Source organism: Crinia signifera, chromosome 3, assembly GCF_055691185.1.
Source record: "Crinia signifera chromosome 3, ASM5569118v1, whole genome shotgun sequence".
NCBI classification, from domain to species: domain Eukaryota; kingdom Metazoa; phylum Chordata; class Amphibia; order Anura; family Myobatrachidae; genus Crinia; species Crinia signifera.
The window spans coordinates 284,442,159-284,712,435 of NC_139219.1; the positions used below are offsets into that span (position 1 = coordinate 284,442,159).

Consider the following 270,277-nt stretch of genomic DNA (forward strand, 5'->3'; position numbering starts at 1 on the left):
CCGCAGCTTGTATATGACTGGTCTGGGTGGGAGATTCTCACAACATTACCACAGACAGTGATTGCTTGTATGTTTCTAGCTGTCCCCAACTGCAAGCCTTCTCCCTGGATCACCGCTCGGCGCCAGTCCCAGTGGTATTTGCCGACTGCCACGCCTCTTGAAGTAGCCATCATGGTCTAGCTTCTTTCTGCCCTACCTGGGTGGCTGGCACCCATTCCCTACATCCATTACAGTTCTGGTGTACAGTCCTCACGCCCCTTTCTTCGAGGCCACACCCCAGTTTCTGAAAGCATGGCTATGGCATGTTCTTATTTCCCTGCTTCCCTTAATTTAGAGTAGATAACTCCCAAAAGTCTGCTGGTAATAGGTCAGGGATAGCCAACTCCAGTCCTTGAGAACTACCAACAGGTCACATTTTCCAGCCCACCTCGCAGGTACATAAGTGCACTTATTACTGACTGACACATTTTAAAAGATCCATAGGTGGAGCTAATTACTTCACTTGTGGTTCTGGGAGGAGATCTGGAAAACATTAACTGTTGGTAGCTCTCAGGGACTGGAGTTGGCTACCCCAGGTATAGGTCATTGGGTCGACCCAATTTAGGTCGAAATACTGCCTGCCGGCACGTCTGCTCATAAAAAAAAAAAAACATTAAAACTTATGTCAACCATCCCATTGTCCACCTAATGCTTGTGTTGATCTTCTGACCATGTCTACCTCCAGTGGTTGACCCAATGCATGTAGACCTAATGACCGTATCCCAGTCAATAAATATACTGTATAAAGCCCCCTGCTTTATACAGTATATTTATTGATGTGGGTTCGAACCCACTTGTTCATGTAGCATATTTTTTTACACAAGCTTCAGGCCTATTTACCAAGTCTCAAACTGTTTTTGATTTAGACATTTTAGACTCTGGAGGGACCTTGTGTGTCCTTTTTAGTATGAATATCCATAGCAAACCTAGTATGCATAGAATTGACACAATTCTCTAGATGACACTTTTCATATAGGCATCATTATTTCAACACACTTAAAAAAAAAAAAAAAAAAATCCACACAAAACTGTAAACCGTATTCATTACAGAATGTTAGTGGGAACTGATTTTAAAAAATCCAGTGTGCATGCTGCCTTCCCACTTGCTTGTGCTGGGAGCCAGTTGTCAGTGGATAGCGCGGCACGTCTGAAAATATAGTGACCATATGAGAGTAGAGCAGTGTTTCCCAAACGTCATTGAATCACTGCTAGAGTATCAGCTGGATACGGTCATTGGGTCACCAACATGTTGATCGACAGTCATTAGGTCGACATGAGTATAAGTTGACATGGGTTAGGTCGACATGGTGTTTTTTACATGCCTACCATCCACTAGGGCAGGGGTGGGGAACCTCAGGCCCGGGTAGCCGGTCTGAGTGACCCGCCTGGCAGCTTTGCCCGGGAGTCAAGTACAGGAGAATTCTCGCGAGAGGTCGTAGTTCTTGCGAGATTCCTCTTAATCAACATCAGCCGGCGACTGTCAGTCCTATTCAGCAGCAGCCGCCGGAGCTTGGGACGACTGCAGCAGGACAATTTGTTCAAGACATTTTTACATATGGCCCCCGAAGGCTTTTTTTCCCCCATACAAACGGCCCTTGGCACAAAAAAGGTTCCCCACCCCTGCACTAGGGCGTGGTGGGAGAATAAAATCGTGTGTCAAGCGAAGGGATGCGGTGCTACGTTTCAGTGTCCATATCAACCGTGTCGACATTAGATTCAGCTATGCAGTTGTGTACCGTTGTGCTTCTGATTAGCCCCCACTAGCACTGGTTATGCCTATCACTTTGACCATAAATAATATGATTAGGTGCTGGACCACCAACTTGGCACCCCTGCAAGAGCCTTTTCGGCTCCCCAGGGTGCAGGCACACAGTTCAGGAACCACTGGATTAAAGTCTATCAGACCTCGCTGCACTCCACTGTACTTCTTCCAAGCTGGTCTCTTTCAAATGTAATAAAAATAAAATGGAAACCCTCTTGGTTCTCATGGATATCACACGATACTTGTATTCCTTATCAATAAGTCATTGCCATAAGTATCCAAATTTAAATTTTATTGTAACTGTAGATTGATACAATAAAAAACCAGGCTGGAAGCAAGGTAGTCTAGTCTCCGAAGCCAAAATCAATATACTGTAAAGCAAGTCTGATGCATGAAAGTCAAGGAGAACGTGTAATGAAGGACATATGCAAGGTCGGTGTAGCATCTGAAGTTCCTGTGTAACTCGCATTTAGGACGCTATTCTGGTTCGCTCTGTCCCCTGTAAATTTGCACGGTGAGCAATGTTTTGTATCTGCATTTATGCCTGGTGCAAACAGGCAGTGCACCCAACGGGGGGAGGCAGATAGACACAGTCTTCCCATGAAACCGCTGGCCGTTCCCAGGGAAATGAGGAAGTGACGCGGCTGCCAGGGACGGGCAGCTGATATCACCGGCTGATGGCTGCCCACCCTGTCCTTTCACAGGATGCGTGCATTTTAAGGCACCTGAGTGTCTTAGTTTTGCATGCACGTTCCACATCATTCAAAGGTTGGCAACCATTGAATGGTGTGGTCCTTGCTTCCTAGGCTGCAAATGGATGTTTATGCTGGAAATAGCAGAAATCTGTCCCATCTGTTTTGTCTATTCAGTAAAGTTCCAAAAGTGGCTTTGGTTTTTAATAGATCAGGAGTAGGTTTCATTTCCGGCTCCTAACAATCCCCTGGATGGTCACCCGGAAGGTCACAGGGAAAATACAAGAAAAGCTCAAATGTAAAAACATAATCTGCAATAAAAAAAATAAACTCGTTAAATAAATTCTTATTAATTACAAATTATATTTTCACAGTTAACATTATTCTGTGTATCAAACTAATGTTACAATAAATGCTTTATATTTGGATACTTATGTAACGACTTCTTGACCAGGAAAGGTTTGTGTTCTATCTAGAAGTGCCAAGCGGGTTCCTATTACCTATTTTTTTTTTCTTTTCACTTTATGCTGGGTTATAGAAGTAACTTTGCCTGAAGGACGCACTATAAAAAGTGGCCAGTCATTCTGGGGATACGGTCACTAGGTCTACAAGCAAGGTTGGATCCGATACGATTTCCCGGCGGTCGGAATCCCGACAAGGGGGGGACATGGATCGCCCCCCCTTGCGGGCTCGCTGCGCTCGCCACGCAGCGGGCCCGGTGCCTCGCTACGCTCGTCACGCTATTTTATTCTCCCTCTATGGGTGTCGTGGACACCCACGGAGGGAGAAAGTTTCGGGATTTCGGCGGTCGGGATTCCGGTGTCGGGATTCCGACCGCCGGCAAATTAACCGCATCCCGCAAGGTTGATATGGGTTAGGTTGACAGTCATTAGGTCGACGCAAGTATTAGGTTGACATGGGGTTCACTTTTTTTGTGCGTATAGGCGGTATTTCATGCCCTACCGTCACCTAGGGCGTGGTGGGAGAATAAAATAGTGTGCTGAGTATAGTGAGCCATGTGAGGGGACGCGGTGCTACTTTTCAGTGTCCACGTCGACATTTGGGACAAAAAAGTGAAAAACCCCATGTCAACCTTTTGACTGTCGACCTAGATGCTGTCTATCCTATGATCCATACCCACATTTTGTTATCCACCAAAAGCGAGATGAGAAGCGACTGGTGTTGGCTAGTACAGATTAGAGGGGTATGGATCATTGGGTTCACACCTGAAATAGGTCAACAGGCTTATGGATGGCAGGTCGACAGAATCATTAGGTCAACAGTCAAAAGGTCAACAAGGGTTTTTCACTGGTTTTCTGTCCCAAATGTCGACACCGCGCCATGCTTTGGGCGCAGAGCCTCACTACACTCTGCACACTATTCTATTCTCCGTCTTTGCCCCTAGTGGATGGTAGGGCATGAAAAACTGTCCGAAAAAATGTCTACTCAAAAAAAATATATGAAGAACCCATGTCGATCTAGACACTGTTGACCTTCCATCCATGTTGACCTTAAGCATGTCAACTTATTTCATGTGTCAAGCCATGATAACCTTCAGTGATTGACTCAATGCATCACCTTTGCTGTGTCTACCCAATGAACGTATATCGATCAGAGCTGCCTGTTGATTTAATAGGAACTAGTAACATTGCAATGATGCCACGCTATATTAGGTAAATGTGAACATGCATTGAATTAGTTATGCTCTGAGGAGTCTTAAGGTCCATACACACTTGGCGTTGTTGCCTTGCGTGTATGGAGAACAATGATGGGGAAAACATTCAGTGCATACACACTTTCAGCAATTTTCCCCGGGGTGGACAACTTTGCATAGAGGGGCGCTCTGGAAAGCCGTCCACTCCCTCGTTCATCTGCCGGTAATCCCAGCAGATGAGCTGCCGGGCAAACGATGATGCAGCAGTGCGCATCACCGCTCATTGCTGCCCCGTACACACTGGGTGGATTTCAAGCTGAACACTTCTGAAACGAGTTAACGGAGCAGCTTTCAGATGAAAGTTGGACTTTTAAAGTGTTCAACCTGCCTATATAGAATGGGACAAACGTAGCGAGAGACACAATATGTTCATTATTGTTGGAATCCTATATGGATATAAATGTTCTTCTGATATGTCTAAGCATTCATTATTCTTTTGACGTTCTATTGAGCAATGTTCTGTGAGATTACTCAGAATGGAGGAATGTGAGGGTAGGGGGTCCTGAACTGTGCTGCACACACTCTTAATAAGAGGTGGCACTATGCTGAGATTTGTAGGTCCATGCAAAATGAAAATGCAGATGCATACAGTATTAAGGCCCTTATTCAGATCTGGTCGCAGTACAAATTTGTTCTCAAAATGGGCAAAACCGTGTGCACTGCAGGTGGGGCAGATGTAACATGTGCAGAGAGAGTTAGATTTGTGTGAGTTATTTTGTTTCTGTGCAGGGTAAATAATGGCTGCATTATTTTTACACTGCAATTTAGATTTCACAGTGAACACACCCCACCCAAATTTAACTCTCTCTCTGCACATGTTACATCTGCCCCACCTGCAATGCACATGGTTTTGCCCATTTTGAGAACAAATTTGTACTGCGATCAGATCTGAATAAGGGCCTAAGTATGAGGATTACTGATGTTCAAAACAATTGTAAACGCTACAATTTTCATGGAGGAGAAATGAGTTAATTAGTATATTTGGACAAAAAAAAATGCATTCCCATCTACCACGTCAAATTGAGCCTCAGATGGTCCCTAATATTCCTAATGTTATCACATTATAGAACTGTATCCAGGACTTTCCTATAATCATGCCAAAACTAATATGTAGACTACAATACAAGGACCTGTACTAATTAAAAGCTAAGACCATATGGGGATGGGTGATAGTACCAGGCAGAAGGTGTCTCTACCCTCAAGTGTACATTTATATACATAAGAGTAGTGTGGTGGGCTGGACTGGTAATATAGATTATGCTAGAGCTTAGCTTACATTTACATGCATCTTACACATTTTGAAGGTAGCCGAAATGTGGGCTTACGCAATAACTTATACAACTTTTATGGGGATACAGCATCATATGAGCTCATGACCACTTAAGATTGTAAGCTTGCGAGCAGGCCCACTTTCCATTTTTACTGTCTGGAACTAGCCAGTTTGTTTTGTCACTTTCTAATTGCAAAGTGCAACAGGACTGGCTGTGCTATTTAAGAAACTGTTAATAAATAAATACTCAATGGAATACAAATCCCAGCATACACTGCAGCAATTTTGCTATAAAGGCACAAAACCGGTCCCACAGCAGCTTGCGTGCTGCCTATGGCCATTTGCTCATTGAAAGGGAGATAGAGCTAAGATGGTACCACCTTATATTAAAGGTAATGTCATCGTATAGAAAATTTATGGAACACACTTAAGAGAGAAAAAAGCAGTCCAAAGCAGCAAGCACTGATCAGTCAATTGTTGCCCCCTTTTAAGTTTGTCATGTAAAAATACCCTTTATTATTTATTTTAGAATACATTATATACATATCGGTTGTATTGGTATACTAATCCAAAGGCAGCAGAAAGACAACTATTTTTTTATTACAATAATGATCATTCCTGTGTAACGTAATAACGTAGTATTGGGGATATTTATAGCAGATCTAGCAGGACAAGAATTCTAGAAATGGGGGCTTCAGAGAAGACTCATGAGCCCAAAGGCTTTTTCTAAAATAGTTTAAAGTTTTTTGGTAGTCTGCGCACTGTTCTCTCTTGTGCGGTGCTAGCTGCTTCACTATCCGGTTGACCGTTCCGGGTTGGGTTGACAAATTGTAAAAGTGGGGTTTAGTGTAGCTCCGCTCCTTTGGTGTGGGGTGTATGAGTGATCCCGATTTGGAAGAATGAACAATGAGTTTTTGTGTAAAACAGTTTTACTTCAAATAGTGCAGTATTAAATACAATTACATTCAAATGATACAACTGATGTTACAATTATCGCTTCAATTATTGTTACAATCAATGGCACAATGGTGGGTGGTAAAAATACTTATGCAGTATATATATATGCAGTTTCTACATTTGCTTTGCCTAGGTTTCTGGGCAAGAATGTCCGACTCCTGTGAGCCCGGACTTCTGTGGGTGTGGGGGGATGGGGGTCGAGGGTTGTTCCTTCTGATGCGAATGGGTTCAGGGGGGGGGGGGGGCTACAGTTCAGGTATAGATGTTCCTACGGACTCGGCGTCCCGCTGTGCCGTTTCCTTTATTTGCTGTGCTGGTGCCCGGCTGCCCAATGACTGCCCATCAGGTGTTTGGGCTTGGAGGGTGATAGGGTAATTTCCCTCCTTGATGGGGGTGTTGGTGGGTGCCGTTCGGGTCAGGGGGCTGCGGTGGTGGGTCTAGGCGCTCCTTGTGTCCTCTCTCCCTAACCAGCCGGCAGCCAAGGTGTCCGGTTTTGGACCGTATCCCTTTGCTACCTGTCACTGTGGGTAGTGGGACATGGAGCGTCTGACAGGGGCCGTGGGCAGGTGGAGCTTTTGATCACTCCTTCCCGCCCTGGTGCCTTGCCTACGGACCTACCGACTCACCTGCTCCCGTTCCCTGCGTCGCTTCCTTGCTCCCATCCTGCTGCGCTGGCTGCATGGTCTCTGTGCTGCGGCCTTCTTGGTGATGTCACCGCTCCGTGTCGGGCTCTGTCCTTCGTGCGGCGGTCGTCTCCCTGGTTCCTCCACTCAGTTTTCGCTTGATTGGGGTTGGGGTGTAGTGGATTGCTGCTTCTTCACCAACGCGTTTCGGCCTTTTCCTGGCCTTCTTCTAGGGAGTTTACAGTGTGTTCCTTTCCACTTCCATTTGTAGGCAGTGGGCGGTCTCTTGTCTTTCTTCTGATTGTTTCTCCGGTCTTTAGGCTGGGTTAGGTTGTGGCTGCGTGCTGATTGGTGCTTTGCTTTTCCTTCAAGTTAGGTTGAGGAGATTTCTGCTTGCGGTTGCATTCACTTTTCATGTTGCCATGGTTATGCTGGTGTAGTGTCATTCTTCCACGTTCTCTTCCGTGGTGTTCGTTAGGTGAATATTGGGGTTGATCCTATAAGTTCTTGATAGTTTGCTTTAAGTACATAATTGCAGATATTGGTGTTTCTAGTATTGTAAGATTGACAGTTTTGATATTAGTCTCTTATGGCAGTTCTTCGTGTTATTCTACATTGTGGTTTAGGGTGACAAGTGCATTGATTTTTGTCCGTTGGTAAGGTGGGGGGTTGCCGTATTGGGTGGGGGGGGGGGATTTTTGCTGGGGGACTACGGATGTGGTGGGTGTTACAGTTCATATTAGTTATTTCTTCTTGCCGACTTTGGATTTTATTTCATTGTCCAAGTTTAGTCCTCGAAGATTCAGTGTCTGTAGTTCATACATCCATTTTAGTTCATAGAAACATAGAAACATAGAAACATAGAATTTGACGGCAGATAAGAACCACTTGGCCCATCTAGTCTGCCCCTTTTTTTAAACATGTTACCTCAAACCATATTTGATCCTTATTTCTCCTTCATCCACTAGGTGTCACTGGAGTTACACTGGGGAATAGAAGGCGACCACAGGGAGCATGGGCACTTTAAAATAATTAATCAGTGTGACCAACTCCTCCCCTTCTACTTCCCCTCCCAGGCAGTCTTAGATCGTGCCCAAAAGGGAGCAGGTCACATTTGGCTCATCTCCTGGGCTTTTTGTAATTAGGGCATAAAGCAGCAAGTTTTGCCTTTGAGGACAGGCAGATAGTTGCTGCTACTATCTGCCTGCGACGTGGGAGCCTGCCGGAGGGAGCCGGCTGCTGCTTAAGGGTTTGCGCCCGGCTCCCTGGCTGACAGAGACCACCGTCTCTGGAGCTGTAACGGGCGCCGCTCACACGCAGCGTGCACCCGATCCTCCCCCAGCCCCACCGCCGACGGCATGGCCGCAGCACTGTGAGTATTACCCTGCCTTCCTATTAGAGGAAGGTCAGGGACACAAACGGCGGTGCAGCAGAGGGTTTTTTAAACCTGGCGCCATTATGGGTGACGGAGCTGCCGGGCGGGGGGCGGAGTTACCGCGCGGTACTTCCCAGCAGGCCTTGGCATACCCCAGCGTTCCTTGAAGTCGCGGCGGCCATCTTGGACATTTGGCGCCGTTTGAACACGCTGCTGGAGGCTCCACTGTTGCGCTGCAGATCTATCCTGACTGCAGTTGGGCGATCCTTGTCCCCTGGTGACCGTCCTGCTGAACGCTCTATCCGGTCTGTGAGTTACAGTGGGGATTAGAGCTAGGTGGAGACAGTTTGGGCTGTGTCTCAAATTAAGAGCTATAGCGCTCCTAGGTATATGCCATAGCGTTGTACAAAGCTCTGTGACAGCTCTTTTACTTTCACTATCTCTCCCTTCCAGCATATATATTGCTGCCTATCCTATACCTACTATCTGTGATCAGTCTGGTAGTGTGTGGTGATTGCTGGGTGTTCTGTCGAACCATGGCAGGGGGTAGCTCCAAGAGGGTTACTTGCAAGAAGTGTACTGTAAAATTTACACCTTCTAAGGAGGGTGACTCTGTATGTGATAAATGCACTGCTTTACCCCCAGCTCCAGAGTCCCCCGTGCATACCCCTGTTTGGGCATCACAGTTAGCTGATGTAATGTCTCATTTAGCTTGCGAGCTCTCTGCAGCTCAAAAGGACAGAGAGACTTCCAGAACTCAACAGGCTTCCTTGACTTCTGCTGTGCAGAGCTTAACAAAGGCCTTGACTCCAGCAGAGGGCGCCTTTGCTTCATCTTCTAGGCAAAATCCCCCTCCCTTACTCAGGAAAAGGGTATTACAGCCCTCTGGGGATTCTGGGGAGTATGATGATATGCCTGATCTGGAGGAGGGCGAGTTTGCCCTTCCAGATAATTATGATGATGATGAGGATGATGTGGAACCTGAGGCTCAGGCGTTAGTTACGCAAGAGCCGGCCCCAGCCACTCCAGGTCTGGAGGACCTTATACATATGGTAAAGGTTGCCTGCAGGGTGTCAGATGACACAGAAATACCTGCTCGTCCTTCTTTCTTTGGAAAGAGACAAAGGCAGTCAGCCACCTTCCCCCCAGCGGAGGAGTTGGATGAACATATTTTGCAGGCTTGGAATCATCCTGACAAAAAATTCCAGGTACCTCAGAGGTTTCTGGCTGCTTATCCTCTTCCACCAGAGGGTAGAAAGAGGGTCGAGATTCCTCCAGTAGTGGACTCTTCAGTCTCACGACTGTCTAAAAAGACGGTTCTCCCGGTGCCGGGTGCAACCACTCTTAAGGATACTTCTGACCGTAAGTTGGAGGTAACCCTTAAGAACATTTTTTCAGCCGCTGGTATTATTCAGCGTCCGGCCCAGGTCGGGTGCTGGGTAAATAAAGCCATGGGGGTATGGGCATCTCAGATCCTAACGGAGGTCCGTGAGGGCTCTGACCCTGCTTCCATTGTTCAGCTGGCTGAACAGATCCAGGAGGCATCCAATTATTTAATAGAGGCCTCTTCTGACGTCTGCATGGTTGCAGCCAAGGTTTCGGCCTTATCCATATCTGCTCGCAGAGCTCTCTGGTTACGCCAATGGCAGGCTGACGCAGAGTCCAAGCGTGCTGTGGAGGCCCTGGCGTTCAATGGGGAGGTTCTTTTCGGGCCAGAGCTCGACAAGTGGATCTCCCAAGCAACGGGAGGTAAGTCCCACTTCCTACCCTCAGCGGCTCCTCCAACTACACGCAGGACCCCTCAAAGGCCCTCCTTTCGGTCCTTTCGGCCTACGACCAGATTCAGAGGTCGTTCCAGAGGCGGAGCTCCATCTAGAGGCTCCAGAGGACGAGGCAGAGGCGCCTCGGCAGCTGTCCAGGAGCCCAAGTCCTCCAAGCCAACCGCATGACTGTCCACGGTCCCATCTGGGGGATCCCAGAGTCGGGGCCCGACTGCTGTCCTTCTGTCACATCTGGCTGCAGTCTTGTCAGGACTCGTGGGTAAGGGATCTGGTAACCCAGGGTTACAAAATCCATTTCAGGTTAGTCCCTCCAAACAGGTTTTTCAAGACCGGTCTCCCAGTCTCAGGAGACAAGGCGCAACTTCTGTTGTCAGCAATCAACAAGCTGCGGACAACGGGAGTTGTGATTCCAGTACCCGAGGATCAGCGTACTCAGGGATACTACTCCAGTCTGTTCCTGGTGCCGAAGCCGGATGGCTCGGTAAGGCCTATACTAAATCTAAAAGACTTGAATCCGTTTCTACAAGCGGTCAAATTCAAGATGGAGTCCCTGCAGTCGGTGATTCAGGGACTGGAACAGGGAGAGTTCCTGGTATCCTTGGATATCAGGGATGCATACCTGCACATCCCCATCTGGCCCCCTCACCAGGCCTTCCTCCGGTTCGCTATACAGGAACAACACTGGCAGTTCCAGGCCCTGCCGTTCGGTCTCTCATCGGCCCCCAGGGTCTTCACCAAGGTGATGGCAGTGATGATGGAGGTCCTCAGGGCTCAGGGGATTACCATCATCCCTTACTTGGACGATCTTCTTCTGAAGAATCGTTCGAGGGAGGCCCTGTTGTCCAACATACGGCTCACCCAGGAGACTCTCATCAGTCATGGGTGGATTCTGAACTTTGCAAAGTCTCAGCTACAGCCGTCTCAACGTCTTCTCTTTTTGGGGATGATTCTGGACACCCAGCAGATGAAGGTTTTTCTACCATCCGACAAAGTTCAGTCCCTGCAGGTCCTGGTCAGGTCGGTCTTGCGACGGCCACAGGTAACGGTGCACCTTTGCACCAGACTCTTGGGGAAGATGGTGTCTTCCTTCGAGGCGGTACAATACGGCCGCTTCCACTCGCGCCAATTCCAGTTGTCTCTCCTTCACCAGTGGTCAGGGTCTCACCTGCATCTTCAGCAGCGGGTGACCCTGTCTCCTCGAGCCCGTCTGTCTCTGCTGTGGTGGCTCAACTCCGAAAACCTGCAAAGGGGCAGGAGGTTCGGCATATGGGAGTGGACTCTCCTCACCACAGACGCCAGCCTTCGAGGCTGGGGGGCGGTAACGCTGGAACACCAGTTCCAGGGTTTGTGGACGAGGCAGGAGAGCTTACTCTCCATCAATGTGCTGGAACTCAGAGCAGTCTACTATGCTCTTCTGCAGGCGGGACACCTGCTGCGGAGCAGAGCAATCAGAGTTCAGTCCGACAACGCCACAGCCGTCGCCTACATAAACAAGCAGGGCGGCACTCGGAGCAAGGCGGCGATGAAGGAAGTAAGCAGGATCATCCTCTGGGCCCAGAACCATGCTCAGGCCTTGTCAGCGGTGTTCATCCCCGGTGTAGACAATTGGGAGGCCGACTTTCTAAGTCGGCAGCATGCCCACCAGGGGGAGTGGTGCCTCAACCCTCAGGTTTTTCAGTCCCTAATACATCGTTGGGGTTGTCCTCAGGTGGATCTGATGGCGTCCCGCCACAACTTCCAGCTCCCAACATACTTTGCGCGGACTCGAGATCCTCAGGCCGCAGGGGTAGACGCTCTGGTCGCTCCTTGGCCGTTCCAGTTCGTTTACCTCTTCCCTCCCTTTCCGCTGATCCCTCGGGTGTTACAGCGCATTCGCAGGGAGGGGGTAACAGCGCTTCTGATAGCGCCGGATTGGCCCCGGCGCTCGTGGTACACCAACCTGACGGATCTTCTAATCGACGAGCCGTGGCCTCTACCTCATCAGGAGGACCTCCTCAGTCAGGGTCCCTTCATCTACCCAGATTTAGGACGTCTACATTTGACGGCGTGGCTGCTGAGAGGTCCATCTTGAGACATGCAGGTATCCCTAGGGCGGTGATACCCACAATGATGAGGGCCAGGAAGGAAGTCACCTCCAGACACTATCATCGGATTTGGAGATCCTATGTGGCGTGGTGCGAAAGACGCAGAGTGTCCTCTGCTCTGTTCAAGAAGGCTCAACTTCTCCTGTTTTTACAGGAGGGGTTAAACTCTGGACTTAGGCTGAATACACTAAAGGTGCAGGTTTCAGCACTCTCAGTTTTTTTCCAGAAACGTATTGCTCTCATTCCGGAAGTCCACACTTTTTTCCAGGGGGTGCTGAGGCTTCAGCCCCCTATTCGTCCGCCTACGGCTCCCTGGGACCTAGAGTTGGTCCTCAGATATTTGAGGTCATCAATATTTGAGCCTTTAGAAGAGGTGGATCTTCGATATCTCACTTGGAAGGTGGTTCTTCTTTTGGCTCTGGCATCGGCCAGACGTGTTTCGGAATTGGGTGCGCTTTCTTGTCGCTCACCGTTCCTCCAGTTTCATCCGGACAGAGCGGAGCTCCGTACCAGTCTTTCTTTCCTTCCAAAGGTGGTCTCAGCGTTTCACCTGAACCAGCCCATAGTGGTTCCAGCATTCACAGAGGCTTCACCTGAGGATAGGTCTTTGGATGTGGTGAGGGCCCTGCGGATTTATGTCTCTCGCACGGCTTCTCTTCGCAAGACGGATGTCTTGTTTGTTACCTACGACCCAGTGCGTCGTGGATGGCCAGCTTCTAAACAGACGCTGGCCAGATGGATCCGTCTGACTATTCGTCAGGCATACCTTGCTGAGGCTCAGACGCCTCCTACTAACATAGGCGCGCACTCCACCAGATCGGTGGGTCCTTCATGGGCGGCTGCCCGTGGGGTCTCCCTGCAACAGCTCTGTCGGGCTGCGACATGGTCAGGTCGGCACACTTTTGTGCGATTTTATAGGTTTGATACCTTTGCGGCACCAGCTTCTCAGTTTGGCCGCTCTGTTTTAAGGGGATCTCAGCGCTCACCCACCCGGGTTGAAAGCTCTGGGACGTCCCCAGTGTAACTCCAGTGACACCTAGTGGATGAAGGAGAAACAGGGATTTTGTACTTACCGTAAATCCTTTTCTCCGAGTCCACAGGTGTCACTGGACGCCCGCCTCAGCGCTGTTCTCCACCTGTTATGTGCAGTGTTAGGTTCCTATTGGGTAACCTCTGGAGTTTTCCCTTGTCAGGGTTATTTAAACATGGTTATTACACACCTGTCTCATCTGGTTTGACTCTGTGTGTGTGTGTTTGTTTTTTCATATATATACATTCTTTTTCTACTATTTGTATTGAATGATGTTATGTTGTGATGAACCTCCTCTCGGATGTGTGTTATATCTTTCTGCTCCCTTTCGGGCACGATCTTTATGACTGCCTGGGAGGGGAAGTAGAAGGGGAGGAGTTGGTCACACTGATTAATTATTTTAAAGTGCCCATGCTCCCTGTGGTCGCCTTCTATTCCCCAGTGTAACTCCAGTGACACCTGTGGACTCGGAGAAAAGGATTTACGGTAAGTACAAAATCCCTGTTTTTTTGTAAGGATATCAATATGCTTATCCCAGGCATGTTTAAATTGTACTACTGTATTTGCGTCTACCACCTCTGATGGTAGACTATTCCACTTATCTACTACTCTTTCTGTGAAAAAATTCTTCCTCACATTTCCCCTGAATCTTCCTCCCTCTAGTTTCAGTGCATGTCCTCGTGTTCTGTTGCTCCTCTTCCTGTGAAGAATGTCTCCCACCTGTACCTTGTTAAAACCCTTGATATATTTGAAAGTTTCTATCATGTCCCCCCTTTCCCTTCTCTGCTCTAAAGTATACATATTAAGATCTTTTAGTCTTTCCTGGTACGTTTTGTGATGTAGGCCATGCATCATTTTAGTTGCTCTTCTTTGTACAGTCTCTAATGTATTTATATCCTTCTGGAGATATGGCCTCCAGAACTGAACACAATACTCTAGGTGAGGTCGTACCAATGACCTATACAGTGGCATTATTACTTCTTTCTTTCTACTGCTGATACCTCTCCTATGCAACCAAGCATCTGACTTGCCTTCTTCATTGCTTTTTTACATTGCCTACCTGCTTTTAAGTCCCCTGAAATAGTGACACCTAGATCCCTCTCTTCCTCAGTAGTTTCCATTATAGTGCCATTTATACTATATTGAGTCATTGGATTTCTGAGACCCAAGTGCATGATTTTGCATTTTTTGGCATTAAACTGTAGTTGCCATTCTCTTTACCATTTCTCTAATCTACCTAGATCCTCAATCATTTGTTTTACCCCTCCTGGTGTGTCTACCCTGTTGCATACCTTTGTGTCATCTGCAAAAAGGCACATTTTACCCTCAATTCCATTTGCAATATCACCAATAAAGATATTAAAAAGCACCGGTCCAAGTACAGATCCCTGGGGTACTCCACTTGTAACCTTTCCCTCCTTTGACTGTACTCCGTTTACTACAACTCTCTGTTTTCTGTCCTGCAACGATGCTCTTATCCATTCAACTATCTTAGAATCCAATCCCAAGCTTTCAAGTTTATTTAACAGTCTGCGATGTGGGACAGTGTCAAAAGCTTTACTAAAGTCTAGATAAGCTACATCTACAGCCCCACCTTGATCTATTACTTTAGTCACCCAGTCAAAAAAGTCAACAAGATTTGTTTGACATGATCTTCCCCCAGTAAACCCATGCTGTTTTGGATCCTGTAAATTGCTGGTTTTGAGATATTCTACAACTCTTTGTTTTAAGAGTGTTACCATCAATTTCCCTACTACTGATGTAAGGCTCACTGGTCAATAGTTGCTTACCTCTTCCTTGCTTCCACTTTTGTGCAGTGGGACTACATTCGCTGTTTCAGTTCAGTTGTGTTTATAAGTTGCGTGTAATCTCCTCCCCTCCAGTTCGGTTGCACTGTCTCTATCCCTATAAAGGTTAAGTTGTCTGGGTCGCTGTTGTTATGTTCTTTATAATGCTGTAATAGGTTGTGGTCCTCAAAACCTTTTCTGATGTTGCGGATGTGCTCATTCAGGCGTGTTCTCAGTGGTCTTGTGGTTCGGCCTACGTACTGTTTCTTGCATGGGCATTCTAAGAGATATATCAGTCCCTTAGTGTCGCAGGTGATTCGGCTTTTTATCGGGCATATCTTTCCTGTTTTTGAAGATCTGAATTCTGTGGTTGGTTTAGTGCTTAGTGTCTTTTGTTGTTTGCATCCTGTGCATTTGCCACAGTGGTAGAAGCCATTGGTGGGGGTTTTTCCGGTGATGGTGATACGCTTTTTCTAAAATGTTATGATACCTAGATGGGAGTTTAATTTTTATGATTTTTAACTACTGTCAAAGTTTGAGTTACAACTAAAATGGCTCAATACCTCAAAACGTGTTGACTGGTCACCTGGGAAGAGAGGCAAAGTCATGACGCTTCCTGAAGAAGGGTATACCTACAAAGAATTTGCGAAGAGGTTGGGTGGTGGGGCAACGAAGTCAGGTGTAAGGAAACTGCATAAGGTTTGCAAGCAGTGGATCAACGAAATCAGCCACAAGAACTGGGAGAAAGCCCACGCTTCCAAAACAAGGTGAGCGCAGAATCTGTCGCCAGACCCTTCAATACTGTCTACAAAAGCCATCATCAACATAATGAAAACATCTGGTGACCAAAAAAAAAAAAGGACCCTTAGAAAGAAGCCGTATCTAAACCAGAAACAGAGGCAGAAACATTGGGCTCTGGCACACAAGGAGAGGACAGAAGACAGGATCAAGATTATTTGGAGTGACGAAACCAAAATCAGCATCTTCGGGAGTGATGGAGTGAAATTTATTCGGTGTCGGCCTGGGGAATATCTTTTGCCCGAGTGCACCAGGGCAACTATGAAGTACCTAGTGGGTGCGATGGTGTGAGGCAGCATGGCCAGCCATGGTGTGGGACGTTTGACAGTCGTTGATGGCAATATCAATGCCAAAAAGTATCAAGAACAGTGCTGGATGTGAAACTGTTGCCCACAATCGAGAATTTGTTTGAAGGTGACATGCGGAAGTGTATCTTTCAGCAGGAAAGAGCGCCATGTCATACCACCAAGAGTTCCATGAAGTGGTTCGGTTCTCATGCCTTGCCCAGGAAATAGTCCGGATTTAAACCTGATAGAAAATCTTTGATCAAGGCTTAAAATGATGGTATCACGAAAAAATCCAAGTAGCTGATCGAAGCCATAATCCAGGCCTAGCACCACAAAATTTCACCTGAAGATCTGGGGCGTCTGGTTTACTCGATGAATCTAAGCTGTTATTAAAAACAGAGGCTATCCAGCAAAATATTAATTTTGTGTATTGCTGAAATTGCATATTTTTTTCCCACAATAAAATCATAACTGTAATACCGTGGTTTTACTGAATTTTTCACTGGAAATTTGACAAATGACTACTTAAAAATAAATAGTAATGATTATACTCACATATAATTGGATTGGAATATAAATTATAAGTGATTATAATGTAAAAATAATGAATAAAAGCAACATTTTCACCATTTCCTTGGCCAGGCGGCGGCCAGTGTTTACCTGTTCGCTAAGATGCTAACATATACGCAAACAGCGTTCAGCTCTGAATCAGGCCCTTTGTTTAAACTCCACATCTGTTAATCAAATTAATGATTCTGTTGCTTCCTGGTTAAAATCAAAACAAACTTGAACCAATATTTGTAGTGTGATGTTTTGTATTAAGCAGGATCCTAATAACTTCTATCAAATTAATGTTCTGCATGATTTTTATGGCCAAAAGACTTCAGAAACCACTTCATAGACTCAAACAATATACAGAGGAATCATTTACCATTGGAGACAAACCACTATTTCATAATTTAGGTTATTGGTCTCTTGTGATGGTGATTCTCAAAAATGGTGTAACTGCATTGTGTATACTGTGAATAAGGATCATTTTTTGACAACAGAAATTATTTGCTCGGATCCTGCATATTTAATAATTTTTTAGATAAAGAAGGTTGAGAGTTACCAGTGTAAAGGTGCCCACACACTAGCTAGTTAGTGTAAATCAGTGGTAGCCAACCCTAGCCCTCGAGAGCTACCAACAGTTCACATTTTCCAGACAACCTAGCTGCTGCACAGCTGCACTCATTAATCACTGACACATTTTAAAAGATCCACAGATGGAGCGAATTAGCTCACTTGTGATTCTGTGAGGAGACCTGCAAAACATGCACTGTTGGTAGCTCTCGAGGACTAGGGTTGGCTACCACAGGTGTAAATGATAAGATGTGGAAGGATTTCCCTTGTCAGCCCTTTGCAAAGATTTCAGAAAAAAAATAAAGTGCTGGACTAACAGGCATTTCCAAACTATGGCCCTCCAGCTGTTGTGAAACTACAAGTCCCATCCTGCCTTGCCACAGTTTTACTATTAGGGAATGCTGAAACTATGGCAAGGCATGCTGGGATGTATAGTTTCATAACAGCTGGAGGGTCATAGTTTGGACATGACTGATAGGGAGTATAAAAAGCGGCAGCCATTATAGCTCACTGCACTACTGCTCTGTGAAAAGTGAGGTAAAAGGTGGACGGTGGTGCTAGATCATATTCCTGAAACTCAAGGGCAGATCCATGGGGAGGGCTTGCGGCTTGCATTGCAGGCAGAGGGTAGATGGCTGCTGCCGTCCCAGATGCTTCCTGAAGCGGGTGTGGTATAGTAGCCCGACAGTCGGGATTCCGACAGTCATTAGTGCATCACTGCAGTCACTGAGCAAAAGTAGAACCCAAATGTCAGCAACCATTGATGTTTCTTATCTGATGGAAATGCCTTTTCCACCATGTCTGCGATGGTTGCTGCTATCAGATACTTACTTCCGATAACCACCTGAAAGTTGCCAACTAGTATTCAGCTGCAATCACCCAGAGGTGGTGTCCGCACCACAGGTCATTTCTACAATTGTGCTGCTCTGGCTTTTCTGCATGCACCCATTTACTATAGATAGTTGAATGATTTGGATGCAGTAGCAACTAGTCATCAAACACATGGGCCCTTATTCTGGTTCACCCGCAAAGGCAAATTCCTTCTCAAATGGACAAAATCATGTGCACTGCAGGGGGGCAGAGAGAATTAGATTTGGGTGGGGTTTTACTTCAAAGTGAGATCTATATTGCAGTGTAAAAATAAAGCAGTCAGTATTTTCCCTGCACAGAAACAAAATAGCTCATCCAAATCTAATTTTCTCTGCACAAGTTACATCTGCCCCATAGTGGCTGCTGTGGGCAGGGACAGGCAGCGCTGGAGCAAGAAACCAAGCATCCTGAGCAAGAGCAGCGCTGCAGCTCAGATCACTGGGCAGGGGGAAGGTGCAGAAGGCATTGTCACACTCTGTCACTTTTTCGAGCCCCCCTCTGTTCTGTCACTATCACAACCCCCTCTATGTTTTGTCATTCCCTGCCAGTGTTCTTTCACTCTATCACATCCTCTCTGTGCCCCCCTGCTCTGTCACTATCACACCCCCCTCTGCATTCCCCCTCTCCCTGTTCTGTCACTTTATAACCCCCCTTCCCCCAGTGTTCTGTCACCACCCTGTGTTCTGTCATTATTACACCCCCTCTGTGTTCTTTCAAAATCCCCCCCCCCCCCCCAGCGATACCAGGAAGCGCCTGAACCCCCGCACAACAAGTATGTAATCCCCTGGGCAAGGAGCATATAAACTCCCCCAGCCAAATTAGCATGTGACTCACCTGGGCAATGAGCGTGTAACTTCCATGTGGCAATGAGCATGTAATCTTCCTTGGGCAATGAGGATGTAACTCTCCTTGGCAATGATCATGTAATTCCACATGGCAGGAAGCATGAAACCCCTGGCAAGGAGCATGTAACCACTGGCAACAAGCATGTAACTCCTGGCAACGAGCATGTAGGTAAACGGCACATATGTGGCATAATATGTAATAGATATTATGGTGTGTGGTTTACTATGTAACAGGCATTAAAGTGTGTGGTATAATATGTAATAGGCATTATGGTGTGTAGTACAGTGTGTAATAGGCATTGTGGTGTGTGGTATAATGTGTTATGGTCATTATGGTGTGTGGTATAATATAAAAGGGCATTATGGTGTGTGGTAAAATGTGTAATGGGCATTACTGTGTGTGGTATAATGTGTAATAGGCATTATGTTGTGGGGTACAATGTGTAATGGGCATTACTATGTGTGGTATAATGTGTAATGGGCATTACTGTTTGTGGTATATTGCGTAATGGCCATTACCGTGTGTGTATTGGGCATTATGGTGTGCTGCATAATATGTAATAACCATTACAGTGTGTGACAATGTGTTATGGGCATTATGGTGTGCGTAATCTTTGCGCAGTGTGTCAATGATGCTCTACCTGGTGCAGTCTGCCTATGGAGCTCTCTAGCTGGTGCAATGTGTATAAGTGGCACTACTGTAATGTGAATGTGGCCATGCCCCTTCCCCACAAAACCATGCTCTGTTCTTTTGGCGCGCGCCTACGGCACACACTGTCCTTGTTTTTTGTGTGTTCTGGGGGAGACGCCAATTCCTTTTCTGGCACGTTTTACCAAAATCTCTATTTACATACAGCATTGCTGCTACTGGGCATGTTATGTGTATAAGAGGCACTACTATTACAGGCATTATACACCTTTTTTTCAGCATGCACATTTGGCACGTGGTACCTCTGTCAAGTATGGGAGGACGCAAATTTATAGTTTGCAGGGGGCACCGATGACCATAGCACCAGCCCTGCACCTAGCAATGCATTATTATGTAGTTGTGCAGCCCAATAGTCACACATCATGTATGACCACAACACTCCAGGCGATACGTTCCCGTACACAATGGCCTGCAGGCGGATGACTGCTTATCTATCCATTTCTTCCTATCCTTACCTCTTTGTTTCTGCTGATGGCTTGTTAGTATGACCATGGTAAGGCTTTCTACAGTGGACCAGTTACTGCTGCTAATCCCACAGGCTAACAATTGTCAGCCCTCCTCTGTGTTAACAAGGCAGCTTCATTACTGATACAAATGAGAGGTCTGCCCTATGACCTTCTGTTTCGCTGCTTGTAGCGGTATTTGTAACACATTCTCTCTGTGTGTTGATGAGAGAGATATTAGTGCATTATATATAACACTGTATTGTGTTGGGCTTGCCATTGTTTCAATCATAATGGGAATTATTCATTTGCAAATGGATTTGTTACATGTACTACTACTAATGCTACTACTTATAATAAGAATAATTATTATTATGATTATTAATAATAATAATAATAATCATAATAATGTGTTTATTTAAATTTCTAGCAATGTGGTATATGCACATACAGTATTTACTTGATTTATTAACAGTAAGTATGGTATAATGTCTAACAGCTCCACCCTAAAGGCCCATACACACTGGGCAACTTTGAGCTGAAAGTAGCTCAAAACAGCCTGTTTGAGCGGCTTTCCGCTCAAAGCCACCCAGTGTGTACGGCCCAACGATGAGCGGTGATCGCTGCAGTGCACTCCGGCATCATCGCCGGGAAAGCCGTTCATTTGCTGGTATTAACAGCAGATGAGCGGCTTTGAGGACAGCATTATGCAAAGCTGTCCTTTCCCCACCGTCGGGCAGGGGGAAAGCCGCTCAGTGTGTATGCACTGAGTGGCTTTCCCCCCAGCGATGACAGCGGTCATCGCTGTCCATACTCTCTGGGCATAGTTGCCTAGCGTGTATGGACCTTAACTGTATGGAGTTTTATACTTGCCCACACTCTTAGAAAGGCTGAAAGGCCCCTGGAAAATGGGGATGTGGCCACTATGATGTGACCATGTAATCACACCCCCACAAAACCACCTTTTGCTGTGTCACACCCCTGCACGGGTTGGGCGTATGCGCAGCCACTGACAGATAAAATGGTCCCCTTCTTCTCTTAATCCACCCCTGACCATAGTAAACGACTGCGTTGAAGTACCCATCTTGGAAGAACATCCAATGGAACATGTCTCTGTGGCCCTGGAGTTTATCATAGGTTAGGCTGTTCCCTGGATAGCTACAGGTGGCACGCCTGACCCTATAACAGACATTGGGGAAGATGTATTAAGCCTGGAGAAGAGATAAACTGGAGATAAGGTAAAAGGAGATAAAGCACCAGCCAATGAACTGTGTTTGAAAATGACAGTTGGGAGTTGATTGGCTGCTGCTTTATCTCCTTTCACTTCACTATCTCCATTTTATCTCTTCGCCAGGCTTAATACATCTGCCCCATTATTACTGGTCCACATAATGCCACATCACTCTATATACTGTATACACACTGTCCCATGGCAGTCCCTATTACAGCCTAGCCAGATCAGTAAAATGCACTTCTCAAATAGATACAGAGAGTAAACAGCATAAACAAAATGCTTTCTCCAGCTAAATTGCTGCAGAAAAGCCTTTGTTTCATTTACAAAATAGTCCCCAAAGGAATCTGGTACAGAGTGCTATATATTGCAAATTGATTCAGCCACACTGCAGCAGTTCTTTCCAGGCTATAGCATCCACATATTGGGGGTTATTCTGGTCCGTTCACACGGACCGTTCGTTCGCACGGGGACCGCTGTTTGGCGTATGCGCAGCTGCATTTCTGGGCATGTGCATATGCCGGGTGTGTGCGGCAACGGCAAATAGACTGTTCGCCGGGTGCACACACACAAGACAGCGGGCGGGGGGGCAGGGCCGTAACTAGGGGGGGGGGCTGGGGGGGCACGCGCACCGGGCGCTAGAGGCAGGGGGGCGCTGGAGGCAGGGTGTCGCTGGTGTGAGCAGCGGCAGCAGCGGGGAGCTAGCGCCGCAGACATAGATGTATGTCTGCGGCGCCGCTGCCACATCAAAGATGGCCGCCGCCGCCATGAAACAACAGACAGACACTAGAGGTGTGCTTGACCTCTAGTGTCTGTGATAAACACAGTGCGCGCCCAGCGATACGCGCTGGGGCTGGAGTCTGGACAAGCCCTGCCTGTCTCTTCATGGGGGAAACTACATCTCCCTCCTCCTGCAGCAGGCACCCTCTTCGCCCTGTCCCTGGATCCACTGGCTACCTGGACACCCTGCAGCTCCCCCCACAAATTGGTGAGTGCCCAGGGATTGACCCCCCTGTACTCCCTTCCCCCATGTGTGACCCCTGTTACCCCCTTCCTCTGTGTCTGTGACCCTATCTGCCCAATTTCCCTGGTGTCTGATCCCCTCTTCCCCATATGTGTGTGTGTGACACCTTTTACCCAAATTAAAATGTGTAATGGGCATTACGGTGTGTGCTATAAATTGTAATGGGCATTACGGCATGTGATATTATGTGTAGTGGGCATTACGGTCAGTGGCATTATGTGTAATGGGCATTACAGCATGTAATATTATGTGTAAGGGGCATTGCAGTGTGTAATATGCGTAATGGGCATTAGCGTGTGTGGCATATGTAATGAGCATTACGGTGTGTGTCATTTTGTATAATGGGCATCACAGTGTTTGGTATAATGTGTACTGGGCATTACGGTTTGTGGTGTAATGTGCTTTGGGCATTACGGTTTGTGGTGTAATGTGCTCTGGGCATTAGGGTGTGTGCTGGAATATGTACTGGGCATTACGGTGTGTTCTATAATGTGAATTGATACTACTATGTGACCACCCCCCCCCCCAAAAAAATGCCCTAAATTTTTAGCGCGCGCCTTCGGCGCGCACTGTCCCAGTTTAATCTCCCCCCTCTGCTGTCTATAAGCACTCATAAATGGCTTCTGATTAATGTGTACTGGGCATTACGGTGTGTTCTATAATGTGAATTGATACTACTATGTGACCACCCCCCCCCCCCCAAAAAAATGCCCTAAATTTTTACCGCGCGCCTTCGGCGCGCACTGTCCCAGTTTAATGTCCCCCTTCTGCTGTCTATAAGCACACATAAATGGCTTCTGATTAATGTTTTTCTTTCTGTGCAAAACCAAATGCCAAATGTGTGCCTGCTTCTGGAAAAAAAATAAAAATTATATATATATATATATATATATATATATATATATATATATATATATATATATAATTTTTTTTTTTTTGTGGGGGGGGGGGGGGGGGGGCACTAAATGTATGTCTTGCCCCGGGCACCAGAAACCCTAGTTTCGGCCCTGGGGGGGGGGGGGGGGTGTGGGGGGTGGCGGCTGGTGGCGAATAGTCGCGCGCATGGGAACGCCCAGTGTTTCATGGGCGTTCCCATGGAAATCGGCCCATGACGTGGGTGCCGGGGGGCGGGCAGCTGACATGTAAGGTTACCTGAGAGTAACCATAGATATGCGTGGGGGGGGGGGGGGGAGGCGCGGGTGGTGGACTCGCAAGGCTGAATAACCCCCACACCATTCACCATAACTTCACCACCACTATCATCATAATTAGAAGACTGAGCTATTTTCAGCGACATTACTTATCTCCCATTTACCATTCGTACATCACCTATTAATAATCCCCATTCCATGTCTCCTGCTCCGCCCCCTTCCTCTGAGCACTGGTAATAGGAACCCTATGGCAGCACTACTCTCCACGTTGCACTGCCCTCATCTACATGCCCCCTCCCTGCTGTTGCCCTTTCCCCGCCCCTCTCCGCTCTCCATCCTGTCAGTCACCGGGTTGTTATGGTAACAGGACCCGGCAGCGAGCTCAGTGATCGCAGCAGCATCCAGAGCCGGCGGCAGCAGCAGCGGGTACCAGGAGCAGACACTGAGATCCATAGCAGCGGATAGCACATCCCCACACGCCGGCCTCCCTCATGCCTCTGCTGCCGGGGTCTCCCGGTCCTCTCCAAGCTCTCTGCCTCCTGCTCCTCGCTGGTCTCCTGGTCTCAGGCGACCTCCCCGGGGAACCGTGCGGAGGCGAGTCGTGCGACAGCGGCGACACACAGGTAGGGCGTCCCGGGCACACGCACGCTACACTCACATCCAGCATGTATGTGTCTGTGTGTGTATATATATATATATATATATATATATATATATGTACACACATCACATATATACATATACACCTGCACATACAGTAATTACTGTGGTACTCATTTCATGCTGCACGACACACATATTATATAGCAGTCATTATATACTGTATATGCATATTGCATGGGGGAATAATTAGTATGGGCTTGCAGTGTGCTGTTTTGCTTTATTTTGCGTTATTTTGTTTTACTTTGCTCCATTGTGTAATAATAATAATAATTATATATATATATATATATATATATATATATATATATATATATATATATATATATATATATATATATATATATATATTATCGACACTTACATCCTGATTCGAACGCCTCATAGTTCTCCATGCTGGTCTATATTCCTACATGGGAACAGCAGCCCTCACCTTTGTGTCTTTGTGTACTGGTAGACAGACTATAGCAGTTTATTGCAATGTGAGGACTTTGTATATGGTCTATACACAAATGTACAAAGTATTTTATTATTACAGAAAGGATTAGCTCCTTTTTGCTTTATTTGGGTGGATACTTTCATACATACATGTTATATTGTGGTACTGTGCCTCCCCAGCCAGCAGTCATTATCATTGTGCATGTTCAGTAATGCGTTGGTCGCACTGTATGAGTCCCTGGATTTTTGCTATTGAGCACTAATGGTTCCAAATGAGAGTCGCAATAACAGTTATTTCCTCACGTGGGCAGATGTGTAAGTAAATGGCTTAGTCAGATGTCTATGATTAAATTGATGCTTAACATTGAGGCAAAAACAACATGGGTCTCGTGTCATTGTTAAGACTTTATAGTGTTTGGTGCTGAAGTTTTTAAAAGCAAATATCTGACACTTTTGAACGTGGGTTGTACTAAATATTATCTTTATACAGGATCTATTGATGTAATATGGAAATGTAGTCCAATGGTTTTAATTTTTCTTTTATTTTTTGTGCTGAAATAATACAGAATCCTCATACACAAGGGCGACTTTTCAGAGTTGAGAAGTAGCCCCCAATCTCCCCTTGAGCCTCCCGAGAAGGTCTGTTCACATACGATATATTGCATGCGATCCCAGCCAAGCATGCCCAACTCGGATGCGATCCAACAGATCGCTTCTGCAGCCGGTGCAACTCGCAGGATCGGGTGCGATGCGCACAGGACCCCACATCGCATTGGACCTGCTGTCAGTCACATGTGATTTGCATGCGAAAATCGCATAAAAAGTGCCCAAATTGCATGTAAATTCCCCATGGTATGCTCGCTTACACACTAGAGGAGCATTTTTCAACCCCTGTGCCGTGGCCCACTAGTGTACCTTGAGCTGTTCTCAAGTGTGCCACCAGATCTAGAGATGTCCACACTAGTTAACAGCCACCACCACTAGTTCAGCTGTTATTTTTACTGGTCTTTTGTTTTCATGTGAGGGCCAATGTATTTTATTTTCGTTACCTGTGAGGATCGGTCTTTTTTTTTTCATATGGGGACAATGTTTTTTTTTCTGTGGGGACCAATGTGTTTTTCCCTGTGGGGGTCTGATGGTGTGCCAATTTTAAAATCTTGTTGCATGTGACACGAGTTGAAAAAGGTTGAAAATCACTGCACTAGAGGAAAGTGGGGCTTCTGAGCGATATCTTTTAAAATGTTGTTTAGTGGCGATACGGTCATTAAATCGACCCTATAAATGTCGACATGCATTGGGTAGACCACTAAAGGTCGACAGGCATTAGGTCGACACCTGCAATAGGTCGACATGGCTAAGGTCGACAGGGTGGGAAGGTCAACACAAGCTTTAGGTTCACAGTCCAAAGGTCGATATGAGTTTTTCATGGTTTTTTTTTAGTGCTGACAGGCGGTATTTCATGCCCTACCATCCACTAGGGCAGGAAGGGAGAATGCGAAGCACCGTGCCCAAAGCATGACGAGCATGTCGACATTCTGATAAAATAGACCTTGCCATTGTCAACCTAATGCTTGTGTCAACCTTGCAACCCTGCCGACCTTAGCTATGTCGACCTATTTCAGGTGTTGACTCAAAGCCTGTCAACCTTCAGTGTTCAACCCAATGCATGTCGCCCTAAAGTTGGTCGACCCAATGACCCATACCGCTCTAGTGTGTACACTCAATATCGTTAACGATGCGTGGGAGCTAACGACCCCTCCCCTCTGCTGAACACGCAGGCCAATTTAGCTATGTAGCCAAATGACCTGCATGTTTAGCGGGTCCCAGTGATGTCACTGAATGATCTATTTTACCAATCTCGTTTAGTGTGTACACTCAATATCGGCCGCGGCCAGGGGTCGCATAGTGTGTATGAAGCTTTAGGTTTGTGAGCACAGTTGTTCTTAATCTCCATAGGCCATGCAGCTCTGTGATATATGGTGGGGGTGTGGTATATGGTCCCGACAGTCATTAGCCCGACATCGGGATCCCGATTGGCCGGACTCAGACAGCGGGGCGAGCGCAACAAAGCCCCTTGTGGGCACCTATTCTATTCTCCTTCAATGGGGGTCGTGGACCCCCACGAGGGAGAATAGCCGGTGGCCGCCAGGACCCCGAGTGTCATGGTTTTGACTGTCTGGATCCCGACGTCAGGGTAATGACTGTCCAGCACCCAAATGGTGGTGTTAGCTGACTGGTTGCAATCAGGCTGATCCCATGTTATCAGCTCATATGACAGCAGTGAAATAGAAGCCACTTGCTAGAAGTAAACAGAAGGCTGTTGATTTAGCTCAAATATTGTGTGTTTTCACTAAGGCTCAATCACATATTCCAAAATGCGGACTGACAGTGCATTGTATTTGCAGATGCACCTATTGTTCTGCTAATTTGATCTCATCATAATTGCCCAATGCCATCTTGGACTGGCACATAAAAGGGGGATGTGCATACACTTGCATGTGATCATGGCCCTTCTGTGCCACGTTTTGTGGAAAGTCCTTGATGATGCATTTTGCAGTGAATTGCCATGTAAAGCCCTCACATTACCCACTTTAGTGGGAAGTAGGCCGGGTCTATCTGGACTGGTCTCCTCTGAGAACTCAAGATTTGTGAGAATCCTGGATATTCTAACAGAGTAGAGAAGCATGCACATACTGGCTCTTATTCAGGTTCACTTGCCAAAGCAAATTCCTTCTCAAATGGACAAAACCATGTGCACTGCAGGTGGGGCAGATGTAACATGTGCAGAGAGAGTTAGATTTGGGTGAGTTATTTTGTTTCTGTGCAGAGAAAATACTGACTGATTTATTTTTACACTGCAATTTAGATTTCACTTAAAAGTAAAACCCCACCCTGCCCTGCAGTGCACATGGTTTTGTCCATTTGAGAAGGAATTTGCCTTTGTGAGTGAACCAGAATAAGGGCCACTGTGTGTATGATTACAAACATGAATGCAATCATTTATGGAAAAGTAAAGACAATGGGATTAAAAAGCATTCCCATAGATAGTTTTGTTTCAACTACATAAGGAGAGTCCACCAATGACAATTGTTATCTGCGTTGGTCAGTACTTTTTGTACATCGGTATACTTTATTTATATGGTGATGTGTAAATTTTATACTGTTGTTTTAATGTTTACCAGATAATAATTCAAGTCAGCATAATACAAATACGACAAACATATGTGTATTATACTGGTTTGGAATTGTTATTGTCATTATTATTATTATTATTATTATTATTATTGTCATTATTATTATTATTATTATTATTACTATTTAGGGAGTACCCCTATGTCCTCATACACTATTGCTCAAGCTGCAGTAAATAGCCTCTCTTGTTGCGTCTAGCCTTCTCGACGAAATGTGCTCTTTAATGCATAAACAAATCAATTGGAAGTGAAAAAAAAGCTTTGCTAAATTATACTGATTAATTTGATCCTGAATCGGTGCATGAAGTGCTACACTGTAGTGTCTGCGGCTTTTTTTTAATGGGAAGTTTTTTTGTGCTTCATCTGCAACTTCTTATATGGTAAAAACTAATTGCTGTGCGGTTAAAGTCACAACCCACCATCTCTAGTACACTGTGAGTGGCCCTTAGCAGCATCTGCCATGAAATAAAACAAATCCTAAACAAAAGTGTTTCAGCCACGCCGCTTGCACGTTTTATAGAAAATTCTATAATACAATTTGAAATAATAAATTCGCATCCAGATGTTTTCCCATTATAAAGTAAACAACTTACAAATTTAATGAGATGGGATTTCGGGAAATCGTTACTAAAAAAAATAGACCGGGTTCTGACAGGCAAATTTGACAGAACCATGCACAGATCATTGAGATCTGTGCATGGTTCTATGTTAAATTATGTGTAAAAGTTAAATAAAAAAAAAAATGGCATGGGGGTCCCCCCTCCTGAGCATAACCAGCCCCGGGCTCATTGAGCCGGACCTGGTTCCAAAAATATCAGGGACAAAAAGCGAAGGGGTCTCCCGTATTTCTGAAACCAGCCCTGGACTCTTTGACCAGTTCTGGTTCCAAAAATACGGGGGGGGGGGACAAAAAACTGGTGGTCCCCCGTATTTTGGTACCAGCACCGGACTCCAACGGCCCACGGTGTCATGCCACAGCCGGGGGACACTTTTTACATAAGGTTCCCCCGCCGTTTAATGCTCACTGTGACTGGTCAGCCCTGGATGGGGGTACCTGGGGGAGTGGGGACCCCCCAATAAAGGGGTACTCACCCAGGCTCATAACTCATCTGTCAAAGAAAGGATCAAAATACACTCTGAAGAATGGTTTTTTGGTTGCTTTTTTTTTTAAATCAATATAGAATTTTTATTGTTTGCAGATATAATAAATGGGTTGGAATACAAGGCCGAATGGGGGGGAATGAAAAACACTCATGGCATATGGTTTCAGTATACACTTTAAATAAATTAACTTGGAGGCAAGGCAAAGCAGGCACAAACATGGGCGGAAACTAAAGGAAAGTGTACACATAGACATCGGGTTCAGGTTTGGGGGACTCATCCATGTCCATTTACAGGTGCAATGTGTACAAATTCACAAGGGCAGAGGTGGGGCTATTGAGTATGGGGGTCTCTCAAGTCTCTGTCTCATAGTGGAAATGGGTTTGATGATTGATGAAAGGGGGGAGAGAGAAGGACTTTCAATACTGATCATTGGTGGATCTGATGCATACAAGAACATGGTCAAGGACATAGAAATCATACTTGGGGACCGCAAGGGGATACCAATACATCAAACCTAGGGCAGCCTCAGCAGTGATGGTATATGGCCCAACAACATCTTTAATGAGGGCAATACCTCTACCAAAAAGGATATCAAATCCACAGATGGCTGAGGATATAAGTTAGCATTATCTAGGGGTTTAGATATTTTGCCCAAACAGGGGTATGTAGATATTTAATTCAATCTTGGCTTGGACTTTAAGATTCCATGCAAGAAGTCAATATGGTTAATATTGGTATAGAGCTTATAACAGGTGCGGGCAAGGGCAGATTGGCAGAGCATGCTTTCATCTGTGCTTCTTTCTGGGTAGAAGTGCCACGAATGTCCACAGGAGTCACCTGGAAAGTCTTCATGTGTAGTGCAAGGGAGTTAGTAAGGGATTGTAGCGTCTCAGTGTTGGTCAATCAGTACTCTGGGCAATGCCAAGGGCGAGCTCTAGCAAAATGACATTGTGTGTCCCAGACCCACAACACAGGGGTATAGTCAGTCCAGGTAATGGGAAGAATTGTAATCCGCTTGGTGCACTGGAGCTATTTTTGGCAAGGCTAGAATCCTGACAGCCTCATCATGTTCCTATTTTAGCTGAATGCCAACACTATTTCAGCGAAAACCACAACAGTACAAAGCTTTGTGATAGAAGATTCTGCAGAACATACAGTATATATATGGTGACATGAGGTGATGTAGCAATTCAAACACTTCAAATTCATTTTGACATGGCTTTGTGCATACATAATGTGTAAAACATTGAGAAATAAAGGCCGGCTAATTATAAATAGTATGATAATATCCATGTGTTCTGGGCGCTATGTGGCTTTTAAGCAGTGAATGCAATAAATATATTGTTGTGTATCAGAATTTTGCTGACCTTAATGATTGTGTGTAGAATACAGGCGGCAATGGTTATATCTATTTATAGCTCAATAGAGCGTTTGCTTTATATAAAAGCTACCCAGAACAGTTCGGCTTCTGTCTCAGATGTACTAGATGAAAGCCACTAGTCCCAGGCAGATCTAACATTGGTAGCTTGGAAGTAGAACCCAGTGCACTTCACCCAGAGTTGGGGGATATTACTGTCTTACATTTGTGTCAGTCTAGTACACATCGAAAGACTTTATTATAACTTGTCTCTTTAGAGAACTCCATTGAGGCCTTGTGAAGAAGGGTAACAAGCGTGGTTATTATTTGCCTGGTTGTCTCTCACAGTTGTCTCTGTGGTGGTATCCTGCACATGCAGCTGATGCTGGCCATGGTCTGAAATGAACACTTCTTTTCCTGTGCCTGTATTCTGATGGCTGGAGGGCTCCTTCACTCCCTCAGTCCTAATTGTCTCTCTCTCTCTCTCCCCGTCGTGTCCTTATTTTCCAGCCTCGTTTTTTTCTCTTGATTGAATCACCTCCTCTCAGTTTTACTTCTGCTGTTCAGCACCACCCTCTATTAATTCTTCCATCCATCAACCACAGTATTCTTTGAAGATCGCTCTAGTTTTTTACCCCCACTCCCTTGTCCTGTCCCATTGTTTTCTAGCTTCAGACTTTATATGTGTCTGATTGTACTCTGCCAGCCTAGTCACTGGCAATGTGCAACGCACACCTCTGGAATAACACACTGTCTTCCAGTAAAATGATAGTCAAGGTTCCCAATATTATAATTCGTCACACAAAATGGCTGCCAGCACTGTGTGCATGTGCGACAGCTCTTCAGATCCCACACTTACCACTGGGAGAGGCAGATGCTTATATGTTTGATTTTGTTTTCCCCCCTTGATATGTCTGCCAGATTAATTGCACATGACTTATTTTTAATTGCGATCTAATGGAAATGGCAATTTAACTAAACTCAGGCAGAAGCCAGGATATTACACATCTCTTTGGAATAAGTGTTTTGGGGCTGCCTCTGATTAGTTGTGACAGTGCGGCAGAGTGAAGAGATGTAATTTCCCACCTGTTTTGTGAAAATCTCTCAGCGAACACAATGAGGATTATTTTAAGCGCATAAGCTATGTTTCACGATTTTTTTTTTGACACAGAACAGATATTTTAATCATGGAATATATAAATGTTATATGACATATGTGATTAGTCTTTGCTGTAGCTATTTGAATTCATTTGTGATGGCTGCTGAACTGAGTGGGGATGTGTGATTGTCTTTAAAGGTGGCTCAATCATTGGTAACGTTACACAGTTATGGGGCCTACACACGGGGAGCTGCACAGCAATGTGCCAGCAATGTGTGCTGCGCAATCTATCAGGGCTATCACTAGGGCTCCTTTACACAGAGCGATTTGGGGGCATTTTCTGAGTGATCTAGTCACATGGCTTAGAAAATTCCCTGATATCGCCCCGTGTGTAGGCCCCATTAGAGTTATCATATGGTCTGATTGTGCAGCTCTGAAAAGTGTTAGGTAAGTGCTTATTTTTTCTTTATTTTACATCCAGGGGACAATTGGGAATCGAAAGTGGCACTGGAAAATTTTGTAGAAGTGGCCTGACCTGGGCAGTACCATTAGCATAACATGCCATGTAGCCATAGCAGCATCACTGGATGGCAGAGTTACTACCTTGATGTGGGCATTCAGCAGAGTGGGCATACTTCTGCAGTTCTGAGCAACCCCAGCCTCCATCCCCTCCTCCTAAAGTACCCTTTAACCCAGGGCTGGGCAATTGTGGCCCTCCAGATGTTGATGAACTACACATCCCAGGATGCTTTGCATTAGTTTTGCTATGTGGCCATGCTGAAACTGATGCAAGTCATGCTGGTATGTGTAGTTCATCATCATCTGGAGGGCCGCAATTGCCCAGCCCTGCTTTAACCGTTGGATTCACCATAGGCACCTTCCATTGCTGCGTGCACATGTGGTACCAGGACACTATGGACATGCATCCCAGCTTCCCACATGTTGGGAGAAACATTCTGACAGTCCCCTCAAGCTGCAGCTGTGCTTCCAAATTCAGGAGGATTGGGAGGCAGGTTATACTGTAATATAAATGGCAGATGAGCCCAAATGAGCAGGAATAGAATTACAATATATGAATAGTATATCTGTAGTACTCATTTGTGAGCTAGAATGAATTATGGATTTTATGTGTATACTGGCACTGAGTACCCAGCTTTAAATATATATCTGTATATATATATATATATATATATATATATATATATATATATATATATGCGAGTAGATGCGTTTAAGCGTACACATCCACTTAACATGCACATGCGTTGGCTTGCTCAGCGGGAGAGACCTTTTCCCTGGGCAGCATTTACCTGCTTGCTAGGCAGCAAATCTATTCTGCCTAGCGTACAGGTCTGAATCAGGCCCTCAATGCGTATATATAATGACACGTTGGTCTGCTGTAGCTCTATGGTAAATATAATGGAATAATTCCTTCCCCAACAACACAAACAGAAATATCACCGTTCCATACACCTCAATCAATTAGTTGCTGAGACAAACAAAATAGCTGACATAGTAAATGAGAGTGCGTTTATTCGGAATGGGATCATTCGTCAGACTGCATTTAGGTCTACACCATTAGGTCGACTTGCATTTAGGTGGACAGGGTCATTAGGTGGACAGGGTCATTAGGTCGACATGTGCTACGTCGACAGGTGTTAGGTCGACAGGGTCATTAGGTCGACAGTGAAAAAGTCGACATGGTTTTTTCAAAGTTTTTTTTCAAGCATCGACACAGTCCACATAGCACCGCATCCCCTCGTATGGCTCGCTGCGCTCGCCATGCTTCAGGCATACTATTTTATTCTCCCACCACACCCTAGTGGATGGTAGGGCATGAAATACCGCCTGTCGGCACATGTCGACTCATAAAACAGTCAAATGACCCCATGTTGACCTTTTGCCTGTCGACCTTCCCCATGTCGACCTAATGGCCCTGTCGACCTTCAGTCATGTCGACCTTCAGTCATGTCGACCTAAATGCATGTCTACCTAAATGCAGGTCGACCTTAATGCCGGTCGACCTAGTGGTGTAGACATAATGCTTGTAGACCTAAATGCTGTAGACAATATGACCGTATCCCGTTTATTCACGTGTTCTCTACAATATCCCAACAACTCATGTACGGAACCTCAAATGCCGGTAGGTAGGACCAGACAGCAGATTACAAATGAAAAAAACAAAAACAGTAATAGCAAAAAAAATATTAATAATGTAAAAAAGGTAGAGTAAAATATTTTACTAATTACAATAAAAACCGTAGCAAGTCCCGAATATAAAATAATAAACCAGAACAGCCAAGTGTTTTGATTTTTTATATAAAATGAGGGATTATTCAGGATAGACATGGTGAAGAATCATGACGAATTCAAAACCCATATGTGGGAAATTGTAGTCATCTCTAACATAATTAGACATAAACAATAAAGAAAATGTAAATAAATATCAATGGGTTAAAACAATAATTACTTCTTATTACTGCAGCATTATTTCCCACCCGTGCACTCCATAGGGGCCGCTGTTCTAATCCCGGGAGAGGGGGGAGAGATGACCTGCTTCCAACCCACCCTGTTGGAAGTGAATCCTTTGCTCAGAATCAGGACCACAGAACGATATGACGGTGTCGTCAGTCTGGGAGAATATGAGCATGGGCAAGAGGAAGTTATGGTCCTTTTACCCTGCATTGTTCATATGTGGATGGTCCTCCATTCAGATACTCTTTCTGTAATTGAATAGTACAATTTTCAATCACAATTGGGTCTTTGCCTATATAAAAGTAATATGTATAATGTATACAAAAGTTACTACAAATTATTCTTGGGAATAAAAGGGGGCAGAATGATTTTCTGTTATACTGTATCTAGATTTTTTTTAGTTATTATGATGGAATGTCCTTATAAGATTAGTATTGAAAAAGTAATACACTGTAAAACAATTGTAAAACTGATAAAATAGGATTATAAGACAATAAGTTTTAAAGAATAAAATGTATCCTTTAAACACAAGGGATACAAGTAAGTTAATAAAAGCATAGTGTGCTTTAATGTACAAATGTTTCCAATTGTGAAGCGCAACAGAATATGCTGTGCTATATAAGAAAGTGTAAATAAATAAATAAATGTAATGTAATGTTAGCTGCATTATGTACTATTTATATACACAAGTGCAGTCCATTGATGTAAGTGATGTGCAGCCTCATAGGTCACACATCTGACATCAGTTTCTCATCAGGAATAAGAGATGCCTGTCTCTATCAGCAGTGACACAGGTTGATGGATGTCCTTGCAGCGTCCTGGAATGTGCAATGCTGTGTTTCCCTCACAGTCAGCAGTTCATGCACTGTGTGTTCCTGATAGCATCACAGCTAAATGCTGGGGTATATTATGTGCCAGCATAGTATGCTTAGTATCGCCTCCTAAAATACAAATTCACTGCGTCCTTTTATTCCCAGATACCTTGGAATTAGAAGACTCATGTTATCGTTTTTCTTTAAAACCAGTTGTGTGCCAATCAGTATCTGTATTGGAAAGACTCAAATCACTGGAGAACGTGTTAAGGAGATGGAAGAACAGGGCCGGCGCCACCACTAGGCAAATCTAGGCATTTGCCTAGGGCGCCGGCCACTGGAGGGCGGCATTTTGCCCCCCCGTGCCGCCCGGCTACCTGTCCTGCGGCGCTGTGTATTTAAAGCTGGTGGCGGAGGCAGCGAGGGGTCCCTGCAGTCAATAAGAAATAACGAGCGCTATCCGACGGGCTATGCGGAAGCGCTTCTGTTGTGAAAACACTGTCCGCACGCTGATTGGCTGAGATTCAGCCAATCAGCGTGCGCCGTGCGGCCAGTGTTTTCACAACAGAAGCGCTTCCGCATAGCCCGGCGGATAGCGCTCGTTGACTGCAGGGACCCCTCTCTGCCACCGCCGCTAGCTTTAAATACACAGCACGGCAGGACAGGTACCCCCCTCCCCAGGCACCGGGGCGCCCCCACCTCGACTCGCCTGGGGCGCTCCGGTGCCTTGCACCGGCCCTGTGGATGAAGCTTGCTTATACCAGGCATTTGGGTTAAAGAATGTGTTATGTATTACAATAATCACTGTGTTATATGGCAGTGGCAGTGGTAGGTGCTGTAATGATCTGGGTAGCCAGATGGATGGGATCCAGTCATGCTTATGTAGTGTACACACAGTGCGATTCTGACTAACTTTCTATATAGTCAAAATCGAATCAAAATAAAATAGACCTCAAACGGTTTTCAGCTGCATTTTATGCTAATTTGATCCTGTGCGCGCTCCGGTTTAATGGAAATGGAGTAGTCGACAGTAACCCTGCCTTTGTTAATTTAGCGCAGTCTGACAGAGCAAGGCTTGGCTGCACACATTAGTACTACATATGTGGCATTTTCCTGCACTCCTCTGTGGGCTGGGAGGGGGGAATCAGCGATCTCACTGACCACGGAGTGCTCGTGTACAGCTATTTTGGGGGCATTTCGCTGCCATCACAATGAAATGAATTCCGCTGTGATTGATGTCTAAATGGACACTATGACAAACTGTTGTTGCTACACAGTATTCTCTGTGTGAAGTTGATAGATTGTATATCTCCTTTGCTGAGAAAAGTATATGTTGTCATTCGCGGAGTTGCTAGTATCCTTGCCCAGCGTTGCAAGGTTTTTATTGTCCTATTCCATCTCATACATTCCGAAATTGTCTGACTCTCTTTCATTTCTGTACCTCGCGACTGTCTCTCCCTCTCATCTCTGTCAGCCCCTTGTTTTTTCCTCATATATGGCCTTGTGTCTGTCTCTGTCTCTTTCTATCTCATTTCTTTTCCCCTGTCACTGTAAACATTCCCTTCATCTCTATTATCTCGCTCCTACCTCCTCCAGTCTCTCATTTTTGTCTCCATCCTTCCTCTCACTGTCATCTCTGACCCTCCTGTTTCCCTGTCTCATTTTTATATATATCTATTATTTCTCATTTCTGTTCTCCTATTCATTTATCTCATCAGTTTCCATCTCTCTCATCTCTGTCCCCATCTCTCTTTCATCATTCACCCTCCTTCACCCGTCTGTTGTTCTACTCTCCCTCCCTTCGCCCACTTGTCTTTCTCTTATTGCATAAAGGGGGTTATTCAGATTTGATCGCTGATGTGCGAATTTGCCATCTGTTTGATTATCGAACAACTATGCATGTGCAAGGATCGTAGCACTCATGCGTGAGCCAAAATAGCATAAAAAAAAGTAAAAGGATCTAATCGCAATCCCATCGCAATTTGACTGAAAGGAAGTCGGCATTTGGGTGTGGACATCTGCTGTTTTCTGGGAGTGTCCGAAAAAAACGCAGACGTTCCCAGGCATTTAAGGGAGGGTCTGTCACGCCAACACTGGCCTTGATTAACCTGTCTCTCACAGAGTTGTGGAAGAGTCAGACTTACATTTACATTAGAAAAGCATTCAGTGGTGAGAGAATTGCGTATAGATGTGCGACAGGATAGCGAATAGCGATATATTTGCAATTCACTCACAGATTTGCACGGAGAAGGTTTATTCTGTCTGGGAGGCGGCTATCTACTTGCAGTCATCCTCAACTTTGAAGATGAGTGATCAGTTCTGAATTGGGCCCATAGGCTGTTGCTGGTAGGAGAAGAGGCACCTGTGCAAAATTCACCTAGTAGCAGATTATAAAATAGATCATCCTATTGTTAGGATTATTTACTTGGCTGTCCTGCATTGTCCACAAATTCCACACTTGGGAGGTTATTTTGTTTGGTGCGTAAATTTCCGAATTCTTTCGGAGCGGGCCGCACGCCACGCTGTGCGGACATTGTAAGAAGAAACGCCCACAGGTCCTCCGCATTCGGACTGACTCACTCTTTAAGAAGAGGGCGTGTTTACGGACGACATCCAAACCTTGCGTGTGCGGTGGACACACACATATTCTGCACGGTCTTACAGCGTCTGAACGGACTGGAAGCTGGCCGTACGCACCGATGCAGTGTATTTCCGCAAAACTCACGACTATTATCTGAACTCATAAATCTGTCACATGACACACTTATGCAATTAGGCAGCCTGTGTTTTGTAATGGTCTATTTAGGCTGCAATGGTTCCAATTGAAGCAATGACAAGAGTGTAATTAATTAGTAGAGGAGTGGATTGTATTGTGTTCAGCTGACATTGGTTCAGGTGCGGCCGTACTAATTGGGCGATCCGAATGCCTAGCGCATGACCGAGTGGTGTCCGCAAAGCAATACTTGCTTATGGAGACCGCATATTTCCTGCCTTTTGGTTCATTTGCAGTCGGTGTTCTATCCGAATGCACGCCTACCAGAATTAGTGCACTCCCTCGTGTACGCCCATGTTTACTCCCAGTTTAGCCCACTTTGAAACTATGCCCCTGTGTACTTCCGAATGACGCCCATATTACGCCCATATTTCCCGAGTGAATGCGGTGCACATTTCTGTACGGTATTAGTGAGAACAAGTACGGAGACCGTGCGTGGCACATGCGCATACCGTTGCCCACGCATGCGCAGACGGCTAAAAAACACCATCCAAAAGAATTCGGAAATTTACGCATCGACCAGAATAAGGCCCTTGGTGCCAACGTCTTCAATAAGCAACTAATCCATATCAAAGTTCTGTCTGTCTTATTCCCATATGACTAGCCATTCTTATTTTCTTACAAGAAATATACTGTACATGTGTTGTGATGAAATATTAGTTCACATAAAAATGTCTGTACATATGGTTGGAAGCCTTATTTATTTATTTGGCAAACAAAAGCTGAATCATAAATCAAGAAAATATTTCTTCTCAATGTTCTATGGTGCAAAACTGCAAATGTTCTGTTAGTTTGTGTGCAAAAGTAACATTGCCTCCTACGTGAGAGGAGGGAACTTCTGCTAAACACATTCAATTAACATTGACAACCCTCTTACTACGGCAAGTTGCCAACTACTTTGACTTACTGACAAATAAATTGATTGAATGAATATGCTTGTAAAGGTTTGTGACTGTTCATTGTATTTGTAAGGGGGGAGGGGGGGATCTGGTATAAAATCCATTATACATTGCTTGTGCATTTATATTAGGTTATACTACAGTAAATTAGTTGTAAACATTTTGTTCAAGTATTACAGAAAGATGTATAAAATGATTATAAATCTGTAACAAGAGAGTAGAACAAGGCACTAAAACTTTTGCCTAAATAAATTATAGAAGCATACCTCCCAACAGTCCCGATTTCAGCGGGATAGTCCCGATTATCAGGGCCTGTCCCGCTGTCCCTCCTGCGGCCGGCAGTGTCCCGCGGTGTGGGGAGGCTGTTGGGAGTCCCCCCTGTCAGCTGCTAAGCAGCGGGGAATAAACGCTGTGCGCATGCGCACAGCGTCTATTCCCGTAGCCAGGGGGCTGGGGGCATGGCTAGAGACTCACAGAGCCTCTGGGTCATGCCCCCATAGCGGCAAAATGGGGGCGCGGCCTTGCGGGAGAGCCGCGAGTATAGGCCACCCCCCCCTGAAATTTTCAATACGCATGCGGCGCGCAGCAGCTTGGTCCCGCATCCGTCTCCTCCAAAGTTGGGAGGTATGTAGAAGCAATGTGTAAAATAAGTCTTTGGTGCATTTAGCATGTGGGATTGTGCACTATCTTCATAATACCAGAGGCTCCATGGGCAAACGCAGGATTTCTAGATAATATTCAAACACAATATTTTTTTCTCTTTCGTCCATCCTTGACACAGCTAACCTTGGGATGTAGGAGGGTCAGCAGGAGCCAAGGCACCTATGCTAAAAGTGTTTGAGAGCAGGCTCCTCCCTTCTGCATCCCAAGAAGCTTCAGTTAGTTTTAGGTGCCCACAGGAGTGGGTGCTATGCTGATCGGCTGCTCCTGCAGCCACCGTTTTTCTTTGGATTTTTAACAGATTAGTTAGGTTTTTATTATTTTATTAACTGATTTAGTCAGTGCAGGTTTTCCAGTGTGCTACTTCTGACAAGAAGTTACTCACACTGAGAGAGCAGCAGAAGCGCGTCCTGTCAGCTCTCTTTGTGCAGGGGGATGCTGTCTGCTCCCACTGCACAGCGCTTAAACCCTTATCAGAAGAGGTTTGCCTGGGCCCTGGGAGTGTCCTGAACCAGCTCCTTGCATGGAAGGGGATCGTGGGGGACGGACCTCCCGCGATGGCTGCAGCCTGATTCAGAGGCTTTTACTTGGGCCGAAAAGCTCAGATGTGCAGCAGAGTACATTTCTGAGGCTGGGGAAGAAGGCGCAAAAATGGCGTCTAAGGTACGGAGAGGGGGGAGTACCATTCTGCCTACCACAGCTAAAACTTCAGGATCAAAATTTGTAGTTTTTAAACCCTCTTTTCGCTCGTCCTTTCGGGGTGGAGCAGCCAGTAGAGGACAGGCGGGAAGAGGTAGGTTCCCCCAGATAAAATCCTCCACTGTAGTGAAGCCAGATGCAGTCTGTTTGACTGCACTGGCTTCACTGTGATGTGACTGGCAGTGATTTCCTATTGAAGTCATAAACCAATTATTAATTGCACTGTATCAAGGTTTTCCAGGAGAATATTTTCCATCCCACTGCCTCCACCACCTTTCCTTCCCTTATGCTGCTTTCACATTGGCTACACATTTAAGACCCGGTATTTCAAAACGGTATTTCAAACGGGTCTGAGCCACTAAACCCCTTTCACATTGCAGGTGAAAACCATTTAACCCCCAAGGAACACGTTTCAAGACATAGAAATTGAGCCGTTCACACTGCCAGAAAAAAGGGCTCTGAAATGGGAAGGACACTGCTTTTTAACCGTTTAACAAATACCGGTATTTGTTAAACGGTTAAAGCACCCTGGAGCTTTCACACTGCATCTCTACCCGTTTTAAAATGCTAAAAAAAGGCAATTTACCGTTTAAGAGCTGCAGTGGGAAAGTTTATTATTGTATTCTGTTACCTTTTTTCCAAAGCAAACAATGCACACAACCCACACTTTCACATGATGTAAACGTAAACCTGATTCATCAACCCAGAGCACCTTCTTCCATTGCTCCATGGTTCAGTTCTGCTGCCCACTTGCCCATTGAAGCCATTTTGGTGGTGCCCAAGGGTCAACATATGCACTCTGCCATATACTCTTACTATTTTCTATCATAGCCAACATTAGCTTTTTCTGCCATTTGTGCTACAGTAGCTCTTCCGTGGGATCTGAATCATACTTGCCTACTTTTGAAAACTAGTTTCAGGGAGAGTATAGTTGGTGGTAGAATTTTGCACAGCGCCCCATTGAGGGGGCGTGTCATGCTCCACCCAAAGGGCGTGTCTAGTTCCATATATGGAGAGATTGTGAAAAGAGCTTGTGAATGTGGCACCTAGAAGTGTGGGTGTGTGCTGCTACATCTGAGAGGAATCTTTTATTATGACTTATATACAAATGTAGATGAGCCCCAAAGCTACTATACTTGGTAAAGTGCTGGGAAATGGCGCTGATGATTTATTGTAAATGTATCTATCTCTCATATCTTTTTCCCCAAATAATGTAACAGTGTAATGTGGGCTAAGTGACATGAGGGAGATTGCTAGACTAATGAGGGTGAGAGGGAGATTTCTGCTATTTCAGGGAGTCTCCTGCAGAATCCAGAAGGGCAGGCAGCTATGATCTGCATAGATGGGTTAGCCTTTGCCCCTTATTCAAATGAATGGGTCTTCTGCACCATGACCCTGTAGTGTGTTACGCAGTTGTCCTTCTGTGGACCACATTTGGTAGGTACTAAGCACTGCATACTGGGAACACACCCCACAAGACCTGCTGTTGGGGAAATGCACTAACCGAGCTGTCTAGCCTTCACAATCCGCTCTTGTCAGAGTCGTCAGATCCTTATGCTTGCCCTTTTTTCCTGCTTCAAACACATAAAGTTCAAGAACTGACTGTTCACTTGCTGCCTAATATATCTGTTCCCTTGACAGGTGTCATTATAACGAGATAATCACTGTTATTCACTTCTCCTGTCAGTGGTTTTAATGTTATGGCTGATCGGTGTATGCTGGTTTCAACAAAAAAGAAAAAAGAAAACAAAACTGTGAAACATTTTTAAAATACTTAGATTGATACAGATCTATGTGCCACATTCTGAATCGGAGCAGACCTATTTCATGATTTTCCAAGCATGTATCAAAAATAACGAGTTGGTTCTACTCATGTGTTGCACAAAACATCTTGAGTGTGGACGCAGATAGGATGGGCATATGCAAGGTTGATAAGCATGACAGTTGCCTACAAGAACGCAGTGGGCCCAATTCAGGCCTGTTCGCTCTGCTGCAAATTCGCATCACAAGCAATTATCGGACAAAAGAGCATGCGCAAGCCCCCCAGCAGATAATACCAGCAGATGAGCTGCGGCAGCTGGTGATGCGTATTGCTGTCCCATACACACTGGGTGACTTTTGCGCTTAAAGCTAAGCGGCTTTCAGCTCACAGGCGCCCAGTGTGTATGGACCTTTAAACCACTTTCGCATCGCAAAATGCATAGGGACTTTGAAACGGTTAATCACCGGTGCGACCCTGCATTTTGCACTGTTCAGATCCCTACAGCGAACCAGCAATATTGCCAGTTTGCTGACATCATCATGCCGGGGCGGGATAGAGCGGCGGAGCATCATCGGGGGCAGGGGAGGAGGCAGCGCTCAGAGCTGACGCTGCTCCAATCGCTGCCTCCCCCATTAGTGTGAACGGGAAATGGGTTGCTTGACCCGATTAACCCGTTCACACTGCAAAGCAACATGGCAACGAATCGGTAAGAACCCTTCTTTTTTTTACCGGTTCGTAATGCTTTGTTGCTACCGGATGGCTGGACTCAGTAATGCCTTTAAGATCGCACCAATTACCAGACTTAAACAGCAGGAAACTGCCATGAACCCGGTAATAAGGTGTGATGTGAAAGGGGTATTAGTCACATGTGGCCACTTTGCTTTTGGTTTAGAATCATTTCATGTGTTTACATAAAAAATGCAGGGTACTTGTTTCCTAGCACGGCGCCAGCGATGGAAATTGTATCCATCGGGTCCCAAAAAATTGCGTCGATCGCATCGCATGCAACCAAATCGCATTGGAACCAATGTAAAATGGTCCCTGAGACCCGATTTTACATTGGCCCCAATGTTAAATGCCCCCCCAGAGCCCAATTTTCATTGTATCCCCACCCTGATGGGTGAAATGCCCCCCCTTGCTAACGCCACCCCATGATGAATGTCAACCCGAAGCGTGGCGAGCGCAGCGAGCCAGCGAGGGGAGGTGGTACGCGTCCTCCGACCTTTTCATACCCCACTATCCACATCGGCGTGGAGTTGATTTTATATAGTGTGGCGAGCCACCGAGCCCGAAGCGTGGCGAGTGCACGCGCATTACTTCACAGGTATTACGCGTCCCCTCGTGGGGCTCGCTGCGCTCACCACGCTTCGGGTTGGCGTTCATCGTGGGGAGGTGTTAACAATGGGGGGCATTTGTCATGTAAATTTCCCATCAGGGTGGGTATACAATCAAAAATCGGGTCCATTGGGCCATTTAACATTGTTCCCTATGTAAAATCGGGTCCATCGCATCGGTCGCATTGTATGCCATTATAATGGCATACAATGGACCCGATTTTACATAGGAATATGACATTGAATACAATGCATTCATTGTTAAATCGCGTCGGTCGCGTTGCATTAACTTAAGGCATGCGATGGACGCGATTTTTTAATTGTCGGGAAAAAGGCTAAAAATAGCTCTAAAATCGCGTCGTAACAAATGCAGTTTTTTATTGCCATTTTGTAAAAAAAGTTTAAATACCGTAGCAATAAAAACACATACAATAAGCTTACTGCAAATAAAATAATACAAAAAAAGCAAATGATCTCAGATGTATTTGTTTGGAGAATGACTTGGGACTGGGGAACAATGGGAAACGGGTTTAAGCTCTCAAGAGCATAACCCTCTCTCCTTATGCGTTTTTTAGAATAGATATATCTGCCATATCTGCCACCCTAATAATTGCATGTGTCCTGTCCCCTGATGCAACTGTCTTTATTTACCATGCACTTGTCCTAAATTGCCTTGCACTGTAATGCAAATGTGATTAGGTCTAACCCTACCCTTAATTTGCGACTGAGACAGAATGGAAGTGGTAATCCCTAATGTCACAGACCCTCCTTAAAAACGAGTGGGCACGCTTGCATTTTTTCGCCACTCCAAGAAATCGTCCAGTTACCACATCTTAATCCCAGATTCCTGTCAGTCAACCTCTGGCCACTTTGAATTACGATCCATATGTTTGTAAATGGGTGATGCATAGGGTACGCATGTGCAGTCATTCGATAATTTCTCAATTGGTGAATTCACTGATAAGCTCTGAATCATGTCTTTTGTCTGTGGTAAACAATAAGGGAGATTTGATTTATGATGCAAGGCAACAGGAGATAAGAACCTCAAATGGGACTCTTCTGCAGTTTATGGGAGGTTCGGCAACTATGCTCTTGAAAATATATGAGAAGAATTGAAACATCCAGTCAATGCAAGGAAACCTACTGTATGAAGATAGAGGAGTTTTGGAAGGAAAAGTCCAGAAATATTGATAGCTGGTTAAAAAAACATTGCATTCTTTGGTATTCAATTACGAACATTCCTCTTTGATGCGTTTTCGGATGCAGTTTCTACTTTGATAAAAAGTCAAATCAATAGTTGAAAACGGACGCATTTTTGACTAAAACACATGGATCGAAGAGTTATTGGCCAATCTACCTGTTTTACCGACCCTGGCAATTTTTCTGATTTAAAGTGCCGATTTTCATTTGTCGGAAAAAATTGGCAAGGATTGAATATCCCTATGTGTCAAATACTTTTGCCACATTTGCTATTTTATTTTTATGCGCTCTGTGAATTTCAGCGAATTGCAATTTGCAGAAAATGTTAAGTGACCCATTTAGGCATTTTTTTAGGGATCATGCAGGGCACTATCTCACTGGGTATAGGTTGACAGTCAATACATTGACACCATATGGTCGACGCAAGAAAATATTTGATAGGGCTATGGCCGATAGTAAGGGTCAACAAGATTTTTAAAAAAAACTTTTTCAGACTTTTCCATACCTCTTGGCTCCTTCTGGAGTAGGAAAGTACCGAGCACAGCGGTAACAGAGCAGGGCACCTGGCCCGAAGCATGGGGAGTGAACGTGATACAATATTTGGGGGTCCACATGCCCAGATGTTGACACCAAAAAAATTCAATCTTTTCTTTGTGTCGACCTTTTGTCACTGTCACCCTTGTGCATGTTGACCTTTTGGTATTGACCTAGACATTGTCGACCGATTATACCACACCCATCTCACTGCTTGGCCCCTGATTATCCTTGCTAGTTTGTATAGAGTCACCCAGTCTCATGTCCCCTATGTAGCTCCAGAGGTGCAGTGTCAGAGGTGTAGGTTTCTCCCTGCATCCTCCAGGTCTGAGTCCTGGCCTATTTCACTGCCTCAGCCCGATCTGGGCTCTGTACAAAGGGCAGCCCAGGTGGCCTATCTATAATGGATGCAGTGTGCGTGGTGCACACGGGACCCTCAGTCCCGCCGGGGTCAACGCTGTACACATTGCACCCATTTTTTCCAAAACTTACCCTCCGGAGTCCAGCGTCTGCAGAAGGTCATCACATCACATGTGTGGTCAGCAGACATCACATGCATGGCAGCATTGTGGCCGCACAAAATGATGGGAAGAGTCTAAAATAACAGACAATTCAACAGATTTTTCAGACTCCTTGAATCACTGACTGATATTAGAAAAGTCATCAGCCTGATGGTCAGCAACATGGAGTCGCGACCCAATGCTGAGAAGGTTGGGACCCAGTCTGAACCCACAGTTTGAGAACCGCTGCCGTAGAGTATCGTAATTATTTTCACTACCCCTTTGAGCAAAAATTAAATATTAGTTAAATTGTGTTTGTTTCAGTGTACACTGGAGCCTCGCCACATCAAGATTTCATATTCTTTTTAATACACTTTTTTTCTTACATTTTCTCACTTATCCTGTTTGTTTTATATTTCGCTGATTTTTTAGTATATAAAGAATAAAAGTTACTTTTTATTCTTATCATTACTATTTTGACCTCTTCAGTGCACCACCTATGAGACAATCCTTCGATTGCAGACTTTTTGGTGCCCTGTGCCAGAAAGAGAGTTGTGCTCCCCATATTTTTCCAAAAGGGCCATAAAGTACATGCCATCGTGGGGAAGGGACATGACAAAACTGATCCATGAAAAAGCCCATGCTATGATGCCCCTTCCCATATTATACAGACTAGGGTGGCCAATCCTGGGATCGGGATCCGCAGGATCATGGGATTTCAAAACGCCGGAATTTCAATCCTGGGATTGCAGTTTCCAATCACGGGATTTCGGGATTAGACTGCGCATGCGCAGTCTAATGCCGGGCAGCGTCTGAGCGGGTGCCGAGCAGCTGCCCGGCTTCTCCCATCCCGGGCAACATGGGACGACGTCATAGGTCACGCTGCGCAGGCCGCACAGGCTGTCTGCCTCCGTCCTGTCCCCGGACCAGCCCACCCAGCAGCGGACCAGCCCGCCCGCCCAGCAGCAGACCTGCCGGCACACCTGCCCACCAGCGGACCAGCCCGGGCTCCATCACCCCGGCTCGCCCACCCACCCACCCGGCGGCACCACGCATCTGTAAGTAAATATGCAGGGCGGCCGAGGCGGGTTTTTAATAGTAGGGAAGCCAATCCCGGGAATCCCGAAATTGGACATTTTTCAATCCCGAATTCCGGGATTGAAAAAAATGCCCCGGGAATGGCTTTCCTAATATAGACACACACACATTTTTAGAACACTGCAATAAAATGGATTTGGACATCAATCCTCTTTATACCACATGCTTGCACTCTTTTTATTTTTATTCAGTTATAATATAACATACTGCCATACCCAGGAATCCAACCCATAACCTGTTGCAGTCTACTCACACACCCTACTCGTTGAGCTATTTTATCTTGCGTAAAATAATGAGATTTATAGCTATATGAAAATAATAAATGATAATCAAATGCAGTTGAGCAGATCTGTGTAGTGTGCAGCCACATCCCCAGTCCCCTGCAGCCACACACTATATATGTCTGAGCTTCTGCAAGGTGTGTCTGGAAGGTTTCTATGCATGTGAAAACAGTTTGAGGCTGAGTTAACCATCCATAGGTGTCCTCATGTATCATTGGTGCAGTCACACCAAACAGCCCCTCTCGGCGCACCAGGTCCTGAGGGAATGGGATCATTCGTCAGACTGCATTAAGGTCTACAGTCATTAGGTCGACCCCACTAGGTCGACTGGCAGGAAGGTCGACCTGACTTAAGGTCGACATGGGCCAAGGTCGACATGACTTAAGGTCGAATTTGCATAAAGGTCGACATGAGGAAGGTCGACTGGTCATACGGTCGACATGGGTTTTTCACTGTTTTTTTGATCCGAATGTCGACACAGTCGACATGGACACAGTTGGCAATGAGAATCGGACCCTCGCATCGCTCACTTCGCTCGCAATGCTTCGGGCACGGTGCCTCGCTGCGCTCGGCACACTATTTTATTCTCCCACCACGCCCTAGTGGATGGTAGGGCATGAAATACCGCCTGTCGGCACATGTCGGCTCAAAAAACAGTGAAAAACCCATGTCGACCTTATGACCAGTCGACCTTCCTCATGTCGACCTTTATGCAAATTCGACCTTAAGTCATGTCGACCTTGGCCCATGTCGACTTTAAGTCAGGTCGACCTTCCTGCCAGTCGACCTAGTGGGGTCGACCTAATGACTGTAGACCTAAATGCAGTCTGACGAATGACCGCATCCCGTCCTGAGAGACTATTTTATTCAGGTATCTTTTTAGTGAACAAATGTGTCATAGTCTCCTGTGATGTGACAAGGATGCACAAGGAGACTGTGTTGGTTGATTGATTTGATTTATGACACTTATTTGTGAGTCTGAATCTGAACATTACCTATTTTTCCAATACAAGATCTGTTCTTCTTCGTATACCGACTCAGTCACACACAATATACAAACAACTGTTGCATTTCAAATTAATCAGCATAGTCTCCTGGTGCATCCTAGTCACATCACATTACCAATACCCCATTCACAGCAGCCTTTTTTTCCAGTTGCCCCAGGGAACAACACGGGTGTAGTGCTGGTGTGAATGGATCCCGGGCCAAAATCACAGAAGCCATGCCCCGGCATTTCAACCCTTGTAGCTACCAGGGTTGCTCCCGGGATCTTCCAAAGGTAGGGTGCGGTTTGAATGGGTCCCGTTCAAAGTATGGAGGAGGAAGTGCTGTCAGCTCTAAAGCAGCCCATACACGTCCCGATGCGGGCGTGCGTTGTGGGCTGCAATAGCAGGGATCACATTGCATTGCATTGCATGTGCATGCGTTGTGCATGCAATGCGATGCAATTTGATGAAACCTAAGTACAAAAAGTATGTGCAAGCACATACTTTTTGTACTTTGCGATGAGGTGCGCAGAAGCGCGCACCTCAAAGCACACATCGGCTCAGCACGCTTAGCAGCGTGTATGGGCAGCTTTAGTGCTGCCTCCTCCACGCCCCTTGTTGATACGCAGTCGCTCTGCCCTGCCCCTGTGTGACATCACCGACATCACACGGGGAACTTGCAGACTCTGGCATTTGCGGTATAAATGGGGTATAACATGTCAACATTGTCTGGATGTTGCCATTAAGAATGGGCTGCAGAAGTATATACTCATGATTTGTGTTCAACTCTTGAATTTCCCTAATCAATTGTGGATGTTTTTGGCTGTTTTTTTTTTCATCCAATGCAGTTTCCACTAAAACACGTGGATCAGACTGTTCCTGAATACGCTTGGCTAACTTAGATGTGCTTACTCACTGTGACAAAGTGCCACAAAGCCATCTACAAATCTACCTACACATTTACCTTAGTGTGGTGTGCAATATAAAATACACAATGCCACTTTTATCATTACCATTGTTTGACAAGCACAATAAGTAATACTAATTCACACTTTTGCAGCAATAAATCATTTTACTGTATTAATTCCCTGACCTCATGCTGCCCTACACCCAAGACCTGCAATGACACAGCGTCATGCTTCCCAACACACCCAAGACTTGCAGTGACACAGCCTCATGCTGCCGCATTACATGCTAACCACCATGTTACAATTCCTCCTTCTCTGTCCTCATATGTCTCAATTATGTTTCCAGGTCTTCTAACTCATTTCGTAACAGCATTTAATGAAGCAGGAGATTGTTTAAGACAACCAAATAAGCATCTGAAGAATGTACTAATCTTCTTAAAATAAATAAATGAATGACCTGCTGAACATACCATTCTTGTGTCAGAGCTGGAATGCCTGAAGCGCTGTGTATATAATGGAAATGAACCGCTGTTTTTACAAGTGTCTGACAAGTGATCAGATGCATATATGTCTTGCGGGAGCCCTGATGCACCAGCCAAGAGATATAAATTAATAATGTCCTTCACACTGTGTATGTGCATTTTCAAGCCAAGAATAGTAGACATTTCTCTTTTGTAATATTCACAGTCCCTGGGAGTCAAGAGTAATAATGTGTGTGTGCTAGGCTGATACAGGTAGGGCAAGCATACCAAAAGGATGTGCTCCCAGGACACAGTCTTATAGCGCAGGGCCTGCAAAATTGGGGTAACTGAAAACTGTCTGCAATTTTATGATTGTTTTTTTGTGGTTTTGGTATGTTGACTTTAGATATTAGTGTACATTCTAGCACCCTGCTCCTTGTAAAATCCTTGTAGTTCCTCCTTCCTGCCTGGGGTGTCGCTGTCTGCTGTGGTACTTCAAGAACAGTCTGCTTTGTATCTCAATGGTGAGATACAAACCAGACTGTTGTAGAAACACCACAGCAGAGAGTGACACCCCAGGCAGGAAGGAGGAACTGCAAGGAATGTTCAAGGAGCAGGGTGCTAGAATGAAGACTAGATATCACCACCAAAGTTCTCAAACATGCAAGTTTTTTTTCCACAAAGTAAATATGAAGTCCTTATGCTACCTTTTTTCTCTGCCTCAAATGGCTCATTTTTGTTAATGGCAAGTTTAATTGAGGTGAACCACAGATTTTGGTTAACCACATAATGCCATTAGCCTTCTTTACGATCTTTCTTACCATAGAAGTGTGTGGGGAAAGCCGTGATTGACAGCGCAGGATCACATAGCCAATCAATGGATTGGCTACTGCCTCCGGATACCATAGCCAGCACTAGTAAGTTGGAGAGTAATGCTACATCCGCAGGGGATTGACTTCACAGCAGAGAAAGAATCCAAAAGTATCCAATACAATATGTTGTTACTTTGATACAAAAGAACCGTGAATTATGTGAAAGCGCACACATACAAACAATCTTATTTATTATCTTGTAATAAATAGGTTTTTTTTGCCACACAATACCAATTCAATACTAAGGGATACCAGGGAGTGGGGTCCCACTAGGTGATGATTTTAACTCACTAAATGTTGTCAACTGTTTGTCTTGTTTGGTTTTATTTCGCAAATATTTTATAAAAATTGATTAAAAGTCATGTTTTATTAGTACTAATTCTTCTAAGGTGCACCAGCAAAAGACACACTTTTCTGTCCTGTACGTCTATACTGTATTACCCAGTGACTATGGTAGCACACCCTCTTGGCAATATTAATTCTGAAATATAATATAAGGAGGGTCCACCTTTATTGAATAAATACTCCATATCCAGTGGCGGATTTAGGGGGGGGGGGCACCTGGGCATGTGCCCCCCCTGTCATTCATTTTGTAGATGAGGACCAGAGCTTTCCAACGAGCCCAGCCCCATGTCTCTAGCCCCCCGGGAACCGGAGATATCGCCTGGCAAAGCTGTAACATTTTTTCCCCATAGGATAATATGGGACCCGTCAATTCCGACCCCCACCCGGTTCCAACGGTTGCCAGTTCCCCCCCCCCCCTTGGCATCACAGGAGCTTGTGGTTGAAGTCATTCAATTCCAAATCGCTGGGCCTTCAATATGATACCAGGATAGTCCATATCGGTCAATCGGTTTCAGAGATATAGCATGTAAATCGTTTTTTTTTTTTTTTTTAAATGTAATTTCATGGCTGTTCATGTTCTTTGAGGGCAGATTACTCTGGAACCAAACGTTCCAGTTTCACTGGACCAAAATCATTCAAAGCCGACTCAAAAGTTCTTCAATATGATACTTGTCTCCTGTAAATGGGTCAGTTAGTTCTGAAGATATAGCCGGTTAAATGAGATAACTGGTTAAAGGGGGGGAAGGGTGGTTTTCTCTCCCCCTCACAGCTGGTGTAAAAGGGGCCAACCTGGGAACGCATTTTCTGGTGTGAAATGGGTATTATTTCAAATAGCTGGGACCTGCAGTGCTCGGAATACAGCCAGGCTCTGCCACTGTCAGTGGCTATCACTTCTGCCTGGCGGCGGCTGTCCCCCATTTACCACGAGCATGTATTCCCCGTTGGCAATGAGCATGTAATCCCACATGGCAACGAGCATGGAACATCTGGCAATGAGCATGGAACCCTTGGCAATGAGCATGTTGATAAGCAGCACTTACTGTATGTAGCATAATTTTTAATAGGCATTATGGTGTTTGGCATAATACATAATGGACATCATGCCATGTAACTTAACGTGCAATGGACATTATGGTGTAAATGTTTAATGCGCGCCTTTGGTGGACAATGTCCCTGTTTATGAAGCGTATTGTGAATTTTGTCTTAATCTGTGTGGCATTATGTGAATTCTGGCTCAATCCATGTCTCATTATGTGAATTTTGTCTCAATCCGTGTGGCATTATGTAAATTTTGGCTCAATCCGTGTGGCATTATGTGAATTTTGGCTCAATCCATGTGGCATTATGTGAATTTTGGCTCAATCCATATGGCATTTTATGAATTTGGCTCAATCCGTGTGGCATTATGTGAATTTTGACACAATCCATGTGGCATTATGTGAATTTTGGCTCAATCCATTTGGCATTATGTGAATTTTGACACAATCCATGTGGCATTATGTGAATTTTGGCTCAATCCGTGTGTTATTATGTAAATTTTGACACAATCCATGTGGCATTGTTTGAATTTTGGCTCATTCCATTTGGCATCATGTGTAAGGGGCAAGTATAATGGGGTCTAGTATTTTGTTGCATAATGTGTAGAAGTTGTATATGGTGTTGTACACTAGACTCAAAGACATGCCCCCTGTTGAGTGGCCACACCTCCTTTTCCAGAGCGCGCCTTCGGCGCAACTACATCCTTCACTTTTGTCACCATGGTGGGCCTGTGCACTTTAAATGCCAGGGCCTATTTTTAATCCCATTGCCACCCTCTCTCTGCCGCTCTCTTAGCATGTACATTGGCACCACTAACACTGGCCCTCCCCCACCTAAACCCTCTTTTATCATGGTGCCCCTCCTGTCATTTTATCCTGGATCCGCCCCTGTCCATATCTGTTCGATTGACAAAACCCCCTTTTTTTCCTGTCATAGCCATAGGGATCATTGCATTTGATCACCAATGCTGATGATTCAATGTAAATGTTTCTATCTCTTATTCCTTTTTTCTCAAAAAATGTAACTGCTACAAAATGTGGGCTAGGTTAACAGCCTTTAACTCCCAAACTGGCAGGCTGTTACATTGTCCGTATTTTGGGACAAACTCGCCCCTTTTTTTCAGTATTTGTCACACTCAAAAAATTTAGACCCTATTAAATTTGTATCATAGTATTTTGTGAATGAGACCACGTTGAATGCACAGGAGACGATTACCTTGATGTACACATTTCTCACACAGATTTGTTTGGGCACAGTTTCCCTGTCAGCTTGAGTTTACAATGTAATTTTGGTTCCTGTCACTTGGAGACTAAATTACTTGTTCAAGGTCACAAGAAGCTGACACAGAGATTTGAACCAGGATCCTCATCAGGTTTCATAGTGTCATTGTTATTCAGCAAATGCATTTAACCACTACATTGCTTTATATAGTTGGGGTGTAATGTTCTATGGCCTTCTATACTGCATTAATGTGAACATGTAATTAAAAGGAACTTCAAGGTAAATATAAGCATTTTAACAGAAAAACAGCAATAAGTTAGATAGTCAAAAAGAGTCAATGGGGTATATTCAATGCCGTGGGCGAGCTGTGACAGTGAGCAGGGCTGCCTGCTCACTGTGACAGCTCACCCTCTCAGTATTCAACTGACCCTCCCGCATACGCCGATTCCCCCTTGCTCCGTATGCGGCCACAGAAGCAGCGAGACTCGCGGCTAAATGCAAAATAGCCTCGCTATGGGTGAGGGAATCCTTGCTGTCATGTGACATCGAGGATTCCCCCGGAACGTAAAATAGGGTGAGTGACCGGCACGGGGGTTAAACAGTAAGGATCGCTACTTTACTGCGATCCCCGCCGTTTAACCACTCGCGCCGGCCACATTGAATATTGCACTATATAATGACTGTTTAGCTAATTGTTGGATTTTCGCATTATCAACTTTGAATAAGAACCCTCAATGATGACACACTGAATATCTTTGTGTGTTTGTAATATAGAATTAGAATCACTGCAATTACTTAAAATATGTCACTAATTACTACACTGAAAATGAAAAACCTCTGGACTGTGCAAAGATGATGCAAGATTTTACTGCTGAGTTAAATGTTGTATCGCCAAAGTATTCTCTTTACAAACCGGGTAAATACAAGGTCCAAGTCCTATATCCTATTAGTGACCCAAAAGATGAAGTCACATGGTCGCACTAAGTGGGCCAAAATGCTAAGCCCCTGAAATGTTCTCCATGTTATAGTTCAGAGTTTGTGTTATGTTAACTATGTTCAGTTATGGTATTATTCTGATTAGCAGTCGTTAGTGCTTAGCGTGCATCTGCATTTTCTCTTTTTTTTTCTTTGTGGAACTACAAGTTTCAGCATGGTAGCATCTCTTATTATGTTTAGGATTAGGGTGTGCAGTCCAGCCTCCCCTACTCATACCAAAACAAGGTAAATATTAAGAAGAGATACTCAATGTAGTATGCAAATGTACTTTTGCCACATTCACGTTACTGTATATAAATATACTGCACTCAGCAGAATATTAATTAGTACAGACAATGTATAATGCAAAAGGATGCATGCTACAAAACAGTAAGACTGATAGATGTAGGCTTGAGGATATCATTTTGTAGAATTTAGGAAACAGGAGTCTACTTAAGGAAATCAGTGTTGTGTATTCAGATAGAGCATTGCGCTAAGTACAAGCAGGTGGTATTGGCATGGCAAAAATGTTAAACAAAACATTGTATGTAAATTAACAAATGTAATATAATCACATATAAATGGCAATAATGATAGACAAAATTGTCCTAGAAAACTCTGTAGAGAAATAAACTGCAAATGCATTATACTAATAGGGAAATGTACGAATCGTCCATTTGGACGATTTTGCTCTTTTATGAATGAAAATCACGGTAGAACTCAAAAGTACGAAACAATAGACTATCGTCCAAACATATGCACCAGGGCAACACAGAAATCTACTATCATTTGTTTGAGCAAAGTTGAACGATAATTCAATTCAAAATGCAGGCATGTCCGTGCAATGCTCCTGTATGTAAGTAAAAGAAAGAGTTAAATAATGTAAAACTTTTTAACTATTATAAGTATTCCATACCATTACAATCACTAGCAAGTCATGGGGCCCACATGAACTGTGTTGCTGGTGGCAGCTGAGAGCTGTCTCAGGAGGTTTACAGCAAATGAGAAATAGGCAGACTGAAACACCTAATACACACTTGTGTTTTATTAGACTATTTACCATCTTGGCCTACTACCTTGTACTGCTCAGAAGTAGTTTACATGTTAAAAAGGTAATACCTACTGGCAGTGATACTATTATTCAGAAATAAGTTCATGAAATATTTAACAATGTGCTATGTTACCAGATGATTATAAATGTGGATGATGTAAATGCCTATGTATGAATACAATATATGCTGTGTAATGTCAGTTCTACTCTTGTCAGCCCCTGGTGACACACCTGTAAACTCTGTCTTGTTCAGCTTTGCAGTCTTGATTGATGCATTGTCACAATTTAGAGACATGGACTGGGTGTAGAAATTTTATTAGACAAATTATTGTTCTGGACGAGAGTGAGAGGCAGAGAGCACTAGTGCGGTGCCCCCCAAATCTTGGTGAGACTAGATGCTACTTTTAAGAAGCAATTGGTGCTGGAGATAGCTGCTTGTCCATTCCGGTTCAGTATGATTTCCTGACATTAAAAATACCGACAAGTATTGGCAGACAGTCAAAATACTAACGTGGTCAAATTGCTAACATTTAAAATGTCGCCACAATTAACCCATAATAAAAGAGAAGAAACGTTACTTGCAAGACACACTACATGCATTATAAATAATTGAAAATACAGAATGGAATCCCTCGTACACTCTGCACGAGTGATGTGAAATCTTTATATACATGCATTGATCATACCCTGGGGTGCCAACCTACTAGACACTTCTTTTCAACTGAAACCGATATATCAAAACAACAAATACATTTCTTGATGGAAAAAATTGAATTCATATTACACAATAACTATTTTTGGCATGGCAAGAAATTCTAACTCCAGACATAGGGAACCGCAATGGGGACATACCTGCATATACAAATCTCTTGGTGGCCTACTGGGAAAAGGAACAGGTTTGGGAAAATAACCCACACAGACATCATATCGGAAGCTGAGATCGTTAGAGGCACACAGGAAAGTCTGGACAATTTTTGTGCACACATGAATTCTAACAAAATTGGTCTAGAAATTACCAGCACATCAGGTCATGAAATGGTTGTCTTCCTAGACCTGGAGATCTTTATCCAAGAAGGAAACAAATTAACAAGAACTCCCATAAAACAAGTTGATGAAAACAACATACTACCATCCAATAACAATTACTGCAGGAGATGGATAAACAACATACCAGATGGTCACTTCAGATGTCTCAAGAGGAATTGCACTGAAGTCTCAACATTTCAGAGACAAAGCGAAGAAGTGAAAGAAAAATATAAAAGAAAGGGATACAAAAACAACCATCCGAATCAAGAAATAGAGAAAGTAATGCATCCGGATCACAAAGAAATGTTGAAATACAAGAAGAAAGGAACAATGGAACAGAACACCAAGGTGATGTTCATAACACAATATTCCAGCAACTTGAAACAAATTGAAAGCATCTTGTGTAATCACTGCCATATTCTTCAGTTAGACAATGATCTCAATAACATTATACTGGTTAAACCAAAATTAATATACAGAAGAAATACACTCAAACTGAAACTTACACAGAGCTAAACCCAGAAAAAAAAAAAATCTGTGATACCATTGATGCTTGAAATGTATGGGATGTAAAATAACTCAACAAAAATCAACAAAACTGAAAGAAACCTTATTTTCCAATCAGCAAAAAAGAATATAAAGTAAAACATCAGAGTTGTGAAACAGAATCTGTCTGCTAGAGTGCCCATGTGGCCTACAAATGCAATACATAGGTCAAACAAAATGCAAAATTAAGGTAAGACTAGCTGTACACATATACAGTCTACAGTCTAAAAAAAGGATTATTTACCCACAATGTCTCGCATCATTTCTCCACCAACCATAACAGAAATCCGACAGGACTGAAATTCATGGGCAATGAGAAAATAACCGCACACTGGCACAATGGAAATATAACAGAATTGATTAAAAAAGAGACAAGATTGATATATGAAATCAGAATATTAGTGTCTGCTGTTATAAATATAGACATATAACTCAATGGGTTCCTAAAATACATAAAAAAATACTACCCTCATCTTTTTTATTGTATACATTATACTATTGTGCATACCCCTTTACTATGTATATTATACCTACTAATTTATATAGAGTCTAATATATACTCCCCATTTCATATGTATCACATATACTATCTTACCCAAATAGAGCTCCTAATACCTGCTGAAATATGTGCCTGCCGCCAAAAGTTTTTATTACTTCCATTTATAATAGTAATAAAGTTTTATGCAAAGATTGAGCAAAAAAGTGAATAAATATACAGAACGGAACCAAAACATCTTTGAGAAAGAGCAGTAGCTTGAAACACGTGGATTGCTAACACACCGAGAGGAGAGCCACCGACCGGAAGTAAGCCACCGTAAACTTCCGGTATACGGAACAGAATTAGAGACTAGAACACAGCGCTTTAGAATTGTACTGTGCTACCACCTCTGGGCGCTTCCTGGCCTTCCAACTGTACATGAGAACCAAAGTATGGTAGGGAAAGAATAGAACCCCCCTGTACTCTCTGTACTGCTAAAATCTGCAAATCTCAGCACCAACCCAAATAAACAACAAAAGAGCTGTATAACTATATATTATTTTTTTACAGGTACATGTTTCAGCAAAACGTTTTAAATATTTTAAAACATACTTTTCAAACACAGTCACTTTTACAAGCGCTGCTCAATTCAGCTATATAAGTATCAAGAGAGTGAAGGATTTGCAGAAAACAAGGATGGTCCACAGTGTTGAAAGCATCAGAGCGGTCAATGAGAATAAGCAGAGAATAGTGACCTTTTGGATTTAGCAGCAAGGAGGTCAAGGCAGACTTTACCAAGTGCAGTTTCAGTGGAGTGGACGGAAGCCAGACTGAAATGTGTCAAGCAGTGCGTGGGAGGAAAGGAAGTAATTAAGGTGGTTGTAGACAATACGCTCAAGGAGTATGGAGTCATAAATTCAATGTGCCGGTAGTTGGAGAGGGTGTTAGGATCAAGGATAGGTTTTTAAAGAATAAAGGGAGATGAGTGCATGCTTGAAGGCAGAATGGGACAGTGCTTAATGAGAGGGAGAGATTGATGATGTGGCAAGATGGGATGAGGCAGAAGGAGAGAGGTAGCGGTGGAGGTGAGAGGGGATAGGGCCAAGTCGTGATCGGAGAAAGATGTGAGGGTAGGTAAGATGGGTGGGGAGGGGTGATAGTGGAGAGGAGGTGGCTGGTCGCTGATGCTTAGGTGGGATGTGAGGTTCTGACATATTCAGTCAATTTTGGATGTGAAGTAAGTGGCAAATTCGAGCAGAGAGTGAAGAGGGGAGGTAACACCAATTTATAAATAGGTCTCTTTTTTGGGGCCAGCCCCAGTATCAAGTTCAAATATCACACAATGAGTCAAAACATTCAATATTGCATGAAAAGTGGGTACTCTTTACCTAGCACGGCGTCGGCATCGCAGGTAAAAAAATCGCGGGCATCGCGGGCATTGAATGCACTAAAAATCGGGTGCGACGCGACCGTCGCGATGCCCGTGATTTCCCATAGGGAACAATGTTAAATGGCTCAATTGACCCGATTTTCATGTTCAATGCCTCAATTGACCCGATTTTTCCATAGGAAACAATGTTAAATGGCCCACAGAGGCCAAATAGCCACCCTGAAGTGTAAAATGGCCCCCACAATTGTTAACGCCACCCCACCATCAACGTCAACCCGAAGCGTGGCGAGCGCAGCGAGCACGCGTCCTACGACCTTTTCATACCCCCACTATCCACGTCGGCGTGGAGTTGAGAATAGAATAGTGTGGCGAGCGCAGCGTGCCACCGAGCCCGAAGCATGGCGAGCGCTGCGAGCCCCGCGAGGGGACGCGGATACCTTCACAGGTAAATGCGTCCCTTCGCGGGCTTCACAGGTATCCGCATCCCCTCGCGGGGCTCGCTGCGCTCGCCATGCTTCGGGCTCGGTTGCTCGCTGCGCTCGCCACGCTATTCTATTCTCAACTCCACGCCAACGTGGATAGTGGGGGTATGAAAAGGTCGTAGGACGCGTACCGCCGCCCCTCGCGGGCTCGCTGCACTCGCCACGCTTCGGGTTCACGTTGATCGTGGGGTGGCGTTAACAATTGTGGGGGCCATTTCACACTTCAGGGTGCCTATTTGGCCTCTGTGGGCCATTTAACATTGTTTCCTATGGAAAAATCGGGTCAATTGAGGCATTGAACAGGAAAATCGGGTCAATTGAGACATTTAACATTGTTCCCTATGGGAAATCGCGGGCATCGCGTCGGTCGCGTCGCACCCGATTTTTTAGTGCATTCGATGGCCGCGATGGGCGCTGTGATAAGTAAAGAGTACCGAAAAGTGTTTTTTAATTAAACCCACATTATTGAGTTAATTCATAGTCACATGCCTATCGGCTGTAAATGTGACTGCATTGTGTGCTGACTAGTAACTGTGGATCTTGGCCACATCTGTATGCCTGCACCACCACTATAAATATGTAAGTCATCACTATCAGTGCACATTTTTCAGCATCCTATCCCTAGTGCAAGAGATCTGGCTGTTATCAGACAGACTGCTATTGCTACGTTACAGTCACCGCTAAATAGCCTGCATTTCCTTTTACACGCCCTCTGCAAGCCCACAGAGCACCTATTCGACATGCGAACAGCCTACTGCCAGATACACCTATTCAGCTGGTAGTAGAGATGGTGGTACCACCCTCTATGTGTGAAATTATGATGTCATGCACTAAAGGGCGGGGCCAACTCCCAAGGACATGCCACTGGTGGATTATGTCCTTTCCATTCTGGCTCCTGGAGACACAGGTCAGTTGGTACTACATGCTTTGCCTGGACTGGTACAATTGCTCACAGTTGCAGGAGTTTTGCAAAGGAGATATTTATCTACATCAAAAATGTATTATGGTCTTTGATATTTAAAAAATTAATCTATAGCATGAGAGAAAGTGCATTGATTTTAGAAGATACATATTTTAGCTTGGTCAAAACGGCGAATCGAAAAAATGGTGTCAGGTGGCATCTGCAAGCATTATGTTGTGGTAACCTGATATATTTTACACTCAGTTACAGTAAAAATAGGCACAGGAATAGATTTTGATGGATTACAATGATCTGTGTCTGTGAATAGTAATTGTTAAACATACAGTGAGGAACATACAGGGAAAAGGGCAGTAGCCTTCAATCATTATTATCTGTGCAAATTAGATTATTATTATAATCTTATTTATAAGGCACCACACGTGTTTTGCAGCGCCGTACAAAGAAACCGTACAGGGAAACAGAATTGATTTTTAAAGAAAGCAGGTCTCGGTGTGGTGCACTCAGAGAAGATAATGTTTAAAAATTAACTTTTAATTCATTGGTTTAAGATGCGAAAATATTTAAAACCATACGCCACAGTTCAATACACACTACAGCTAAATGTAAGTAGTGAGGACTTAATTGACGTACTACTAGAGGCTGGTGGCCAAAGATGGAGATGAGTATGTGGACGAAAATGGTCGCTAAGTGTTTGAGTATGGGAGAACTGTGAGTGAAATGTGAAGAGAAGAGGGCTTAGACAACAGGAGGGAAGAGGTATACATTGAAAGTATAGACGTGAATAGAGAAAGAGAGAGGGGGGTATTTAATTACATGCAGTCCTTTACAGTGTGTAATTGTATCCCCAGAGGCTATCGAAATAGCCCAATAATCTTCCGTGCACCAACGTTTATTGGGATTTAGTTTCACCTACATCAGACAGAGAAAAACCAATCCCCATAAGCCGACCCATTTTAGTAGGTTTCACTGAACATGTGTTTTTTTCAGGAGTAATCTTATTTTTTTGTTGGATGGGGGGGAGGGCTTCCAAATTGGATAGCCGGAAAAAAAATCGTAGGAACAGCGAGAAAAATCACAAATTTTTTTTTTTTTTTTTTACTCTGAATGTTTCTTCAGAGCTAATTGGATAACCCCCCCATAGAGACACAGAAACATATGCCCTCTATCAGTCTGAGCCCGGAACAGGATATAATATGATAGAATACAAATGATGGAATGCTGTTTCTCCTAGCCAACTTAATGAAAAAGTACTGTAGTTTCTGTTGGATCTATCAAGAGAAGTCTGTTTTATCTGTTGATATCAACTATGACATAACCACATGTGGTCTCCAGTTTTACACTAATTAGAGTTAGATAGAAGATCTCGGCCATTAAAGGGCTGATACTGAGTCTCCTGTGAAGTAGTTGTGGACATTAGCGGATGCCAGATTTACTGCCTTATGCTAATGCAGGAACCCATAGGGCTATTGTGGGAAAACATATATTTTTTTAGGAATTGGAACGGCTCTGACTTTAATCCCTCTGTCTGATATATTTGTCAATATTCAATAGGCGTAATTCAAAGAACCAGAAAGAATGTTCCGCCTTCATTCAAGTTTATTTTACATAAAAGTACATCCATAAAATGCAATAAAAATAATGATTTTGTGTGTGGAGAGTTCTAGAATAGGCTTTTGGGGGGGATTAAATTGGCATTAAGCAATATAACCAAATCTCTTCGACTCTGTTTTACTCTCTTGTTATGCACACATACAGTATAAGCATGATGGAATATAGTGTGCCTTCACTTTTCATCCTCTGAGTGGCAATTTGATGTGCGTGATGTACTTACTCCACTTTTCTGTGGAGTGCCACCTATTTATTTCACGAAACCTGCCTAACCAAGTGTCAGCAATATGCAAGAGACACAGGCTTTCTCATCTAGGCATGCACGACTCTGGCTTCCTTCCTACGTTTCCATGACTCGGGCTTCCCTTCTCTGTATGCATGACTCAGGCTTCCCTTCTCTGTATGCTTGACTTGGGCTTCCCTTCTCTGTATGCTTGACTTGGGCTTCCCTTCTCTGTAAATTCATGACTCGGGCTTCCTTTCTCTGTATGCATGACTCGGGCTTCCCTTCTCTGTATGCATGACTCGGGCTTCCCTTCTCTGTATGCATGACTCGGGCTTCCCTTCTCTGTATGCATGACTCGGGCTTCCCTTCTCTGTATGCATGACTCGGGCTTCCCTTCTCTGTATGCATGACTCGGGCTTCCCTTCTCTGTATGCATGACTCGGGCTTCCCTTCTCTGTATGCATGACTTGGGCTTCCCTTCTCTGTATGCATGACTCTACTTCCCTTCTATGCATGTGTGACTCGGGCTCTCGTTCTACGTAGGTATGATTAAGACTTCCCTTTTATGCAAGCATGACTTGGGCTTCACTTCTATGCAGGCATTACTCAGGCTTCCCTTCTACATATTTCCCTGTACGCATGCATGACTTGGGCTTCCCTTATACGCAAACTACCCCCCAAACTAAGTTCATAATAGGCAACATGGCAGTGGGTGACAGGGAGAGACATGGTGAGGCAGTTTGTGCAAAGAAAAACAGTGGGTGACAGGGGAATCAGTGGGCCCCTTTATCCTCAGGGGCCCCGGTGCCCTACAACTGCTGCACCAATGGTAGTTCCACCTCTGCTCAAGCTTCCCTTCTATGCCTGCATGACTTTGGTTTCCCTTCTAAGCATACATGACTTGTGCTTCCCTTCTATATATGCATGACTCGGACTTCCCTTCTGTATATGCATGATTCGGACTTCCCTTCTATGCATGCATGACTCAGGCTTCCCTTCTATATATGCATGACTCTGACTTCCCTTCTATGCATGCATGACTTGGGCTTCACTTCTATGTATGCATGCATGCATGACTCAGGCTTCCCTTCTATGTGTGTATGGCTCAGGCTTCCCATCTAAGCATACATGACTCATCTTCCCTTCTATATATGAATGAATCGGACATCCCTTCTACGAATGCACGACTTAGACTTCACTTGCACTTATACATGACTTAGGTTTTCCATGGAATCACATGTTGTTTTAAACACATGCCCACTAGACAGGGCAGTTACGTGTAATAACATTGCTGCCACACAGAGATGCCACAGAATAACAGATCCACAATTCTTTATGTCTGAGAAAGGATGGACATACAAAACAAATGTGTAAATTCACACCTGCATGTGCACTGTAAACTAAACTCTCCACCATGCATAGAGATCTATACAACTCAGCATGACCACCTAGATGTGGCCAGTTGTGCTATGGTGGTGCAGTGTGTGAGGCCGAGAAACTAATATGATAATGAGAATCCATTGATCCTCTCCATTGGATCATTATTGGGTATGGTCTGAAATGAGTAGAGGACATGTCCACAGATCACAGCTATCAGTCTGCCCTAGTCACGCTGGTCTTGGGCAAGCAATCTAATCTGGTTCCACCTTACAAATGTTTGCACATACATATGTATCCTCTGTTATCCTTGCTGCAGTAATCACAAATCATTTGCCTCGACTAGGGCACCCACGCACATGTGTGTTCACTGCTTATGCACCCATGACTCATAGAATTGCATGGTACACACTCTACCATGAACAAGTTGCATGCGGAACCAGCTAGTCACAGTGGCTATGCATATGTATGTGTTGGTTCCAAAGTTTCATAAACTTTCTAATTAGATGCAAATGTTTGTCATTACTTTATCCTCAAATTGGGAAACTTTTGTCTTGAATTGGTAGGACCTGGTTCAGTAAGTTAACAGAAAAGCACTCTGTAAATTGGATAAATTAAAGCTTCCCAGTTTTTGGGTGCAGAATTCAGAGTTAAGATTTTAAATGCTTGATTAAATACACCATGTGTGTCCAGTGCTATGCTGATGACTGTAAAGGCCTTGCATACTGTATTAGTTCTCTTTGCCATAGGAATCATAGAATAGGCCAGGGTTACTAACCCATACATGTTATACCCCTTTTACACTGCTGCAAAATCCTGGGCCAGCTGCAGGTCAGACCCAGGTCAGCAGCGGTGTAAATGGGTCAACTTGGATCCCTTTACACGGGACTTCTACCCAGGTCCTGACATGGGTTGAACATGGCTTCGACATGGGTAGAGGGCAGTGTAAATGGGTAACGCCGGGTCACTCGACCCGGCTCCCATTTACATCAATGGGGGAAGCCCAACCTCCGGACCACAGTGTCCTGCGGTCAACATGGAGGTTGGGCAGGGGGCGCATGCTGTCTCCTGTACTGTGCAGACAGCGGCAGAGGCAGGGAGGAGGTGAATGGATGCCTGTGTGCGGCATCCATTCACCTCGTGGACGGTGGCTGGAGGGGGGTTGCACGGGGGCAGCCCAGCAGCTTACCTTTGGTGCTGGGCTATCCCACAGCGTGGCGATCGATCATCCTGGCAGGAGTGATCGCGGTCACAGTGCTTGGAGACTATGCCATCTACAAGTGCCGCCTCCGTCTACACTGCGGGTAGGCACCGCAGTGTAAACGGTGCAAATCCGGATGTGACCTGGCTTGGATCTGTGTTCCAAATGCCGGGTTGGATCCGGGATTTTTGGTGTAAAAGGGGTTTTAGTTATTTGTACTATAGGGATCAGTGAGTAGATGATGCATATTAGTTGTCTGTACATCTGTTCTTAGTAAGCATGCAATGTATGCACCTTATGTGGTCACTCACTTATATGCAGACTACTTCTCTATGGTGAATCGGAACCATGAGAGTTACGTACTGGTCTATTTATAGTTTTAAATAAACATCTCTATCGAGTAGTTTTGGAGGCGTGAGTGTGTAAATAATTACAACTGGGCATGCATATAATTAATGTTAAGTGTATGTTTAGATTTGTCCAAACAAAGTACAAAATGTCTATACTTTATATTGTTAGCAATTTCTACATAATAACAGCATTGATGATGATAATTACAATTTCTTTGTAAATAGCTGTGCCTCATAGAGAAAGTTAAAAGGTTTCCACACATTTCCTGCCGCCTGGATCTAAATGTGGTAGATGTTGATGATGATTCGTTTTTTTTAAATAGTTATGTTACACCAAGATATGCTTATAGCTGTATACCCTTAGTAAATATAGTTTATGGAACCAAGGAGCATATTTATCAATTATTGGTTTTGTGACAATGAGAAATTATATTCTGCCTGAATGTATTAAATACTACATAAGGAGTCTCTTCACTCCTCTAGTTTGACTATCTACTGGACATGTATGTGCGGTGGCCATTGCCAGTTATAATGGGTTAATGCCATCTTCAGATGGCTTTAGCTGCTCGGGCCAAACTTGAAATGCTGACGCTTTGCAGCCCCCATAAAAGTATGGGAGCTACGGCTACTGTCAGAAATGCGTCGGACATCCATATGCATTCCAATTATCAAAAGGTATGTGCTTTAATATACTTCAAACCAATAGGACAGGGGTTCTTAAACTCGGTCGTCAGGATCCCATATTGTTCACAGTTTCCAGGCCATTCGGCAGGTGCACAGGTGCATTCATTACTAATTGACACATTTTTTAAGATCCACAGGTGGAGATAATTATTTCACTTGTGATTCTATGAGGAGACCTACAAAACGCATTGTGTGGGGTCCATACTCAGTTTCAGGGAGATTATAGTTGGTAATATAATTTGTACAGCGCCCCACTGAGGGGGCGTGTCATGCTCCACCCAAAGGATGTGTCTAGTTCCATATATGAAGAGATTGTGAACGCGGCACCTAGAAGCGTGGGTGTGTACTGCTACATCTGAGAGGAATCTTGTAAAATGACTTATATCCAAATGTAGATGATGCCAAAAGCATTTAGTAAGAGATACTATACTTGCTAAAGTGCTGGGAAATGGTGCTGATTATTAAATGTAAATGTATCTATCTCTCATTCCTCCCCCCCCCCCCCCAAAAAAAAAAAATTTAACAGTGTAACGTGGGCTAGGTGAAATGAGGGAGATTGGTAGACTAATGAGGGAGAGAGGGAGATTGCTGTTATTTCAGGGAGTTTCCTGCAGAATGCAGGAGGGTAGGCAAATATGGTGGGGTCCTGAGCACCAAGTTTGAGAACCTGTGCACTAGGTCATGGCAAAATGAATAAATGACTTCACTCCATAAGAACAAGGTGCTTAGCAGAATTGCTTGTTTCCCATAATCGTGCTTCTCTTTCTGCTTTTCCCCTGGATTAATGAGCAGTATGACTTGACTCAGGCTGGTATGGTCTGAACTCACTTCCCTTGTTATGAATTCAAAAGGTTTAAGTGGGTTGCATAAAACGGAAAGGATTCTCCAGTGTGTTGTAGAAAGGTAACATGTCCCTCCTCTCCTATTTGCTGCTATTTCTCAAGTCGTTGAAGCATATAAAGGGTGGAATTCTGCCTCATTACTACCTTTTGCTTCAGATGGCGTATATATTTCTGTTATAGTGTTCTGCATGCCTTTGCTAAATGTCACGAATTTGCCATAATCAGCATTATTCTGACTTATTATTGATTAGATCTAATTTTATAAAGTAAATGACCTGTGCTCATCTGCAGAATATACACCTAGCTAGGGATGCCAATCCCAGGGCATTTTTTCAATCCCGGGATTGAAAAATGCTCAATTCCAGGATTCCCGGGATTCTGGGATTGGCATCCCTAGTTAGCAGGCGTGTGACCTCCTCCTCAGCAACCAGAGAAGAGGCAGGGGCGGGGGGGAAGAAAGGGCGGGCGGGCAGGAGAAGGGGCATGCAGGTGGGCAGGAGAAGGGCCAGGCAGGATAAGGGGTGGCAGCAGAGTGGGACTTTTTGAGGCCAAATCTCAGGATCCTGCAATGTATTGGGGCCCCTACCCACCCTCCAGTGGTAGGGGTGGGGGAAGCTTTGATGTCCCGTGGGTGGTAGGGGGTATTATATCAACCGCTCAGCATGTAGGGCATGGATCAGTAATTTCCACTTATTACCCCTTTACTGCACAGATGGTGGGAGATGGGGTGGGAGAAGGGGGCATTGGGCTGAATGAAGGTGCCCTGATACATAACTTCCAGGGTGGTAGAGGATGTTTAATACGCAGAGGAGGGGTGTATAGTGGAGTGGGCTTATTATTCATAATTTTCTGGTGGGAGGACAGCTTGCTTGACTGCAGATATCTCCAGTTCCCGGAAATAGATTTCTTAGATTTGAATGGAATTAAAAACTAGAGAATCCCACCTACCAAATGGCATTGGGTACTAGAGGATCAGAGTTCAGAAGGCAGAGCAATCTGCCAACGAGTATATAAAACTATATACCAGGTGTGTGGAGCTGGAGCAGTAACCAACTGCTATAAGGCTGATATCTCTGGTTCTGGGAACAGTAGAGACAAGATACTAGTGTCCATCAAAGGGGGGAGAGTCCCAGCTTTTGGAATATACCCTCAGACAGAACCTGAAATATCTGACTGGTAAGAGCAATTAACAGGCTTGGATGGGGACCACTGCTTTGAAGTCAGATATCTCCAGTTTTTAAGGGCCAGGGAGCCTGAGGACGGCGGCAGGCAGGGAGATGGAAGTCTCCCTGCCTGCCCCAGAACATTTGTGGGGGGGAGGTGGGCTCCCCGGGAGCCAGGCAGCACAGGCTGTCCCCCGGGATAGCCAACAGGGGACCGGGTATTCACTACACCCGATCGTGCATATGTAATGATCGGGTGCAGTGAATATATGAATATCTAATGAGCGGCTCGGCTCCTGGCCCCCTGCTGGCTGCTCTGTGTAAAAATAAATATATATATATATATATATATATATATATATATAAAAAGATCCAGGGTCCGGCACTCCCAATGACCATACAGAAACCCTTTGACAACGGGTCCCGGTGCCTTCACTAGCAAACAAATACAGTAACCTTCGGATGTGCGGCACTCGGTAATAACGTGATGAACACAGGATAGTCAGCAACGTTTCAGTTTAATTAAAAACTGTTTTCAAGCCAATTTACAAACAAAAAGTATCTTACCTAAATACCGTGGTTTGCCGCCTTGCCCGACAAAGGAGCCCGCCTCTGGAGCGCGTTGTACGTCGGCGTCGCAGCCGCCACTGCCGATGACGTCACCCCGTCAGCCCGGCTTCCTTGTCTAGCGCGGTGATCCAGTTGCTAAGCAACTGGACGCTGCAAGTGAAAAAAAACGTGTAACCATAAGAAACCAAAATAGTGCATAAAAACAACAAATACAAGCCCTCAAAAAATTTTTTGAGCAATCAAAAAAATGACAGTAGCAAAGAATTTACAAACAAAATAGTATTAAATAACAGCAATGAAGTACTATTATAAGAAGCAACCATATGAGATCTGTTCATTCAGACCCCTCGGCTGAATGGTGTCGAGTCGAGCAATCCAGCGACTCTCGCACTGAATAAGTTTGAGGGATCGATTCCCTCCTCTAATTGAATGAGGGATGGTGTCTATGATACGATATCTCAAACTGTTCAGAGGGTGGTTAAATGCGGCAAAGTGGCGGGCCACCGGTTTATCACTAGTCCCAGATGATAAGGCTTGACGGATATCGGATCTATGTGCCGCCATACGTCCTTTGAACTTCTGTTCCGTTTTACCGATGTAAACTAAGCCACAAGGGCACAGAATCTGATATACCACGTAAGAGGAGTCACAATTGAATTGGTGTCGGATTTTATAAGTGTACCCGGAATGTGGATGTTGAAAGGTGTCGCCTGTCAACATGAATTGGCAGGCCACACAACCACATTTGCTGCACCCCAGACGTGGTGGAGGAAGGAAGGACTTAAATTCTTTTGGGCTTCTGAGTTTAGCCACATCAGTTTTAACAAGCCATGATCTGAGGTTACGACCCCGCGAGTAGCAGGGCATAACTCTGCTGTCGGATAGACCTAAATTGGGGTCGGAGGAGACAATTGGCCAATGTTTTTTTACTGCAGATTGAACTTTATTAGATTCATTGTTGTACTTATTGACCCAAGGAATGATGTTATTAGGTTGTTTATCTTTATTTGAGGATGTCAGTAGTTTACAACGGTCCAGTTCCAGGACTTTCTTTTTAGCTTCTTGTAGCAGTCTTGGTGAATAGCCCCGCGATGACAGTCTGATGATCAAAGCGTCTATTTGTGAAATAGCCATTGATTTATCGCTATTGATACGTCGAATGCGTACCATCTGTGAGAATGGCAATCCTCGAATTAACGATAGGGGGTGGCAGCTAGAAGCTTGCAACAATAAGTTGCGGTCCGTTGGTTTTGTAAAGACTGTGGTGTTTAACACACCATTTCGAATGCTGACTTTGACATCCAAAAAGTTCATTACAGATTGGTCCATAGAATAGGTGAACACTATGGGACCTCCTTGGTCGTGATACTCCTTGAGGAGCTGTTCAAATGCAACTTTTGGGCCTTTCCAGATCATGAATAGATCATCAATAAATCTACTAAACAACACTGTATATTGTGCTGCTATAGAGTTATTGTACAGCAATTCCTCTTCGATCATGTACATCACAATATTTGCATAGCACGGAGCTGCGCTAGAACCCATAGCACAGCCCCGTGCTTGCAAGAAGAACTTGTCATCGTATACAAAAAAGTTGTTAAACAATATGAGTCTAAACAACTTAATGATTATATTAATTTGACCTCCTGAAAAATGACTTTTGGTCAGCAAGAACTTCTTTACAGCCTCCAACCCAAATTCATGGGGAATGGAGGTGTATAAACTGACCACATCAATACCAATGAGCCAGCTTTCTTGTGGTATAGTGTCCACGTCGATCAATCTTTGAAGAAACTGTCCAGTATCTCTCAGATAGCTCGGTTCTGCAGAAATGAGTGGTTGAAGGAGGGAGTCCAACAGGGTGGCAATCGGTTGAAACAACGAGCCTGTAGCTGCAATTATGGGCCTACCAGGCGGGTTAGAACTGTCCTTATGTATTTTGGGAATGGTGTAATATAAGGGCACAACTGGAAACGCTGGAACCAGTGATGGCATCCATTCCTCTTCAATAAGGTCCGCATCAATGGCTTCTCGGAGCACTTCTTTCAAATGTACTACACATTGTGGGGTAGGGTCCCCGGGAAGTGGAAGATAAACGCTGGTGTCATGTAATTGGCGTTCCGCTTCTTTGCGGTAATCTGTTAGGTCTTGAAGGACTATTCCCCCTCCTTTGTCTGCTGATCTTATTATTAATTTTTTATTTTGCGACAAAGTTGTTAAGGCATTCCTTTCTAATGGGGACAAATTAGAATGTCGATTGATGGAGCCTTTTATCTGCTCTTGTACATCTTCATCGAGCATCCGAGAGAAGGTTTTTATGCTGGCATTACTGGATAAGGGGTCGAAGGTGGACGCTGGAGAGAACTGTTTAAGTTTGTCTGGCAGCTTTTTTCCTTCCGTGGTAGTTTTATGGTCTGGGGGTCGATTATGAAAAAATTCTTTAAGTTTTAATTTGCGGTGTAACGCATGTTTTTCAATATTCCATTGGAACTGCTCGAAGTGGGTGGTCGGAACAAATGAAAGTCCTTTACTTAAAAGGGAGTATTCGCAAGGTGATAAATCATAGGAGGACAAGTTGTAGATGGGATTCATTTCCCTCTCGGAGGTTTGCCCGTTCTTCCTCTGCCTTTTGTTTTGTTTCCCCCGGCGGGTATACTTGCGCTTGTTCCTGCGCGATTGGCACGGGTGGCTACCCCTAAAGGGGCTGCAGCTCCTCTTTCAGTTTCAGAATTGGAACTCGCTTGGTCATGGGAGGAGTCCGAATCAAACCTGGTAAATTGCTTCCTGCCTCGCCGAATATAAGGCTGTCGGCGGTTCTCAGAGGAATTTGGATCAGACAGCCACTTGTACACTGTGTGTTTTTCGTAATCCATGGTCACTTTCTGCAGTTTATCTTTTTTAAACTTTATTAAATCTCTTTTGTATTGGACGATCTGAGATTGTAATTTCAAAGTCCAATCACATTCATCATCAGCTAGAAGTGTGGGCATGTGGGTAACTTCGAACGAGGCAATCTTGGACTTAATTTTTTCTAATTCTTTTGTGGATTGTTCTATTACTAAAAGTATCAAGTCCAATGAGCACTTGTTAACAATGGCGATCCATTTTTTACAAAACGCGGGGTCGTACCTCCCAATGGTGGGGCAGTTCTTCACTCGAAAGCCCCTTGGTATATATTTTAACTTATAGTAATCGCTTAGAGATAAGCAGTGCAGGTGGAAGTCTACTTCTTTTTTCTTCAAACGAAGTAGATCACTGTAAATGGAATCGCTGGTGCTAGCTTCTGCCTCATCGTTGATGCCCGTGGAGCACACTATATTATCCGCTTCTGATTCTGAATAGGTATAGGTGTCACCTGGATGGAATAATAAATGGCTGACTTGTTGAGAAATCTCCTCTGTCGACATGCATGTTGCATGGAACTGCTCGAAGTGGGTGGTCGGAACAAATGAAAGTCCTTTACTTAAAAGGGAGTATTCGCAAGGTGATAAATCATAGGAGGACAAGTTGTAGATGGGATTAATTTCCCTCTCGGAGGTTTGCACGTTCTTCCTCTGCCTTTTGTTTTGTTTCCCCCGGCGGGTATACTTGCGCTTGTTCCTGCGCGATTGGCACGGGTGGCTACCCCTAAAGGGGCTGCAGCTCCTCTTTCAGTTTCAGAATTGGAACTCGCTTGGTCATGGGAGGAGTCCGAATCAAACCTGGTAAATTGCTTCCTGCCTCGCCGAAAATAAGGCTGTCGGCGGTTCTCAGAGGAATTTGGATCAGACAGCCACTTGTACACTGTGTGTTTTTCGTAATCCATGGTCACTTTCTGCAGTTTATCTTTTTTAAACTTTATTAAATCTCTTTTGTATTGGACGACATGTGCTTACAGCACATGAATAAAAATAGCATGCCCCTCCTCAGAATAAAATTCCTGATTTTTTGACACCAAATGTAAAAAACAAAACACTTTATTTTAAAAGTTCACATTCCACTTCACCATAAAAAGATAGCGATTGCTACTCTGTGAATCATGGCGATAAAAACCTTGAAATGTATTCGCCATCTGGTCATTGAAAAGGGTGACTCACCGTTTTAGTCAAAAAATCGCCGTACAGCACGAAAATAGCACAAAATCGCCATAAAACATGGCGAATCAGCCTCATTGAATACTGCCCAATGACAGCAAGTGGCTGCTATGACTTGTACTAATCTTGAACTTAAATGCAAGCTTACTGTAGTAAATGATCACTTTTATATTGTGCACAAAGGAGACATATGTAAGTGTGTTTTAAAACTGGAAATTACATATTATATAACATATAAATATTATAATAAACTGGGGCCTAAACTGCTGAACAGATTACTATTGATCCCATACTGAAGGCTGGCTGTTTATACTGGTTACAATACACAGCTGTGCAGTAGTTTTGGTAATTACATCATTATTACATATGCAGGATGAATTATACTGTACTAGTAATTATACCAGACCAAAAAAAACAACATTACGCGCATAACAGGATCTTGGGCCTTACGTCTTACATTTTACTTGTCACCAGTTTTGTGTTTATTCTGTTATGAAGAAATATTTAGCTCGGTTTCTTACAGTATAGCAGCAGTATTGTAACAATAGCCTTTGTTCTGTTTAATAGGCCTTACACAGATAAGTCTTTTTCGGGTGCAAACCTCTAAGATGTTGTCTTGCCTTGACATTGTCAACAAGTAGGGACATGCTGAATTCCTTGCAAGGAGCATCCCTCCAGCAATTGGTGAGGGAGCCCACTCGTAAGGACGCAATATTAGACCTAATACTTACAAATGGTGACAGAATATCTGACATAAATGTGGGTGAAAATCTGGGATCCAGTGACCATCAAGCAGTATGGTTCAAAATAAAGACAGAGACTGACTCATCGCACACAAAAACAAAGGTGTTAGATTTTAGGAAGGCTGATTTTGTAGAGATGGGAAACTCTGTAAGGGATTCTTTGGCAGAGTGGAAGAACTTGGAAGGAGTGCAGGATAAGTGGGAAAAATTAAAAAGTGCAATTCTAAAAGCAACAGAACTTTGTGTCAAAAGAGTTAGGAAAAACACAAGAAAAAGAAAGCCATTGTGGTTTGCAAAAGAAGTAGCAAGTATTGTGAAAGCAAAAAAGTTGGCCTTTAAGAAATATAAGCAGACGCAGAAGAATGAGGACAAAGAGGTGTATCTTGTTAGACAGAAAGAGGCTAAGAAGGTAATCAGATGTGCAAAAGCAGAAGAGAAAATGGCCCAGTCAGTGGGTAAAGGGGGGAAAACTTTTTTTAGGTATATAAGTGAAAGGAGAAAAAACAAAAAGTGGAATAATTAGACTGAAGACAGAGAGTGGAAGTTTTCTTGAGGGGGACAATGTAATAGCAGATAATATCAATAATTATTTCTGCTCAGTATTCACTGCTGAAAGAGAAGGGAAGGGGCCACAGTTAAGTTGCAAGTATAGTCAGAAAACTGAGGGAGAGACAAGTACATTTACAGAGGAGAAAGTCCTCACAGAACTTTCAAAACTGAAAGTGGATAGATAAATCAATGGGGCCAGATGGGATACATCCAAGGATACTAAAAGAGCTTAAAAGGGGAGCTGGTAAAACCAATAACAGAATCATTCAACCAGTCACTAGCTACTGGAGTAATCCCAGAGGACTGGAAAACAGCAAATGTAGTCCCACTGCACAAAAGTGGAAGCAAGGAAGAGGTAAGCAACTATCGACCAGTGAGCCTTACATCAGTAGTAGGGAAATTGATGGAAACACTCTTAAAACAAAGAGTTGTAGAATATCTCAAAACCAGCAATTTACAGGATCCAAAACAGCATGAGTTTACTGGGGGAAGATCATGTCAAACAAATCTTATTGACTTTTTTGACTGGGTGACTAAAGTAATAGATCAAGGTGGGGCTGTAGATGTAGCTTATCTAGACTTTAGTAAAGCTTTTGACACTGTCCCACATCGCAGACTGTTAAATAAACTTGAAAGCTTGGGATTGGATTCTAAGATAGTTGAATGGATAAGAGCGTGGTTGCAGGACAGAAAACAGAGAGTTGTAGTAAACGGAGTACAGTCAAAGGAGGGAAAGGTTACAAGTGGAGTACCCCAGGGATCTGTATTTGGACCGGTGCTTTTTAATATCTTTATTGGTGAAATTGAAAATGGAATTGAGGGTAAAATGTGCCTTTTTGCAGATGACACAAAGGTATGCAACAGGGTAGACACACCAGGAGGGGTAAAACAAATGATTGAGGATCTAGGTAGATTAGAGAAATGGCCAAGAGAATGGCAACTACAGTTTAATGCCAAAAAATGCAAAATCATGCACTTGGGTCTCAGAAATCCAAAGACTAAATATAGTATAAATGGCACTATAATGTAAACTACTGAGGAAAAGAGGGATCTAGGTGTCACTTTTTCAGGGGACTTAAAAGCAGGTAGGCAATGTAACAAAGCAATGAAGAAGGCAAGTCAGATGTTTGGTTGCATAGGGAGAGGTATCAGCAGTAGAAAGAAAGAAGTAATAATTCCACTGTATAGGTCATTGGTACGACCTCACCTAGAGTATTGTGTTCAGTTCTGGAGGCCATATATCCATAAGGATATAAATACATTAGAGACTGTACAAAGAAGAGCAACTAAAATGGTGCATGGCCTACATCACAAAACGTACCAGGAAAGATTAAAAGATCTTAATATGTATACTTTAGAGCAGAGAAGGGAAAGGGGGGACATGATAGAAACTTTCAAATATATCAAGGGTTTTAACAAGGTACAGGTGGGAGACATTTTTCACAGGAAGAGGAGGAACAGAACACGAGGACATGCACTGAAACTAGAGGGAGGAAGATTCAGGGGAAATGTGAGGTAGAATGACTTCACAGAAAGAGTAGTAGATAAGCGGAATAGCCAACCATCAGAGGTGGTAGACGCAAATACAGTAGTACAATTTAAACATGCTTGGGATAGGCATATTGATATCCTTACAAAAAAATAAGGATCAAATATGGTTTGAGGTGACATGTTTAAAGAAAAGGGGCAGACTAGATGGGCCAAGTGGTTCTTATCTGCCGTCAAATTCTATGTTTCTATGTAACAACGGGGTGATTCATACCTGATCACAGCCCTGTGACTTTGCAAGGTGGACGATTATTGATCGCATTCCTATGGATCATAGTGTGCATGCACATAGTCAGTCAGTCATGATCGCCAATTTGATTGATTTTCGCAAGCCATTCACAGCCTTGCACAGGGCGGGTTTTAACTCTGGCGAGGCGGTGGCTGTCTGATTGCTGGGCTTTGCAATTTGGCGGAGCAGCGATCAGGTCTGAATAACCCCTATTGTTTTGTTAATTTTTTAGACTGTTTTCCTGTCTGTGTATAGATTTCAATTAGTATATGGATAGAAAAGTAATTTTTAGCACAGTAAGCTGTCTTGGAGCACCTCTAACAGCTTTAGTACTGTACTTGTCAATCAGCCGCAGTCGCTGACTCTTAAGTTGCCTCTTTTTGGCTGCAGTGTGCAGCAGCGGTACTGCATTGCACCAGGGCCTGCCGCAGTGATCGGAGCCTCCAGCTGCCAGCATTGCAATGAGTCACACTAACTCATTATGTGGCACTGCCGAACCTGCTCTTTGGGATGGCTGTAAGTAACGCACAGTAATGAGCAGCAGCATCTGCATCTGAGCTGCTATAAATGAAGGATAGTCCAGCAGCAGCGCCAAGATAGGGGGGGGGGGGGGACTAATTACCCAGGCCCAGGTCTGTGAGCCCCAATTACCTGACAGCCACAGCAGCTTCTTCTCAACACAGTGTGCTGGGCTGCAGTGTGGCAAGGGAGGTGCTTAAAGTACAACTTTTTCACTATTTTATTCTAAGAGTGCATGGCCACATCTCAAGCGATTAGACCACAGCCGATCAAAAGTACCTGGGTCTGGCCAGGCTCTCTTCTGCCCTGCAGTCATAGGTAGAGGAAGGGCCACATTCCTCTCTACTCCCAGCTCCTTCCCTCTCATTGCTTTGACCACAGCTTCCTTCAGTTGCTTTCTGCCACGCTGAAGCGGTCTTTGCTGGGGATCATGTGACCATCGCTGACATTATAACCCATAGAGGCAGGAGCGTTTAAAGAGATTAGAGGCCACCATTGCTTGAGGGCGTCCCTTGAGGACATCTCCAGTGCACATGCGCAAATCACTTTCCAGTGATTTCAGTCTGCAGAGCAGGAGCACCACTGGGCATGTTATGAATATGGGGTGGGGCTGGGGAGGGAGATCGCCCAAAGTATATTTTGCACCTGGGCCCACAACCATAGCCACATAATACGCCCGGTCCCCCTTTGTCAGGGGCCCCCCGGCAAGAGCACAGTTATATCACTCGCAGCAGGGGAGGCATGGCGGCTGTGTAGCGGGGACCGGAGTGGTGGAGCTTTCAGGCGGCGGGACTCGGTAGCGGCAGCAGATGACTTTGAAACACTGGACGGCCCTCTGATTGGCTGAGGCCGCTGAGAGAGCTCTCTCAGCCAATCAAAGGGCCGTCCCAGTGTTTCAAAGTCACTGCTGCTGCTGACAAGTCCCGCCGCCTGAAAGCTCCACCGCTATGGTCCCCAGCTCCGGTTCCGCCTACACAGCCCCACACCACCCCTCTTCCAGCACCCGATGTCCATCGCAGGATGGCATGCCACATCGGGTGCTGCACTGGGCACCACTTGTCCCATCGCATCTGATCGCACATATGTATGGGCAGCATAAGTTTACTGATTAAAATGCATCAATTGGTATTACAGTGTGTACAGACCCTGACAGTGGGTGTCTTACAGCGCCACCATACAGCACGATATTCAGGCATTTTCTGAGCGATTCTAACAAATCGCTCAGAAAATGCCTGAAGATGCATGTAAATCGCTGTGTATATAGCCCACACAGCGATTTACATGCGCGCACCCGCCGTTCTGAATCTGTCATAGATTCAGAACGGACGGGCTGTACAATTCAGAGCAGTCGCTCAGAAAGCTCCTGCTCATCTCCCGCATGTGTGGCTGCGGGCAGATGAGCAGGGCCGAGCGACTGCGGACGCCGCAGACCTGCCGCACCCCGCGCCGCAGAACCCGCCGCCGCCACCCCTGACCCCCCTCCCCCACCAGCTGTAGCACCCATCGCCACCCCCACCTCACCTCTCCTCTCGGCGGCAGCGGGGCGGCAGCGCGGCGGACATGTTAAAAAAAAAAAATTCAAAATGGCCGCGGCCAGCCAATCACGGCTCGCCGCGTCATTGCCCCGCCCCCTAGAGCTGGCTATATTAGCCAGCTCGAGACGGGGTAGGGGCAGTCAGTCCGACGGCGGAGAAGGAGAGAAGAGCTCCTGAAGTCCTGGGAGGCGCGGCCAATGCAAAAGAGCTTAAAAGGCCGCCGCCCCCAGGTGAAGAACACAGATGAAGAGGCAGAAGCCCTGGGAGGCGGCAGCCATGCAAAAGAGCTTAGGCGGCTGCCGCCCCCAGGTGAAGATGCCGCAGAAGCCCTGGGGGGCTGAGCTCCCCTGGGTGAAAAAAGAAGAATCAGATTAATAAAATATTTTAAAACCAGTGTTTGTGTGTTTTATTTTAATATTTCCTTTACAGGGGGGCTATAGGTACCGGCGGGCCTTTAATGCCCCACATGCTGGTACCTGTGGTTCTCCCAAGTACCAGCATGTGGGGCAGGCTTGCTGGGACCTGTAGTCCTACTGTAAAAGACAATATTACTGTTAAACAAGGTATCAACCCTGCACCCACCGCCCAGGGGTGCAGGGGATAGCCCCGGGCTGCAGCCCAGGCCTGGGGTGCCCTGGAGAGGGGGGACCCCCTTATTTGGGGGGTCCTCACCTCCCCAAAAACTCCCGGCCTGGGCTGACTAGTTAGGGTGGGTAATGCTTTGGCCACGGGACACCATCAAGCGTGTCCCCTGGCTATGGCATTACACCCCCTGCTAGTGGAGCCTGGTGCTGGTCTCCGAAATACGGGGGACCCCTATTCATTTTGTCCCCCCGTATTTTGGAAACCAGGGCCAGCTCAAGAGCCTGGTGCTGGTCCCCAAAATCCGGGGGACCCCACGCACTTTGTCCTCTGGATTTTGGGAACCAGGACCACTCAAAAAGCCCGGGGCTGGTCATGCCTGGGGGGGGGACCCCATGCCATTTTTTATTTTACAAAATGATTGTATGACAGGACGAGACGCTGGATCCCGGACTTGGTAAGTATTTTTTTTTATGTCCGTTTCCACTGTACCACCAATGTTAAAAAGTTTGCATATGGGGGGGTCGGTCGGTGCAGGGGGAACCACTAGCCCCCAATGATTAACTTTTTTTGGGGGGGGGGGGGGGCAGGTGAAAGAATACTTATTAAAGAAAAGTGGAAATGATGCAGAGAACATCCTATTTCCTGTACGCACAATGCACAATCATAGTATCATTGCGATCTAAACAACACATTTCCCTAAGATCATTGAGGTGACATTTTTACATGCAGTTTGTCAGTCTCTAAACACTTTGCTTTTGCTGTCATTTCTTGACAGGGCCGATGAATGTTGCGCAGCACTCCTACTGTTGGGAGCTGATCCGGTTAGGTTCCTAAAGGGCAACTGGCTCAGGGTGCAGTTATGCACACTATAAAATGACCGGCCCAACCAGGCAAGAATTGACGATGGAAAATAGTGATAAAACCTTACAAAACCTATTATTACTTATTGTTGCTAATTTTAGCTCTTTTGGAAGTGCATTCAGATCAATGTATCATGGTCCCATAACCCTAACATCTGCTACAATGAGCCACTCTCCCGGCAATGGCACAAAGCAGTACATTCTCTGCTAATAGTAGCAGTAAACTCTACATTGACGGGTTAAATCTAATTCCTTATCGGAGTCCACATGATTGGTGATGTATGAAAAAGTTAAAACAAATGCAAAAAAGACCACATAAATGATGTTGAACTTTTTCATTCCAAACTTGCAAGGAACCTCCACCGTGCTTCACTGTTACCTGCAGACACTCATTACTGTACCCCACACTCCAGCCCTTCGGTGAACAAACTGGCTTCTATTCCAGATAAAGGGGTCAGTTATATTCGTAAAGATGTGAATAGCGCCGGGAGCTCTCTCTTTTCTAACCAGAGTACCGCATACTCTGACTAGTTGATTTCTGCTCGCACCCGTCCTGGGGTGTGAGCAGAAATCCAAGAAAACTAGGGCTGTAGTACTGTTTTTTGCCTTAGTAAACAGCATTGCTGTGGGGCACTTAAGTCAGAAACACTCGCAAGTACTGGCCTTCTCCGAACTAGCAGCGCACTGATAAGCATAGCTCCAGTAGCTCCCTCCACGCTCTATTCATATCATTCTGAATAGAATTGACCCAAAAATTTTGAATTAAAACCATCAGTACATTGCACCTGCTGCCATTTTTTGCACCCCAGTTCCCCTGTTTTTCCATGTCGAATGTGTGGCTTTCAAGCTGCAAGCCTTCCATGAAGACCACTTCTGGCCAGACTTTTCTGAACAATGGATGTGTGTACCTGGGTCCCACTGGTTTCTGCCAGTTCTAAGGTGATGTCACTGCTAGACGAGCATGATGGGTCATCTGATGCACTGAGCTGGTTAATGATATACCTGACCACTATCCTACAAACCCCCTGACTTCCAGTGAAAATGTTACCCCAAAAATGTATGCTATTTGGAAGGCAAAGGGGGGGGGGAGGGTCACACCAAATATTAATTTGAATTAGATTTCTGTTGAAGGTAAAGATGAAGGTTTATTCCAGTAGCATAAGTTGCTATTACAACTAGCAATTGCCTCCCTGAGGAAAACTGGCAGTTGCCAGTTGAAACAGAAGTCTGGACTTTTATCTGTATCTGTGAACTTATGCTGTTGGAATCAACCTTCATCTCTACATTGAGCTTGGATCATTTTCAGATTCTCCGGGCAATTGGCAAAGGAAACTTTGTCAAGATTTTTTTTTATCCTTTCTGTACGGTGAGCAAATGAGGGGTCAAGGAACATCGACCGAATCATTAGATTGTACAGGAATATATACCTTTATGTGAATATTGAAGCTATACTTACTGTACTTACTTTATTTCATGATCACTGTTGGGTGGACCCTCTTAATGTCTCTGGGACCAATTTGAAAAGGTTGCAGATCATGTATATGTTTTCACTCTGCATATATTCCAGAGCTAAGAGTATGCCACTAAATGTAATGCAGATTGATTTGCATACTGAACATATAGCCACTTGTAGCTGAAGGTGCCTATCTGGGCTGTAATTGGGTGTTACCACATAGGCTAACTCCTATGAGGTAGTGCCACAGGACCTGCAGGCCATGCATAGTAATAACACCTGTTTTCAAGCAGCTGTATGTCAGGCAGTGTACTAGAAATGATGGCTATAAAGCTAAGCACTCAGATAGGGGGATCTGCCCCTAGAGAGGAGAAGCACTGAGCATATGTGCAGGTGTACAGCTTTTGTCCATGCACATGTAGTGACAATGCATGTTTCTGATAGTAATGTACAGAAATGATCTAAGTAACCATTACCTGGGAAGACTGGAAAACATCTCCTTTGATGCTTTCCAGGGTTTATCTGGACACCGGTGTGCAGACTAGGAATTGCTTTTATTATAAAAGGCGCTGTAGACATCCAGCACTGACATTTGCTAAGTAACATTATATACACTATGCTTCATAATTACTGTATGGAAATGGGTGTTCATCCTACATGTCATCTGCATATGATATGTGCTTTGTGCTATTTAGTTGATTTTTTTTTTCTATAATGTTACTATGTACTAAGGTCAAAATCATTACCATAATTTATGGAAAATACCTTTAACTAAAATACATAATACTAAGGGTTATCATAATACCAGGGAGTGCTGCTCCTATGGGGTCCAGCGTGGAGAGGGACCACCTACCCTGTCAGTTACATGTGTTATACACAGGGGTATACGTGTAGCTCTCCAATGCTGGCTACACATTATGTACTCCATCATCCTGCATGCACAGCAATGGAGGGTGTCACTGAAGACGGGTAGGAATAGCAACATTGTGGCCAATATTTAGATTTTGGCTTTTTGACCCATACAAGGCAGCAAAATCATTACGAATATTGTCCAGTGTGTATCCAGCTATAGGTGCAGGGAGTGTAGCTGTTATGGGGCACAGAGCTGAGAGGGGCCCTTCTTCCCTATCACAGTTACTGTACATGTGAAACATACATGTTTCACCATTGGATGGTACATAGGCGCCCTTACAAACTATTGCCTTGGGACCTACAATACATGTATTTCTAGTTATGCCACTTGACATGCCCATTGTAATGTGGCAAAATATGAACTGGGAGCACTGGTATGTTGCAAAATATGAACTGCAGACACCAAGGGGGAAATTTACTAAAGGAAATTTGTAAAAAAATAGGTGTATTTGTATCCAGAAATACACTTATTTTTGACATTTACTATCCCGAAAATACGGCAATTCGTAGTCGTAATGATGTGCTATCAATACGAATACGAATTGCCGTATTTTCGGGATAGTAAATGTCAAAAATAAGTGTATTTCTGGATACAAATACACCTATTTTTTTACAAATTTCCTTTAGTAAATTTCCCCCCATATGTCAAAATGTAAATTGAGGATACTGTGTGGTATAATGTGTACTGGCAGCCCTACAATGGGATGTAAACTAGGGCAGTGCTATGGTTCATAAAATAATGTTATGGGGCATAACATTAAGAACTTCTGCACTTAGGTGTGTCTCTCTAGAAGCATTGGGACTGGGTAACGCTTCAAAATGTTGCCATGGTGCGCACAGAGTTCTGGCTACTCCTCTGTCTAATACAGTAATAAAAAAAGGGGCCAAAAATGAAACGTAGTCAGAAGGCTTTTTGGCAGAGTTTTTCCGATTTTTTTTTTAAGTGGAAATCATTTAAACCGAAAAAAAAAAACAGGTTGATTGGGTCATGTAAATGATTGCCACTTTAAAAAAAAAATTGGGAAAACTCGACCAAAATCTCTTATTTTCTAGGTACCCATACACTTATCCGTTTTGGGCTGATTTTGCCCGATTCCGACCGATCGGGCTGACAGATCAGCCCAAATCGGATGTGTTTTACATCCCCACCAACCCAATGCGCGACCCCTTGCACATCGAATCAGACTGGGGAGGTCAGAAGGGCTGCACATTAATTTTATCTGATCTGACCCATCAGTGGCACGAAAAGCACCCACAATGTGTTGGGTCCGATCCTAGGTGTGTGGCAGCGGTGAAGCACCACTGGCACACACCTATGTGCAGCAACGAGGTCCGTCGGCTGGGGGCGGGCAGTGGTGTCCATATGGCAGGGGGTAGGCAGCAGGGTTGGAGCGGCGACTTGGAGCTAGTATCGGAATTTGCCGTGCAGCAGGGCAGGAAGCTGCTGGTGAATTTAATTTTTATTTTTTTTAAAGACTGCCACCAGCAAGGCATATGATTTCTGCCGCTGATGTTGTGCTGTTTATATTGTTAGGACATATTTACCTTTTTATTGCTATGTACTGAGTACTGAACATCTTTTGACTAATGATTTTTATTTTCTGATGAATAATGCTTTCGAGTTTCCTATATACACCATACGAAAATCAGATGGAGCCAGGTCCTCTAACTCTCAGTTGCTGTTTGTATTTGTAAAGCTGTGTCTGTCACATTCAGAAGCAGCGTCTGTGCCTGCGGATCCTCACTGCACAATAGAGATAGAATAGTCAGTTTCTGTGGTAACTGCTTTGTCAGCAGTGTCTGTATCTCGAAAGACTCGGGCACTCTCCACTGAACAAAGGCAGCTCGATTTCTAAGCGATTTTACTGCTGAGACTATCAGTTGGAACAATGGACCGCAGCATAGATCTCGCCGTGTGCAAATTCATGTCCAGAAATAGTGAAATAGACACAGGCGTCCCGTTGCATTTAGTTGTTGTTGCTGTTTTTAGGCATATATCATAATATAAGACCGTTAAACAAGACAACTTATGGAAGGTATGCTGCTTGTAAATGCTTGTGTTCAGTAATGGAGGCATAACAGTCTCTGTGTAATAGAAAATAAGCTGCATTATGTACTTTAGCATCAGCAAACCTATTCATAAAAGTAATGGACTGAGACTAATGCACAACTGCTATGGACATATATGTACGTGTGCGTATTTATGTGCTCGTGTGGGGAAACTTGGAAATCTTCCTTCCTGTGCGGGTAGGTGGCATGCACGCAGGGAATTACAGATAGCTTAGCTCTGTGTCCTACCACCCACACCAGGTTTTCTTATAATTCTAAAGCATGGAAGATTTATTAAACCCATTGGTAGCCTCTGATGGGGAGACAGCGAAAACCCCAGCTTAGTACCTTAACCTTGGGATGTGAGAAACACTGGGACTGAGTAGATTGCTCTACCTAGGGGGCCTCAACCCTCAAGGGAGTTAATGGAAAAGTTCGGTGGAGTATCCATTCCCATGAGAAACACTTGGTTGGACGCTGACTGGCTGCTTAGAGCCCAAGGTGTAGCGTGCCTCCAGGGAAACTCGAAGGTGCCCTAAACATACACTGGTGTCCCCACCAGCACTTTTTGGCACTAGCACTGCACACTTTCGCTTTAAGCTAGCACAGCATGTTCTTGCCCTGGCTTTTTGGCTGGGGCAGGACAATTTTTCACACCCCTACCCTGGCCTCCTTTTCACGTTTTCAGTTTTTCGTTTGTTGGTCACGTTTTTTGGGCTGTGTGTACGACTCTTATGGGCTACCCACTCCCCACGTACCAAAGCTCTCTTCTTCAGGGGAGAGCTGTGGTCCACCATGGTGACCCCGAGCCGCAAGGCAGAGGGAAGCCTATAGAGGGTCTCTCCAAGCTTTGGAGGACCCACCCGCCCTAACCCTTCGGGGGTTGAGGGAAGAGGGTCTCTCCGAGCTTCAGCGAGGAGGACACACTGGGGCAGATGTATTAACCAGCGTTAAGTGCAAAAATGCACTTAACGCTGGTTAACTGGGGGGGATTACGTCTGTCCTAATGTATTACTAGCGCACCTAACGTGCGCTAGTGACAGCCCGCCGAGTTACGCTCGGCGGGGCTGTCCCTGCAATCCCCCCCAGGGATTAACGGCCGGGGTGATGTATTAACAGCCTTCAAGGCGTTAATTCGCCCCGGCCGCTTCGCCAGCTCAGGGCTAGCGTTGTCCTATCCCCCACTATGGGGACAACGCTAGCCCTGCGTCTGGCTTAGGCTGCGCTGGAGATCTCGCGGTTTTAGCGAGATCTCGCGCATGCCCAGTAAGCCGGGCAGGGGGGGCGACTGCGCATGTGCGGGGCGGCGAGGGAGCCGATAAGGAGAGCCGTTAACGCTGGGGATAACGGCTCTCCTTATCGGCTTTGGGGGGGTTAATACATCTGCCTATAACGTTTGCCCGCTTCTCCACGTTATGCTGGAGAAGCGGGACTCGTTATTCTCAAAACGTTATAGGCAGATTAGTACATCTGCCCCATTAATCCCTATTTTCCCCTCTTGGGCCTTTTGGCTGAGAGGGGTTGGAGGAGTAATGGTGCCCTTCTCCTTTGGCATAAGGTCCATAAGTATGTACGCCTCCTATGCACGATTTAGGTCACTGCACTGGGTGTTTGGAGCACCACCTCAGGCTGTAAGTAAAAAAAACAAATGGGAATAAAATCCGTTGAGTTGTGTGTGAAAAGAAAGCACGTGAGGTTAAGTGTAAGGCAATCCTCTCAAGACACGTGGAAGGGCCACTGAGCTCAGTGGTGGGACGGTAATTTGAGAGAGAGTTTGTGTCTGGCCTTTTTTATGTTTTTTAGAATACAAATAGTAACTGTGGTCTTAAATAATGATGGAAAAATAGCAGGAAGGACACAGGAATCAGCTAATTCATGAGAGTATAGGATACAGAAGGCAGGTAGCAGAGTAGAAAATACATTGTGGCACCAAAGTCCCAGTGTGCAGGTTGTTGGTTGAGGAAGAAATGTCCCTTTCACCTTGGAAAGGCCTGAGCAGAAATGTAAATATATTAAAAGACCTTTGTTTTATTTTTGGGGTTTTTCTTAATTAAAATTCTAAGTTATCCTTTTATATACTGTATACAGTGTGCAAAATTCTAGGTAAATGTGTTTGGGGCTGATTTGCTCTAGTGGATGATTTTCAAATTGTGTGTAGTGTAACCTGGTATATACTATATATATATATATATATATATATATATATATATATATATATATATATATATATATATACGTAGGCGAGAGTGCCGCACTGCACGGGACTTGTCTCCTGCTTAATAAATCAATAGGCTGTAGCCAATAATTTGCAAATTATTGGCTACAGCCTATTGATTTATTAAGCAGGAGACAAGTCCCGTGCAGTGCGGCACTCTCGCCCTACGTATATGAAAATACAATTGCCGGCACCCGGGCAGACGCTGCAGAGGGGAGTGTGCCAGCATATCGTGTACTATCTCTCTCTCTCTCTCTCTCTCTCTCTCTCTCTCTCTCTATATATATATATATATATATATATATATATAGTGTATGCTGTTTATGAATTATTTACTATAAGTGTACATATACTCACCCTCTTTCCAATTGTATAGCAAGATGAACAATCAATTGTCAGGTTCAACAAATAAATGTGGGAAACACAATGCTGGTTTAAAAATATGTGCAGACCACTCAGAAATTCTCGTGGTTAGGTAGAATAAATATTATTAAAATGAACATTCTACCTAGGTTTCTCTACCTGTTCCAAACTATCCCACTGAAACTGCCATCCCAATATATTGGAGAAGCCCAGAGGGCAATTAGCCAGTTTGTCTAAACACTGTTATTTATACCATAGAAAATCTCAGGGGGGCCAGCAACTTCCCATGCTGGTGGCCTACTTCCAGGCCTTGGTTCTACATAGAATCCTGGACTGGTCGAGAGCTGACACATGTTCTAAACAATGGGTTGACCTGGAGATACATTCCTCGTCCTTGAGGCTCCAGGTGGTCCCGTGGCTTCCGAATACAATACGTTCCAAGCATCCTACGGTTGAATCTACTTTAGCTATCTGGAAAACCATCCGATCTAAGCTGGGTCTCTCCTCCACCGACTCCCTGCTACTCCCTTTCATTAATAACCCAGAGTTCCCCCCGGGGACTGCGGGACGTCTAGCCGCCAGCTGGCAGAGTAAAGGTCTAATTAGGGCGATACATTTGATATCGGGAGGAAATATTAAACCTTTCACAGAATTAAAATTAGAAAAGAACTTGCCTCAGACAGACTCTTGGGGCGAAATGTAATAGGGTGGGATTTTTAGACTTTTGCGATTTTTGGTCAAAAACGGCCAAAATCGCAATTTTTCGAAAAATCGACACATGTAATAGGGTGCGATTCGCGGGAAAAAGCGCATTTTTTCCCGTGAATTCGCACATTTAAAAGATGCGATTTTCAGTCACACTGAAAATCGCATCCAGATGTTTTCCCATAGGAAACTATAGAACTCGCGGTACTTGTGAGTTATCCGGGCATCCGATTTTTAAATCGGGTCGGATCGGGACATCGCATCGCATCGCATGCGACCATCGGATGCGATGCGATGCGATGCGATGACCCGATTTTTCCATAGGAATCAATGTTAAAATGGACTGAGTCCATTTTAACATGGAATTCAATGGGAAAAAGGGGTCCTTTTCATACCCCTACTATCCAAGTGGGCATGGAGTTGGATATAAACCTGTGGCGAGCGTAGCGAGCCACCGAGCCCGAAGCGTGGCGAGCGTACACGGAATACCGTCCCCTCGCGGGGCTCGCTTCGCTCGCCACGCTTCGGGCTCGGTGGCTCGCTACGCTCGCCACAGGTTTATATCCAACTCCATGCCCACTTGGATAGTAGGGGTATGAAAAGGACCCCTTTTTCCATAGGAATCATTTTAACATTGATTCCTATGGAAAAATCGGGTCATCGCATCCGATGGTCGCATGCGATGCGATGCGATGCGATATCGCATCGCATCTGATTGTATGCCTTAACTTAAGGCATACAATCAAAAAATCGGACGCCCGGATAACTCACAAGTACCGAACTCGCATATGTAATAGGATGCGAGTTCTAAAGTCGCATATGGGAACTTACCAAAACCCGCAAAAAAAATAGACCAGCTTCTTGCTGGCGATTTTTACAGAAACATGCACAGATCATTGAGATCTGTGCATGCTTCTGTTGTAAAAAAAATAGTTAAAACAAAAAAGAAAAAGAAAAAACGGCGTGCGGTCCCCCCCCCCCCCTAAGCATAACCAGCCCCGGGCTCAAAAAGCCGGTGCTGGTATAATAAAATCAAAGGAACAATCAAGTTGGGGTTCCCTGGATTTTATAAAACCAGCACCAGGCAGGGTAATGCCACAGCCGGGGGACAAAACGGCGTGCGGTCCCCCCCCCCTAAGCATAACCAGCCCCGGGCTCAAAAAGCCGGTGCTGGTATAATAAAATCAAAGGAACAATCAAGTTGGGGTTCCCTGGATTTTATAAAACCAGCATCAGGCAGGGTAATGCCACAGCCGGGGGACACTTATTATATAAGGTCCCGTGGCCAAAGCATTAACCCCCTGGCTGGTCAGCATGGGCAGGGGTCCTGGGGAAGTGGGGACCCCCCCAAAGAAGGGGTCCCCCCCCTCCAGGACTTACCAGCCCATGCTGAAAGTCCGGGGCTGTCCCCGAAAAATCTCTGCGCCTCTCCAGTCCGAGAGCGGGTACCACAGCAGCCGGGAGCAGCCCGTCTGCCGGAGAGGATGCCGATGTCCTCGCCGGGGACCAGGTGAGTAGGATTTCCTTCCTCAGGTACCCCTGTGGACTACTTCGGATCCTGGACCCCGGATTCTTCAGCCCAGGAGCCCCGGAACCCCAGGACCAGCCCCGGAACCAGGGCCAAGGCCCCGGAACCGGACTCTTCTGCCCTGGAGCCCCGGAGCCCGAACCCAGGATCCAGGGACCGACCTACGGGCTCAAAGTAGGTAAGTATCAGTGTGTGTGGGCTGTGTATGTATTAAACTTTTATTTTTCAGGGTGTCAGTGTGTTTTATTTAACTATTTCTTGTACTATGGAACTACAAGTACCAGCGGGCCCTTTAATGCCCCGCATGCTGGGACTTGTGGTTCTCCAAGTCCCAGCATGCGGGGTAGGCTTGCTGGGACTCATAGTTCTTCAGCATAAGACAATAGTTTTACTTCTATTTTTTACACTTTACATCAGCCCGATGTCCACCGCCCACGGGCATCGGGGACAGCCCCGGACTTTCAGCATGGGCTGGTAAGTCCTGGAGGGGGGGACCCCTTCTTTGGGGGGGTCCCCACTTCCCCAGGACCCCTGCCCATGCTGACCAGCCAGGGGGTTAATGCTTTGGCCGCGGGACCTTATATAATAAGTGTCCCCCGGCTGTGGCATTACCCTGCTGGCTGGTTGGGTCTGGTGCTGGTTCTTAAAATACGGGGGACCCCTAGTCATTTTGTCCCCCGTATTTTGGGAACCAGCGCCGGACCTTGAGCCTGGTGCTGGTTTTATAAAATCCAGGGAACCCCAACTTGATTGTTCCTTTGATTTTATTATACCAGCACCGGCTTTTTGAGCCCGGGGCTGGTTATGCTTAGGGGGGGGACCAGCAGTTTTTTTTTAACCAAAATCGCATATATGAAAATGCGCACATTTTCAGGACTGAAAATGCGCACATTTTCAGGACTTTAAAACGCCCGAAATCGCGGCAAATCGCATTTTTTGCCGCTAATTCGCATCTCATTACATATGCGATTTAGCATCAAAAAACGCGATTTTTAAAGGTGCGATTTCTGGCGAGTTTGGAACTCGTCCAAAAATCGCACCCTATTACATTTCGCCCCAAGTTCTATTTCCAGATACGGCATTATATCCACTCGAGGAGAGCTATAAGATTGTATTGCAAAGTAACTTTACTGATCTCCCTTCCTTCTGCAAGGCATGGTATTTAGATCTCTCCTCACGAGGAATAAAAATAAACTTGGAGAAACACTGTGACAACATGGGTTCCACGAGGCTAGAGGTAGTGGAAACGCAATACAAATTACTAACCAGGTGGTATAGATGCCCTCCTTTGATACACAAATTCTTCCCCTCAGTGTCCCCTCTTTGTTGGTGCTGTGGTTCACAAAGGGGAACTTTGATTCATATATGGTGGGATTGCCCCAAGATTATGACCTTTTGGAAAACGGTTATTCAACTCTCCTCTGTCATCCTGGGTTTCCAAATTCCCGATGGACCCGATTTCTGGTTGCCCTCCCACTCCACTATACCCTCGGAAAAATATAAACGTTCACTTTTAAAGCATCTTAACAATGCAGCGAGCGCAGTGATCCCGGTCCATTGGAGGTCCACAGATCCTCCTACTACATGGGAATGGTTTCAGAAGATAGATTTTTATGGTGCCATGGAGGACATCTACTATTCAGCCCTAGACAAACAATCTGATTATGTAGCTACATGGTTATCTTGGCTTGAATTTAAGTCGTCCGCAACGTACAAAAAACAGGTGCCGGCTGACGTACTCTTAATTTGACCTCTGTACAAATACACCTCTTAGTATAGGGACTGAGACATAAAGGAACCAATAGACTCATATTACCCAAGCTAAATGACACCATTCTCACATCCCTCCCCCCCCCCCCCCCCTTATCCTAAATCTCTCCTACCTCTCTTAACCCCCTGTCTTGTCCCCTTTCAGATAATTTTTTTTTTTGGTAGAGTATGCTAGTAGATATAAGAAAATAGACTAGAATAAATGCAGAGGATAAAGATCATTATTTTCTTGTTATTTAAGCTGATTAGTCATTCTCAAGATTTATTGAATTGTAACTGTTCATTCTTGTCACACTGCAACGTTTAACTTGTCTAACTTGTTGTATCCACAACTGTTTGTACTATTTTCTTTTGTCTTTATTCAAAACCAAAATAAAGTATATATAAAAAAAAATATGTGCAGGTAACGTATATAGGGTTTTAATACCATATACTCACTATTCATGTACAACAAATGCACCCTGGTTATTTATTTATGCCCCCAGAGGTAATAGTAATGGAAAGGGCTATCAGCTGATACATTAATGATACATGATGGTGATGAGAATGCTACAGTAATTAGCATAGTCTAGGGAATACAATATTTCATTAGTGGCCATCCTGATGAGTAGAGGCATAAGGCCACTGGCAAAGGCTGAGACAGGAAACTAGGCAGTGTAGTATGGAGTATGTAGATGATTAAAGAAAATGTAAAAATCACCAAAGATGATGGTGAAGTCATCAAGATAATAAAATAAATATTGCCCTTCATATATAGAAACTGGGTTTAAACCTTGATCATGTTCTTTGTTGTGCGCTGCAACTTTTGGTAAATCACTCAGGGGCAGATGTAGTAAGCCTGGTGAAGTGATAAAGCAGAACTTCCACTTTATCACTTCACCAGGCTTAATACATACTGTATGCCCTTCGGTTTACAAACCACACAAGAGAGCACTGGTAAACCAGTAGGTAGATGAAAGCATGTGTTAGTAAATCTATATTTAGACAAGCTACAGTGTTGTAAAGAACAACGGAATATGCTGCGCTATATAAGAAACTGCAAATAAATAAATTATGCAGTGTTAATGCTATTATGGATTACTACTTGGTCAAAGGCAGGAGGGGGCATACTTACAATAATGGTAAGGTGGCCAACTCAGATCTAATTTGCTTACTGTGGCCATTTATTCCAAAATATTCATAGTGTTCCTCTATTCTATTCATATTTAAAGTGATATCTTGATGCTTTGTCATTTAAACCAATTTTATTGTTAAGTTTTTCAAGGAGCAAGTGAAGGACAAGAGGCATTATCATATACAGTAATGTCGCCACTGCGGCTCTCTACGCAACCCTCTTAGCCAATTATAAGTTAAGTGATTTTCTCAGGGCTCAAAACAAACAAATTTTCCCCATTTTCTGGTAAATCGTTTCTTATTTTAGGACACTCAAGAGACGTGCAAAAGCCTTTATTGTGGTGTTTCTATGAAGTCCTCTTGTGAAGGTCACGCTATGTGCCTGTGTGTTTGGCTGTGTACTTCTCTTGCATTGTAATGCACACACAGACGACGGCACTAGGCAGCCTCTCAATCTCCCCATCTCTTCTGTGATCATTATCTGCCATCATATTATTTCCCTGCTCTGTTCAATTGAAGACCTGCCAATCCCGAATATTGACATCTGCAGTGGGAGCATTTACAGCAGGCATTAGCATCTGCCTTGTGATGTACTATTATCCCACCACCAGCAATATTTAGGTTATTGAACTCTGGAACGCCATTCGACAATAGAGATATATGGTATATATTAATGTATAAAATACAGCAGCAATTTCTGTAAATGGGAATTTACATTTTATTTTCTTTACATTGGGAATTACAAAGGTTGTAGTAAACAGATACATTGGCCCTTATTCTGGTTGACTTTCAAGGCTGCGAGTCCACCAAGGGTCGTCTCCCCTCGGATAAATCATTCTTCAGATATGCGGGCACTCTGTGCGAGGACTGGGCAGGCAGCTGACATCCACAGACATCAGCTGCCCGCCCCCCTGCACACGCGTCACTGGGCAATTTGCATAGGAACGCCCATGAAATGATGGGCGTTCCCATATGCCAGCCCGCAGCCCCTCCACGCCCCCCCCTGCCTGGACTTCTGTGTGCGAGTGCTGTGGGCGATCACACACAGCGGCTGCACATGCGCATTAAAACCTATGCGCATTTGCAAACAATCGGTCCCCCATGCAAACGCGCGGGGGTCTGACTGAATCAGAATACCCTCCATTTTGCATGTTTTACAGCCAAATAATGATAATAATAATCATAATTATTATAATGATAAAATGTATTTATAGAGCATAACAAGCTACTGCAAAAGTTGGGTTATGCTATGATACATTTATACAACTTGATTCCTGTTGTGCAAATTCGCAAACCAATCATTTATCGAATGACTGCATTTGCATCTGGGCCACAGCGCGCCTGCATGACGGAATACAGCGACAAAAATCACCGATTTTTTTATTTACAACCCGACTGCAGGTTTGATTGACAAGAAGTCACCATTTGTGGGTGGTAATCAGCCATTTTCGGGTAGTGTCAGGAAAAAAGGCAGGAGTACCCAGGAGATTTCAGGGAAGGCTGGTGATGTCAGCTCCAGCCTCGATCAGCCTGTCTCTGTCGCAGAGCTGTGGAAGGGTCAGGGTTATGCGGACTTTCACAGGCAGGAAAAATTCTTCAATGGTGAGTGAGTGAGTTGCAAATGGATTTGCAGCTAGATGACGATTGCCAATATTTTTCGTAAGACATTTGCAGACTTGCACGGGGCGGGATTGGAGCTCTCTGATCACGGGCCACTGAAATTTCGCACAGCAGCGATCAGGTCTGAATTACCCCCTATGTCCCTAAAGGGACATTTGTAGAGGGAGAAAAGTTATGTTAATATTTTAGTGCAAGTTATTTTGTTTTTGGTTTACAGTAATCAGGTAAACGAAACATGGCATGGAAATCACATTGTTTACATACCTATAGGGCTATTTCACACGCTCCGGCCTCTGCCGGGCGGCGAAACCCCACACGGCCAAATGCCGTGCCACACACAGTAGTTGTTAATGGACACGATTGTGTCCAGTCACACGGGATAGCCACGGCCTGGCCACCCGGCTGCAGCCGTACCCCACCACTGGAAGGGACAGCTGCCAGGCTGTGGCCATCCCCACCATTGTAAACTGCTGTGTGCCGCACGGCTTCCTGGCCGTGCGGGGTTTTGCCGCTCAGAAGGAGCCGGAGCGTGTGAAATAGCCCTAAGGGTTAAAGAGACAACATATCACACATAATAGTAAAGACATACAGGACAATCACAATGTAAATCAGAGTTTCAAAAACTCCTTGCAATACTGGAAAATGTAAATTCCAGTCGTCCCGTATGTTGTCAAAATACCCGATAGTGCCCCCACTTATCAACTGCTTGTTCCAATAGAGACTCAAATCTAACTAACATTGGAAAGCTCTAAGGTCCAATTCCTGCTTTTCAATATGCACCCTTTGCTTCAGTGTACCAGCTCTAGACCATTTCAGGATTCTAGTGAGGAGACATGGGTGGTAGTACCCCTGAATAGTGGGAAGACCACCTCAATGTGTTGTCATGTACATTATGTCTAACTTCAGACTAGGCCTCCCCCTCCCCACACCAATTCTCTTAGGGTGAGAATCTCCCGAACCATGAAAAAAGTTTAGATTTGGAAGATTGCAAATCTGAATGTATATTTGCCTAGAGGGGGGTAAAATTAGCTTCAAACAAGTGGTCATGGACTTTAGTGAAGACAACACCAAGGTAATTCAATTGAGAAGCATGCTAAGCAAAAGGAAAGGCTATCATTTAGGGCATACAAAAGAATTTAAGTGTACTAGACTATGAGTGCGCAATAAGCTGCAATGCCAGTGACTCCTATGAGTGTGGAGTTCTCCCAAACCTCCACCAAACAGTGTGCATGCAAAAAAGAAGTTTCAAAGGTATCACTTAGCTTGCGCTGATTCAAGCATACATCAATCCAGAGGTATATGTGTCTCCGGAATGAAAAATGGAGAAGAAGATATATAGTGAAGTATTTAATCACAACATCTAAAAACATCTATTAAAAACATCGATACAAATAAAAATTCATCACATCAAATATGACAGTGGTTAGGATGGCTTTCTAGTGAAATTACCAGTGGTAATTTCACTAGAAAGCCATCCTAACCACTGTCATATTTGATGTGATGAATTTTTATTTGTATCGATGTTTTTAATAGATGTTTTTAGATGTTGTGATTAAATACTTCACTATATATCTTCTTCTCCATTTTTCATTCCGGAGACACATATACCTCTGGATTGATGTATGCTTGAATCAGCGCAAGCTAAGTGATACCTTTGAAACTTCTTTTTATCATTTAGGGCAACTTACTTTGTATAGAGAGGTCACCAACAGTCTAAACACACCCAGCAGATTAGGTAAGGAAATGGACAGATCGGAGACATGATAGTGGCCTATAAATTATCAGCAAAAAGGGCCAGTTTATATTCCTTGTTTTGTAAAGGGCCCTACATACGGAGAGATTTGTGCCAGAGATTCATAATGGGAGATTCAGCATGGGAGATTTCAAATCCCTCACAGTGATGCCTCGCTACGCCCCTGGTCGAGCAGCGTGTCAGCTGTCCTATCCGCATCCTGTCCACCGCCATTCTGACAGGCCGCTCACTTCCTCTGCTGAGAGCAGTTGTCAGCTGTTCCAGACCCATCCCTCGCCGCTCTCAGTACAGGATTGGAGTTACACAGCATGATGTAAGGGCGCACAATAAAACCTGTTTAAAGGGCAGGGTGCTGTGCCCTGTAATACAAACCAGTCATCGTTAAAAGGGTGACCACAAACAAAGTGGTGTCACATTAAAGTGATCAGCCATGTTTCTACGTCAGAGCAGAGCATACATTTTTTTATATATGTTGTTGAAGGTATATGAGCCCCAATCGCCACTGCACTAGGTCACCGGCTGGAAACTCAAATATAAACCAACAGTGGTGGTCATATGATATTAACCCCTTCCCGACATTTGACGTACATTTACGTCATGGTCGGGATGTACTTCCCGACACATGACGTAAATGTACGTCATGACTTCAAAGTGTCACCGCGTCTAGAGACGCGGTGACAGAGGGACGATGTCTGCTGTCCCTGACAGCAGACATCTTCCCTCATTGCCCAGGGGGGGCAGCGATGCCCCCCGCCATGGGCGATCGCTGCGATTGGCTGTTCAAACGTGAACAGCCAAAAGCAGCGTTTACTGTGTGATGTGTAAAATTTAGACTCTGCTGCCCCCTAGTGTCCAAAAAAAAATAAAAGAAAGTTGAAATAATGATGTAATAATAAAGTTTAGATATGGTCTATGTTAGTTATTAACTATTTTGAGTGGTATGATTATTTGTCTCACAAGCAGAAAATTTTACATTTTGCAAATAGCAAAATGTTCAATTTTTTTACGACATTTTGGTATTTTTCACAAAAAAAAAAACCTGTATCGACCAAAATTTACCACTAATTTAAAGTACAATGTGTCACGAGAAAACAATCTCAAAATCACTGGGATAAGTAAAAGCAAAAAAAAGTTATCCCCACTTAAGTGATACATGTCAGATTTGAAAAAAAGGGCTCTGTCAGGAAGGCAAAAACATGCTGCGTCGGTAAGGGGTTAAGCCACTACCTGGTCCCGGGCTGCAAGGCTGTGCCTAGTGGGAAATAGCAATCCGGGCAGTGTTGCAGAGCCGGCTTGCGGCCGGTGGACACTGGGGTGAACAGCGATTGATTAGACCTGGCTTCTCTGGCGTCGTGGAGTCAGCTGGGGCTGCTGGTGTCCCAAGGTAGCAAGTACTTGAAAAGAATCTAGGAGTCCAAATAGATAACAAACTGGGGTGTAGTACTCAATGTCACATAGCAACAAAAAAGGCCAACAGAATTCTAGCATGTATTAAAAGGGGCATGGAAACTAGGGACTCAAAAGTAATTATGCCACTGTACAAGGCATTGGTTAGACTTCACCTTGAATATGGAGTACAATTCTGGGCCCCACACTATAAAAAGGACATCATAGAATTAGAAAAAACCCAAAGAAGAACAACTAAGCTAATCAGGGGAATGTAGAATTTAAACTACGAGGAGAGATTGAGCACTTTGGGACTATTTACACTAGAGAAGAGATGTTTAAAGGTGCCCATACATGTTACAATTATTGTATACAATATCGCATCTCATCACATCTCAGTTTTGTGATAAGATGAGCTGAGATCTAGTACAAAAAGTATGTGCAGCACATACTTTTTGTACTAGATCTCATCTCATCGCAAAACCAAGATACTATGAGATGCGATATTGTATACAATAATTGTAACGTGTATGGGCACCTTAAGGGGGAACATGCTCAACATGTACAAATACATCAAGGGCCAATATAAGGAACTGTCAAGCACCCTTTTACTGCAAGAAAGGAATCTAGGACACGAGGGCACGAGTTTAGATTAGAAGAAAGAAGATTTTGTTCCCTCAAAAGAAAAAAATTCTTTACAGTAAGAGCAGTCAAACTGTGGAACTCTCTTCCTGGAGAGGTGGTGTCGGCGGACACAATAGGTACGTTTAAGGTAAGGTTGGACAAACATTTATTGGATAAAAACATCCAAGGGTATTAATAAGAATCATATTCTGTCTTTAAAATGAATCATATTCTGTCTTTTACAAGGGATAAGCTACTAAAACCTAGGTTGAACTCGATGGACGCAAGTCTTTATTCATCCTTATCTACTTTGTAACTATGTAACTAAGTCAGCGGGAACACCGGTGCAGCAGTGTGGAGGAAGGAGTCACTTTTGCCAGAAGCCGGGGTTCAATGGACCGCTGAGGTGGCTGGGTGGCTTCAGTGATCGCTCAGAAGGCACCACACAGCAATGTGCAGGGCCTTCTGAGCGACCACTATGAATTTACAAGCAGGTCTGTTATAGATTGGGGACTTGTGGTGGGGCAGCACATTTGTACCGCTGTGTGGTATTGCTGAATTGATGAATACATGGGACTTAGGGGTAGAATTATGAAACAGTGAATATTGCAGAAGTTCATTTGACAGAGGCGTCATATGTTTGTTCCACCCACAACCAGGTGATAGAGCAAAGCATTGTCATAATGCCTCATTATCCAGCTCAGGTATGTCCAAAAGTTTCACACAGTGTAACATGCAGCCAGGCAGGTGATCTCCAAGCTTGCTCCATCCACACTAATGGCGCCCCTTATATTCCCACCATGCGGAGCTTTCCCCGGGTCCCCGAACTCTAGCAGCAGTGGATCCACAAACTATGCCACCATTTGTGGAGCGCAGGAGTGGGAGCTGCAGAGGGTGGTGCAGGGATATGCCAGCTGTTCAGCCACCCAGCCAGGTTTAAGGGGACTCCAACAGCAAGATCAGCTGTGCCACTAAGAGAATGTCTGAGTCTCTCCCATCAGTCCAGCACTACACAGCCCTATCTGGTATAAATGAGTGGGGAAACGCAAGAGTGGTAATGATAGTTAGGTAATGTATAAAGGGTAATGACAAGGTGGTGTTTTTTGGTGTGGCAATTGGGGAAATGTAACCTCTTAATTTTATGGGGGCGCGCCGGTCCTTTGCGTTGCTAATGGTGCTTGGACTCCTAGATACACCCATGCCCATGACAACCAATCACCTTTGAAGTAACATCAACATTATAAGTGGCAGCTGATTGGTTGCCATGAGCATCTTCTCTACTGGTTCACTTCTCAACTTTATATACTGCTTTATACATCTTCCTCTTAGATGTAAGGCCTACATAGCAGGATGCTGATATATTGTGAACAGGCATTACGACAGACGTTACTTATTAATACCAGTTGTGGCTGCAGAGGTGGGGCAGCAGAGCAGACTAAAATTCAAATAGGAGTGGTCATGCCAACTGCCACTCCTAATGCTGCTAAATATCACCGGTACTTGTGTATTTTGGCGGCGCCCCCGATGTCCGTCGTACGACGAACAGATCGCATCGCATGCCATGCACCCGATGGCATACGATGCGATGCGACGCGATTTTGACCCCCTATACGACCAAAAATCGTATAAGCACCCTAAAGGGTGCTTACAATGTTAAATGCACCCCCACGCCACCCCCCCCCCCCACTATAAACGTGAACCCGAAGCGTGGCGAGCGCAGTGAGCCCCGCGAGGGGACGCGGATACCTTCACAGGTAAACGTGTCCCTTCGCGGGCTTCACAGGTATCCGCGTCCCCTCGCGGGGCTCGCTGCGCTCGCCACGCTTCGGGCTCGGTGGCTCGCTGCGCTCGCCACACTATTCTATTCTCAACTCCACGCCGACGTGGATAGTGGGGGTATGAAAAGGTCGTAGGACGCGTACCGCCGCCCCTCGCGGGCTCGCTGCGCTCGCCACGCTTCGGGTTCACGTTTATAGTGTGGGGGTGCATTTAACATTGAAATGTAAGGGAAAGGGGAAGTGGAAGATGGATCAGAGCACAGGTAATAATTGGTAAATACAGTAAGTATGGGTGTGTATCGATGAATCCACAATTCAAAATGGTATAGGAGGCCTGTTAAGAGGGATCTCACCAGGTGGGTAGCGTGGAGGTGCACCCTAGAGAGTAATTATATATGCAAAGGAAGGAAGAGAAAGACTCTCTCTTTGTTGGGGCACTCTTTAACAATGATTACAATTCAGTAATCCAAGACTTGTAGAAAAATGTCATAAGGTATTGTCAGTGAGTAGCAACACAAGTTTGAGTGGGATAATATAAGTAGATATATCGTGGAGCTAGTGTCACTGGGGTAGGATAGGCTGGTTATGGATGCTAGTAACACTTGAAGGAGTGGGTTTAATTGACCCAACCCAGAATATGGTATAGGTTAAAAATTAACTTTTATTTGGTTTTGTTAAAATAAACACTAGACAAGAACGTTTTTTAGGCGCTCACACACAAACATATATATATATATATATATATATATATATATATATATATATATATATATAAAAATTGAGAGATTCACACTAACTTGTGTGTGCCCTGTGGGCATAACATCCCCTGGTTCTGCAACACCATGTATCTAGGCTCAAAAGGATATGTATGAGTCCCGAGTATAAGAACTCTAGAAAATGTCTCAAAGATGAGCCTATGAGGTAGGACTAAATTAGTGTAGCCCAATCCCCAGTCCAGGTGGTGATGTTCCCCAACACAGGTAGTGGGTTAGAGGGGATCACCTGCGTGTTGCTAGAGCGGGATGTTATCTGTTAACACTTACTAGGATTCACTTAGTCAGAGCCATAAACTTACAATTAGAGAGTGGAGGTATAATGGATAAGTCAATACATGAGATTTCACCACAGTAAATAAAATGTATCAAGTATTGCTGGAACAGTTAGTATTTCAACATTGTATCGAGGGGGTAGCAATCCCTCTGCAAAGTTTAACTGTTCTTGAGAAGAGGTAGAGTGTGGGCTGACTTGTGATCCTCCTAGTTTGTTTGCCAAAAAGGGAAAATATACATTTAATTATAGTGAGATTCCGCAAACTTGGGAATCTACTTTTTAGAGGGCACTTTCCAGTGCCTGATGTTGTGGACTGTTGTGTGCATTTGTTTGAACCGTACTCTCTGGTATTCTTTGCAACAGTCTATAGAAGTGTCATTCATCAACAAAAATAAGCTTGCCTTTCAGGTCGGCAGTCCTATCTGCTTTAAGCCGTCTACAAAGGTGCCCGTCGTCAACAGTGTATTTGTCGGCAGGCCGACACTAGAGTATGTCTCATTCAATATAGACAGGCTCTAGTTCGTTTCATGGCCAGCATGTGAAGCATTAAATATAAGTTGTCACAGTCTACCTGCCACCATGTCGGCAGTTACACATATATTTACAATACAGATTGGTGTTAGTACAGATAGCAAATGGCACAAAGAGATAAGTTTATCTGTGCTGTGGCAATCTCGTATTAGTTCAGTTTAGCCGACAGCTGTAGTGTCAACATAGTATGCTATACTGTCAGTATTTTCTGATTTAGTCCAAACCAATCTCTAACTATCAACAATATGCATGCTGTCGAATCGGCAGTCTAGATAAGAATTTCTCAATGACAGTTAATATTTTATTTAATCATTAGCGGCTCAGGTACTGTTTGTGTGTACAGATCTCTGAGTCACAACATGCTGGGAATAATACAAGTGCTCCCGCAAGGTGGTTGGATAAGGATTGGGGATATTAGGGTGGGGAATGGGGGAGGGGGTTTATGGACACAAGGAAAGAGGGAAAGGAAAATAACAAGGAGAAATAGAAAGAAGAAAGAAGAAAAGAGGGATCAGATGGAGGTGAGAGTCTGACTGTATCCAGAAGGGTATGAGTGATCCCGCCGACTTTATATACCCTTAACAATGGTGGGGTATTCTGGTTTGAGGATTGGAAAGTCTCCTTTCACCTCTGGCAGGCTGCCCACTTCCAATTGTCAGCTGCCACCTGATAGTCGTGGGCTCTTATGGGTATTGTGGGGGAAGAACTCTGCCCAGTATGGAGTCAGAAAGAAAGAAATTGGTGTTACCCTTTGGTGCGAAAAGCGGCTGCTGCCCACCTGGTATACCTATCATTCGGGGTGGAATACTGTATGAAACTAGGAGAGGTCACCCTTCTCCTGTCATACCTTCATACGCCCCAAGTAAGCTGCCATCATTTGTTAGGTGGGCTTTTTTAGGTATGGTGGGTGAGCGGGCTTGTTATCACACTGTGGGGGATTTATAGCACCAATGGAGTGAGTGTAGAGGAGAAAGGACCGATTAGGAGGAGGACGGAAGGTAGCGGGTAAGAGGTGGAAGGGGGAACCAGGGAGGGAAGGAGGTTGAGGGAGTGCGGGTAAACGGGTACCTGTAAGTGCACGCTATGCGCTGGGCGGCACTTGTGACAGTCCCGTCGGAAAGACTGTGGCTGCTGCGACTGTATGCGTCTCCGCGATGATTGCGTGGAGAGGGCTGCAGGAGCTGGGGCTGATACGGCTGGTGCCGCTGATGCGCTGAGCGGCACTGTAACAGTCCAGTCGGGCGGGCTGTAGCTGCTGCGGCTGTATGCGTCTTCCACGATTGGCGCGTGGAGAGGGCTGCAGGAGCTGGGGCTGATGCGGCTGGTACGGCTGTAAGTATCAGGAGCGCTGGATAGTGCTGAAGCCGGTCTGTGGCACGGCTGCTGCTGCGGCTGGTGCGGCAAGGTTGGGAGGCGCACAGTGTCTGCGTCACTCCCACTAGAAACCAACGATCGTTTCACCTCTCTGGCTTCTTCAGGCATTTAACATTGTAAGCACCCATTTGGGTGGTTAACATTGTATAAGCACCCATTAGGGTGCTTATACAATGTTTAATCGCATCGCATCGTATGGCATTGTATGCCATGTACAATGGCATACAATTTCAAAATTGTATGCCATCGTGCACTATCGTACGATATCGCGTCGCATCACATACCATCGTATGCGTTATTGTATGCGATGCGATGGGCGCCGCCAAAATACACAAGTACCAACTGGGACTCAGAGGTAGATGGTGTGGCTTCCCAATTTAAATTTTAGACCGCTCTTCAGCCCCTCCTCTGGAGCCACCACTGGTGATAAGAAGTAATGTCTGTCATAATGCCTGTTCACAGTATATCACCACCCTTCCATGTAGCCCTTTCTAAGAAGATGTATAAAGCAGTATATAAAGTTTACTCAGCTATTGCTGCTACTGCAACACATTCATAAAAGAGAAGGTCATCTTCTGAAATCTAAGTGAAAAATGATTTTAAGGTTATATTTATTTTTTGACTGCTTTCTTCTATTTAATGTCTCATTTTATAAAGAGATATTTACCATAAGTTAGGTATAAACTGCTCAATCGTGTTTGAGTAATTTATTTAGAAATCTTAAATGAATGGTTCAAATAAAAAAAATAAAAAAAAGTCATTTAAAAAATGGTTTTCTGTTCCAAAACTTCTCATCCTGACCTTTTGCAAACTAATTTGCATACAGTAAAACAGTGATATTTACAAGAGCTGAAATTTTGTCAGACTCTTTTGCTCTTCTCTAATGGACTTTAAAATATGTTATTAGTCATCTGCTGCCATAGCGCTGAGGTGATGTGGTCTCCCCTGACAGCTACAGACACTTTCCAGAGGTGAAAGACAGATATTATGCTCCTCTAGTAGCAAGTTAGATTGCATGTAAGTCTATGAACAGACGTTACAGACGTTAAGCTTTTAGCATACAATGTTAGACAGCATTCATTCTGTCTAACATCTTTTTGAGATGTAGATGTCTAAAATCTATTTCAGAAGATGACAAAGGATTGCTGGATCATGCTACTGAAGTAGTCAAACTTTTTGCAGGTGGGATATATGTGCGCGTGAGGGGTGGTCCTGCACCTCTTCGCACTGGGGTCCTTGATTTCGACTTTGAAGTATTTAGGGGTATGTTGATGGGTTACAGCACTTGTGGGCAGCTTGTTTAATGGCAGACAAGGTGCAAATTCAGGGTAGCTATGAAGGGGAACCAGGGGGGGAGGGGGGAGGAATGACACAATGCTCAGTTTCTGTGTTGGGAAAAGGAAACCATTGCCGCGCTACTGACATTCAGTGGAGAAGAACCATCAGATCTCCACCATCAATGACTAAACCACTGACCATTGGTAGCAAACCAGCGAAGGTTGTTAGCCATTGCCAAGCTTGGCCTTCTCTATAAAGAGATGGAGAGAGATCACAAACATTCCAGAGAGCAGGTATCATTCATCTGTCTCTACATTACTATACGTCTCTAATTCTTACAGTACTTTATGATTTATATTTCAGGGTAGGGGCCGCTAGATCCTGATGTAACATAAGATTGCACCTTGGGACTTGATTCTTTTTCTGGCAAAAAATATTTGGTACTCTTTACCTAGAAGGGCGCCCGTCGTGGTGATCGTGGGTACATTTATGTCTGGCCGCGACGCGACCGACGCGATGCCCGCGATTTCCCATTGAACCCCATGTTAAACATGGAAATCGCGTCGGTCGCGTCGCGGCCGGCCATAAATGTACCCGCGATGCCCGCGACGCGATGCACCCGATTTCCCATAGGAATCAATGTTAAATGGCCCGACCGACGCGATTTTACTGTTAAATGCCTCAATGGACCCGATGTGGCCATAGGAAACAATGTTAAATGGGCCTTAGAGCCCAAATAGTTACCCTGAACTCTGAAATGGCCCCCCCAATTGTTTACGCCACCCCACGATCAACGTCAACCCGAAGCGTGGCGAGCGCAGCGAGCCCGCGAGGGGCGGCGGTACGCGTCCTCCGACCTTTTCATGCCCTACTATCCACGTCGGCGTGGAGTTGAGAATAGAATAGTGTGGCGAGCGCAGCGAGCCACCGAGCCCGAAGCGTGGCGAGCGCAGCGAGCCCCGCGAGGGGACGCGGATACCTTCACAGCTATACGCGTCCCCTCGCGGGCTTCACAGGTGTCCATGGCGACGCGGACACCTGTGAATCCCGCGAAGGGACGCGTTTACCTGTGAAGGTATCCGCGTCCCCTCGCGGGGCTCGCTGCGCACGCCACGCTTCGGGCTCGGTGGCTCGCTGCGCTCGCCACACTATTCTATTCTCAACTCCACGCCGACGTGGATAGTGGGGGTATGAAAAGGTCGGAGGACGCGTACCGACGCCCCTCGCGGGCTCGCTGCGCTCGCCACGCTTCGGGTTGACGTTGATCGTGGGGTGGCGTAAACAATGGGGGGGGCATTTCAGAGTTCAGGGTAACTATTTGGGCTCTAAGGCCCATTTAACATTGTTTCCTATGGTTAAATCGGGTCCATTCAGCCATTTAACATGAAAATCGTGTCCATCGGGCCTTTTAACATTGATTCCTATGGCAAATCGTGGGCATCGCGTCGCGGCCATCGTGTGCACATTTATGGCCGGCCGCGACGCGACCGACGCGATGTCCATGTTTAACATGGTTTTCAATGGGGAAATCGTGGACATCGCGTCGGTCGCGTCGCGTCCGGGCATCTTTAGCCCGCATACGACGCGACCGACGCGATTTTTTACCTCACGATGCCCACGATCAACATCGCTGGCGCCCTTCTAGGTAAAGAGTACCAAATATTTATTTTGAAAGTCCCCTCAGTACTATTACAATGACAAAATCCATTGAACATCTTACAGAACGCCTCACACATATGTCTACTGTAGAAAATGAGGAATTATTTAGGAAGAAGAACCTTGTGGGATTTAGGAAGAACAATAACACTCATCTTCAGTCACCCCTGGGAATGACAAAATAATTATTTGTCTCTCTCTCAGGGCAGCAGGGGTCTGTCACTGACACATAAAATATCTACTTGCTTCCTGCTTATACAGCTCAGGATGTAAAACTAAAAAGAATATAGCGGTGCATTAATGTTTCCAGTTCCCATGGTCTGCATGTTTATGGCGGGGCTTTGTACTATTTTCTTACTGTAACATGCCTCCCTCCAGACTCGCACAAATATCAGAGCTGTAAAAAATGCTAAATATCAACAACAAATAAAAGAATCAGAATGATAACTGAAATATTTTTTTTTGTTAAGCCCACCTCACAGCTGCCAAGTAACGGTGTGAAAAGAAAAGAGATACAAAAGGCAATTATACTGAGAGAAAACAGATCCCAGAATAGCCCAAAATCTGTGTGTGAGCATCACGGAACAACCTGTCCATACATCTGTACTTCATCACGTACCGTAATCTGCTGCCTTTCTACAGGAGTCTGCCCTACTTACTGCATCACTTATTTTAACTTAAAGCAGTAATGTATTTATTTATTTTTTTTTAATAGCAAGTTAATTCCTTTTTTATATGTACATTTCTAATTTTTTTCCGCATCCTCCTTAAAATAAAGTGTCTCCTTTTCAAAATCTCTCCGGCTGCAAAATAGTATAGCTACCAGTTACAGGTATACACTTTAAAAAATAAAAATCAACTGTCATTTTAAATACCTTAAAGATTTCTGTTTGTTTGCTTTGAAAATGTATGGTTTTGTGCAGAGTATACCCCCCTCCAGTGTGGTATATGGGTCCGACAGTCGGGATCCTAACAGTCATTATCCCAACTGGCCGGACCCAGACAGCATGGTGAGCGCAACTAAGCCCCTTGCGGGCTCGCTGCGGGCACGGTGGCTCACTACGCGAGCCACCTATCCTATTCTCCCTCTATGGGGGTCGTGGACCCCCACGAGAGAAAATAGCAGGCGGCCGTCGGGAACCCTGCAGTCCGTGTTTTGACAGTCAGGATCCCGACGTCGGGTGAATGCCTGTCGGGACCCCGTCCGGCAACCCCCCCCCTCTTTCTTTACATTAGAACTTCACAAGGCATCCTGTAGTATACCTACATACTCAGCAGCAACCATACACGTAGTGCATAGCGCTGACCTCCCAACCCCTATTTACACATATACACACACTTGTGTGGCAGGTTTGAGATCCCTAGTTTGGGCTGGTGATGGTATAAAGCAGGGGTCTTCAACCCATGGCCCACAGGACATGAGTGGCCCACTGAGCTGGTCTCAGTTGCCCCCTGCCTGCCGTGCACAGGATATATATATATATATTTATTTTAAGTAAAAAAAAAAAAATTCTATGGAGTGATGTCTATGGGGGGCTGTGCTGTCTATCTATGAAGGGTTGTGATTTATGGGAGCTGCGATGTCTATGGGCATACCTCCCAACTTTAGAATCTACGGTGGTGAGACCTCTGCACGTGCCTGTCATTTTGGGGCATGGTAAGGGGGTGTGGTCTACAAATTGCATCAATCCCGCAAGGCCTCACCCCGTTTCAATGCTGTGGGGGCATGGCCCGCGGCTCTGTGTGCTTCTGGCCATGCCCCAGCCCCTCTGCCTGCGGGAATAGATGCTGTGTGCATGCACACAGCGTCTATTCACTGCTGGTCAACGGGTGGGGCTCCCAACTCCCCCTCCAGCCGCATGACACTGCCGGCCCCAGGCGGGATGCGGGAATGTCCCCAAAAAACGGGACGTTCCCATGGAAAGCGGGACAGTTGGGAGGTATGCTATAGGGACTGTGCTTTCTATTTATGAAGTGCTGTGCTGACAATATGGGGGAGTTGTGATATCTATGGGGGTTGTGCTAAATACAACAGTATAGCTTAGTGGCCCTCGGGCTTTGTTGAATTTTTTTATGTGGCCCACACTGTCTTAAAGGTTGAAGACCCCTGGTATAAAGGGTTGACAGTGTCTAGACAAAAAAGGTCGACACAAGCAAAAGTTTGAAAAGATCAACACATGAAACAGTTGAAGTGAGTTTTTCATGATTTTTTTGTTGTGTCAAATTGTATCTTTCGTCACATGGAGCCCAAATTAGTGTTTGTCAATCCCTTCACACTTCAGCTTCACTTCAGTGTCTCCTGGTACTGGTAAAATAAAAGAAAGTGGCTTCTTGAATTAATGCTATTTGTTCCCTCTTAATAATATGTGCTGATGCCCCAATGATAAAATATGTTACTCCCTTTATTATTAATAATAATAGTATTAGAAAATGATCTCACCTGTATTTCCCCTTTATTTGTTTTTCTTATTTATATGCATGTGCCCATCATTTATAATAATCCTATTTGCATAATATTAATAATACATAAAGTGCCAGTGTTTTCTGTAGGGTGTACAGAATTTTCTTTCTTGATGTGAGTTATGAATCACACAGGTTTCACTTTGATAAGCCTCTGGAGCCAGATCAGGATCAAAAGAGACAGTAACTAATGGTGCCCAAAAGAGACAGTAACTAATGGTGCCCACACACGGTGAGAGGTGCGCTAGGTGTGATTTGAGCTATACTTTGTGTGCTATGTAAATTGGACTTCAGTGCTTTGCCATTTGGATTTTATACACTGTGCTATTTGAACTACATAAGATTTGGACTAGACTACAATATGTCATTTAAATATGTAAAGTACATATCGCATGCGATTCCCAACACAGGGTGCAATTTGTACTAGACAGGATGCGATGTACTACAAAAATACCTGCCTGCACATACTATTTTGCCTTCCGATATGGACTACATGGGAATGCGCATCGCAAGGCAAATTAAACACAGTACGATTTGAACTAGATGCAATGTGATTTGATCTAAACAGTACAAATGCCATGCGAGATGTGCGTGGGCATCTTAATTGCTGGGCTGCTAATTTTTGGAGCTCTGCGATCAGGTTTATGCCACCCCGACAGAGTGAAATCCCACCCCATACAAGCTTGCAAATTGCTTAGAATGGCTTGCAAAAATTTTTTTTGTTTGTTTGTTTAAAAAAATTAAAAATATGTACTGTAATGTATTTATTGCAAGTGCCATAATGCTGTACTACTCTATTAATTGATTTGGAATTTAATAGGTTATTTTAATGGTAACCAATAATGCAGGGTACACACCAAAACGATTTTGGCACAATCCCATCAATCTGGATCCAATTCAGACTGATTGGATGTAGATTGGATGCAGATTTGGTCAAAATCGTTTGGTTGGATCTGAATTGGATCCAAATCCGATCCTACCTGCTGCAGGTAGGATCTGTAAAAGATTCATTCATCTGAATACAGAGGGGATCAGATCGTATGCAAATCATATGTAAATCGTATGCAAATCGTACGATCCGATTTGCATACGATTTGCATCCAATCCAAATCGTTTTGGTGTGTACCCAGCATAAGAAATCATTTTGGAATGCTCCTAGTAATTTCCCATGCTTCCTCTCTTCTTCCTTACCTAACCCCCAAACAGCCTTTTAAACACGCTAACAATTATAAAATAAATTAAATAAAAACACAGGGCAAAGAAACAATGCCAAAAGCACAACACAAGGATAAAGGCCAAACAGAACAAAATACACCCGTCTGCACAAACCCAATTAAAATAGTCACACAGCCATTTGTTGTAAAATAAATACTAAACAAAACATTAACCTTTCTAAACCTTTGTAAAAAAAATACAAGTCCACAAATGCGATGAACAGGCTGCTGAGATGAACACCCTGCTCAGGAATATCCCAGTCTCACCAGCTCACGTGGAGAGCAGGAGAAAACAGATCTCTCCAGTTACAGCACTCCCATTTGAACTCGCATAATTATACTAAGTTCGCAAAAGGGGCCGGCGAGCTGGCCACACGTTGAATACTGAGGAAGTCAGAAATGAGGAGATGAGAAAAAGTGCTGAGCGCTTCAGCTAGATCACAGGGACACAGAACAGTGAGCGGTGAGCCAGATTCTCAAAAAACATTGAATACTCCAATTCTTTTTCCAGTTTGTGCAGTCCTTGCATAAACCAGAAACAGTCGGATTGGGGGCCGAGCTGAATTAGACCCTAGGTCCTGACCTAAACAATCAAAACATCACATCTAAACTAACCCCCCACCAATCCCAACTGTTGCCAGTTGCCAGTCTCAACTATGGGGATTATTCAGACCTGATGTCAAAGCTGCTTTCTTCTCTAATGGACAAAACCATGTGCACAATAGTTCTAGCTCATTTTAACACTGGTGTAGTTCAGTTGGATCCATACACACTTGTACCACCTACCCTGTACATCCCTGCTCTTCCTGATTGACTGTCCCTCCAATTGGTTTCAATCATATGATAGCAGATTGGGGAAACGGAATGGGGGATGTTACAATGCAGAGAGAGCTCAGTAGCCTTTTCCAAATTTCTATACTCATACTACAATATGCTTCAAGTTACAGTGACGGCTGCGGTTGTCACATACAGGAAGTTCTGCAGAATTATAAATAATTAATAACTGCTTAAAGAAACACTCTAGAAAAATGCTAATTGCCTAGCTTCGTCCTACAGGATGCCACCGTGATTGTTAAAAAGCATGCCTCATTTTTAAAAGGATTTAAATAACCAATTCCTGCCCATTGCCAGTTATGAGGTCACTGTTGGAGGAATGCAGACAATACATGTGGCCTCTGTGCATTACATTTACAACTACATTTGAATCTTCCCTTTTTTTATTTATCTTTCTGCTTCATTTTTTGAGCACTGTATAAGCAATGTGGTTATCGCCTAGTTATGACAGCCTGTATCGCGGATGGGCTGTTATATGATAAATTCTCCTAAATCTGCGATGCGATAATTGCATACATAGTAGGGATGCATCCGGGACAGAGCTTGCTGGATAGTTCCGTCTCTGAGAATCCTCTTTCAAACTGCTCAGGCTATATTTCGTGAAAAATACTTTCAAGGTGCCCATACACAGTGCGATTTGCGGGTGCGATGCGCGCTCCCACACACATCCCATCGCACAGATCAAAACTTATGTGCTGCGCATACTTTTTTAACTAGGTCTCAATCGCATCGCAGGCAAATCACATGCGATTTTCACGCAATGAAATGCGTTCTAGACCCAAACGCATAAAATAATTGCACCGTGTATGGGCACCGTTAGAGTCTGACCGTGCATTATTATTAATATTTAATAATAACTTGCATTTACACCTTGCTTTGTTCGTGTATCTGTTGCTGCTCGGTGGAAAATCCCTTTCACATCACAAAATGCAGGACCGCACCGAGACTTTAAAAGTGATTCTATTGGCCGCCAATCTTGGCTCCTGATTGGCCGCTAGGCAGCCAATAGAATCATTCAGAGGAGAGACGCTGAAGATGGAACATCAGCGTCTCTCCGGTTAGTTCGTCAGACGGGTACCGGCGGCAATAGACGCATTTTTTTTTTAAGAAGACCTGGACTACGTCGGATGAAGAGGACAGATCTTCGCCGGAGGACCTTAGTGAGTAGGATTTTCTTCCACAGGTACCCCTATGGATTTCTTTGGATCCTGGAGCCCTGGAGACCCGGACCCAGGACCCCGAAACCAGGGAACCTACCTACGGGCTCAAGATAGGTAAGTATCAGTATGTGTGGGCTTTGGATGTATTAAAGTTTTATTTTTAATGGGTATCAGTGTGTTTATTTAACTATTTCTTTTACTGTGGAACTACAAGTGCCAGCGGGCCCTTTAATGCCCCGTATGCTAAGATTTGTGGTTCTCCAAGTCCCAGCATGCGGGGGAGGCTTGGAGGGGCGGGGCCCCTTTATTGGGGGGGTCCCCACTCCCCCAGGACCCCTGGCCAGGCTGTCCGGTCACAGGGCTGAATGCTTTGGCCGGGGGGGGGGGGGGGGACACTTGTATAAAAAGTCTCCCTCCGGCTGTGGCATTACCCTGCTGGCTGGTTGGCCCTGGTGCTGGTTCTTAAAATACAGGGGACCCCTAGTCATTTTGTCCCCCGTATTTTGGGAACCAGCCCCGGATCTGGGGCTGGTTTTAAAAAAATCAGTGGAGCCCTATTTGTCGGGTTTCCTGATTTTTTTAAATACCAGCCCCGGCTCTTCAGCCTGGTGCTGGCTACGGCAGTGAGGGGGGGACCCCATGCCGTTTTTTTTTAACCCGGGTAGAACAGAGCCATTCTCACTGCATAGAAAATGGCTCTGAAATGTGTAGGACACTGCTTTCTAAACGTTTTGAAATACCGGTTATCCTTAAGTGGTAAATCAACTCGGCGCTTTCCCACTGCAGCCTTAAACGTTTTAAAATGGGAAAAAAATGGCAATATACAGTTTAACAAGTGCGGTGTGAAAGGGGTATAAAGGTGTGTACACACTTGTACAATTTAGACTATATTACAATTTAGACTATATATACAATTTAGACTATAAAAATATTCCGAAATCCGTAATAATCCAAAATGCTCGGGTCCATGAGTATTTTGGATAAGGGATACTGAACCTATAATAATAAAACAGACACATTAGTGACCATTTGGAACTCATGTGCAATGCTATGCATGGAACGACCCCTGATCTTTCTCTGCTTGCTGGTTTGCACCATTTGCAGAGCCAGCCCTAGCCAATTTGATGCCCTAGGCAAGATTTTGGTTGGTGCCCCCTAGCAGCGTTGTTAGTTCTACTCTACACTACTGATCCCGTTATAGCCGCAACTACATTACTGACCCCTCTATAATCATCCCTACATTACTGACCCCTCTATAATCATCACTACATTACTGACCCATCTATAACTGCCTCTATACTACTAACCCCTATATATTCCCCTACACTACTGACCCTGCACATGCGCCAAGGTGCCACTGTGATCTTGCTCGTAATGAGATTTTCATAGAAAAGGGATTGTAATGAAGTGACCATGTGGACGTTTTAACAGGAAGTAACTGCAAAAATGTCGGTGTGTCATGCAGTCAGCTGCGACCATGCACACAACTACAATACTGACCCCTCTATACCTGCTTCTACTTTACTGACCCATCTATAGCCGCCTCTACTCTGCTGACCCCACTATACACACACAACTACACTTTTGGCCCCTCTATACCCGCCTCTACACTAATGAACCACCTTACATATCCGCCACTACACTATCCAAGGACGACATGGGGTTAGGTCAACAGGGTCATTAGATCGACACAAGCATTAGAAATCGACCTTCGACCTCGCCATACAAACGCCTCTGTCTGTCAATCAGGCAGAGGCGTTCACAATTTATTTATTTTCATTCATTTCCAGTGACATATATAGCGGCAGCATATTCCGTTGCAATTTACAATTGAAAACAACAGTGATTAGGCCCTGGAGGAGGGCCCTGCTCGCAAGCTTACAATCTATAGGGATAATAGGAGGGATACATAGGGATAGAATTCCATAACATGGCAGTTTGGGTTGGGGACGTTGCTAACACATCCAATGCTTCTCATACTCATACCTCCTTTCAAGCAGCCTACAATGATCCCCTTTTTAAACTTGGTTAACTCTTTCCAGTAAGCCATTCCATTAGCCCCGCTATCCATTTTATACTTCAAGAACACATGTCGACTGCAGGAGAACATCATTTTGCTTGCACATAGTAGTGTATATTGTGGTGTTGGTGGTGGTGTTGGTAAAAGTGTCTTAATTCCCTGGATTGTACATTGGTAATATCTCTTTCCGTATATGACAAGAAAAACAATTGTTGTTAAAATAATATTCCTTTATTGGAATACATGTGGGATTTATGTTGGCTGTTACAGCCAATCTGTGCACAACTATACTGGAATTATTCTTGCCCAGACAGAAGAAACCGTTAGGCCTTCAGCTCATCTCAATCACAGATTGGAAATAAATACAATTCTGATTTATCACAGATGCAAAGTATAACTAAATTGGCAATTTAGTTGATGAAATAAACTAAAAAATAATTAGCAGCAGAACATACTGACAGATATATCACCCAGCTAAAACTATACGCACAGAATTGGGTTTAACGCAGCATGATAGAGATGAAATCACTAAAGTGGAGCCTCGTACGCATTGTTTTGAAGTCAAATCTGTAACAGCAGGAGAGAGACTGCGAGACGATAAAGAGAAATGCAATATAGAATGGAAATAGGGAAGAAAACCCAGACATACATTAATGTATGCTAAGGATGCAGTGGCATTTTCAAGATGAGAACAAACATTACGGTGTAAATTGTGTTTTGTATGCTTGTGCTCGCATTATTCCCTGTTATAAACAGAAACATATTTCTAAAGTGTATAGTGATATCGATGGAAAATATATGTTTATTTATAGTAAAGGTGCGTACACACGGGCACTTATCGCTGGCAATATGGTCGCTGAGCGACCATATTGCCAGCGATTAATGTGTGCACTGGCGATAAATTGCCGGGTGCGCGCTCCCGTTTTTAGCCTTCTTATGATCGCTGGTCACAGGAGCTTGCTCCTGCGACCAGCTGATTCCCTCTGCGGTTACCCCCGGCAGAGGTTCCCTTTTTATCAGCGACTGTCTCTGGTCGCTGATGAAAAGGAGACACTGAGCAATATATCTTCCCCGTGTGTACACAGCTTAACATAGTGCTATGTCATAGCTGCCATCAATTCTGTATTGTGTCTTGTCTGAAATTAGTGTGTAATGTGGTTTGTGTGAAAGCCGCTACATGACTACTTTTGAGTCAGGGCAGTTGGTAAGGGACCAGTGGCATATCTGTAATTGGTGCTGGGTGTGTAGTCCCATTTCTTCAATACATGCCTCTCCAGAGTCCCATGTGGGCAGCAGCAGTAGAAAACTGCTTGTAAAATGTCCCCATTTCCACATATGCAGTAGACTTATGCACAGCGCCAGAGCCTACTAATGGTCAGTAATGCATTGTCAGCTAAATAGAGGAAGGGGCACAGATGCATCAGAGACTTCTGGTGTAGTCACGTAGTGCTCATCCGCCGCCCCCCCCCCCCAAATCTCCCTGACACTCTATATGTAACATAGTAATTAAGGCTGAAAAAATACGTTAGTCCATCGAGTTCAACCTATCTAACTTGTAACTACTGACTTGAGTAAGTCATATCTAAAGGATTCCCCTAGCTGGCAAAAATGCATCCAGTTTTGATGTAAATTCATTAAAAGTAGTCGCTGTAATCACCCCCACCGGAAATGAGTTCCAGAATTTTACTGCTCTAATGGTGAAGAATCCTCTTCTTAATTCAGTACAGAATTTATTTTTCTCGAGCCTCAGTACATGCCCGCGTGTCCTAAGTATAGGCCTGTTACTGACCAATCATCTCCCAGTTCCATATGATTCCCAATCCTGTATTTGAACATACTAATCATATCACCTCTCAACCTCCGTTTCTCCAGTGATAACATATTCAGCCTGGTTAACCTATCTTTGTATTGTAGTGATTTGAGACCTTGTCTTTCTCTCCATGATACTGTCTCTCTGTCTCTTCCAGACACTAGTGGGCCATATTCTCTAAGCTTCAAAAGTGATAAAATGGAGAGTGATAAACAGCCAGCTAATCAGCTCCTACCTGCCATGTCACAGACTGTGTTTGAAAAATGTCAGACAGGAGCTGATTGGCTGGCTGTTTATCACTCTCTATTTTATCACTTTTGATGCTTAGAGAATCTGGCCCACTCTCTGTCTTTCTGACACTTTCTGTCCCTGACACTGTCTCTCTCGCTATCTCACTCCCTCCCTGACACTCCCTTCTTCTCGCTCCCCTCCCTCTCTCTTGCTCCTCCCCCTTCTCTCTTCCTGATGCCCTTTCCTTCACTCTCTCATCTCTTTCTCCATGACACTTTCTCTTGCTCCTTTCTGTCTTTCTCTCATTCCCTCTGAAACTCTAAACCCCTAAAGATGACACAAGTTGCACATGTTTAGGTTAGGGTTAGAGCTGACAGACCTCCAGTCTTCACCAGGAACCACTTCAATGCAGAATGTGACTAACTGGCAAGTATGGGGAAAAGGAATCAGGAACTATAGGAAGGTAAATATAATGTAATAAGACCCACAGGTTCAGAGGCAATAAGTTTGGGATAACAGCCATGCTTCAGAATAGCATACAGAGAACTGGTAGAAAAACTGGAAGTAATACTTATTCTGGCTAATGGCAAACTACTCTGATAACGGTATGCGGCATACAGAGAGCACATAGTGGGGATGATATACAGGGAGTGGGGATGATATACAGGGAGTGGGGATGATGTGGCCAGGAGTGTGTGCTAAGCACCATTTTCTGACACAGGTATACTGGGTCAGATGTATTAAGCCTTGTGAAGCGATAAAGTGGAAGGTGATAACGCACCAGCCAATCAACTCCTAACTGTCATTTTTTAAACATAGCTGATTGGCATGGGGATGTAGTAAAATATTACTAGCCATACATGCTGCTGTGTACAAAGCCATATTTTCCAGATGGACTGGCTTGAGACTACTCTAGATAAAGAAAAACGTACCCCAACATTTTCTGAGACTTGGGAGAGTTACGTATGTGTCCACACTTCCATTAGACTTTCAGAAAAGAATTGAGAGCACACTAAAAAACACTTAATAGTATGAAGTGAGTAGATTACAAAGTGACCCCCCTATTGTGTTGGTTTCTTGGTTCTGGGATTCGACTGTGGCCCCCTTAGGGCTCTGGACTCCCAACTGGATTTTTGATTGAATAAGATTGGCAATTTAGGCTCACACCAGGTACAAATTTACTTTCCATACTTTATTTTATTTGTATTCTTTTTATTCTGTGATTACAGACTTATATCTTGAATGTACAGTATACAAATCTCTTGTTCCTTCTGTATTTGATGCCTGATAACATTGTACATCTTTCTTCTGATGTCAGTTGGGAGTCCCCCCCGTCACCCTGAATAGACGCTGTGCTTATGCGCACAGCGTCTATTCCTGCAGCCAGCTCATGGAGCTGCTGGACATGCCCCCACAGCAGCGGGAAAAGGCGGGAGTGTCCGAGCTGCGATTAAAGGCCATGCCCCTTCCAGTTAGGCCACACCCCTAAAAATTTGTACGCGCCCACGGCGCTCTTGCATCTGTCTGTGGAATAAAAGTTGGGAGGTATGGATAAATTACTCCATGTTTTCACAATGGAGTGGGTGGAGTGCTAACTGGAGAGGGAGAGACGCTCAGAAAAATTCTTCAGTGTTTGGGAGACTTATATTTCCTTACTGTCTCTCTCATTGAGAATAAAAATACATAATTCGCTGAGGAATACTCAGTGGTATTCACTACCGGAACTGTCTGGTGACCCACCGGTGAATATTGTTGGCTAGTTATGGTCATTGTTGGTTCTTACTGGACAATATTTATCAACCTTAATTTCTCCTTCCTTACTTATAAAGATTGATCGGGTCTCAAATGCATTGCAAATGTATTGACATTACAGTTCATATATGTTGAATTTTGCTTATTACTCAAATGTACATTCTATATGTCTTTGTACAATGGTGTTTAATAAAAATGTATTTAAAAAAAAAAGTTGGGAGGTATGGATAGGTATGTTGGGGTTCCTGCTCACAACAGAGGTGAACACATACTGCAAACCCGGGTGACTTGGAAGTACTGCTTTTAGCAGTTGCTTGTGGTCATTAGAGAAGTAATTGCCCCAGAATGCCCAGGACATAGAGATGACAAAGTTTATGTTTAATGTCGATGTTATATATTCTTGAAGAGAGAGCCAAAGGGACTGTACAACAGTGCAGGACCACATACAGTGGACTAAATCTGCGACACAAAATGTTCTTATAGAGATACAGCAGGGTTGGTGCTGAAGACATTATGCAGGGATGGTGCTGGAGAGACGCAGACAAGGAAGATGCTGAGGTGACATGGAGAATAAGGTTGGGCGATACAATTGGGGATGTAGACACGGGGGGGGTGAGGCAATGTCCACCATCCTGAAATTATAAGGGAGGGATGAAGTTTCATATACATAAGTGTGTCAGGCCCCAAGATGTTTGTTGCTGCCCCTGTGTAGTTATAAGAGATATATGTGGCAGTGCCCTGTTGGTATCTGGCCCAAATATTTAGTATTACAGCAATCTTCCAAACGTCTTGAGGATTATCCACAAAAATACTGTAATAAATAGGCCCCAGTGTGAGATACTGTTAAAAAAAAAGTATCCCAGTAACACATATGACTGTGACTACTTCCCAGCCCCTGTACATCATACAAACTTTGCAGTATACTGTTTCTCTATCAAAATGAAGCATCATTGCTTTGTGTGGTGTGTGTATCACTAGACAAAAACAGAAACACAAGAAAGAACATCTAAACCGAGATGTGAAAAAACTTGCAGCCATGGAGGATGGGGAAAAAGGGATGAAGAAGATTGAGTCAATTTGTTTCAGCTACAAGTAAAAACCTCCTTTGCGATTTCCAGTTGCATGGGGAATAGTGACACAATTTATGTTAGTCATTAGGAAGAGGAGGTATATTGGTGCAAGGGGAGGGAGGGGGCTCATGAGAATGACGAACGTCTTTCATACAGACTGCTTTCTTGTGCAAGCTACATAGTCTCCCATCTCCCATTATGTTACAAAGAAATGCTTAACCATTTGCAGCATTCTGCTTACTGTGCCAATGCCAGCAATACGGGTATTTCACAGGCTCTGCGTAAGACTACATCTTTGCAGGTCTCCTCACATTCTCAGTGCTTCCAAGAGCTCCGAAGAACGACTATAAATAAGATTAACAAAAAAAGAAAATTAATTTAGAATCTCTTTTACAAGGCAAGCAAAATCACTGTGTGGCATTAATAGGTATATCAAAGGCAAGCTTTACAGAAATCAATAATGTACATGAAATACTTCAAATGTTTATACAGTACGTACCTAAATCCAGTTCTATGGAAAGGGCTGTGTCCTGATCCAATTGCATTTTTCACTGAATCGCTCAAGAACAGACAAGACATTAAACAGAACTGCGGCAGGATACAGAATAAACAAATTCATCATTATTGGAAAAGGAATCCTGTAATTCTGTATTCATCACACAGATAGAAAATCTTTTTTTTGTCCAATTTAAAATATTGTCAGGGAGGATAAATGATACTCAACTTTCTGGAGATACTTGTTAGCGGTGGTAAGTTATTTCTTACTGCTTTGCCAGTTAGTCCATTCATGTTTCCAGCTCCATAAAAAAAAATATAAAAATGTTTAAAAAGAAAACAAAAACAAACATAATTTTAATAGATTTGAATTCTTTAAGGTGCATACAAACTGGGCGATTCACGGGTGAATGATATAGCGTATATATCATTAACTAAATCGTTCACTCACATGACCAGGTCCCTCCGTTGAGCATACAGTCATAGACAATAGTTCAAATTCAGCTGCATGCACAGATGACGGTGGGGAGTGTTTCTAGCGACCTGTGGAAGCGCGTATCATTCGTCGATTGTTGTATACACACTGGGCGATATTTTAGAGGATATCGCTCAGAAGGGCCAAAATGAGCAATATTGTTTAAAGCAATCACCCAGTGTCTATGCACTTTTACGTTAATAAGCTCGACCGCCGTGAGCCAGTCCCGTTCTCGGTCAGCTCGACCGAGAACACGCAGGCGGGATTCAATGTCCCGCCTCCCGGGGAGTGAAAAGGGGGCGTGGCCGTGAGCTGCGGCCGGGAAGAGGCGAGCTGCAGCCGGCAGCTTGTCACTTCCCGGCTGTTCTCGGCAGAACGAGCCCGACAGCTAGTGATGTCGGGCTCGTTCTGCCAAGATACCCTGCTCAATGCTGTCTGGGAAGACAGCATTGAATAGGGCCGGGCGGGCATCTCCCCGATGAGAGGTGCTCGCCGGAGATTGAATATCCCCCTAAGGGGCAATCAATCAGAGGCAATGAGCCAAACAAAATTTTATGGTAAGAGCCGATACCATACAAAAAATTAGCTTGGCCTAGTTCCCACAAGGCCACTCCCACGGCAGGCACAGCTCAGTTGTTTGAGCTTCCCTACCATTGGCCACCTGATCAGAGTGGCATCTTTATTATAAGCAACAATTAGGAACCAGGGTCGCACAGTAAAGGTCAGCAAACCTGCCGCAGTAAAGACATTCCTCCGGCCTCCGGCCACTGTACTGCCATACCACCGCATACTGGCCCATTTCGACCGCATATCTATATACCGTATATCTATCTATCTATATACATATGTATATATGAAGAGTAGATATGGAGTGCTCTCAGTAGTGTCCACCACCTTTTACACAATTCAACTGTAGACCAATACAATATGAAAAAAATATAAAACAATTTTATTTTTTTAATTTTCTTTATTCATCAGACTCAGGTTTCTTTTTAGTTCAGTTCTTCCAAGGTGGAAAAATACCCGATGCGTTTCGTCATAAATTACTTCATCAGGGGAAAAATATATATATAAAATACTGTTTAAATAATATTTTTTACAGTTTAAATGGCTTAATTTAAACCATCAAGAGGAGGATCAACAGGTTGCTAAAGGAAAATGGAGCTGGAGATACCTATGACAGCATCCTCTAAGCGAGACAGCGTACTGTATGTGCCAGCCACCGGGTCACACTACGGAAAGAGCCCAGCTCAGACTCCTTATACTGCCAAGGGGGTGTGATTGCGGGAGCCACAGCTCATTGAGTGTATACATTAAACAATATGAACAATATATTGTTAACTATACTGTTATCTTTGATATCATTAATATGATATTTTGTCTAGTCTGTAAGTGGCTACAGTTTTTTCTCCAGTAGGGGTCTCCTGCTATTGCCATCCTGAGATGGTGAAAGTGATAGGAGAGACAGCTGTACCTGCACCATCATCATCATTTAATATGAGTCCTGGCAATAGGCATCCCCAGGCAGCAGGTATCCGATCACATGGTTGACAGTATCCATGTCCCCATTTAAAATGTAAAAACTAACCATCCTCCATGTAGACATCCTCAGAATGGCAACACGGTCATGTGGTCGTCAATGAACATTTGAAATATTGTCATTATGAGGATGCCAAGTGTGAGAAATAGGAGCCGTTGTGAGGGTTAAGATTGGTCTGTAGGTGGAGGTTAGGGTAAGGCTGCAGGTGCGGGAGGTTGGGGATAGTCACTAAGGGAAAGTTAAGGTTACATTTTTGTAAACTCTAGAAGCCATCTTAAAATATATGAAAACTTGTATAGCCCACCACATGTACCCCTTCAATGCCTCTCAAACCACCTCACATGCGTCTATAATGGACATCAGATTTTGTCACATACCCATACCTGTTCCAAATTCCCATTATGCCTCACATTAGGACCAACATAGATACTGTATTATGTCATGCAGTTAAACCCAGATGCACATTATGCCACACAGTAGGACCCAAATGCACATTATGTCACACAGTAGGACCCAAATGCACATTATGGCACACGGTATGACCCAAATGCACATTATGCAACACAGTATGACCCAAACGCACATTATGCCAAACAGTGGGCCTTATTTTGGTTCATTCTTTCTGACAAAATCCTTCTTAGATGGACAAAACCATGTGCACTGCAGGGGGGGAATATGTAACATGTGCAGAGAGAATTAGATTTGGGTGAGTAATTTTGTTTCTGTGCAGGGAAAATACTGACTGCTTTATTTTTACACTGCAATATAGATCTCACTTTGAAGTAAAACCCCACCCAAATCTAATTCTCTCTGCACATGTTACATCTGCCCCACCTGCAGTGCACATGGTTTTGCCCATCTAAGAAGGATTTTGTCAGAAAGAATGAACCAAAATAAGGCCCAGTGTGACCCAAATGCACATTATGCCAAACAGTATGACCCAAATGCATATTATGCCAAACAGTATGACCCAAATGCACATTATGCCAAACAGTATGACCCAAATGCACATTATGCCAAACAGTATGACCCAAGTGCACATTATTCCTCACAGTATAGCTTCCCAATCCAGGAAGAAAACAAAGCAGCCTGGTGCATTTAAGGCAGGCAGACTCTGAGCTTATTGTGGGACTCAACATTCAACAAGCACTATGTATCAGGCTTACAACATCTATTTCAGCAGATAAACATTGTTATATATAGACATTATCTTGTTATGTACACTGGGCTGAGTTAGACCTAATCGCTGAGCTGCGAATCTTTGGAGCCCAGCGATCAGGTAAGCGCTGCCCCCTGCCACCCTGCATATGCTAATTCCCACCCCTGTGCGCGGCTGCAAATTTGTTTGCAGCTGTGCACACAGGGAGAAATTAATTCACCATTGAATGGATTTCCTCAGTAAGCCAGGACTTACTTGGCGCTGCGATGACCGTGGTGAGAAGGAGGTGTCGGCGCCCTCCCTCCCTCCCAACGACTGTAGAACACCTGCGTTTTCTGGGGGACATCCGGAAAATGCCAGCGGCACGCCCCCATTCAGCCACCCACCGTCAATCACACAGAGAGCGGGGGGAGTTGTGGCCGACCTCCATCCAGGGGGGCCTGCTCCAAACTGCCGCCCTCCAGTGGCCGGCGCCCTAGGCAAATGCCTAAGGCTGCCTATTGGTGGCGCCGGCCCTGTGTATACCTGTATTAAATCCTTTTTTTTTTTTAACTATACAGTGTTGCACTATTGCTTGCCATTTAAGTTACAGGAGTTTCTTGGAGGAATCACGCATACTTTGGAAGAGTGATGTGGAAGAAAAGGGGATTTGAGACCGCGCTAGCTAAAAGAGGTGTGCAACAGGTGTACTTAAAACATTTATTTTGAAAATGGGTATATGTAAATATAAAAAAAAATACAATAAAATGCAATAAAAAGATTGGGGGGTAACACAAGTATAGTAATAAGAGCAGGGATATTCACCCACAGTCCAATGGTGGTAATGTCCTGTGTCCGTTCCTATAATACCTCCAGGTAATTATCTTATAGAATGCCAATTGCAATGAGGATAAGGGAGAACTGTTAGTCTCCAAACCAGGGAGCTCCCGATATTGGGGGGTGCTCTACCCGGTGGGCTTGATGTTGTTGCCACTTGATTTCCTTGATGGGAGTGATGTTGATCTCCTAACCAGGGAGCTCCTGATGGTGAGTGGTGCTCAACCTGGTGGGCCTGATGGTATTGCCGCTTGATACAAGGAAGAGACAGTTCTGGAGGTTGGTCCGGTTTCAGGATGAAGATGAAAGGGGTGTCTGTAGATAGGGGTGTCCCTGCTCCCCTTCACCAACGCGTTTCGCTATAAGCTTTATCAAGGTGATACCTGTGATGTTCACTGGTAGGGTTTATATACCCTCAATAGGAGGGAAAATCAGTTTACACCTGTTGCACATTGATTAGAACCTTCGTGTGTTAAACTATTATACATTTCTTATTAGATGAGTCAGAATAGGAGACAAAACCACACCCCCTTGGGTGTCCTAATTAAAAAAACGAGCAGTACAAAGCATAAAAATTAAGCAAAATACATAACTTACTAGAGAGATCCGTTTCCGGATATCCGGTGCCATCATTTCCGGATTTGTGAACCGCATATGCGCTCCACTAGTATTGAATATAGACTGTGGATATATGGGCGGTTTGTGCCCTTATTAAAGATGGCCGCGTCTGTACTTCCGGGATCGCGGCAACGCGAAAGGCTGTTTCCCCGGGTGTTACTTACAATACAGATCTCTTGTGACCAAAATATTGGTGCCTAAGGGGTCAGCGTTCCTGTGGTAGATTGCGCTGTGCCATTCCGTAATTCTTATTCATGGAGCGCATATGCAGTTTTACAATGGCCCAAAATGTAAACACACTAGTTGTAACAGATAAGCTGAATAGATAGAAACTTATTAAGTGAGGACATTTCATATGAGTCAGAGCAGAGATATAAAGAAGGGTCATTCAGGCCAGATAACGATTTATCTGGAATAAGGGTAAACATTAAATAAATATGTACAGTACATAATATCAATACTTATACATTCCTGGATCATAGCAATATACAGTGTATAATGTATCATGAGGCACATTATTTAACCCCTTCCCGACATTTGACGTACATTTACGTCATGGCCGGGATGTACTTCCCGACACATGGCATAAATGTACGTCATGACTTTAAACTGTCACTGCGTCTAGAGACGCAGTGACAGAGGGACGATGTCTGCTGTCCCTGACAGCAGACATGTCCCTGCATGCCCAGGGGGGGCAGCGATGCCGCCCCCCCGTCGGCGATCGCTGTGATTGGCTGTTCAGTGTGAACAGCCATTCACAGCGTTTTCCTGTGTTACCAGCGAATCAGACGCTCGGTAACACAGGTGTCAATCACCGCCGGGCGTCAGGGGGCATGAGGGGGTCATCGGTGACGACGACACCTCACCCCACCTGCCCCCAAGGCTGTGATTGGTCCGTGGGACCCACGGACCAATCACAGCCAAGGCGCGACATTTAAACTAACGGTGACTGCGCTGCAGACGCCATTCCGGTCTGGAATTGCGTGCAGAGCGGTCACCGTGCCTATCTGCCGTGATACTGACCTGATCCTTGCAAATACTTACCTGATCCTTGCAAATACCTTACCTGATCACCTGATCACTGCTTGTAGCGTGCTGGATGCTTCCTGGATCTGACTTCTTGTGACTTCCTGCTGCTGCTGCAGTGTGATAGAGAGATAGAGAGTGATAGATAGTGAGAGATAGAGAGATAGAGAGATAGTGATAGAGAGTGCTATATTTTGTGTCTGCTACCCCCCCTTTTTGGGGCTGCAGGTTTTTTTTTTATATATATATAACTGTCAGTGCTGCTGCTGCAGTGTCATAGAGTGATAGATAGTGATAGATAGTGAGAGATAGAGAGATAGTGATAGAGAGTGCTATATTTTGTGTCTGCTACCCCCCCTTTTTGGGGCTGCAGGTTTTTTTTTTATATATATAACTGTCAGTGCTGCTGCTGCAGTGTCATAGAGTGATAGATAGTGATAGATAGTGAGAGATAGAGAGATAGAGAGATAGTGATAGAGAGTGCTATATTTTGTGTCTGCTACCCCCCCCTTTTTGGGGCTGCAGGGTTTTTTTTTATATATATAACTGTCAGTGCTGCTGCTGCAGTGTCATAGAGTGATAGATAGTGAGAGATAGAGAGATAGATAGAGAGAGATAGATAGAGAGAGATAGTGACAGAGAGTGATAGAGAGTGCTATATTTTGTGTCTGCTACCCCCCCTTTTGTGCTGATCAGTATATCTGTGCTGATCAGCAACTTTTTGGGGGTGCAGGGTTTTTTTTTTTATATATATACCTGCCAGTTGCACTGTCAGTTGCACCAAAGGTTGTGCACCTGCTGCCCCTCACTGGTAATCAGTGTCGCATCACTGATCACTTTTTTTTTTTTTTTTTTTTGAGCGTGCTGTGGGGTTTTTTTTTATCACATTTTTTTGATCAAATTCCTGTTGCCTTTGAGCGCTGTTCAGTGACGGACGTTACTGACCAACATCTGTGCTCAATTTTTGGCGCAGGACCTTTTTTTTTTTTCTGCACTACATACACACTACACACTACATACTACATTGAAATAAAGTTTATACCCCCCCTACACTATACACGTGTTGAAACATTTCACTACCAGAAACACAAAAATAAAAATGACATCCCAAATGTCATCCCAAATGTCATCCCAAATGTCATCCCAGTCATCCAGAAGAATGTATTCAGCGGAGGAGGCATATGCCATGCTTGCCTCTGACTCTGACACAGCCAGTGAGGCAAGCGGGGAATTTGAAGGATTCATCTTAAGCTCCTCTTCCTCCTCTAGTGATGAGGGACCCCCTCAAAGACGCCCCCGTAGAGCAGCTGAGACCCCCCCCCCAATAATTGATCTCGTATGGACCCCACCACCAGACAATTTTGAGCCCCAGGTTCCTGAGTTTTTGGCCATCCCAGGAATCCAATTTGATTCCACAGGTCTCAGAGAAATTGACTTTTTCAAATAATTTTTCTCTGATGATTTTATAAATTTAATGGTGGACCAAACTAATTTATATGCCCAGCAGTTTATTGCTCAAAACCCCACGTCATCATTTGCTAGGTGGACCCCTGTAGATGCAGTAGAGATGATGACGTTTTGGGGTCTGGTGTTTCATATGGGCATAGTAAAAAAGCCAGAAATTAGGCAATATTGGAGTACAGATGTTCTGTACAGCACCCCACTTTACCGTATGGCCATGACCCGGAATCGTTTTGAGTTAATCCTTAAATTTTTGCATTACAACGATAATGCACAGTGCCCACCCAGAGATGATCCCACCTTTGACCGGCTATTCAAAGTCAGGCCGGTCATTGATCACTTCAGTGCCAAATTTGAAGAGATGTACATCCCAGATAAATTCATTTGCATAGACGAGTCCCTTATACATTTTAAAGGAAGGGTTAAATTCCGCCAGTACCTTCCCAGTAAGAGGGCAAGGTATGGCATAAAAATGTATAAGCTGTGTGAAAGCACCTCAGGGTACACCCACAGGTTTAGGGTATATGAAGGGAAGGATTCAAGAATTGAACCGCCAGAATGCCCCCCCTCCCTCGTAGGTGTTAGTGGAAAAATTGTCTGGGATTTAGTGCACCCCTTCCTGGATAAAGGTTATCACCTCTATGTGGATAACTTTTACACCAGCATCCCCCTGTTTAAGGCCCTTGGTTCAAGAGGTACAGCAGCTTGCGGTACTGTGCGCAAGAACCAAAGAGGCCTCCCAAAAACGCACATTGCCCAAGTAATGAGAAGGGGTGAAAGCAGGGGAATATGCACCGAAAATATGTTGTTGGTCAAATATAAGGACAAGAGGGATGTCCTTATACTGACAACAATTCACGGAGACAGTACCACCTCCGTCCCTGTACGAGGTACCAGTACCCACACCTCAAAACCTAATTGTATCCTGGATTACAATAGGTACATGGGCGGAGTGGATCTTTCAGATCAGGTACTGAAGCCGTACAGTGCCCTGCGGAAAACAAAAATCTGGTACAAGAAGCTGGCCGTGTATATCATCCAGATGGCACTGTATAACGCTTACGTGCTATTCCGTTCTACCGGCCAGAGGGGGACATTTATGCACTTTCAAGAGGAAGTCATAAAGGGCCTAATATTTGGGAACCAGCAGGCAGAGGGCCCCAGTACTTCTAGTACTGGCCCCCGTATTGTACCAGGGCAGCATTTTCCTGATGAAATCCCCTCCACTGGAAAAAAGGGCAGGACACAAAAAAGGTGCAAAGTTTGCTATAAAAAGGGAATAAGAAAGCAAACTATTTTCCAGTGTGACACTTGCCCCGACAAACCCGGCCTATGTATAAAGGAGTGTTTTAAAATATACCACACATCTATGGATTTTTAGGTTCATCATTTCACCGTGCTTCGGGGGTCTTGCTAATGCCACATAGCACCCACCATTCATTCCACCAGAATCTGAGCCGCAAAATCCAAAAATCACTCATTCCCTTCTGAGTCCTGCCATGCACCCAACTGGTATTTTTTGGTCACATGTGAGGCATTGCCGTACTCGGGAGAAATTGGGGCACAGATTTTGGGGTGCTTTTTCTCCTTCATACCTTATGAAAATGAAAAATTTTGAGCCAGAACTGCATTTTTGTGTAAAAAAATGTAATTTTTCATTTTCACTGCCCAGTTGTATCAAAATTGGTGAAACCCCTGGGGGTTTGAAATGTACATTATACCACTAGATAAATTCCCAGAGGGGTGTAGTTTGCAAAATGGGGTCACTTGTGGGGGGCTTCCACTGTATTGGTGCTTCGGGGGTCTTGCTAATGCAACATAGCACCCACCAAAATTCCACCAGAATCTGAGCTGCAAAATCCAAATATCACTCCTTCCCTTCTGAGTCCTGCCATTTTTTGGTCACACATGAAGCATTGCCGTACTCGGGAGAAATTGGGGCACAGATTTTGGGGTGCTTTTTCTCCTTCATACCTTCTGAAAATGAAAAATTTTGAGCCAGAACTGCATTTTTGTGTAAAAAATTTAATTTTTCATTTTCACTGCCCAGTTGTATCAAAATTGGTGAAACCCCTGGGGGTTTGAAATGTACACTATACCCCTAGATGAATTCCCTGAGGGGTGTAGTTTGCAAAATGGGGTCACTTGTGGGGGGGTTCCACTGTATTGGTGCTTTGGGGGTCTTGCTAATGCGACATAGCACCCACCAACATTCCACCACCAAAAATCACTCCTTCCCTTCTGAGTCCTGCCATGCACCCAACTGGTATTTTTTGGTCACATATGAGGCATTGCCATACTCGGGAGAAATTGGGGCACAGATTTTGGGGTGCTTTTTCTCCTTCATACCTTATGAAAATGAAAAATTTTGAGCCAGAACTGCATTTTTGTGTAAAAAAATTTAATTTTTCATTTTCACTGCCCAGTTGTATCAAAATTGGTGAAACCCCTGGGGGTTTGAAATGTACACTATACCCCTAGATGAATTCCCTGAGGGGTGTAGTTTGCAAAATGGGGTCACTTGTGGGGGGGTTCCACTGTATTGGTGCTTTGGGGGTCTTGCTAATGCGACATAGCACCCACCAACATTCCACCAGAATCTGAGCTGCAAAATCCAAAAATCACTCCTTCCCTTCTGAGTCCTGCCATGCACCCAACTGGTATTTTTTGGTCACATGTGAGGCATTGCCATACTCGGGAGAAATTGGGGCACAGATTTTGGGGTGCTTTGTCTCCTTCATTCCTTGTGAAAATGAAAAATTTTGAGCCAGAACTGCATTTTTGTGTAAAAAATGTAATTTTTCAGTTGCACAGCCCAGTTGTATCAAAATTGGTGAAACCCCTGGGGGTTTGAAATGTACATTATACCCCTAGATGAATTCCCAGAGGGGTGTAGTTTGCAAAATGGGGTCACTTGTGGGGGGCTTCCACTGTATTGGTGCTTCGGGGGTCTTGCTAATGCGACATAGCACCCACCAACATTCCACCAGAATCTGAGCAGCAAAATCCAAAAATCACTCCTTCCCTTCTGAGTCCTGCCATGCACCCAACTGGTATTTTTTGGTCACATGTGAGGCATTGCCGTACTCGGGAGAAATTGGGGCACAGATTTTGGGGTGCTTTTTCTCCTTCATACCTTATGAAAATGAAAAATTTTGAGCCAGAACTGCATTTTTGTGTAAAAAAATGTAATTTTTCATTTTCACTGCCCAGTTGTATCAAAATTGGTGAAACCCCTGGGGGTTTGAAATGTACATTATACCACTAGATAAATTCCCAGAGGGGTGTAGTTTGCAAAATGGGGTCACTTGTGGGGGGCTTCCACTGTATTGGTGCTTCGGGGGTCTTGCTAATGCAACATAGCACCCACCAAAATTCCACCAGAATCTGAGCTGCAAAATCCAAATATCACTCCTTCCCTTCTGAGTCCTGCCATTTTTTGGTCACACATGAAGCATTGCCGTACTCGGGAGAAATTGGGGCACAGATTTTGGGGTGCTTTTTCTCCTTCATACCTTCTGAAAATGAAAAATTTTGAGCCAGAACTGCATTTTTGTGTAAAAAATTTAATTTTTCATTTTCACTGCCCAGTTGTATCAAAATTGGTGAAACCCCTGGGGGTTTGAAATGTACACTATACCCCTAGATGAATTCCCTGAGGGGTGTAGTTTGCAAAATGGGGTCACTTGTGGGGGGGTTCCACTGTATTGGTGCTTTGGGGGTCTTGCTAATGCGACATAGCACCCACCAACATTCCACCACCAAAAATCACTCCTTCCCTTCTGAGTCCTGCCATGCACCCAACTGGTATTTTTTGGTCACATATGAGGCATTGCCATACTCGGGAGAAATTGGGGCACAGATTTTGGGGTGCTTTTTCTCCTTCATACCTTATGAAAATGAAAAATTTTGAGCCAGAACTGCATTTTTGTGTAAAAAAATTTAATTTTTCATTTTCACTGCCCAGTTGTATCAAAATTGGTGAAACCCCTGGGGGTTTGAAATGTACACTATACCCCTAGATGAATTCCCTGAGGGGTGTAGTTTGCAAAATGGGGTCACTTGTGGGGGGGTTCCACTGTATTGGTGCTTTGGGGGTCTTGCTAATGCGACATAGCACCCACCAACATTCCACCAGAATCTGAGCTGCAAAATCCAAAAATCACTCCTTCCCTTCTGAGTCCTGCCATGCACCCAACTGGTATTTTTTGGTCACATGTGAGGCATTGCCATACTCAGGAGAAATTGGGGCACAGATTTTGGGGTGCTTTGTCTCCTTCATTCCTTGTGAAAATGAAAAATTTTGAGCCAGAACTGCATTTTTGTGTAAAAAATGTAATTTTTCAGTTGCACAGCCCAGTTGTATCAAAATTGGTGAAACCCCTGGGGGTTTGAAATGTACATTATACCCCTAGATGAATTCCCAGAGGGGTGTAGTTTGCAAAATGGGGTCACTTGTGGGGGGCTTCCACTGTATTGGTGCTTCGGGGGTCTTGCTAATGCGACATAGCACCCACCAACATTCCACCAGAATCTGAGCAGCAAAATCCAAAAATCACTCCTTCCCTTCTGAGTCCTGCCATGCACCCAACTGGTATTTTTTGGTCACATGTGAGGCATTGCCGTACTCGGGAGAAATTGGGGCACAGATTTTGGGGTGCTTTTTCTCCTTCATTCCTTGTTAAAATGACAAATTTGGAGCCAGAACTGCATTTTTGTGTAAAAAAATGTAATTTTTCATTTTCACTGCCCAGTTGTATCAAAATTGGTGAAACCCCTGGGGGTTTGAAATGTACACTATACCCCTAGATGAATTCCCTGAGGGGTGTAGTTTGCAAAATGGGGTCACTTGTGGGGGGGTTCCACTGTATTGGTGCTTTGGGGGTCTTGCTAATGCGACATAGCACCCACCAACATTCCACCACCAAAAATCACTCCTTCCCTTCTGAGTCCTGCCATGCACCCAACTGGTATTTTTTGGTCACATATGAGGCATTACCATACTCGGGAGAAATTGGGGTACAGATTTTGGGGTGCTTTTTCTCCTTCATACCTTCTGAAAATGAAAAATTTTGAGCCAGAACTGCATTTTTGTGTAAAAAAATGTAATTTTTCATTTTCACTGCCCAGTTGTATCAAAATTGGTGAAACCCCTGGGGGTTTGAAATGTACACTATACCCCTAGATGAATTCCCTGAGGGGTGTAGTTTGCAAAATGGGGTCACTTGTGGGGGGGTTCCACTGTATTGGTGCTTTGGGGGTCTTGCTAATGCGACATAGCACCCACCAACATTCCACCAGAATCTGTGCTGCAAAATCCAAATATCACTCCTTCCCTTCTGAGTCCTGCCATGCACCCAACTGGTATTTTTTGGTCACATGTGAGGCATTGCCATACTCGGGAGAAATTGGGGCACAGATTTTGGGGTGCTATGTCACCTTCATTCCTTGTGAAAATGAAAAATTTTGAGCCAGAACTGCATTTTTGTGTAAAAAATGTAATTTTTCATTTGCACAGCCCAGTTGTATCAAAATTGGTGAAACCCCTGGGGGTTTGAAATGTACACTATACCCCTAGATGAATTCCCTGAGGGGTGTAGTTTGCAAAATGGGGTCACTTGTGGGGGGGTTCCACTGTATTGGTGCTTCGGGGGTCTTGCTAATGCGACATAGCACCCACCAACATTCCACCAGAATCTGAGCTGCAAAATCCAAAAATCACTCCTTCCCTTCTGAGTCCTGCCATGCACCCAACTGGTATTTTTTGGTCACATATGAGGCATTGCCATACTCGGGAGAAATTGGGGCACAGATTTTGGGGTGCTTTGTCTCCTTCATTCCTTGTGAAAATACAAATTTGGAGCCAGAACTGCATTTTTGTGTAAAAAAATGTAATTTTTCATTTTCACTGCCCAGTTGTACCACAATTGGTGAAACCCCTGGGGGTTTGAAATGTACACTATACCCCTAGATGAATTCCCTGAGGGGTGTAGTTTGCAAAATGGGGTCACTTGTGGGGGGGTTCCTAACTTTTAGCATCTTATGGTGCCTAGAAACCTACATGGTGCCTAAAAAATAATCTCATAAAAAGGAGGCTCCAAAATCAAGTAGGTGCTCCTTCTATTATGAAGCCTGTGGTTTGGTCAACGTGCACACTAGGGCCACATATAGGATATTTATGAAAACAAAAGAATTGGGGGAATCAATTTTTAGTCACATTTCTCTAGTAAAATCTACTGTGTTCCTTAGAAAAATGTATTAAAATTGCAAATCTGCAAAAAAAATGAAATTTTGAAATTTCACCTACACTTTGTTTTAATTCCTGTGAAACACCTAAAGGGTTAACAAACTTCCAAAATGCTGTTTTGAATACTGTGAGTGGTGCAGTTTTTGAAATGGCATCATTTATGGGGGTGTCTCACATACAAGTCCCTCAAAGTCACATCAGAACTGAACTGGTCCCTAAAAAAATCAGTATTTGAAATTTTCTTGAAAATTTGAAAATTTGCTATTCATATTGTAAGCCTCCTAGTGTCCAAAAAAATTAAAAGGAAGTTGAAATAATGATGGAAACATAAAGTAGACATATGGTCTATGTTAGTTATTAACTATTTTGAGTGGTATGATTATTTGTCTCACAAGCAGAAAATTTAACATTTTGCAAATTGCTAAATTTTCCATTTTTTTCCGACATTTTGGTATTTTTCACAAAAAAACACAGACTGTATCGACGAAAATTTACCACTAACTTGAAGTACAATGTGTCACGAAAAAACAATCTCAAAATCACTGGGATAAGTAAAAGCAAAAAAAAGTTATCCCCACTTAAGTGATACATGTCAGATTTGAAAAAAAGGGCTCTGTCAGGAAGGCAAAAACATGCTGTGTCAGGAAGGGGTTAAGTGATATTGTGAGATCCCCAATGTATATAGATAGATTTCAATTTTTATTATTATCTAGTAGAGAGGTACACGATTTTTATTTTGAGTAGTTTATAAGCATATTACTTTACCCACATCATTGTTCAGGTTTTGTATAGTGACGGCTATGATAATATGTTCTGAAACTGTGTACTTTGTCTTTTTCTATATATATAGACATTTTTCTTTGGGTGAGGAATGAAATTTCATCAAAATTTCTTTGTTCTGAAAGTATGTCAGAACGGTAAGAGGGGGGGAGGGGGGGGGGAAGAAGGGGGAAGGGGGGGGAGGAAAGGGGGGGGGTTGATAGGGAGAGGGGGGAAAAAACAGAGGTTTGATGCACAACAGGAGATCTATAATTAATGACATAGTATTTTTAATATAAATTGGGGCACTATACATACACACTATTCTCCACTGAGGTGCTAGAAGGGAACATTTGTATGGGGGAGGGGTACAGCTACATGAGGAAGGGTCAATCCACACATTAGTTCTTCATAACTTGTTTGTACTTCCTATATTACAGTATTCAGTTCCACGGCTTCGTTTAGCCCCCCTGGGTTCAATTCCAGAGACCGCAGCTCCAGCAAAACAGCTCTACTCAGGCGCCCTTTGGGTCACTTTTTGTGACCAACAACCTTTTTTCTTTGGAAGAGTGATCCATGCAGGACCACAGTGTCCATAACACGTTCATTATTCCACATCTATGTGAGCGGCTTCATTATTAAACAGCTTAAAGTGTTTATTACCAGCTGCACTATGGTTCTCTTTTTCTGAGTTTCCTTTTTAGATTCATTGTATGAAATCTGGAACTCCATTAATTCACAAGAGTATTTATGTAAGATATATATCTGTGATTTTCTTTGTGATATCGCTCTGCGTGACTCATTGTGGTTTGTTATATCTTTCTGAACTTTGGTGAAAGGTTCCATCTTTCTGTTATTTGAGCTGATTGTCACAGGTGGCGCTACGGGGGAGATTTTCCAGTTGTCGTGGGCAGGGCAACGTCCATCAGTTATATAGGGATGCCCATCAAACGCTGTCCGTCCCCCTGCTCCAGCCCCCATGCTTGCCCCCTTCGCTCCCCTCAAAGTGCAACTCCTAGGCGAGTGTGATACTCGTGGAAGGCGTTAGCACAGGGTGTATGCACACAGGGCCGGCTCTTCCATTAGGCAGCTTTAGGCAGCTGCCTAGGGCGCCAGGCTCTGGGGGGGGGGGGGGTGCCACTAAGTCTGCCAATCAAAAATTAAGGATGTCTGTCTATGAGGAGCCTTGTTGTACTTAATGCAGGTGGTGGGTGCAGAACTTCTAAGACCTCACCCCCATACTTTCCCTTGAGACATACTTCCCTAATTTGCTGCCCTCTTCTCCTTGTACTCTGTTGTGGGTGGCAAAGGTGGGCCTCCAGGGAAAGCAGGGGACTTGCTTACCTTCCCTCAGTGGGGCCGGGACACAATTTTTTCGGAGCCTCCCAGCCATTCCAGAATGTTTGTCAAGTATGCCATAAGGGGTTGGATAGTGGGTATTGGTGGCAGTATGGGGGGGGGGGGGGTGCAGTAAGTTGAAGTTTTGCCTAGGGTGCTGTGAAGCCTTCCACCGGCCCTGTATGCACAGCATTACAGTACACATCCAGCAGTGGAGATATTAGCAGTGTGGCAGTTAATGTAGCAGTATTAACTCATCTCACCTATGAGGAGCTAAGTGCTGCATAGCCATGCACTCAACTCAGTGAGTTGTGTGGGGTCCAATCTAACTGTAATTTCTATAGTACAGTTTAAAAATAGAGTTGCTGTTATGTACATTATAATTTCTTTGGTTCTCAGAAAAATTAGCAGGGTAGTTGACGTAAAACTGGGTATGACTCACAGAAGAAGGCAGGTGTGTGCGCAGATACTGTACAACAGGTGCAGTTTAACCTGTTTGTTGCAGATTATAACAGGAAACTGGTACAGTTTGACCTGTTTGCTGAAGATTATTACATTTTAATGATGACATAAAGTCAACAACTGATTCTTTTGAGATTCGCTCATAATAATATGTTCGCATTTTCATTTTAAACACTCATATTAATGCTGACCTAAACACAGCATTCAGCGTGTGCCTCTGATGCATAGTGGAATTCGGCACTAGGGTTACCGTGGAAACTGCTTCAGCTCAGAGAATGCCATGTGAGGGCAGTGGAGAGGCTGTCCAGGTCTCCGCTGTACCTGCTTTGATAAATCATTATTGCAAGTGATCTGCTTTTTCTGACGTGCCATGAACATATGTCTCATCTGTCTGCTTGTTGAAAAATAAGAAAAAATACTAAATAATATACAGAACTAACTGCAAAAATGTAAAAAAAAAAATAATGTATAAATGGTGACTTGGGGCCTATATATGATCCCTCACTTTCATCACTGCTGTTTGCAAGGGTACTGTAACAGGTGATGTAAAATAGCAATTTGAGTATATTATATGGGTATACGGTCGTTAGGTCAAAACACCGAAGGTCAACATCCATTGGGTCAACCACTGAAGGTCAACATGCGCCTAGGTCGACACCTAAAAAGGTCAATATGTGCTTAGGTCGACATGGGGAAGGTCTACATGGGTTTATCACCATTTCGTTTTGCCGACATGTGCTGACAGTTAGTATTTTATGCCCTACCATCCACTAGAGTGTGGAGGGAGAATAGAATAGTCTGCTGAGTGTAGGGAGGTACCGTGCCATACGAGGGGACGCGGTGCACCGACAGGGTGTCCATATCTACTGTGTCGACATTTGGGACAAAAAAAAAGTGAAAAAGCCATGTCAACCTTTTGACTATCGACCTGATGCTTGTGTTGACCTAATGCTTGTGTCGACCTACACCCATGTCGACTTCTTCAGGTGTCGACTTTTCAGGTGTTGACCTAGTCCCATGTCCACCTTCAGTGGTCGACTCAATACATGTCTACCACCCAATGACCCATACCCACTCAATGAGAGACTTTCCCAGCAAAGAGTTTAGGTACTCTTTACCTAGAAGGGCGCCCACGATTTTGATCTTGGGCATCGCAAGGTAAAAAATCGCGTCGGTCGCATCGCATGCGACCAAAAAATCGCATGCGATGCGACCGACACGATTACCGCGATTTCCCATAGGGAACAATGTTAAATGTCCCAATTGACCCGATTTGACATAGGGAACAATGTTTAATGGCCCACAGAGGCCAAATAGGCACCCTGAAGTGTGAAATGGCCCCCCCAATTGTTAACGCCACCCCACGATCAACGTCAACCCGAAGCGTGGCGAGCGCAGCGAGCCCGCGAGGGGCGGCGGTATGCGTCCTACGACCTTTTCATGCCCCCACTATCCATGTCGGCGTGGAGTTGAGAATAGAAAGTGGGGTGAGCGCAGCGAGCCCCGCGAGGGGACGCGGACACCTGTGAAGCCTTTGCGCTCGCCACGAAAAGGTCGTAGGACGCGTACCGCCGCCCCTCGCGGGTTTGCTGCACTCGCCAAGCTTCGGGTTGACGTTGATCGTGGGGTGGCGTTACCAATTGGGGGGGCCATTTCACACTTCAGGGTGCCTATTTGGCCTCTGTGGGCCATTTAACATTGTTCCCTATGTCAAATCGGGTCAATTGGGACATTTAACATTGTTCCCTATGGGAAATTGTGGTAATCGCGTCGGTCGCATCGCATGCGATTTGACCGACGCGATTTACATTTTAACATGGATTTCTATGTAAAATCGCGGGCATCGCATCGGTCGCATCGCATGCCATTATAATGGCATGCGATGTACATGCGATGCCCGCGATGGGCGCCCTTCTAAGTAAAGAGTACCAGAGTTTATACTACAGTGGAGACTACCAGTATATCTTACACAGTATTTGCGGACAGGGCAGGCGGCTGACATCACATGACTCCTCGTCCCGCCCGCAATGCCATGGGAATGCCCAGCATTTTCATGGGGACGCCCTTAAAACACTGGGAGTTCCCATGGGCACGACCCGGCCCAGCCGCCCCACGCCCCCAACCCGCACTTCTCTGTGCAGACGGGCCGGCGACTATGTTAGTCGCCGAGTCCGATCGCCAAGAGAGCCTGCACATGCGCAGAAAAAATAACATCGGTCCCCCGTGCGAACACGCCGGGGAATGAATCCATCAGAATAACCCCCATGGTGTACTCTGCATGGCATGACAACAATTTGTATGGGTTTCACAGTTATGAACACTCTTTCTAAACCCCAAGCTGTGTTGTTTACACTGGTGTTCTCTATGGTTTATTCTCGCCTTTATTACTTGGAATTGTGGTTTCTGGGAAACTTGCCATTTGTTACAGATGCTGGGCATTGACAGTCAGATAAAATGCCTGCCAGACCGAAAAAAATCACCTTGGATAATACCATTCTCACCACTGGGCACCTTACAGACAAGATACTACCTAAGCTAGGAACATATTGTACTGCCATTATTAGTATTGCCAGAGTGTTCCTGTTTGTTTTAAAGTACACAGTAGACCAATGGTTCCCAAACTGTGTGCCTAGGCTCCCTGGGGTGCCTCAGGACACTTGCAGGGGTGCCTTGGGTTGGTGGACCAGGATCAATTCATATTATTTATGGTAAATGTACCAAGCAAAACCAGTGCTTGTGGCTGCCAATTATAAAATATGGGGACAAACAGAAGCAAATCCTGTCCCTCAGATAACTGTGACATATAAACTCAATGCACTTCATTTAAAAAAAGAAAATTTTCATTTATCGATAAAAAGCATTTGCCCGTGATTCAAATAAGTTTGGGAACCACTGCAGTAGACCATGCTCAGTTACTTCAGTGGTGACATGACTTATAAGCAATACAGATATTTCTGTGTGTCTTATTTACTCCCTTTGAAATACAGTCCTAGGTTACTCATGAACTTAGCAAATTGCATTGGAACAGTTTCTCCTAGTAAATAAATAATGGTTCCCCCAGTTATAAACACTGCAACTACTACTATTAATACTACTACAGCCACTACTAATAATAAATGTAGAGATTGTGGAAACTAATACTGCTTTCACATTGCAGAAATGGGTAATGACACGGTATTCTTAAATGGGACTTTAAAACGGGTCTGAGCCTTGAGACCTTTCACATTGCAGGTGAAAACCGTTTTAAAAATCATTTAATATCATTCAAACATTCAACCCCTTTAACCCCCAAGGGACACGTTTCAAGCCATTGAAATAGAGCTGTTCAAACTGCCAAAAAAACGGCTTTAAAACGTGTAGGACTCTGCTTGTTAACCATGTTGAAATACCGGTTAACTTTAACCGGTAAATCAACTCTGGCACTTTCACATTGCAGCCTAAAACTGTTTAAAATGGAAAAAAAAACGGCAATATACCGTTTTAAAAGTGCGATGTGAAAGGGGTATCAAAATTATTGAAATTTACAGTTTTAGATTACGATCCACTTGTTTAAATGCTCCGGAAACCCTATTTGTTACATCTCTATTTATAAAAATAAAGTCCCAGGTAAGAGTCTATCTGTTCTACAGGCTAATCCTGATGGATTGTAATGCAGTTTGTCAAATAAATTTCATGTGTAAAAAAAAATTAATCTACCCTTGGAGATTAAGCAGGCATTAACGGTTTGTTTGATTTAATGTTGTTTTTTGTTGTTTTGTTCTTAATTTTGGATGAAACCAAAATATTATTTTGCACACATTTCTATAGGCGGAAAGCAGGTTATAACAACCATAGGGCCCGAGCACCCACAGACACGAATCCCACTGCTGGGCTGCCATATTAATTTGCTAATTTGCGGCTGCAGCACCCACATTGCCGGACCCACCACCTGGGAAACGGTATGCCGGGAAGAGTGTATTCTGTCCGCGGAGTAATTGCACTGTGGGGGCATTTATGTACCTGCACTGTGGGGGCATTTATGTATGTGGAACTCTGTTGCCGTAATTTGAATATTGGAGACAACTGTATTCTGTAATATAAATTGGTATTATTTTGTGGCCACACCCCTTCAACATGAAGCCACTCCTCTATATTTTGGCTTGAGCACCCACCAGCAAAAACATAAATCGGCACCTATGATAACAACCTGTAGACTACGAGAGTCTCATAACATGCCTGTAATCCTTGTAATTTATGCAGCTCGCTTTGAGCAAGGTAACCCCTTATTTTAGTTGTGTGAGGGATAGTGTTGTATCTAGTTTAAAAAATAAAAAAGAAGTTTGAAACTTTCTATCATTAGATATGTAATTATCTTGAACTATTACATACGTGGAATCTATACTGTTTGCTTAACTTTGTATATTCTATATAACCATACTTTGACTATATGTTACTTCACCATCTAATGGGCCACATACATCAGCAATCACAATTAATGGATTTCCAGATCCAGGGATTTTTTGGCCAGATAAATGGATTCTACAATCTATTTGACTTGCCCACACATTACAGATTTAGTTCAGTGGTCGGCAGATTTTTCCATCTAAAGATTGCATCTTCATATCTGGAAATTGCCCAATCGATTGTCAATTCAGCTGTTCATAATGTAAATAGATGAAGAAGACGGGGAATGCCCTCACATATAAAAAAGATCCGCAGATAATACCAGATTGTTAAGCATGTTTAAAAATCTGATTAAGCAATCGATTGGCGATCCCTATTAATTTTTGATTGGGATTGCCAAAAGGGGGAGCCCACACATCTAAAATTATTGTGGCAATCATCTCCAGATCTCAGGATTGTCACAATTAATTGCTGATCTATGGGGCCCATAAGTTTCAATAAAATATATATATATATATATTAAAAAAACAAAAAACGTTAATCTATGACAAAAGGGAGCTGAGCAGTGACTTTTTAGTAAGTGTGACAATTTCAGAAAGAAGCGTGATAGTGCTCTACACTGCACATAATGGCCAAGAGTGGTACTGTAGCAGCTGTGTTCTCATAGAACAGGGGTGCTCAAACTATTTTGCTCTGGGACCCCTTCAGACAAAAAAAATTATTACAGGACCCCATCAAGTTACTACTGAATGGCCGCCAAATGGGTGGTCAGTGGGTAATGAGGGGGAATGGAAAAGGGTGACAGGGGGATGGAAGAGGGAACAGTGGGTGTTTATTTAATGATTTATACCCTGTCCCCCCTCCACAGACACATTAGCCTGATGATCAGCAACATAAAGTCGTGACCCCATGCTGAGGTGGTTGGGACCCACTTTGGGGTCAGGACCCACAGTTTGAGAACCGCTATCATAGAAGACTTCAGAAAATTATTACATCTCATCTTCCACATATGTCCCCGCACCCATCTCTCCTTAATGCTCTTCCTTCACCTGTTTCCCTGTGTCATCAGTAATATAAAAGTATTTCCCATGAGTGCCTCTGTACCACTGCCCCCCCCCGCCAACCTATGCCTTTCTACATCTCCATGTGCACCTATCATCCTCCCCATATGTACCTCTGCACCCTGCCTCACCAAGCATGCTTTTGACCCCTACCCGATGAGTGTCTCTGTTCACTAACTCCCCATATGCATCTATCATCTCCCTTCCCCAATGAGTGTTCTGCCTCCTTCCTCCCCATGTGCACCTTTCATCTCGCCTCCCCATTCCTACCTTTCTCCCCTGCCTTATCAAGCATGTCTCTGTCCTACCTGCCTCCCAATGAGACCTCTGCCTCCTACCTCCCTATGTGCACCTATTATTTCCCCTTCATAAAGGTAACTGTCTCTTTCTTAACCAAGTATGCATCCTGCCTCACCAAGCATGCCTATATTCCTTCTCGTGATTGCTTCTGCCTACTACCTCCCCATTTGCACATATCATCTTCCCTTCCTATATGCACCCTCCCAACCATCCCCATGAATACCTCTAGAACTGCCTCCCCAATTGTATCTTTGGCTCTATTCCCCTCTTGTCTATACCCCATTTCTATTTGTGCCTCTGACCCTCCTCAAGCATGCCCCTGATACCCCTCCCCATGTGTGCCTATCCTTCTCATGTGTTACTCTAACCCACTCTCCCCATCTGTAACTTTGCCTCAGCCACCATCCTTACCTCCCTCCCCGAGGCTGGGGCTGCTGATTAGGAGTAGCATGGAGATTGATCTATGACAAAAGGGAGCAGAGCAGTGCCGATTTTAGTGAAGCAAGTAAAAGAAAAAGAGTGGCCCACGAGTGTGAGAGTAAACACAGGGCCGTTTCATCCATAGTAAAAGCGTTTATTGTGGTGTCAACACATCCTGGGCCGGATTATCCAAGGGGCGATAGGGGAGGTCGTCCCAGGGCCCCCACAGACTGCTTTATAAGTCTCTTAAAAAGCAGTCTGTGGGGGCCCCCAGGGACAGGCAGCACACTCAGGTCCCTCTGCCTCCCCGTGCTCTCTCTCCCAGCAATTGCCCTGCTGCCGATTGCTGATTGGTCAGCATGGCAGGAACCCTATCCCAGCGGCTCCAGACAATAGCAGCCGCTGGGGAAGTGTAAATGAACCTCCCCCCAAGCCCCCCCAGTGTACCTGGGCTGTTACTGCTGTTTTTTTTAAGATGTTGTAGTGGTCGCGATGCTCCAATGGTTGTGATGTTCCTGACCGATGTTTGAAACAAAAAAAAAATATTTTTTATACAAATATCAACAAAAATTTGTTGCCCGGGGGCCCCCACCAGCCTTAACCCGGCCCTGAACACGTCAAATATTGTATTACCATTATGCAAAGACAGAAAGATAAAAATAGGTTGTAGCTCATGTACACTTGAAATTGCTCCCATGCAAAGCTGGCTGCAGGTCCCTCGTTATGGATAAAATAATTGTCTTGCGCTAATTATATAAAAGTTATAGCTGAGAAAACAGAAGCGTAACAATTTTAAAATATAGGCTCTGTCATAAAGAAGGGAAACCAGGGCCATAAAGTGATTGTTTTCTGCTATGAGGCAGTGAACCATTTACAACTTGTGTTATTGTAACTGGGCATATGGATTTCCTATTAGAGTTTAATGCTTTACATAGTATGTCATAAAAGAAAGGATTATATCATTTGTATGTGTTAAAATATGTCACCAAGTTCAGAGATTAAGCATTTTGCTATAAGTAATCTTGACACTAATGGAGATATCATTAGATAGTTTATGATACATATGGGACTAATGAAGGGAATTTAGGTTTTGCACTCAATTTATTGTCTTGTGTTGCGGAACAGAATTAAACGTTACGTTACAAGGTGCAGAAATGTAACAAGAGCATGCGGTCAGGATAGAGTTGAGAAAAGTGTATAAAATCATATCGAAGGAGCAGATGTAATTCCCTAACTAATGATTACCTATATTTTTCTTCCAGTTTGTTACAGACCCCTGCGGAGAGAAGCCCTGCATCCATGGAAACTGCAGTGTCCACGGGGACGGCTACGTGTGTATCTGCAGAGATGGGTTCAATGGGGTGAACTGTGATTCTCCACTTCTTGACTCCGCAGATGACCCCATCACTGAAATGCCAGAGTTTGATCAGACAACTTCAGAGCCCACTTTGGAAGTGCCTCACTCCCCAGCTGTATTGGCACTTCCAACATGGAGACCAAGGGTGGGCCAGAAAGTGACAACCCTCCAATGGGATGAAGTGCAGGTGAGTGAGGGCAGTAATGTCATTTGCATAGACCCTTTAAACTACTACAATCAATGTACTTTTCCAGCAAACTTAAAGACCTTCTTCAGGTTTCATTCATTTCTGTGCATGTGCATATGCAGGGTGGGTGCATCCACTGACTGTTCGCTGGGTGCACCCACCCAGGTCAGCTGGCGGGGGGCGGAGAGGGGCGGCTGGCGACCCCATTAGCATATGGGAATGCCCAGCATTTTATGGGCGTTCCCATGAGAACACTGTGGCATTCTCATGCTAATGAGGCCATGACGCGGGTGCGGGGGGCGGGCAGCTGACATCACCGGATGTCAGCTGCTCGCCCATTTACTTCCCAGCCTGCACGCATATCTATGATTGCTCAGAGCAACCTTGTTACATATGCGTGCACCTTCCACATCTTTCGATGGTCAGTGACCATCGATAGATGTTGGTGGATCCCCCAGGTCTGCGAACGAATGTTACTGTGTAACATCCATTCGCATGCCCTGCGTGCGAATCGCGCTTGCGAATGGGTGGCAGCAGCCAACCATTCGCAAGGCTGGGTTTGGTGGACTCGCAAGGCTGCAAATATACAGCCTTGTGAATCAACCAAAATAACCGCCTAAAAGTGACAGGTACCCCGCCCCCAAACATGCCCCCTGACACTCCCCATATTTACAGTAAACCCTTTTTGATATATATATGTATAAGCTTTATTTCTTTTTTTCTCCCGTAATATCATTTATTTTAAGGAATATTTTGAATAAAATACTCTCCAAGGCTACCCGGTAAAACACTGAGTTGATCAGAATTCTGACACTGTTTCTGCTCTTCCCTCTTCAAGTTACAATACACTGAAACTTCATCTCGCTCTGATCATTTGTCCTTATTAAGGACAGAGATGAAGGGTAGGCGCGCTGTGTCATTTACTAGCTCAATTCCAGCACTGAATACACTGTAATGAGCACCAGTGGGATGATTTCACATATGAATGATGAGGAAAACATCATGTATATTATCTGGGTGGCAAACTGGCAATCATTGTCCTTAATGCCTAATATTGTTACTGTCTTGATTGGTTTCCATCTAATGATTCCAATGCTTGTTTGGTTGAGAGCACTTTTCTTACAAACTAGGGATATGTTATGGTCATGCAGGCTGGGGGGCTGTGGATGGAGGGTGTTTCAGTGCCATCCATATTTCCATGTGCATCTTATTTGGTTATTTCTATTGCCCTGCTGCATGCAGGTTTGTTTCACAAATATCCAATGGTGGTGGGACATCTATTATTTAAATATATTTTATATTTTTTTGAAAGAGATACGTGATACTAAAGACTGGAGCTTATGTTTTTCCTTATGGTGCATTACTTACTCCTATTATTATCCCAATTTGGTGTAAAGTATAGATCACATTTATCCTGGTGCCTGGAGTTTGGATGTCTATAGACTTTCTACAGTATGTAGAGCTGCCTACTAATTTCCCATGTATCATTGTTTAATGTGTAATTACCCCAGTAACTTTTTCAGTTGATGTTTCGTCTGCCTTATTTACCTACTTGTTCTGCTGAATATTGTGCTACTCTTTTCTGGAGAGGGGGCTTTACACTAGGGGGTGTATTCAATGCGGCCTGCGAGGGGGTTAAAATGCGGGGATTGCAGAAAACAAGTGATCCTTGCTCTTTAACCCCCGCACCGGCCACTCACCCTTTTCAACGCGGCAATGAAATCCTCGCTGTCAGAGGACGGCGAGGATTCCCCCAAACAGCGAGGCTCGTGGGTAATGCAGGGAGCCCGCTGCATTTAGCGCAAGCCTCGCTGTTTTAGTGGCTGCACACGTCGTTTCCCCCTCGCTCCAAAAACCTAGCGAGGGGGGAAACGGAGTGTGCAGGGGGGTCAGCTGAATACTTCACTGTCCCAGCTCGCAGAAAGCATTGAATACACCCCTATGATGTTAAGTGGTTCTGTTTTAGATGTCTTCTTTTCTTTGACCAACTTGCCTCCCTGCACACCTGTTCTTTATATTGTTATTTGCAATTATGCGTATTAGCTGGGGGTAAATTTCGAAATATAACTAAAAACCAAACAATTGTTTAAGTTAAGTTACAAGTTGCAGAAATGTTACATGAGCCTGCGGTCAGGATACACCACAGAATAGACCATTTCCGGCAATGCTGGCTGCCCTGTCCATCCCTCCAAACAACTCAGAGCACAAGACCTATAATGTATGCGCAGCTTCCCAACCATCTGCGATCAGTCTTGAATGAGGGCATGAGTGTACTACAGTAACTAATGCGGCAGATGAAGCCAATAAATGTAATGCGTATGAATGAATGTGGCTTGCAGTATGTGCATGAATATTAAAAATAATGAAATAAAGTAATTGTGAAATAAAACTGACAAAGAGAATAACAAAATGTGTAGGTATGCTGTGTAGGCAAGCCCAAAATATGAATGATGAATGAATATAAAGTCATTAGTAACCATAATTAAATTGGGAATAATAAACAATGAAAAATATAATGAATTAGGTTAAACAATAAAATGTATCAATAATAAAGAAACTCTGAAATCAAAGCTTTATGAACCAGTAAATAATTAAAATGAGATGAGAACAAAATAATGAACTATGAGCCCAATTCAGACCAAAACACAGATCTCCGAAAATCACAGATCGCGATGTTACTGATATTTGCGCATGCATGCATGCTTACGGCGGTGCAAAAAACTTAAACTGCAATCAACTCGCAATCGTAGATTAAGTTCTGACAGTGGGCTACTACGTGGCGATGCGGGGGCGTGACATAGCGGTTTCTGGGGTTGTCTGAGTGGGCTGAGGTGGCTGCATGATGTCACTCGCAACCACTGCGATCCAAAACATGACCGGCCTGCCGCTGGCTTTGCAGTTTTGCAAAACTACATCCAGGTCTGAATCAGGCCCTGTGGGCCTAATCCAGCATGGATCCTTAATCAGAGAACTCGCAATCCTATTGATTATGGGATGGGGCATATTCAATGATTTTTGCGAGCTGTGACAGCGAGCAGTGCTGACTGCACGCTGTCACAGCTCGCACGGTCAGTATTCAACTGACCCCCCTGCATACGCCGTTTCTACCTCGCTGGGTTTTTACAGCCACGTGGAAACGGCGTGTGCGGCCCCCAGAACAGCGAGGCTCGTCGCAAAATGCAGCAGCGTCCCTCTGGTGAGGGTTCCCCCGGAACATTGAATATGGTGAGCGGTCGGTACGGGGGTTAAACGGCGAGGGTCGCTTGTTTTCGCGATCCCCGCCATTTAACCCCCTCGCTGGCTCAGCTGTGTCCCCTATGACTGTGTCTGGGCAGTGACTTTTGGATAGCAGGCAACTGCTTTTTCTAACTAGCAATCCATGCTGAATTAGGCTGTAAGACATAAATAAGTGCAAATTCTTCATTGGCAGTCGGCAGTTTTTTTCATTTTTCTTTTTTATTTAGTGCGTTTCACCCTACTGGTTTGTGGCTTCCTCAGAGGAGCCTGTAGACTGGATGAATGGATTCATAAAAAAACAACTATTTTTTCAGGTTCAAAACTAGTATGCCAGTTGGTTATCAGATACATATTCTTGGGGGGTAAATGTAATAGGGAGCGAGAATCCAGAAGTCCGGGACTTCATCCAAGAATGGCTGTAGTTTTAAAAAGGCTATCATTTACAAGGCAAAACCACACCAAAACCAAACATGTAGGAAAAAAATGCACACAGCAATATGTGCTTAATTAAATAAAGCAATCTAATCAAGTCAGATTGCTTAGAAAATGACTTAAAATCGCTACGTGTGTAGGCACTTTAGAAATGGGGATTAAATCGCCCCGTGTGTATGGCCTATCAGTCAGATGTCCTGTTTTTTTTTATTTTTGTAAATAAGCCTATTGTATTGATCAGACTTGCCATAAGGTATCGGCCAAAAGGTCCCGATATGCAGTGTGTAGTGCAGATATCACTACCTTTCAGGGGCAGGTTCTATTTTAAACCATAAATCAGGAAGACCCAGAAGAATTTGGGTGGAATGTATAACGCTTTCACCAGATTAGTGGACTGCCAATAAAACCATAACCCTAGTGTGTGTGCATGTGGCAGTGAGTCATTGGTGTATTTCTAGAAGTAATACCGTATGGGCGCTTGTGAGTGCACAGAAAAACAATTATTACAATTTATATTTTTATTACACAAAACTGAGCAGTAAATAAATACTACACAAAGACAGCTAAAATAATAAATGCATGCATATACTCAAATATAACAATACTTATAAAAAATATATAAATATAAGAACAATTAATACATACTGTATACCTGGGGTAGCAACCTTAGTCCTCGAGAGCTACCAACAGTGCATGTTTTGCAGGTCTCCTCACAGAGGGCCTTATTCTGATCGGTGCGGCCGGATCTGAATATGCGGCCAGGACCGTGCGTGCGAAACCCCGCCTTCCATACGGATCGCCAACTCCGTCCGTACGCGGTAAGAAGCTGGCCGAACGGACCACACGTGTATTTTTCATGGAATACGCCTCCTCCATCTCAGGGCACCTCCCCCATCATTCGATGGTCGCAGACCATCGAATGCAGGACCGAGTGGTCCACCAGCTCCCGCAACCTCAGACCACACGGACATTTTTCCGTGCAAAAGCAGGGATCTGGGCGGGCAGCTGACATCCGGCGATGTCATATGTCCGCCCCCTACACGTGCGTCACGACTGCATTACCATACGTACGCCCAGCGTTTGCATGGGAACGCCCATGAAACGCGGGGCGTATGCATATGGTAATGAGCCCAAATAGCCCTTCACGCCCCTCTCCACCCCCTGTTCGGAGTGTTCACATTTCATGCGGGATTTGGCAGTACGCCCCGCTCGCACATGCGCAGAGACGCCTCTGCACATGCGCAGACACAAAACATCGGCGGCACGAACGCACGCGGATATTACCGCACCAACCAGAATAAGGGCCAGAATCACAAGTGAGCTAATTAGCTCCATCTGTGTATCTTTTAAAATGTGTCAGTGATTAATGAGTGCAGCTGTGCAGCAGCTAGGTTGTCTGGAAAATGTGAACTGTTGGTAGCTCTCGAGGGCTAGGGTTGGCTACCACTGCTGTATACCAATTGGTGCTTGGTGGTTTGCAGTCGGGATTAATAATAATATATTCAGGTGATGTAAATAGTCCCTTGGAACAATGGATTGTAAGCCACCAACTAGAAATGTATATATTTATTTATTTCTCCAGCACAGTCTCAGCTGCGCTAATTGGCAAAAGTCTTGCAAATGACTTGAAACTGTCCAGTATTATAATTAGGCCAAATGGATATAGATATAGATAGTACTGTCTCTGTGGGATGCAGTTTAAATCCCGGCGGTCGGGATCTCGGCGTTCAAAATCCCGACGCCGGAATCCCGAACGCCGAAATCCCGACACTTTCTCCCCCCGTGGGTATCCACGACACCCTTGGAGGGAGAATAAATTAGTGTGCCGAGCGTAGCGAGGCACCGGGCTCGCTGCGTGGCGAGCGCAGCGAGCCCGCAAGGGGGGGGGGGGCGATCCACGTCTCCCCCCTTGTCGGGATTTCGGCGTTCGGGATTCTGGCGTCGGGATTTTGAACGCCGGGATCCCGACCACCGGCTTTTCATGCCGAATCCGTCTCTGTTATATATAAACCAGTGCCATTATACTACCTCCAATGCCGTAGATGTAGATGCCAATTCGTGATCAGTGACAGTGTTTGCTACTTGTAGTAACAGTCAGCTCCAGCTGCACTCCTTGAACTTGCATGGTTCAGTGCAGCGAGCCGGCTTGTAATTGACTTGCGGCACCTGCTCTAATCGGCGTCCCGTACTTCCCGGCTGTGTGTCCTCTGTAATTTCAATTGGCGGGTCTCCCCGGCAATGTCCGCCTCCTGCCTGCAACTTGGCAATGCGTGTGTGGGCTAGCCAGCGCTCTGCCACAGCGTGGTCAGCAGATTGTATGACGCCGCTTGGAGACCGAGGTGTGCTCTGATGGGAGATGACACTTGATGCCGGCTGTCGGATGGAGGCTCCTTTGTATTTATAATGGGTGCAGGGTGGGCTGTGCACATGGGCAACCTTGGTTTAGGCATGGTTGATATTGTTCTCACTCATTTGCACAGTCACTGGGAACAACATAGGCACCATGACCCATGACCATGACCAATGAATGATATCAGTAACCCTTATGTTAGTAGAACTCAGAGATCTTGGTTATATATATTTGCAAATATTATTAGAGGCATAAGGGGGGTAGCCTTAAGATGAGGTGTCAGTCCTGACATTCCACATGGGGTTGCTCTAGGTATGCAGTTATATTTAAGTAAGAGCCATGATCATGATCACTATTCCTTTAACATTTTAACTCATTCATCACCTTTGTATCACTTTAGTACATAGCTCTGGCTTCTTAAACTTACTAACATTTATTTCACTGGGGAGCTGCTACACAGAGATACTTCATACATCCTCCCCTCACCCGGACACCAGTGACAACAACTTCACAGCAACCTCCCCCCACCCCCTCACTTCTCTAACATGCATATCTGCCCCAAACACTGACCGTCCACACACACACACACACACACAAATCCCCCCCTCCACACTGGCCTCACCATTTCCTCAGCTGACAGCACAGGCGGCAGAGTTCCCCTGGGATTGATACACAGTAGCAGCCGGCTTATCTCTCCTCTGAGGCTCAGTTTGGGAGGAAGCACTGCTGCAGCATCCTAAGTGGTTAGCTGCACAGTGCTCCTCCGCCCTCTCCTCTCCCAAGGCCCAGTTTTAATATTTCTGAAGGTAGAGGGAGCTGTGGGGCGGGCAGCAACTCCCAAGTGCTGGAGACACACTGTGCATGCCCTGTGGCCTTTCTGGCGCCCGGAGCTTGCTCTCCACTGGAACCACCCTCCCTATGCCCCTGACAGTGTGCACACTTAGTTGGGAGGTTGTGAAGGCTTTTAGTCACCCGGATTCCGGGAGACTGCAAAAACGTCCTGGAGGGTTGCCACCAATTCAGGAAGAATCCAGGAAATCCTGAAGAGGTGGCAACCTTAGGTGCTGCTCTGGGCTTTATCTGATTTTTTTGGGGTGCCGCAACCAAATATAGCAATAGAATAGAGACCCCCAGCATTGACAGTTGGCTTAGGGCTTACCCATATATTTGCAAATATATATCACCAAGATCTCTGAATTATAGTAGTTTTTAAACTGTAATTTCTAAATCTGGTTACTGATATCACTCAGTGTACTGGGGGGAACCATGTGCTTTTTCTTACTTAGTATCTCCTATATATTTGGCTACATCTGTCACTCAAAGTGGGTGTCTGTGTCTATAACGCTCTGTTCCTGGACTTTCCTCTTAATGTGTGATTGTCTTCATCTGTGCTGAACACCTTTCTGAGAAATTAACCTGTTTAAAACAGGTGATGGCAATCATACATTAAGGGGAAGTCTAGAAACAGAGCATTGTGTCCCTCCTGGAGAGGGTCATGTTGGGAGGTATGTGACAGAGAACCAGCCCAGTGAGCCCACAGACAGTGCCAGACACCCACTGCCTTCCCATGTTGCCCAGCACTGCTACTCCACAGCCACCAGGTGAGCGCCCCCCTCCCGCGATTTGCGGCAAAACCTCCCCCCCCCGCGCGCCCCCCCCACTCCCGCGATTCGCGGCAAAAACACCAGCTCCCCCGCGACCCCCCCCTACCGCGATTCGCAGCAAAAACACACCCGCGACCCCCCCTCCCGCGATTCGCTGCAAAAAGAACCCCCCCACGACCCCTCCCGCAATTCGCGGCATAACCACCACCCCGCGACACCCCCCTCCCGCGAATCGCGGCAAACCCTCCCCCGTAACACCCCCCCCGATTCGCGGAAAAAACACCCCCCCCCCCCGCGACCTCCCTCCCGCGATTCGCGGCAAAAAGAACCCCCCCGCGACCCCCCCTTGCACGATTGGCGGCACCCCCCCTGCGACCCCCCTCTGCGATTCGCGGCACCCCCCCCCGCAATTCGCAGCAGCCCCACGATTAAATGGCACATGCAAAACACTGACATGGCTATGGTCGACAATGAAAAAGGTTGACATGAGTTTTTGAAGATTTATTTTTAATTTTTTTAATTTTTTCATATTCATTGTCATGTGTCGACATGGACACCAATGAAGTGGCACACTTATGTCAACATTTACATGTGTTGACCTTTCTGTGTTGATTTTTTCTTGTGGAGATTTGCGTCACACCCCCCCGCAACCCCCCCTCCCGCAATTCGCGCCAACCCCCCACCGGAACCCCTGTGAACCCAGCCCTCCCGCGATTCGCGGCACCCACCCCCGCGACCCCCCCTCCCGCAATTCGCGGCAGCCCCCCGTGATTCGCGGCAGCTCCAGAATTAAATTGCACATGGAAAACACTGACATGGCTATGGTCGACAATGAAAAAGGTTGACATGAGTTTTTGAAGTTTTTTTGTCATTTTTTTAATATTTTCATATTCATTCTCATGTGTCGACATGGACACCAATGAAGTGCCACACTTATGTCAACATTTACATGTGTTGACCTTTCTGTGTTGATTTTTTTCTTGTGGCGATTTGCGTCACACCCCCCCCACCCCCCCACCCCCACTCCCCCCACTCCCGCGATTCACGGCACACACACACACACCTCCCCCGCGATTCTCGGCACCCCACCCCGTGACCCCCCCCTCCCATGATTCACGGCACACCCCCGCGACCCCCCCTCCCATGATTCGCCGCAACCCCCGCCCCGTAACCCCCCCTCCCGCGATTCGCGGCACCCACCCCCGCGCCGCGACCCCCCCTCCTGCAATTCGCGGCACCCCCCCGCGATTCGCGGCAGCTCCAGAATTAAATTGCACATGGAAAACACTGACATGGCTATGGTCGACAATGAAAAAGGTTGACATGAGTTTTTGAAGTTTTTTTTTTCATTTTTTGAATGTTTTCATATTCATTCTCATGTGTCGACATGGACACCAATGAAGTGCCACACTTATGTCAACATTTACATGTGTTGACCTTTCTGTGTTGATTTTTTCTTGTGGCGATTCGCGTCACACCCCCCCCCACCCCCCCGCAACCCCCACTCCCGCGATTCACGGCACACACACACCCCCCGCGATTCTCGGCACCCCACCCCGTGACCCCCCCTCCCGTGATTCGCGGCACACCCCCCGCGACCCCCCCTACCATGAATCGCCGCAACCCCCGCCCCCGTAACCCCCCTCCCGCGATTTGCGGCAACCCACCCCGCGACCCCCCTCCCGCGATTCTCTGCAATCCCTCCCCTCCCGCGATTCGCAGCATCCACCCCCCCACAACCCCCCCTCCTGCAATTCGCGGCACCCCCCGTGACCCCCCCCTCCTGCAATTCTGGAGCTGCCGCGAATCACAGGGGGGGGTGCCGCGAATTGCGGGAGGGGGGGTCGCGGGGGTGGGTGCCGCGAATCGCGGGAGGGCGGGGTTCACAGGGGTTCCAGTGGGGGGTTGCCGCGAATTGCGGGAGGTGGGGGGTCACGGGGGGTGCCGCGAATCGCGGGAGGGGGAGTTGCGGCACCCTCGCGGCACCCCCCGCGACCCCCCCTCCTGCAATTCGCGGCACCCTCCGCGACCCCCCCTCCCGCGATTCGCGGACTCCTAAGTTGCAATACAGGGCATCTTTCATACAATTCTAACCATATTTCTCATATACAAACGTTCACAAATTAAGGGGGCGCAGCCCCTTACGACGGTGTGAAGAGCGCCCGTAGGGCGCGATGAATCACCTAGTTACCAATATCTTTCATGTACTTGAGTAATATCACTAAATGGATTGAGCTTCTGCCAGTATATACTGTGTGTGTGTGTGTGTGTGTATATATATATATATATATATATATACAATCCCAGGTATTCGGCACTCAGCTTAGTTGAAACAATGCAGCTCCGGGTGCCCACCTTGGTAATCGTAGTATGTAGCAATGGCTCTGCGGGCGGCACTCACGGATATAAGAAACACGCGGACACAGCAGTGTAGCTTAACGTTTCAATTCACAGCTTCTGATGAAAATTCCGCTGTGAATTGAAACGTTAAGCTACACTGCTGTGTCCGCGTGTTTCTTATATCCGTGAGTGCCGCCCGCAGAGCCATTGCTATATATATATATATATATATATATATATATATATATATATATGTAACCATGTTACTGGAGACCTGCGTATGAACAAAGCCTCCTGTGCTGCCAGTAAGAAGGAGGTCCACACAGACTGCACAAGGGCCCCTAAACCACCCCAGTAGGGCATATTGATTATAAGTTCCACTGCGGCAGGGACTAATGTGAATGAGCAAATATCTTCTGTATAGCGCTGCAATATATAAATCAAGTCTAAGTAATAAGCCTTGACATTGTGGCATGTGAGAGAGCTGCAGGTTTTTGTTGTCTTGTATTTTAGGAGTAATTGGGGGAAATTTACTAAGCAAAATACGGTAGGAATTGGCGTGTTCGTATTCGGGCACGTATTCATATTTTTAAAATTTACTAATGTGGAATAACGTTAGTATTTTGTATTTTATGACCGTAACAACCTGTCGTATTCGTATTTTTACAAAAATACGAATTAACACCCCATTGAAAGAATATGCCTTGAATTTTGCATTACTCCAATGTAATTTTGAAATTTACTATCAAGTCGAATTTCAAAATACGAACGTATTCTAGGCGCAGTCTAGTACAAGTTGTAAATAAATACTCCCAAAAAATACACCTTCATTTGCAGCTGTATTTCACAAAATCAGACTTTTAACATGTGTATAATACAATTAGTATTCTAGTATAAGTTGTAAAAAAATAAGCCAAAGAAAATACGACTCCATACTGCATCGAAAAAAACAAATCTCAAAAATACGGCACCTTTGTACATGCTCCAGAACACGAATGTGTAAATAAAATACTCCACCGATAACAGTCATATTCAGTTGTATACAAAATACGAATACAGCTGAGACATTGTTGTATTCTTAGTAAATTTTGCCCATTGTGAAGGCGCTGTATGGCAATGTTCCATCTCTACTTTTTCCTTGTGCCCCATACAGATGCTCAGAAATGCGTTAGCATGTTCTATACCTTAATAAGTGGTAATGTGCAAACTCATAAATCGCAAAGGCATATGCCTTGGGGTCTATTCATTGAGCAGTGAAGAGTTGAGAAGGGAGTCATTGGAGAAGCTGCCTAATGAAGCCAATCAGCTGCTACATATAATTTAGAATAGAATGCGCTTGATAAATGTTACTTCAAACTTGTTGCCACGGGCAAGTTCTTCACTGGCTCACTTCTCCACTCTTTTCACTGCTTCATGAATAGATCCCACTGAGAGAACTGAATCCCCCCCTTAGTATTCTAATGTGTGTGGAAGAAGAGGGAACAGAGGTACAAGGTTGCGTTTTGTAATAGTTACACTTTCACACTGTGCACCTCTTCAGTTATTTCCGTCTGGCTTCAGCTATTTCCGTGGCTCAGCAGTACAAAAACCTGACACTGCCTCATAAACAAACTCCTATGTTTTTATCTTTTTTTAATTCCAGATAATTCCAGATGTTGCCTGTGGAAATGCCAGTTCTAACACTTCCTCAGGAGGGCGACTGGTGACTTTTGAAGTTCCAGAGAACACATCCGTGAAGTAAGACTTTTTGGATCTACAGTATTTGTAAATGTAGTGTTATACACTTTAGGACTCATTAGGACTGGGTGTAATGTACGTTTGCATAAGTACTGCAAATGTGCAGCAGAAGTGCATCCATATGTAGATTGTATTTGTAGACTTGCATCTGTTATCACTGGACTCTACTGTATATGCCACAGCTGTGCAACTCTGAAGTAGGGTGGCCAATATCCGTATCGCCTGGATCTCGGGATATTGCCCCAAAATGTCCTGGATTTCAGTATCTAATCCCGGAATTTGGGGAATAGACTGCGCATGCGCAGTCTACTGCTGGTCTGCTTCTGAACAACCGCTCAGAAGCTGCCCGACTGTTCCTGACCCTGGCATGCGGCCTGGGCAGTGTGACTAGGTCATAGGTCACGCTGCACAGGCCTCACTGCTGCACCTCGCCACCGGAACTCTCTCACTGTCCGCTCCCGGCTCCACTAAAGAAGCTCCGCCCGCCACTTCAGCAGCTCCGCCATTTGGCACCACACCCAGCGACTGCCTCCACCTGCCGTAAAGCTGCTGGCTAACCCCACTCCCTAAGTAAGTTAATGAGAGGGAAGGGGGCGTTTTTCTTTTAGGGAGGCCAATCCTGGGAATACCGGGAATTGAGCATTTTTCAATCCCGATTCCCAGGATTGAAAAAATGCATGGGGATTGGCATCCATGCTCTGCAGCATCATCAAGGCTGAGACTCACCGAAGTGATTGAGTGCCCTTGGTTTCTTACACCACCTCCAGAGGACTGGCTGCCATTGCTACATGCATTGCATTTTACAAAGGATCCCTGACTGCATCAGATTTGGGGCATTGCTGTAGTGGTGCCAGAAGTGCACAGTAAGCTGAGTGCCCAGAATTCCGCAACCAGATCAATCATTACCATTCCCTACATCCCCATGGTGTGGGCAGTATGCATTCCTGCGTAAATGGATTGGACAGTACTCAGGGTCTGATGTATCAAGCTTCAAAAAGTGATAAAATGGAGAGTGATAAACAGCCAGCCAATCAGCTCCTACCTCCTATGTTACAAGCTGGGTTTGAAAAATGACAGGAAAGAGCTGATTGGCTGGTTGTTTATCACTCTCCACCTTATCACTTTTTGAAGCTTGATACATCTGGCCCTCTCTCTCTATGTGCCTGATTCATGATCAATCAGTCCCCAGCTATTCGCTCTGGGGACCGATTGTGCGGCTCTGCGCATACGTATATTTGCGCATGCGCAGAGGCGCTGTATGAACGCCTTTGGGACTATCACAGTTGCGGAGGAGTTTGTATGCGTAGGAGAGGAATAGGGGTGGGCAGGGGGTGTCTGGAGGGAAACTTCCAGCGTTTCATGGGTGTCCCCATGAAAACTCTGGGCATTCCCCTGGGAACGCAGGCGGGCCGTTGCCTGCAGAGGACATCAGCACCCGCCTCCTTATTGGCCGACACCGAAGGAATTAAAGTCAATTCTGACTGAGTTTTCTTTCTGAAGAGGAGAAAATTCAATCGATGGTCAGCGACCATCAAACGATTTCTCTACCCTTCGGCCCCATTCGAGGGGATGTGTTCGCATATGTCTCCTTGCATGTTACTGAGGGGATTCGTGGCGGGGGGAGGGTGTTCGGCTGCTAGGCAGCGAACGACCGCTGGTTATGGAGCAGTGTTGAATCACCCCCTATATTTATGTTGACCTTATGTAGATTGTGATATTGATAATATACTGTATGCTGAATTTATTTGCGAGGGATAAACTGCAATTTCAAAATATTTATTTGTTACCAGTTATTTATATAGCGCACACATATTCCAATGCGCTGTACAGAGAATATTTGGCCATTTGCTTCAGTCCCTGCCCCAGTGGAGCTTACAATCTATATTTCCTACCACATGTACACACGCACACACACATTTACGTTAGGGTTCATTTTTCTGGGCACCAATTAACCTACCAGTATATTTTTGGATCTACAGTTAAAGCTGTGGGGGGAATCAAACCCAAGACCTCAGTGCTGCGAGGCAGCAATGCTAACCGTTACACCACCAATGTTGAAGGAATATATATTTAGAAATATAATAATACTAGTAATTCTACTTGAAGCTAATGCTTAGAAAGCTAGTCTGCTACCTTGTAATTGCCTCTGTATTTGTGCATGTGTGAGAGAGAAAGAGATGTAGTTCGGAGACACACAAACAGACACTAGACATATATATATATATATATATATATATATATATATATATATATATATATATATAATGACCAGTAAGCCCACTCAAAGCTAATGCTTCGAAAGCTAGTAGATGTAGTCTCACTTATTGCCAACAGACGGCAGTGTTTCAGTGACACAGACACTAGACATATATACAGTAGATCATGCATGTCCAAACTATATCCCTCCAGCTGTTGTGAAGCTACAAGTCCCATCATGCCTTGCCACAATTTTCTATTAGGGAATGCTAAAACGATGGCAAGGCATGCTGGGATGTGTAGTTTCACAACAGCTGGAGTGCCACAGTTTGGACATGCATGATATAGGGAGCCAAATACATACTATTTTTTATATACTGTATTCACCCAACATGGCTGCTGAGTTAATTCTGTTTACCTCAGCAACCCTCTACCCACTTACTGCCTCCACAGAGACTCAGCCCTCTATTGCCTTTCCTCCCTATGTATCTCAGGGTTGCCGACTTTATAATTCTCCTCTCCGGGAGAAGCCCGGAGAGGACAGTTCCAGCAGCCGCTCAGGGGGCGGGGCTTAAGTGTGACATCACTAAGCCCCACCCCCATTATGGCAAACTGCCAAATCCTCGGGTCTCAGATGAGGGGGCTAGAATGACGCGATTGTGTCATTTTAGCTCGGCCCCTCCTCTGAGACCCGAGGATTGCGGCATTTTAATGCCGCGATCCGGGGCGCAGGGGGGGTCCCCCCTGAATCCGGGAGGGTTGCCCACCCTTCCGGGGGGCCAGAAGGGGGTCCCGATTTTCGGGAGACTCCCGGCCATTCCGGGAGAGTCGGCAACCCTGATGTATCTGATTGGGTGTGGTATAACACACTGACAGTCGGGATTCCGACAGGCATTATCCCGACGTTGGAATCCGGACTGCACAGTGGGGGGAGCGCAACAAAGCCCCTTGCAGGCTCGCTGCACTCACCATGCTGCGTGCACAGTGGCTTGCTGCGCTCGCTACCTATTTTATTCTCCCTCTATGGGGGTCGTGGACCCCACAAGGGAGCAGTCGGGATTCCGACGTCGGGGCCCTGACTGTCTGATTCCCGACTGTCAGGGTGCCGTCCGGCACCCATCTGCTTAATTCTCTCCAGAGGCGCTACTAACGCATATGTACAGAGAGCGCACATTGTTTCTCTCCCACAAAAAGAGCAGAAATAAAGCCCCAAACACAAAAGAAGGGTCCTTCTGAGCAATATCTTTTACTATCTCATCTAGTGTGTACACAGCATCGCTAAGGATCCCCTCCCTCATCTGAAAATTTCAGATGAGAGAGGTCCTCATTAATGAGAGTCATGCTTCCCCATCACTCCCTCCCCGCCGGCATCGGCAAGTGTGTATGCACTTTCTGATGCTGGCACCCCACCAGGTCCCTGCCGCTGCCAATATCGATGGATGCACACATCGGCCGCTTGTGTATACACGGCTTAAGAGTTCATGGAGGGCATTTGGCCCCTCTGGCTTGCTGTAGTTATAAAGAGTATGGATAAGTAAAAAGGCTTATTCGAAGTGTGCAAGCATTAGTGACTATATAACCTTTTCTAGGGTAGATGGCCAGATACTAGCAATCGCATATCAGATTATCGCTATCCGGGTAAGAAATAGATACAAAAACACTTACCAGCATGACGGATGGCTTGACCCTATTATGCTATCACTGTTTAAGCTTAATTAATCACTGTTGTAGCTGAGTTATAAGCTTCATTTGATGTAAACTCCAATGTAAATGGCTATATTAAGAATTTGCGGTGTATTAAACAAACACACACACAATGCATTTTTCCAAGCAAATTACGTTTTTAAGACATCACATTTTTTCTTTAAACCTGTTCATTGTAGCCACAAAATCTTTTCCCCCCCACTCCTCCCTGCATTTCTCTTGTTCTCTCTGGAGAGAAGCAGAGTTTGCACCCAGGGGAAGCAGGTATTTTTACATTACTATGTGCAAGAATTTATTTTACCTGTGGGAATAGTAATAAAAATAAATAATGTCAGTAAAATAGGTCACTTTCCTCCTGTAAGGCTGGGAAGGAATTCTGCGAGGCTATGACAAATCTGTATCTGACAATTTGATGCAACAGGCTGACACTTTCCTGTCCTCTTGGATCTGTAGAATCTCCCAGGATCCTACTGCTTCCCTGATTCTCCTATGGAAAGTGACAGCTGGAGGCTTCAACCAATGTTCTCTTATAGATGGAAGAAGTGTGACCCTTCTTCAGGCTCCTGGCGGTCTTGTCTTCCCAGAGGAAGTGATAACTCTTGGAAATAATTATTTCATTGGTAAGGAAGTTTATTCTTTAATCCTGTTGGAACCATGTTGTGTAGCAGCTGATACAATTTGCAACATATTTGTAAGCCATCCCACTGAGCCGCTCCACGACAGGGGGGGAGAGAGGAGGAGAGTTGCGGCGGAGGAAGGGGAGGGGATGCGGCCGCCGCTGCCGAGGCCCTCCACGACGGGCAGGGTGTGGGGATAGTGCGAGCACCCCTGCGCTCACCAGACTCCTCGAGGGTTGGGGACGGTGCGGGCGCCGCTGCGTTCACCTGGCTCCAAGGGGGTTGGGGATGGTGCGGGCGCCGCTGTGGCACTACCTCTCAACTCCCAAGTGCCGCCCTCCAGTGGCAAATACCTAAAGCTGCCTAGTGGTGGCGCCGGCCCTGGCATCCCACATTTTCAATGGACTTCTAGAGTGATCCTAAATGTCATACAGTAGAGTTAACATTGGGTGGCACGTCAACTGAGAAATGTTGGCAGTCAGGATACCAGCGCTCAGTATACTGATGCTGGAACTGCTAATACCGGAATATGTGAGGTTAAGGTCAAGCCGGGGTTTGGGTCAAGCTGGTACTGGGATTTAGGGTTAGGAAATAGGAACAGGATGATTGGCGTTATGCTAAGGCAGGGGAAGTAAGGTTTAGGCACTTAAAAGGGGGGGTAGGTTTAGGCGGCGGGGTACGGGAGTCAGGGTTAGACACTAGCGGAGAGGGTTAAGGTTAGGCTGCAGAGGAGAGGGCTTAGGGTTAGGCTACTAGAAGGGAGGGTTAGGGTGAGGGTAAGTATACTTACCTGAACTCTGTAGGGAATACCTCCTTCGGGATGCCGGCATCAGTATTCTGACTGCCGGTCATTCGTATGTATACCCATGACTTTATGGAGGTTACCTAACATGAACACAGCCCTTTACTACCTAGACCATCTGTCCCATACCAGCCTATCAGGATGGGTTCTTGTATTACACTCAGTACTTCCCATCACTTCTGCTGCTAATCATCTATGAGAGGCTTAGGAAGGTAGTGAATGGAAAGCAGATACAAAATGACCAGCTGGTTAGACAAAGATTTCTGGATCTAAAACAACCGTAAAGTAAAGTCCTCTTACACCACACCATTTCAACACCTATTGGTTAACCCTGTGTGGCTGACACGTCGGCCAATCCGACCATTGTGGGTTAATCTTCCTCCAGCATAATATTGCCCATAAATGTACTATATAATTTAATCTTTCAGTCCAGAAACATTTGGTGCCCAATGCTTTGCTGCTGAAATTCAGGGACATCTCATATGAAATTGTAGCACATGGGATTCTAACATACAGTTATATGGTTATATTTTAGGTTTCGTAAATGATTCTGTGAGTAAATGCATTGTGGCCTTACGCCTCGTCGTGTTGGTTAAAGTCACTGACTGCATACCCGAGGGAAGCAGCCCCGAGGCCCCACACTGCTTTGGGAAGGGGAACTGTGTAACCAAGAAAACCCAGGTGAGAGGAACCTTGCATGAATTATGTACATTAAATGCTTGTTTATATCCCAAACAGAAATCCTGTTATATGTGATGGTAATAGTTCTAGAGATCTCTCAGTCAATTAGCGGCATCCCTATTCATTTGAAATCTCCTACCCGCCGCTGGTCTCTCTCCATGTCTGCCAGCAGCGGGGGTGAGTGCTGTGTGGAAGCGGAGTGCAGAGGCAGGATGCTGGTGGTGCAGCGGAGAGGCAGACCCCATACATGATCATGGCCACACTGAACAATTGAGTAAACCCTCTGATCATTTACTCAGTTGTTCTGTGTGTGGCTATGACCAGGAGTGTTCTGGATTTCAAAGGAAATTGGATAGATATCTGATTGGTTCCGATATCTATACATGTGTGGGCACCTTAAAGGTCTGATTCAGGATGGCAGACACATTTCAACTGTTGATATTGTTGCTGATAATAATAGGTGCTGTGCACAACAATGTTCTTGAGCAATTAGGGTACAAGAAAGAGTGTTCATACTGGGTACTAAAGCAACTCACAGAAGTTCACAAAACCAATAGGAAGGGATTGTCTCTCAAGCACATGACACAGTACCGCGAGGAGGGACTGCAGTTCCTGCAGCATATTGTTACAGGCGAGAAAACGTGCGGCATGATGTGACACCAGAGATGAAGCAACCATTCATGACCACCTTCAAAGAAATTCAGAAAAACTCAATCCACACAAAAGGTCATGGTTACCACGTATTGGAACCACAATGTTGAGTTCGTCACCAAGAGGGATAATGTGAATTCTGACTGCTATTATGACATATGATCCAGTTTTTCGAGGCAGTTAGTCAAAAGTGATCTGGTTTGCTGCAAACAGGTGTCATATTGCTCACCCAACCATACTTGTGGGTTGTTATTGTGCTATTATTGGAAGGTACTGGACCATCCTTACTACAATCCTGACCTAAGAGGAGAGATTAAGCAAATTGGAACTATTCACACTAGAGAAGTTTAAGGGGGGACATGCTCAACATGTACAAATATATCAGGGGCCAATATAAGGAACTGTCAAATTCCATTTTTCTGCTAGAAAGGAATCTAGGACGCGAGGGCACGAGTTTGGATTAGAAGAAAAAAGATTTTGTTCATCTAGAAGAAAACATTTCTTTACGGTCAGAAGAGTCAAACTTTGGAACTCTCTTCCTGGAGAAGTGGTGTCGGCAGACACTATAAATGCGTTTAAAATAAGGTTGGATAAACATTTATTGGTTAAAAACATCCACGGGTACAACTAAGAAACATAATCTGTCTTTAAAAATATCAGAACATAATATACAACCAGGGATAGCTATTAAAAAACCCAGGTTGAACTAGATGGACGCAAGTCTTTATTCAGCCTTATCTACTATGTAAGTATGTAATACCATGTAATTTTCATCTCTTTGGACCATTGAAGAAGCACTTGTTGGAAGGTTATTCCCAACCGACATATCGTAGCTTCAGGCTTGACACTGAGTTACGTGATATAAGATTTTTTTTCTCAATAAGAAAGCTCTTTCCTAGAGGTAACAAGGCAAACATCTTGATTTTTGATTGAAAAATGTTTGGAACCACATGTTTGGCACTGTTTTTGGGCATAACATTAATAACAGGTGTCTCTCTAGAAGCACTAGAACAAGGGCCCCTTTAAAATGTTGCTATGGAGCCAACAAAGTTCTTACTACACCCCCTCTTCTCCCACTATCTCCATCAGCATTGGTGAAACCGAGATCACCTCCACCGACCAAACTCACTGCCTCGGTGTCATCATTGACTCCTCCCTCTCTTTCACCCCCCACATTCGTGCTCTCTCACAGTCTTGCCGCTTTCACCTACGCAACATCTCACGCATCAGACCATTCATCTCCACTGACGCGACCAATATTTTCATTCACTCTCTTGTCATCTCCTGCCTTGACTACTGCAACATCCTTCTCTCTGGGCTACCTCTCACCCGCCTCACACCTCTCCAATCCATTCTTAATGCTGCTGCTGCTTCCTCTCCCGCCGCTCTACCTCCGCCTCCCCCCTCTGTCTATCTCTTCACTGGCTCCCCATTCCTTTCCGAGTTCTCTTTAAACTCCTCACCACCACCTACAAGGCTCTCTCCTCCTCCACCGCTCCTTACCTCTCTTCACTGATCTCTATCCACACTCCCTCCCGTCCTCTTCGCTCCATTGCTGACCACCGACTGACCTCTCACCTAATCACCTTCTCCCACTCCCATGTCCAAGACTTCTCTCGCACTGCCCCCCTGCACTGGAACAACCTCACGCCACCCATCAGGCTTTCTGATTCCCTTACCTCCTTCAAGTGCTCCCTCAAAACCCACTTCTTTCGACTAGCCTATCCCTCCTCCTAACCTCTTTTGATCCTCCTATCCTGCCTCCGTTCCCATCCGTTCCTACTTATCCTACCTCTTTACCTCACCTGTGCTCCTGTCCCGTTCTTCCCTTCCTCTACTTCATCTTCAGTCTCCTCAACAATTTCGACACCTACTTCTGAACTGATGCTGATTTTAGGTTTACTAGCTATACCCCTATTTATGAAAGTGGGGGGTGATTGGGGTGCGCTACTTAGTATAGAAACTGTACCTCCCAATATAACATTACAATTTCAAAACAGAATACACATTTCTGAAATAGTGTTCTTGTATTTGAGAATGTTCCCAATGAATAAGCTCAGTCCATCTCTGGGTAAATAGTTATTTTATTGGTGAAGAAACCCGACGCGTTTCGTCTCTAAGACTTCATCAGGGGTAAGAACCAATGGGTGAGCGGATTTTGTGTGGCTGGTCCTATTTGAAGTTTCTGCTGTTCACAGCTGATGCAAATAAAATAAATGTCACCAAGTCCTTCTTGATGGGGCTTAATTAAATGGAAGTTTCTGAGTTGAGAGTCTAGTGTAGGTTCTTACTAAGAACAATATCAGGACACTCTCTCTGCAGTAACCTCCTCGCTCTGCATTCAAATTCTCATTTTGAATGCAGAGCGAGGAGGTTACTGCAGAGAGAGTGTCCTGATATTGTTCTTAGTAAGAACCAACACTAGACTCTCAACTCAGAAACTTCCATTTAATTGAGCCCCATCAAGAAGGACTTGGTGACATTTATTTTATTTGCATCAGCTGTGAACAGCAGAAACTTCAAATAGGACCAGCCACACAAAATCCACTCACCCATTGGTTCTTACCCCTGATGAAGTCTTAGAGACGAAACGCGTCGGGTTTCTTCACCAATAAAATAACTATTTACCCAGAGATGGACTGAGCTTATTCATTGGGAACATTCTCAAATACAAGAACGCTATTTCAGAAATGTGTATTCTGTTTTGAAATTGTAATGTTATATTGGGAGGTACAGTTTCTATACTAAGTAGCGCACCCCAATCACCCCCCACTTTCCTGATTACTACACCGTTCCTCACTAACAGGAGGAATTTTGGTGGTGATGCACACACAACCCAGCGCAACTCAGAGTCAAAAACACTTTCTTCTATACCCCTATTTATGCTGTATTTTATCAACACACCCTGTACGTTACCTTGTAATTTGTTTTTTGTTTGGTATGTACGGCGCTGCGGACACTTTGTGGCGCCTTATAAATAAACGTACTACTACTACCCCTGCCTGCACACATAACTTATCCTTAGCTCTCAGCAGGTTCCATGTTCCATAAGATATGCAAATACATAGTAGAGCAATCACCAGAGTTTTGCACATGTACAGTAGACTCTGGCAATTTGCAATAGTGTACCCGGAACATCCGCAAGTGAGAGATGTACCAGATAGGCGAGTGAAATGAGGCAGGATATGATGTAGGGTGTGTAATCCTATAAAATAAAAGGCTTTTCACCTCTATTCAATTCAAGTGTTGTGCATGCCAGCGGTCACTAGATGGCACCAGATGGAGCAATTCAAGTGTTACTCTGTTAGGGCGCACAGAGAGAGGACATTTAGCGGTAAATTTACTAAAGGTTCTAAAATTGTTGTTACTTATAGCAAACTATCAAATGTCTATCATTTTATAATTTTCTATAATTCAATAGAGAAATGATAATCTGATTGGTTGCTATGGGCAACCTCACCTCTTTTTATTTCTAAAAGCTTTAGTAAATTTACTCATTACTATTATGTTGTTCCATCATTTTGACGGGTCGGTAACTAGTAGGGATGCCAATCCCGGGGCATTTTTTCAATCCCGGGAATCGGGATTGAAAAATGCTCAATCCCGGGATTGGCATGCCTAAAAGAAAATTGTCCCTGTGCCCCACACTGACTGACTTTTGGGGAGCGGCGGAGAGGGGGGCAGGTGGCAGCGGTGCGGAGGCAGGCAGCTGGTATGACACGTGCGGCTGTGGTTAGCCTGGCGGCGAGCATGTTCCGGGGCCAGTGCCACTCTCACTTACTTTTGGGGAGCGGGGGAAGCAGGCGGCATCAGCGCAGAGGCAGGCGCATTGGTGAGGAGACAGACGGCCGGGGGAGGCCCGGCGGCGAGCGGGTTCCGATGCTGGTGGTGCAGGGCTGTGGCCTGCGCAGCGTGACCTTTGACCTAATCAAGCTGGGCAGGCCGCACGCCAGGTCGGGGGCAGCGTCTGAGCGAGTGCTTTAGATTGCGCATGTGCATATAGGACCATTATTCTGATTACGAAATTCGCAGCCTTGCAAGTCCATCAGGCACCGCCCATAGTGCCATGCCCCCCGTGCGTGTGCGACCCCCGCACGCCTGCGAATGGATCATTTTCATTGAATGATTTCTCCAGCGCTCGCAGTTCAGAGACACCTATATGGTGTCTCTAAACTGCGGGCGCCCTGTGCGAGGACAGGGTGGGCAGATGACATCCGGTGACATCCGGTGATGTCAGCTGCCCACCCCCGCGTTCCCATATGCTAATAGGGCTGCCTGTCACCCCCCGCCTCCCGCCCGCTGTGTAGGGTGCGTGCACCCGGTGTACAGAATGTTCGCCATGGGTGCACGCACCCTGCATCCGCACATGCACAGAAATGTACACCAAATGCACACCATCGAATCAATTAGAATAAGGTCCATAGAATTCCACCATTCCCCACATAGCTTGTCTCAGCGATGAAATGCCCCCTCTTTAGCCTTAACCTACCACCTGAGAGGTTTAGGGCAATGGGATATTATAGTTCTCACCTCTTTGGTAGTATTAGTAGTCAAGTTTATGAGCAAGAGACTCCAATACCAGTGATGCATTGGGATATGAGTTGATGGAACTGAAACATAACTTTGATCACTGTTACTGTGCCACGGTACATATGGCCTGAACACTGTACAATTGATGTCTGACAGGGAGAATAATTCACAGCTTAATATCAGATATCAGGATGAATCACATAGAGCGGTGTTTGGCAGAATGAATGATGTGCTGTACAGTATGGACTAATATACTTCATACCGGATGACTATTGAGATATTAACCCTAGAACACATACAGGGGTAATAAAATACCCCAAAGACACTTGAAATTACTGCCTGCCAATATTATGTATGTGTTCTAGGGTTAAGAAAATAAGCACATACTCCACTGTATGTTGAGTATTAAGGTGCCCACACACTAGACAAAAGATTTCAGGCAAGCGCACATCTTTACCAAAGATTTTTCTTAAGATCCCGTGTGCGTTCCTATGTATCTTTTGTTAAATCTTCTGATCTATCATGCAGCACGTAAGATCAGAAGATTTAGCAAAAGATCCACGGGAGTGCGCATCGGACCAAAATCGGCCGATGATCGGTAAACATCGGTCGATATATCGGCTGATTTATCGGAAATCGGCCAATCGGCCCAAAAATCGTTCTAGTGTGTGGGCACCTTTACACCGTGTGCCACTGGTTCATTAAGCCGGTATATATATCCAATCTTGAGCTGCTATAAGTATGGACCTTTGATAAAGCTGCTAGGAGTATGCAGCAAAACACATAAGGGCCCCACCTATTGCACATTCTTTTGGAAATCTGGGTCAACTTACTTCAGCCTGAACTAGCCTTGGACCTGTCCTCCTTTGCCATCTTGGAAACAGTTTATTGGACGTTCGTGCCTATTACCAGGAACATTGTGGCTACCAACAAAATTCCCTCCAGAAAAAATCAGCAAGCACGGGACTGCAGAGCATTAACCAGACTACGAACCGGAGACCAAGCCAGCTGGTCACTATCACTTCTACAGAGTACTGATAAAATCTCAGGGAGCATCTGAGCGACTGCACTGAATTATCTGACTGGGCCATTCTGAATCTTGGGCAGATTCAGATGGCTGTTGCACACATGTAAATCACTGTGTGGGCTACACCCACAGCGATTTACATGTGTTTTCAGGCATTTTCTGAGGGATTTAGTAAAAATCCCTCAGAAAATGTCTGAAAAGTCACCCCTTGTGTACGGTCCTTATTAGAAGACATAGGGGGGTATTTAATCCCGGGCAAATCCCGTAGCAACATCCCATGTGAACCAGAACTTATATCTGGGAGGTATGAAGTGATTGCCAATTTATAGCCATTTGTGGGTGGGAAGGTGGTATGACCTCCCATTTCCCAAAACAGAGGCATGTCATCACAATTTTGGGAAAGATCCGAGGCCAGATCGGAAGACAAAACTTTTCTGGCCTCAATTTTGGAGTTACAGTGGCCAGTTTAAGTGACCACATGGGTCACTCAGCCAATCTGGTGATCCAATTGCAGCAGTGCATCACAGATGCCTGCATGAGGTGTCTACTTATACCAGACACCTCCTGCTCTGTTACCATGGGCCTTATTCTGATCGGTGCGGCTCGATCAGAAATATGCGGCCATGTCCGTGCAGGCGAATCCCCGCCTTCCATACGGATCGCCACCTCCGTCCGTACGTGGATATGTGGCGATCCGCATGAAATTGGACGGGGATACGCCTCCTCCGTCTTGGGAGCTGCCCCTGCATTCGATGGTCGCCGAACATCGAATGCAGGGCCGCACGCTCCACCAGGTCCCGCCACACAAGACCACACGGACACTTGTCCGTGTGAAATCATGTATGGGGGCGGGCAGCTGACATCCGGCGATGTCAGATGCCCGCCCCCTACACACGCGTCACGGCCTCATTACCATGCATACGCCCCGCGTTTGCATGGGAACGCCCATGAAACGTGGGGCGTATGCATAGGGTAATGAGGCTAAGTAGCCCCTCACGCCCCTCTACGCCCCCTGTGCGGCGTATACAGAATACGTGCGGCGTATTCGCCTGCACATGCGCAGACTGACCTCTGCACATGCGCAGACGATCAACATCGGCGGGACGTCCGCATGCGGTAAAATCCGCACCGATCAGAATAAGGGCCCATATCTCATACCTCCCAACAGTCCCTATTTTAGCGGGACAGTCCCGATTATTAGGGCCTGTCCCGCTGTCCCACCCGCGGGCGGCAGTGTCCTGCGGTGAGGGGGGCTGTTGGGAGTCCCCCCTGTCGGCTGCTAAGCAGCGGTGAATAAATGCTGTGCGCATGCGCACAGCGTCTATTCCCGCAGGCTGGGGGCATGGCTAGAGGCTCACAGAGCCTCTGGGTCATGCCCCCATAGCGGCAAAATGGGGGCGTGGCCTCGCGGGAGAGCTGCGAGTATAGGCCATGCCCCCGAAATTAGGCCACGCCCCCCACCAGTGTCCCGGGTCGAGCGGCATGCAAGTTGGGAGGTATGTATCTGCAGTGGTGGCTCCTGCCTTTAGACTTAAGGGGGGCTGCAATTTCCTGTGTACTGCTCGTTGCAAACAGTCATTAATTATTTGATTTGTGCTATACTAGTGTTTGTGTGCATTTGCTGTAAACACATGATGTACTCATATGCACACAAACACAGTTGCAGAGCAAAATACACACTTTTAATAACTTTAATATTAATTAAAGTACACAAACTCATACTCTTAATAAAGATCTACACACAAATATTATTCAAATAAAATAAACTTCCATGCACCTCTCTGGTGCTATGCTTACCTTCCTTCAGCTGCATCACACTGAGTGACTCACTGAAGTCTGGGCATGCTCACTGCAGAGAATTGCTTCTGGGCTGCACAGACAGCAGCCCATAGAAGCACTGTAGCTCTGGTGATTTGCACAGAATGGCTTCCTGTTGGAAGCTATTGGTGTCATTGCTCCATGTACTGACAGCCCAAGAGGGGGAGGAGTTTCCAGCTCTGTGTATGATGAGCAGTAGCAGCTTCCAATAGGAATCTACTACATGCTGCCCACAGGGTTGGGCTGTTGCTGTGTCTGCCCTGCTGCTTCATGGAGCCTGGTGAGAGGAGATTACCAGCGTGTCAGACACAGACAGCCAGAACCATTGCTCCGGATGTAGGGGAGGGTGCTCTGGTGCTGTCTGTCATACCCTCCAACATGACCCATTGCATTCGGTACACAATGCTCTGCTCCTGGACTTCCCTCTTAATGTATGATTGTCATTACCTGTGGGGAGCTAGGTAAAGGTGTTTCACACAGGTGATGGCAATCATACATTACCAGGGAAGTCCAGAAGCAGAGCATTGTGTAAAGAATGCAATGGGTCATATTGGAGGGTATGCGTCTGTGTCTCTGGTGTTGTGATTTTAACTAGCAGGAGCCGCCACTGCATATCTGTGCACAGTGGCGTAACTATATATTTTGCTCCCCCCTGCCAAAAAGTTTGTGGCGCCCCCTGGGCTCCTCTCCAGCGTGTTTCCCCAGCGGAGAAGCTGAAACAGTAGAGAGGCAGAGAGACCAGCAGACATATCTGCTTCCCTTGGCTCAGACGCGGGAGAGGCCGCCCTAGCACGCCCATTCGCACACCCATCCTTTACATAGTAGCCAATAGCCAGCTCTGTGTACGGGATGCAGTTAAAATCCCGGCGGTCGGGATCCCGGCATTCAGAATCCCGACCGCCGAAATTCCGACACATTCTCCTTCCGTGGGTGTCCACGACACCCCTGGAGGGAGAATAAATTAGTGTGCCGAGCGTAGCGAGGCACCGGGCCCGCTGCGTGGCAAGCGCAGCGAGCCCGCAAGGGGGGGGGGGGGCGATCCACGTCCCCCCCTTGTCGGGATTTTGGCTGTCGGGATTCCGGCGGCGGGATTCTGAACGCCGGGATCCCGACCGCCGGGATTCAGTACTGAATCCCTGTGTACAGTCAATTAAATCAGTGGGTGGATTTGTCGTCTCTGTCATGGCTGACTCCCCTCCGGTGCTCAGCCAGCAGGCAGCAGCATGTCAGTGCGTTGAGCGGGTGCTGGCGCCCACACAGACCCCGCTGCCTCTTGCTCCCCCAAGCGGCTGCTGGGGCTGCCTTACAGTAGTTACGCCACTGTCTGTGCATCCAAGTGAGCAGCAGTAATACATAATCCACCCACACCTGATCAGGCCCATTGCATACTTGCCTACCTGACCCTCTCCATGCGGGAGAAAATTCTCTGTTCCTGGACTTCCCTGGTAATGTAGGATTGCCATCATCTGTGGTGAAACACCTTTACCTAGCTCCCCACAGGTGATGGCAATCATACATTACCAGGGAAGCCCAGGAGCAGAGCATTTTCTCCCTAATGGAGAGGGTCAGGCAGGGTGTATGGCACATTGTTTGTGTTAAGATACTTCTGTAGGTTAATCCTGAAAGCTGTTAATAAATTACACAGATTTAACATGATAGTGATAATGGGTGATAATCTAGTCATCATCGATACAACAAGCGCCTGCTGGTTGCAGTTCATTCTGCGCTATTAGGAATATTGATATTTCTAATTAAGCATACAGATGGGGCAGGTCCCATCTTTGCAGGGGATGGCGATGGCGACGCCAGCCGCCATCCCCCGCCAGCGCCATCTCTATAGCGAGAAGGGGACGCGCACGTCTCCTTCCGACGGCGCATCCCCCGGGTCACCGCCGGCTTGTTGGCGGTGACCTGGGGTCCCCACCGCCTGCCCGCAACCCCCCCCCCCCCTAACCCTGTCCGTCTCCCTGAAGCGGAGACGGACAGGGTTCCCGTCGCCCCGCCGACGGAGATTGAGATTGCGTCTCAGTCAGATGGTGAGGCAGGCTGCTGGCGGATCGCCAGCGCTGACGTTGGGGCGATTCGCCAGCAAAGAAGAGGCCTGCCCCATCTGTATCTCCTAACATGACCCTCTCCAGGAGGGACACAATGCTCTGCTACTGGACTTTCTTCTTAATGCATGATTACCTTCATCTGTGTTGAACAGGTTTACTAATAAGAAAGGTGCTTCACCACAGGTGATGGCAATCATATATTAAGTGGAAAGTGCAGGAACAGAGCAATGTGTCCCTCCAGGAGAGGGTCATGTTGGGAGGTATGATTAAGGGCTGTTACCTCACAATAATACCTTCTGTGGGAATCTGCAATAAACATACCAAATAAAATAAATAAACGATTAGAGTAGCACATACAATTTCCAAGTTAAGCATTACTGCACTGACCTAATATTGCTGTGTATTATCTTATTAATAAATATCAGCAGTTACAGCAGGGTTGCCGACTTTTAAAAGTCCCTCTCCGGGAGAATCCCGGAGAGGAGACTTTCAGCAGGAGTTCGGGGGTCGGGGCTTAAACGTGACGTCATTAAGGCCCACCCCCATGAAGGAACGTTACTCAATTTGCCTATCTCGGTGGAGGGGGCGGGGCTAAATGACGCTTTAGCCCCACCCTGTCCCCGAGATCAGTGCAGATAAGGTTATGTATGCCACGGTCAGGGGGGGGGGGGGAGCGGGGGGCCCCAGAATCCGGGAGGGTTGCCCACCTTTCCGGGGGGCCGGGAGGGTGACCTGATTTTCGGGACCCTCCCGGCCATTCCGGGAGGGTTGGCAACCCTGAGTTACAGATTCCCTGTCTCTATTACACATGATAATAACCAAATAACCATTAGAGAGCTGGGGACTGATGGCTCTCACACTGAATTTCTTCCCCTCAGCCCACGACTGCTATGTGACATACTAGTCACGCTGGCTTTTTAGACAGGAGAAAGCATGGGGGATTATTCTCAGTGTAGTATAATCATTCTATAATCTTATCTGTAACACAGCACCCAAAGCTGCTCAGCACCATTATCCTATATCATCTCATTGCCTGTGGGCCTGGGTCTTGTCTAATCGCTACCATCAGCAAGGGATTGCTGTGATGTGCGACTGCAGCGGAGCAGTGGAACATATGCCTGGTGCTTTGTCTCTGCATGCAGTGATAGGAAGAGGAGTTTGCTCTATCATATGCACATAGGGCCTGATTCAGAGATTGACTGAAAATACAGTTGGGCATGTAAGCAGTATTGTATTTCTGTCTGATCTCCAGGAGGGACACGCATCAGATGTCTCAGTAGAAGAGACGCCCCCTGCATGTAGCTGCGATCAGAGCACTGCGACCAACGTAGGTCCAGCTTACCCACACCGCATATCCCTGTCGCCCCACAGCAACCCCTTCAGTATAATCTAGTCTCCCGGTATACGGCGGCCACATAACCGTGTTACACACTTGTACTCGGCATACAATATTATTAACACACTTAGGGTGAGATTAAACTTGGTTTTCTAAGCATCTTAATAAGCCATACTGTATACTGCCGCCTGCCGGGTGAGCGAATGCCCCACAGTGCGAATGGATGTTTATGTTTAACATAAACATCCATTTACAGCCGAGGAGAACGGGGCAAAAAACATTCGTTGGTCGACGACCTTCAAATGATTTTTCCCCTGTTCGCAAATACAGTATAAGTCATTGTTGAATGTCCTATATTTGCGACTCCGAGAACCGGGCAGGCGGGTGACATCCTGTGACCTCAGCCACCTGCCCCCCAGCAGGCATCGGCCCGCCCGCGTACACATGGGAACGCCCAGTGTTTTCATGAGGACGCCCATAAAACGATGGCCATTCCCATACGCCATTCCCCTGATCACCTCCAGCGATCTGTGCGAACGCCTCGGGGACTGGGCAAGTCGCTGAAGACATCCCCACAGTGGCCCTGCACATGTGTTAGCATATACACATGTGCAGAGCAAAAACATGTGTCTCCGGAGCGAATAAGCCAGGGACTGATCGGATATATAAACAAGGCCCTTAGTGCAGACCTCCCAACTGTCCTGTTTACAGCGGGACAGTTCCGCTATTTGGAGACTGCCCCGCTGTCCCTCCTGCGGGTGACAATGTCCAGCGGGGGGGGGAGGGTAGTTGGGGGAGCAGGAGATCTCTTCAGTGCAAGGCGGGAGCTGTGGGCTGTCCAGCTGCTAGGGGAGCGCTGGGCATGCCCCCAAAATTACACAAACGGGGGTTGTGATGCTAGGCTGCACACTCTACCCAAGGACACACCCATTCACATGTAGCCCCACCCCCTTCAGTGCAGAAGGTCCTTATTTGATATTAAGAAAAACATGAAACAAGTGGCGGTAGGAATAAATGTTAGAAATTTAATTATAAAACTATGAATTGGATCATTAAAATACACACACTGATAAAATAATTTGAATAAACAAATTTATTAACAGACCAACAATTATAAGTCACCATAGGGTCCCGTCCCTATCATGCCCCCATTGGAATAGCTGAGTAGGTATTAGGGAGAAAATTGCACTAGGTTCAAACATGGGGGCTCCCCCTGAAACTGAAGTTACCAGATAACTGCTAGATGCGTTTGATCCAAAAAGGAAAGCATTGCAGCATGTATCCTCAGACTGGTGCTGTGAAAGGTGCCAGGGCAAGGCGATAATTGTAATCTGGTATTGGTAGATGAAAGGCTGGCTTGTTCAGGTTAGCAGCAAATGGTGACGATGTTGGTGGTCTGGTCTGTGGTTGCCGATGTTGGACCAATGTTTGACATATGCGCAGCCGCATTTGCAGACTCCGGGTGCGTGCAGCCATGGCAAGCAGACTGTTCGCTGGGTGCACACACCCAACATTGCGGCAGGGGTGGTATGGTGTGGTGTGGTGGCGTATAGTCATGCCCCTGGGAGCGCCCAGTGTTTCATGGGTTTTCCCATAGAAATCGCCCAGTGACGTGGGCAGGCACCTGACATCACCGGATGTCAGCTGCCCACCCATTTCCTTCCGAATGCCCACACACATCTAAAGTTACTTCAGAATAACCTTAGATGTGCGTGTGCCTTCTACATCCTTTGATAGTCGGCGACTATCACATGATGTGGGTGTTCCCCCACAGCCTGCGAATGGATGTTTATGTAAAACAGGATTTGCAGCCTTGTGAATCAACCAGAATAAGGTCCCTAGTTCAGTAGTATACTTACCAAGAAGAAAGGCTAATTCATTTACAATTGCTATTTTCTTTATAGTTGTTTATAACTGAAACTATTTATTGAATATAACTCTCCATGAAACATGTTTGTATTAATTTCCAAACCTTACATTTTAGGCCCTACAGGTAGGCATTTACGCAATAACTGCCAGGTGGCTGCTAAATATAAGGCGGCACTGAGATTTAGGGCAAAACCAGGGCATACTTGCCTACCTGACCCTCTCCATGAGGGAGACAATGCTCTGTTCCTGGACTTCCCTGTAATGTATGATTGCCAGCACCTGTGGGGAGCTAGGTAATTGCTAAGAAAGGTGTTTCACCACAGGTGATGGCAATCATACATTACCAGGGAAGGCCAGGAACAGAGCGTTGTCTCCCTCATGGAGAGGGTCAGGTAGGCAAGTATGAACCAGGGTGATTTTACTCCAAAAATAATTGTTGCATTAAATCTAGCAGCTATCACCCGAATTATGCAGGTGGTGCCCTCTAATCTGGTGATTTGTACTCTGCCTGCACCTACATACCTCCCAACATGACCCTTTCCAGGCGGGACAGAATGCTCTATTTCTGGACTTCTGCTTAATTAATGATGATGAATGATTGCCATCACCTGTTTTAAACAGGTTAATGGAAAATAAAGGCGTTTCAACAGAGGTGATGGTAGTCATAAATGAAGAGGAAAGTCCAGAAACAGAGCATTGTGTCCCTCCATGAGAGGGTCATGTTGGGAGGTATGAATGCACCTACCTTGCACAGGATGTATCATGCTGCCTCTATGTGATATGGTGCTGGTTTGCCTGCATACATGTTGCTTTCCTTTGTTCTAAGATCCTGTGCTAGCACAGAGCTCCTACGCTGGTGTGGCTTTACTAGGAATAGCCATGACTTTATGTCCACATTAAAATGACTCTTATGATTTATTCCTTCTTTAGTTTCTAATTCACTCCTGCCAGTGCCATTTAATTTGCTGCTCTCCAGCTGTAGATTGGTGAAAGGAAGCATTAACTCTTTGTTGCACCCTGGCTCTATGAATCATGAAATGACATCGCTGACAATTGTGCCCTACAGGAAGATTAATGGAACTGCTTATCCAGAATGCAGCTCACACACTCGCACACGGCTTTTGCAGTGGCTCTAATAAGATTAAAGCAACTTTTTATTAACAAGCCGTCCTTGTTATCATGTGAAAGGTTTATTTATCACCCTGGGGTATTAAATCGCTTTTGTTATAGATATTGGGAACGCGTCTGAGAAAATGAAATTTTACTTGTAATGCTTCTGTGTGCCGATACAAAAGACTATGGAGTATACTTGCCAAATAATAATGTTATGTGCCTAGTGGGAAATAAGCACATGCACTGCAATGTGTTCATCTCTAGTTCTCAGCATAATTGTACTCGCTCCATGTTCCCTTCTTTGTAATGCTTAATATCGCATTAGAACAGACTGTCCTTCATTCTCTGTCTTGTGATTTGTAGGGCAGGGATGGGGAACCTTCGGCCCCCCAGCATGAACCTACTACAGCTTTGCTATTTGGCCATACTAAAACTGTTTCAGGGCATGCTGGGATGTGTAGTTCAACAACAGCTGGAGGGCCGAAGGTTCCCCATCCCTGGTGTAGGGGCTCCATTTCCATGTATGTAACCATGATACCATGTATCCATGCTGCTGTTATTGATGCCATTGTCTCACAGATGTACAATGTTTATTAATAGCATTGTAAAACCTGCAGCGTGAGCAGTGTTGATATGGTAATGATTTATGGTAACGATAGTATTATTTCATTTCTTGGAAATTTTCCACCCAACATTATATTGTTCCAAGTTGGAATGATTAACATGGTCACAGAATGATTAGAAGAACAAAAAGAAGATTTGAATAATTCAAAGATGATATAAATTGTAAATATCTTTGTGTTATTCTACTTGTTTTTAATAGTAAAAACTCTGGAGTGTACTGAAGTATTACACATTATCAGGGCCGGATTAGGCCTTCGGGGGGTCTCAACGCTGCATCTGATTACAAATCCCTCCCATGATGAGGCCACTGCTGCTGTTTTCCTCCATGGGCATGAGAAGCATATGATGAGCTCCACCAAACAGAGCTCAGCACAAGCCTTTCAACCCATGACCTCGTACAAAGTCTCATGGGACTTAGTCAACTCCCAGTAATGCACTGCACACTTGTGCAGTCAGTGTGTCTTGGCTCTCGATGCTCAACATCATTAATCACTGTCACATTGGCAGATAGGCGAAGCTGCAGCACTACCCCACTGCCATGCACAAAACCTTTAGCTAAAAAAAAACCAAGCCCAGCCCTTAATCCGGCCCTGCACATTATCCAACTATTGGGCCCATCAGACAATCATCCGCTAATAATTTGATAGTGGCACGTGCCTCCCGTGTCTACCCAACCATACGTCACTGGAGCGATACCATTATAAGTTATCCCTGCATGCATCCCCACTGTCCGAAAACATACTTGTAGTTAGTTTGCTTCCAACAAACAGACAAAAGTGTGGGTATGTGTATTTGTATGGTACAGTATTAAGACTCTTAGGGAGATCTATCAAGCTTTGGAGAGAGATAAAGTCCACAGAAGCCAATCAGCTTCTACCAGATAGTATTGGTGAAATTTAGTAGGATGAGAGATTCAGAAAGTGAGAGATTTGGTAAGAATTCTCCAGGTTTTTTAAAGCGGCAATCATTTACACTGCAAAACCAGTTTGATTGCCGCTAAATCTCTCACTTTCTGAATCTCTCATCCTATTAAATCTCACCCTTTGGGCAGTATTCAATGCTCCCGATTCACTGGGGGGGGGGGGGTTTTCGGTGAATCGGGCTGTTTTCACTCTCTGCGGTGAATCTTTTTCACGGAAAATCTGATTCACCCTATTCAATGTTCACCAAAAGCGGCCAGTTCTCTGTTACATGCTCGCTGCAAGTCGCTGGTGTATTTCAATGGGGTTTTCACTGTGATTCACCGAGAGTATATTCAATGCTAGGATGGAAAACTGCTTTCACCATTATTTTCGCCATGATTCACTGTTTTGCATTCGACATCTTTTTAAGGTGAACTGGATTGTGTACTTTTAAAATAAAGGGTTTGGGGGTTTTTTGGTGTAAAAAAATCAGTCATTTTATTATGTGAATAGGCATACTATTTGCATTCATATATATTTAAGGCATTGAATAGGGTGAGAGGGAGGGCTGGCAGCGAATGCTCCAGCCACGAAGAACCCTGCGAATGTGCAGCGAATCCTAAACAGGAGTCGCTGCACATAACGATAATGCGCATTGAATACCTGCCTTTCTGTCAATCCCAAAAACACTCCAATCTGAGTGATTCTGGGATTGGTGTACACCAGTATCTCAGTGTGTACTTTCTTCCAATCTCCTTAATGGGATCAGGAGGTAAAGAATGAGATAACGTATATGCAGAATATCGTCTCCCGGTCTGATCATTGAGTGTTTGAAGCTGTTTAATGGCTAACACTCCTGCATATACACTATCCAATGTTTGGCTGATCGGCCCAATAATTTGTTATTGTGTACCCAGCATTTCAAAACCTGTGCTAGATAAATGACAACAGTTAATCGGTTGCTTTGGGCATCTTTCCCACGTTATATCTCTCCAAGGCTTGATACATCTCCCCCTCTATACTCCAATGTGACAGGGACAGGCCACCAAGACTTGCTGGCATGAGTATATAGGGGGAAAGCCCAAAAACTGGTCACGGTCATGCCCACTCATTCAAAAAGAAATTCAAAATAAGTTATTATAGATGTCAGGGACCCCAAGTTCCACTGCCTCCATGGTTGGACTGGGCCCCTGCTGTAAGCCCCCACCTATATGTACAGCAGATATATATTTACTTACACACAAATATAGCTGACAGTTTCATAAAAATCTGATATTTCTGCACCCAGAATAATGGTGTACATAGTTTATTTCTACGTCTGTACTTTCCTCTTCTGTGGACAACCAATCTACACTTTCTGTCTTTTAGTGGACAATATCATTTTTTTAAATTTTATTATGAGTATTATTTTTTGCTATTTATTTATTTAGTTGAGATTTGGGGAGGATTCTTTTTCTTCGCCATCTGTTTTCCAGTTTCTCTCTTTGTTAACCTGAGTAGTATTTTACTGATTGTATTACTTTCCAGGTATTTCTTTAACCGCCCTCCTCAGTGTTTTAACAACATGGCCAATTGGTCCCACGTGTTTTTGTTTAGGAGTACTGTCCAAACCATTCTATATATAGTGTACATCAAAGCTGCACTACCAGCTAGGAAAACATATTTCCCTCTAGTGGAGCCTTGAGGACACTACATCTGTTTTTCCTTCAGTTTATAAATGTTCATAACTACCTTTAAATTGAAACTGGGAGAGCAGGGGCGTAGCTAAGGGTTCATGGGCCCTGGTGCGAAAGGTAAGCTTGGGCCCCCCCTACATACAACAAAATTAAAATCTTGGTCTGTTTATATTTGAGAAAAACAAAACATAAAAAGCAGTAATTATTTCTGCAATGTATTGCATGTATTGTGGAATAAATCAGTGTGTCTACACATTAATAAAAATAAATGTGCGTGAAAAAGAGGAATTAGGATAACTAAATCCCCCTCCGACTAATAGGCTGCTGCACCACCCATCCCCCGTGTCCATGCCCCACACCCTCTCCTTCTCCCCAGCTCTATGCTCCATGCCACCTCCCTCAAACTTTCCCTGTCCCTGGCTCTCCGCTCCAACTCTCTGTCCCCCCTTCAGCTGTTTAAGCAGTACTTATAGTTTCCTTGCGCTGTCGTCCGGGAGTCCAGGCACCATGATGGGGCTTCCGCTGCTTCTCTTGTATTTCCACCTCCATGTGCCGGCGACAGGGCGGGGGCTGAACAGCGCGAAGCACCAGAGCCCAAAGAGCTCCTTAGCCTCTTTGTTCCTGCAGCTTCCCAGCAGCGCAGCGAGAGAGGTGGGTGGGCGGCATATGCCTGATAAGTGCGTGGATGCACTGAATTCCTGCGCCGCTGTGTACCACAAACCATGGAGGAAACAGGACGGCCGGACAGTGGTGGGGGTTGGGCCCCCCTGGCTCAGGGGCCCGGTCGCATCTGCGACCGCTGCGACCCCTGTAGCTACGCCACTGTGGGAGAGATTGGGGAAGGGTGTACAGGAGAACCAATAACATAACACAATGTTAACTATGGCGGTTATTCTAATGCAATCAGTCCCCCGCGCCTTTGCACAGGGGACAGATTGTTTGCGGCTGCACCTGCACATAGGTTTTTATACGCATGTGTAGCCACTGTGTTCGAGCGCCCATAGCGCTCGCACACAGAAGTCCCGGCGTGGGGCGGCAGGTCGGGGAATTTGCCTATGAGAACACCCAGCATTTCATGGGAGTTCCCATGAGAATGCTGTGCGCTTCCATGGCAATTCCCCGATGATACGGGTGTGGGGGGAGCAGGCAGCTGATGTCACTTAAAAAGTACAATGTTTAACAAGCGCTAAGGAAGAGGGGGTGGGTGGGTACCGTAGATATAGAGTGGAGAAAATAGATAAAGTAATACTAAGAATAACAAGTAAAATTAAAAATAATAAAAATGAAAATGAAAATAAATAAAAATAATAAAGATAAAATAAATAAATCAATAAAATATGACCAAACTAATGTTTACACTCCTTATTGGAGTTGTGGAAGCAGTCCAGATGTTTAAGGAGAGTTAGGCTAGCTACCCTGCACTATGTATGTACTGCCGCAAGACGCAGGCTTAGTAACTTTCCCGGCGGGACTCCGGAGGATTTCACAAGTGACGTCACCTGCCGGCTTTTACCTTGCGCTTGTAGCGGCACTGGCGGGGCTTGGTCTGTATCTCCGTCTGTGGGCTTCTGACTTCACCCAACACGTTTCACACAACGGTGCTTTTTCAAGGACCTGATGTCACTTGCCCGCCTGCTTCCCGCACAGGGCTCTCACAGATCAGAGATACCATAGAGGTGTCTCAGATCTGCGAGAGCTAAAGAAATCATTCAATGGTCGCCCAATGATTTCTCCCCCGCACCCAAGGCTGCGTATGGATGATTATGCAAATCATCCATTTGCATGCCTGTGGGGGTTCCGGGGGGGGGGGGAGGGTTGGCCATGCAGGCGACGCCCTGCATTTCCTGGGTGTACCCATGCGAACGTTGGGTGTCCCCATGCAAACGCAAGCGGGCACCTGGCTTCTGAGGGCGGGCAGTGCCGTCTTAACAGCAGTGTGGGCCCCTGGGCGAAGCAATGCACTGGGGCCCTTACCCATTCTCCCCTCCTAGGGGTGGGGGGTGCTATCAGCAGCAGCTTTGATGTCCCACGGGTGGCAGAGGGTGCTCTATCTTCCACTCAACATGTAGGACCTGGAGCAGTAACTTCTGCTAATTACTCCTTTACTGCACAGGTGGTGGGAGGGAGAACACTAACGTGTGGAAGGGGGCACTGAGCTGAATGAAGGGTCCCTTGTAAATGACTTCCAGGGAGGTAGGGGGTGTTTTATACGCAAGGGAGGGTTGGATAATGGAGTGGGCTTAATATTCGCCATTTTCCGGTGGAAGGGCAGCTTGTTTGACTGTAGATATCGCCATTATCTGGAGTCCCAACTTTCAGGAGGTGCTGGGAACTTGGGGATCAGAGATCAGGAACCAGAGCAATTCATTGACAAAAATATAAAACTGTACACCAGACGTTTGGAGCTGGAGCAGGGACCAGCTGCTGGAAGCAGGGCCGGCGCCACCACTAGGCAAATCTAGGCATTTGCCTAGGGCGCCGGCCACTGGAGGGCGGCATTTTGTCCCCCGTGCTGCGGGGGTACCTGTCCTGCGGCGCTGTGTATTTAAAGCTGGCGGCGGAGGCAGCGAGGGGTCCCTGCACTGCAGTCAATAAGAAATAACGAGCGCTATCCGCCGGGCTATGCGGAAGCGCTTCTGTTGTGAAAACACTGTCCGCACGCTGATTAGCTGAGATTCAGCCAATCAGCGTGCGCCGTGCGGCCAGTGTTTTCACGACAGAAGCGCTTCCGCATAGCCCGGCAGATAGCGCTCGTTGACTGCAGGGACCCCTCTCTGCCACCGCCGCCAGCTTTAAATACACAGCGCCGTAGGACAGGTACCCCCCCCTCCCCCGGCACCGGGGCGCCCCCACCCCGACTCGCCTGGGGCGCTCCGGTGTCTTGCACCGGCCCTGGCTGGAAGACTGATATCTCTGGTTCTGGGCATGATAGAGACAAGCCGCTAGTGTCGACAGAAAAACTCTTAAGTCAGAGAGAACCTGAGAAATATGACTGGGAATTGAAATTAACAGGTCAGATACGGGCTGCTGCTTTGAAGTTGGATATCTCCAGTTCCCCAGGGCCGATTTTCAAAATTCTGGTATCCCTGGAAAAAGGGGATCCTCAGCTATCAGGATAGGGCCCTGGTCAAGTGCATATTAAGCCCATACGAATAGACGGCCCTGAGGGCGGGCGGCTGACGTAACCGGATGTCATCTGCCCATCTAGTTCTTGGAGCAGGACGCCGCAAGTCTAAATCAGCAGAGACTGACTTTAATAATGTGCACACACGGTGAGATTCCTTTGCTATTCGACTAAGATTCAATTGCTATACAATCTTTGCTAACTCTGTACTAGTTACATACAATTCATGCTTTCTTCATGCCCTCTCTGTTTGGCTTTTTGATTTCAGCTGAATGGGAGCGCGCATCGGCATCGAATCGGGATAGGAAGCTTAAAACGTTCTATCTCCATACGATGTCTATACGATCCGATTTTGACTATATAGTCAAAATCGAATGTTAGATTGTACCGTGTGTACACAGCATTAGATTTGCGAGCACTGTAGAAATCTTTTGATGGTCTGCAACCTGCGAACCTGTGGATGGATGTATATGCAAATCATCCATTCGCAGTGCTGAGCGCATATTTGCTGCGCGGCAGGGGCAACATTCACATACCTGGCGGCTGGCGTTACAAGGCTCGCAAAGCAGCGAACTACCGCTGCATAGCAAGCCAACCAGAATCAGGGCCATTGCTGCTACCTACAGCTCTATAAGGCCTAGCTATTCCCTAGCTATTCTCCTGGACAAAGTGATGCAGTGTAGAGAGGAGAATAGGAAATATGGCTCCTTTATAGCTACTGATTCACTAGATTTGAGTATAAGTATAGAACATCAATAATCCAAGTATAAACTACCTCAGCTCAACCAACAGTAGTGCAATCAACAGCTGTACATCAATACATTCATCACCAGCAGCAAGAGCAGAGTGCTAAGTGGTAATATCATGTGCTTGACACGTTTCTGCACTCGTAGCACTTTCATGAGAAGCATGTGAATAGCATTAAATAAACCCTCTATTTATATGATGAATCAGTCATCAGCAGTGTTAATCAGTAATCAATTAGCAAATATTTTTTTAGATAATATATTAAAATCAAAATGAAAAGTGCTAAACATCTTAAAATATCACATTCAGATATGTTTAATAATGATTTTATTCATTTTGTATTGCAATAGCAGTCTAATACCCCGTTCTCATTGCCTAAAAAACCCGGGTATTTGGCAGGGCGAGCGGTAATTTCCCGTGTCGTGTCTCAGTGTGAACGCGTCCTTTTGAAATTCCCGGGTGTTATGCCCCGGGAATTACACACGGGTTTTTTGCAGGGTTTTTCCTGGGTAAAACACGGGTGTACTTCAGTCTGAACAGCGCAGACACGGGTTTTTCAAACATGATGGAAAAAAAGAAGCTCATTGGCGGATGTGATCATGTGACGTGACGTCCATTTCATGCTGCGTCTGACGTCCATATGCTGCGTCGAGGAGAGCAGACATGTCGCACTGGAGGGATGAGGAAGTGCTCGAGCTGCTAGCAGTGAGAGGAGAGGAGGAGATAAAAAAGCAAGTGACCGGCACAGTGAAGGACTCCGTTGTTTACTACAACATCGCCAAAATCCTGTCTGCCCGTGGCATCGTCAAAACGCAGCAACAGGTAGTGAATAAACTCAAAGCCCTGCGGAAGCAGTATGCTAAGGTCCATGACCTAAACAGGAGGAAGAGTGGTGGTGCCCGTATGGACTGGCCATTTTATGACCAGTGTAATGTCATCTTTGGGAACTCTGCACTGGCTAATCCCATATCACTGTCCTCCTCCAGCAGTTTTGCTGGCAGTGCAGCAAGTGTCTGTGAAGAAAACGCAGTAGCAGCAGCAGCGTCACCCATTGACCTTGAGGCCACAGACAGTGAAATGGATTCCCGCTCAGTCCATGGTGAAGCCCAATGTGAAGTTCTGGATTCATCATTTAACTCCCACAATTCAGCTGTAGGCCCCACGGCATTCTCTTCACCTGTGCAGCATCCGCCATCACCTTTGCAGCGACCACCATCAACGCCTGCATCATCACTACCTGCTGAAGGAAGTCCAGCCTTTGAAGCATTGCCACAGAGTGCACGTCCAAAGTTGCGGACCAACAGTAAGTTTATAACTTTTTACACACACCATTATTACACAGTACTATATTTTTGTTTATTAAAATATGTCGCAGCATGTAGCAAGAGTGCAGGAGGGAAAAGGCCTCAAGCATGCATGTGCCAACACTGCTTTTTTATTTAAGTATTTTTGAAATTTAACATCCACATGCATCTGTGCAGAGGGGATCTGATTCAGGCCTGTCAGCAACATTGCTAACACGTCTGAATGAGAAGTTAAGGTTTTACTGATATCTAGCCTTCAGCACAGATGGTTTTCCAAGTGCATGGGCACCAACAATGTCTTTTGGGTAGAAGGAGAAGTAACATTATTATAGTCTTGTATAGTAATGTGTTGTTTGTTTTTCCCATAGTTTATAATGTGCCACTGAGAAGAAAGAGGTCCACTAAGATGGAACAAGCCACAAAAGCAATGACCACCGTAATGCTTGAACACCTGAAGGAAATGGATAATTCGATGCAAGTTCATGAAGATGCTCGTCTGCAGCGATTTATGGACAATGAGCGTGACCTACAGAACACGTTCATTACTGCCATTGTTGGTATGCATGAGCGTATCAATCGAGAGAACCGAGATACGCAGATGGAGTTCCTTAATAGTCTATTTAGGGCACAAGGCCATGCACTGCCCCAGCCACCACACAATAATTTTCAGTATGGTTATCCAATGTATAGCGCAGGCCAACCAAATTTTGTAGGCCCAACCCAGGGGAACATGGTGCCATACAGCACACCTCACCCACCACCAATGTCACACCTTTTCCCTGAGTATGCTGCTGGGACTCCTCAGCCTCAAGCAAATGACCTCCATTTCCCTGAGCGTACAGCAGGTCCACCTCAGCCTCCCCCAGTTCCACCGCACTCCTCAGAGTATGCATCTGGGACACCACAGCCTCCAGCAAATCCTCGACATTTCCAAGAGCGTACAGCTGGTGCACCTCAGCCTCCACCAGTTCCTCCGCAGTGCCCCGAGTATGCTGCTGGGACACCTCAGCCTCCAGCAAATCACTGCCATTTCCCTGAGCGTACACCGGGTGCAATTCAGCCTCCCACAGTTCCACCACACTGCCTTGATTATGCGGCTGGTCCACATAGTCATGCGGAGAATCGAACGGCTCCAAGAAAGGAAAACCCCCGCTACCATGTGCTGTAGAGGTGTTTATTGACTTTTTGTTTATTTGTCTGCCCACCCGGCCTGTACAGAAGTTATGTAAGGCATTTGGGTATTGTCATTACAGTTTTATTATATTTTTCTATGTGCATTTTTGGTACACTTTATGCTATTTAACTAAAAAAATATATGTTGTACATATGAATAAAATATGTACAAACAAACAGAAATGTTTTTGAAGTTTATTGAAAATTAAAAACTATAGTACACTAGTGGGTTAAAGCAAATATGTTATTGGTAATGGTGTTGCGAATGTCTTCTGCACATGTGTTTGTCCCCTCATACATCTCAGAATCTGCAGAGTGATCTGATTCCTCAGGCTCCAGTACGGTCCATTCTGGTAGAAACTGTTCTTTCTTAAACTCACATATGTTGTGCAACACACAGCAGGCAGCAACTACATGAGGCATGAAGCTGGTATCAATGTCATTGCGCTTCATTAAACAACGCCAACGGCCTTTTAGACGGCCAAAGGCATTTTCTACCACCATTCGTGCAGAACTGAGGGTGTGGGTGAAATCAATTTGTTCCGGGGTAAGTTGATGGCGCTGGGTGAACCCCTTCATTAACCATCGTCGTAATGGGTATGCTGCATCCCCGATTATATGTACTGGGATCTCCACCCCATCGATGATCTTCGATTTCTGCAAAGTAAAATAAGAGTTACAATATGGAATTCTTGGAGTACAAGTATGCTATTCAGATTGCCACTTTTCTCTACCGGTGTAAAGAGAGACATTGAAAAACAACAATACATGTGGTACGTTGGTTATACATACATGCATACATAACACTAAAAATATCCCAACTGCAACATGCAAAAACATATCTTTACCTCTCTAGGGAACAACCAGCCATCCTGCTTCTCCTCAGCAATAAGGTATAGGTCCGAATTTGCTAGAACCCTTGCATCATGGGAACGGCCAGGCCAGCCAATGAAGACATCAGTGAAGCTGAAAATATAAAGTGTTAAGATTTCTGTTTAGTTACCCTAGCAATACGCAAAGTACAGTTTAATATTATCATAAAAAAATGTACTTACCAATATTTGTGGTCCACTACAGCCTGTAGAATTATGGAGTGCCAGCCTTTGCGATTAAAGTAATCCGCATGGTTTTCTGTGGGGGCAATAATAGGAATGTGTGTACCGTCTATAGCTCCAGCACACTGTGGATATCCACGATGCAGGAAACCAGCGATGATGTCGTCCAACCTTTGTCCTTGAGGTAAGGTGATAAAACGACGGTAAAGTCCTTCCAGCAAAGCCTGCGTCACCTCATGGACTATAGTGCATACAGTGGATCTCCCCACTCCAAACAAGCAGGCGACTGTGCGGTATTCTCCCGGTGTAGCATACCACCATAGCGCTATCGCTAGTCTCTTTCTAGGTGAGATGGGTATTCTGCAGTTTGTGGTCTGTCTGGAAAGTGCAGGGGTTAGAAGGTCCAGCACATACTGAAAGGTCCCACGTGACATGCGAAAATGCTCCATCCACTGGTCATCCTCATAACCCTCCACTGTAGACCAAAATACCTCGCCATGAGAGCAGTCTCTGGTCCACATTCGCCGGGTACTGGATGTGCTGAACCTCAATATGGAGGTAACGCTGGAGGTGATGAAAGCTCTTCTCCTTCGCACATAATGAAGGCGAGCACTGTCTCTCTCAGCAAGAAATTGCGCTCTCCTCCTCTTCAAAGTGCATTGTGCAAGGTAGCACAATGTAAGCAGCTGCAGCAAGCTCTCATTTGCTGCATGAAACAGCAAAATGGTGCAAAACAAAAGCATCTCATCAGCCATGATTCCAGCAATGCAGTGTGCTTGGAAAAAACAGGCCACTTTATATGACATCATCCTCAGCCAGCCAATAACAGCTGCTTTCTAAAACAGCCAATCACAGCTACTTTTTCAACAGCCAATCAAAGCTGCTTTTATATTCACACACTTGTTGGCAGGGCAGACCAGGGGAAGCAGTGTGAACGCGTCATACACGGGAATTTCCCGGGTTTAAGGTGCTGTATGAACGGGGTAGAAAAGTATCCATTCTCTGTGCCCCGCCAAAAACCCGGCAAGAAATACCCGGGATTTTGCAGGGGCGGCAATGAGAACATGGTATAATGTATACTTAGCAAGGGTTCTCTTGATGGCAAAAATGAATTAGCTCTTTCTTTTACAGTATGTAAGACTACTATACTTAACATTTTTTTATTTACTGGTTCTGTGTAAGGCACAATACTTGCTACAGGTGGCAGTGCACCACCAACATGGTCAGTTACAGGATGTGTGGTTAGACCACACTACCAGCTGCAGATAGTGGGATTGTGGCAGTTCCTCAGTGGTAATACACTGGCAAAGGCACATTCCGTAGGACTAACAGACCTCCCCTACTGTACTTGCAGCCTTTACAAAGCCCTATCTCCTACCAATCTTTCTGCAAGCAAAATTAGACTTTTGTTTATCTGCTGGTGTTTAAAGAATCATGTTTTGTTTGCCTATTTTTAGTCTTCAGATTTGTCTAAAACAATTCTACATTCTACAAGCTTTCAAATAGCTTACTTCATCATGAGATACAGCCACTTCAGCATCCCTCGCTGTTCTACCTTCTAAATAGACTTCAACGTTATCCCTCACAAGTCTACATACTACAGTGTTTCGTCCCTCACAAGTCTAGATACTACAGTGCTTCATCCCTCACAAGCCTACATACTACAGTGCTTCGTCCCTCACAAGTCTACATACTACAGTGCTTCTTCCCTCACGAGTCTACATACTACAGTGCTTCGTTCCTCACAAGTCTACATACTACAGTGCTTCGTTCCTCACAAGTCTACATACTACAGTGCTTCGTCCCTCACAAGTCTACATACTACAGCGCTTCGTCCCTCACAAGTCTACATACTACAGTGCTTCGTCCCTCACAAGTCTACATACTACAGTACTTCGTCCCTCACAATTCTACAGACTACAGTGGTACATTCTCCAACACCTACATGGTCTTTAGGTTTATCCCTCATAATTTCCCCTTCTCCAACCCATCGACTTTTGCTCCATGCCTCACAGTTCTGTACATTCTGCTGTGATTTGTTTCTCACAATTCCAAATTCCCCAACATATCGATTTAAGCTTTATCCCTAATTCTACCTTTTCCAAGCCATCAGATTCAGCGTCATCCCTCAAGTTTCTACCAGCTACCACCTATAATCTTCAGCTTCATCCATCACTATGTTATATTCTCCAATGCCTTAACTTCCACTTCATCCATCACTGTTCTATATCCTCCAATGTATTGACTTCAGCTTCTTTCCTCGCTGTTCTATTTTCTTTAATGTCTTAACTTTCTTTTGATGATTCTACCATGTACAACTTTAGGTCATCCCTCGCAGTTCTACCTTCTCCAACTCTTCACCTTCAGCTCATCCCTCACAGTTCTACCTTCTCCAACTCATCCCCTTCAGCTTATTCCTCACAGTTCTACCTTCTCCAACTCTTCACCTTCAGCTCATCCCTCACAGTTCTACCTTCACCAACTCATCCCCTTCAGCTCATCCCTCACAGTTCTACCTTCTCCAACTCATCCCCTTCAGCTCATCACTCACAGTTCTACCTTCTCCAACTCTTCACCTTCAGCTCATCACTCACAGTTCTACCATCTCCAACTCTTCACCTTCAGGTCATCCCTCGCAGTTCTACCTTCTCCAACTCTTCACCTTCAGCTCATCCCTCGCAGTTCTACCTTCAACTCATCCCCTTCAGCTCATCCCTCACAGTTCTACCTTCTCCAACTCATCCCCTTCAGCTCATCCCTCACAGTTCTACCTTCTCCAACTCTTCACCTTCAGTTCATCCCTCGCAGTTCTACCTTCACCAACTCATCCCCTTCAGCTCATCCCTCACACTTCTACCTTCTCAAACTCTCCACCTTCAGCTCATCCCTCACAGTTCTGTCTTCTCCAACTCTTCACCTTCAATGCATTCCTTACAGTTCTATCTTCTCCATCTCATCTCTTTCAGCTCATTCCTCGCAGTCCTACATTCTCCAACCCACTGACTTCAGCTCATCCCTAAAAGTTTCATCTTCTACAACCTATCATCTTCATGAGCTGTCCTCGCAGGACATGGGGCTTGTCCAGACATGGTGATTCTCTGATAGCTACCCCAGCCAAGTGGTTATCTCCTGGCAGCATACCTCATGTAACCATCCCTTCACATTTCAATTGTTTTTGGTGTTCTACTGTATACCTTTCATCTTTCTACATTCCAACATTCTGTTAAGCATCACTCAGCCTCTATGGGTAAGGTTGATTTCCTGAACAAGTGATTGTGAATATATTCAATAGTGCCACAAAGTGTAGTTTGGCAGCGCTGTCCTGCTGGGCATTCTCCTGTCTGGCCCTTGCCGGCCTTATACATGTATCCCAGCATGGCCTTCGCGGCCTCTACAGCCATTACAGTCTCCAGGTGTGTTTTTTATAAAGGAGTTTCCCTCCAGGCCTAGTACTGGATGCAGCCATAACAGTCAGCTGACCACTCTGGACTCAGTGACCTTCCAGCCAAAAGTATAAGTCTGTCCTCTAGCACTGGGAAAATTGCCAGTGCTTTGTTGTACATACCCATGTATGCCATCTGCTTTCCTGCTCCTAGTTGTCCAAAGAACTCCTGTGGTGCTTCTCCATTCATAGTACTGCTATCCTGAGTAGCTGCACCGCTGCTCTCATGGGTTCTACCCTGGTGTTCCAAGGTAGCTACTTTACACTGCTGTTGCTCATCAGTTAATCCATGTACCTGCACCTGCCATGGTCTGCTCATCCATTTCAATCCCGGTACCTGCACCTGCTGTGATCTGCTCATCCAGTTAAATCCAGGTAACCTGCACTGCTGGCTGCATTCCGGCCAATCCCTGTCCCTGCATCTGCAGTGATCTGCTCATCCGGTTCAATTCTGGTAACCTGCACTGCTGTCTGCACTTCTGTTCAATCCCAGTAACTGCACCTGCTGTGCTCTGGCCATCGGTACATCTTGGTGACCTGCACTGCTGGCTGTACTTTGGTTCTATCCCGGTACCTGCACCTACTGTGCTCTGGCCATAGGTACATCTTGGTGACCTGCACTGCTGCCTGCACTTCGGTTCTATCCCGTTACCTGCACCTGCTGTGCTCTGCCCATCAGTACATCTTGATGACCTGCACTGCTGTCTGTACTTCAGTTCAATTCCGGTACCTGCACCTGCTGTGCTCCTGCTTATCGGTACATCTTAGTAACCTGCACTGCTGTCTGCACTTCGGTTCATACCCAACACCTACACCTGCTGTGCTCTGCTCATCAGTACATCTTGGTAACCTGCACTGCTGGTTACGCTTCGGTTCAATCCTGGTAACTACACCTGCTGTGCTCTGCTCATCAGTACATCTTGGTAACCTACACTGCTCTCTGTACTTCTGTTCAATCCCGGTACCTGTTTCTACTGTGCTCTGCTCATCGGATCATCCGGATTACCTGTACCTGCTGTGTTCTGCTCTTTATACTGGCCTGCATTCTGCCAGCTCACCACTAGACTCCACTCAAAGTACTACTCTGCCACCGTGTGCTTGGCCTGCATTCTTCCAGCACTGTTTCCACCCAGCTGGCCTGCATTCCTCCAGCTCACCGCCAGTAGTTCTAGCACTAGTGTGACTGTCCTGCATCCTCCCAGCACACCCTACAACACAGGACATCCATTTATACTTATATTGGTCTGTTTACATTTCCATTGCCATTTAAGATTATATTGTCATATTCATACTGATGCATGAATTAACCTTTTATTGAACCTGCTATGTTTATCGCTTGTTCAAGTCAGGGCCCCTTACTCCAGTCTCATCCGGGTCCACAAACGACCTTACCCGTGACAAATAGCATGTATCTAACAAGATAGACAACATTTACTAGGATATTAATGTGGTAGCAGATTTGTTATTATCCCTTTCCCTATATCTTCTTTCACTTTTGCTCTTTATTTTTCTAGGACACTTATTCTTGCCACTGTGAATCTGGTTACATTGGCACTTATTGTGAAGAATTTGATGCCTGCCACAGTCAGCCCTGCAAGAATAATGCGACCTGCAAGGACCGGCTACAGAGGCATGACGGGAAAAATTCAACTTGCACTTGTTTGTCTGGTAGGTGTCTCGTGAGCACTCAATAGCAGACGTCAGCAGCAACAGCTTGCAGTCATGACCAGGACCATCTTAGCGGGCCCCACAATTCTACAGGCCTTCATGCAGGGGTGGTAGGTGGTCACACAATCAGAGTGGTGAAGCAGTATTCTCTACCTGTCTCCCACCCTACAGCCAGACAGTCAATGGCTGTCAGTATTCTGATTGGTGGATGGCTTGAGCTATCTACCTATCAGAATGATTACAGTCATTCACTGAATGGGAGCATTTGGAAAGATGGCATGGGACCGCAACAGGGGCATGTTATGATTTGTATTAATTGGCTTTGGTGAATGGGTGGGTATGGGTCCCAATGCTTTGTTTTGAACATGGTCTATAATGCTGCTAAGTGGGTGCAGGTCCTGGCTGAACTATTGCAGCGTTACAGGATATGCTGGACTTGCAGATAGCTCACACATGTACTCTGATGCAGGTTACACCGGTGAATACTGTGAGTCTCAGGTGGATCACTGCACTCCTCAGCCATGCAGAAACGGAGCTTCCTGTGCGACAAGCCTCAGCGGCTTCAGTTGCCACTGTGCGGAGGGTAAGTTACTGGTAGCGGACGCATCTCATCAGTACCTGCGCTGTTTGGTGTTAATAAAATATGATACTTGAAATGAGAAAAAATGACTTTATGAAAGCAATTTTATGCCAGTCACAAATGAATATAACAATTACAGGTTTCCAAGTGTAGCACAGAATAAATACATTTTAATGGGTAGAGTACAATCCCAATGGCCGCGATGTCTCACTAATGCCCTTTTCACTCTAAAACACACAAATCTAACTTGGTTTATTAACCACGGTTTCGAGCTGTTAAGCCACTGTATACACCACAGACTAAATTTGGGTTATTGCTGGGCCTGCAATCTGCCATAAAGATGACATAATCTCCAAGTGGTGGTGATCTGGCTCAATGTACTCGTTTAATGGGACCAGGGTCACACAGTTCACACCGCAGGCTTCCAAGGCCGGGGATGGGTTCTTCCAGAGTCGGATTCCCAGGTGACCTCACCCAGGTAGACCCTTTTTACACCAATCGTGGACCCAAGTTGCCCCAGCAATACACTGAATTATAAATTTGATGTGAAAATAGTATTACTTTATAATTATTTTATTATTATTATTAGAGAGCTAGATCTATCCCTGGGTTTGCAATGTTTACAGTCCATATGTGCTATTACCATATGCTATATAATGTGTAACAATGTACAGGAAACCTACCCCACCTTAAACTCAACGTGCCAATGCATTAGTGTCGTGTTAAGAAGTGATGTTTGTATAAGTACCAGTCACCAACACAATAATACCCCTTTCACACTGCCAGCAATAGCCCGGGTTTTTGCACGTGGATACCCAGCAACTCGGAGCATTGTGCAGTGTGAAAATACCCAGATAAAATAAGCTGTCTCCAGCAAGAATGCCATTTAACTTGGGTGGCAAACAGGGATGAACATTGGTTCAACCCAGCTGAACAGTGTGAACAAGTAAGCTGGGTCAATGCAACCTGGCACCCATTAACACCATAGGAAGAGCCAGCGCTTGTTGATCTGATCTTCAAGTGTCGGCTCGTGTTCCCCCAGTGCTATCGTTACTGTAGAGCAGTCAGTCCAGCCAATACTGTACTATTACATGTTATAGCCCACTCAAGATTTCTATAGATGACATACTATATATATTACATACTATATATATATATGACATACATATTAATGATTGACTTTGTATGACATAGGTTCTATCGTGCTTGCGGTACCTTGCGGTACTCTATTAATCTATACGCTTTCTTATCTCCCCAGGTTTTATGGGCTCCTTCTGTGAGGAGAAAATAGATCCGTGCTCCACCTCTCCATGTCTGAATAATGGTAGCTGTTTCTCAGGCGGCCTCTCCTTCTCCTGTCACTGTAGTCCAGGTTACACAGGTCCCACTTGCGCTCAGCTTGTGGACTTTTGTGCCCTTAGTCCTTGTGCTCATGGGATCTGCCGCAGTGTTGGAACTAGTTACAAATGTTTGTGCATTCCAGGTAAGTGAAAGTGGAAATAACCCTGGTTGCATAGATAAAAACATTTACCACAAACTCCAGAAATGAAATTATTAGGGCTAACACTCATTTTAAAGATACCGGAGGTGTTATTTATCAAAGATTGTAGAGCTAAAATACAAACCAATCAGCTAACTGACACAGGGTGTGTTTGGAAAATACTTTATTTCTCTCCACTTTATCTCTCTTCAATCTGTGATAATCCCCCCCCCCTCCCATACGTCTATTCTGTGAATTATATCAATTCACAGTGTAGCACACCAGTAAGTTTAGCTCTGTCTGCAAATCATTTATAACACTTAAAATTGCAAATGTGACAGTTGCACTGTAAAGGTCAGTATAAACATACTTACATACTTTCTGGCTGCCATTTCCAGGAGAGGGCATCCAGCTCAGGGGGGGCGGGACCGCCGGGAGTGAAAAGGGGTGTAGGCGGAGCTACATGAGCGGCTACTTGTTTGCGGGTGTGGCCAGAGCAATCGCGCAATGCCGTTTTAAAGCCGTTGCACTGTGGTGGGCGGGGCTAAAATGGCACGGTTTGCATCAACTGACCCGCGGACACCCCCCCGCTGAGGGGGGAGTCGCAGGAGCCGGGAGGGGGTCCCGATTTCCAGGACCCTCCCTGCCATTCCAGGAGGGTAAGCAACACTGAGTATAAATCCTACTGCCACATATATGTTAGGCATAGATGTGCTATCATGTAACCTTGCTGACACTGATTTATTCATTAATTTTCCACAATATCACTTCAAATAAGTTACCCGAGATAAGTCAGCCCTGTCATTTATGGATTGTGTTTCCTTTGTAAAATATTGGCCCCATGTCTGCTTTCCCTCCTGTGTCCCTGATCATTTTATGAGTTAAAGGAAGAAGTTACTGTACAAAGTAAAAAAAAAAAAAATGCTTTGTCAGTTATGGAACTTGAGGGGAGTTTGATCAAAGGTTGGCTAGAACCTAAAGTACCAGCCAATCAGCTCCTGACACAGCCTGTAAAATGACAGGAGCTGATTAGTTGGTACGTTATATCTCTCAACCTTTGATGAATCTCCCCCCTCAGTGGAAGCCTGGTACTTTATTTTACAATTGATTAGGTGTAAGTGAGCTACCAATGTGTTCAACGGGTATTGTTGTACATACTGTAGGCTGTTTCTCAACAAACTAATGTCACTTTTAATCTTTGGGGATACATAAGTTTTACAATATTTGTGCTAGTTTTTTCCTCTATTTGTATTATGTTGTGACCCAGTTTTGTATGTTTCATTTTTGTTACTGGTTACTTGTAATATATTTCAGAATTAGACTTGCTGGCTTTTGTGGTTTGCGCTCCACTTTTAGGCCTTATTCAGACCTGATCGCAGTACCATATGCACTGCAGTGGGGGGGGGGGGGGGGGGGGGGGGGGAATGTAACATGTGCAGAGAGAGTTAAGCCCTGTACACACGGTGAGTTATTGACTAAGCTTTGACTAAGGAGATCAGGTAAAAACTGTCATCCAGCAAATGATGTACATTCCTATCTGGAAGTACGGAGCTATATCTGGGAATGGCCACAGACCATCGTTGGATAACTGAAGTAATCATTCATATCAGTGATTGAGAATCATACTAGCAAACAACATCCTGTGAAACTTACATATAAAATTAGCCAATCAGAAGTAAACAGATGTTTTTATTTGTAAACGTGATGGTAAAATGCCTACAAAGGGGTATGAATTAGAATTGAAGAAAACTGAAGAAAAAATAAACCTCTTGAGCTTACAACGGGATTTCAAATCCCAGGTACATCTTATTAATGCTGGAACAACTGTCAATGACCTCATGGGAATTCTAGATGATCCCAAAAGCTAATATCATACTTACCTACATCTCTAAACACCTTTCCGGGTGAAGCAGCTGTGGACATCTGGGGGCGTAGCCAAGCCAGAAGGTGCATCATTAGGTGATTTGCATAATTGTAACTCCGTCCCCTCTCTGCGAGGTCCCAGAATACCATGCCTGCTTCGATAGGAAGTGGGTGGGATACAGGAGGCGCACCTCTCTTCTGGGGTTGAGAAGGACTACTCAAAAAACCATGAGTCTCCCGCAACTTCCGGGAGAGGAGGCAAGTTGGCTAATAGTCATTGGCTCTCCGAGAGCACACAATTGCATGCACATGCTTTGGAAAACATGGATTATTTGAAACATTTTTCCTGCAAGGTCATCAAATTGCATTTAATCAAAATTAATCAATTGAGCGTTTGATACGTTGAAGTGAAGAGCAGGAGTTTTCCAAGATTTCAAACCCCAGTTTTTGGTTTTGATCATAGCAGCAGGAAACATTAAGATTTCTGTCTGATTTTTCCGTCAAACAGAATGAGCCCTCAGTACTTTGGTCTCACCAGCAGGCGCTCCGACCTTGAGTGACCTTTTGTTCTCAGCCGGCTTGTGAAAATGACAGATTTGTATATTATTCATGAGAAGGTAATCAGTTTTATATATAATAAGTGGGAAACATCCTGAATTTATGGCATCGCAATGCAGAAATAATTCATTGGAATAGTTAGAAGAGGACTTTGTGGAAAAAGTTAAAGAAACTAAATATTTGTAAATGTTTGAAGAGGTGGGATAAAAATGGAGTGAGGCAGAGGCAGAACTTTGGGAGGCAATGGAGTCATCTGTCGTTGGGCTCCTGCTCCCAAGGGGCTCCTCTCCTCCCCTGCGAGTTTAAATTGGCTAATTGAAAGCTGTCGATATCTCGTCTATGGCCCCTTTACAGACGTCGCACTCTCTTTATTTTGAACATAATACACATAACATACATACATGCATACATACACAAATGATATGGGAGCTGACATATTAGGAAATAGTATTGCATATAGGGCCTGACTGAGATGCTGACTCAGGTTCGGTGCTTAGCGCATGCGCCTGACCTGTATTGCACATGTGCAGTACAGGTCCTGCATCAGTGGCGTAACTATTGAGGGTGCAGGGGATGCAGCTGCTTTGAGGCCCGCTGCTTGGGGGGGCCCCATGGCCCTGCAAATAATCTCCTGCAGTTCACCTTCATTAAAAAAAAAAATAGTGGCTGCATACCTCTCCTGTGCCCCCTTTCAGGCCCTACAGCTGTGGTGTGCAGGGGCCACGGCATGGGGAGCAGGGACCCAGCAAAGCTGAAAAGGAGACCCAGTGCTAGTGAGCGGGGATCCGGTGCAAAGAAGACTCAGCATCGGCAAACAGTGGACCCGGCACTGCTGACAAGGAAACCTGGCTCTACGGAACGGGGACCCGGTGCAAATAAGACACAGTGCTGGTGAGCGGGGACTCGCGGAAAGGGAGACATGCCACAGTCAGAGGTACAACGGTATTCCAGATTACTGAGGGGGTGGGGAGGGACAGAACGAGCTGCACAGTCCCTGCCTTTCACTTCTCATTCATACCATTGCCCTCTCTCCTCCCCATATCTACCTACTCCCCCTCTCCCTTACTCCCCTCCCCCCCTGCAGGTGGAACTAATTTCCCTCTGCCACCTAATTACCGCCCCCCCCCCCCCCATTAAGCAGAGCCAGGGCCAGTGGTATTCACTGCCAGCGCTCACCAGAATGTCCCCGCTAGTGAGCGCTGGCTGAGAGGGACTCCATTAGACTGTGACATTGCAAGCTTCTCACACGCACACGTGTCCCAGTCACTCAGCGGGGGGGGGGCGTCAGCGGCCGATGGGGACAGACGGCAAGGCGTGTGCGCCCCCCCCCCCGATGGATGGAGGGGCCTGGCGGCAATAGCAGGTAATGAGCAGTGAAGGCTGAAGCAACTGATGATCTGATGGTAAATTGATGATGAACCGATGGTAATAGGAAATGAGTGAGAGACTAGGTGGAGACCATTGGAGGAAGCTAGGAAGCTTTTAGGAAACTCATGTGGTTGGCTGGAACCAATGGAATTTCGATGGTGATATGATGCTGAATCGATTGGGATTAAGGATCACACAGGAGATAGCTAGCAAGGTATAGACAGTCTCTGGAGAACTGGGACTGATGGAGCACGGATGGTGAGTCAATGGAAAGCTGGAGCCCACAGGAGATAGCTGAGAACTAACAGGAGTCACAGGAGCTCGGCTGAAACCAATGGGGGAGATGCAAGGCAAACTGCAGGAAGTCAGGCTGTGCTGTGGATGGAATAGCACTGGTCTGGAAACAGGTTATCACAGGAGCAGATCCAAGGATACTACTATGCTGTAGACACTATTGCACTGACGATTTGGAAATCTTCTCCCAGCATCCTTATAGTATCAAGGTGTTGCTGATTGGCTGAAGAGAAATTATGTTTCTGGATTGGCCATTGAGTCATGTGATGGAAGGCAAGATGGTGGTGCCCATGTTTCGAAACTGCTGGGAAACTCGTCATGGTGGAAGTGTGGCTGTGGCCTGTGAGTTTGGAAATGTAAAATGGCATAGTGAAGCACTGTCAGGATGAGCAGAGTGCAGCAAATCCATGTGCGCCAGAGTGACAGGATGGGCGCTGCTGGATGACTGCGGTCCATGCTGGCCGGGATCCGGTGCACCTGTAATTTGTATGTTGAAAAAAGAGAGCAAGTCTGTAGAAACACTTGGAAGGTTGGAACATGTTTCTCAAACTCTGGATCATGACTGTTTTTGGTACTTATGTAGTATCTGGGCTGCCGATTTTTTGATTGTATGCCTTAAGTTAAGGCATACAATCAGATGCATCGCATCGCATGCGACCATCGGATGCGATGACCCGATTTTTCCATAGGAATCAATGTTAAAATGGACTGAGTCCATTTTAACATGGAATTCAATGGGAAAAAGGGGTCCTTTTCATACCCCTACTATCCAAGTGGGCATGGAGTTGGATATAAACCTGTGGCGAGCGTAGCGAGCCACCGAGCCCGAAGCGTGGCGAGCGAAGCGAGCCCCGCGAGGGGCCGGTATTCTGTGTCCCCTCTTGGGGCTCGCTACGCTCGCCACGCTTCGGGCTCGGTGGCTCGCTACGCTCGCCACAGGTTTATATCCAACTCCATGCCCACTTGGATAGTAGGGGTATGAAAAGGACCCCTTTTTCCCATTGAATTCCATGTTAAAATGGACTCAGTCCATTTTAACATTGATTCCTATGGAAAAATCGGGTCATCGCATCGCATCGCATCCGATGGTCGCATGCGATGCGATGCGATGTACCCGATTTAGAAATCGGCAGCCCAGATACTACATAAGTACCCTGTTTTTTTTCAAAATCTCTAGGCAAATAAATCATAATGCTTGCATCAGAGTGTATCTAGGTATCATACTGGTAATACTGTAGTACATATTAGATTTCTATGAAGGTCATCAGTAAGCGGAATAGGAGGCAGGAGGCAGAGGTTTCCTGGGTATGATATCATAGGTTGTGGTCACACAACAATATAGTGACAGTGAGCATTGATCAGTATGTTATCACATTTCATATTATAGGGCTTGTGGCTTGCAGCATGCTATGCAGCATGTGGCTGCTTGGTTGTGTGCACCCTCTCTGAAATCTACCACCAACATGAATTGAATGTCCTTGAGATTGAATATTTCCCCAGAGTACAGCTTTCCCTTAACCCCTGCCTTCCCTGGCGATTGTGTTTGTCAATCCCCTGTTAGTGCTTTGGTATAATAGGTTCCTCCATTAGCACCCATGCTGGGCCAGGGTCTTTGTGTTGGTTTGAGCATTTGCCCATGAGAGGAATGCTAAGTAACATGGATTAGCAGGGAACATCGATGACTTTCTAGATGTGTTACATCATAGGGAGAGCCCAAATTATATTTTATAATGGAAACATCCCTTTAATGTTAGTAAGTTATCAGGAACTTTTGAATGTAGTGTCTTGTGCACATTCTTATCATAGAGTAGTAAATACAATGCCAAGTCTGTGGTTACAATGATAAGCTTTCCACCCATTAATGAACCTCCTGTAGAAATGTCATATTGGGAGAAAGGAATTGATCTTATACCACCTAGTGGACATATAATATATCCATATCCTGCAACCAGACACTTCATATTACTAATCAGGGCAAAACGCAGTATTATTATTTGGAACTTGTAATAAAGCCCAAGTAAGCTATCTCTTAACTGTGTCCATTTTTCCTCTGCTGTATCTGTTTCTCAGCCAACATTGATTATCAACACAAACATGTGGAAAATTTGTATTTATTGAAGGGATGCGGACATTTGGTCTACAGCATGATGGTAGACAGTCATTAGGTAGACACCATTAGGTCGACATGGGTCTAGGTCGACATAGGAAAATGTTGACATGGTTCTAGGTCGAAATGTCATTAGTTCCACAGGTCGTTCGTTCAACAGGTCATTAGTTCGACAGTCAAAATGATGACATGGGGTTTTTCATTGTTTTTTTTTTTAACTTATGACCTTTTCACCTAGAACCATGTCAACCTTTTCCCATATCGACCTAGACCCATGTCAAGTCTCCTGCATCACCGCCGCAGTCCCCGCCCACAGTCATTTGGGTTTGGCTTGGTGACATCAGCCTTGACCCACCCCCCGACACATAGCCTTGTCCCATCCCCCTTTTTCTCCTCTCCGGGTTTCTCCCAGAGATGAGTGATAAAAAGTAGGCAGGTATGAGCTAGATTATTCGGAAAACGTGGACCATTGGTAGATCTTGAGGACCGGTTTGGCCACCCCTGATTTAAGGTTTTTTAAACATGCACTGCATTGTAGTTACAGTACTTAGGGCCTTGACAGGCATTCCCATTGCATTGCGTATTTACCGTTGTGAATGTGTAGGTGAAAGTTAGTTATTTTTGGATTCTTATTAGCCCCAAAGAGGGTTTACAAGGTTTTATTATAATGTAATTATTTACCAACTGTAAATGCATAAGTGTAGCACCCTAATCCCAGTCATGAGTCTATATTAGCAAAATGGTCATTGCAAGGATCCAGCAATAGATCCTGAGTGACGTCAAGACTAGTAAAACTATATTAAATATCACATTATTAACAGTGCTAGCAGTATCTTTAAACAATGTAAGTGAGCAGAAGTACGGAATTGTCATCCAGCTGTAAATGTCTCTATGGAATGTAGAATCTACAGATGCAGGATGGAATTCTGTTCCTCTGGAACATTGAAGCAATTTCAGAGATTGTTTATCCGGAACCATAAAGATGAGTCGAGTGTTTCAACCTTGCTGGAATGGAGAGTGATCGTTGTGCAATGAGAGCCAAGGGCTCCATATTTATATCTAAATACTTAGATGATTTGTTAATGATGCTAGTCATGAATTTCATCTGAACTCAGAGGCTATTACTTTTGGCTGCATATCTCCAGAAGGATATAAATACACTAGACACTGTACAAAGAAGGGCAACTAAAATGGTGCATGGCCTACATCACAAAACTTACCCTGAAATAGTAAAAAATAAATGTATAGTTTGGAGCAGAGAAGGAAAGGGGGGACATGATAGAAACTTTTAAATATATCAAGGGTTTAACAAGGTCCAATAGGAAGCATTCTTTAAATGAAGAGAAGTATCAGAACATGAGGACATGCAATGACACTGAAGGGAGGGAGTTTCAGGGGAAATCTGAGGAAAAATTACTTCACAGAAAGGGTAGTGGACATGTGGAATCAGAGGCATCGCACTGCCCCGAGCGGCAGTGCGGTCAGCGGGGTCGCGGGGGGGGTCAGCACATAACCGCGCATGCGCAGACCCCCCCCCCGGCTTCCGGCACCAGGCATTGCAGGGACGGGCTCCTTTCGGAGCCCTGTCCCTGCCGCCCGGCAGATAATACATTGGGGCGAAATGATCGCATTGTAAATGCGATCAATGGTAAATGGGGGCCTAAGACAGTAGAGCAATTTAAACTTCATGTGATAGACATAAGGATATCCTTAAAAAGAAATAAGGGTCAAATAGGGTTAAAAAATAATAATAAAAAAAGAGCAGACTAGATGGGTCAAATGATTCTCTTTTAATTTGGGAAACAGATTTCTTAATGTCCTTTGACCTATCTCTTTCTCAATAAAACTTCCAGTATTACAGAGAGTGTATGTGTGTGTTTTACAACACTGTAATATGTTAACATTGTCTTAAAGGTAATGATTGACAGCATTACGTTTGTATTCATTGCACTGAACATCTCGTGGGTTTTGTTCGTTTTCTGATATTCATATCATGAAACATGGAGATAGAGCACTAAGTGATGGTGGAAGTATAACTGTGTAATCCAGCAGTTCCTGTACGGCGATCCGTGTACTGCACTGGAACTACTTCTAGTTTTCAGTAAAGTTTGGCTATAAATCAATTTTGGGGTAATTCTTAAGCTTCCATGGATGAGCTCTGCAAAAGTATATAATTATATATGTCATTAGCAACTAGAATGCATCTGCAACGCTGTGGAGAGCTCCGAGAGATACACCCGGTATAATCATAACAAGGAGCTCAGCAAAATCATGTGGACGGTGCTGACTTACTGGTTTCTAACTCTATTCATCTTCAGTTTTGCAATTCAAATGAAATGTTTGGTACTTGTGTATTATCACGGCGCCCCCGATTTCCATCGCATGGCATTGTACAACCACAAAATCGCAATTGATTTTATATAGTGTGGCGAGCGCAGCGCGCCACCGAGCCCGAAGCGTGGCGAGCGGACGCGTAATACTTGTCGCCACGCTTCGGGCTCGGTGGCTCGCTGCGCTCGCCACACTATATAACATCAACTCCACGCCGACGTGGATAGTGGGGGTATGAAAAGGTCGGAGGACGCGTACCGCCATGCTTCGGGTTGGCGTTGATAGTGGGGTGGCGTTAACAATGGGGGGGCATTTAACATTGTCATTACCCATCAGGGTGGGGATACAATTAAAAATCGTGTCTGGGTGGGCATTTAACATTGAAATCGCATGCCATTATAATGGCATGCGATGCAACGCGATATTAAAATTGTACACTCATCCCGGGAAAAGCCTAAAATCAGGTCCATCGCATGCCATCGCATACTTTAATTAGTGGTATGCGACGCGACGGGCGCCGTGATAATACACAAGTACCAAATGTTTTGATAATTTTCAATGGTTTTGTAATTTTGTTAAATATACAAAGTGTTCTGGTTCCTAAGTGTCTAACTTACAAAGATTGCACCTGTTTTCTTTAACACAGGCTACCATGGACTGTATTGTGAGGAGGAATACAATGAGTGCTTGTCGGGCCCATGTCAGAATGGAGCATCCTGTAGAGATCTGGTTAATGAGTACCAGTGCGTGTGTCCATCGGAGTATGAAGGTACAGTAATGTGTGATTAGCGCAAAGCAGCGCACGGCGCCAATCAGCTGGCAAGTGCCATCTTTCACCAGTAGCGCTCTGCTTTCAAATGAGACATTCTCAGCTGATTCATTTCCTATGCACGTTGTAATCAGACGCTTGTCAAGCTGAAATAATGCAGAGTTAAGTATTTGAGAAATAGCGAGGAAATTAAGCTCATACCAAATGTAGTCAACAAGCTGATAGACTCTGTCACAGCGATTATTTTTGTGTGAGATTTTTTTGAGGTTTTTCCAATAAAGAACAGAGGGCGGAGGGTGCAAAAAAATGCACGGGGATAAAGAACAGTGTCATGTACAAATCCAGGTCTCCAACAGTAGCCATAGTAACTAGTCAGGTACAGCATTTGTATAGAGAAATGACTAATCACAGCATTAATGACTGTGCCTTACACCAGTGTACCAGGTAAAATGAGGGGGGTGAGTGACAGGGTGGGGAGGGGGGGGGGCACACCTGGGGAGATCGGTATGAAACAATGGAGAAAAGAGTATTGGTCCCCATACAATAGTCCGATTTTGGCCTATTTCAACCGATTCCGATGGATTGGACAAGAAATCGTCCCATCCCATCAGGTCTGTTGTGTGGTCCGAGACATTGCAGTAGTGTATGGCCACCTTATGAGTCGGTCAACAGAAACCTGAACACTGAGTATACTAATGTGGTCAATCCATGAACACCATACACCCAGGCATTTCAGTCGATAGTGTAGATTTCTCCCTATATCAATCGATGTGTAGATTTCTCCCTACAAGGCTCCTAATAGTGATGGGCAGCACCTTAGTAGTGAAGAGATGTACACTGACACTGTTGTACTTTTGTTCACTTTAATGTGCCAAACCTCGGTCTAATCTCCATGGATTAGTTTATAAATTCAATTTCTAATCTGGAGTGTTTTGTATGAAGACAATCTGAAATCTGGTAGTGAGTATACTCCAGCTGCTAGTATATAAATCCAATATTCTGTATAATCACCGCTATATTAACCCCTTCCTGACACAGCCAGTTTTTGCCTTCCTGACAGAGCCATTTTTTTCAAATCTGACATGTTTCACTTAAGTGGGGATAACTTTTTTTTGCTTTTACTTATCCCAGTGATTTTGAGATTGTTTTCTCAAGACACATTGTACTTCAAGTTAGTGGTAAATTTGGGTCGATACAGTCTGTGTTTTTTTGTGAAAAATACCAAAATGTCGTGAAAAAATGGAAAATTTTGCAATTTGCAAAATGTCACATTTTCTGCTTGAGAGACAAATAAACATACCACTCAAAATAGTTAATAACTAACAAAGACCATATGTCTACTTTATGTTGCCATCATTATTTCAACCTCCTTTTCATTTTTTTGGACACTAGGAGGCTTCAAATATGAATAGCAAATTCTCAAATTTTCAAGAAAATTTCAAACACTGATTTTTTTTAGGGACCAGTTCAGTTCTGATGTGACTTTGAGGGACTTGTATGTGAGACACCCCCATAAATGATGCCATTTCAAAAACTGCACCCCTCACAGTATTCAAACAGCATTTTGGAAGTTTGTTAACCCTTTAGGTGTTTCACAGGAATTAAAACAAAGTGTAGGTGAAATTTCAAAATTTCTTTTTTTTTGCAGAGTTTCAATTTTAATACATTTTTCTAACGAATACAGTAGATTTTACTAGAGAAATGTGACTAAAAATTGATTCCCCCAATTCTTTTGTTTTCATAAATATCCTATATGTGGCCCTAGTGTGCACGTTGACCAAACCACAGGCTTCATAATAGAAGGAGCACCTACTTGATTTTGGAGCCTCCTTTTTATGAGATTATTTTTAGGCACCATGTAGGTTTCTAGGCACCATAAGTGCTAAAAGTTAGGAACCTCCCCCACAAGTCACCCCATTTTGCAAACTACACCCTTCAGGGAATTCATTTAGGGGTATAGTGTACATTTCAAACCCCCAGGGGTTTCACCAATTTTGATACAATGGGCTGTGAAAATGAAAAAATTTAATTTTCATTTTCACAGCTCAGTTGTATCAAAATTGGTGAAACCCCTGGGGGTTTGAAATGTACACTATACCCCCTGATGAATTCCCTGAAGGGTGTAGTTTGCAAAATGGGGTCACTTGTGGGGGGGTTCCACTGTATGGGTGCTTCAGGGGTCATTCAACCAGAATCTGTGCTGCAAAATCCAAAAATCACTCCTTCCCTTCTGAGTCCTGCCATGCACCCAACTGGTATTTTTTGGTCACATGTGAGGCATTGCCATACTCGGGAGAAATTGGGGCACAGATTTTGGGTGCTTTGTCTCCTTCATTCCTTGGGAAAATGAAAAATTTGAGCCAGATCTGCATTTTTGTGTAAAAAAAATGTAATTTTTTACACAAAAATGCAGTTCTGGCTCAAAATTTTTCATTTTCGCAAGGAATGAAGGAGACAAAGCACCCCAAAATCTGTGCCCCAATTTCTCCCGAGTACGGCAATGCCTCATATGTGACCCAAAAATACCATTTGGGTGCATGGCAGGACTCAGAAGGGAAGGGAGTGATTTTTGGAGGTGGAATGAAGGTGGGTGCTATGTCGCATTAGCAAGACCCCCGAAGCACCAATACAGTGGAACCCCCCCACATGTGACCCCATTTTGCTCACCAGCTTTGGGAGGGGGGCTGGCGCTGCGGCTGGTGGGGGGGTGGGAGGGGTGCTGGCGCTGCGGCAGCCGGGTGGGTGGGAGGGGGGGCTGCCGGGTGGGAGGGGGGGGCTGGCGATCGGTGGTGATCGGTGCTGTACTTAACAGCACCGATCACTGTATATATATATATATATATATATATATTATATATATATATATATATATATATATATATATATATATATATGTGTGTATGTGTATATATATATATATATATATATATATATATATATATATATATATGTGTGTGTGTATATATACAGTATATATATATATATATATATATATACACACATATATATATATATATATATATATATATATATATATATATATATATATATATATATATATATATATATATATATATATATATATGAAGAAAATAATAAAAATGAAGAAAATAATAGGAGTGCGCCCTAAGGTCAGTTTAACACCAACAGAACATGTACAATTAAAATATCTGTATTTATTACAGCAATTAGGTACATAAAAAATAACAGCAGTTTTTACATAAAATTTGATCGGTAGATCCAACAAAGTGATCCCAGAACAGGAAACAACCCTACGCGTTTCGTCCGTTAGGACTTCATCAGGGGTGGTCTGGATCCAATTAAATCTTATGAATCGATTATTTTCCCGCATAAGATGATAAATGGGGGAAAGAGCCGTTAATGAACGGTCTATAAGGGTTAAAAGCTTTGATTCTTGGACGTAATATCACAAAGGCTCCAAAGTAACCAAAATTTTTTGCACTTAGATGTTGAGCAGGGGTGCAGATGAACATAGGCGACAGTAAATAATCGATATGGAGTGGATAATTTCCAGTTCAACTTTCACATAATATACTTCCAGGCCAGCAGCTCCTGTGATGATTGTGTGACTGTGGAGTGGACCGTGGAGAAGGGAGGAAGCAGGTTTGAAGCTGCCCGGGAGATGACATTTATCATCTTATGCGGGAAAATAATCGATTCATAAGATTTAATTGGATCCAGACCACCCCTGATGAAGTCCTAACGGACGAAACGCGTAGGGTTGTTTCCTGTTCTGGGATCACTTTGTTGGATCTACCGATCAAATTTTATGTAAAAACTGCTGTTATTTTTTATGTACCTAATTGCTGTAATAAATACAGATATTTTAATTGTACATGTTCTGTGGTGTTAAACTGACCTTAGGGCGCACTCCTATTATTTTCTTCATTTCTATCTGTATCCATCGTGCCTTTATTAACAGCAAGGCATTATAGAAGTGCTGCCCCCACATTAGCGCAGAAAAAAGGCCACTACCCCTCTGTTTTCGATATATATATATATATATATATATATATATATATATATATATATATATATATATATATATATATATATATATATACACATATATATATATATCTCCTATATATTTGGCTACATCTGTCACTCAAAGTGGGTGTCTGTGTCTATAACGCTCTGTTCCTGGACTTTCCTCTTAATGGCCCTTATTCTGGTTGGTGCGGCCGGAGCCGCACACGGTGCTCCGGCCGCACAAACCAATCCCCGCCCACGAGACGGATCGCCACGGCCGTCCGTACACGGACGGCTGGCGATCCGCATAAAAATGGTGGGGCGTACGCCTCCACCATGGTGGGAGCTGCCCCCTGCATTCGATGGTCGTCGACCATCGAAGGCAGGGCCGCACGCCACAGCAGCTCCCGCAAGCTGAGACCACACGGACAATCGTCCGTGTGATAGCTTGTATGGGGGCTGAGAGCTGACATCCGGCGACGTCAGCTTTCCGCCCCCATCAGTGGCGTCATACCCTGATTAGCATGCATACGCCCCGCGTTTGCATGGGAACGCCCATGAAACGCGGGGCGTATACATAGGGAAATGAGGGTATGAAGCCCCTCACGCCCCTATACGCCCCCTTTGCGGCGGACGAAATACGTCTGCGGCGAATGGGGCTGCACATGCGCAGATTGACCTCTGCGCATGTGCAGACTAAAAACATCGGCGGTACGGCCGCACGCGGGCCGTACCGTCCGATTCAGAATAAGGGCCAATGTGTGATTGCCTTCATCTGTGCTGAACACCTTTCTGAGAAATTAACCTGTTTAAAACAGGTGATGGCAATCATACATTAAGGGGAAGTCTAGAAACAGAGCATTGTGTCCCTCCTGGAGAGGGTCATGTTAGGAGGTATGTGACAGAGAACCAGCCCAGTGAGCCCACAGACAGTGCCAGACACCCACTGCCTTCCCATGTTGCCCAGCACTGCTACTCCACAGCCACCAGGTGAGCGCCCCCCTCCCGCGATTTGCGGCAAACCCCCCCCTCCCCGCGCGCCCCCCCCTCCCGCGATTCGCGGCAAAAACACCCGCTCCCCCGCGACCCCCCCTACCGCGATTCGCAGCAAAAACACCCCCGCGACCCCCCCTCCCGCGATTCGCTGCAAAAAGAACCCCCCCACGACCCCTCCCGCAATTCGCGGCATAACCACCACCCCGCGACCCCCCCTCCCGCGAATCGCGGCAAACCCTCCCCCGTGACCCCCCCCGATTCGCGGAAAAAACACACCCCCCCCCGCGACCTCCCTCCCGCGATTCGCGGCACCCCCCCCCCCCCGCAATTCGCAGCAGCCCCAGGATTAAATGGCACATGCAAAACACTGACATGGCTATGGTCGACAATGAAAAAGGTTGACATGAGTTTTTGAAGATTTATTTTTAATTTTTTTAATTTTTTCATATTCATTGTCATGTGTCGACATGGACACCAATGAAGTGGCACACTTCTGTCAACATTTACATGTGTTGACCTTTCTGTGTTGATTTTTTCTTGTGGCGATTCGCGTCACACCCCCCCGCAACCCCCCCTCCCGCGATTCGCGGCACCCCCCGTGACCCCCCACCTCCCGCAATTCGCGGCAACCCCCCACCGGAACCCCTGTGAACCCCGCCCTCCCGCAAATCGCGGCACCCAACCCCGCGACCCCCCCTCCCGCAATTCGCGGCACCCCCCCGTGATTCGCGGCAGCTCCAGAATTAAATTGCACATGGAAAACACTGACATGGCTATGGTCGACAATGAAAAAGGTTGACATGAGTTTTTGAAGTTTTTTTGTCATTTTTTTAATATTTTCATATTCATTCTCATGTGTCGACATGGACACCAATGAAGTGCCACACTTATGTCAACATTTACATGTGTTGACCTTTCTGTGTTGATTTTTTCTTGTGGCGATTCGCGTCACACCCCCCGCAACCCCCCCTCCGGCGATTCGCGGCACCCCCCTGCGACCCCCCCCCCCTCCCGCAATTCGCGGCAACCCCCCACCGGAACCCCCATGAACCCCGCTCTCCCGCGATTCGCGGCACCCACCCCCCGCAACCCCCCCCTCCCGCAAATCGCGGCACCCCCCACGATTCGCGGCAGCCCCAGGATTAAATGGCACATGCAAAACACTGGCACGGCTATGGTCGACAATGAAAAAGGTCGACATGAGCTTTTGAAGATTTATTTCATTTTTTGAATGTTTTCATATTCATTGTCATGTGTCAACATGGACACCAATGAAGTGGCACACTTATGTCAACATTTACATGTGTTGACCTTTCTGTGTTGATTTTTTCTTGTGGCGATTCGCGTCACCCCCCCCCCCCCGCAACCCCCCCGCGATTCGCGGCACCCCCCGTGACCCCCACCTCCCGCAATTCGCGGCAACCCCCCACCGGAACCCCTGTGAACCCCGCCCTCCCGCGACCCCCCCCCCTCCCGCAATTCGCGCCACCCCCCGTGATTCGCGGCAGCTCCAGAATTAAATTGCACATGGAAAACACTGACATGGCTATGGTCGACAATGAAAAAGGTTGACATGAGTTTTTTCATTTTTTTTTCATTTTTTGAATATTTTCATATTCATTCTCATGTGTCGACATGGACACCAATGAAGTGCCACACTTATGTCAACATTTACATGTGTTGACCTTTCTGTGTTGATTTTTTCTTGTGGCGATTTGCGTCACACCCCCCCACCCCCCCCCACAACCCCCACTCCCGCGATTCACGGCACACACACACACACCTCCCCCGCGATTCTCGGCACCCCACCCCGTGACCCCCCCTCCCGTGATTCACGGCACACCCCCGCGACCCCCCCTCCCATGATTCGCCGCAACCCCCGCCCCGTAACCCCCCTCCCGCGATTCGCGGCACCCACCCCCGCGACCCCCCCTCCCGCAATTCGCGGCACCCCCCCGCGATTCGCGGCAGCTCCAGAATTAAATTGCACATGGAAAACACTGACATGGCTATGGTCGACAATGAAAAAGGTTGACATGAGTTTTTGGCGATTCGCGTCACACCCCCCCCCCCCCACCCCCCCCGCAACCCCCACTCCCGCGATTCACGGCACACACACACCCCCCCGCGATTCTCGGCACCCCACCCCGTGACCCCCCCTCCCGTGATTCACGGCACACCCCCCGCGACCCCCCCTACCATGATTCGCCGCAACCCCCGCCCCGTAACCCCCCTCCCGCGATTTGTGGCAACCCACCCCGCGACCCCCCTCCCGCGATTCGCAGCATCCACCCCCCCACAACCCCCCCTCCTGCAATTCGCGGCACCCCCCGCGACCCCCCCTCCTGCAATTCGCGGCACCCTCCGCGACCCCCCCTCCCGCGATTCGCGGACACCTAAGTTGCAATACAGGGCATCTTTCATACAATTCTAACCATATTTCTCATATACAAACGTTCACAAATTAAGGGGGCGCAGCCCCTTACGACGGTGTGAAGAGCGCCCGTAGGGCGCGATGAATCACCTAGTATATATATATATCTATATATATATTTATATATATATATATAGGTCATATAAATGAATTTAACCCAAAATCAAATATTTAACTGTGCTGCTGCTGGCGGGGGGGTGGGAGGGGGGCTGGCGCTGCGGCTGCTGGCTGGGTGGGAGGGAGGGCTGGAGGGAGGCTGCCGGGAGGGAGGGCGGGCTGCCGGGCGGGTGGAAGGGTGGGTGGGAGGGCGGTTTGCCGCTCGGTGGTGATCGGTGCTGTACTTAACAGCACCGATCACCACCGATCTCTGTGTTACCGAGCGGCTTAGCCGCCGGTAACACAGAAAACGCTGCAATTGGCTGTTCACTTTTGAACAGCCAATCGCAGCGATCGCCGACCGGGGGGAGCACCCCTGCCCCCCCTGGGCGGCGAGGGGGGATGTCTGCTGTCAGGGACAGCAGACATCTCCAAACTGTCACCGCGTCTATAGACGCGGTGACAGTTTAAAGCCATGACGTATATATACGTCATGTGTCGGGAAGTACTTCCCGACCATGACGTATATATACGTCAAATGTCGGGAAGGGGTTAAGTAACACCTCCAATCTTGTGGTTAGTAGTTAAATCAACACCCACACAATCTAGTGGCTGCCCTACAGTAAAATCTTGCCTATCCCACCATGAGCTATTTACAGAATGATCTGTTACTAATACCCCTTTCACAACATGCATTTTCTGTCACCCCAGCATTACTCCATGTCACCCCAGTACTGCATCCAGCCCGGCCGACACCCTCTTGTCTCGGGGACCGGCGAGCTGCAGCAGGAGGGGAGGCACACAGCCAGCTTTGTGCCTAGCAGTCACACGGTGACTTCCCCCAGTGGCGGGAGGAAGGGGGGGCACACAGCAACTCCACCTGATGGCTTCCACCTGTGGAGAATACCGTGCAGTGCTCTCCAGCACTGCGGCCATTGACAGGCAAGCCAGGAAGCCGAGTGAGTATCTTTCACATTAGCCTGTATCCCGGGAGCAGCCCTGGTAGATAGGGTTGATCTGGGCATGGCACCTGGGATTTTGGCCCGGGACAATTTCACACCAGCACTGGACCCGGGTCGTTCCCAGGGCCAACCCGGAAATTAGGCTGGTGTGAATGGGTATTACTGTTATCAGGGAGAAGTGCCATTAGGATATAGCTGGGTATACAAGTGTCAGTATACTGTAGGTAGGTGTGCAGGGCCAATGCAGCAGTGTTAGGGTCATAATGCTCCTGCAACGGTCAGGATCAGACGGTCGCACCTTATATGCAGCTTATGCTGGTGCACAGGTGCATTCATTACTCATTGATACATTTTAAAAGAACCACAGGTGGAGCTAATTATTTCACTTGTGATTCTGTGAGGAGACCTGCAAAAACATGCACTGTGTGGGGTCCTGAGGACCGAGTTTGAGAACCTGTTCCATAGATGACCATACAAACATATATAATTAACGTTCATATTGTATATGTGTGTATGGGTGTCAGGAGCAGGTCAAGCCTGGAACACACGGCTCGGCTGATCAGGAGCATTAGCCAATCAGCAAGGTGATTGTACCTGTAGCTACTAGTAGATTGCTCTCTGATGCCTGATGTTATTAGTTATGTGAGACAAGATGCTACCTGTGCCGAGAACGCTGACTGACTGTGATTGGACTCCATTGTTTGGTACAGTACTTGGGATTCTATGAGCAAACCAGAGTGCCGCAACAGCTGTCTGCCAGATATTAAAGTCTGCCTCAACTAGTTTAGACATGCGAATATAATTTACTATGCCAACATTTTGTGCAATAGGAGAAGCCCCACCCAATCGAACATACGCAGCCTAGAGATCGGGTCGGAATCAGGCCCATAGTTTGTACCATACCCCAGCTAAACTGCACAAATTCTGGTCAGAATCCTGTCATTCTGCTCGAGGATCTTTGGGATGGTGGCGGCTTTGGGCTGCGTCCTCTGACTCTGTGACACTGTGGATTAAGCAAGTCATTTCAGATTCCCTTCTCCACCTCCCTGAAATCACTTCTGGTAAATATATTATTGCCACTGCCTCTTAAGGAACTTTGCCTATAATCAAATAAGCCTTATACATCAAGCCGCTAATAGCCTCTATATATAGCCTTTTTAATATATGTTCTATGTTGTATGTATTGTTTGTTGATTCATTGTGCACTTTGAAAGCTGTAATTTGCTATGAATTATGCTTTTTAATAAATGTATTGATATTCAGATTGTGTGAATCATTTCTGATTAGGACTGTGCTTCTTAAAGTGGAAGCTACAATTTATTGTTTCTGCCACAAATCTCTATTCTTATATCTGTATAGTCAGAGATTAGCTGTTAGGACTATAAAAGAGTTAGTACCAGGACAATAAAAAAGTTAGTACTAGGACCATATAGTAACATAACATAGTAATTAAGGCTGGAAAAAGACGTTCGTCCATCGAGTTCAACCTATCTAACTTGTAACTGCTCACTTCAATAAGTTATATTTATAGGATTCCCCTAGTGGGCAAAAATGCATCAGTAGTTGCTGTAACCACCCCCACCGGCAATGAGTTCCAGAATTTTACTGCTCTAATGGTGAAGAATCCTCTTCTTAATTCAGTACAGAATTTCTGTTCCTCAAGCCTCAGGATAGGCCTGTTAGTGAACAAATCATCTTCCAGTTCCATATGATTCCCAATCCTGTATTTGAACATACTAATCATATCACCTCTCAACCTCCGTTTCTCCAGTGATAACATATTCAACCTTGTTAACCTATCTTTGTATTCTAGTGATTCAAGACCTTTTACTAGCTTATTCGCCCTTCTCTGTACATGTTCCAATTCATTTATGTCCTTTTAGGTGCGGTGCCCAGAACTGAACACAGTATTCCAAGTGTGGTCTCACTAATTCCTTGTAAAGAGGCACTATCACATTGGCATCCCTTGAATCCATGCCCCTTTTAATGCATGCCAGTGTCCGGTTTGCTTTTGCTGCTGCACTTGAGCAGTGTGCACTATTACCCAATTTTTCATCTATGATGACCCCCAAGTCCTTCTCTACAGCAGATTTCCCTATAATAACTCCATTTAGCCTATAAGTAGCTTGTTCATTTTTGTTCCCATAATGAATTACTTTACATTTTTCAACATTAAACTCCATTTTCCACCTTTCCGCCCACCTTTCCAGTTTATTTAAGTCACTTTGTAGTGTATCCACATCCTCTCCTGAGTTAATTTCCTAACTCAATTTCGTGTCATCTGCAAATATTGCAATTTTACTCACTATGTCACTTACAATATCATTAATGAATATATTAAATTAATGAAAGAGTTACCATGAAAGCGTTATTACTAGGACTATGAAAGGGTTATTACTAGGACTATGAAAGGGTTAGTACTAGGACTTAGAAAGATTTAGTACTAGGAATATGAAAGGGTTAGTACTACTATGAAAGTGTAGTACTAGGACTATGAAAGGAATAGTACGGTACTTCCTAATCTTTGCAGCCACAGCTTACGCTACAGAACTTACCTAGCGTAACCCGCACCACCCTGGGTCCACGCCACCCTCCTGTGTCCACTCCACCATCTATTACCTTTAGTAAAGTTGTGGCCAGTGAAGCAGGATACCGACCCCAAAGCGTGGTGAGTGAATCGAGCCTGCGAGGGGACAATGTTGCTATTCTGAAATCGGCTAACTTAACTGGCATACAGTAAGCTATGGCCACAAAGATGAGGAAGTACCGAGAGTACTACTACTATGAAAGTGTTAGTACTAGGGCTATGAAAGGATTAGTACCAAGACCAGGAAAGGATTGGTATTAGGACCATGAAAGGGTTAGTACTGGAATCATGCAAGGGTTAGAACTAGGACCATGCAAGGGTTAGTACTAGGACCATGCAAGAGTTAGTACTAGAACCATGCAAGAGTTAATACTAGGACCATGCAAGAATTAGTACTAGGACCATGCAAGGGTTAGTACAAAGATATTTTTTTTTATTGATTTTTTTTATTTACAGTTTCTTATGAACTTAAATATGATAGGCTTGCCTGAAGAGGTGAGTTTTCAGGGAACGCTTGAAAATTTGGAGGCTAGTAGAGAGTCTTATTGTGCGTGGAAGGGCATTCCATAGGGTGGGTGCAGCTCTATGAAAGTCCTGTAACAGTGAGTGGGAGCTGGTGATCCGTGCAGAAGAGAGACACAGATCTTGTGCAGAGCGGAGAGAGATGATAAGTGAAGACATATAGGTTGGTGAGGTTTGGTTAAGAGCTTTGTATGTGAGTAGAAGTATTTTGTATTGACTACGGTAGAATACAGGCAACCAATGGAGGGACTGGCAGAGCGGATCAGCAGACGATGAACCTCTGCCTAGGAAGATCAGCCGCGCTAGGGTTAGTACTAGGGTTACTATTGGGTTAAGGTTGATATTGTGTTGTTTTTTGTTTTTTTTTGATTGGGGATACATTTGGCCCGGACTATTATTTGGTTAAGCATATTTATTGTACATGAAGCTGCATGCGGTTAAAGACCAATTATAATATTATATGCTGCATTTGGCTCAAATGTCTACATTGCCAAGAAATGCGCCAAGATCCAATGAATGTTTGAAAGTCCTTTGTAAATGTCTGTTGTTTAACAGGAAGAGAGCTGGCCATATATATGTGAGGGAAGGCAGGAATGTAAGGAATCTGAGTTTATTGAAGGCAAATGTACATATTCATATAAAATAACCCAGAACACACCATGCCTGTTTTGTGCTTGTAGATGCTGCCTGGATATACTTTTTGAAAGTGTTAAATTCATTGAATTGGTGTTGTACTGTATAACAGATAGCGAAGGGACTCCTGTCTGCAGTCCTGGGCATTAGGGTAGATATTGGAAGACTAGGATATTTGGGCTAATTCAGATGTTGTAGTTCTCATTGCTGCTGCTTCCTTGTAAGGACCTGCACACATGTAGAATGGGTCCTGTACATGTGCAAAGTACCCCAAATAAATCGCCAAACATCGGTACTTTACTCGAAGTAGCAGATCTGATGGGATCTAAATGACCCTCATTGTGTAATTAGTCCTGGAACATAATTGGGGAAAATTACTTGTGTCTTTCTGTACATGTGAGCTCCATACTATTTGGTATCCAAATTCATTTCAAGGTTCATTTAGATCAATGACCATAGAATTTGCAGCAGTCATATGTCCAGTGTAGAAGAAGGTGACTACGTTATCCCTACCTCTCAAATGTCCTGATTACAGTGGGACAGTCCTGATAATTGGACACTTTCCTGCTGTCCCACCAGCAGGTCACAGTGTCCCACGGGCAGGATGATTAATGACAGGTTGGGGAAGCCAGTGATCACCGCTGCTCTCAGCAGCCCACTATGATCATGAATACTTGTCGGCATCTATCATTGCTGGGAGGGGAGCCAGGGGCTGTCTAGGAAGTACTGGGCGAGCCCCCAAAGTGACGGAAACGGTGGTCGCCTTTATAAGTCACGTTCCTGTGCCCATGGTCATGCCTGTCCTCCAGTGGATCTGTCCCTTTTCCACCTGGCTGCAACTCTGTGGCAGGTATCCAATTCTACAAGGACAAAAGATGGATGGATGTGTTATCTCTAGGCTATGTCAGTAATACACATTGTAAAGGAGCATTCTCGTATTTGTACACAATATACTAATGCAGCGGTCCCCAAACTATTTTCCTCTAGGACCCCATCAGACAATAAAAATAATTACAGGACCCCAGAAAGTTACTGCAGAAGGTCATCACATCACATGTGTAGTCAGCAGACAGCACATACATGGCACATACATGGCAGCATTGTGGAGGCACAACATGATGTGAGGAGTCTAATATAACAGACAATTCAACAGATTTTTCAGACTCCTTGAATCACTAACTGAGATTAGAAAAGTCTTCAGCCTGATAGTGACTAACATGGAGTTGAGACCCCATGCTGAGATGTCTGACCTACTTTGGGGCCAGGACCCACAGTTTGAGAAACATTGTTCTAATGTAATGGTGTTAATGCCACGGACGCTCAGCGGCAGGGGGCCGGTGCTAGGAGGACGCACACGGCGCTTCCGCCCGGCACCGCCGAGCGTCCACGTGTCACTTCCGCCAGGCGGTTGCTTAGCAACAGGGGACGCCGGAGAGACGCGCGCTCGGCCACCTGAATGTCATGTGTAATCAGGGGGTTGGTCCGGCAGCCAAGCCGTGGATTCGGCTGACTCTCCCTTTTAAGGGTTGAGCTCCCATAACATGGCGCCGGTTATAGCTTTCTGCAAGCTTCACCCGGTCCCTGGTTTGGTGTCTGTTTCTGGGCCCTGGACTGGATCCTTTGACAGCTTCTATCCCTGTATCCTGCCTCAGCTCCTTGTATCTTCACGCTGTGATCAGCTCCCGTGTGCAGACCAGCTCCACTACTACCATACCATCTGGGATCACGTAATCATCATGTGTAGCCTGGTTTTTCTCTATTTATTCTTTCTGGAGTTCTGACAAGCTCCTTGTGTTATTCGGCTGCTCAGCCCATTATTTAGTTTTGGGGTTCAGGACTTCGCCCCGCCGAGGGCCTAGCCTGTCCCCCTCTCTGGTGGGTACCAGTTATTTACGTTCTTTCCCTTTTTGCCTGTCCTTATATTCAGTTTATAGGCAGGGCCTCCCCATTCTGTCTTGGTTTTGTTTTGGGGATTCGCCTTCTAGCCTTGTCACTTTGTTGTGTGGAGATTCCCCATACTCTGTCTCTTGTGCCTGCGACTGGGGCGCATTCCCGTCATTGGCCAGGTGCCGGCAGATAGAGGTATCTTTTAGGCCCATTAGTAAGATCATCCTCTTGAGTTTCCCCGGACGATCACTCACCTTTTGTCCATCCATAAGTCATGGCTGCATCGAGGTTGGAGCGGGCCTAACTCGCTCCTTCGAACGCGGCGGCCACAGGTGAAGCCTAGTTCCTGCAGGGGTTTGTCATCTGCCCGGGGTACTCAATAGAGTCAGTGTAGGGTTCGCTGTGGCCGTCCTTACCAGCGGTCCCAGCTACGGGCTTATGCCTGACCTCCAGTTCCCTGCCTCCTGTAGTTCCACCCAGCACCCAAGCAGGAATCATAACACATGGTTTTGACAGTTATTCAAGTGAAAGTCGCACTTTGAAGAAATACAAGACATACAAATGAAATAAAAACATTATTGTCCCCTTCAATAAGCAAATGTTAAGCTGGGTACACACTGGACAACATATCAGTATTATTTATATATATATATATATATATATATATATATATATATACAGTGTGTATGTGTGTTTATTTATATATATATATATATATATATATATATTTGATTCAGTGTCTTTATTTACCATGTTGTTGTCCTAAATTGCCTTGTACTGTAATTCATTATTTAATCATTTTATTTATTTTTTGCTCATTTATGTATTGTTAGGGGCTGCGGAACCATTGTGGTGCCATATAAATGATCATAATAAATAATTACCTGGTCCCTGGCAGCGGTAGGGAACCAGCGGTCCACTGCCCCTTTCCGGAGTATACTTTTACTAAAGGTTGATGCCATCTTTGGCAGAGCCTTTGCTCTCTAGTGCACATGCGCCATCTTCCCAAATATCACTGGGAAACCCGAGTTGGCCAAGGAGTTAGGACCCGCCTCCTGCAAGCAAGGTAGGAAGTGGGTGTCTCCCTTGCTTTCTCATCTGAGTGGCTTTCAGCATGCGCGTTCCGCATTATTGCTGCTGGCCGCCGCTCATCAGCTGGTATTACCAATAGTTGAGCGAGGGAGTGAACGGCTTTCCATAGCGTCCTGCTATGGAAAGCCATCCACCCCCGGGGGAAATTGGCTGGGCAGGGGGAAAAACGCTCAGTGTGTATGCACTGAGCGTTTTTCAGCCCAGCTATTTTCCCCATCATCGTGCACCATACACACTGGGCATAATCGCCCAGAGTGTATGGACCTTAAGAATGTAAAAAAGTCCAGATTCTGCAATCCCCAGGATTTTTAGATATGTTTAATATCCCCAATGAGACTGACAGGGGGTTGGAGGATTGTTCCAATATACCGCTGGTGTATGGACACCTTTACACAAAATTATTGATGTCTTTTGAAGTCTAAAGGCCCATACACACTGGGTGACTTTGATCTGAAAGCCGCTCAAAACAGCCTGTTTGAGCGGCTTTCAGCTCAAAGCCGCCCAGTGTGTATGGCCCGGTGATGAGCGCTGCAGCATCATCACCGGAAAAGCCGCTCATCTGCTGGTAATACCAGCAGCTGAGCGGTGTTGAGGGCGGCTTTGCATAGCTCTGCGCTATGCAACGCTATCCTCCCCCCTCCATCAGCGCCGGGCAGGGGGAAAGCCGCTCAGTGTGTGTGCACTGAGCGGCTTTCCCCGCAGCAATGATTGACATCATCGCTGTCCATACACGCTGGGCATAGTCGCCCAGTGTGTATGGACCTTTAAAGAGCCTGTAAATCTTACCAATGATACCTAAAGTGTTTAATTTCCACAAATTCTAAAATACAAATCCCCTTTAATTAAACTTAAAAAAAACCTGCTTATAACTTCCTGTTTTATCATTTCTTAGGCAATTAAATGCAGTTATTGCTGGGATTATATTTTTGTGGTGACAATGTATGTTGTGCAGTAACGGTGTGTCTTTATGCACTGGTGTACCTTCTGGTTGTCTTTATTGCGCTTCTATATCAATTTCAACCTTGCTAGTCTGTTTGACTGCATACATTCATAAGATGGGTTACTATGAAACGTGGGCACATGTATTGTATAATGAATGCAGCCTCCTTGTTTTATGTGGCATGAATGTACAGTTTCTACAGTAAGTACCAGCCACTGATAGATCGGGGAGAATTGTTAGCGGCCAGAGTAACAGATGATAATGATAATGCTGGCCACTTATTCAGAGATCTTATTGTCAATATTAGAACATATGACTGCTAATAGCTTGCAGGTCACCTTAGGACACCGTAATGCCTATTTTCAAATGTTTCTTTATTTTAAGAAGTTTATATACTGTATTGGAAATTGTTTTGCACTCTGGAGGACAGCATACAATACCATGGTGCCTTCCAAGGTCATTATATATCCGAGCAACCACACATTAGCTGCAAAGTCTGTGGAACCTGCACTCGCACACAACAATGTCAATGGGTGGGGTGCCCTTATGGTCACACCTCAGTGTGCCTAGTATACATCCAAGTCCCAATGAAGGGGTAAAGAGCACTCGCCAGTATTAGTAAGAAAAAATGCTGTATTTATTTATCAAAAAAATAAAGACGGCTGTGGCAGATTGACCCAGTACTTGTGGTATCCCATTTTTCCTCTTGAGACCAGTTCTATGTTGGCTACTTCCTTGACAAAGATCCCGGCTGGGATCGAAACGTTGGAGTTTTTTCTGGTCATTCAGCAAACCCTTGGTATGTTTCTCTTTATTTTTTAAATAAATACAGCATTTTTTCTTACTAATAGTGGTGCTCTTTGCCCCTTCATTGGGACTTTGGATATATATATATCTATATAGATTGGGGATGCGGCCTGGCACTCTCCTCTTCTGAGCAGCTGCCCCGGTGCCCTCAGTGGTGATGAGTACGAGGAAATGAACAACGGCACTCAGAGGTCTTTTTTTCAGATTTGTATTCAGTGATACAAGCTGCTGACGTTTCGGAGCTCTCGCTCCTTTATCAAAGCATGTAGGTGATAGATATAGATAGATATATATATATATATCTATAGATATATCTATAGATATATCTATATATATATATACCCATTTACAACATGTATTTATATCCAGACCAGAGGGCAGTCTGGTTGGCTTGCTGTCCCAGTCCAAGGCTGGGTTCTTCCTGCGGCGCTGACTGCATATGCTACTGATGGCTAAGTAAATGTATTTTATGATGTTTGGTGCACATTCTGGTTTTTCAGCACTAGGTGCATTAGTGATACTTTGTTATTTGTATGTTTTAGGCTCCTTAATAAAGGTCCGTGATTTGGGACCGAAACGTTGTAACATGCATATCTAAACTGATTTTCCATGTTGGATTTGTTGGATTAAAATTCCTTTTTTTCAACACAAGGCTGATATGTGATATTGGAGATTGCTCTTCATTCCACACTATTGGGTGTGGATACTCTGGACTATGTATTTGCATGCTCCCTCTGTTGGGCACCCCACTGTTGTTCTGTTGGGTGAGAGTGCGGTCTCCTTGTACTACTATATATAGACAGACAGACAGACAGTGTATACCTAGAGTGTACATTTTATTAATACTTGACATGTTTACTTACTTTAGAAAAAGTTCCCCTAGCTATGGGCTGCGCCTCTGTCAATTCCTAAACTTTTGTTTGCATGGGATGGGAGGAAGAGGGTGGTGACTCAATTCCTGGAGTCAGACTGATTCCGCAAAGGCCCATAGGAGGAGGAGCTGCTGCTGCTGGGCATGCGCAGCAGCCCTCCTTCCGGCCAGTAGTCATTTTCCTTAGGGGCAGACATACAGCCCCATCGTCTGAGGTGCCGCAGCCAAAGTATCTTTATCAATCACCCGTTCTGGTGCTACCGCCGGCGGGTGGCTCAGTGGCGGCAGCACTGCACATTAAAAAAAAATTGGAATTCTGGCATGCCAGGCGGGCAGCGGCACTGGGCCCCTTCAACTCTTTGGGCCCTTCTGGGTGGTAGTTCTGCCCCTGGCCCATGGCAACCAATCATCTGCTCTGTATAATTTTCTATTATGCAAATTATAGATGTTACTCCAGTGCTGATTGGTTGCCATGGGCCCCTTCTCTTCTGGCTCACTTCGCCTCCCTTATCACTGCTCCATACTCCCATAGACATTGATCAGATAGGTGAGGGACAGGGTTATTAGTACAGCATTCACAGCTGCTAGATGCTTATTTCACTTTATAAGAAGGCAGATTTATACAAAACTGTAATCCAGGGATAAAGAAGCATGGAGTGACATCATTCTTTGTGTGTGATTGATGTTAATTACAAAATGATAGAAAACCAGCTGGTGCAAAGCCAAAAGCTACACGTTTAAGCCGTGTTCCTAACTGGATAGGAAATAGGAAAGTCACAGATTGGCGCTGTTAGTAGCTAGTTCAGACGAGCCAGTCAGTCCTCAATCAGGGTCATGTTAATGTATGTGTGAGATAAAGCCCAGTGCCTGCTCTGGTGCTATACAAAGCATCCTACTCAACAGCTTTGCAAGAGTGGGTTCAGCGCCAGACAGCGGCAGCAGCAGTGTATACATAAATCATACACAGTACACCAGTGGTTCCCTAACTGTTTGAATCACCGCACCCTAAAGTGTCATACATTTTTTCATTGCACCCCTAGGATAAAAGTTTCTGATTGAGAGATTTAGAAAAAAATATTAAATTAAGTAAATTGTGTTTATATGTCGTCCTTAGGTTTATTTATGTGGGGAGTAACAGGATTAACTTCTGTTTGTCTACATAGTTTATGATTGCCAGCCACCAGCACTGGTTTTGCCTATTACAATGACTTAAACAATTTAAATTGGTCATGTACCACCAACCCAAGGCACCCCTGGCAAGGGTTCCGATGCACCCCAGAGTTTGTTTTCATGTCTGCATTTATTGGACCAGATGCACTAAGCCTCAAAAGTGATAAAATGGAGAGAGATAAACAGCCAGCCAATCAGCTCCTACCTGCCATGTCACAGGCTGTGTTTGAAAAATGTCAGGCAGGAGCTGATTGGTTGGTTGTTTATAACTCTCCATTTTATCACTTTTGAAGCTTGGTGCATCTGGCTCATAGTGTCTACCCCAGTGGTTCCCAAAGAGCAGAGTGGGCCTTACTCAGTATGTTCCCTATGCCTCTTGCAATTCTTAGAACTACAGTACATCTGGGAAGTATTAACAGCGCTTCACTTTTTGTTATCTTACAGACTTAGTCCAAAATACATTTTTACCTCAAAATTCTACTCACAATGGCCCTCATTTTGGTCGGCACAGTGTACGCCGTGTTCGCTTGGGAGACCTATGTTAAAAAACACTGAGCATGCACATATTTGCTTATGTGCATGTGCAGGACATCTGTGCGGGCACCTTCACAGGGTGGGGGCGTTATGGTGGGCAGGGAGCGTCCTGGGCGTACCCACAAAAACGCTGGGCGTGCCCAGGAAAACGCTGGACGTCGGCATGCAGATGTGGGCCGCCCCCCCAGTTCTCAGACCAAGATGCTGCAAGTCTAAGTCAGCCCAGACGCCACCAAAAAGCAAATGGATGCTTTTCTAAAATTTCCATTTGCCGTTTGGCAGAGAAATTTGAAAGGCGGCAGGGGCAAGCATTTGCTGCGCGGCGGCTTTAGAAGGCTGCTAAGCAGTGAACTACTGCTGCTTAGTAAGCCAACCAGAATGACCCCTTTTTTTAGGAGATTTTTGAAAATTGATTAAAAATAAAAAATCAAAGAAATCCCATGTTCATAAGTATTCACGGCCTTTGCTCAATACTTTGTTGATGCACCTTTGGCAGCGATTACAGCCTCAAGTCTTTTTGAATATGATGCCACAAGCTTGGCACACCTATCTTTGGGCAGTTCCAGGTGCCCTAGGCTAATACACATGTAGCTAACCTTGTAATGCTACTAAACACACGTGCATGGGCACTCAGGGACTTGCCAGTCATACTGCCCATGTGCATGTAACGAAGGTTATGCAACTGGCATGTAGGATCTAATGCTTGTGGCATGTGGGCATGCATACCTTAAGTTAAGGTATGCGATGGATGCGACCGACGCGATTTTTGGGCTATTTTTAGCCTTTTTCCTGACAATTAAGAAATTGTGTCCATCGCATGCCTTAACTTAAGGTATGCGATGCGACCGACGCGATTTAACATTGAATGCATTGTATTCAATGTTAAATTCCTATGTAAAATCGGGTACATTGTATGCCATTATGGCACACAATGCGTCCAATGCGATGGACCCGATTTTACATAGGGAACAATGTTAAATGGCCCAAAGTACCCGATTTTTGATTGTATACCCACCCTGATGGGTAATTTGTATGTAAAATGCCCCCCCCCCCCCATTGTACGTGTCCTCTGACCTTTTCATACCCCCATTATCCACGTCGACGTGGAGTTGATGTTATATAGTGTGGCGAGCGCAGCGAGCCACCGAGCCCGAAGCGTGGCGAGCGCTGCGAGCCCCGTGAGGGGACGAGTAATACCTGTGAAGAATTTGACCCATCAGGGTGGGGATACAATGAAAATTGGGGTCTGGGGGGCATTTAACATTGGGGCCAATGTAAAATCGGGTCTCAGGGACCATTTTACATTGGTTCCAATGTAAAAAAAAGCGTTGATCGCATCGCATGCGATTTGGTTGCATGCGATGCGATCAACGTGATTTTTTAGGACCCGATGGATACAATTTTAATCGCTGGCGCCGTGCTAGGAAACAAGTACCGATTATTGTATTGTACAGATATCTATCTTTTGTGAATGTGTAATTTGCAAGTCTGTGGCTTTCTGCTGGCGATAGTAATAGTAAACATATGTAACCAACACAAATAGGATCAGGGCAGCTGCACATTAATTTAACAGCAGTGGACTCATTTTCATACGGTGCTTTCTGCTGCTAGATGTGCAGTGTGAGAGGTGTTTGGAACAGGGACTATGGCTTTGATATATCTGTTTGATGTTTATTCGTAGTCATTTTATTATGTAGATTAATGCAAGGATATGAAAGAGACAAAGAAACAGGCTGAGAGCCAAGAGACATATTTCATCTTAAAAAAAAATCATATTAACATAAGAAGGGTAGAGGATAAAAATACATCCTGGCATACTTCATTTCCATGCATTCATTTACCTTAGGAATTTAAATCTATGTTTACAAACTCCTTTGGCATTTAAAGTATGTCAGCAACAGTGAAGCAGGGGAATGGTTCCCGATGCAGAAACCCGTCCTCCGTTTTCTACTGCATCCCTTTAGTAAATGCTGTGTATACTTTAGTTTAGTGCAGATTTGGGGAAAGCTACATTAGGGTTGCATACCTCCCAACTTACAAAGGGACGGAGGAGGGACAGATGGATGCGCGCCTCTGGCATGTTGAAAATGTTGGGGTGTGTAGCCTAATTAAAGGGGTGTGGCCTATACTCGTGGCTCTCCCGTGAGGCCACGCCCCCGTTTTGCCGCTATGGGGGCATGACCCAGAGGCTCGGTGAGCCTCTAGCCATGCCCCCAACCCCCTGGCTGCGGAAATAGATGCTGCGCACATGCGCACAGTGTTTATTCCCCACTGCTCAGCAGCCGACGGGGGACTCTCAACAGCCCCCCTTTCCGCGGGACACTGCTGGCCGCGGGAGGGACGCGGGAATGTCCCCGAAAACCGGGACGTTCCCGCGGTAATCGGGACTGTTAGGAGGTTGAGTTTAAGCATAACCGCCGACTTTGAAAAGCAGACACTTAATAATAACCCATTCGACATGAAAATAGGGACAAAATAACCAACGTTTACAATCCACACAAACCTTGCCAAATCTAAGGAAATACACCATTTAGGGCAAAATAACACGAATCGTGATAGTCCCTCTACAATTGAATATAGTTGTGAGGTAAGTTTTTATCCCATGCAACAAGATAAGGGTTTATTTACTAAGAGGTTGCTATGGGCAACCAATCAGATACTATCTAATATCTTCTAGAACAGGGGTGGGCAATAATTTCGTCAGGACGACCACTTAACACTTAAATATTTGAGGGCCGCACACAAAATATCTTGTATATACAATACCCATCACCTGTATGTGTGAAACTGTATATATGTATCTTTTATGGAAACGTAGATGACACAAGCAAGTGGCGCAGCATTTTTATTTTAGTCTGATGTGCCGCAGCATATGAGGATTATTTATGCCGAGGAGTCTGGATTGCAGAGGGAACCAGGTGCAGTTTTACTTTAATGGTGTGCCGGTTTCTATAAGGATCTGTATGTACTTTATCAGGGTTGCCTACCCTCCCGGAATGGCCGGTAGGGTCCTTGAAATCGGGTCAACCTCCTGACCCCCTGGAAAGGTAGGCAAATCTCCTTGAATCCGGGCAGCCTCCAGCGACCCCTCTGTGGCGGGGGTCCATGGATTTATTTTGCACCGTTTTATTCAGTAAAATGATTCTTTGATACTTATGACCAGTTTTCCGAGTGCCTCTACCACCTGCACTTCGTACAAATTGTTCCAGCAGGATTCGCATTAATGCTCCATTAATGCGAATCCTGCTGGAACAATTTGTACGAAGTGCAGGTGGTAGAGGCACTCGGAAAACTGGTCATAAGTATCAAAGAATCATTTTACTGAATAAAACGGTGCAAAATAAATCCAACGTTTCGGGGTGCTTAGACTCCTTTATCAAGTTGCAGAACTGTTCTACACCTTGCGCATGGGCCATAGCACACGCTCTGAATGCCTGTGATCGCTGGGCGCTCGCTGTGTGATTGACAGTGGCCATTTGGGGGCGTGCCACCAGCTTTCTCCAGCCTCTTTATCACCAAGGCCATGTAAGTGAATGGATTTTTCCAAAGGGGGAGAATTAGTGTGTGTGTGTGTGTGTGTGTGTGTGTGTGTGTGTGTGGAGGGTTTATGGCTATTGCTGACAGGCACAATCATTGTATACAGTGCAGAATAAGGGTGATGAGTGAATTACTAGTTAAGCTCATACAGAATAGAGGGTTTTAGTGTTTCCTGAGTATCTTTATCACATACAGACAGATTGAACATTGTGGCCCTATCCATTCTACAGGACATACTGTTCCAAAATCCACAACATTGATTTATACGTTATGTCCAATCAAATACATTTTATGGTTATTACCTCTTATTAACTCTTCCCTTCTTGTAATCAGAATGGTAGGAGTCATTGTAGTTGTTATAGTAGCTTTAATTGTCAGCTTGTCTTGTATCAGGATGACTTACTGGTCCATGCTCTCATCATCGTATCCGGCAGATCTCAATCATCTGGTCGACCACTCTCGGTTGGACCTGTCTAGTTGCCTAAATATAGCGTCTAGTAACGAAAGTCAGATGCAAGAGTTAGCTCGACGGGAACGTGATCGTCAGTACTAAGTCGACACAAGTTTTTCATGGTTTTTTTTGCGTTAGACCAGCTTGGTTCATACTTTACCATCCAAGTATGCATAGACTTAGATTAGATCAGGCAGACATTTATTTGGTTCCTTATCAGAAGGAGAAAATAAGTCGTTTTCCCTGACTAATATTATTTGATGGAGATATAGTGACTGTAATAAGCAATAAGGTGAAAAGACTTTATACAGCTGGCTTCATGCTACAGTGACTTACACGCTTAGGCAAAGGATATGAAGAAAAGTGGAGAGAGGATATATATACAGTGTTGTTACACTGTTGTCACACTGTTGTTACAAAGTGAGAAAGCCAGCAATTATTACCTGATTCACTTTCACTTGTGGATTACAAATAATTCCACTGCCAGGATACTCAGTGCGGGACTCCAATCTACAAAACAAAAACAGACACTTTGGTTATAGGGACTACCTAAAAAAGAGAGAGACTAAGTAACAGTTTACAGCTGTAGCAGGTATATTATTGCGCAATAATAAATGAGTATTTTAGCATATAATAGTGATAATATTGGCATTTTGATGTAATGTGAAAATGGTAACAGTAGGTCTATGTTGAATATAAATATCTTGTTCGATATTAGATAAGCTAAAAGTTTGCAAGTAAATTCAGATTTGTTACAGGCAGCCTGAAGAATGAAACTCTCTGGGATGAGACGCTTCGTCCCAGCTCCAGTTTAATACAATTATCTTACTTCTGTGTTTTGTGTCAGTCGTAATTGTAACTATCTATGTGACTGCATTAATGTAATGTTTATTACATATACCTTTTAATGTTTTAACTTGTAAAATGAAGTACCTGATATTCAAAAGAAAGAAACATCACTGTGGACATTCCTACAGTTAATATACTTTCCGGCTTATTAGTCACACTCTTCAATATGAGATACCACTTGGTATCTACAACAAGTCTTACTGCTCCGTGCTGGCTTCCAGTTGAGATGGACTTTGTAGTAAATTTGCACCAGGCACCTGAAGCTTGTTACTTGGCTACAGACTAAGGCAGACACAATATGCTATACTGGCTGCGAAATCATAATCACCCAGCATACAAATACATGAAGTGGTCTTATTCACTGTTCCTTGTTTATGCCATAAATTGTTGTCTTTCCAGGCCGTCATTGTGAGCTGTACAAGGATCCATGTGTGAACGTGAGCTGCCACAATGGAGGGACATGTGACAGCGAAGGACTCAATGCTACCTGTGTATGTGCCTCCGGGTTTATGGGTGAGTTACTCTGGAGACATGTAGGTAAACCCCAAGGAAGATAACTGTTCCCAGCTAGGGATGGCTTCTGTCAGCATCATCAGTTACAAATAGCCCCTGTATACATACATTGTTACTCCTTTGTAATGCTACTTGTGTATGTGATGTCTTATGTATTTTCAGGAGAGGAGTGTGAAATCGATGTAAATGAGTGTGACAGTAACCCATGCCACCATTCTGGCACTTGCGTTGACCAACCAAATGGCTACATCTGTCACTGTCCCCATGGGTGGGTTGGAGCTAACTGTGAGATCCGTAAGTATGAAGCTTGGTAGATTGTCCATGCCAAGATGGTGGCAAGGCTGTCTTTACTATCGACGTAGCTAAAATGATTTGGGATGAGAAACAAACTGAAAATATTGTCAAGATTCCTGGAGTTGAATCCTCTTAAGCTGGCCCCACAGGTACAAGAATCATCCATGCTATGGCATACTGAGCCAATATGAGCACATTGGAGTAACATAAATGACTGGCATGCTAGAGAAATATTTTGTTTATATCGGTCTGTTCTTTCTGTTCATTTCTGATAGTCTGGCTGGCAGATGGTTGCTGTCACCAGGCCCGCCGCTAGAAATGTTGGGGCCCGGGACTGACCTTCAGTCTGGGCCCACAGCGGCACAGTGCCCCCAGCCCGCACGCCTGCACTGATGTGCACCCCACCCCCATTACTTACCAGCATCCAGCAGTGGCGGCGGCATCTCTGTCTCCCTCCTTCACGGTCTGGAGTGCACACTGCTCAGTGCAGCGTGCAGAGCGCCGAGCCACTCTGTGTCCTAGGCTCGGCGCTCTGCAGGCTGCACTGTGCATTGTGCATGCCTGGATGGGGTCTGCCGAGTTGGGGAGGCCTGGAGGCGGGGTGCGGGGGGAGAGTGATCCGTGCCGCGGGGGGAAGCTGCCTGGGCCCCTCCAGAGGCCGGGGCAGCTGTACCCACGGCACCCCCCTGTTGGCGGCCCTGGCTGTCACTGTGTGTTCATATGCAGAATCCTATAATTCTTATATCCCCACCAAGGTTTTATCTCAGGGTATTATGTAAGGATGTGTGAAACCGTATTACACTATGAACACATATCTTTTTGTCTTTTAAATATAATTCTAATATATAAAGGGGAACCAGACTGAGACTGGATATACATACTTCTCACACAGTGCTTATTGAGCCTGTCGGTGATTGTTTGTATATCCTTATATATTTGAGTGTTGGTGACACACCGGTTTGGTTTAGGGGGCTGTGTTTGGTGCAATTGTTCTATTTTAAATCTGTTTTCTATATTCTCACCAGCCAGAGCGTGGCTACACTGGAAATTCAATGCTATAATTGTAAAATATATATTATTATATTATGTGTATTGTACTGTTGCCTAGATAAAATGTAATAGGAAGAAACATAAAAGTATAAATGAAAAAGAACCTCAGAAAGTGAAATGTAAATAGAGCAGTCTGTGAATGTTCTTCTGTTCCACACCTGATGCACTGACACCATTTTTCTATTCCTTTCTGTGTGCAGACTTGCAATGGAAGGCCGGCCATATGGCGGAGAGTCTGACCAATATGCCCAGGCATTCACTCTACATCATTATTGGGGCATTGTGCGTTGCCTTCGTTCTCATGCTAATCATACTTATCGTGGGGATCTGCAGAATCAGTCGCATCGAGTATCAGGGATCTTCTCGTCCTGCCTATGAGGAATTCTACAATTGCAGGAGCATCGATAGCGAGTTTAGTAGCGCCATCGCATCCATTCGGCATGCACGGTGAGTGGGGTGAATGTGCCAGGGAATCGTGGCTTATTGTTTGGGTTTTTTTTTTTCAGGTATTATTTTATTTCTTTTTTTCAGATTATAGTGCAATAAACATAGAATCAAACTCCATAAAAGATACAGTAAAATAATCCATTATAGTGTAGTTATCTGTATTCTGATCATAGAACATGTATACATGTAACAAGTGCGCCCACCCATATATTCTTAGCCAGAACCCCCCACATACTACCAGCGCCCCTCCACATACTGCGTACCAGTGTCCCCCTCATACTGTGTACAAGCGTCCCCCCTCATACTGTGCACCAGCATCCCCCTTATACTGTGTACCAATATCCCCCACATACTTTGTATGCGTGCCTCCACATAAAGTATATGAGTGCCCCAACATACTGTGAACCAGCGCCTCCACATACTGTCTACCAGCGCCTCCACATACTGTGTACCAGCGTCCCCCACATATGGTGTACCAGTTCCCCCAACAATGCAGTAGCTTATTCAAGTACAGTTCAATCACGATCGCAATGCTGTAATTTATGTAACATATTTAGCTGAAACCTGCATGGATCAGTCAAATCCCTGCAGCCTTCTCTGTGTAAAAAAATTAGAAAAATAAATAATAATAAAAAAAACATCTTGGGGTCCCCCCCTATTAGCATAACCAGCCCTGGGCTCATTGAGCCAGTCCTAATTGCAGAAATACAGGAAGAAAAATTAAATTTGGTCACCCTGTATTTCTATAACCATCACCAGAATCTTGACCTGGTCCTGGTTCCCAAAATACAGGGGAAAAAAGGAGTAGGGGTCCCCCATATTTCGGAAACAAGCACCGGGCTCAAACAGCCACAGCCACTGTGTCATGCCACAGTCGGGGACACTTTTTACATAAGGTCCACCAACCATAGTATGATCAGCCCGGGCCAGGTCCCTGAGCGAGTGGGAACCCCCAATAAAGGAGTGCGCTCTTCCCTCAGCCTCCAGGGAAGCTCCGTGCCTGATTGGCTCTGCGCGGCTCCATAGACACCCATGTTATGAATTTAACATGGGCATCTATGGTGGGAACTGGCAACTCAACCTGACCGCAAGGTGACCCCATTGAGCTTCGCCCCCATGTCAGTTCCTGCGCACACCTATGGTCGACACTCAGAACAGGGACAGTGTCAGGCTAAACCGTAACGCTGACAGCATAATAATGCGATTTGAAACATTTTAACATTGCCAGCTTTACAACTTGATGATAAAGCATTATGGTTTTGACCTTACTCTACTCCAATTTTGAGTGATGACATTGTGATTGTTGAACTTACAACCTCATATCCTCTCCAATATGGTAATGTTCCAGTGCAGTATAAAATTCTGAATTACAAAAGAATGATCTCCGCTTTGTGGAGGTGTTAGGTACAGATGCTCTGGTCTTATAGTCAGTGAGGTAACTAGAAATTTTGTGCCACCCCTGCCAAAAAGTCTTCCCCCCCCCCCCCCCCCCCATACATTAATTCCATTTATTTTTTTTACCTACATGCTTGTTGCCATGGGTTTCTATGCTCATTGTCATGGGGTTATATGCTCATGAGAGATGGAGGGGAGTGAGAGAGAGGTTGGAGAGAAAGGGGGCAAGAGGAAAAAGATAGCAGGAGAGAGAAAAGAGTGAGGGAGAGATAGGGAGGGAGGGAGAGGGGGGGCAGGGGTTTGAAATTGATGTGAAAGCATGACAGACATCACTGACAGGAGGGAAAGGGATAGAGGAAGGAGGGGAGAGAGGGGGGAGGAAGAGAGCAAGGGGTTTGATAGGGTTGTGACAGCCAGGTCTCTCCTGCACATGCAGAGCCAGGTCTCTGGGGGGGACAGCGCTGGGTCTCTCTTGCAGATAAAGAGCCTGGTCTCCACAGTCTCAGTGCTGGGTTTCCCGAAACACAGCACCAGGTCTCCCGCGGACAAGGCAGGCTTTCATCTCCCTTTCTGACCACTTCCGGTTGCCCACAACAGCTGCTCTGTACTGACACTCGGCTGTCAGCGGCTGCCTGTGCAGGGGGAGGCTGGAGCAGAGCGGCAGTATAAAAGTGGCCAGAGAGCAGCCACAGCTTACCTCTGGCTTTCACAGATCCCTGCATCATGTCCCTGCGGCCCCATGGCACCGGCTAACCCCCCCCCCCCCCCGCCACCACTAGGGCTGCGGAGCCCTGGCTACGCCACTGCTTATAGTGTAGAGAGTTTTGCAGTAAAGGAGCTGCATGCCTCTGGTGGCTATGACCGCAGATGATGAATCTCCACTGCAAACAGTGATGTCATTAACTATCTGCAAAATGATTGCCTCAGCCACTATTCTATTAAATCATTCAGAATGGACCCCCGGCCCTTTGTGCAATCATACGCAACATAGTTATCGCCTCAGATTGCCAGAATTTCTATTGGAAGAGGGCCTTCATTTTCAGCAATAAAATGAAGCCAGTTACAGCCACAGACCTCCCCTTGAATAAGATAATATGCTGCTATGTTTGATTACATTTCTAAATGCACTCAATGAGAAATCCAGGTGTAATCACCAGTAGGAGATTCATTTCAGTCCAGGGAGTCTTGCTGTGATTTTATACCATTTTATATTGATAACATCTGTCATATATTGTGGGGCTGAATCTTCACAGAGTTCTTCTTGAAAAGACAAAAAGGGATAGATGCCCAGTTGTTAGTTCTGATGCTAAACAATGAGACCCAGATGACTGAACAGCCTCTCCCTGTCACCCACTGCCTGTTGCATATTGTGAACTTGGATTGGGGATAAAATTATATCTTTTGCACCTGGCAGCCACAAGTGTCGCCACTGCTTAGTCATGTAACATATTTTGTGGATGTTACCCAGAAACGTATGTCTTCCTTTGGCAATGTATTCATCAGTGGTAGAAGAACCTCATATCTTAAAAAAATAAATAAATTTGGGAATGGGGGATTAAAATAAATAAAACTCATAAAGGATACATTTGCAAATTTTGCAGTTCCTTACCATTTGCATGATGGGCAGGTAGTGTTCATTCTAGCACCCGCCATCGTTGAAAACCCATGCAGTTCCTCTTCCCTGCCTGAGGTGTCGCTGTCTGCTGTAGTGCTTCTAGCACAGTGTGGTCTGTATATCAGCACTGATATGTAAACCAGACCTGTGCTAGAAACACCACAGCAGACAGCGACACCCCAGGCAGGGAACAAGAACTGCATGGGTTTTCAAAGATGGCGGGTGCTAGAATGAACACTAGGCAGGAATTAATCCATGAATGCCCAACGCCTAAAGAAAAACCACCAATGTTGTCCACCTGCAATTTGCTGTAATGATAGTCAGAATCGATGTTCCTTGTTCTTGTAATCGCGCTTATAATTCCAGTGCGCTGCTTACTAATTTATGTATCATTGTCTTCTCTCTCAGGTTCGGGAAAAAGACCCGCCCAGCCATGTATGATGCAACACCAGTAACATACGAAGATTATAGCCCAGACGACAAACCTCTGGTGACGCTAATTAAAACAAAGGATTTGTAGTGTGCCCCTGCTCTTTTCTGGTAGATGTCAGGAGATGTGCGCCGTCATCTTATCAATGGATGAATTACTAAACTGACTAATTATTTTTAAGAAAAAGAAAAATGAATTTAACACCGATTTTCTCTGTTGCGAGATTCATTCATTCCATGCTTTATTTGGGGCACAGTTCTACACAGCTGTGACATAATAAACCCGCTTTCTGCAAGAGGAGCCCTCCGTCTTCTCTGGCAAGAAACGGGTTAAACCTATTGGAAATGAATCATAGAATTCTTGGCAGAATCTCTTTTTGTGTTAGCAATGTTACAGTCTGAACAGTATGAAGGCATTGCCTGTAGAGTTAGGAGACGTACGTATATAATGCTTAATTTATCCGTCGATAAGCATATTGAGAGTCTACAATGTTTGTGTTGTGAAACAAAGTAATCAAAACCCAGTGGTTAAATCTTTCTAACAAGAATTTACTAGATTTGTTCTTTGTTATCATTTTTATGTTTTGCTCTTTTCTTTTCTTTTTTTCTTTCTTTTTATTGCATGGTTGTCTTGCAATAACCCTGCACTGTTTTATAGAATCTGCTCTGCGTCGATGTCCCCGTCCATTCTCCTGTTGTGTTGGTAAAACCAGCTCCTGTACAAATCATAAGAGGCAGATTAGAACTAAGCCAAGCTCTTCTTTTTATGTCAGACAGCAAGGTTTTCTATATCGTGAGTAAGGCTTCTTGTTCTAGATCCTGCCGACTTACTGCAGACATAATCTGCTTCTTAGCTCGTGGATTGCATTGTGCTGTATTCTTCTTCTTCATATGTGATAGGCATTTACTTCTTTATTAGAGACTTTTTCAGCTTTCTTCTTGGAAACTTCAAAATATTCGGAATAAATGTTATGAAATTACTTTTGGTTTTTGTATCTTTCTTTTGTGTAGTATCGTACTAAAAAAGACAAACAAACCAAAAATACAAATATATAAAAAGTACAATAGAATATATTTCAGCAATCTGCAGCATCTCTGTCCTTTCGTTTGCAGCTAGTATTTAGCAGTTTGTAGCTCCTGTGCCATCTAGTGTGCAGCTAGTTTTTAGCAGTTTGTAGCTCCTGTGCCATCTTGTGTGCAGCTAGTTTTTAACAGTTTGTAGCTCCTGTGCCATCTTGTGTGCAGCTAGTTTTTAGCAGTTTGTAGCTCCTGTGCCATCCTGTGTGCAGCTAGTTTTTAACAGTTTGTAGCTCCTGTGCCATCTTGTGTGCAGCTAGTTTTTAGCAGTTTGTAGCTCCTGTGCCATCTTGTGTGCAGCTAGTTTTTAGCAGTTTGTAGCTCCTGTGCCATCTTGTGTGCAGCTAGTTTTTAGCAGTTTGTAGCTCCTGTGCCATCCTGTGTGCAGCTAGTTTTTAGCAGTTTGTAGCTCCTGTCCATCTTGTGTGCAGCTAGTTTTTAGCAGTTTGTAGCTCCTGTGCCATCTTGTGTGCAGCTAGTTTTTAGCAGTTTGTAGCTCCTGTACGGTAAAATCATAATTCTATCTACAGGGTGAGTAAAAAAAAAAAAAAAAACTCCCAGATTTTAATGATTAACAAAAAGGAATCATAAATACTATTAAACATTTTAGGACATAGGGGGTTATTCTGATTCACTTGGAAAGGCACAATCACTCTCTAATGGACAAAACCATATGCACTGCAGGTGGGGCTGATGTAACGTGCAGAGAGAATTAGATTTTGCTCTTTTATTGTTTCTGTGTTTTATTTTTACACTGCAATATAGATATCAGTTTGAAGTACACCCCACCCAAATTTAACTGTCTCTGCTCAAGTAACATCTACCCCACCTGCAGTGCATATGGTTTTGTCCATTAGAGAGTGATTGTGCCTTTCCGAGTGAATCAGAATAACCCCCATAATCTAAAATGTGCATGGAATACAGTTTGTTTTGAATATGAGATCGTCATTTCTCTTGTGTTCATTAATGGTTCTTGGTGGATATTTGTAGGCCTCAGCTGTCAGATGGTCCCGTTGGCTGTGGAGAGACCTTTCATAAAAGCTGATGAGGATGGTTTTCTGCCCAGTATTGAAAAAGCTGCTTGATAACGCAGCCAGAAAAAATGAAAGTGAGTTTTATAAAGCGATAACGCTGGAAATGATTCACCAATTGATGCAAAATTCAACTGCAAATGTGTAACGAATTTGAGCTACCATATGGACGATATCATATTCAAATCCAATCGAAAATATACTGTGTTCCATGCACTTTTAGATTATGTTCTGAAATTTTGAGTAGCATTTACCATGCCTTTTTTGTTAACCTTTACAATCTGAGTTTTTTTTTTTGCCTAATCCTGTATAACATTTCTCTGGATGTTTTAATTGTAGACTAAGGGCAGTATTCAACTGCACAGCGAGCACATGGCAGCCAATCCTGTTTTGGATTCGCTGTGCGCTCGCCGGGATTCGTCCGTCCTCCCTGTCCACCGCCAGCCCTCCCTCTCACCCTATTCAACTCAATTCCAAAATGTTGTGCACACAGGGGGGGGGGCGGCGGTGGAAGGCAGGAGGACAGTGGCAGGGAGGGGGAGTGGTGACCGGAGGATCCAGCAGCAGCTGAGCTGCATTACACTTCCGGCAGACCTCCGGCTCCCTAACTCCCTGGCAGAGAGTTGCCACAGCCGCCAGCATTCCTGATACTGGCCACCGTGAGCTGACGTCCTCCGCACCCACCCCACCCCCACCCCTTGGCGCTGCTCAGCTGGCTGCAGGCAAAGCAGTTCGCTGGGGAAAAAAGAAAACAACAAATTAAAAATATATTAATGTGGTGCTTGTAAAGAAAAAAAAATAAGCAAGATCCTGCAAATAAAAAATAAACTGACTTGAATGAATGAATAAAAGCATTTATTTTATAAGTACAAATTTCAGTTCATCAAAAAAAGATGTCGAAAGCAGAACGGCGAACTTCACCAAAAAAAAAAAGTGAACACAGTTCTCCATTTTGGCATTGAATACACATTCAGCGAACTGTGCTGAATTTCCCATTGAAAACCAAAAGTGAGTAGCGGCGACTATGAAACGGTGAATTGGCAGGCAATCACTGTTCGCTTTCGGCGAACAATGATGGTTGAATACGGTGAATATAAATTTTAATTTTGGCTGTTTCACTAAAAAACTGCCATGTCCACCTAAAAAAACTGGCCTGTTCACCAAAGTTTTGGCATATTAATAAATACAGTGAGTACTTTTAATGCTCGTTACTAAGGTAAGTCACACTTGCCTACTTTTAAAGTATCCTCTCTGGGAGAAGCCCGGAGAGGAGACTGTAAGCAGCACTTGATCAAGCCCCGCCCCCAGCATGGGAAATCCTCCACTTTGTGTGTGTGTCCTGAGGAGGGGAATGGGCTAAAATGAGGATATATGCATATTAAGCCCCACCCCCTCCCCACAAAAAGCTGCGAATGACGGTAATTTAATGAGGTGGCCTGGGAGATGCGGCGGGTTCAGCAGAATCCGGGAGGCAACCCTAAGGTAAGTCTATTTTACACTTTTTTTTTTAATATACTTTATTAATTTTCTTACATATAAAATGACAAACATGAAAGTACAATCAGTCAAGAACATCAGTCAACATAATACTAAAATATTTCTTGATAGTACACAAACATTTCGTAGCAAACTGTAGAGCGCCAGTCTCCGCAATCACTGTGTACTTAAATGATCTTGTTCGAAAGAAACCATGAACCTAGTAAATAATAAAGTAAAACTGATCTGCTAGAAAATTAACTGTAAGTGTTTGTAAGGCTAAAATTATTCAAACACAATTAAAACATTTATTTATTTTATTTATTACGTTTCTTACATAGCGCAGCCTATTCCATTACATACATAGATACATACGAGAACATCCAACAATGCCACGGCATCCTTCATCCTAGAATCAGCCCCATAAAGTGGTACTAGGATGTTTGAGAAGTGTTTTATGACCTTTTATCTAAATTTTACGTATTAGGAATTGATAAAGGTAACCCAGTAAATAACAAATAAAAATATACACAATTTAATTCATCAAAAATTCCAACAGAAAGGCACACCTGCCAACATGACCCTCTCCATGAGGGACACAATGCTCTTTTTCTGGATTTCCCCTTTAAATTATGACTACCATCAACTGTGGTGAAACACCTTCCTTGTCCATTAGCCTGTTTAAAACAGGTGACAGTAATCATACATTATGAGGGAAGTCCAGAAACAGAGCATTGTGTCCCTCCTGGAGAGGGTCATGTTGAGAGGAAGGGTAAGGGGTCTATTAATTATCCCTTAATTTATAAAAAAGTAAAATTAAGTATTTGGGGCATTCATTACGGAGGTATTACATGACATATTACTGATATACCTTTCAGCCCCAGCCTGGCTGCTACACGACAGTATGGAAACCTAAATTCTTCAAGCTGTGAAACAACAAAATGTGAAGGAACTTGTCAGCGGGAACCTTCACCATCTTCAGATGGCATTGATTCCGGGACCTCTGCTCCTACATATGGGAACGAAGCCTGGGATGCGAAAAAAGGAATTATTTTTCGATCCTTCCACCCCTGTTCGGATGAGTTCAGCGGACACAGCTTTCTTCATAGCATGAGTGAACTTCGCCTACATCACACATACGTCAATTTCATGCAGCTCACTTGTTTTTTCTTATTTCTTTGGGTCAGCGATCCTACACCATGATCGCAGCTGAAGGCCAATACAGGTCTCAAAATGTCTGTCACCTGCATGCATTTTTACCACTCCCACATTAACTTCGCAATTGGTCCCATCCTGTCAATCAGTGTGTATTGTGTAAAAACATGAATTCTGTCCTAAATTAGCACTACTAATTATTAGACCCCTAAATGTTCTACAGGAAAAGTTAGAATAAAGACAGAATGCTAATTTATAAGATGGACTGGGATCGTTTGGTCTACAGCAAGATGGTCGACAAGCGTTGGGTCGACACCGTTAGGTTGACGTGGGTCCAGGCCCTAATCCAAGTTCATGGCAAGACCTGATGTATTAATGTGAGAAAACCAAAACAATGAGTTCAAGTAGTTCTTTAAGGAGAAATGAAGAAAAATTCATCAAAGCCAATCCACAGTACTGATCAAAAAGTAAGCTGGCCTTAAACCAGAACTGTATAATTCCAGCTAGGGGCAATCAATTACATGGCAAAATCAACGTGGTTTTTCAGTGTAAATGATTTGCTGCTTTAAAAAATATATCTAAGCGCTCAGTGTGTTGGACGGTTCTGGAGCGCAGGCGTATTCAACCCAGGACTTCGGCGGTAAAATGGCTAGCCTGACCTATAATGTAGAGCGCCTTCTCGTATTTCAGGACTTTTCCACTCTGGTTGCCAATAAATGCAGAAAGTTTGCTCTATTATGCAAGCACCTTTTTGAATCTAAAATCTAGTTTTTGCTCTATACCCGGTCTGAGGATATTCGAAGATGGTAGACATAGACGGCTCTGTGTACATTCAATTGAATCAGTGGGGGGGATTTGTCGTCTCTGCCATGGCCGCACCCGCGCTGCAGCTGACTAGCCTCCGGTGCTCAGCCAGTGGGCAGTGGCAGGCAGCAGCATGTCAGTCCGTCCAGCGGGTGCTGGCGCCCACATAGACCCCACTGTGGCTTGCTCCCCCAAGCGGCTGCTGGGGCTGCCTTACAGTAGTTACGCCACTGCCCTTAAGGCATACTTTCCTAACATTCCAGAATGGCAGGGAGGCACCCAAAAAATGGGTGGTCCACCCAGCACCCCGGGAAAGTGGGCAAGTCCCCTGGAGGCCCCCTTTGACATCCACAATATAGTACAAGGAGGAGAGGGCAGCAAAGTAGGAAAGTATGCCTCAAGGGAAAGTATGGAGGTGAGGTCTTAGAAGTTCCACAGCTGACACCTGCATTAAGTACAACAAAGATCCTCATAGACACCCTTTATAGGCAAACTTGATGGCGCCCTAGGCAACTGCCTAATGGTAGAGCCGACCCTGCATACCAATGATTTATAAATGGCTTACACCCTAGAACCCTAGGGTGTAAGCAGGGCTATTTTTCAGCAGGCTCCAGCAGGAACTGAGGCCCTTATTCTAGTTCACTCTTTCTGACAAAATATTTCTTAGATGGACAAAACCATGTGCACCTGGAATGACTGGTGAGACCTGTGTTTGCGGCACTGGCTGCATTACTCAACCTCTACAATGCTTCAAGGGAATTGTGAACAAATTATACTCTATAAACTGTAGTCCTGGGCTACCCTTTCTGTCTGGGCCCAGGACTGGAGTCCCCGCAGTCCCCCCTGATGGTTGCCGTGCTTAGATGAATATTACATTCTATGATAACTTACAGTACATTCAAAATGCAACGTTATTCCAAGCCTGGCAGTATCAGAAGAGTGCATGGAACATACTGACTGCCAGTCCAGCAAGTCCAGGTAAGTCTTCAATTGCAGAACTTCAGTATAGTGATATATCGAGTAAGAAGGAGAAGCAACTAGAAGTCTATCTACATGGGCTTTATCTTTGCCTAGCCTTATGCCATAAGGCGGCTGCTGTCAACTAGCTTTTAATATATAATCAGTGGTTCAGCCCTTTGTTGGATCATATAAAAGGACCACCATGGTAGAGCCAATTCTACAGCCTAGCCTTCTAAATTCAGGGTGACTAAACTGTAACCGATATAGGTACCACATAGGACAAAGGATAATGGGCCTTATTCTGGTTGGAGCGGCCGGGCCGTACGCGTACGTCCCGGGATTTTTTATGATCTGCGCATGCGTACATTCGCTAATGCGCAGGCGCGACCACTCACCAACGCTTACGGACAGGTCTCTACGTGCGAAAAAACCTGTACGCGGGTATTGGGGGCGGCATAGGGGCGTGTTGAGGGGAGCGGCCGAAATAATGAGGGAAAATGGGCGTAAATATGGGCGTACACGGGGGTGTGCACCAAAAATGAGCGGTGCTACTACCGCACGATCGACTAAAGCACCGTTCATTTCGGACACAAAACAGGCGGCCGCCAACCGCCATCTCAAACCACCCCTACAGATACCGCATGCCAGCGTGCGCCTGGGTTAGCTAATTTACGTGGATTACTACTCAAACACATACACCTGAATGTAATAAGCAATGCTGCAGTCTATTAAGTCAAAACCATGAATTCACTACCTGCAAGCCACACACAGCACTCTAACACATTGGAAGGTTATCTTTCTATACTTCTCTACATTTAAAGGTTTGTTTAATTTAAGGTAAGAATCTTTGTAAGACCTGCTTATATATGCTAAGGTAGGTATTTGTTAAACAGTTCGACACATTCACTACGTGCTTTCATAGACTTTACACAGTAGCACACTCAATCTACACAAGTCGACATGTGTCAACGTGTTCACTCTAATACAAACATAGGTTTTGTATTTATTATACAATAACATAAACCACATCTAACACCTACAAAGGATGTTTCAGCAATGTTTTAAGCCCATGGCCACTATTTTGCACATTAATTAATTCAATCAATTAATTAATTTTAATAATTATAGTTGAAAGGCAAGATTTGCAGGTCCATATATATGAAGGGTATGAGCGGTGACATAAGCTGACTTTTCTATTGAAAACAATAGGGACCCATCCGTGCAAACTGGCGTACGCTCAGATCTCCGCAAGAAGTCGGTGGGGAGACGGACGAAAGACGTCCGTAAATGGCGCCGTACGCTCATTTGTACGCCACTCCCCTTCTACGGTATTTCTGCCCGTACGTAAGCGGCTGATTTGTGGGTGGACCTAACCCTAACGGCCGCGTACGGCTAGCGTACGTTAATAGTGAACGTACGCACGTTTGGCCGCTCCGATCAGAATAACCTCCATAGTCAGTGGCGCCGGAACGGGGGGGGGGGCGAGGGGGCAGCTTGCCCCCCCCCCCCCAAATTACTGAGGCGCTAAAGCAGCTGTGCGGGCGGGCGGCTGATTAATCAGTAATATAGGCGGGCGGGCGGTGGGCTGATTAAGCTTGATCCAGCCTCCCGCCCGTCCGCCTATATTACTGATTAATCGCAGCCGCCCGCCCGCACAGCTGCTTTAGCGCCTCAGCAAGAATCCGATTCCTATTCGCAGCCGTCCGCCCACATGGATGACTGCTGCGGGGAGATGTTGAGAACCAGCGCCCGCCAATCACAGTGGCTGTGGATGTGATGCGTCCACAGTGATTGGCGGGCGTGATGCGGGCCGTAGGGAGGGAGACTGGTCGCGTGGATCAGTGCATGGGCGGGAGCCGCGGGAGCATCCTACAACAGCCGCAGCAGCAGCCATCACGCTGTGCTGCCACAACTAAAACTTAAAGGTAAATGCTGCTCCTCTAACCCCCCCTTCCCCAGTGACTGACAGATCCAGGGGTTGTCATTTACCCCTGGATTCACACCCAAACAGGTTTATGTAATTATGTCTGATTATCATAATCAGACATAATCACATAAATCTGTTTGGGGGTGACACTGCCACTTTTTCCACTTTTTACGAATAAATGACAACTCCTGGATTAATGTCAGTCCTGGTGTCTCTGGCCACATGTATATGCCGCTGCCCGGTGTATAATGCCCACGTGTATATGCCGCTGCCCTGTGTATAATGCCCATGCGTAAATGCCGCTGCCTTGTGTATAATGCCCACGCATATATGCCGCTGCCCTGTGTATAATGCCCATGCATATATGCCGCTGCCCTGTGTATAATGCCCACGTGTATATGCCGCTGCGAGTGTATATAGTGCCCGGGGGTAACATATAGCAATTTAGGGGGCGCCAAAATGAGATTATATATTGCCCCCCCCCAACTTAAAAACGTTCCAGCGCCCCTGGATATAGTAATCATATTTCTAGTGAAACTGAGTGCACTCTTATTTACTAACATACAATTAGCACTCCTCTACTCTACAGCACTGACCTATTGTGTCACTACATGAGATGCATGTTATAAATACATATATCCTATCCTGGAAAATAGGACAATACAGCTGCAATAGTAACCTTCTTACTCCGGTCTTCTAGTAGCAGGTTATCTGTAACTGAGGGGGAAACATAGCTGCCCATGCCAGTAGCGCACGCAAGGGGGGTTTCTGAGTACCCAGAACCCCCCCCCAGGAGTCTATGGACCCTAGGCTGAAAGCTGAGGGTCCCCTCTTTCCATGGGTACAAGAATTTTTTAAATCGGCCCTTGGAAACCGGAGATATCTGACATCAAAGCAGTGGTCCCCATCCAAGCCTGTTAATTGCTCTTCCCAGTCAGATATTTCAGGTTCTGTCTGACTTAGAGTTTTTCTGAGGGTATATTCCAAAAGCTGGGACTCTCCCCCTTTGAGGGACACTAGAAGCTGGTCTCTACTGTGCCCAGAATCAGCGATATCAGCCTTCCAGCAGCTGGTTACTGCTCCAGCTCCCCACACCTGGTATGTAGTTTTATATTCTCGTTGGCAGATTGCTCTGCCTCCTGAACTCTGATCCCATAGTCCCCAGTACCATTTGGTAGGTGGGATCCTCTAGTTTTTAATTCCATTATAATGTAATAAATCTATTTCTGGGAACTGGAGATATTTGCAGTCAAGCAAGCTGTCCTCCCACCAGATAATTATGAATAATAAGCCCACTCCACTATACACCCCTCCTCTCAGGGCCGGCGCCACCACTAGGCAGCTCTAGGCATTTGCCTAGGGCGCCGGCACCTGGAGGGCGGCAGTTCGCCCCTCACCCCCTGCACTGTGGTACCTGCGTAAAAAAAACTTCTGTCCCCGGCGTCCCTGCTGAGTGCTGGTGTAGGGGTGTCCGTGCCGCCGGGGGAGCCTGCGGCGCTGTTATCGTGTATACGCTTGTCGCGCCCGGCGGGGTCCCTACAGTGCATAGAAAATAACGCCGCGCGCATAGCGCTAGTTATTTTCTATGCACTGTAGGGACCCCGCCGGGCGCGACAAGCGTATACACGATAACAGCGCCGCAGGCTCCCCCGGCGGCACGGACACCCCTACACCAGCACTCAGCAGGGACGCCGGGGACAGAAGTTTTTTTTACGCAGGTACCAACCAAGACACCCCCCCCCCGCCCGGCACCGGGGCGCCCCCACCCCGACTCGCCTGGGGCGCTCCGGTGCCTTGCACCGGCCCTGCCTCCTCTGCATATTAAACATCCTCTACCACCCTGGAAGTTATGTAGCAGGGCCCCTTTATTCAGCCCAATGCCTTCTTCTCCCACCCCATCTCCCACCATCTGTGCAGTAAAGGGGTAATTAGTGGAAATTACTGATCCAGGCCCTACATGCTGAGCGGTTGATATAATACCCCCTACCACCCGGGGGACATTAAAGCTTCCCTCACCCTTACCGCTGGAGGATCAGTAGGGGCCCCAATACATTGCTATGCCCAGGGGTCTACACTGCTGTTGACGCCCCTGTATGTATATATGATGTGTGTGTGTATATGTATATCTATAATACTTTAACTGACCCGGCATATATACTAAGTGTCCATCTCGGTGCTTTGCTCCGCCCCTCTGGAAACCCCCTTCTGAAAATCCTGCGTTTGCCACTGAGATCTGAAGATAAATCTGCGTGTGTATGGCCACCTTTTCATTTCTGATGGCAGGAGCCTCTGCCAGTCAGTTTAAAATCTCTGGGGTTACTTTACACATACAGGTTGAGTATCCCTTATCCAAAATGCTCGGGACCAGGAGAATTTTGGATAACGGATTATTCCGTATTTCGGAATATTTTAATATTTCAATGATGTATTTTGAAGTATCTTGCATTTATGCTGTATAAACACATAATATACACACAAATATATTTTATTACCACATAAAATACACACAAATATATTTTAATTGTTCAAAAAACAAGGTTTCAAAAACGTGCAACAAAATGTATGTACTATCTCAGCACTGAATTTGAATGCCAAGCAATCATTGTCTTGCACATATATAGTGCCAGTTACATATCATGATGCTGTTACAAATGTCCCCAGTGAGTTTTTAGCAAAAAAAAAAAATTTTTTTTCACTTTCTGGAATGTCCGTATTTCGGAATAATTCGGATAACGGATATTCGGATACGGGATACTCGACCTGTAGTTACCCAGTACATGCCTGCTTCAGTGCTGCAGAGCTCCCTCCAGTGCTGCAGAGTTACCTCCAGCCTCGCAGTGTACCCAGTACATGCCTGCTCCAGTGCTGCAGAGCTCCCTCCAGTGCTGCAGAGTTACCTCCAGCCTCCCAGTGTACCCAGTACATGCCTGCTCCAGTGCTGCAGAGCTCCCTCCAGTGCTGCAGAGTTACCTCCAGCCTCCCAGTGTACCCAGTACATGCCTACTCCAGTGCTGCAGAGCTCCCCCGCCACCATCATCCATGTTTTGTTTTCAATGGTCCCACCCCCCAGCCAGCCACACTGCAGACCTTCTGTGACCCCCAGCCAGCCACACTGCAGACCTTCTGTGCTTCCCAGCCAGCCACGCTGCAGACCTTCTGTGCTCCCCAGCCAGCCATGCTGCAGGCCTTCTGTGCTCCCCAGTCAGCCACGCTGCAGACCTTTCTGTGCTCCCCAGCAACACTGCAGACCTTCTTTGCCCCCCAGCCAGCAACACGGCAGACCGCTGCCCCCCCCAGCCAGCCACGCTGCAGACCTTGTGTGCTCCCCAGCCAGCCACGCTGCAGACCTTGTGTGCTCCCCAGCCAGCCACGCTGCAGACCTTTTGTTCCCCCCAGCCAGCCACACTGCAGACCTGTGTCCCTCAGCCAGCCACACTGCAGAACTTCTGTGCTCCCCAGCCAGCCACACTGCAGACCTTCTGTGCTCCCCCAGCCAGCCACGCTGCAGACCTCCTGTGCTCCCCAGCCAGCCACGCTGCAGACCTTCTGTGCTCCCCAGCCAGCCACACTGCAGACCTTCTGTGCTCCCCAGCCAGTCGCACTGCAGACCTTCTATGCTCCCCATCCAGCCACGCTGCAGACCTTCTGTGCTCCTCAGCCAGCCACACTGCAGACCTTCTGTGCCCCCCAGCCAGCCACACTGCAGACCTGTGCTCCCCAGCCAGCTACACTGCAGACCTTCTGTGCCCCCCCAGCCAGCCACACTGCAGAACTTCTGTGCTCCCCAGCCAGCCACACTGTAGACCTTTTGTTCCCCCCAGCCAACCATGCTGCATACCTTCTGTGCTCCCCAGCCAGCCACGCTGCAGACCTTCTGTGCTCCTCAGCCAGCCACACTGCAGACCTTCTGTTCCCCCCAGCCAGCCACACTGCAGACCTGTGCTCCCCAGCCAGCTACACTGCAGACCTGGCGGGGTGGCGTGGGGGTGCTTTTAACATTGTAAGCACCTATTACGGTGCTTATACATTTATTTATCTTATAGGGGGCACATTTAACATTGAAAACACCCATTAGGGTGCTTATACAATTTAAAATCGGATAACATCGCATCGCATACCATCATATGCCTTATGGTATGCGATGCGATGGGCGCCGTGCTAGGAAACAAGTACCAGATACTCTCTTTTGGATGTTTGTCAGCGGTGGCCGGGAAGCGGAAGTGCGTTCACTGACCCGGAAGCATGCCAGTGTAAATTCGTGCTAGTACCTGAGATTACATCTGAGAGGCATGTAAGTCTAACTGCGCTGATTTTGGCGGGCACCAGGCAGCATTTGGTCAGTCATATTTGTGCTCTGAATAAAGGCATACCCTCCAACATGACCCATCCCATTAGGTACAAAATGCTCTGTTCCTGGACTTCCCTGCCAGTGACAGTTACAGATGTGAGCCTACAGCACAGTCCAATATTCAAAGAGTGGGGGTCACATCAACTCTCAGTGATGTTTGGGATGGCAGCTGGTGTGGCTCCCCCTTTTTTTTTTTTACTATTTATTTGAAAAGAGATGTCAGGACAGGTGAGTACAATGATATCAGCAGACAGACATTTTACATCTCTCTATTTTTAGGAACATTATATAACAATAAAACAAAAATGGATCAGACAGAGACAATAAAACGAACTGAGTCTAAGGAAAAGAGTAAAATAAGAGGGGAGAGGGAAGGGTCATATATATAAAAAACAGTAAGACAACTGAGGCATAATGGCATGTGAAAGTAGTAGTGGGGCAACTGCTGGGGTGAGTATAACAGACATACTCTAAGGGAGATCATGGGGGGGGGAGAGGGCCCGGGTATAAAACTCTCATTTATTTAGGGACAGTTATAAGGAAGGTGGTAAGTTTTAAGTGGTGTGGGAAGGAAATGCTGAGATCCAAGGGTCCCAGACCGAGTTAAATTTATGAGGGCAGTCGTGGAGATGGTATGTAATTTTCTCCATACCAGCAATATACCACACATAGTTAGTCAAGGCTGGTAGAGAAGGAGGGGAAAGTGATTTCCAATTTTTTGCTATCAGAGATTTCGCCGCTGCTAGAATGTGGGAGAATAATTTGTTAAGTGATGGCTCTAAATTTTGGAAAGGACAAGCTAGTAGAAAAACCCAGGGATCTAAGGTGAGTGAGATGCCGGAGAGGGATTTTAGTAGATTGAGCACTTGGGACCAAAAAGGAGTTATAATGGGGCAAGTCCACCAGATATGAAGTAGGGTGCCTCTTTGACCACAGCCACGCCAGCATACAGGGGAAGCTGAAGGGTAAATCCGAGATAATCTATCCGGTGTAAAGTACCATCTGTAGTATAGCTTATAGGAGGTTTCTTTTACACGGGTAGAGATTGAACTTTTAGCGATACCCTCCCTCACCTCCTCCCAGGTTGTGGGCTCTGGTGGAGGGCCGAGATCTCTCTCCCACTCCAGGTGGCTCCCCTTTTTGAATATTGGACTGTGCTGCAGGCTCACATCTGTAACTGCTACTGGCAGGGAAGTCCAGGAACAGAGCATTTTGTACCTAATGGAATGGGTCATGTTGGAGGGTATGTAAAGGTAGTCATACCAAATGAAACAGGCTGTTGAGCAATGCTGTCAGATGTACTACCTTGTGTTATCTGCAAATGATACGTAAAGCTGTGGCCTGTTTTTTCACCATTATTCTGCCATGTGTAATACGATTTTGGATGCATTAATAACTTGTATTTCCAGCTATCTCCATGCCACCCAACATGACCCATTCCAGGAGGGACAAAATTCTCTGCTCCTGGACATCCTTGCCAGTTGCAGAGGTGGGACTGCACCACTGTCGCAAATTCAAATAGGGGAGCTACACCTGCCAGTGAGTCCGGACTGTGGTGTTTGGTGTGCCAGTTGGTGTGGCTCCCCTATCTGAATTTTGGACCGTGCTGCAGCCCTACCTCTGCAACTGCCACTGGCATGGATGTCCAGAAACAGAGCATCTTGTCTCTCCTGGAATTAGTCATGTTGGGAGGTGTGTATCTCTTAGATTATTCAAGTATCCTATCTACTTTTCTAATATTCACTGAAAAATATATCCCTTCCCTATAGGACTCTAAATAAGGTGGTAATGTATTCTACATTTCACCATTCTTCATCACTGTTTGAATTGCCTAGATGTCTTGAGTAGCTCATTAGCATAAATAACGCATCACAATCAGCAGGGGATGGGGAATGTGAGGTCACGCTGCCCAGTGACATCACAAACAGCATGTGATGTCACAATGCCCAGTGTAAGCAGAGAACACCTCTGACCAACCATTTGGAATCATTTGCTGCCTTGGACTGACCCAGGAAGCATCATTCCCAACGTGCTGGAAACAGACCGTTATTATTGGATTATTATTGGCAATCAGAACCACCACAGACCACAACCAGTGTCATAAAGAACAGGACACGGAATAACAATGTGGAATTGCCTGTCATTCCCGTGCTGCCAGAAGGTGAACCGTCCAGATGAAGAATCATCAAGTGGCGCCCAGCGCACGGCTACCCAGAACAACACTGGAGAATCTACTGAGAGACGCTCACTGATTGGGCGCTTCAGAAATTTCATCACTAAAAGAAGAAGACAGCGCATAAATGGCCAGGTTGATATTAGCCATCTCGTGCATGAGAGCCTGAAGACTTCAGTCTCATGTGTGGACTTAACAACCCACACACAGGTCTCAAAGGATACCTTGGCCATGAAGCCTGACATTGAGCCTGCTGAAGAAGAGCAAGACCTCTCACCACCTGAATCCAGGACGGTGCAGGCATCCACCAGCGAGCTGCTGGCCTGTCTTATGGCATTCCTCCGTCGCAGGTGCAAGCAGCCGGTGTCACCAATGCACATTGCTGAATGGATTGTTACGGTAGACAAATCTCTCACTGGAACATGGCAGCCCTTTGGCTTCCTCACACCGGTCAACTTAATGTTTCTGTACATGCTCTGCCGTGAAGTGATTGCATCAGAGCTGGACACCAAGCGGGAACTATTGGAAATACTGTCAACCTGTCTGTACATATCATATTCATACATGGGCAGTGAACTAAACTGCCCAGTGAAGAATTTCATAGTCGACAGCTCGAAGGAAGTCTTCTGGAACCGTGTACTCTCTATTCTCAACCTAATGAGTGCAAAGATGCTCCGCTTCCATATGGATCCAAAATATTTCATCCAGATCTTGGAGGATCTTAAAGCTGAAATTCTGTTGCAATGAATTAAAGCAACAGCTCTGGCTTGGGAACCAAAAAGAGACCCACACACAGGCTTGGGAACCAAAGACAAAGAGACCCACACGCAGGCTTGGGAACCGAAGACAAAGAGACCCACATACAGGCTTGGGAACCAAAGACAAAGAGACCCACATGCAGGCTTGGGAACCAAAGACAAAGAGACCCACACGCAGGCTTGGGAACCGAAGACAAAGAGACCCACACACAGGCTTGGGAACCGAAGACAAAGAGACCCACATACAGGCTTGGGAACCAAAGACAAAGAGACCCACACACAGGCTTGGGAACCAAAGACAAAGAGACCCACACGCAGGCTTGGGAACCAAAGACAAAGAGACCCACATACAGGCTTGGGAACCGAAGACAAAGAGACCCACACACAGGCTTGGGAACCGAAGACAAAGAGACCCACACACAGGCTTGGGAACCGAAGACAAAGAGACCCACATACAGGCTTGGGAACCTGAGACAAAGAGACCCACACACAGGCTTGGGAACCTGAGACAAAGAGACCCATCCCATCCCATCCCCCTCCCCTCCCCCCCCCCACCCGTGGCTGTTATTGCATGGCTATCGGGCGTGGCCCCTTGGCGATGGGGTTACCAGTTCTTTAAGAATTGGTAGTGGCACAGCCACCATGGACCAACGCAATATTCACTCTAGAGCAAAACAAAAAATGTTGAAAAGCAGCACTGAGTGTACTAAAAAAATATACTATGAACCAATCGGACTGGTCTTACAAATAAAGAAACATTTTAATAAACATGTTGGGACCAATATGTAAAAACATAAATAAAAATAATATAAACAATAAATTGTAATAAGGAATATGTTTTTTTTTTTTTTTTTTTAATTACTAGTGCACTAGACTTATAAATGCTACCTTTTCAGTTCCTGGTAAAGCCTGAATTAGGATGTTTGGATCTGTCCGTTCCTATTATGCCCTGTGTGTCACTCCAAAGAATAAATAAGAGTGGTATTTTAATTACCGTTCATGGTACTTGTGTATTATCACGGCGCCCAAGATTTCCATCGTACAACATCGTTTTGGTCGCATCGCATTCGATGAGATGTTATGTGACCCGATTTTTAATTGTACAGGCACCCTGATGGGTGATTACTATGTTAAATGCCCCCATGTAATCCGCGTCACTCGCTGCGCTCGCCACGCTTCGGGCTCGGTGGCTCGCCACACTATATAAAATCAACTCCACGCTGACGTGGATAGTGGGGGTATGAAAAGGTGCCACGCTTCGGGTTGGCGTTGATAGTGGGGGTGGCGTTAACAATGGGGGTGCATTTAACATAGTAATCCCCCATCAGGGTGCTTGTATAATTTAACATCGCATCCCATCGCATGCCATTTTAATGGCATGCGATATTTTATTGTACACTATTGCTCTTTGGACCCGAAAATCGGGTCCCATCGCATCCAATCGCATACCTTAATTAGTGGTATGCGATGCGATGGGCGCCGTGATAATACACAAGTACCCCGTTCACTTCTATGGGCACAGTCACCCACTGTTGTTTGCCTCCTGGGCAGGTGTTTTTGGCTGGTCCATGAAAGGGTCCAATTCACCAAAAGGAGGATAGCTGGTGGTGTAGGGGCTTGATGTCAAAACCTCCTGTGCTATGGTCGGCAAGAAGAATTTAGGGCTGGTTCGGCTAGGTCCAAATACCAGCAAAAGTCAAAGAGGTAAATACCAGGACTGACGCGTTTCACTGTGTCAAATGGCTTTATCCACTCTAGACTTCATACATCTCATGCCGAACCAATATAGCACTTACTGTCTCCCTGTCATGGCAGCATTTCAGTATGTTCATTACAAACGGTTCGATGATAATCCCGGTTCCCTAGAACAGTGGTTCCCAACCCTGGTCCTCAAATACCCCCCAACAGTGCACATTTTCCAGGTCACCCAGCAGGTGCACTCATTATTCAGGCACATTTGAAAAGATCCACAGGTGGAGTTAATTATGTCACTTGTGTTTCTGTGTGGAGACCTGGAAAACGTGCACTGTTGGGGGTATTGAGGACCAGGGTTGGGAACCACTTCCCTAGAACAAATATTTGCTGGTGGAATCCATAAAGCTTTATCTTTCAAGCAGAGGTGGGAATTCAACCCAGTTGCCTGGAGGCATGTTAAAATTTGGTGCTCCCCCTCTCTACTTAAAAAAAAGGTGTAAAAATAGCTGTTGGGGCATAGTAACAATATTCAGCCGTCTGCAGCATGAATCAGCGCTCACCGGCGGGTGCCATCTCATAGCCCAGCAGCAGTGGAGGGTGCACAGTTGCTTGCTGCAGCAGAGGCTGAGCAGAACCAGGCAGGAATTGTCCTGTCCACTATTGCAGGTGTCAGCAGGGCTCCCGGGACAGAACCAATTAACTCAAAGCTCTATTGTAAGGCTACGGTCACACTTGGATCCCACTGTGAACCAGCAGGTGTTCTCAGGGCCAGCAAGAGAAATTTTTGGGGCCCCATACACTGATATCTCAGCCTCCTCACCCCCTCAAATGCTATCACTCCTTGTCACTATGCTGGAACTTAAACTGGACGCACTGCGGTCTGCGTTCTATCACACTGACACGGACCCTTACCCGCTGCTGGTGCTCTATCACACTGATGCACTCACTTACCCTGTGGCCTGCCACGTTAGCCTCACCACATTAGTTACCCACCTCCCAATGGTGTACACGCACCCACCCTCCCCTCGGACACAGTTAAACCCCCCCCCCTTAGTACACAAGGTTAAACCCCCTTCCACATATTACACAGTTCCCTCCCTCCTTAAGGCAAAGTTGTATACAGAGACTAAAGGTGCCCATACACTTGTAAGATTTATCTTCAGATCTGGCTGGTTGGAACAAAAACATGGTTATGGATGAGGGACAGTTTGTCAGTTTTCCAGCATTTCCAAGCAAATGGTCAACTGTCATTGGCTCTCATCCATAACCAAGTTTTTGTTCCAACCAGCCAGATCCAGTAGCGCACGCAGGGGGGGTTTCTGAGTACCCAGAACCCCCCCCCCAGGAGTCTATGGACCCTAGGCTGAAAGCTGAGGGTCCCCTCTTTCCATGGGTACAAGAATTTTTTAAATCGGCCCTTGGAAACCGGAGATATCTGACATCAAAGCAGTGGTCCCCATCCAAGCCTGTTAATTGCTCTTCCCAGTCAGATATTTCAGGTTCTGTCTGACTTAGAGTTTTTCTGAGGGTATATTCCAAAATCTGGGACTCTCCCCCTTTGAGGGACACTAGAAGCTGGTCTCTACTGTGCCCAGAATCAGCGATATCAGCCTTCCAGCAGCTGGTTGCTGCTCCAGCTCCACACACCTGGTATGTAGTATTATATACTCGTGGGCAGATTGCTCTGCCTCCTGAACTCTGATCCCATAGTCCCCAGTACCATTTGGTAGGTGGGATCCTCTAGTTTTTAATTCCATTATAATGTAATAAATCTATTTCTGGGAACTGGAGATATCTGCAGTCAAGCAAGCTGTCCTCCCACCAGATAATTATGAATAATAAGCCCACTCCACTATACACCCCTCCTCTGCATATTAAACATCCTCTACCACCCTGGAAGTTATGTAGCAGGGCCCCTTTATTCAGCCCAATGCCTTCTTCTCCCACCTCATCTCCCACCATCTGTGCAGTAAAGGGGTAATTAGTGGAAATTACTGATCCAGGCCCTACATGCTGAGCGGTTGATATAATACCCCCTACCACCCGGGGGACATTAAAGCTTCCCTCACCCTTACCGCTGGAGGATCAGTAGGGGCCCCAATACATTGCTATGCCCAGGGGTCTACACTGCTGTTGACGCCCCTGTATGTATATATGATGTGTATATGTATATATATATATATATATATATATATATGTATATTTTTTATTATTATTATTATTAATATTATTTATATACATTTGGTCTATCTATAATACTTTAACTGACCCGGCATATATACTAAGTGTCCATCTCCGTGCTTTGCTCCGCCCCTCTGGAAACCCCCTTCTGAAAATCCTGCGTTTGCCACTGCATGTTAAGAATTACTTATTACCCTGTTAACTCATTCTCATTGGACACTCCTGCTCTCTCTGCACTCCTTCTCTCCACTCTGCTTTCCTCCTTCTCTGCTTACCTTTTATATCCATTTCCTTCTCTCTCTCTCTCTCTCACTCCCTCCATTTATCTCTCTCCCTCTCTTTCCCTCTCTCCCTCCCTTTCTCTCACTGGGCGGGATGTACTAAAAAAAATGCAGTGCAAAACCAGTTTTCTGGGTTTTTACAGCATTTTCAAGTGCACTAAAGCCCCTCCTGGCTGGGCTTCGCTGCGGGGGTTACACCAGCTCTAGCCAATGGGATTATCTTTGCTGTGTTAGGGATCCGACACAGATCCCTCCCAGCATACCCTGCTGCTGCCAGCTTCTCTGCGCATGCACAGAAGGACTTCCCCATAGGAAACGAGGAAGTCCAGCAAGTGGCGGGGATCGGGAGAGCTGCCCTTTGTGTTTCTCATCACATATGTCAATGTACTTCTGTCTCTTTCTCTCTCTCTGGGCCCATTATCATGTAATATGTAAGGCTAATTCCCCCCCCCCCCCCCAAAACAAGTTTTTGGTAGTTAGCCGCAAATATCTCCCAAATGTATCCCCGCTGCGATCCCTCATGCACCGCTTGCAGCTGCTACCCCCATAGGTATCAACATCGAGCAGCATCGCAGTGGGTTCCTGGGATACCGCCATTCTGAGATAACAGTAGCCCATTGCAGCGGGGTTGGCCGGGGGTTAGCGCTAAATGCGCATGCGCAGCCCTGGATGCCCGGTGAAGCTGAGCACATGGACGGATGATACATTCAACCGAAAGGATTGCATTGCATATGCGATCTAGTGATAAATGGGCCCCTATCTCTCCCTTTCTCTCAATCTCTCCCTCCCATTCTCTCTCCCTAAGCTAATTTTACTATTATAGCATACTGGCAGTTGCCAAGTTAGGTCTTTTAACATAATAATCGTTTGTTTTTTTTAGGGGGGGGGGGGGGCAGTGCCAGATTAAGCCTCCAGGGGGCCTGGGGCACTTTAGACAGGGGGGGCCCCTTGCTCTTGCCATTACTGGCCGCAAACTGCATGGGAGAATATGAGAATATTACACTGTCAAAACACAGTAAAGGCAGTATAAACTTGGTCAATAGGTAACTGCAGGGGATATAGAGAGAGAGAGAGAGAGAGAGAGAGAGAGAGAAGCGATGTGCGTCCCGGCACTCTGCGGTCCCCACGGACTTGCGTGCTCCGGTGCCTTCCAGTAGGCATGGGTATCCTATCGATAGCGGCAGGAGTCAGGTGGCACTCGGAGGCTTGTTAGGTGTAATCAAGCGTATTTATTGAACAACATCTATGTTTCGGGGCTCTTGTCCCCTTCGTCAGGATCTGACGAAGGGGACAAGAGCCCCGAAACGTAGATGTCGTTCAATAAATACGCTTGATTACACCTAACAAGCCTCCGAGTGCCGCCTGACTTCTTCCGCTATATATATATATATATATATATATATATATATATATATATATATATATATATATATATATATATATATCAGGGACATGCGGTAAGGTAAATGGCTCAAGAGTCCCTGGCAAGTACCAGAGCCAGATTTGCACACAATATATGAGCCATGGGGTACATACCAGCATTATACACATGTGCAGCAGTATATACTGCTGGAGATTCGCTGAGTTTTGATAAGAGATGTGCAGAAAAGGTAGCCAGGTGAGGCACTGCCTCACCTGCCATAGATTTTTTACTCCAGAGTTTTGACTATAAAAATTAGTAGAATAGTGAAAATAAGATTTTTTTATATATTGTTTGTATTTTTGACATATTTTATAAATTCAAAACTCCAGCATATATGCTAGCATGACAGGAAAGGCTGTGCCTCACCCCACCACACGTCAGTGATATATATATTATTGAAGTACATTTATTTATATATGCAAAGTCTATCTAATTTATTCATTTCGCACGCAACCAATAATTGAATGTCCAGATTTATAACCAATGAATATTATTTATGAATGTAAACTGATGAAACTGTATCATGGATTACAAAATATAACAATACAGGTATTATACATAATAACGATTATTGCTCCAGCATCCTTAAATAAAGCTAACCTCAGTGATGTATAATGTGTATGTGAATACAGCGCGGGAGGGGGCGTGGCTATGAAGCAACCATTTTAGCATAACTACTTGTCGGCCATCTTAGCTAGAACACATGTTAGTCTGCCACATGGCATTCCTCCATCTTAGCACACAAAGGAAACCTTAGCAAAAGACTATTAACTTCTGCCTGGCAATCACACATACACTGACTGTACGTTCATATTTCTATTCACAACATTTATTCCAAATTAACCTCTAACCTGCATTTACACGATACTCACGATCCTGAATATAACTCGCATATTCAGCAAACACATTAAACCTGTTGCACACACAATTAATATATATTTAATCTGTCTATGCACTTCCGCACAGAACACCCAAATAGTACCACACAATCCAAGGACCAATCACATCACAATCACATCACAAGCTATTACACACATACCATCCGAGCATCACGCTATCAACATTTGTATCATATAAGTTGGATTTATCCGATAGTTTATCTAGATATTCTCACATGATATCACACAAAGCATTCACACTCTTTAATACACAGAGTCCATACAATGTTCACGCATAGCCTTACACATGCATTCAAATACCAAGAATCCAGGCAATAGAGGACTACCCTCACAGCACATGTTATCTTGCAGTTACATCCGAATATCTAGATAATCTAGCCGGACAACACACTCCAAAAGCTTTCAGTTCTACACCCACACATGGACACAACAGTGGCTAGTTTAAATATCCAGACACATAGTAGACAAAAGGAATCTATTTACTCCTTGCATACAAAAGATCCAGGAACTAGGCCTCTGCTTTGCCACATGGCAGCAGCAGGTTTAGGCCTCACTCTGTCCACATGTAAACGTACACGGCTATATCTACCAATTTAAGCATATCCTTGCTCACAAATCATAACTACAGGCTAGCTAAACATCATTACCACAGGTCACACTCAACTACAGACAGAAGCTTTCTTTGTCCAAACCATATATAAACATACTCAGGGCCTATGCATTTAACACCTGAAGACAAACTAAGAATGGAAGTTAACTACTCTTAAACTCTCTAGCATAATCCATATTACATTACCGGGGTCCTAGTACACAATATATCGGTCCTACAAGTTTATACATTACTCAAAGCCATGTGTCCAATCTTATCCAATCTTTCTCCAGGACTGTTGCACGGCATCTTGACTGGCTCAGGTTCCAAAAACAACTAACTAAAAGCTGTATATTTACTTCCCAAGAAAACTTTCTAGGGGGAGGGGTTGATCCTATTGTCTTCCCCTGGTATCACTAGCTTTTGTTTACAGTATCCTATGACTGGCTTAGCTGCTTTCCAGAGAACCATTCATTCACCTCCTTTCATTAGCTTATAGACACGCCCCTCTGATTGCTGTATCTTAATATAGTGGGAGCTTTCTATTTGTAATAACATGTGAGTGCAATATGATATGGAATTCTAATAACTGTCATCTGATAGCTATTATAATTTCGCACATCTAGAGTCCAAACATGACATTTATGGGATAAAAGATTATTTATCCCTGACTATATTAATTTAGTGGGCATGATTATAATTATGATTATGGAAATTATATGCTGGGAAAAATTAGGTATTGACAGTCGCCCATTTGACAGTATATAATAACTGTCACATTAATAATGCATAATTTCCGCATTAATTTTCATAATTCACAAAATTTCAATATTTTTCATAAAAAATATTTTTCATTGATAAAAAAAGGTTTTTAAAGGGTGGAACTTATGTGTATGTGTAGAAAGAAGGGGATGTATCATTTTTGCGCAATGGCTTAATCCGAGATTAATAATAAATGGGGGAGTGCATTTACTTAACGCCGGCATGTCCAGACTATGACCTCACAATAGTTGTAGGGCCACAGCCCAGACACACACGACTGAATGATACATTTGGGGAGTGTATGTGTAGTCTATGTGGGTGTAGTGTTCCTGCATAGGTGTTGTGTAACCTACCGCAGGGTGTACAGGGTTGTACAACCTTCATATGTCCTACAAAGGATGCTGGGAAAACATTGATGAACAATCATAACAAAAAAAACAATTTAACAGAGTATTATAAAGATTTCCTGAAAGAGTGGAGAACAGTCATTTCTCCTTGGGCAGTAGGGGATTAAAAAACCTGAATAGGGTCCCAGGGTAAAAAACCTTCTACGCCCTTTGGGTCATTCCTAGTGTCTCTTGACATTAAAACTAAGGGCCAAAGGAAAAGTCTCATAGTGGGTCTTCTGCTCATCACGACGTGGGGTCGTCTAGGGGTCATCATTCTCTTGGTCGGCTTGTGTAGTTCGTCGGCTCTTGGGGCTTTCTAGCTGGGTTCCTGTCTAGTCATCTGTCGGTATCCAAGTCGTCATCTCGAGGACCATCATCTGTCTACTGCTGGGCTCGTCTCTCCCTCTCCATTGCATCTGTAGGAAAAAGAAGTATCAATATTTTTGCATTTCTACCTATTTTCCCTACCATTCTTGGCTTCTTGTATTCCATCCGATCCACTTGTAGACTTCCGATAGTTCTGTCGTCGACTTGTTTTCCCTGCAGAGACATAAACAGAAAGAACTTCCCAAGCGTTAGAAATATCCCGCCTCCCACATCTGTGAAGCTTCTACACTCTAGAGTGCTATAGTTTAACCCTCGCCTTACTGTCTTTTGACACTAGGTGGCGCTCTAATTTATTTAAGGGTATTTCTACCCTGTACTACCAAACCTCTTTCAGTTTAACCTCTATACCACTCCATATATTTACAAATACAGTTGTCTGAGCCAAATAATCTGTGTTCTTCTTCGGAAAAATGTGACTAGAGGAAATCTGAGATATTCAGAATATTCAAATCTCTCATTTTCCTCTTCTCTGTCTAATCACTAGGGACTATCAGTTACTTGACATCTGGACCTAACACTATCAATATCTGGAGATTTATAAATCTCATTTAAAAACACTAATATATATATATCGTTGTCTAGGGGATGAAACTTTTTCAATGTTAGGTCCATACGCTCTCCATGCAATTAGGAGCAACAGGGGTTTCCAAATTCAATGCGTCACATTTGACCGGGTCCAATCACAGCTCTTTCTGGCTTAACTAAACAACAAACAGAAAAACAAATCGTTAGACATCTTACACGACACATGTCTGATTCTGCGAACCATCAAAACAAACAATGACAATTAAACAAACAAAAGAGAGTACGTATAAACTATCCATTATCTTCCATTTCTCCTTAACTGATTCCTAAGAACCTGGACTGACAATTACATCACATACAAGTCACCACTAGGTGGCTATTAACCTTTAACCACTTCTCTATATCTATGTGTTTACATACATATGTGTCATGGGAACTATATGTCATGTAATGAACAAGCATGTTTCAAAAACAAATTTCCTTACACGTCATTACCCTGGTACCAAGGGCAGATCGTATGCAGTACTCCTTTGAATAGAACATGTTATCTTGTTCTCTACCTTTCCTCGTGTTCTATACCTGTATGTCTTACCATAGTCTAAACCTTCATGTGTTCGCTGTAATATTGTGTTCTACGTTTAAATCTTTAATCTACTTGCTAAAAGGGGAGAAAGAAAGTTTAGGAGTCTTTCTGGTTACCGTTCTTCTTGTGCGACATCTCTGCTTCTCTATACCTACAGCAGTTATTAACCTGGGGATGTAATTAACTTCAAATACAATTTGGCATTCTCAATTTATCTTGTTACCTTAATACTTATTACCTGAGTCAGTGTGAAACCAGTATACCTACTTCTCCAGCTGTCAATTTGGCGTCAACTGTACCTTCTCTTACCACTTGGGAAAAACAAACCTCATCCTCTCTGGCTGTTTGACTCCGCCTTACATTTGACTTCTCTCGTCTCGGAGATGACAGCTGTCTGGAACATTACGTCAACACTTAATAATCCTTAACAAGGAGTTGACACAGGGTATAGGTTAGTCAGTTTCACAATTACATCAGACACTTTAAAATAACTGGTCCCATTATATATGAATGGGGGGGTATTGCTATTCCGCATTAACAGTCTAATTGCACTTTTATTATCACTCTTCCCATTGCCATTTTCCTATACCACAGTTTTAAACAAACACTATGCCTCCTCTTACCTCGCGTTGATGAGAGCAGACATTATTTTTCAATTCTTATTGTGTAATTCATCCGGTTCGAAGCTGCCAGTACCTGGGAATTCTACTATCTATATCTTGTGGTGAGTTACTGCATTACTCACCTGTATGTCTATCTGACATCTCCATCCCTACTTATCACGCTATCACTGTGTGACCCGTTATTACCCATAATCACAGGAATAAACGTTCACAGCTAGTAGATACCGGTGGGTTATTACTTATCTGAGAGCTCCCCAACCACTCACTTCTCCACACAGCGACACTACAACGCAATCAAGCGAAGAGCCCACAATGCGAGGCAACGTTCTCAATCGCCAAGTCTTTCAACTAGTAGCGAACTACTAGTCAACTTGCAAGGCGCGGCCAGCTTCTCCAGGGCACAACAAACTTGTTTTCCTGTGCCCCCAGAAACCGGAGGAGCTCAGCGGAATTCGAAGTTCCGATTTTCGCTCCTATACCCTTCCGGTAGACCAAAATAGGTAGGTCTACGGAAGGGGCAGTAAAAATGGGTACGTCGACTCGTACGTCGTCGCGTATCCCCCGTGTGTCCTATTTCAACACACAATCCTTAGCGCTAAGGGCAATCCTTTCACCTTCCAGGAATTTCTACATCTGGGTACCATTCACTTTAACATTACTATCTATATTTCTGTACAGAAAGATCCCATGGTCGGCAGCTCTTATACTGGATGTCACACGAGTGTTCCCTTGACTATCAATGGGAATTTAATCAATACCATTTGAATTTCTTGAATTTTGAACAATAATAAAAGAATCCTGTTTGTAACTCAACAGGAGTCTTACTCAATTTCACTTAATTAATTATCACTACCCATCCTTGGGCATTCACCTGTACAGCGTACCTAGGCAATCACATGTGCCAGCACATGTGTCCGTCACGCAAACAGTGTCTCCCTGAGCGGCAGACGTTGACACCCATGTGTCCGAGTCCCGCCTTCTTTTGCATACTTCGCAACATATTTGCCTCCTTATATAGGCACTTCACTTCTACTTAACTTAACTATTCAAGAAATCCCAATAGCACACTCTTTCTATAACATTTGTGGTTTGCAAGGATATGGCACTAAGAATTTAACACCTCTTACAATACTGTAGATATCTCACATTCACAGGGGAAAACAAATGCAATTTTACTCTTAACAGGTACAAACTCCACACAGTACAATACCTCTTACTAATTTTCATGCACTTATGCATTTGGGGTAACAGATCATAACAGGAGAAAAAAAAAAAACTTTTGTTTCTATTGTGAACTATTGAAACTGCAGTCTCTGCTGCTGAGAGAAAAAAAAAACAAATAAATCAATCCTATTCAAATGCCCCCTTTCTAAGAGAAGTTCCTTGTCTAAGTTTCCAGGTTCAATCTATTGTCTCAACACCTTAATTTACATCTAAATACCCTCTGGCTGGCCCTTTTTAAAAGTTAAGAATCTTTTTCTTTGCTGTATTATATGCTTAGGAGAAAATCTGTCTTTTAGCCTGAAATAAAAAAAGAAAAATGTTATATATCATATCTTGGTAATAATTACTTTCAGTTTCAGGTTTAATACCTCAGAGTAACATTCAAATTTCATACTGCTTGGAATTTGTTGATTTTTAACTGTACCTGATTTTTCTATTGACTGGTATTTTATCTCTCTCTGCTTTTATCTTTCTAAAGCAAAAAATACTTATGACTCAATCCTATCAATTATGGGAATGAAAGTTTACCATTAAACACTCTTAACACTGTCCTATTATTCTCATTACCATATATTGAAGGATATACTAAAAATAAAATAAATTTATTTATTAGAAATAGCATTTTTTACCCAGAATTCTTTGCAGCATACAATTATACATATGGCTTTCTCAGGTTGAGATGGTCTGCAGTAAAATACCTGCAATTTATGGCTATACATTATTCCCTTATAATCCGCTTCTGCTGCAATTATAAAAGATGTGCATTTATTTAAAATTTGCACTGCTTATAAAACAATTCAAATTTAAAAAAAAAACAATTCAACCTGAAACAGCCCTTGCCAATCATATCTGGCTATTATTTAAAAGATAAACATCAAAAGGAGATAACATTGCGTGTGAGAAAACAAACTATTATAACAAATATATACTTATAGAATTGCATCTTGATATTTAAATATAAATAAATGTTTTTCCTTTTGTCCCAAAGTTCAAATTAGAGCTTTGTAATACTACAGATCCAACACAGGCCCCTAACCGGCAGTAACATGGAAACACACAAAAACGCACCAGAAAAAAAAGAAAAAAAAAACTTTTTCTTCCTTTCTGGTAGATGATCCCACACCTGCCGATATTCGCAACCCTGCGCATATCTGCACATCGTCAAATGCTTAATCCCCGGACTGAGGCCCCATCTATTGAAGTACATTTATTTATATATGCAAAGTCTATCTAATTTATTCATTTCGCACGCAACCAATAATTGAATGTCCAGATTTATAACCAATGAATATTATTTATGAATGTAAACTGATGAAACTGTATCATGGATTACAAAATATAACAATACAGGTATTATACATAATAACGATTATTGCTCCAGCATCCTTAAATAAAGCTAACCTCAGTGATGTATAATGTGTATGTGAATACAGCGCGGGAGGGGGCGTGGCTATGAAGCAACCATTTTAGCATAACTACTTGTCGGCCATCTTAGCTAGAACACATGTTAGTCTGCCACATGGCATTCCTCCATCTTAGCACACAAAGGAAACCTTAGCAAAAGACTATTAACTTCTGCCTGGCAATCACACATACACTGACTGTACGTTCATATTTCTATTCACAACATTTATTCCAAATTAACCTCTAACCTGCATTTACACGATACTCACGATCCTGAATATAACTCGCATATTCAGCAAACACATTAAACCTGTTGCACACACAATTAATATATATTTAATCTGTCTATGCACTTCCGCACAGAACACCCAAATAGTACCACACAATCCAAGGACCAATCACATCACAATCACATCACAAGCTATTACACACATACCATCCGAGCATCACGCTATCAACATTTGTATCATATAAGTTGGATTTATCCGATAGTTTATCTAGATATTCTCACATGATATCACACAAAGCATTCACACTCTTTAATACACAGAGTCCATACAATGTTCACGCATAGCCTTACACATGCATTCAAATACCAAGAATCCAGGCAATAGAGGACTACCCTCACAGCACATGTTATCTTGCAGTTACATCCGAATATCTAGATAATCTAGCCGGACAACACACTCCAAAAGCTTTCAGTTCTACACCCACACATGGACACAACAGTGGCTAGTTTAAATATCCAGACACATAGTAGACAAAAGGAATCTATTTACTCCTTGCATACAAAAGATCCAGGAACTAGGCCTCTGCTTTGCCACATGGCAGCAGCAGGTTTAGGCCTCACTCTGTCCACATGTAAACGTACACGGCTATATCTACCAATTTAAGCATATCCTTGCTCACAAATCATAACTACAGGCTAGCTAAACATCATTACCACAGGTCACACTCAACTACAGACAGAAGCTTTCTTTATCCAAACCATATATAAACATACTCAGGGCCTATGCATTTAACACCTGAAGACAAACTAAGAATGGAAGTTAACTACTCTTAAACTCTCTAGCATAATCCATATTACATTACCGGGGTCCTAGTACACAATATATCGGTCCTACAAGTTTATACATTACTCAAAGCCATGTGTCCAATCTTATGCAATCTTTCTCCAGGACTGTTGCACGGCATCTTGACTGGCTCAGGTTCCAAAAACAACTAACTAAAAGCTGTATATTTACTTCCCAAGAAAACTTTCTAGGGGGAGGGGTTGATCCTATTGTCTTCCCCTGGTATCACTAGCTTTTGTTTACAGTATCCTATGACTGGCTTAGCTGCTTTCCAGAGAACCATTCATTCACCTCCTTTCATTAGCTTATAGACACGCCCCTCTGATTGCTGTATCTTAATATAGTGGGAGCTTTCTATTTGTAATAACATGTGAGTGCAATATGATATGGAATTCTAATAACTGTCATCTGATAGCTATTATAATTTCGCACCTCTAGAGTCCAAACATGACATTTATGGGATAAAAGATTATTTATCCCTGACTATATTAATTTAGTGGGCATGATTATAATTATGATTATGGAAATTATATGCTGGGAAAAATTAGGTATTGACAATATATATATAAATATATATATACACATACATACATACCACATAAAAAAGCCTGTGTTTGTCCCTCTGCACCTTACTCTGTAGGACTATAGGAGACCTCACAGGCTAAGTGTTGCCTCTGATTAAAAACCCTCCTATGACTAGGCTGCTGCTGCTGTCCTCCATGGGACTGAGAAGCATGTAATGAGCTCCACTAATCAGAGCTTAGCACAAACCTCTCAGCCTCTGCCCTCTTGTGCAAAGTGTCATGGGACTAAGTCAACTCCCAGTAATGCACTGCACACTTGTGCAGTCAGTGTGCCTTGGCACCCTATGGAAAGGTGAAGCTGCAGCACTACCCCACTCCCATGCACAAAACCTTTAGCTAAAAAAAAATTCCTTTTAATTTTAAATACATGCCACAGGGGGCCCCTAGCTAGAATGGGGCCCATGAGTACTGACCCCTTTTGCCCCCCCCCCCCCCCTTTTAATCTGGCCCTGGGGGGGGCGCAAACAATGTGGTGCCTACGGCGGCCTGACACTTAAATCCAACACTGGTGTCCTAGGTAATTTTTTTGCCCCAGAACTACGTAACAAAACATAATGAGAGAGGGCCCTGTCCACAAGGGCTTACACTCTGTTAAGTACAATATGGACTGTGGACCAATAGCGTTTAGAACGCAATTCCCTGATGGAGTTAGGAAAACTGATATTGTATCCACCAAAAATGGCCAGATGGTTTTCAAACGTACAATCTTTTATACCTGTCGGTTAGCTGTCCATTGAATGAGAGCAGACTTGTAACATAATTTAATTACTTGATGCACAAGGAAAGGAAAGGGGAAAGGTCAAGAGCAAACTTTCCTGGAAGCCTTTGTGCAGAGCTCTGTAATCTGCAGAGTATAAGGAGGAAAATAGCTCCCATAATTATTTGTGTCACAGGATGAGAAGCTCAGAAAGCCCATTACAGACTTATAGCCTAGAGAAGAGGCCAAGCAAATCAAGACCCCTTTTAACCATGTATTGTGAGTCAGTTTAGTATTATAAATAAGGCATTAGAATGCGCCCTGTACTGTATATTGGTCACTAATATACCTTTTGTATTGTATAGATGTAATAACTACAATGCCCCGCCATATCTCCCACTACAACCATTTCTGAGATGCAGTCAATATATGACGGACGTTTGGCCAACAGTCATAATACCGACACCCATTAACCGTCAAAATACAGACAACATTCATAATACCGACATGTTCAGTTGTCCGACATGGTACAAAAAACGTAATTTAACATGCGAAAGGTCAACATGTCGACATGAGTTTTCAAGCAATTTTTGGCCAAAAACAGACTTTTCCATACTTTACCTTCCCAGTGGACCTGGAGGGGAATCTAAGAGTGTGCCAAAGGCAGCGAGGCACCGTGCCCAAAGCATTGAGAGCGCAGCGGTACACTTAGGCAATGTCCACATACACACCCAAAAAAACATAGAAACATGACGACCAGTCAGTATATTAAATGTTGGTATTTTGATTGTCGTCAATGGGTGTCAGTATAAAGATGATGGTCAAACGTCCGTCAGTAAATCATACTGAACCCCCATTTCCAGGAGGGACAAAATGGTCTTTTCCTGGACTTCGCTCTTAGGGCCTAATTCTGGCCTGATTACAGGGCTTAAATTCGCAGGCTGGTCCATTATGGATAGACTGCTCATGCATAGTTCCATCCTACAATCAAATCCTGCTACTTTAGTTAAATCTTGTCAGATGAAAAAATCGGGTCCGATTTTAAATGTTATAATGGCATTTAATGTGGTATACAATTAAATGACATACAGGGGGAAATTTACTAAGATGTGAGTTGTATCTCACATGGGATGTTGCTATGGGCAACCAATCAGAAACTACGGTACTTGTTTCCTAGCACGGCCACACCAATTTGCATCGGGGTGATCGTGTCGGAAAAATTGCGTCGGTTGCATCGCATGCGACCAAATCGCATGCGATGCGATCGACCCGATTTTAACATTGAATCAAATGTGAATAGGGCCCCTGGGACCTTATTTGACATTGGATTCAATGTAAACTATTCCCCAGACCCCCAATTTTAACCCCTCAACGCCACCCCACGATTGACGCCAACCCGAAGTGTGGTGAGTGCAGCGAGCCCGCGAGGGGCGGCGGTGCGCATCCTCCGACCTTTTTTGCGAGCGCAGCGTATCATGTTACATGTATGACGCGTCCCCTCGAGGGGCTCGCTACGCTTCGGACTCGGTGGCTCGCTGCGCTCGTCACACTATATAAAATTAATTGTATACCACATTAAATGCCATTATAACAGTTAAAATCGGATCCGATATTATCCGATATATCACTGCTCTCTGTCAGTGAATAAATCCAAAATCTCGTATTCGATGAAAAAAATCGGGTCCGATGAAAAAAATCGGATCCGATTTTTTGATCGTATACGAGTTTTTTGATTTATTCACTGACAGAGAGCAGAGAATAAATTAAATAGGAAAATGGTATCTCATCGCATCGCATGCCATACAATAATGGCATGCGATGCGATACGATTTCACTACGCAGAACAGCCCACTAAGCTATTTGCTTAGTGGACGCCGTGCTATTACACAAGTACCTGTATTGTTTTTATGTTAATTACATCCAGGTAAGTCGTTAATTACATCCAGTTAAGTCGTTAATTACATCCAGTTAAGTCGACTCTAATGTGTAACATCTAAAGGTGCCCATACACGTACCAATTACCCAGTACTTTTTGTGCTAAAATAGCATCGTTGTGCATGGGATGCGATGCTATTCTAGCACAAAAAGTACCGGGTAATTGGTACGTGTCATCATTGACTCCTCCCTCTTTTTCACCCCCCTCATTCGTGCTCTCTCACAGTCTTGCCGCATTCACCTACGCAACATCTCACGCATCAGACCATTCCTCTCCACTGACGCGACCAAAATTCTCATTCACTCTATTGTCATCTCCCGCCTTGACTACTGCAACATCCTTCTCTCTGGGCTACCTCTCACCCGCCTCGCACCTCTCCAAACCATTCTTAACGCTGCTGCTAGGCTCATCTTCCTCTCCCACCGCTCTACCTCCGCCTCCCCCTTCTGTCTATCTCTTCACTGGCTCCCCATTCCTTTCCGAGTTCTCTTTAAACTCCTCACCACCACCTACAAGGCTCTCTCCTCCTCCACCGCTCCTTACCTCTCTTCACTGATCTCTATCTACACTACCTCCCGTCCTCTTCGCTCCATCGCTGACCGCCGACTGACCTCTCACCTAATCACCTCCTCCCACTCCCGTGTCCAAGACTTCTCTCGCGCTGCCCCCCTGCACTGGAACAACCTCCCGCCACCCATCAGGCTTTCTGATTCCCTTACCTCCTTCAAGCGCTCCCTCAAAACCCACTTTTTTCGACTAGCCTATCCCTCCTCCTAACCTCTTTTGATCCTCCTATCCTGCCTCCGTCCCCCTCCGTTCCTACTTATCCTGTTGTATTTCGTTCGTCCCCCCACCTATTTTTAGTATGTTAACTCTTATGAGTAGGGTCCTCCTGCCTCACGTACTCACCCTACCTCTTTACCTCACCTGTCCTCCTGTCCTGTTCTTCTCTTCCTCTACTTCATCTTCAGTCTCCTCGACAATTTTGACACCTACTTCTGAACTGATGCTGATTTTATTTCTACCAGCTATACCCCTATTTATACTGTATTTTTCAAAACACCCTGTACGTTACCTTGTCATTTGTTTTTTGTTTGCTATGTACGGCGCTGCGGACACTTTGCGGCGCCTTATAAATAAACGTACTACTACTACTACATGTATGGGCACCTTAACAGTACCTATGTGTGTGAGCCGGCTTTAATAATACTCCAATCGCCGCTATGCGGTAACTGTGCCGCTCCTTGTACACTGATTTGCCCGGCGTCTTCTGTTCCCACACAGGGACTTCACACTGCGCGTGGCAACACCGCCTTTATGAGACTTGTATCTAGCTTGTAGTTAGAAAATTGTATGTATTTACATGTTTAGGTAGAACGTATACCAGCAATAAATTATAGATACTGATACAGCTTAAATACAGGATGATACCTAGCGTGTCGACCAATTGGAATTGACTCCTTTAACACAATTTGTCTTGGTATTGGGCCCATTATTGTTTATAGGGAACATAATAACCCAGCTCCATGTGGTGAACAACCCATGATATGGCTCGACACATGTAGTCACATATCTGCAGTTACTCTCACAGAAGTGAAAATATAGTGAAACATCAGTTGTGACCACAGTCACAGTCAAGGTTGCACCATGTAAATTGATATCTATTACATACTTGCCTAGGTTAATACAATACCAAATAGTACTGCCACATACTTGGTACTGCATACAATTAAAGATTGACAGACAATTGATCTGTAAGATTGTTCAATCTTAATTCACAGACACAGATTTTACGATAGAAGATAGAAATATAGAGACACTTTTCCAAATATATAGATTTATTCACTAAAGGAATATAAAGTGCTATCTACAAATTATTTAAATCAGCTAACTCAAGGCAGGAGCTTTTCCACATCGCACGTGCTTTTTAAAATCAATTCACCATACCCACCTGTGTTTATGTTATATGGGGCGGTATTCAATGAGGCAGATTCGCCAGGTTTTTATGGCGATTTTGTGCTGTAAGGCGAATTTTTGACTAAAACGGTGAATCACCCTATTCAATGACCAGATGGCGAATACATTTCAAGGTTTTTTTCGCCATGATTCACCGAGTAGCAATCGTTATCTTTTTATGGTGAAGTTGAATGTGAACTTTTAAAATAAAGTGTTTTGTTTTTTACAATTGGTGTCAAAAAATCAGGAATTTTATTCTGAGTAGGGGCATGCTATTTTTATTCATGTGCTGTAAGCACATGAATATATATTTAATTTAAAAAAAAAAAAAAGGGTTTTTGTAAGAACTTACCGTTCGAATCCCTTTCTCTGATATGGTCCTGGTGACACAGCTCAACACTGGGATGTAGGAGGGTCCGAAGGAGCCAGGCACCTATCCTAAAGCTTTAGAGGGTAGGCTCCTCCCCTACTGCATCCCGGACTCTTCAGTTCAATCTTTCAAAGCCACTGGAATACATTAACTCAGTACAAACGCCTGCACATATTATATGCACATTTTATAACAGTAACTGTTAACTTTTAACCATTTTAACATGAACATCATGAAACTTCTGGCATACTTACTGAGCGTAAGGGAGGGATCGCTGTGTCACCAGGACCATATCAGAGAAAGGGATTCGAACGGTAAGTTCTTACAAAAATCCCTTTTTCTCTTTCAATGGTCCTGGTGACACAGCTCAACACTGGGACGTTCCAGAGCCGGTCCTTTGGGTGGGTACGCTCAGGTCTGCAGCTCTCAGCACTGCTCGCCCGAATGATGCGTCCTCCGACGCGAACTTGTGGAATCTATAGAATTTGGCAAAGGTATGAACAGATGACCAAGTGGCAGCCCTGCAAGCCTGCTCAGCTGTGGCCCCATGTCGAACCGCCCAAGAGGTGGCAACTGACCTGGTGGTATGCGCATTTATTCTGGCCGGTACAGGCCTACCCACTTTGGTGTATGCAAATGCTATCACAGATCGCAACCACCTAGCAATAGTCTGCTTAGATGCAGGCCAACCAATTTTGTGTACGTCATACAGTACCAATAAAGTATCAGTCTTTCTGACACTCTTTACTCTGTCCACATAGATGCGTAAAGCACGCACAACATCCAAACTCTTCAACTTGTCCCTTTTCTTAGAACCCTCAGGGGGTTGAAACACAGGTAGAACTATCTCCTGATTTAAATGGAAGGCAGAAACTACCTTCGGTAAAAACTGAGGCACTGTTCTCAGAACTGCCCTGTCATCATGAAAAATTAGGAAGGGAGATTTGCATGACAAAGCTCCCAACTCTGACACCCTTTTAGCAGATGCCACTGCCAACAAGAACACTAGCTTCCAGTATACGCTCCCTCCTCCTCATCTGCCAAAGTAGGCATAGCATAAGACCTTTAAGGGGTCCCTGCAACATCAACATCCATTTTGTCTAGTATTTCACTAAACCTGTTGATCCCCTTAGCAGTATCCTGCATCACCTGAATAAGAGCAGGATCTGCCTGGGTAAGAGGCAAGGAGCCAGAAGACTGCTGAGATGATGGCATAGGTCTCTGTGATTCTACCAACACATCACTCTGCCTGTCCAGAAGCTGCACCAAAGCATTCACTGACCTGCCTAGGGCACTGGCCCACGCGGGTTCAATCTGCTCTGCCCTATAGGGTTCACTCCCCATGGGTCTCACAGCAGCGCAAGTAATACATAAGCCCCCCTTGGCCATCTGCTCAGGGACAAATTTCTGTGTGCATACATTGCACGCGCTCAGTGCAATAAGGGCTCCCTCCCCCAAAACCACAGCCTGATGCTCAGACATGATGCAAGTGAAAATATATATATATATATACAGTGCAAACAATGTACCAGCGTTTATACAGAGTCAATGCACCCAGTCACTTAGCTGTCTGTTGGTTTCAGATGCGGGGAAACGATGCCCAGGAAATCCAAATCACTCTGCCAGGATCAGTAAGCCAGCTCAGCTCCGCTGCAAGCGTTCTGAAAGGCGCCAAACACAGAGTGAGGGAAGAGACCAAAAGTCCCTGCTGCTGCGGGGTCCGTGACTTTAAGCGCCAACCACCCCCAGTCAGCCGCACCCTAGGTAGGATTTCCTAGTTCCAGTATCTCCCCCTCGACTGGGGACCACTTGGAACATGCCTGTCACAACGCTGCTGTCCTCTCATATAGGAGCTCAGCGTGTAAGCTCCGCATAAAATGGCCGCCGCCATCACGGAGCGCCTGTCCCCTATTATCCCCACCTAAACGTGGAGCCGGTTTCAGGGTACTCCGGAGCCCAGGCAGCTTCTTAATAGAAGCTGTAAGCGCTGCACAGGGAGGCCAGACAGCGTCTCCCCTGTGCACAGTGAGCTGACAGGACACGATTCTGTCAGCTCCTGCTGCGCTAGCAGTGTGAGGATTCACTATGAGAATCCTCACACTGTGCCTACCTAGCTAGGGTGAAAGTTAATAAAACAATAAAATTTCCTAACTACTCTAATTCTTCGGCTGCTCCTGCAGCCCTTTAGAATAGCACCCACTCCAGTGGGCACCTAACACGAACTGAAGAGTCCGGGATGCAGTAGGGGAGGAGCCTACCCTCTAAAGCTTTAGGATAGGTGCCTGGCTCCTTCGGACCCTCCTACATCCCAGTGTTGAGCTGTGTCACCAGGACCATTGAAAGAGAAAAATATATATATATTTTTTTACACAGAGCAGCCAGCAGGGGGCCGGGAGCCGAGCCGCTCATTAGATATTCATATATTCACTTCACCCGATCATTACATATGCATGATCGGGTGTAGTGAATATACCCGGTCCCCTGCTGGCACCCCCGGGGGGCAGCCTGTGCTGCCTGGCTCCCGGGGAGCCCACCTCCCCCCCTCAAACGTTCTGGGGCAGGCAGGGAGACTTCCATCTCCCTGCCTGCCGCCGTCCTCGGGCTCCCTGCGGCATCGCCGCAGGAGTTAAAATTCGCCAGTCAGGGGCAGCGAGCCCCTGACTCGGTGAATACTGGAGCCGGCGAGGCTCCGGAACGCAGCGAGCAGTGGCGAATGTGCAGCGAATCCTAAACAGGATTCGCTGCACGTCGCCAGTATTCTCATTGAATACTGCCCTATATGTTGTTTGTCATATTTCGCAGCTTTTGAATGAATAAATAATAAAAGGTATTTTTTAATATTGTCGTTACTTTTGAACTGGTGCACCACCTAGTGACAAATCTTCTCTTTCCTAAAACCAGGTTTGGAAGTATGGGGCAAATGTATTAATCCTAACACACCAGCCAATCAGTTCCTAACTGGCAAGTTACAGGCTGTAAAGACAGAAGCTGCTGCGTTATCACCTTCTACTTTATCACATCTTTATCACCTCCCCAGGCTTAATGCATTTGCCCCTGTGCTCCAAATCTTGGGTCAGACCAGGGCCCTATAAATTGCACCACACATTTATCCATCTGTGTCCATGCAGAGTGACTTATTACTTCAGACACATGCAGATAAAAGTGTAGTGGGTGTTTCTGGGCAGTGACTAGGAGGTGGCTACAGATGCATACAAAAATAGTTCATCTAATGGGCATGCACTGGGGGTGTTGTGGGCTCATGAGTGATAGTGGCTGTGTACACAGAAGCACAGACACTCCGATATAAGACCATAATCAGACATAGGAATACCCAGTGGCGTAACTATCATGCTGCAGACCCTGCAATGGCTTGGGGGAACCAGTTCCGGTGGGGTCAGTGGGGAGCGCAGCACTGGGATTTCCAAGAAGTGCAGTATGCATAAGAGAGGCTGCTGTAGGTGTTATGTCCGCAGCCTGTGCGCCCGGATCCTGTTACTGACAGGCGCTGATACAGGGGAAGGCGAAGGGGGTGATCGCCCCTCATGCTGGTCGAGCCCCCCGCATGCTGGTTGCCTGCTCCTCATGCGGCTCACTGTGCTGCTGCTGTGTGGCACCATCCATATGGGCTGCACTCAGCTCAGTGTCCCGTATCCCCAGCACACACCGCCCGACAGGCTTCCGGCTCCCACCCTGCTTGTGAGCACGTGCGGGTTCTGGAGCCACTGTGTTCCGGGGGGCTTCGGCTCCATCTACCAGGCCAGGGGCGGCGTCCTGTTTAACAGCGGTGGAGGACTAGGAGGCCGCTCCCAGCCTAGAGCCCTAAAGAGCACTGTAGTACTTCACGGAGACCACCCCGCTCATCACACTCGGCTCAAGGAATTTGGTCAGCCTGGCAAAGCAGAGGAAGTGTGCTGGGCTGCAGCAGGAGGGCTGGGGGGTTTCAACTATTGTTATGTGTAATGTACATCTGAAATATTATGGTGAATCACAGGAGAGGGGTTCATTATTGTTACTGGAGGTCATAGGAGAGGGGTCACTCTAGTTATGGGGGTCACAGGAGTGGAGTTGACAAGTCAGAACCTTGGGGTGCATTGGCTGCCGCATCCCTCCCAGCAGCAGTAGCAGACCTCCGGCTCCAGCAGTCCCAGTGCTGACATCTGCTATCACCGCGCTGGGGCTGCTGTAGCCGGAGGTCTGCTGCTACTGCTGGACCAATCTCCTTACAGATCAGAGGCAGTGTCCTTCCCCTTCCCGCAGATCTCCGGCTCCTGCTCCCTTGGCATGGAGCATAATAACCCCCCCGGCAGAGAGCTGCCACTGGCAGACGTACCCCGCACATCATTTGCAGACCTACGGCTCCAGTAGCCAGAGGTCTGCTGCTGCTGGAGCCGTCCCGTCCCCATCCTCAGGCTGTGCGGGGGCTCCCTACTCATCAGACAGGTAGTGTCCCGGGTCTCTCCCCTTTCCTCAGACCACCGGCTCCTGCTTGCATTACACTGCACCTTCACTGCAGTGTCATATCTGCCATCCAATGTCAGCTCACATCTCCCGCATCGTCCCCCCCACCCCCCCCCCCCCTGCTCAGCTGGATGTCAGTTCGCTGAGGGGGAATAAAAAATAAATTAAAAATATATTACAGAGGTGCTAATAATGTGCAAATCTAAGCAAGACCCTAAAGATAAAATAAAAACTGATTTTTTTTACATAAAAAAAGTACACATAACAGTTCACCAAAAAAAGATGTTGAATGCAAAATGGAGAATCATGGCGAAAATCACTGGAGAATGCAGTTCTCCATTTCAGCATTGAATACACTCCCGGCGAATTCCACTAAAAACCCCATTAAAAAACACCGGCGAATTGCGGCGAATCGCAAATGGCGAATCGCCAGTCATTCACTCTTCATTTGCAGCGAAGTCTGTTAATTCACGGGTGTCAAACTCAAATTCATCGGGGGCCGCATCAGCAGTTTGGTCACCCTCAAAGGGCCGGTCCCCCAAAAAGTACAAATGACAGAAAACTTGTACAAGGTGTACTTTAAAGCAGTATGAAACAGGACATGCATATAACAATAATGCGATAACAAAAATGGTGGGCCATCAAACACAGAGCTATGCTGCAGAAATTGAATTCCACATCCAGTACTAATTATATTGAGGTGCAGGGTTCAGTGGTAGACAGGGACAGAAGGTACAGAGCTGCCTTAGGGATGCTAGAGGAGGTGACACCATTTTGGGAAAGACATTTTGGTACTTGTTTCCTAGCACGGCCACACCGATTTCCATCGGGGTGGTCGTGTCGGAAAAATTGCGTCGGTCGCATCACATGCGACCAAATCGCATGCGATGCGACCGACGCGATTTTTTAATTGAATGAAATGTGAATAGGGTCCCTGGGACCCGATTTTACATTACATTCAATGTAAAATATGCCCATACGACCAGCCCGAGCTATACACTACTAACCTATTTCAGTCACCCGCCTCGCACACATGGTTACCGCTACTACCAGCAGTCCAGCACGGATCGCCAGCTGCGTGACGTCCCAGTCCCAGCAACCAACCCCGCAGCTCCGGCGAGCGAGCGAGTGCGCGCGGGGTGGGTGAGAGGAGGTGGCCTAGGCAGGAGCTGGGACACACTGCCCCTGCGTGCTATCTCCTCGCGCGGGCCACATGACGACGTCTGGCGGGCCTTGTGTTTGACACCCGTGTGTTAATTGAATAGGGTGAATTGTTTTTTTCTGTGAGAAAATTCGCTGTAAACCTGGCGAATTGCCTGATTCGCCAGAAAATACGGTAAATCAGAGGCATTGAATACTGGCCGAGAAGTATGTAACTGATGTTAAAAAATACCGTCCCAGTACCGAATGCCTCCAGCTATGGTAGCAGCTAGTTCCCCTTCGCCGTAAGGACCTGGGGAGGAGAGGGGGCGGGAGAGGGGGCGGGAGAGGAGGAGCAAGGTCAGAACAAGACAACTTTTTTTTGAGCCGACATGTGCCGACAGGCGGTATTTCATGCCCTACCATCCACTAGGGCGTGGAGGAGGTTATTAAAGCTGTGGCGAGCGAAGCGAGCC

General features: G+C 45.1%; 4 protein-coding genes across 4 annotated transcripts; 3 read left to right on the forward strand and 1 right to left on the reverse strand.

Moving 5' to 3' along the window:
* The first annotated feature begins 23,940 nt into the window (after positions 1 to 23,940).
* On the forward strand, positions 23,941 to 229,893 carry DNER (delta/notch like EGF repeat containing). Its single transcript, XM_083178342.1, has 13 exons — positions 23,941 to 24,217; positions 139,365 to 139,646; positions 151,252 to 151,346; positions 155,700 to 155,866; positions 157,201 to 157,346; positions 187,306 to 187,459; positions 187,929 to 188,042; positions 189,298 to 189,522; positions 198,687 to 198,809; positions 223,570 to 223,683; positions 223,846 to 223,977; positions 225,228 to 225,474; positions 228,893 to 229,893. The coding sequence occupies exons 1-13, from the start codon at positions 24,086 to 24,088 to the stop codon at positions 229,002 to 229,004; spliced, it is 2,043 nt and encodes a 680-aa protein (XP_083034468.1). The 5' UTR covers positions 23,941 to 24,085; the 3' UTR covers positions 229,005 to 229,893.
* On the forward strand, positions 177,744 to 187,298 carry LOC146064620 (uncharacterized). Its single transcript, XM_083178343.1, has 2 exons — positions 177,744 to 180,120; positions 180,490 to 187,298. Exons 1-2 carry the CDS (start codon positions 179,481 to 179,483, stop codon positions 181,287 to 181,289), a joined length of 1,440 nt encoding a protein of 479 aa, XP_083034469.1. The 5' UTR covers positions 177,744 to 179,480; the 3' UTR covers positions 181,290 to 187,298.
* On the reverse strand, positions 181,190 to 182,870 carry LOC146062427 (uncharacterized). Its single transcript, XM_083174572.1, has 3 exons — positions 182,350 to 182,870; positions 182,143 to 182,260; positions 181,190 to 181,951 (listed from the first exon to the last, which is right to left on the reverse strand). Exons 1-3 carry the CDS (start codon positions 182,868 to 182,870, stop codon positions 181,517 to 181,519), a joined length of 1,074 nt encoding a protein of 357 aa, XP_083030698.1. The 3' UTR covers positions 181,190 to 181,516.
* Positions 229,894 to 243,816: 13,923 nt separating the features above from the next.
* Positions 243,817 to 244,726, forward strand: LOC146063013 (cyclin-dependent kinase 5 activator 1-like). The gene has a single exon (XM_083175020.1). The coding sequence runs from the start codon at positions 243,817 to 243,819 to the stop codon at positions 244,609 to 244,611; it is 795 nt and encodes a 264-aa protein (XP_083031146.1). The 3' UTR covers positions 244,612 to 244,726.
* Positions 244,727 to 270,277: the final 25,551 nt, after the last annotated feature.

Bases quoted from the DNA above. Each gene is read 5' to 3' on its own strand.
- DNER (XM_083178342.1), top strand. From the start codon at position 24,086: ATGCCTCTGCTGCCGGGGTCTCCCGGTCCTCTCCAAGCTCTCTGCCTC. The intron at 151,347-155,699 runs GTAAGACTTTTT...TTGGATCTGTAG, and splicing joins CCAGAGAACACATCCGTGAA to AATCTCCCAGGATCCTACTG. The intron at 187,460-187,928 runs GTAGGTGTCTCG...ACTCTGATGCAG, and splicing joins AACTTGCACTTGTTTGTCTG to GTTACACCGGTGAATACTGT.
- LOC146064620 (XM_083178343.1), top strand. From the start codon at position 179,481: ATGTCGCACTGGAGGGATGAGGAAGTGCTCGAGCTGCTAGCAGTGAGA. The intron at 180,121-180,489 runs GTAAGTTTATAA...TTTTTCCCATAG, and splicing joins TCCAAAGTTGCGGACCAACA to TTTATAATGTGCCACTGAGA.
- LOC146062427 (XM_083174572.1), bottom strand. From the start codon at position 182,870: ATGTGGACCAGAGACTGCTCTCATGGCGAGGTATTTTGGTCTACAGTG. The intron at 182,261-182,349 runs GTAAGTACATTT...TTATATTTTCAG, and splicing joins GTAGTGGACCACAAATATTG to CTTCACTGATGTCTTCATTG. The intron at 181,952-182,142 runs GTAAAGATATGT...TTTACTTTGCAG, and splicing joins GCTGGTTGTTCCCTAGAGAG to AAATCGAAGATCATCGATGG.
- LOC146063013 (XM_083175020.1), top strand. From the start codon at position 243,817: ATGTGGAATTGCCTGTCATTCCCGTGCTGCCAGAAGGTGAACCGTCCA.